Raw genomic sequence first — 288,358 nt, 5'->3', positions numbered from 1 at the left:
GAGCATGACCGAGGGCCTAGTGACCACAGCTGTCACCATGGAGTCACCACGGCTTGACCAGAGAGCTGCACCCGGGCCTCCCAGGTCTCCCAAATGTCACCAACGATGGTTCTTGAAGTAAAAGTCATTGGTGGTATCGATAGCGTCAGCCTTTTGCCCTTCTCTTCTTTTGCATCTCTCCCTTCAAGGACATTTTGAAATAGAAAAACACCGCCCTTTCATCTCAGGCCCAGCATGAAACTGCCTTCTTCCACCTGATCAAGCGAGGCCTCCCTCACGCTGTCAGGGAGATGGAGGCTTTATCCTTTATTTTTCTTGTCATAAACAGAAAGCCAATATGAGGCTGGAATGTAAAAAATAGTAGTATGAAAATAAACTACATTCCTTTCTCCTTGTTACGGATACCTGGTGTGTTATTACGCGCGGGTACCAAACTCTTCTGTGAGGAAGTTGGTAAAAGAAGACCCCTCCTCTCGGGAGGTGGCCTAGAACGATAATGCTTGGGGAGCCGGGGCCTCCAGTCAGCTAGTCCTAGACTGTTGTTTACAGAACAACAGTCTTTTACAGACTTTTGCACAAAAATAACAAACAACAACTGCTGAAATCTCCCAATCTACCTCAAAATGTCTTAAACTCCAGGGAGCAAAGCTTTTGCATGCTGGGAAAAGTGTTGAGTAACCTAAGTGGCTGGAAAAGGAAGGAAACTAGGTAATTGTTAGTCTCACGTGGAACAAGGTCTGTTCCCACTTCACTCCTAACCTTGACTACCATCCCTCCATTCGAACCATCTGGCCTGCCTCAGTTCTTCCATTTAATCCTCAAGGTGAACCTTAAACCACGCACACTCCAAACGGCCCAATTAAGGATCCCACCCCTCCCCACCTCAGGGATGACGCCCTCCTCCTAAAGCCCTCCTTGGGCACTCTCTACAATCACTTTTCTTTTTGCCAGAGAGTCCTAAAGTTTCATAACTTAAGGGCAGAAATAACTCAGCTTCCTTTGGATCCCAAGCTCCTAGCACAGACTCTGGCACATCCCAGTTTATGGTGGTCCGAGGGATGGAGATGAAGAAATCCAGGCTTCTGGTCTGGCTTGATCTGACTAAGCCGGACATTGGCAGCTACCAGCATTGCAGCATTGCAGGTTCCATAACCTGATGGCTGTTTGACTTGTAAGACCTCTCATTTGCAAAGCTGCATTAAGACAAAGATGCCCTAGTTTGATATCTAAAAAGAACTCATCTTTAAATATCATTATGTAAATTGGCATTATACTCCATTTATACGCCATTATATACCATTACCGAAATTACTGAAAGTAATCTAACGTCAAAGTCTTTAAAAGGTCATCTGAAATACGTTATTGAGGAATTTAGACATCATAAATAAAATGAAGCCATCTAGAATAATTACATCATGTTAATCAAATTATATTTTTCATAGAAAACAAACAAAACAAAAGCAAAACCAAAAAACCCTGAATACTTTTTCCTGCATATAAATGTAGGGAATCATACATTATTTGATTTGATATTGTTTGGAGTGTGGAGTGTGTGTGGTTTAAGGTACACCTTGAGGATTAAATGGAAGAACTGAGGCAGGCCAGACGGTTCGAATGGAGGGATGGTAGTCAAGTTTAGGAGTGAAGAGGTAACAGACCTTGTTCCACGTGAGACTAACAATTACCCAGCAGTCAGTACAAAGCTGACATTCAGTACACGTTAGTTAACTGAATGAGTGAATATGAATTTTATTCACATAACCCATATTTTCAATACGTTAAGTATGTATTCTACACATTGCTATAAAAGTATAGATATACATGAGTGATGGTTTAGTAGGAGAACAAAACACAATGTTAAAAGAAACATCTGATAGCAAAGAATGAACTCTTCCAGCATCATCAAAGCAACAGAGTTTAATGGAAAGAACTAGCTGTAATAGGAATCAGATCAGGTCCCAGTACCTTGTGGGTTTATGTGATCCTGTGCTGGTCATTTCACTTCCCTGGGCCTCACTCTCCTCATCTGGTCCTCTGCATCTCTGACATTCTAGGTTATATGGCTCCTGTAGCAAACATCCCTTGCTTGCTAGAAGACATCTCATTGACTTTGGGTTTTAAATGGAAAAGATGTGGGGCATGAAAAATTCTGTGTACTCTACAAATGCCCAAGTTATGAGACAGAGAAGAACGGTTTTAAGAAAAACAAAATGAAAAATATAAGACTCATCACCCTGGAGGATCTCTAAACAAAGCTTTCCTTTTAGTTTGTTTTGATTTGGTGCAGTAATTTTTTTTTTTTTTTCTTAGAAGATGAAAGGTCAGAACCCATGGTCTGGATCTTATTGAAACCCTCTTAATTAACTGGGAAAGAAAGCACATCATTGTATAAACCAAGCTACTTGGAAGCTTTGCTTGGTTTCTTTTCAGTGTCAGCTAGATGAAGCTTGGATGCACTCTTGTCTTTTTGTTGTTGTACAAATAACCAGTTTAGCTTTGATTATCTACCTTATCCCCTTTTAGAAAGAAGTATGATGAGGTTGGAGGGGAAAAAAATCTCTTTAAAGACAACAGCTGTACTCACAAGGCAAAGTGTAACGTGTGAAAAAAAAAAAATATCCAATTTTCATTCTGGCAATGGCCAGCTCAAAGCTTAGTTTAGGCAAGAACAAAAATATATAAACATAGGCTTTTTGGTCTTTTCAAGATGTGTCATTTCTTTAGCAAGTGAGGTGACAAATATGTATATTCCAAAACAAGTACAACGTAAGTCAATTAAATGTACTGACAACTTTTAAATGTTTTAAATAGATTTGAGTTCAATTTGGTACCATCCAATTTAAGTCAAAGGACTTCTTTAGTAAAAAAAAATATTTGCTAGAATAATATGTGCGAGAAACTTAAGTGAGTTTGAAACACATTCTAAAATAATCGGTAGAGCTAAGCTTATTCTTAAAGTAATAACATACTCTTTCAAAGAGATTGCAAATTATTTTTTTCAAGATCTGAAAAGTTGTTGAAGTGCTAATGCCACGTTAAATTTTTGTTTCTTCCAATGAAGCATTTTAAGCAATAAACAAATACGGAAAATTTCTGTGTAGTTCTCTGTTGGGGCACACAAGGAAACTTATCCTTCCCTAGAGGATCAAGAATTACAAAATAAATATTGAGGTCAGTAGGAAAATGCCTTATTTTGGCTCATTTGCAAATGTGTGTGTGTGTGTGTGTGTGTGTGTGTGTGCAGGCATGTGTATGTTTGTGTGCACATGTGTGTGTGCATGCATATGTGTTCTTTCAGGATTACTGCTCCTCTCAACAATCCAACATCCTTGCAGCAACTAACTGCATGATTTCATCATCCACTGTTCTAAATCCTATGGAAAATGAACTGAATAAATTATGTATTCTAAACGATCCACAGTTCTTATCAAAAAAGGAACAATTCCAAGTCTAAGGAAAGTACTAGCTGCATCCTGAGGGGCAGAGGAAGCTTCACCAGGACGGACCCCCGCTCTGCCCTGTGCTCCCTCACCCTCTCCTGGCCACGTGACGACGTGGCCAGAGCAGGTGGATGTGGTCCAGGGAACCAGTGCAGGCTAGCACTGTGTCCTCAGCTATCTGCCCAGATTGTCTAAACAATCTGATCTCATCTGATACTGGAAAGCCACTTGTATAAACTATCGAATGAACATTCTGATACCAAACTGATTCCAGTCAATCCCATGTGACTTTGGTGACTATGAGCTCAATTTTCCAAGCTCTGAAAGTTCCCGGAGCTAAACCCTGGAGACCAGGGAGGAGAAACTGACCTTGAAGACTTTCGCTCTGTCACAGACAGCCGTGAAGAAAGGATCCCAGGACTAGGAAAGGGATGATGAGAACTGCATTCCCAATTCTGTGTGTGTGTATATGTATTTGCCATTGCTCCAGTTATTAAGGGTTTGGAGAAACATATTCTCATACATTTCTGGAGAAATGTAAATTTTTAAAATCTCTATAGAGAGCAATTTTATGATACATAACAAGAACCACAAAAGCTTATCCGATTTAACTTCTAATAGTTTGTCAGAAGGAAATATTTGAGGATATACAAAACATTTGCGAGGAGACTAGAATTCATGGCAAGATTGCTTATAAGAATGAAAAAGTGGAAATAAAGAGGTAATAATAAGGTACTAACAATTAAATTAGATGTATATAAAAAATATAAAGCCTGTAAAAATTATGTTAAGCATTTTGATTGCTGGCACAAAAAATTGCATAGTACATTGATAAGTGAAAAAGTTACAAAACCATAAGAACACTATTCCATTTTTTAAAAAAAGATATATGGGTGCATTGGAAAATTTGAAAGAATATAACAGAGATTTTATGTAAATAGTTATGATTTTTAAGATTTAATTATCTGCAGTTTCCAATGTTTCTAATTTTTTTCTAGTAGAGTACAATTGCTTTTGCAATTAAAAATTAAAGTTCTCTCATTAAAAAGCAATGAGTAATCAAATTTTATGTCTTTGTGTTAACTTTATTATAGTGTTTTGTTTGTTCGAAAAACCAGTAGTTCTCAATTATTCCTCAATAAAGGTTTTAAAAATGATATTAATGGTTCTGAAAAAAAGCAAAAAAACCCCCAAGGTTTAACTATGAAAATCATGTAATTGACAATAACAACAAAATAATGTTTCCCCGATGCTTTGTCTTAATAATGAGTCCTTCTTTGATTACGGCAAGGCAGTCAGCATCACATGATCCTTCTAAAAAAATTTTTATTTATTTTTTTTTTTGGCCATGCCCTGTGGCATGTGGGATCTTAGTTTCTGGACCAGGGATGGAACCCACGCCCCCTGCAGTGGAAGCGCGGCGTCTTAACCACTGGACCGCCAGGGAAGTCCCAGCATCAGCTAATCTTTTAAAAAGTAAAATCACTATCTGAACTGTTTCTAATAATTCAGCACACAGTCACAAAACTATTCCATTATCTTTGGGCTTCCACAGACTACCTAACAATATAGCTCCTAGCATGTTATACAAAAACTTTAAAAAATTACAAAGATGAAAAAGTTACACGCACTGGTTCTAAAATATTAGCTCTATGAAAGCAGGGGCTTTATCATTCACTGGCGAATCTCCACATCCTAAAACAGGATTTGGAACATAGTAGGGGCTCAATAATATTTGTTGAACAAAAGAAGGGATAAAGGGTAATGTGGTAAAAAGAGGAGATGAAGGTAAGATATACCAAGAAAACCAAAAATTTTCCTGTTCTCTTAAAGAGAACATAAAATACAGTCCGACAGGGACAAAATTGTTCATAAACTTTAAATAGTAATAACGCTACCGTTTATTGTCTACTGTATGCAAGATGCTGTGTTTACTTTATCTAATATAATGGTCACAACAACTCCTTTAAGTATTAATATCTTTATAGAAAATGAAAACTGTGGCACTGAAATACTGAAAACCAGCATAAAACTAGTACAAAGAGACTGTTAAACCCAACCCAACTTAAGAGAATTACCACCATATATGATCCTTCCAACAGAACAACAGAATACACATTTCAAAAGCTACATTTATTTAGAAACTCTAAATAAGATAATTTTCCTATGTGTCATAAAACCTATGTAAGAAGTCTGAATGCTTGCTAACTTTAACAGATGATAATTTAAAAGCACTGGCTAAGAGTAAGTATGGGAAAGGGTAACTGAATATTATGATAAAGGAAATCTGTTCTGAATGTAAAGAATAACACATACAAATTCACGTGCAAAAAGAAAAGAATTCCCAAAGGCAGGTATCACATCTTATCCCTCCCATTTCAAGAGGCCAGGAGAAAACGACATACTGATGATCACATACAAGAAACTCAATACATAACCACGCGTCACAAGAAGCGTATGTCAAACTATTATTAACTTCTTTTTAAAGGTCAAAGATCAAAGCCTCTTTCAAAGATGACGTCAAAGTGCTAACAAACACGTAGGTACCGAGAACAGAGTAGCGGTTACCGGAGGGGAAGGCGCAGGGGTAAGACGGGTAAGGGGGGGTCAACTGTATGGTGATGGAGAGAAATGAAAGGTTGGGTGGTGAGCGCACTGCAGTACATTCAAAGTCGAAATGTAATGCTTACACATGAAACTTATATAATGGCATAAACCAATGTTCCCTCAACTAAAAAAAGGATGGCCAGGGGCTGTTATAAAGATATCCACTAACACTTTGTAAGTACCTCTGGAAAACGTTATAAAAGGATGCAAGAAAATACGCGATTCAAGAACAAAAGGTATAACTGCTACAGGCTGCGTTACAGCAAAGAGCGGAAGTGACCACGGCATAGCAGCATTCCTGTATTGCTGGAGGAGGGGAAGGAAGTGTGGATTGTCCAGAAACGTTTAGAGAAATCATGGGTTAAAGAAAAAGGAAGAAAGCCCAAACACAAGCACATTCTCCCAGAAGCTGTGACAAGGAGCGGGAGCCCAGTAAAGGCAGGGGTGGGGGTCATAAGGGGGGCCAGACTGACAGGCACTCGGTTTAGAGAAATCCTATAGGAGCTCTGGTTTAAACTGAGAAATGAAACAAGGAAGGATCACAAAAGCCACATCTATGCATGCATATAGCTGATTCACTCTGTTGTGCAGCAGAAACGAACACAACATTGTAAAGCAATCATACTCCAATAAAGAGGTTAAAAAAAAAAAAGCCACATCTACATGTGAGACTATATCAAATAAAGCAAGAAACACTATACCATGACATTAGCATATCTGCACCGACATTTACATTTATGTTTTAAACAATTCGTGGCCCTCTAGTGAAACTGTTTTTGCCTGCTGTGCAAAAGCCACTTTGCAGCTTCTCATGAAGAAAAAGGCACTGGAGGTCAGGGCTTCCCAGGAGAGGGCAAAGGAAAGGTCAGAGCCCTGAAAGCAGATGCCTTAGAAGAGAAAAAAATTACTTCACTTTGTTGTCTCAGAAATTGACTTTCAACCTCTTGGGCAAATAACCTTCTATCTGAAGTGACCTGGATACAAGAGCAATTACGGAAGATAAGAGTAGAAATTTTAAAGCCAGGGGGCCCCAGTCAAATAATTTACAGTCTCTGAGTTACGTTTCTCCACCTGTGACGTGGAATAATGATAATACTTTGAGAATCAGATAAGATTGTGTATATTTGAAAGAATATACAGTACCTACAGTACCTTTTGAATTTCAGTATTTCAGTACCTTTTGAATTTAAATATCTGTGAATATGGAAATGTCTGAATTGCTGTTCCCTGTGCTTAGATTCATAACAATTCTTTTCAACTTCCATAGTGGTATTTATTTGATTTGATGAAAAGTTAACACAAAGAAATCAAGTTTTTACCACTTAGGGAAAGTAAGGATGCCTGAGAATTGAGAAGACAGGGATGCCTGGTATCCTGCAAGGGTCACGTGTCATCCCTGTGGCATGTCACTGCCCAGTAAAATCACGACTGACTGCCCACCTTTCCAGTTGGGCCTCAAAGAAATTTCACATTACTGTATATCACAAACCTTTGGGAACAGGTCCAAACACTAAAATCATGAATATCAAATCCATAAATGCCAAGAGTGCTTTCTTATCAATAAAGCTTAATGGAGACTTTTTATTATTTTACAGGCAGAAGCTTCAGCCAGCAAATGTAATTGCAATGTTCTAGAGTATGATTCCTGGGCTACATGGCTGTATTAACACACATTTGAAGGTAGAATCATCTGGTCTTGAATGTGCAAAATCTCTATCCAAGCCAGCTATGTTCCCAGCACAATCCCAGCCATATTCCTTCTGTGAATCCTCATACATAATGGGGTTGTTAAGTAGAGATGAACGTTGATACTGGAAGGGTCTAAATAGTCTTAAGAGCAGCAGTGAAGGCAGATGAGCTACCCAAAGGGAACTGGAATATATTCCGTACTCGAAGAGTACGGAATATATTCTACTCTCTAAAATAAAGTTTCCTTTAGAATATTTTCCAAGTGCACACTATTCATGGATAAAGAAACTCTTGAAAAGAGAAAAAACAACAACAAAAAACCCAATGAAACTTAAAACTGTAAGCAATTACTACCTTCAAATAACTAATAAAATAGATTTGTTCTGAATACCATGTGCATCCAAACATTTTTCGCATAAGATAAAATCTAATACAATATTTAACTGTGTCATATTCAGTGTATTTTTGTCTGTCTTTGACTTCCAAGAAATCAGAAATAATTATTCTGAGTGTCATTTATAAACCCTGAATCTTCTACACTGTAAAGGCAATCCTTCATGAGTAATAAAATTATTTTCTAAAAATCCATGTACATATTTAGGTTCCTTCTGACAACTAAAATATTTCCAGTTATACTTAATTGCAATTTTGATCAATTCCAATCACCTAATAACAGGATACTACTTATTTTTAATTAACATCTTTATTGGAGTATAATTCCTTTACAATGCTGTGTTAGTTTCTGCTGTATAACAAAGTGAATCAGCTATACATATACATATATCCCCATATTTCCTCCCTCTTCCGTCTTCCTCCCACACTCCCTATTCCACCCGGCTAGGTGGACACAAAGCACCGAGCTGATCTCTCTGTGCTATGCGGCTGCTTCCCACTAGCTATCTATTTTACGTTTGGTAGTGTATATATGTCCATGCCACTCTCTCACTTCATCCCAACTTACCCTTCCCCCTTAGCATGTCCTCAAGTTCATTCTCTACATCTGCGTCTTTATTCCTGTCCTGCCCCTAGGTTCTTCAGAACCATTTTTTTGTTTTGTTTTTTAGATTCCATATATATATGTTAGCATACGGTATTGGTTTTTCTCTTTCTGACTTACTTCACTCTGTATAACGGTCTCTAGGTCCATCCACCTCACTACAAATAACTCAATTTCATTTCTTTTTATGGTTAATATTCCACTGTATATATGTGCCACATCTTCTTTATCCATTCATCTGTCGATGGACACTTAGGTTGCTTCCATGTCCTGGCTATTGTAAATAGTGCTGCAACATTGTGGTACATGACTCCTTTTGAATTATGGTTTTCTCAGGGTATATGACTAGGAGTGGGATTGCTGGGTCATATGGTAGTTCTATTTTTAGTTTTTTAAAAAACCTCCATACTGTTCTCCATAGTGGTTGTATCAATTTACATTCCCACCAACAGTGCAAGAGGGTTCCCTTTTCTCCACACCCTCTCCAGCATTTATTCTTTGTAGATTTTTTGATGATGGCCATTCTGACTGGTGTGAGACGATATCTCATTGTAGTTTTGATTTGCATTTCTCTAATGATTACTGATGTTGAGCATCCTTTCATGTGTTTGTTGGTGATCTGTATATCTTCTTTTGAGAAATGTCTATTTAGGTGTTCTGGCCATTTTTGGATTGGGTTCTTTGTTTTTTTGATATTGAGCTGCATGAGCTGCTTGTATATTTTGGAGATTAACCCTTTGTCAGTTGCTTCGTTTGCAAATATTTTCTCCCATCATGAGGGTTGTCTTCTCGTCTTCTTTAAGGTTTCCTTTGCTGTGCAAAAGCTTTTAAGTTCCATTAGGTCCCATTTGTTTATTTTTGTTTTTATTTCCCTTTCTGTAGAAGCTGGGTCAAAAAGGATCTGGCTGTGATTTATGTCATAGAGTGTTCTTCCTATGTTTTCCTCTAACAGTTTTATAGTGTCTGGCCTTACATTTACATCTTTAATCCATTTTGAGTTTACTTTTCTGTATGGTGTTAGGGAGTGTTCTAATTTCATTCTTTTACATGTAGCTGTCCAGTTTTCCCAGCACCACTTACTGAAGAGGCTGTCTTTTCTCCATTGTACATTCTTGCTTCCTTTATCAAAGATAAGTTGACCATATGTGCATGAGTTTTTCTCTGGGTTTTCTATCCTGTTCCATTGATCTATATTTTGGTTTTTGTGCCAGTACCATACTGTTTTGATTACTGTAGCTTTGTAGTATAGTCTGAAGTCAGGGAGCCTGATTCTTCAAGCTCCATTTTTCTTTCTCAAGATTGCTTTGGCTATTCAGGGTCTTTTGTGTTTTCATACAAATTGTGAATTTTTTTGTTCTAGTTCTGTGAAAAATGCCATTGGTAGTTTGATAGGGATTGCATTAAATCTGCAGATTGCTTTGGGTAGTATAGTCATTTTCACAATGTTGATTCTTCCAATCTAAGAACATGGTATATCTCTCCATCTGTTTGTATCATCTTTAGTTTCTTTCATCAGTGTCTTATAGTTTTTTCCATACAGGTCTTTTGCCTCCTTAGGTAGGTTTATTCCTAAGTATTTTATTCTTTTTGTTGCAACGGTAAATGGGAGTGATTCCTTAATTTCTTTTTCAGATTTTTCATCATTAGTGTATAGGAATGCAAGAGATTTCTGTGCATTAATTTTATATCCTGCTACTTCACCAAATTCATTGATTAGCTCTAGTAGTTTTCTGGTAGCATCTTTAGGATTCTCTATGTATAATATCATGTCATCTGCAAACAGTGACAGTTTTACTTCTTTTCCGATTTGGATTCTTTTATTTCTTTTTCTTCTCTGATTGCTGTGGCTAAAACTTCCAAAACTATGTTGAATAATAGCGGTGAGAGTGGGCAACCTTGTCTTGCTCCTGATCTTAGTGGAAATGGTTTCAGTTTTTCACCACTCAGAACGATGTTGGCTGTGGGTTTGTCATATATGGCCTGAATTATGTTGAGGTAAGTTCCCTCTATGCCTACTTTCCGGACGGTTTTCATCATAAACTGGTATTGAATTTTGTTGAAAGCTTTTTCTGCATCTATTGAGATGATCATATCGTTTTTCTCCTTCCATTTGTTAATAAGGTCTATCACATTGATTGATTTGCATATACTGAAGATTCCTTGCATTCCTAGGATAAACCCCACTTGATCATAGTGTATGATCGCTTTAATGTGCTGTTGGATTCTGTTTGCTAGTATTTTGTTGAGGATTTTTGCATCTATGTTCATCAGTGATGTGGTTTTCTTTCTGTAGTTTTCTTTCTTTGTGACATCTTTGTCTGGTTTGGTATCAGGGTGATGGTGGCCTCGTAGAATGAGTTTGGGAGTGTTCCTCCCTCTGCTATATTTTGGAAGAGTTTGAGAAGGATGGGTGTTAGTTCTTCTCTAAATGTTTGATTGAATTCACCTGTGAAGCCATCTGATCTTGGGCTTTTGTTTGTTGGAAGATCTTTAATAACAGTTTCAGTTTCAGTGCTTGTGACTGGTCTGTTTATATTTTCTATTTCTTCCTGGTTCAGTCTCACAAGGTTGTGCTTTTCTAAAAATTTGTCCATTTCTTCCAGGTTGTCCATTTTATTGGCATATGGTTGCCTGTAGTACTCTCTCATGATCCTTTGTATTTCTTCAGTGTCAGTTGTCATATCTTTTTCATTTCTAATTCTATTGATTTGAGTCTTCTCCTTTTCTTGATGAGTCTGGCTAATGGTTTATCAATTTTGTTTATCTTCTCAAAGATCCAGCTTTTAGTTTTACTGATGTTTGCTATCATTTCCTTCATTTATTTCTGATCTGATCTTTATGATTTCTTTCCTTCTGCTAACTTTGGGGTTTTTTTGTTCTTCTTTCTCTAACTGCTTTAGGTGTAAGGTTAGGTTGTTTATTTGAGTTGTTTCTTGTTTCCTGAGGTAGGATGGTATTGCTATAAACTTCCCTCTTAGAACTGCTTTTGCTGCATCCCATAGGTTTTGGGTCGTCGTGTTTTCATTGTCATTTGTTTCTAGGTATTTTTTGATTTCTTCTTTGATTTCTTCAGTGATCTCTTGGTTATTTAATAGTGTATTGTTTAGCCTCCATGTGTTTGTAATTTTTAAAGATTTTTTTCCTGTAATTGATATCTAGCTTCATAGCATTCTGGTCTGAAAAGATACGTGATAGGATTTCAACTTTCTTAAATTTACCAAGGCTTGATTTGTGTCCCAAGATATGATCTATCCTGGAGAATGTTCCATGAGCACTTGAGAAGAAAGTGTATTCTGTTGTTTTTGGTTGCAATGTCCTATAAATATCAATTACGTCCATCTTGTTTCACGTATCATTTAAAGCTTGTGTTTCCTTATTTATTTTCATTTTGATCTGTCCATTGGTGAAAGTGGGGTGTTAAAGTCCCTTGCTATGATTGTGTTACTGTCGAATTCCCCTTTTATGGCTGTTAACATTTGCTTTACGTATTGACGTGCTCCTATGTTGGGTGCATAAATATTTACAATTGTTATATCTTCATCTTCGATTGATCCCTTGATTATTAAGTAGTGTCCTTCTTTGTCTCTTGTAATAGTCTTTATTTTAAACTCTCTTTTGTCTGATATGAGAATTGCCACTCCAGCTTTCTTTTGATTGCCATTTGCATGGAATATCTTTTTCCATCCCCTCACTTTCAGTCTGTATGTGTCCCTAGGTCTGAAGTGGGTCTCTTGCAGACAGCATATATACGGGTCTTGTTTTTGTATCCATTTCAGCCAGTCTTGTCTTTTGGTTGGAACATTTAACCCATTTACATTTAAGGTAATTATCGATATGTATATTCCTATTACCATTTTCTTAATTGTTTTGGGTTTGTTATTGTAGGTCTTTTCCTTCTCTTGTGTTTCCTGCCTGGAGAAGTTCCTTTAGCATTTGTTGTAAAGCTGGTTTGGTGGTGCTGAATTCTCTTAGCTTCTGCTTGTCTGTAAAGGTTTTAATTTCTCCATTGAATCTGAATGAGATTCTTGCTGGGTAGAGTAATCTTGGTTGTAGATGTTTCCCTTTTATCACTTTAAATATGTCCCGACAGTCCCTTCTGGCTTGCAGATTTTCTGCTGAAAGGTCGGCTGTTAACCTTATGGGGATTACCTTGTATGTTATTTGTTGTTTTTCTCTTGCTGCTTTTTTGTTTTTTAAATGGGAACTAGTTTTTATACATTTATTTTTGGCTGAGTTGGGTCTTCATTTCTGTGCGAGGGCTTTCTCTAGTTGTGGCAAGTGGGGGCCACTCTTCATCGCGGTGCGCGGGCCTCTCACTGTTGCAGCCTCTCTTGTTGTGGAGCACAGGCTCCAGATGCACAGGCTCAGTAGTTGTAGCTCACAGGCTCAGTTGCTCCGCGGCATATGGGATCTTCCCAGACCAGGGCTCAAACCCGTGTCCCCTGCATTGGCAGGCAGATTCTCAACCACTACACCACCAGGGAAGCCCCTCTTTCTGCTTTTAATATTTTTTTCTTTGTATTTAATTTTTGATAGTTTGATTAATATGTGTCTTGGCGTGTTTCTCCCTGGATTTATCTTGTATGGGACTCTCTTTGCTTCCTGGACTTGACTATTTCCTTTCCCATATTAGGGAAGTTTTCAGCTATAATCTCTTCAAGTATTTTCTCAGTCCCTTTTTTTTTTCTCTTCTTCTTCTGGGACCCCTATAATTCGAATGTTGGTGCATTTAATGTTGTCTCAGAGGTCCCTGAGACTGTCCTCAATTCTTTCCATTCTTTTTTCTTTATTTTTCTCTGCAGTAGTTATTTCCACTATTTTATCTTCCAGGTCACTTATCCATTCTTCTGCCTCAGTCATTCTGCTATTGATTCCTTCTAGAGAATTTTTAATTTCATTTATGTTGTTGTTCATCATTGTTTGTTTGCTCTTTAGTTCTTCTAGGTCCTTGTTAAACTTTTCTTGTATTTTCTCCATTCTATTTTCAAAATTTTGGATCATCTTTACTATCATTACTCTGAATTATTTTTCAGGTAGACTGCCTATTTCATTTGTTTGGTCTGGTGGGTTTTTCCCTTGCTCATCATCTGCTGTGTATTTCTCTGTCTTCTCATTTTGCTTAACTTACTGTGTTTGAGGTCTCCTTTTCGCAGGCTGCAGGTTCATAGTTCCCATTGTTTTTGGTGTCTGCCCCCAATGGGCAAGGTTCATTCAGTGGGTTATGTAGGCTTCCTGGTGGAGCAGACTGGTGCCTGTGTTCTGGTGGATGAGGCTGGATCTTGTCTTTCTGGTGGGCAGGACTGCATCCAGTGGTGTGTTTTGGGGTGTCTGTGAACTTATTATGATTTTAGGCAGTCTGTCTGCTAATAGGTGGGGTTGTGTTCCTGTCTTGCTAGTTGTTTGGCATAGGGTGTCCAGCACTGTAGCTTGCTGTCGTTGAGTGGAGCTGGGTCTTAGCGTTGAGATGGAGATATCTGGGAGAGCTCTCGCCAATTGATATTATGCGGGGCTGGGAGGTCTCTGATGTACCAATGTCCTGAGCTCGGCTCTCCCACCTCAGAGGCACAGGCCTGACACCCAGCCGGAGCACCAAGACCCTGTCAGCCACACAGCCAGGTACGTGGGTGGTTTCTTGCCTTTTGGGGAGTCTGAGGTCTTCTGCCAGCGTTCAGTAGGTGTTCTGTAGGAGTTGTTCCACATGTAGATATATTTTTGATGTATTTGTAGGGAGGAAGATGATCTGCACATCTTACTCCTCCACCATCTTGAAGGCCCCCCTCCCCAGGATACTATTTTTAACATCAATCATCTCCCCAGTATTTATAGAGAGCTGAAGATCATATAAACAAAAATACATGTTTGCAAGAATGAACAACTTTAATATTTGCTATTTGCAAGACTTCCCCATTCAAATAAATTATTTTGCACTCTTCTTCAGAGCAATATTTCAGAAAGCAACTATTTTGCTACATTTATAATTTTAAATTACAGCTATAATAGTAAATAAGCTGTTTACCTTAATTTTGTCACACCTGAAATGCTTGTAACCTAGGACTGTAAGCTAACAATCTGTGAATGGCTAATGGCTAAATGAAGACCTAATCCTGATAAACTGTTTTCAGAAAATTTATCTGTAGGAGAAATGTTATTAAAGCACTTGCAATCCTCTTGGAGTTGCTAGAAGAAAAATAAAAGCAGCAGGTAAGTCAGGTAATAAACTGATCATAATTCTCAATCTTTTTACTATCCTGCAATAAAAAATTAGTCTTCCAGAACGAACAAATATTATTGAGAAAAAAGAATCAAATTATTCAATATAATAGCATGTTTAGATTATTGATAATTTAAAAAGAAAATGGATGTTTATTTTTTTATTGTTTTTAATAAATTTATTATTTTATTTATTTATTTTTGGCTGAATTGGGTCTTCATTGCTGCGAGCAGGCTTTCTCTAGTTGCAACGAGGGGGCCTACTTTTCCTTGCAGTGTGTGGGCTTCTCATTGCGGTGGATTCTCTTGTTGCGAAGCACGGGCTCTAGGCGCGTGGGCTTCAGGAGTTGTGGCCCGCAGGCTCTAGAGCGCAGGCTTGGTAGTTGTGGTGCATGGGCTTGGTTGCTCCACGGCATGTGGGATCTTCCTAGACCAGGGCTCGAACCCGTGACCCCTGCACTGGCAGGCAGATTCTTAACCACTGCGCCACCAGGGAAGCCCAAAAATGGATGTTTAAATTTAAACTGCAGACGCATCAGGATGCTTCTTTCAAGTAAAACTCACAGGCTTTCAACCTTGTCCCTTTTCAATAACTCACAGAAGAATATCACATGGTTTTGTGAGCAGCTTCTCATCCTTCAGATCCTGACTCAAACATCATTTCTTCCCACAACATTCTAGTGTCCAGCTATTCATTCTCTCTCTCTCTCTCTCTCACACACGTCTTTATTTGACTGTATCTGATCCATGGGCCAGTGATGTCTGTTTCATTCAGCAATATACTCCCAGCCGTTAGCATATAACAGAGACTCAGTACATTAATGAAGATTAAAAACCACAATGCATACCTTTAGGATGGAGCTAAATCAGTACTTAAGGGAAATAAAATCATAGCTGTAAAAGTGTATACTTAAAAAGAATAAAGATCTCAAATCAATAACCTAACACTCCACTTAAAGAAAATGGAAAAAAAAGAGTAAACTAAACCCAAAGCAAGCAGAAGGGATGCAACAATAAATCAGAGTGGACATAAATAAAATAGAGAATTTAAACAAATGGAGAAAAACAATAAAACCAAGTTGATTCTTTGAAAAGATCAATACAACTGACAAACTTCTAGCTCGACATATCAAGAAAAAAAAAGAGAAGTCTCAAATTTCTAAAATTCAGGAATGAAAGAGAGGTCATCACTTCCAACTTTGTAGAAATAAAAGCATTATAACAGAATACTGCAAAGTTATATGCCAATAAATTAGATAAGCTAAATAAAGTGCACAAATTCCTTGAAAACACGAACTACCAAAGAAATAGAAAATCGGATTAGACCTATAATAAGTAAAGATCATGGGTTAGTAATCAAAAATTTTCCACAAGGAAATCTTAGGACCAGATGGTGTGACTAGTGAATTCTACCTAACATTTAAAGAATTAACACCAGTACTTCACAAGCTCATTCAAAAAAACAGAAAAGGAGTGGGCACTTCCCAACTCATTCTATGAAGTCAGTATTACCCTGATATCAAAGCAAGACATAGATATCACAAGAAAAGAAAACTACAGGCTAATATCCCTTGCGAATATAGAGATAATAATAGTCAAGAAAATACTAGCAAACTAAATCCAGCAACATATAAAAAAGATTATACACCATGACCCACTGGGATTATGCCAAGGAATGCAAGATTGATTTAATGCCCAAATATCAATAAATACCATATTATACCATAAATAATACCATATTAGTAGGCTAAAGGAAAAAAAACCTACCTGACCAACTCAAAATACATGTGGAAAAAAAGCATTTGACAAAATCCAACATTCTTTCATGATAAATACAGTAAAAAGGACTAGAGGTTTTTTTTCCACAACCTGATAAAAAAGGATCTACCAGAAAACCACTGAGAACATCATACTTATCAGTGAAAGGCTGAAAGCCTTCTCACTAAGATTAGGAACATGACAAAGGTATCTATCTGCTCTTGCCATTTCTATTTACTGTTGGACTAGAGGTTCTAACCAGCCAATTAGGCAACAAAAACATACGATGGGCATCCAGATTGGAAAGGAAGAAATAAAACAATCTCTATTTGTAGATGACATGATTTTATATATTCTGTATAAAACTGTAAATCGGAAACCAGCTGTCTTTCTCTAAACTAGCAATAAACAATCCAAAAATGAATTTAGGGAAACAATTCCATTTACAGTAACATGAAAAAGAATAAAATACTTAGGTACAAATTTAACCAAAGAAGTGCAAGACTTGTACAATGAAAACTACTACAAAACATTATTGAACGAAATTAAAGCAGACCTAAATAAGTGGAAAGACATCTTGTGTTCATGGATTTGAAGACTTAATATTGTCAGGATGGCTATACTCCCTCAAATTGATCTACAGGCGCAATGCAATATCCATAAAGTTATCTTTCATTTCGCAGAAACTTCAAGCTAATTCTAAAATTCTTACGGCAATGCAAGGAACCTAGAATAGCCGAAACAATCTTGAAAAATGAGAATAAAAGTAGAGACTCAAACTTCTCAATTTCAAAACTTACTACAAAGCTGAATCAATCAAGACAGTATAATACAGGCATAGGAGAGACATACTGATCGATGGAATAGAATTGAGAGTAAAGAAATAAACACATACATTTATGGTCAGTTGATTTTCAAAAGGTTGCTGAGACAATTCAATGGAGGAAAGAACAATCTTTTCAACAAATGGTTCTGGGACAACTCGACATCCACATGCAAAAGAATGAAGGTATATTCCCAAAAGAACTAAAACCTATGGCCATGCAAAAACATATACATGAATGTTCACGGTAGCACAATTCCTAATAGCCGAAAGGTGGAATCAACCCAAATGTCCATCAAGTGATTAATGGATAAATAAAATGACATAAATTTATTCAAAGGAGTCTTATTCAGCCTTAAAAAGGAATGAAGTACAGATATAGAATACAACATGAACAAACTGTGAAAATATTATACTAAGTGAAAGAACCCAAAAGGCCACTTATGGCATGGTTTCATCTATATGAAATGCTCAGAAGAGGCAAAAGTTTGGCATGTTTGGTCAAGGTTAAGGCTAGAGCAGGCCATGCCTAGGATGATAAAGAGAATGGTATGGGAAAGACAGGTGGGGACAAGCTTTAAACACCATGATTAAGGATTTTCTATGTTACTCTGAAGAATTTAAAAGTTTTAAAAATGTTTTTAAAAAGTCGAAACTAACGTGATCTAATCTGTGTTTCCAAAATATCATTCTGGCAGCAACATGGAGGAGAACAGAGAAAATTGTAAAAATTTAAAAGTCTAGGGGCTCCCCTGATGGCGCAGTGGTTAAGAATCTACCTGCCAATGCAGGGGACACGGGTTCGAGCCCTGGTCCGGGAAGATTCCACATGCTGCGGAGCAGCCAAGCCTGTGAGCCACAACTACTGAGCCCGCATGCCACAACTACAGAGCCTGCGTGCCACAACTACTGAAGCCCGTGTGCCTAGAGCCCATGCTCCGCAGCAAGAGAAGCCACCACAATGAGAAGCCCACGCACCACAACGAAGAGTAGCTCCCGCTCCCTGCAACTAGAGAATGTCCACGTGCAGCAACAAAGACCCAACGCAGAGAAAAATAAATAAAAAATAAATAATTTTTTTAAAAAAGTCTAAGTCGGAGATGATTTGGGTCTGAATCTGCTAGGGTGGCAGCAGAGGAGAGAGCGAAGGAAATGAATTGGAACGTGCAGCTTTCCTTTTGTAAACTCCACCAATTCTATTTGATTGGTAAGTTTGCCTATATCTAAGCACTTTTAAATGAAACTATCATGTTACCTATACATCTGTTCATAATACATATATGATTACAGATAAAATATGAAGCCTATTGGATTGGGCTTGTGAACTAGGTATTATTTTGAGTTTTGTTTGATGACTTTAACATTGGGCAAGAAATAGTGTGTTGGTTCTGCACTATTCAAGTTGAAAATAACCTGATATTTGTCAGCTCTTTTTTTTATTTTTTAAAATTTGCCTAGAGCAGCAAAAACTGAATACTAGCCATGCAAAAACATATTCAAATATGTCAAGAGAGTTACATTAGCAAAGACTTTCTTCATAGATTATGCAACAATAAATTATAACTCAACCCACCTCCAATTCACTATACACAACACCTACAAATTACCACCTACAAATATCACTACACACAATTATATATTTATTTGTAGAGAAAGCGAAAGTCTAATCAATTCTTCATTAGCAGATCCATACTACATCTAAGATGCTAAATTTCAAAACTGTGGAGACATCCTAAAGGTGAATCATTTACTTTGTACCATGTCAGTGTTTGTTTGAAATACATTTTATGATGAGTTTATCAAGTTGAGTCATTTCTGCAAGAAATGTAAACCTCTTCTGATTGCTGCTTTACGGCTATGGGGGACATCTGAATTCACATTTTATAAGATTTGATTATTTTTGGCAAATATTTCTGCACTGCTTTGGGTGCATCTTTTGCTGACAATGAACTGGTTTCCTTGGAAACAAAACTGCTCAAAACACAATATGAGCAGGACTATCCTTAGTCAACAGCTTCGCAGGCACTATTATCATAAACTAGGATAATTCACTTGATTGTTAGAAATAATATGTTGCTTATAATATATTAATATAACAGAAAATATATGAGTTTGCTCCACTGATCCCAAATAAGTTATGTTTATATACAGACTTACCTATTCTTGGGATAACAATACAAAATAAAGTTATTAAAAAACTTTAAAATGCATTAAAAATTTTTATTGGCTTTCTAATTTGAAATACTAACTAAAAATAAAGGCAAATATCTAAGGCTTCAAACTATTTTCACATAGTGAGATTTTCACTGCAGCATTACTTTCTGTGATAACATTAAATGTAATGAAATTGGACATGCATTGTTAAGACGTGACCTCGGAAATATTACAGAGTTTTGGATAAGTGAATACATTTTATAGCTTTAGTAGGTGCCTATTTGGAATGAATGTGTCAACTACTGACCCTCCAAGATGATTACTGTAGTTCTGGGGTCCATGCAAAACAGGTGCATTAAGTATTTAGAGTGCCACAAATTTCTACATGTGAAGAAAAATATTTCTTTACCTAGTACAATGGCTGGGCCATTCAACCAGCTATTTTCTATTGATGATGGTGGTGATCCAGATTCATATTTGATTTTTAAGTTAAGTTGATGTTTTTGAAGACTCACTTTTCAGTTTCCCAAGTTTTCTTAAATTATTATCAGATGTACTTTATATTTCTTGTGGACTTACCTACTGACCATAGAAATAGCAGCTCAGTGGCTATTTGTAATGGATAAACCATATGCGATTCAGGTTTGATTTATCTAAACTCCAACTGCATGATGAAATTATTACTTAACACTTGGTTAAGTTCAAGACAGATACTTCGGGACTTCCGTGGTGGCGCAGTGGTTAAAAATCCGCCTGCCAATGCAGGGGACACAGGTTCGATCCCTGGTCTGGGAAGATCCCACATTCCGTGAAGCAACTAAGCCCACCACGAGCCACAACTACTGAAGCCTGCATGCCATGACTGCTGAAGCCCGCGTGCCAGGGCTACTGAAGCCCGCGTGCCTAGAGCCCGTGCTCCGCAACAAGAGAAGCCACCGCAATGAGAAGCCCGCGCACCGCAACGAAGAGCAGACCCCGCTCGCCGCAACTAGAGAAAGCCCACGTGCAGCAACAAAGACCCAACGCAGCAAAAAAAAAGACAGATGCTTTGCTTTGATTCTCCAAATAGTCCTAGAAGAGACTCCAGCTTGGTCTTCTGAAATACTGATCTGACCACATCACTTGTGGGCTTGAACACTCAATGGTTTCCCTTTGCTCCTTCACAGGGTCCCTTGCTGTGCCATCTTTGCCAAGCTCTCCAGCTTCACACGGGGGCCACCTGCTCACCCTGCCCCACCCACACTGTACTTCTCTGTTCGTCCATTTGCCTGGCTTCCGCCTGCCTGTGTACATGCTGCTCCCTCGGCCTGGAAACGCTCACCTTCTCTTCACCCAGGGGACACCTACCCTTTCTTCAGTCCTCAGCTCAGGAATCACTTCCCAACCTCCCCAGCCGAGTCACAAATCTCTGTTGCCTATTCTGACAGCACCAGATATATTTCCTTCACAACAACCATCACAGCTATAGTTATGCATTTATTTGTATGACTATTTAATGGATGTCTGTTTTCCCCAAGAAACTGTCAGCGCCACGACAGCAGAGTCTGGTGTGGAACTAGAAGACCATCAAATGAGAAAGCAAGTATGATTTATTCTGAGTTTGCTATACAGAAAGGCAGTCAGCCATGGTCACTTGTGTTTCGGCAGAAACTCAAAGGCAGGTTGAGGAATGGGAAAGTTTTAGAGTTGAAAAAAGGGAAGCTTTTCTCTGATGAACAAGGTAGCTTTGGAGTTTAATATTTACTTTTAAAGAGGTACTTTCTCCTAAATGTAAACATATGAAAACGCTGATCCCCTTATGATTAAGTACTATCCATTCAGTTCGTTTGAAAGAAACGGGAAACAGAAACAAAGCAAAAGCTTTGGGTTACTTAATAATTCTTAAATGTTTGAATATGAACTCATATAGTGTGACACTATGGTTCAGACAGGTACATTCTTTTGATCTAGATGAGATGCTAAATAATGGAAAATCTAGGGATTAACTCTCTGCTTCGGTCAACATTTGCAAGTTTTTGAATGGGTGACGCTTCCTTTGGATGTATTCCATCTTCAAGTACCTATAACTCAATGAAAGAATTCTTGGCCTCTGCATTTATAAACCTGGGTCAATGCCTTAGTTCAATGGAGTGCTAGCAGTGTTATCTTGGGCAAGTTACTTAACCTTTCTGGACCACATCTATAAAACTAGGTTAATTATTTTAATCTTCCAGCTTATTGTGGGGATAACAGGAAATCTAACAATTTCTGTAAGCACATGACAATGCCGGCATGGAGGGGGCGTTCTGCCAATACTTCCTCAGTAAGAAAATGGAATGTAGCTACCACTAAACACACAAATGTCTAACAATGTTATTTGAAATGCAAATTCTATCTAGCGACTCTTGTTCTTCTGTTGGTTTATACAATGGAAATAAACTTATAATCAAACTATAGTGGCCTCCAAATAGAACCAGGGCCTGTTAATAGCGCTCTCTCAATATGATTATCTTACACTTTTCCTTCTGTTACGGTTGTGTCTCAAAATCAGGTTCTTTGGGGCTTCCCTGGTGGCACAGTGGTTGAGAATCTGCCTGCCGATGCAGGGGACACGGGTCCGAGCCCTGGTCTGGGAAGATCCCACATGCTGCGGAGCAACTAGGCCCATGAGCCACAACTACTGAGCCTGCGCGTCTGGAGCCTGTGCTCTGCAACAAGAGAGGCCGCAATAGTGAGAGGCCCGCGCACCGCAATGAAGAGTGGCCCCCGCTTGCCGCAACTGGAGAAAGCCCTAGCACAGAAACGAAGACCCAACACAGCCAAAAATAAATAAATAAATAAATAAATAATTTTTTTAAAAATCAGGTTCTTTGAGATAATTTGGATTCTGCCTATATCTCAAATAAAAGTAATATGCAGTTTCTTTTTTAGTAGACTCTAACATTTACATTAAAAGAGCATTTAATTTACCTTGGCATAACGCTGATACAATTTTTAAGGTAATGGGACAATACGTGAATGAATACACATATTCATTCAACAAATATTGCCTGGTTCAGGGCAAGACACCGGAAAATAAAAGGGAAAAAGTAAGATAGTCCCAGTGAAAGACTGACTATACAGACAATGGCCAGACCGTATATATAAATAGAATTCTTTTTTTTAATTAATTAATTTATTTATTTACTTATTTTTTTGGCTGCGTTGGGTCTTTGCTGCTGCAAGTGGGCTTTTTCTAGTTGAGGCGAGCAGGGGCTACTCTTCGTTGCGGCATGCGGGCTTCTCACTGCAGTGGCTTGTCTTGTTGTGGAGCACAGGTTCTAAGCACACGGGCTTCAGTAGTTGCAGCACATGGGCTCAGTAGCTGCGGCACGTGAGCCCTAGAGAGCGCGGGCTTCAGCAGTTGTGGCGCACGGGCTTAGCTGCTCTGCAGCATGTGGGATCTTCCCAGACCAGGGATCGAATCCATGTCCCCTGCATTGGCAGGCGGATTCTTAATCACTGCGCCACCAGGGAAGTCCTATATAAATAGAATTCTGATCCACAACCTGCAGCAACCTGCCCAGGAAACCAAGTCCTTACCTGCAGTAAACAGCCCAGGCAGCCAGTCTGCTGTAGGTCAGAATTATACAAAGTCAGATTACCATCTTTAGTGACAATCTTTATGCCTCTTTTCTCAGACTTTCTGCTTGTAGCAGGTCCCAGGGCACCTCACCACCTAATCAGCTTGTCCTATTCATTCATTCATGCGATCTCACCACACCAAACTTCTTAGAACACCAGCCAGTGCCTAGTTATTTCAGACCTCGGTGTCTCTTTGGAGGTGCTGTTCCCTTAGTAGAAGACCAAATGTTACTCTGTGTTCTGCAAAAGCCATAGGACTTATTTCTAAACAACTTTTGAGCACAAACATGCCATGCTCTGTACAAAACACTCAGCACCACACTTTCCCCAAGGCCACCATGAATGCTCAAACCTCATCTCTGGAGTCTTAGGCCTTCATAGCCCAGGATAATTTCCTCAAGATCCTAAATAGTGGTGAGTCATCATCATTTGAATCTGGATTTGACTTTGGAAATTAGCCACAATCGAATTAGCAAATAATATGTGTGACTGAACTGGATAATTCCATTTAGGCTAAAAGATAAAAACATAGAAGAGTAATTTTCTTGTGAGGCTCAGGGACTGGCTCCAATATCAACCACCAAAAAGGAGGAGCTTCAGAAAGAGTTTGTTTCCCTACAATGTGGCTGCAAGAAGCTTGAACTCTGCAGTGCTGACAGTTTCAAAGGGATCAGGGCTCACTGAAATATATATGTAGTTTCCACCTATTACCGTGGCAGATGCAGTAGTTTTAAGACCAGTTCCCTGCACCTGAAAAGAATATAACTGTGATGGGAAGCAAGACTAACTTTGTTCTTGATTCGATGTCTTTTTTTCCACTTCTGTTAAGGTATAGTTGACATATAATATTGTACAAGTTTAAGGTGTACAACATAATGATTTAATCTATGTGTATATTGCAAAATAATGAGCACACTAAATTCAGTTTACAGATATCACCTCTCTTCACAAGAAGCAAGACTAACTTTGAGAAAAACTTAATATATGATTGTTTACTTATTTAATAAGACGAATCCATCTTTGCATAAGAGTTTGAAAATTAGAGGCCCACCAACCCAGATTGTTATAAAGATGTTTTATTTGGCAAATGCTATGTCTTTGTTGTTGTTAAAATTGGGCCAACATTTCTAAATTGGGTAATAACAATTAAATGAAAATATTCATCTTTTCTGAAAATTCAGAATATCTATAAGTATTTGTACTATATTCCTGCGTGACAACAGTAATCTGGAGCTTAACAGTAGCTGCTCTTGTACACAGGGCCCTGGTCCCTTCACCTCCCTAATACTCTACTTGCATGCTTTTCTCATTTCCTTATCTATCTGGCTCTGATGCCTTTTGATTTGATGATCTTTACTCTAAATGTTCTAAGAGACTCTAAAGAAGATAAATGTCAATAAAGACCCAAATATTTTAGCTTTCCTAACTTTTCCATCTGGCCATCTATTGTTACTTCACGCGTCGCCATTAGTTTATTTAAAAAAAAACTTACATTTTATGAAGATAATAAAATAATACAATTGCCAAGAAAAACAAATATATGTAGGTGTATATGCACATATATATATGAATTGCATGCATACAAAATATGTATTATATATATATATCACCAAATTTGTTTTTCCTTAAGAGATCAGTCCTATGATTGAATTGCTACTAGGCCCTAAATTATTTCTTGGTAATAAATCTGATAATATAAAGAGGCTCTTTACTCTTATTAGACAGTTAAGAGTGTCAATTTGGTAAGTTGTACAGATGATTTTTGTCACCAAGGCCTCATTTATAGCAACACAAATAGATGATCATTTAATGGGGAGGTGCTGGTTACTGCGTGATGTGAAAGCATGTACTTTCTGCAGAGCAGAACTGCAGAGCATGAACTGTTGGTTCCCTGGCAATCTTTTGTTGTTGTCCAAATATGTGACTGTCACCTCGATGGGGGTGATGAACGGCTTTGCATACGGCTTCTGCATAGCCTGGGTGCTGCCTCTCTGTTGACAGAACCAACCCACGGCTCCCTGCTGGGCCCACCTGTTAGGCTTGAAGGGTGAGAAGCTGAGGGTCAGGAGGCTGGATGTACAGCTCAGCAGGAGAGGCAGACGCAGGAGAGAACAAAAGAAAGGGGACAAGTCTGTGGGGGCAGGCCCCTTCTACGCCACTAATTAAACTTTCTCCTGCTGCTCTGGGTGGCTCAGAAGCCCGCAGTGGGTTGTCAACTGGAAACGAGGTGCTATGTTTCTAAAACTCAGCTTTTCTTTTAAGCCCAAGCATTCACTGCTACTTTCATAATCAGAAAAAAAAATCTGAAGACTCAGAGCATGACATCCAGTTGTAACTCTCATAACTGCTCATACAAACCCTTCCATCAGCTGGGCAGTTCTGAAGGATAAAGGCCAAATGGACTCCAACTTGGCCTTGTCATGCTCCCAGGGAGGGACAGTCCCCTTTTCCAGTGATCCCTTGAAGCACACCAGGCAAGGGAAGTGGGGCAGAGGGCTCCTTGCAATTCAGCTCCACTGGGCGGGACACCCTCTCCCCAGACGCTCTTTCAGTGCCTTTTGCATTTTGTCCCTTTTCCACTTTCCTACCTCCTTTCATTGCAAATGCAAGGTGTAAACTTGGGTGACTAAAAGTTCCTTGGGTGACAGAGAATTCTTTTTAAGTCGCTAAAAGTAATTCCTTGTAATAAAAACAAATGAACCAACAAAAATGCATTGTCACCTTTTTCCTGAGGCTGGGGCCCAGGAATGGGAGGGTGGATGGCTGAGATCTGGGTATTCCCCAGAAACAGCAGGACTGATGAACAGAACACACTCTGTGCCAAACACATTCTGACTGAAGCAGGCAAACAGCAACTGAAGATTTTTTTCTTGGCCTACACTCTTGCTTTTGAAATATGAACCACTTAAAAACATTTATACGCAGTTTGTACTCAATCCAGAAGAAGCTTTTATAAGCTTGAAATAATGTCCTATTAAAGTTTCACATTAAGTCAGATATGATGACCTCATTTTAATGTTGTTATTGTACTTATAATTTTGGCCATCTGGAGTCAGAAGACCTTTCTAGCTATCTGATTTTAAGTCACTTGTGGCCCCTAAGTCCTTTATAGAACATAACCTGTAAAGCAGTGATAACACCTGCTTTGCATTCTTCTCAAGGTAATAAGAAGGTTAAAATCACATAACGTATGGTAGGTAGCCTGGTGTAGTGAAAAGAACTTAAGCTTTGGAATCAAACAGTTCAGACCACTTACACTTACTATTGGTGTAACCTGATCAAGTAACTTAACTTTTCAGGGACTGGGAGAGGGCATAAATAATACCCACCATATGGGACTGCTGCGAAGTTTTAGAAAAACAAAGTATATAAAGTGTAGGCCAGAGCTTATTAGAATTGGCACTCCATTACTGTAAGTTCTATTTTAAAATATAAACATCTATCAAATACAAAGTATTTTGAACATTTCCTGAAAATAATATAAGCTTAATAAAATGGGCAACTGGCTATCTTTTAAATCTCTGTGAGACATGACAGAAAAAGCAGAGAGCCAGGAGGTGAAGGTATTGGTCCAGACATGGCCACTAGTGAACAAGATATTTTAAAACCAACTCAAAATTTTATGATGAAGTCATGAATACAAAAACTTAAAACTAATCGAACTCCAGTCTAAAAAGAAGTGTCATGTATATCAATGTAATTTTAAGAATGAAAACAAACAAATGAAGAATAATAGAAATTTCTCGGTTGTTTTTACCCAAAGTTGAATAGACAGTAATTAAATCAGAATTTTTAAGTTACCGTCTATTAAAATTTGCATTTTGAGTTTGATATAAATAAGAATAACTCCTTTTTTTGCTTTGAGGTATAACTGATATACAAAAAATTGCACACATTTAACATATACATCTTGCTAAGTCTGAATATATGCGTACACCTGTGATACCATCGCCACAACCAAGATACTAAACATACCTGCTCATCCAAATACATATGAATAACTCTCATACAATGTACTTTTCTTGTACCTTAGTTTTTATCTCTGAAATAACAAAAGTCAGTTCTCAGTTTTCCTTGAGGTGATCTCCTGGAAGTGATGGTAAGTATGCCTTTAATGCTAAATACTAAATGCGGATGTTTGGGTCTTGGATTTACATACTGTTTTAAATTGTACAATTGGCCCAATGATCAATTCTATTCCCTATATTTTGAAGGATCTAAGTCATGACATCAATTACACATATAAATGAGTAGGAAAACAAAATGAATTTTATGCAAATTTTATCCAGCCAAGCCCTGTCCAGGAGAAAAAAAAAAGCTCTCATTTGCCGATTTCCAAGGTGTAAATATTCCCATTATGGCTGATTTCAAGCTACTAACGGTTTAATGATCAGCTTGCAAAATTTCTGCATATTTACCGTGAGCCAGGGAGAGTGAATCCCAGCATAGCACTGCCACTTACCATTTGAACTGAAAGGTGTTGGTAAGATACATGGGCAGGAAGAGGGACACAGGGAAGGAGATAGTTATAAAAGCAAAAAAAAGCCCAGACACGTGAGGAACATCCCACCTGCAGCATATTTTGAGCTGGGCCTCAAATCACTGTGGCTTCATCTTTTGCTGAAGGCCCCCTCCTCTCTTTTTTGACCATGAAAATATCAGCCAAATGTCAAGGGGCAGTGCAAAACCCTGCCACCTTCAACCACGTCTGCCCACCACTTCTCTGCCTCTTGGTCCATCACTGTACTCTTCCCTGTGTGAATCTAGCTCCTTCCCTCTCTTTTGCTCTTTCCCCATCCATCTGTCCATATTCACTCCTTTCTCTCTCCGTCCACCTTTGGCTCTCTCTCCTCTCCCCTTCTACCTCTCTCTGTCTCTTGGTCTCTGTCTCTGTTCCTCTGTCCCTGTCTGTCTCTCTCAGCTTCTGTCCTTTCTTTCCTGTCTTTCTACCCACATACCCCCATATCTCTGGCCCCTCACTTCTTTTCTAATAACATCTCCTTGACAATGTTTTTAGAGTCATATTTTGAGTAATCTTCTTGGGTCTCTCTTGACCTCCCAAGAATGAGAATTTAACTTAGAACAGAAACCTTAGTCTTATTACCCACACCGTAACCATACATCAAACTCTTGATAACCAGCTTCTTCTTAATTACCCTGCTCTTTTTCTCCCAGTGTTTTCCATTGATATGGCTATTAAGTAGTATTGGGGATCCAAATAATTTAAAGATTGAATCGAATTGTTTATCAAATATTCAATCTGTGCTTTTATAATTTGGTTGCTAAAGGAAATTAGGTACCTATGCCACTATTTTTTTTTTTTGGATGACCACAACAAAAGCAACAATGATTGCAATTACCAAACATGAAACTCTCACTATTTTTATGCACCCTTTTAATTCCTAGAAGAGCAGTGGTTGATGATACTCAACATGGATTTCAGGGAAATCTGAGTTAGGTACTACCTAAAAGTGGTCTAGAAAAAAATGTGGATCACCTCTCTCCTTGGCCACATGCTGACACTTATGAAGATAATAACATTATCCAAATAGATACTATTTCCCTGGGTATGATATGTTGTTTCTTAGAATTCCTGAATGGAAAAATCTAATAATTTCTTGACTTTCTCCATAACATTACCCCACCCTCTGCTACCAATTATAATAATGACTCCTGATATTTTATGTGCTTTTGAACCAAAAAGGGTGTGTGTTTGTATATATGTGTATAAAATCATATTTCATTTACATGTTAAGCTACCAGATTTCATAGATGTTAAACATTACATACTACAGAATGATAATTTTAGTGAATAGTAAGTTTATTTTGAATGTAATTTTTGGTAAGGTTTCTTAGGGAGGTAAAAAAGAGTATTATCCACACTCTTAAAGAACATCCAATGTTGATGAGAAACTACGACTTACACTCATGAAACAACTAGAGAACTGAAATATACACTGAAAGCACAAAATTGTGTATCACAGATACACTAAGAGTTATAAGATAGAGCGACCTATAGCCTGAGGTAGCAGAGAAAGGACGGTTTCATGGAGAAAAAAAGTCTTGAAGGTAGTTGACCTTTATTTTTACTTAAAGTAAGTCCAATAATTAACTGAGTCTGAGAGAATGATGGAGAAGGAAGAGACCATCATATCCTCTCTTGCAGCTTTCTCACCTTACAAAGGAGGAAGCCCTGTGCCAGAAAAGCTCAGTGCTTGCCCGAGGTTACCTTGCTTGCTGAGCTGGGGGCCCTTAGTGACAGGTGTGGAGAGGCAGAGGAGGGCTTCTGTGTGCGGAGGGGCAAGAGCCAAGGAGGCGGGCAGCATGCCATGGCTTCACCCCTGCTCCCCGAGGCTGGTTCCGGGGCCATGGGATGGTTGAGTCTCCCAAACTGTGTGCTAAGTGGTCAAAGGAATGAGGCAGAGAATCCCAAGATCCAAATCCAGTGACAAGAGCTCTAGAGCCGAGCTCTGGTCAGGAAATACTGAGGGCCTATGGGACAGAACTTTCTTGTAAGTCATGATCCAAAGAAGTACTGGCATTTCCTGGCACACACATTTTTTTCTTTTAATCAAACAGATACTCTCGGAGGCTTTTCTCATATGCGTTCCGAAGCAACTGATGCACAGTTGATTGTTTAGAAGTCATATACTTGGTGGCACTATTCAGGTAGTTCCTGGCATGTTTTCTATAAATGTCATGATAATGAACATAGCTGATATTTACTTAATTTTTACTATGTGCTATGACAAACACGGTACAAAGTTACATTGCTTAATACTAAAAACAACTCTATGCATTAGTTGCTATTTTTTTTCTTTTCGCTCTGCAGTTAAGGAAGCTGAGGTGGAGGAAGTTAAGGGGAAGATGCTCAAGTTCACATAGTCAGGATGTGGCAGGTTTGAGGCTTGAATGAAGTGTCCCTGGCTCCAGAGCCAAAAATCTCGGTCATCTGTTTTAGGAAGTAACCCCCCAGGGGCAGAATTTATGTCTAACATCTTATGATTTGCAGCCCCATATTCTATGAAGGAAGAAGGCAGTTTACATGATTCAGCAGTCATTAGTCAAGATGCCCAGAACAGAGAACTTTTTCAGATGTTCTAGAAAATGCAGTTTTCAACTTTAAAAGTGACTTCATTAAAAAAGATATAAATTTCTCACTTTGGGTAAGGAATGACTAGGGAATTGATTTAGGAACACAGAGAATCTCAAAAACATATAAGGCTTTAAAAGAAAACTCCAGAAATAACTCCTGGCCAACCGTGTATTTCTGAAGTGTGAAAATGCAACCATTGCCAGATCTTCTGAAGAAAATCTGTGAAAATCAAAGGACATAATCTGGTAGGATTTCTTCTGGCATTATAGCTATACTGAGCTGCAGACAATTCTGGTGGAAATGTTTCACTCTTCCAAAAGGCAGCAGCTGGGCTCTGGTATAAAAAGCAAACTGGTGAATAAAATTCACACTCTTCAAAATGTGTGAACATTGGTGATTTTTTTTTTTAGCACTGCTTTCTTCTAAAGCTAAACCAGGGAGGGAAACACTGTCTTTTAAAAATTCCTTTTTAATTTAAATTTCTGTCAATTTTCTTGGTGAAATGTTTTGTTTACAGTGTTGTATAGTCAAGCTTAGCATGTATGTGTATACACACATATGTACACACACAAATACACTGCCCTTCTAGCTTCAAAACAAGTTACAAAGCCAAAAAATGATCTTTTGACTCAGTTAAACAAAGACCTAATTTTATCACAAAATCTTGAAGGTATGACTAAGAGCCATAAATACACTGCTGCACGGACTGAATCATGTACTCAGTGTCTTCTGAACTCAGTGTCTAATAATGCACACATTACTTGCTCTAAATTTAAAATTGAAATGGTCCCACTAAGCAGCAGACATTTATATAACACAAATAACTTCTAAGTTTATCGTATCAATTAGGTATCTAGAATGGATTTCCATCTGTTGGAATCTATGGGATTTTCTAGGTGGGATTTTCCCAATATTCTTGTTTATTATTGTTACCTTGAATATTCCCCAATATTCACAGCTTTTCTAGTTTTAAATGAAGAGTCTCAGATGTAAACTGTGTATATCCATTATTGATTGATTTTTGCTATGAATATCCAATCACCTATCTTTTTCAGAAAATAAACTTCACTTTTAGAACAGTTTTAGATTTACAGAAAATAATGCAAAGATAGTACACAGCGTTCCTATATACTCCACTGCCAGCTTGCCCTGGTATTAATATCTTACATTAGTATTAGTATTATGCCTTGAACCATATTACAATGAATGAGCCAATATTTTTAACTCAAGTTTATACTTTATTCAGATTTCTGTAACTTTTTTTTTAAGTTTAACTAATTGTTTCTCTTCCAAGATCTCATCCATGATACCACATTATATTTAATCTTTGTATCTCCTTTGTATCTCTTGGCTGTGGTAGCTCCTTAGACTTTCCTTGTTTTTGATGACCTTGACAGTTTTGATGAATACTGGCCAGATATTTGTAGGATGTCCCTCAATTGGGATTTGTCTGATGTTTCAGTAGACTGGGACTCTGGGTTTTGGGGAGGAAGACCACAGAGGTAAAGTGCCATTCTCATCACATCATATCAAGAGTGCATACTATCAATGTGACTTATCACTGTTGACGTTGACCTTGATCATCTGGATGAGCTGGCTTTTGTCAGGTTTCTCAACCATAAAATTAAGCTTTTACTCTCCTTCCCATGCTGTCCCCTGTGGAAGGAAGTCACACATGCAGCTCACTCTGAAGGACTGGGGACTTATGCTCCATCTCTTTGGGGGCAGAATACCTACATAAATTTTTCAGAATTCTTTTGCACGGAAGATTTGTCTCTTCTCCCCCATTATTTATCTATTCAATGAATTATTTGTATCACTGTGGACTCATTCATTTTGTACCTTGGATTATAATCCAACACCACGGGGCTTCCCTAGTGGCGCAGTGGGTAAGAATCCGCCTGCCAATGCAGGGGACACGGGTTCGAGCCCTGGTCCCGGAAGATCCCACATGCCGCGGAGCAGCTGGGCCCGTGAGCCACAATTACTGAGCCTGCGCGTCTGGAGCCTGTGCTCCGCAACAAGAGAGGCCGCGATAGTGAGAGGCCCGTGCACTGCGATGAAGAGTGGCCCCCACTTGCCACAACTGGAGAAAGCCCTCGCACAGAAACGAAGACCGAACACAGCCATAAATAAATAAATAAATAAAATTTAAAAGAGATAAGCAAAACATTCTCTCTATAAATTTGATCTTTAAAAAAAAAAAATCTAATTTGTTTTAAAAAATAATAATAATAATAATCCAACACCACTTTATTTAATGTGTTGCTCAAATTGATCTAACTTGGCCATTGGGAGTTCTTTCAGTTGGCTCCTGTGTTCCTCTGACATACCTCCATCATTGTGGGATTGTTTTGTTTTGTTTTGTTTTGTTTTTTGAGCACTTCCTTACTTTCTGGCACTACAAGGTGCTCCAGCCTCATCATATATACTTCCTGCTCTAGTCTTAGAATCAGCCAGTTCTCCAAGGATCCTTGTTTCCTTTTATCAGAGGATGGTATTTAAAGACAAGATCTGAGCACTAGATGTATCATTGCTTCTGGGTCGTTGTTGCTTCTAGCCTTCTCTGCTGATACAGTAAGGAAATATGTATGTGTATGCTAACCTATGTATATATACATATCTATAAATAGATCTATATGTAACCATCTGCATCTATACTAAACTCACCATGAGTTATACTGATGTCTCCAACTCTAATCTATAACCATCTGGGTCATTTTAGCCTTCTCCCCTTGTTTATCTGTAAAATTCTAGTCCAACAGTGAGGAAGCTGGCTCCCATCATTTGCCATCCATTCGCCTAATTGTTCAGTTCTGCTCTATAGGTATCAGATTTGTTAACCCATACCACCATGGGAAACAACTTTATCAACTACAGGACAGTGCTTATTGTACAGTTTCCTTTGCCTTCAACCTTACAGACTCCACTAATTTCCTAAGTCACTTAGGGCAGCGCTGTTTCCCCCCATCTCCTTCAGTGAGGTTGTTTTGTGTGTAACATAGTTAGATTGTTTTGTCACATCCATTGTACTTTAAAAAGAAAAGGAAATTGAATGTATTAAGCTGTGTTATCTTATTCTAAATTCCAGAATACTTAAAATAGAATTATATTTTATTCTAGGTGCCCAAGTATTTTGAACACTATGTTAATCTCTATGGCCACTGAGTTTTTTTCATGGTGCTTACCCTGCTCTCCCCCTGCACACACCCGTACTTAAATCCATTCACTATAATGAACTTTTATATAAATCCACCTGTGGAAACATTTCATAGTTTAGCTTCTAGTAGGATAAAGTGCAGCTTTAAGTAAAGTATTATGCATTAGAAAGAATATAAGAATATAAATGTACTCTCTCAGAGATGACTCCAACTATAAGAATTTTAATTATTGTCTCTCCTCTTGTTTCCTCACTTCTTAAAATAGAAGCAAGGGAAATATCGTCTTGGCTACTCTGCTTCTTCCATTACTGGGACAATTCAAATTGAGCACTGGACAGACAGGGGCTGTGAACAAAGTGTAAAGCCAGAGCTTTGTTTCAGTGGCTCAGGTCTTCAGTTCCCAAAGGGATGGTGACATACAAAAGAAGCATGGGCCACACATGGTGGGACATTTGGCATTCTGTCCCAGTTGTATACACTTATTGAAGACAGATTGTATGACAGTGTCACAAGCTATTTCCAAGCATATCCAAAATTTCTCAAGCACAGATGTTAAATTATGTCTGTCTATACAGGTATGCCCTGCTTTTCAAAAGTTCACTGTATGCCACTTTGCTTTTATGAAAGATCGACATCAGTACCTGTTTTCACTAACAGAAAGAAAGCCAAAGAGGATTTTCGCTTTTATGAAGAAAGGCTAAGAGCGAAAGTAGCCTTTGGCATTTGTTTTGCAGCGAACCCTTACAGACGCAGTGCACGCCCTGGGTAGTGATAGTGGCCCTGCCAAGCTCCTTCCCTGGGAACTACACTTAGCATCAAGCTGCCATAGCTTTGAACTGTATCTGTGAGCACCTGTGCTTTATCTTGATTTATTTTGTGCACCCATTAGCAGACGTGTCCTAAGGCAATTTCTTCTTCACTTTACTCCGCTTTGGCTTACAAAAGGTTTCATAGGAACCCTCTATTTCCAGATAGCAGGGGAAACTTGTATATGTCTCACAAAATAAAGAATGGATAAAACAATTTTCATGTTTCCTTTCTTTTTATTGCGACCTGATTTAAAGAAAGGGTATCTGCTTATTAACTTGGCTTAGAAACTAGTGGCCAGATCTGTAACCACTACTTAGCCTTAGAAAATCAAAATCACCTAGCCTCAATGATCTCTCTCTGCCTCCCAACCAAGTGCTATCCATTGTTCTTCTGTGCATGAACTTACTTTTGACAAGAAATGCCAGTTAGGGTGACTCTAAAGCACTGAGGAGAGAGAATGTTCAAATAACAATGCTGTGATCAGGGTTTACCAAAGGGTGTAAACAGCCACGACTCCATAAAACACAACTAAATGTTAAGGACTACACTGCCAAGCCAGAGGCCCCCCTCATGAAAGAGGCATGAATTCCCTCCCGAAAGGGGCCTCAAGCAGGCATCTAAAGAAGCCTCTAATATAAGCTGTGCTTCATGTGTTCTGCACCATGAAGAAGCAAAAGAGATCATAATGAAACTAAGAGACATTCACTTTAAATAAAGTCAAAGCATGAAGTCAAAAGAAATGTTCTGTTTATACTATTCCATTTTCATTAGCTTTTTCTGTAAATGAGGTAAATCAGTTCTGGTGAGAAAACATTCAAAAACATTTAATATACATCTAATATTCAATTACTAAGATTAGTTATTATTCACTTTCTCCTGTAAAAGCATATTTTGGTAATTCAGATTAAATTGCGGTCAATGTAAAAATCAGATGGAGTAACATCCCACACGTAATATTTAGGTAGTTAAGTTTGTTTTACATCCCATTTGCATTCCAGAGCAGTTAAAAGGTCAGAAGGAGGGTCCCAAGGAAATTGTGAAGGGAATGATGGTTGTGTAGAAGGCCAATAGTTCAGCACAATCTAATGAGTAGGAGAATGGAGGTTTCTAAGAAAGGTTTCCAAAAGAAACGGAATTAGTAGATACTCTGATGTATTTATAGACATATGGAAAATCATTTGATTAGTGTTGAACATATCTCAGAAGTATTTGGATTGGTACCTAGTAAACTAAGCAAATTTTTTAAAATGAAGAATAACTCTAAGCAAAAACAGCAAATTGTGGAACAAATGAAACAATAATAGTATATGACTTGATCCAGCAATCAAATTTACATGCTAACTACTGACTTAATAAACATTTGTGATAAGGATGTCTCAAGATGAGGGAGAAAACTGAGGAAAATATAAGGAAGATAAGTCAAGAAATGGAAGAATAAGCATATTTTTAAAGTTTATGGAGGAAAATAGCTTTTAAAAAATAAACATCTAGGGAACAGGACTTGAATGGAAAGGTGGGACAAACAAACCCTCTGCTTTGTAATAAATATTATAGTACTATTTGATTTCTAAGTACATGTATTTATTACTTTGTTACAAATAAAATATATTCCTCACATTAAAATTCAATTGGTTTCAGAAGCAGGGATAATATTCTATTTCTTTTTTTAAATTTATTTATTTATTTATTTATTTTTGGCTGTGTTGGGTCTTCGTTGCTGCGTGCAGGCTTTCTCTAGTTGCAGCGAGTAGGGGCTACTCTTTGTTGCAGTGTGCAGGCTTCTCCTTGCGGTGGCTTCTCTTGTTGTGGACCATGGGCTCTAGGCATGCGGGCTCAGTAGTTGTGGCTCGCGGGCTCTAGAGTGCAGGCTCAGTAGTTGTGGCGCACAGGCTTAATTGCTCCGCAGCATGTGGTATCTTCCTGGACCAGGGCTCGAACCCGTGCCCCCTGCATTGGCAAGCGGATTCTTAACCACTGCGCCATCAGGGAAGTCCTGATATTCTATTTCTTAAGCTGAGTAGGGGTATTAATGATTTTTCCAAAATTGTATTTTGGAAAATTTCAAATACCCAGTAAAGTTGAAAGAATTTTTACAGTGAACAGCCATCTACTCAACACTGAGATTCTGCCATTGACATTTCACCATACTGGTCTCCTGAATATCTATCCACCTATCCGTTGTTCTGTCTACCCAAGATCCATCTTCTTTTCTGATGCATTTCAAAGTAGACTGCAGATACCAGTATAAGTACTTTAGTATACACATACATGTTTTAGAAAAAAATTTTTAAAGAAATAAAAAAGTCAAGCAAATTAATGAATAAAATACAAGTTAACAAGATTTCAATAAAGTACAAATCTTCTCAGTCAAAATTTGACTTTGCATATTTCAGTTTTAAAACTTTTCTCATCAAATAAATGTTCCTCAGAGTCGAGTTCAGTGCTCAATAAAGGAGGCTAGTAAATGTATATTAAAGTAAATGGAAATTTCTACTTTCTTAGCACAGTTTAGGTTCTAAAAGAGATGATTAGCTTCCATTTTGCAGTGTGGCCTTTTTAAATAAACCCTAAGTTTATAATTAAATAATAAGATTCCTCAAGCATTATTACAAAAACCTAAAGGTTGGTTTGATAAAAGAAGTTACCAGAACCGATTGGCATGAACATTTACTTTCTTTTCCAACAATTTTCCCTCCTTGCGTGGTATGCTTGCAGAAGCAAACGCATACTTTTTTGTGGCCTAACATTTAGCTAGATACATGTGACTAACTTGAATGTCACAATGCAAATTGCTAAGTAATTTTAATGGCACTTTATGGTTCTTTAATCATTCAACAGCATCTAAATTAATGCAAATTATAACATACGCAGCCAGAGTGCCTGAACGGTGATAATTTTATGACTGTGGTTTAACAGACAATGCTAAATCTAGCACATTTCTTAAAATACTTCCATGACTTTGTGGCAATGCCCAGATCCATAAATCACATCCTCAAAGAAGCCACAAAGTAAATCAGTAGTTTGAAACTTCATTAACCCTTTGCTTCGAAATCTGATGGCCGTGCCAGCATAGAGCACATGAGGAACAGGTGATGGCAAAGAAAATTAAGTGGGACATTTCTACAAAGTGGCTGCATCAAATTTTCTTAACAGAGAAATTCAAGGCTCAGAGCCCGTGGGGGAGTGCGTGATAACCCCATTCCTTTCAAGTTAATGATTTTTCACGTCCTATTTTTAGTAACTCCTGACTTAAAATATATGAAATAACTAGCTTCAGGGAGAAGGACTGGGACTAATGAGACCAGACCATCAGAATGAAGTTGAAACTGGAAACTCCAAACCCATAAATATGACACCGAAAGGCCAGCAATGGTGGTAAAGTGAGTAAAGCACAAAGTTCACATGCATGGAAATCAGCTGTCAGAACGAAAAGACAGCTGCATCTACCCACGAAGGGGACTGACAGAACCACAGACACTTCTGCACAGACAGCTATACCCCACGCTCCACTGCTAAACTCATGGTTTTCTCTGGCTAAATATTCCGTGGTAGCCGAGATGGAGCCAACTGATATATTCAGCACTGGATATGGGCTAAAACTGGGAACGATTAACCAGAGAGGAAGCCTTTACGGATAAAGTTCTTGAGACCCTTTTACATTTTAGTCCAAGAAATAAACAACTAAAAAATTATAAAATATTCTTTTTATATTGCTTGGGGAGCCAACAACTATTACACATCTTAATATGTACTTGAAGACAATATTATTTTACTTTACGTGGAGTAATTTTTTTTTAATTTTTATTGGTGTACAGTTGATTTACAATGTTTTGTTAGTTTCAGGTGTACAGCAAAGTGAATCAGTTATACATATACATATATTCACTCTTTTTTAGATTCTTTCCCCATATAGGCCATTACAGAGTATGGAGTTCCCTGTGCTATACAGTAGGTCTTTATTAGTTATCTATTTTCTATACAGTAGTGTGTATCTGTCAATAACGTGGAGTAATTCTGCTTATATTTCCCTTTGCATGTTTATGGAATATAGATCACATTTTGACTATCTGATCTCAGAATATTCCCCTGCTGATAAACACTATATGTTCTCAGTCTTGTGTCTCCCTCACAGGAGTGGGGTTCTGAGCCCATAACAGCCATTTGGCAGAATGTCTTACTCAACTCAATAATAATTTCCAGGGCATTTGCAGACTTAAAACAAATGAGGCTGTACATTCAATTCAGTGATGTACAAGCACAAGACACTATAAGTAGCACTAAGTTGGGAAATAAGAGACTTTCGTTTCAGCTTTGCTAGGAATGAGCCGTGTGCTGTTGGGAAAATCAACTCTCTTTCCTTGTCTGTGATGGTCAAAAGCCCTCACAGCGTTCGAGTTTACGACTGTATTATTCTTGAGCATTTGTAAGCCAGGGGTCACAGTACCAGTGCGCAATCACTTCAAAGTTCTCAGGACTCAGTTCTCTGCCTCCTTCCGCTGGGGAAATAGCCCTGGCTTCACAAATCTATTCAGTAGGATCATCGGGCTGGAAGTAGAGGGGGGGTGGGAGCACTTTCGTGTATTGTTTCCTACCCCAAGTTATTTACGCTATCTCCTCTTACCCCGTTCTGCTTCTTCCCTCTCCCTTTCAACTCTATCTCATAACTTCTATGCACTTTCCATCTTATCCTCCTGCACACTATTTTCCAAAGACAAGAGCAAGCCGGAGAAAATGTAACAAAACACTGCAGAAAAAGGGAGCCATTGTTGTCTGGACTGGCTGATTACAAGATGCTGGCTTGAAGAGACTGCACATTATTTTCAATTGTTTTGTACTGCACCGGACCGTTTCAGGCAAGTACGGTTGCTTAAGAAACATGAGCATATTATGATTATTTTCTAAGAATTCGCCAATCCATCTCCAAACCCTAATGACCTGACTGAGTAGATGCTTATCTGAAAGCATCTAGCAAACTTTCAGGAGACATCTCACATTCCCACTGTGATAATCTAGCTATTGCTAGACCCCTTCCATTAAAGTATTACTTTCTAAAATAAACTTTCCAATTCTTTGTCCATTCTACTTTTTAATGCTCCAAGTCCTTTAACACAGCTCCCTGGCTATCCCATGTGGTCTAACAGAACTCTGTGCCAGTTACTATTTTAGAAATTAAAAGAAAATTCATGTTTTCCTATCTTAACCATCTATTAACCTTTTATATTATTTTTGTGTATAACAGATTTCATTTCATGAAAACTTTAAAGTTAAAGATAGCAAAAAAAATCTGCTAAATTATTCAGTTCTACAATTTATTTAATTTTCCTTAAAATATTATTTGTGGTTTTTAAAAAGTATTTTTCAAAACTTGTGTAAGTCTTAACCCTGAAGAAACCGGTTATGGAAAGACAGCAAAAGTGGCAATAATCATAAATTTGTCATGATGAAAATAAAAAACAACCACTCTAACATACTTGATTTAAAAATAATTTAATAAAAATAGGACTTACTGTCATTGGAGAGCTGGTAAATGTTTAACAACTGGCTTTCAGGATGGGGATTGTGTGGAAGTCTTGATTTCTAGCAACTGCTAATTTCTGTGGTGTAAATACTCCCACCGTGATATTTATGACCAATTTCAAGCTACCAACTGTTTAACAACTGGCTCAGAAAATTCTTGAAATTTTAACAATCAGCTCTAACAAGCTGGTTCAAGCCAGCTCCAGCACATAATTGGTACTTACTATGTTTAAAATATTGTTAGGGCTTCCCTGGTGGCGCAGTGGTTGAGAATCTGCCTGCCAATGCAGGGGACACGGGTTCGAGCCCTGGTCTGGGAAGATCCCACATGCCACGGAGCAACTGGGCCCGTGAGCCACAACTGCTGGGCCTGCGCGTCTGGAGCCTGTGCTCCGCAACGAGAGAGGCTGCGATAGTGAGAGGCCCGCGCACCGCGATGAAGAGTGGCCCCCGCTTGCCACAACTAGAGAAAGCCCTCGCACAGAAACAAAGACCCAACACAGCCATAAATAAATAAATTTAAAAAAATAAAATAAAATAAAATAAAATATTGTTAAACTTTCATTGTATAATTGAATATAAATTTACTACATCTCTGGTGTCATCATTAGACTCCTTTGGCCCATTAATAGTTGATTCTTTAATAATCTCTTTAAAATAATTAAATCCATGGAGTAGAGAAAAATAGGATTTCTTAGTCAACCTCAAATATCTTGATTTACTACAAAGCTATCTCAGAGCAGACATGAGTTAAATAAGCACATCCAGGAACAGAAGAGTGTCCCAAGTCTGATGTTCACTGACGGACATCACATTCTTGGTGGACTTAGATACCGACAATGATGTAGCAGAAATTAAACTCAACAGTGAAAATCAAGAAAAATTGATTTTAATTTTAACACTGCTTCTAACCCACTGAGTACTGACTGACCAACCTCAGAAGATGACAAAATAATAACCTGGTTCACAACCTTTAAAAATCCCAATGGCAATTCCTTTATCTGCCATGAAATCTACCCATTCAGGCAGTACTGACATGTGAGGATTAGACCCCGTTATTTCATTTGTTTTTTAAAGGTGCTTTCCCTTTCCATCCAAGGATTAAGTTAATCCCTTCCTCCATTATGCATGGGGTTTGCGTTTTCCTTCAAATTATGGGATTTGCACTGGTGCACACCATCTTGACCACTGTCCCTTGTGATTAAACCGATTCAGCTCATTTCTACATTTACTGAGTGTCTTCTGCCTGTCAGGAACTATGTGAATCCCTGAAGATTCAAAGGTGACTGGGGACAGATACCCCTCTCTCTGGAAGTCTAGTGGATCACGTAAGAGCCCAGCCCATTAGAAAGAGGAGTGCCAGTAGGATCACGTAAAAAACAAAATGTTAGAACTCCAGTCTCGGCACAGTGACACTTCACAAGGTGTCCACAACCACGACACTTCAGTCAACTCGGGACGATGCTCTAGCAGCAGAAACACATTTCACTCCACCAAAAAGCTCAATGTGCTTAATGAGACAGTCAAGCTATTTCCTTCCATATTCTTTACTATAAAATAAATAACTAGCTATTTCAGAAATTGAGAAAATGGAGAAAAGATAATATCGTTTCCTTATCTACTAATCCTTCCAGCTCATGTTTGCATAATCTTTGAGCAAAGACTTCGTTTTTGACCTATCTGGTCATCAACGTCTCTGGAGAATCCTCAGTTCTTCAACACACCAGAAAGAAAAGCACCAATGAATCCTCAATTGCCAAACTCACCAATCATCCCAATTGAATAACTAGCCTCAGATCACCTTACTGCTCAACCATATTCACACCTTCAAGTAGCAAAGGATTATTTCCCTTCATGGACAAGTTAATGTTTTTTCTTTCACGACATTTGTCTCACTTGATTCCTGCCAGTTTAGATGATAAAAGCCGCTGTGCAGGCTATTCATCTCCATCTCTAACCCCATGTGCACTCTCATTTGTTAGTAATCATGACAATTTCCTGAATTCACTGTTCTTTTAATTCTGTTCATTCATTCACTAAATCTCATCCAGCACACGACACTGGTTTTTCCTCTGAAATTGCTCAGATTCAAGCAGAAGAAAAGTAGCTTGCTTTAGACAAAGTGAAAAATCAAGTTTCGTTGCGAATGAACAACACTAAGGTACTGTTCACCTTCATGTTTCTTGAGACTAAAAGCACAATGTCCCCTTTTTTCTCAAAAGCAGCTTTCTGAATTTCAATACTTTCCTTATTATAGTGATAGCCATCTAAAGAGCTATGCTTACTGATTAATAAAAAAAAAAAAGAACCTTAGAAGGGAATTAATCTGTTCAGAAAGAGACTCCATCCTACATAAGAGGGTAAAGACCTTTAATGAAAGTTTCATTATCTCCACAGAATTAAAGGTTGACATTCTCAGGAAGCCTGAGCCTCCCGGTGATTTAAAATACAATTCTACCTGGTATTCCATTCCTATCACTTTAGAGATAGTCAGTGTAACTGCTACTTAATTTTTAAAATATCCCCCCACCATCGACTTTTTGAACGTCCTCGCTTGTTCTGAGAACAGAACTGTCCTTCTCTTAGAAGGGTGTTACTATTAGCAACAGCAAAACATCATCATCACCCTATAGGGATTCAAGGATGAATTTGTTTTAGAAGGAGCAAAATAGTGGCGATAACATTTGGGAAAGAAAGGCAATATTTCTGGGTCACTCAGAAGGGTACAGATAGCAAAAACGGAGCCAAACAACTTGAGTATCAATAATATAGAAAAGACCAACCTCAGGTTGATTATTCATTCATTCTATAAAAATCCAATGAACTTCAACTAAGACTCTAGGTCAGCTACTGGGAATAGGAATCTAAATAAGACATGGTTTTTATTCTTAATGGGTACACAGTTTCCTAGAAAGACAGACATGTAAGCCAATACTGAAATAAAAGGAGAGACGTGTAAGAGAGATTTTCAAAATGTTGTAGGATTTAAAAAACGAAAGACTTGAAGCCCTACCCTAAAGGATGGAAAGGAAACCGTACCTTTAGGCTCAGCATGTGCTGCTCCAGATCATTACGTGATTGATGGGTAAATTATATGTACATAAAAGTCATAGAATCTATATTGTAGAAGGGACTTCCTTGAACCCCTAGTCAAACCATACCACACTCCCACATCCCATCTGTACTTGAATCTGCTGCTTACCTTCTGCTAAGTAATCACCCAGCCTGAGTTCTGTGACTGAGCTTATTCAGGGATATGGTGCTTACTATCTTTGAGGCAGTCAATGCCTTTGTAAAATTCCATTTGTTTGCCCTTATATTTAGCCAAAATCACTTTTCCCTCAGTTTCTACCAATTGGCACTGGTTATTTCCTCCAAATTCTGATGGAGAGTACATTCCAATTACCCAAGATGCAGAGCTAAGTAAACCAGTATCAAAAGGAGTGCAATATTTCAGGCTACTTGGTCTCTTCACTTACCATGAAATACCGTGCATGTATATTAAGTGTCTACTACATTAAAGCAAGTGTGTGAGGTACTAAAAAGCTATTAGAATAAGAGAAAGCCTCTGTCCTCAATAAACTCACAGTCTAATGAAAAATAAACATCTATAATAAGAGGCAGAACAGGATCACCATCACAGAGAAGGACAAGTAAAGTAGAATTAAGGTTCAGCAGATGTGGCGATCACATCCCTCTTAGCAAACCTGGAAAGAGCCATGGAGAAAGTGAAATTCAAAACTAACTCACAAAATCAACCAACAGTTATGTACCATCTACAATGTGCCAGGTACTGTTTGGGGGACTGAGGCTGTAGCAGAATATCAAACATTCAAAGTCTTTACTTCCAAGGAGCTTAGATTCTAGAAGGGGAAGACAGACCATGAACAAGTAAACATATGTCATAGAGTGATAATGATAAAGAGAGTGGCATTGCTGGGCGGGGCCAGGCTTCTATTTTAGATCAGAGAAAGACCTCACTAATAAGGGAGCACAGACCCCAAGGAAGCAAATGGGGAGACTATGCAGATATCTAGAGGAAAAGATGGATCTTAAAGATAAGATTAGGTTTTACCTGGGAGAGCTTAGAAGGAAAAGCATCTGTGAGGCATAAAGCAAGGAAATTACATGATACAGAGGAAACTGGCATGTGCTGCAGTTTGGGGTAATACAGGATAAATCTAAGAGTCATAGAAGATAAGTATAGAAAGACAGAATTAGGGTGCAATTCTCCATGACATTTCTACTTGCCTGGTGACAGCATGTGTCCTAAACTATCCTTGCAAAGATGAGTGTACAGCAAAATAGCCTTGGACAATAAAGGTGATGTCTCTAATGAGGTAGAGGGCAGATTTGCTTCAGGATCCAGATAATAAATGGAATCTCTCTCTCTGAGACAAGGATTTGGTAGCAGCCCTCTTATAAGATTGGTGGTAAGTACAGGAAAATCTCAGAATCCCACAGCATAGCTGGGTCCTTATCATAGTGAGAGCCGGACACTGAGCTGAGAAACTTTCATCCAACTTGAGAGGGGCAACAGGAAGTCAGTGATCGGTTTTAAGCAGAGCAATGTTTGGTAAGATAAAATTATCAGGGTGGCTTAGGATCAACTAGAGGAGAAAATGGTGATGGAGACTGTGAAAGCTCACACTTTCTGGGCAGGCACTTTGATACATGATCTCATTTAATTCTCACAGGAGACTGTATTTTTATTTATTCATTCATTCAACATGTAATTATGGAGCACCAACTATCTTCCAAGAATTCTTTAGGCACTGAGATACGACCACGAACAAAATCACAGGCAAGGTTCCTGTGTCCATGGAACTCACATTCTAGAGGGGCGGCGGGGAATACAGACAACCAACCAAATAGTTGATAGAATGTCAGGTGGTCATAAATGTTTTAAAGAAAAATAAAGCAAGGTAAAAGGACAGAGTGATATGGACGCTATTGTAGACAGGGTAGTCAGGGAAAACCTCTCTGAGGACGTGAATGTAAGCGAGACCGGAAAAAAAAATGAGGTGACTACTACTACTATGTCTATTTAAGAGCTGAGCACACTGAAGCTAGAGAGACTCCATCTTACTGAGATCTTCGTCCTCACTAACGAGTAGCGGGGTAGAGATACGGACACAGGAATCTGACTGCAGCCCCAGCATTCCTACTGCCACACTATACTACCTGGTGTGGTGACCAGGTGAGAGGCTACCCATCTCTGTAAGAGGTAATAAGGGCCAGAACCACGGGGAATGCAGGTGGAGTTAAGAGATGGGGCAGAAACCAAAGATAATGAGAGACAGGTTTCACAAAACTGGCCACTGGGTTCACTGGAAAGACAGAGAAAGAGGTTAGAAAGAAACTGAAGCCTTGGATGGCCAGGAGAACAACTGTTACCAGAAGCAGGGGATCAAGGAAGAGGGCCAGGCTGGAGGGAGGACAGGTAAATGGAGAAATAATGATTGGGCTTCTGTACAGCAAGCTTGATGCATTAGCAGAAGTGGCTTTGAAATGTCATCTCAGGTTTGAGATATCATGGACTTTGCTCCTCTGCCCTCTAATGCTACTTTTATCTTCTTCAAACTCTAACTGTATCCCAGCCACTGGACCCTATTAGAAAACCAGCATAAGAGAATTAACCATCCCATGCTGGTTGATCCTAATCAGCCAGCATCCTTTCTCTTAATGAACTAAGGTGTGAACTCAGCGTCTAATTTTTTCTTAATAGATTTCACATTTTTCTTTCTTTTTTGAACTAAATAATAATAAGGGGAAAAGCCCTTCATTTTCCCAGTGCTTCTTTCTCAATTGCTTTCTAAAGAATACCAATGCACTGGTATTCAATTTATCTTGCCTACTTATATTAGGTATAACAAATTCAGACACCATACTGTCATAAATCCATGTCACATCTTATCCCTTTGTATGAACTGTAGGACCACCTAACTTCATTCTAACTTCTTTAGAGCTTCCCAGATCACAATGGGGTTTTAAGGTCAGGTAAGAGGTCTTTTATTTCTATTTTAAAACAGTTCTAGTTTCTTGCAGAATTTTTAAAATAGGGAATATTAAAAACAAAGTATGAACTTTAAAAAATTAACTGTAGAATAGGTAATAAACTTATATCATTCAAACACCAAAATGTACTCAAAAGTATGCAATAAAAGTATGTGTATATATGCTTACATACATGTATCTGTACATATGCATAACTGTGTGCATATATTCTCCTTTTCTACATAAATGGAAGCATATTGTCCTGGAGGCATATTATCCTTTGATCCCTGAGGATCAAAACATGCTACTTTAGAACAACTTCCATGGACTCGTTCTTTCTAGGTAGAAACATGTACTCGCATGTGCACAAGCACATACACAAAAACACACACACTCAAATACATGTGAAATTTGGTCAATATTTAAAAATTTAATATTGTTTAAAGTAGTTCTCTCTTGTTATATTTTATCATCATCATCACGATCCCTCTGTAAACTACAATCAGTGGTGTGTTTGCCAAATAAATCTGTCTTTTCTTGCAGCAACATAAATCAGAACCATGGACAGCAACATGACTTTTCCCGCCCCTTTTCCTTCACTTCAAAAGGATTTAATCTTCCAAACAAATAACTTCACTCCAATCTCTGCTTTCCTAAAAAACAAAACCCAGCAGACATAGGCATAGGTAAAGTTTTAAAAGCTCCAAAGGGCTGAATCCTGACAAATCCTGAAATATTAGCAATTGCTTACTCAAATGTGTGTATACCACACATTTATGTATGTATACTATAGCATTGGGAATGAGCAATATATAAGGCAGCCATCAATTATTAAATCAGGTTGGCAAGAAAGGAATAGAAATTCCACTGTAAAGTCTGTGGGACAGGGAAAATGTGCTGTAATATTTTCTGCTTTAAAGAGATCTAAATCTTTGTTCAAGCCTTGCTTTATGTGATGCACCCGTGAAAAAATTATTTGTACTTTTAGCCCATGCAGAGTTCAGATGAGGACCAGATTCAGGATACTGAATTCATGCAATGGATTAAAGTCATGCTCTTCGGCCAGCATGGGCTTTTAGTTGGCAGAATAAAGCTGGTATGGGTGAGGAGGAGGAGGGAAGGGATTTCAAAGCTCTGTATTCAGGGTGAGTTTATCTTTCTTCCTATGACACTTGGCTTTGAGAAGGGTTCAGAAAGTCAGCCAGTCATGAATACCTCTCTGTTAAATGTACAGCCCTGTGATAAAATGCATAATATGGTTTCCGTCCTTCAGATGATTATAGATTTGGGGGGAGGGGTAAGACACGTTATATATAAATAGTCATTTGTGCTTAGACATATCCTAAACAATAACAGTAAACATGAAGAGAATAGGACAGTTCATAAGTGCTCTAGAAAGTATTCAGAAGAGAGAGGAAATCTGTGGGCTGGTGGTACCGAGAAACTTAATGGAGCAGGTGGGATTGGAACCAGGTTTAAAAGAAAGATGGAATTTAGACAAGCACACGGGGTGGCAGCATCTCTGTGGAGGAGAATAGAGTCCAGTTCCCTTCACTGGACAGAGCCAAACTCCTTGTAATACTGGCTACAAGTGTCTGAGCCAGGACAAGGTTCTGGGAGCCTGATGGACTGAGAAAGGGAACTTTTCCCAAAGTAACCAAGGGCCGGGCTGTGTGAGGAGCAAGAATGAATTTTAGCAGGAGATGAAACCTGAGATCAGTGCCAAAGGCAGTATCAAAACTGAAGGCTGAGAGGGAGATACAACCAGAGGCAAATTAAGAAATGTGAAGCTAACGTCCAAGATTAGTCTGGGGTGAAGCACTAATTGAGGAAGGGCGAAGCAATTCTAGACATAAGTGGAGAACAAGGTGAGAATGTCAGAGGTCCACGGGTGTAAGATTATGGCAGCCAGGAGCGGCTTCTTAAGAGCATAAAATTAGATAGAGATTTTAGTATTTGCGTGACTATTTGGAGAAAAAGAAGAAGTAAGAATCATTTCAAGGACTTGAGGCTTAGAAGAATGAGAGCCCCACCGACAGGGAAGGCCACTGGGAGAACCTGATTGATGACTGAGGCTTTGATTTTGTTTATGTTGAACTTGACCTTCAGGCCAACATTTAATTCAGTCAGTCAAAGATGCAGGGCTATAACTCTCTGGAGAGATCAGGAATAAGGTCCAGTCTCCCTTATTAGTCTCAGGAATAGGTTATTCATGATTAGGAAATCTAGATTTCTCAATTAGCACCCAGGGCCAAAGCGGGTAATAAGGTAATATTCGATTCCACTACTTTTCTAAAAAAATTTCCACCGCTAAATCTCTGCCTTCATAGAACGACCACCCTGTGGATTTAGAATGGTTGGACTGACCTCTCCAAATGAGATGGCAAATCACGTTTTGCAAACCCATCATCAAACTCCATCAGTCATGAAGGTATGGCCATTCAGCTTTGTTTGCTGATGAGAAACCAAATACAATTAGGGGCTACGCCCGTAGACCATACCACTGTATGCTTGAGCTCATCTGCACAGAAATATTCTTTAGGTCAGACGAAGATGAAAGCTAGGAACCCTCTCTCCTTCCAATTCCCAATAGCACTGCACCCCTTTCTCATTCGCTCTCCCTTCACACAATAATACAAACATACCCTTTATTCCTGCACAGAGAAATCTTAATGTTAGAAACTTGGCATTTAAATAATACCTTTCTCCCAAGAAGTCAACAGCAGTTTATAAGCCAGCATTCTGTGAAATCATCTCAGTGGGCCTGGAAATAAAATCAAGGTCTTTGTTCCTCCAGGCAACTGTTTTCTCCACTAGACCCCAGTGGCCAGCTGTCAGCTTCAGGGGAAAGAAATCGAAACACAAAAAACAGCCACTCATCTTTGAAGGATTTAACACTAGAATACAGAGAGCCTGAATAACAGCAAATGGAGAGGAAGAACCATAGGTGGGCTCTGACAGGTTAACCAGTGAAATCCTTAACTACACTCACCATAGGTCACAGTTAATAGTCGGACTGCAAGTTAGAATAAGGGGGAAACTATCCTACTTCCATTGTTCTAGACCAGCTGCCCCCTTCTGAATTTTAGAACACCACACATCCTGAAGAAGTACTCCACATGAGCACATAACGTTTTCCATAATAAAGATGCCTTAAAAATTGGGAGTAGGGGATTAAAAGGTACAAACTACTATGTATAAAACAAGCTACAAGGATAGATTATACAGCACAGGGAATAGACCCAATATTTATAATAACTATAAATGGAGTATAACCTTTAGAAATTGTGAATCACTATGTTGTACACCTGAAATCTGTATAGTATCATAAATCAACTACTCCTTAATAAAATATTTTTTCAAAATTCTCTCTAAAGGTAGAATATCAATATTCAATTCACATGAGGAGTCTGTACATTAACAGGTGTTTCAGGTGAATTCTATTTTTAATATAATAAAATGCCTATTAATCAACAATTCATTCAACCATTTCCTATTTACTCTGTATCAGATTACTCTGTCATAGCCCTACAATTGACTGTACCAAATTCCCACTTTCAGTGGTACAATGACCAGAAAGTATGCTTTCTCCTGTCATATCATCTTCATAATCACAACAGTTAATCATTGTGCCCTCCTTGAGTATGCAAATAAAGACTTCTAGATGTTCATCAAACACAGGCACTCCACGTTTTACTTGGCGGGTATACATGTAATCATTAATTGTGAATTACATACTACTATGGGTGTGTGTGTGTGTGTTGACTGGCACAGATTTCTAAAAATCCTGTTATTTTATACTGAAGTTTACACTCAGCAAGTGCATGGAGCAACAAAATCACCAAAACATAGTTAATAATGAGAGAATTTAAAAGATGTCTGGTTTAAAACTAGACGGCAACAAACATTCCTTTCCCCCAAACTTAGTAACATCAACTGGTAAAGATAGGACTTTAATCAAAGAACTATGCATCTGTAGCCACAGCTCAGGCAGTCAAGAATGCAGGAAGGAAGGTGCACAGAGTGCTTATTCTGTGCCCCAAAACACCAGGATGCAGTGACTGCAGGAACTGGCAGAAATGGTCCATAGGCTAGATAAGGAAGCAATCATTATGCCAGTGGCGATGAATGCAACATCTGCTTAGGAATGACGTGTATAAGACTGCACAAGGTCACATGAGGGAGAAAGCATGTTGGATTGATTATAACACAATCAACATTTCAGATAAGAAATCTTTCAGAAGACCAAGAGAAAGCCTGTGAGGGTGGTAATCGTGATGGTGTTGACAGAGAGGATATGAAGCAACGGGGCTGGACAGAACTCTTAAAACTGAGGTCACCAGCACATAGCAACAGCAAATTCAGAGCAGCGGAGAACTAACTAATCCCCCCCTGACTTTCTTAAACTGAGAACCGAAATTTCTTCTCATCTATGGCCAGTTGCAAGATCCAGTCTTGAAATAAGTCCTTGCACATTAAAAAACAAGTACCCTGTTATACATGTCGTTTGTTATAATAAGTCAAGAAACATCTAAAGACAAATGCTTACTCCCTTCTGTGACATTAGGAGAGTAGATAGGTGGTTGTTCATACCACATACATCTTCACTTCTGGTAACTAACAGAGCACTAAAACTATAACCAAAACATTCATTTCTCCACAAATCTCCACTTCGATTTTTTTAAATTTTATTTTATTTTAACTACTGTCTCTCCTTCCACATAGAGTGACTCACAAATATTTCTAGTAGGGTATACCAGTCCACAGGATGCTTAATAAGAATAATATTATATCTAGAAAAACTGGCAGAAATGGTTTCTTGCTAAAATACCACAACTCAGATAGAAGTGAAGTGACGATGTGTGAATGTATGCTGGCTCAATTCAGTGCCTGATGGAGATCCTAACACATCAATATTCCAAACAACCAAACATTTAATAGAGTTACTTGCATCTACTCAAAACTAAGCGACAGACAGACATTTTTCTGGCACTGAATCAGACCGTAGTAACTTTCAATATCCTCCACAAATGTGTCACCTTTCATAAAATACCATTTAAGTCAGCACCTTGGAAGCCCCAAAGTCCTATTTTTCAGACGTTTCCTCTATGAAGCAGCTGAGAACTGTGTAAATTTGGAACGCTTCTGTCAGGTACAATTCTGTTGGCGTTCTGGTTGTGATTCACACTTCAGCTGAGCTCCCTATCATTATAAAATGTCATTCTTGTCTGGGAACACCCCAGTTCTTTCACCCCTCATTATTTATATAGTGACTTTGATGTTTAAGAAACACTGTACTTAATTCTGAGAAGCCCAAGGATTACAGAATTGTTTTTGGATTTCACTCATCAATGATTTGTTTAGAAAGACTGAGACAACCCTAAATCACGTCCCCTTCCCCGAGCCTTCCAAAGGCTTACCAGATGTGGCCTGGGATCCACTGGAATGTGCATAACCATAATGGGGTCAGGGACTTTCTGTCTTGGTTATGGTTCTCTTGCCAATGCTGAGAACAAGGCCCAGGTAATCGCTGCTAAATGAATAAATAAATGGATCACCGCTACCTCCCAGACGAGTGGCCAGGGTTCACAACCAACCAAGTGGAGAGAAATACAGGGAGGCACGAGGGAGCCCTGTCTGTGCTACAGTGACAGGGGCATGGGTGCTGAGACCACACATTTTGAGTCTCAGCTTTACTTAATACGTAAGTTAAAACTATTGGTTGATTCTTAAAATGGAAATAATAAGACCTGACAGCAGAGCTTCTGTAAGAATTAGAGATAATTATATAAAGTGCCTGCCTGACACATAAATATACCCAAAGAACAGTTATGAGGATGCTGATGTTCATAGTGATGAATGGTGAACGCAAACTCTAGTGATACAGATTTTTTAAAAACATAACAGAGGGCTTCCCTGGTGGCGCAATGGTTAAGAATCCGCCTGCCAAGGCAGGGGACACGGGTTCGAGCCCTGGTCTGGGAAGATCCCACATGCCGCGGAGCAACTGAGCCCGTGCGCCACAACTACTGAGCCTGCGCTCTAGAGCCCACGTGCCACAACTACTGAGCCCACGTGCCACAACTACTGAAGCCCACGTGCCTAGAGCCCGTGCTCAGCAACAAGAGAAGCCACTGCAATGAGAAGCCTGCGCACCACAATGAAAGAGTAGCCCCCGCTCGCCGCAACTAGAGAAAGCCCGTGAGCAGCAACGAAGACCCAACACAGCCAAAAATAAATAAATAAATTAATTAATTAATTAACTAATTTTAAAAAAAGAACAGAGGAGAGAACTGACCACAGGTAGGAGTCAACACGTAAACTTCTTTGAGACTAGTCTTGATCTATCTTAAATAAAAGTTGAGGATATAAACTGTCATTCAAATTTGATATTCCAATTTCATATGTTCAGGTCACACTGACATCTAATATCAAAAGGTCAGTGACCTTGACCCAGCTGTCATTTGCAAACTTAATGAGGATATTTCCTCCAATGACCACAAATAATGCAAGGCCTTCAATGCACTTGTTGGCTGATGTCTGCATCTGATGTCCTTCAGTTGCCTGTCTGGAACAATGCTACCAGAGGCCTCATGAGAACAGGGCCCACGTCTGTTTAATCTGACTTGCCTGGAGCTAATACATTACCACGTGCACATGGAAACAAAATGATTTTGATATTGATCGTAATTTCCATCATCTAAGCTATGATAAAAATTATTAACTTTTAACAGAAAGGTCCTCCAAGTGTCACTAGGATACTGTGAAGTGCCTTTGGATTTGACTCTTAGATACGCTGGAAGGTTCTAGATGTCACCTTCTCAAGCTAGAGACCCAATGCCCCCAGATGACCCAGGGACATTCCAAAGGATAGAAGAGGAAGGAGAAACCAGAGGGGATTCAGTATCTGCTGCCCTTCAAATGATTTCTCTGCCTCATTACAAAGTTAGGTCATTAGATCATGGCTTCAGTTAGACTTTGACCATTTTCAAAATATATGAAGAAAAATTATGCACAGTTACTTTGCTTCCCAGAAACTTCAGTGCCCTCAGATTCTTATTTTTGGAGGAACTGTGGCATGAGTGACTTGGGAAAGGGGCAAGGAGGCCTAAGAAGAGTACAGGCATGCCCAGTATTTCAGAAGTTATTACGCCAGCCACAGCACCCACCTCCTGCTAGACGGAGATTAGGGAAACAGTGCCAATGTAAGGGAATTTGTTACTTTTCCCCTTAAGAGGAAAGGTCATGGGTACCCCTTCTGAGAAAAGATGAACAGAACCTCGTAGAACTGTTCTCTCATTGAACTGTGGAAAGGGCCAAACGGAACTGTTCTCTTATTAAACGATAATATATAGTGGATTTTTCAGAGTATCTACTTAGGAATATAACCTTTTAAAAAGGCTTTCAAATCGCAGACTTGCTCATTAACATACACCCAGTTCCCAGCACTCAGCTTGGCACATAAAATACAGGCAGTAAATAGTTACTGCATGAATAAGTGAAATGATGAGTTGTTGTTGAGATAAGCAATTCCCTCAAAGAGTTTCATAAATCCATTAAACAAATGATTACATTTTTAAAGCATGACTTGCAGGGTAGATTTGGGCACATTGACAGCTATAAATAATCTGTAATAATCAAGTAAAACGGAAAGTCATAAATGCATTCCAAACAGCTCTCACAAAAAAAAATAATAATAAGTAAGAGGACACTGGGAAGAGTCCTGCCAAATCTGATGAATACCATTCATACATCACGTTCCTGCCACATGAGCAAGACTCAGACTGGAGGCAGTCACCGGGTTTAACAAATAAGGCAGAAAGATGCATCCACTCATCTGAAAACCCACAAAGCTCTAAGTATCATGGCGTATACTGCAGCAGAGCAAGTGGCCAGGAGGAAATACGTATAGCAAATTGTTAATCATATATGTGCTCTTCTTCGACCCTGATGCCACTCAGCTGCAGATAAGATGAAGCTCCATTGAACTTAAGTTTATAAGAATGTAGGAGACAAAGAAGGAAAGGAGTAACTTCATCTTTACTCTTTACAGGGCGTATCAGGGTCTATTATATCAGAAAAAACTGATAGAAATGAAATGTGACAATTCCATATAACATCTTCATATTTATCCCATAATAATGGTATCAGTCTCCTTTCATCAGAATTTTATTCTCAAGTAGAAACAGGATTGCAATGCCATTACTCTGAGTTCATTCTCTTCTCCCACACATGATTACATAAGGAAAGGCATTAGTGCGCTAACGATACATGAGATTCCTAAATAACGCTGGAAACGTTCTTCAAACACTCCCTCTTCTCTAAAAAAGTCATTCTCTGGAATTCTTGACTTTAGACAGAGTGTAAATATGTATTGATAATAGTTGAACAAAATATACAGATCATGACAGGCTAATGAATGGTTTCTCAGCTACCTGTGTCATGTAATGCCTAGGACTTCCCGAGAAATTAGCCAAGTGTGAAACCCAGCTTCCTCACTCACTATGTGATCTTAACTAAGTTACTTAACCTCTGTGTGCCTGTTTACTCACCTATATAATGGGAATAATAACAGCACTTACTTTAGGTTACAATTACAATTACAATCTAACGATTACAGATATTAGATGTTGAACACGTACTGAGCACAGAATAAGCTCTCAATAAATGTTAGCTAGTATTCCTACAATCTGGAATTTGGGTTGTTCTTCCTATATAAGGATGAAAAACAGGAAGGGAAGAATGGTTTGGAAAGACAACTTTTCAGTGACTGATGTGGAAACTCAAGGCCCCTCAGCCTCTAAGAACCTATCTATAAGACTTAAGACAGGGGCTTCCCTGGTGGCGCAGTGGTTGAGAATCTGCCTGCCAGTTCAGGGGACACGGGTTCGAGCCCTGGTCTGGGAAGATCCCACATGCCACGGAGCAACTGGGCCCGTGAGCCACAATTACTGAGCCTGCACGTCTGGAGCCTGTGCTCCGCACGCAACAAGAGAGGCCGCGATAGTGAGAGGCCCGCGCACCGCGATGAAGAGTGGTCCCCGCTTGCCACAACTAGAGAAAGCCCTCGCACAGAAACGAAGACCCAACACAGCCATAAATAAATAAATAAATAAATAATTAAATAATTAAAAAAAAAAAAAAAGACTTAAGACAATTAGGCAGAGCAAAGACTCAGCTGACTAATTTGATACATCCTTTAAAAATTCTGCAAAATCTAAACTGCCAACAATTAAATAACCACTGAAATCACGTTGTAAAATGGAAAAATACATATACCATTATATTATGGAAAAGGAACAGAGGATGCCAGATTGAATATATAGAAGACTATCCATGTGCATTCTTAATCGTTTATATATGAATGTATCAAAATACTAGAGCAATAGTAAAGGTCTGAGATGTGCAATTATGGGTGATTTTTTAATTTTCCTCTTTGCAGCAAATGCTGCATTTGCACAGGGAAGAAAAACACAATATAAAAGGTAAGTCCCAGATATCAGAATAACAACAGATTCACCACCTCTAATTTGAACAGCATTTTACAATTTGCCAAGGGTTATAATATACATGGCGTCATCTGCACCTCAAATAACTTCATGAAACGTGTTGAACACAAGACATTCCTGTCAGACCAAGCACCTGAAGTTTGGAAAGGTCAAGTTCTTTTCCACAAAAATGTGGGGGGGTAATGGGAGGCACCTGAGGTCAACCCAGGGCTCGCCCATCTGGGGCACAGTTCTTCCCAGGAGGGCCTTCCAGACCAGACAGGATCTGGAATTGGAGGTTCCACGGCAGCAGCTGCCTGGTTAATCACTGGGAACAACACTGTTTTCCTGGGCTGTAAAATGAGTCTAAATGACGCTACTTTCCCAAACAGATCCTGTCAAAATAAGAAACAAGATACCATGCTAGCCTTTGAAGTAACAACTAGTACATTCCTCTGGGAAGTTTTCATTTTGCTTAGAGCTGCTGTAATGAACTGAGCATGGCCCAAATAAATCAGGCAGCTACATCCTCTTCCATCATAAACTCAGGGATCTAGAAAGAATCGGTGCCAATAATAAAGAAATCTGTTATTATTTTCTATCTTCCTTCCTTCGTTCCTTTGTTCCTTCCTTCCTTCCTTTCCATCCTTCTTCTTTCATTCTTTTTCAAAATTTTCCTGCCTTCCATCCTCTCTTTCTTTTGTTCCTCCCTTCCTTCTGTTTTCCTCCCTTTCTCTCTCCCTCCTCTCTTCATCTTTTTTTTTTTTTTTGGCACCATATTTCAGAAATTAATGCACTAAACAGCTTTGAGGAATGTGGGCCCTGGTACCACACCACATCCTTCAGGATAGTCACGGGGCAACTAAAATGCCAAGACCCTGTCCTTCCACGAGGCTTCCTATCTGCTTCTCTAATGCCATCCCTTTGCCCTCAGAGATGACAGGACATGGAGTGTTCCCTGCCACCACCTCCAAAACCACTATATTAATGGAAAGCACTCCTTCCCACCAAAGAAAACAAATCAGTTGTGTTCTTTAGCCAGATGTTTTGCCGGGGCGCTAGACATCTGCTTTAGGTAGAAAACAAAAAGTTTTCCAGTCTAGACATTAAGGAGCCAAAAAGAACTGCTTATATATATAAAAGTATTCATATTTTTAAAGTATAGGAAGAAAAAAATTAAGTATTCAGAGAACAATTAGGAAATACAACCAAACTGATTAACAGTTTTAAAGTTCACACTACCAACTTTGAATTCCAGCATTTTATATTGTGATTCTTGAAAATTTATGGTTACAAAAAAACAAAGCCAAATCTGCTAAGCCTATAAAAGCATGCTGTTCCTATTATTTTGGCAGTAGATGACCTGGCTAGTCTCATGCTGGGCAACAAAGATTAATTTCTCTGTGTTTAGTTAAAACGCTTTTGACACTGTACATCGTTTTGGCTGGCTACACTGTCTTGGTCTCAGGTTATAAATAAGAGGCCATGTAAATCAATCCTAAACTCTTTAAACAAACCCACAATAAAAAGAACTGCTTGATATTCAGTGAATATAAGCCTCTCTAAATAAATCTTAAAGTCAGCTTTGAATGACTTCCATGTAAAACCCATATAATACAGTTTTTACAGGCCAAAAATTAAATCCTCAGATTTTTAAAATTTTACTTTTATTATTTATTTTACTCTTATTATTTCTCTTTTTATTTGTCTGCATCTTGGTAGAGCACAGTCTCTCATACAAATTTTCATAATTCTTTCACAAAGAAATCTCCAATATTTAATAATTAGTTTACTTGATCAACAAAGAAAGCTTTAAAAGAAACTTCTTGTGACAGGTCCTAAGACACAGTAATTCAAATTAAATAACATAACAACCTTCTAAAATGCTTTTTAAAAGATGCAGGGAAAAAATCCATAATTCATTTGACTAGTTTCAAAATAGGGTATTTCAAATCTTCTTTCCAAGAGCATGAGTGATGAATGCTATCAAGTACCTGGTTTTTCAAAACACACTAAACTAATCTGGATGAACTGAAAACTCCAGGATAATGTGAAGATAAGCCAAGACAAAAGGAAAACTTAATAATAAAATGCATGTTACAATTTCCAAATATAGTAATCATATAAAAGCTATGCCTTTAGTCAAATATAAGTTATAGAGTCTTATATTTAAGAATATAATATCACTTTGGGGTAGTCTAAAGCATCTTTCAGTGTACACAGTGTTTCACATTACATCACAGTAATTAAATCTTCAGAGTAAAACCACATGAGATACTTAGTATTAATTTCCATTTGCCAGAAGAGGAAACTGAGGATACGGTAGGAATTGAGCTGAGGAGAAAGAAACCACGCACAAGGTTCTGTTGGAAAAGTGGAGTCCAGAAAATAATGCTTGGGAAATATTACTTTGGACTATATTTTAAATGGAGGAAAAATCTTCAAGAGATCTTGATTCTTTTTTTTTTTTTTTTGATCTTGATTCTTTTAAGAGGACCTTGATTCCTCTTCCTGAATCCAAATATTAGATTAAGTTCAAATTAAGCTAACTAGCTTTGCCAACATGCAACAGAAATAAAGATAAGAAATGAAGAAATCAAGAATACTACTGGACTTCCCTGGTGGCGCAGTTAAAAAGCCTTAGAATACTCAGGAACAAAAATATATAAAAGACATAATATCTGTACAGTGGTCACTCAAAATACTGCAGTGATAAACTAAAGAAAAACTAAATCATGCATTATATATAATTATGAATTAAAAGATTTATATTGTTAAGATGTCAATTCTTGGGACTTCCCTGGTGGCGCAGTGGTTAAGAATCTGCCTGCCAATGCAGGGGACACAGGTGGGAGCCCTGGTCCGGGAAGATCCCACATGCCGCGGAGCAACTGAGCCCTTGAGCCACAACTACTGAGCCTGCGCTCTAGAGCCCGCGAGCCACAACCACTGAGCCCACGTGCCAAAACTACCAAAGCCCGCGTGCCCAGAGCCCGTGCTCCACATGAGAAGCCACTGCAATGAGAAGTTTCTGTTCTTCTATTTTGTAGCATCTTTAACATTTCAAAAATTTTTACCAAAAATAATAATGTTAACAGATCTCCTCACATTGCCATTGGATAGCTTCATTCTCCTTGGAACTCAAACTCCCCAAGAAATTAAACAGTTAAAACTGCAAAGGTGTACTAAGATTTCTTCTTTCTTAGTACATAAATCTAATGGAAGAGATCAAATATATTTAAAAGAAAAATCTCACTTTAAATAAATGAAATGAATATTTGTATGGCACTTTGTAAGATACAATGTGATTTTACAAATACATCGTTTAATCCTCTTTGTGTTAAGAATTACTACTATCTTCATTTGAGATATAAGGAAACAAATTCAGCAGTGTTAAGTAAGATGTATAGATAGTGTGTGATGAAATGGAGTAGAAACCCAAGTATGGCCAATTCCCAATCCCATGTTCTTTCTACTACACTATGTTACTTTGCGTCGAAATATAAATTAATAGCTACAATAACAGCTAAACTTTACTGGGAGTTTGCACAGGTCTTAGCGCTGGTCTCAAAGTTTAAACTGTATTATTTCATTTAAGACTCACAACAACTTACGAAATGAGAATTGCTACCACCCTTATTTTCTAGATGAGGAAACCAAGGCTCAGGAAAACTAAAAACTTTTCCCAGCTCACACAGCTAAGAAGGAGCAGAACTGAGACCTCATCTGAATGACATAAAGGGCATGGTCTTAACCACTAGACTACACTGCTTTGGGGTTGCAGGGGAAATAGTTATGTTAATTAATCCATGTACAACACAACTTAATTTTGTTACAGAAACTGACAACCTGCAAATCAAAACTCAAAAAATACTAATGATTATGGGCTATCAAGACAGGCACAACAAAGAAACTAAAATCTAAATCTATCCATATAGACCAAATGCTCAATGTTTAATAGATTCAAATATCTGATGAAAGCTATCCTTATTATCCTACTTCCTTCACCAGCTTCCTCCCCATTTCTTCCCGAAAGAGTTGTCTATGTTTGTTCCAATTTCTCCCCTCTCATATTTTCCTAAAGCCCTCACCTACATCAGGCTTTGGCACCACTTTTCCACCATGCTGCTCCTGTCAAGATTGTCTATGGCCTCTAGGTTATTCCATTCCATCAGTTCTCAGGGCGTCTTACCTTAGCCATTAGCACAGGCCCCCTCTGTTCTGGCTCTGCCTTCTCCTGGCTTCCAGGGTGCCCCACGCTGCTGATTTTCCCCACCTATCCAGTCATTCTTTCTCAGTCCTCGACACACTAACTTTTCTTTTCCTTGATCTGTTCTTTTCGGAGGACCCCAAAATTGAGGTCGGTCCAGGGAACTCTTCTCTACTGACACTCATTTCCTTGCTGAGTTCATCCAGTTTCACGGCTTTAAATACTATCTATCTATGTAAATGTCCTCCTAATTTATATCTTCAGCCCAGATTTCTCATCTGAATTCCAGACTTGAATCAACTGCCTTGTCAGCATTTCCACCTGTATGACTAACAGAGACCTCACGCTTAGCACGCCTAAAACTGATCTCCTATATTCTTCACACATCTACTCCCAACATCCAGAAAAGTCACTAACACATATTAGGTGCTCAATAAAACGGCTGAGCTGAATAAACAGATACAGCCCAGTCAGATGAACATGAGTTTCAAAAGCAGAATCACAGTGATATCTGCTCCAAGTACCAGCTCTAACTTCTTTAAAAGGGTTTGGTCTGAGTCAGGTATAAAACCACAAATGATTTTGCTACCCTTACAGTCATGAACATTCAAGGTTGCTAGAGAACTGGAAGTCATATAATATCAGATAATCACAAAGAGTAATTATATTCAGTTGTATCATAATATATAAACACACAATAGGATCTCATTATAATTCATGCTCATCATTACATGGATTCCGGGATATCCTGGCTTGAACAACATGCTCTAAGATATTACTAGTACATCAAAGATAGCCTATGAGAAGCAAGGTTTAATTTTCAATTAATTATGGCTCCGTGAAGAAATTCCACTGTGAGAGAATATCATTTACACAGACACACTTACTTATCCATTCACACCATGACATATTTTGTCCTATCAAGGTGACTTATTTTAAAGGTTAATAAACATTAGCTCAACTTGAAATACTTTAATTGTTCTCGCTACAGGATTGACATATTTGGAGAAATACAAACATACTCAAATTCACTGTTATAGGTGCGCATTAAAATTCATTCAGAAATTAATGTACATACCATCTCCCCTTAAATTACAATAAAACAATTCAAATTAAGCAACAAATAATTTGATGAGAAAAGGAAAGGGAAAACACACAGCTGCTGCTACTTATAGCTACTACTTTTAAAAACAGCTTTATTCCACCCCTCTAGGTGGTCACAAAGCACAGAGCTGATCTCCCTGTGGGATAGGGAGGGTGGGAGGGAGGGAGATGCAAGAGGGAAGTGATATGGGAACATATGTATATGTATAACTGATTCACTTTGTTATAAAGCAGAAATTAACACACCATTGTAAAGCAATTATACTCCAATAAAGATGTTAAAAAAATAAAATTAAATTAAATTTTAAAAAAACAGCTTTATTGAGGTATAATTTATATGACAAAGTTCACCCATTTCAAGTGTACAATGATTTTTAGTAAATATATACAGAGTGCACAACCATCAGTCCAAGCCAGTTTTAGAACACGTTCATCACGCAGAAAGATCCCTCGTGCCAGTTATTCTCCAGCCCCACCTCTAGCCCCAGGCAACCACTAATCTATATCTATCTTCATAGATTTGCTTTGTCTAGAAAACAGATTCTATTTGTAAGGGCCTCTTAGGGCCTAGATACCTAACTAAATATTTCACATACGTTATCTCACTTAGTCCTACAACAACCATATGAGGTATTATTACTTGCCCACTTTATAGATAATGAACATGAGGCTCAGAGAGGGTAAATAACCTGCCCAAGGAGGAACACCAGCCTACTTAGTTATGTGGGCTTCCAAAAATAAACTGTCTGCATCTGATGATCTCCAAAGGATAATCAATACAAGATGATGAACTTGTAGAACGCCACCATCCAAAACCAAGGCAAGGAGGAGGAATGGTCCTCCATCATTCCATCAACACCCTCCATAACCCAAAGCAGCCCTCCAGGCTCGATAGCTGCAGAGGATGGCTGTCGAGCCCACACCTGAGCTATGGAAGTGGAGTTTACACGTGTCCTTAGCACCTGTTTTGAAAACAAGGACCTTCTACCTCTTACCTCAAAGACTCATGTATCACTGACGTCCTCGTGCAATATGCCCCCAAAACAAGGACACGGACCACGACAAACAGATCTGCACCCGAATTACTATGCTTATCACAGCTTATAAAGTCACGTTCAAAGATATGCACAAACCAAATTAAGAATGTATTTCTACATGAACTGCAATATCTGTTACCTGTCAATACAGAAAAGGTTGGTTACAATTTGGGGGTTATTTTTTTAATTGGACTGACCATTTGGTTGTGGTACAAGTTCACGAAAATCTCTACTTTCTCTAACTGGAATCCAGCATCAGTGTCCTGCGCACACACTGATTTGCAAAGATGAATAGCTGGCTTCCTTTCTTGAGTGTCCCCTGCTACATTTAAGAAAAAAAGATAGGACAGCTTATGTGGTATCTTGTAACTATAGCAATAGATTCTCTTTTGTTGAGTAAGTCACTGACATCAGGTGATTGATGAAACAGATGCTCTGAAATGCTACACAATTGTCAGTTCCCATCAGCGCCTATACCTCAGCGTAAGTGTCAGGATAATACAAGTCAGAAAAATCCATCAGAATCCTTCAGGCTTAAAATCAAGATGGAGGCATCACTTGAACAAGTACTAAGATCCCCACCGCCTGTCACTGCCAGGAATGAAGTCACCCGGTAGCAGACTCAGCTCCTGCTTTGTGTAGCCGAGGCTGCTCCTTAGCAACCAATGTCGACAATTGGGTTGCCAAGGAAACCAGAAAGCCCAATTTATAAAACTATGAAGCAAAGCAACTGTAAAGGCAACGTTAGACACAGAAGGTGACTCTATTCTTATCATTGCTACTGAATTCCTGACAGCGAAGTGGTGCAAATATTTTATTTTAAATGTTCAAGGAAAAAAATCTAATTTTTAAAGTATACCACCTTACCCCCTGTCCTTTGCATCGTTCTGCAAAAGGGTGGCAAGTGCATTTTTTCAGGTTCAAATAAGGAATAGCATCAAAAACTTAACGTTTTTAAAAAACAGATGGTTCTTGAAGGTGAAGGTTATCTTTAGAATCACCTGCAAAGTGTAAATTCCTTCCAATTCACAAGGAGAATTCTATTGACTTTATTCCTGTATAAAACAAGTAGATGTATTTGCCAGGTTCATTTCCATTAGGTCTTATATACCATTACTATGGCTTCCTGAAGAGCACATTTTTCTCATGTAGGGGGTAATTGATGGGAGCCCAAATTGAATGGAAAATACGAATGAGGATAGAGCCAATAAAACATAGGGATTACTTATAAGCTACATCTGACTGACTCTACTGGGAAATCAAGCATATGCCATACGCCACCAACTGCCTTATAATTTAGAGCTCCCAAACAATTTTATAGAGGAGAGTGAATGAACCATTTCTACAAAAAATTTCTCTCTATCATCTGCCTTTTAAGATAGATCATTTCCTTACTGCAGAGCCTTGGGTGAGTTATTTAACCTGTGAACTTCAAGTCCTTTTACATAACATGTGGATGAAATTAATAGGAATTAAATGAGACTGCATGAATAACGGTCGAAGCACAACTCAGGCACTAACTAAATGCGAGGGCTGTCTTACTGACCCCTCCCTTCAATATGTCTTGTATTCCTTATCCTCATCACACGTTTTTTTTTAATCCGTAAGACTACTTTCTTTTTCTTAAGAGTAAATTGAATAAATAGAAATTGTTGTATAGGAAAACAAAATAACAAAGAGAAAATTATGGTTCAAAATTTACACAAGGAAGTGCTGAATGAGGTAAGTATACCAATTCAGAAAGTTAATTCAGAAAGTTAAGAATGTAAAAGACGTCGTATTTCTCTTGTCTCCTTGGAATAGGCAGAACTTACACTAGCAATCATGGGCACAGGCACAACTGTCACATACCTTAACTGCAAATATCATCTTTACCTCCCTAGTCTGCACTACTGAATGAAACCAGTTCCTGAAAACTGCTGACTGCCCAATTCTCAAACACAGTCTGCAAGTTAACGCAAACCGTCATTTGCTGAATCCTGAAAAAGCTCTGATTGCATCCGAGTTCTCCTTCCATCTCTACACTCGGGCACCATTTTGATTATGTCATCCTAACATAACGCCTCTTCTATGTATTCCAGCAGAAGAACGACTTTTCAAGCCTGGTTCTCCTTGGCTGGATATAAAGACTCCTGTTCTTGTAATTCCAGTAGTGAAATTATATTAATTCAGTGATTTGCTGACTCGTGATCTGCACTGTGCCATTCCAAATGCCAAGGAAGGAGAGAGACACGAGAATAGCATAATTTTAAATTTGGAAGGGACTTAGAGACATCTCGTACAATTGTCTCTCCCAGTGGGGAAATCCCTTCGTTCCAACCCCACTGGCTGCTATTCTCCTGACCCAGCTTCTGCAGGAACATGTAGGGAAATTCCTGATTCCAGTAGCAGCTCCAGCGTTACAAGTTCAGATCGCACCTGCTGCCTCTATGTCTACCCATCGGCCCTAGTTTTGCACCATGAGGCAACACTCTAAGTCACCTCTCCCTTCTACATGACACCCTCTCAAATGTCTGAAGATGGTTATCCTGTCCAAGAAAGAATAACAGACTGACACCCAGATTATACAGTTCCTTCTTTCACGTCTTGCTAAGAAATCTCAAACAAATCACTTAACCCTCTAAACTTATCTTCCTTGGCTATAAGATAGATATAATAATCCTCCTATGGAGGGCAGGAGGCAAGAGGGGTGGAGAGAGAGGAAGGAGGAAAAGTAGCCAGAGGAGTAGAGAAAGTGGTGCCGCTTACTGAACACTTAGTAGCAGCACTTCTCCAAGTGCTAACTGCTTCTCAATTAGCCAATGAGGGACGCACCCTGTTCTAATTTACGAACAGATACACCTAGACCTTCCAAAGGTCGCACTGCTTTTAACTGTTAACCACTATGCTTTATCTTTTAAATAATCTCTTACTCTGTGTTCCTCAAACTGGATCACATAATGCAGACATAACTGTTTTCCAGCCTAAACAATCCCAGTTCCATCAATTACTCCTTATGTAAAATGGATTCAAGAATTCTCAGCAATCTACTTGTCCTCCTCTGGATGCATGCTGGTTTGCCAACATCCCCCTAGAAATGGGTCACTGAGAATTCAATAGCTGTTTACTGATAGGATGTTAAATATAAACTACTGTGCTAGTACTGGAGAGAGTGGAGATGAGCAGACAGCCCTTGTCCTCTGGCAGCTAAAAGTCTATTAGCAGAAAAGACACATAAATAGAAAAATAATAATAAAAAGATTACTATACTAAAGGCACAAGCAAGGTACAATAGAAGGAAGTGGAAAGAGGGCCAGATGGGGTCAGCACTGCAAACACAGACTGGTCCCTTGGAGGAATGCAGCAAGACCCCTCTTACACCCCCGCTCTTCCCCCACCCCTCCCACCCCCCATACCCCTGCCACAAGGACCGCACATCTTGTTGCACATGTCCCTGCTCTATGTTTGCCTTAACAAATCCTAATACATGGTTGGCTCATTCTGGTTAACAAAAATCCATGTCACCTTCTCATGAATTAATAAAGTCAAGCTACTGCCCGAGCCAATAATTACATAACTGATATTGGGAACAAAAATAGAGAACTTGCAGTGCCACAAACACTAATATGATTGTGTGAGCTGTGACCAATGGTTTTGGTGAATCATAATCATCTGATTCTCTCACCAACTAGTACATTAGTAAGATAAGTTCTATGGATTGAATGTTGTATCTCCCCAAAATTCATATGGTGAATCCCTAATCCCCAATGTGATGGTATTTGGAGGAAGAGCTTTTGGGAGGTAATTAGGTTTAGATGAGGGGGGAAGTCCCCATGATGGGATTAGTGTCCTTTTTTTTTTTTTTTTGATTTTTTTGATGTGGACCATTTTTAAAGTCTTATTGAATTTGTTACAATACTGCTTCTGTTTTTTGGTTTTTTTGGCCATGAGGCATGTGGGATCTTAGCTTTCCGACCAGGAACTGAAACCACACCCCCTGCATTAGAAGGCGAAGTCTTAACCACTGGACTGCCTAGGAAGTCCCAGGTGATTAGTGCCCTTATAAGAAGAGAAAGAGACCCCAGAGCTTCCTCACTCTGCCAGGTGAGGGTATAGTGAGAAGGTGTACATCTGTGAGACATGAAGCAGGCTCCCACCAGACACCAATCTGCCAGCACCTTGATCTTGGACCTCCCAGCCTCCAGAACTGTAAGAAATAAATATTTATTGTTGAAGCCACCCAGTCTATGGTATTTTGTTACAGCAACCCAAACTGACCAAGACATTAAGCCTACCACTTATGTCTTCTTCTAACACACAGACCAAGGTGTGTTAAGAGCCTCTAAACAATGCTCACAGGACTGAGACTTGGTGTATGCAACTGAAGCCCTCCAACTTGGCAGTGATCTGTTATCCGCACTAGTTGGTTGGAGTTCTTCAACTGTGTAGAAATATCTCACTAGTCTTTCATCTCAGCCACAAGAAAACCATGATCTTTTAAATAAAATTATCAATAAAAGTGGCCTACAGTTGGATACACTGAAAAATCTGCAGGGTGTTCAGGAAGATGAGCTATCCATAAAATAATCTGCGTACTGGAGCAAGTGGATGGTAAAACACTACAAATGGCCTTACTTTATGTGATATACTGTGGTATAAAACATTAATAAGGTTGTCACTTTATGCATACAACTTTATATAATATGAATCATTTCCTGTGAGAAAAATCAGGCTTGAATTTCGTGAATTTTGCATTTTTACTAGGTCTTCAGGACTGCTTCCCTTCTATAAAATGTGGCTTGCACTTCGGGAAGGCTGTATGGAAAAGATGAAACTGCAGACAAAGATGGACACCGATTCTGAGAAAAGGGGCACTTAGGGAGAGAAAGTAAACAAAGGAACAGGACATGGTATCAAAACACATGACATTAAGCGGCCTATGTGCCTCACTAGAGCAGAAAAGCCCATTCTGGTTAACAAAATCCACAGGCAGAGATGAGGCCATGTGAGGGCAGTTGTGGAAATGCCCAGAATGTTACTCTGCAGAGCTGCAGTAGGTCCTTGAGAGAGGAAATGATACATGAGCTCTGCAGCATGGAGACTGATGCAGCATCAAGACTGACAGCACCGGTAGTGGTCACGGAATATTCCTGGCAGTGTGCATGTGCATGAAGACCTAGAAAACCTTGGGAATTGAAGGGGAAGTAGAGAAAAGGAGACATCAGGCCAACTTCAAGTTTTAAAGACTGGAGTACTCAATACCCAACGAGACTATTAGGAATATTCTGTTTCTCCCAAAGGAAGGAAAATGAATTGCCGTAATTTTAAACAAATTTTTTTAAGCACCGAAAGAATGTTCCATCAGTAGCTGGAGATACACAAAAGGAAAGCAATTAGGAGATGATTAATGGGGGGAGACGGTAAACATGTGTGAAGGGAGTCAAAAGGTACACACTTCCAGTTATAATATAAGTAAGTCCTGGGGATTAATGTATAGCATGGTGACTAGCGTTAACAAAACTGTATTGCATATTTGAAAGGTTCTAAGAGAGTAGACCTTAAAAGTTCTCATCACGAGGGAAAGAAAAATTGTAACTATATGTGGTGACAGATGTTAACTAAACTTATGGTGGTAACCATTTCACAATATATACATATATAAAATCAATATGTTTGTACCCCTAAGACTAATACGTTATGAGTCAATTATATTTCAATTTAAAAAATACACTAGAGGGGCTTCCCTGGTGGCGCAGTGGTTGAGAGTCTGCCTGCTAATGCAGGGGACACAGGTTCGAGCCCTGGTCTGGGAAGATCCCACATGCCGCGGAGCAACTGGGCCCGTGAGCCACAACTACTGAGCCTGCGTGACTGGAACCTGTGCTCCGCAACGAGAGGACGCGATAGTGAGAGGCCCGCGCACCGCGATGAAGAGTGGCCCCCGCTTGCCACAACTAGAGAAAGCCCTCGCACAGAAACGAAGACCCAACACAGCCAAAAATAAAATAAATAAATAAATAAATAAATACACTAGAGAATCCTGCTATTTAAAGGGAGCTTAGTATGAATTCTTTTGTAAAATAATCACTAATTTTTCTTATGAGCATATTTGGATTTTCAGATACTAAATTTATATAAAATAGGGCACAAGTTTAAGTAAATTTGAAGAAAGGAGTCAGTTAAAAAAGAACTTATCCGGTTCTAGAACATAAAGCAAGCCTACATTTATCGGAAGGATGTCTTACTTAGCTTTTCAGCTGAAAGATGCTTTTGGTAAGCTTTGACTTGCACTCCTTCTCCTTGGTAAATAAAATAACTTTCCTCATTTTGTGAATATCAATTCTTAATAATTTAAATGAGTCACACATCTCTAGTAAATTGCTCATCTGGTACTCTTTCATACTGTCTAATACACATTTATTAAAGGACCTATTAACCAAATTTTCCTTTATACTCATTCAAAGGATACTCGCCAAAATTAGTTTAGTGAGAGCCTGGTATGCAAAAAAAATTTTTTTTAATCATCAAAAGCTACTGATTTGTGATGTTCCACACAAAGATAACACAGGCATACCTTATCCAATACATGGGGAGCCAAATATGTTTGGGAATTCTGAATTTTTCAGATCTTAGAAAAATAGTCCAGTATATATATCACACATTACTTATCCCTGCAGAGGCATCTGAAGCAGTTTCCGTGATCAGCACATTAACAATTCTGTAGTGACATGTATATCTGTCCACATTAGGTGACAAAACTGTGACTATAAAGTAGGCTTGCATCAGTGGGGTCAGGTTTTGCTAACTAATGAGTCATGAAAAAGTTTGTTTCTATAGCTTTTTGGGATTGGGAATAGCAGAAAAAGTACTGTGGGGCTGTACTGAAGGTGACTGAGAGTTAATGAAGAAGGAATGAAGAAGAGTAGGGCCAGGACTAAAGAGCCCATGGGAGATAACCAGTGGCAGGGTGGAGAGGCATAAGAGAGGAAAACAAAAAGATCAAAGCAACAGCATGAAAACAAAGAGAAAATGACATCATGGAAGATCAAAGTACAAGGAAAATCAAGATGAAAAAATATCTGTTAATGTAAAAAAACAGAAATACAGGAATTGGATAGGAACTAAACGAGAAGCTTCAGTCTATCTGGATTCTCTTATGTAGGTCTGGGATACTATAAACACTCAGGAAATAATCTTCAAGGTCAATAGCATTTCGAATCTGATATGTCAGTTTCCTTTAATCACCTAGAATTCAACCAGCTTTTCCAGATGGTACTCCATATAGTACTTTAGTTTATATCAATCTAGGTCTAGAAATACTCTATAAAGAAATAAAAAGTTTATTGATTCTTGTATTATTTGAATATTTAACTTGACTTTTGATTTTGAGTTTTACTTAACCTCAGACATTGGTCTATAATATCATGTCCAGTGAGATTTCCACAGATACTTTTGCCCACACACTGATTTTACTTTCATTCTCTTTTTCTAAGATAAGGAGTCCCTTTCTATTACCGGGAAGAAAGGATGTAGGCTTTAAATCAGTGGTTCTCAACCAGGGATGATTTGATAATGTCTGGAGAAATTGTGAATTGCCATAACTGGGGCAGTGAGTGGCGTAGTGGTGGTTCTACTGGTATCTAGTAGGTAGAGGTTATGAATACTGTCAATCATCCTACAATGCACAGGAATCCTCCCTTCAACAAAGACTTATCTGGCCCCAAATGTCAATAGTGCAGCGTCGAGAAACAATGCTTTAAATAATTACAGACTTTTGATAGAAATTTTACCTCACTCATCACAAAATAACCATTTCAATGCATACGGAAATTTACTGCAACATTAATTAAAAGGTTAAAACGAAAGCAACTTTTAAGAGAAAGAATGTTAGAATTAAATAATTATTAATATAATGACGCTAAGAACTCAATTTGATGTAAGTATATTTTCCCCCAAATTATTCCTTTTCCTAACACCTCATTAATATAGTCTAATATCATAAAGCTTTACAAAAATAATGTGAATTTTGAAGACACAATCACATTACTTGGTGCATTATTAAATAACATGTTGGTCAGATTATAAAAAGATCTAATGAAGCAGGAAAAAAATTCAAAATCACATATCAAAAAAAAATTAAGTGTGCTTAAATATAACTTAAGACGACCATCCACAGTTCAAAAGAATAGAGGGCGGTTAATGGGTGGCTTTCAAATGCAGACTGTCGTAGTTCCAATTTAAAAGTCATATGCAGAAAATGGGGTCTTAAACGGCAGGTACTCACTTCACAGAAGTGGCATTCTTGGAAAGTTTCATTGTTTAGAAACTTGAATTATACCCTGTGTGCCTGGGTAGAAAGCACTGGAGACCAACCACCATCTCTACCTCCTGAGTCCACCCCAACCTCGCAGGCACACAAAGCCTCATCGTTAACAGAGGACTGCATCGAGCCATGGCTGGAATATGCTCTCTCACTTCTTCCAGGAAAAATCACAACATGTACTCAACTTAAGTAGAAAGTTGATTTACGTAGGCGTTCTTTAGTGAAAACTTTATTTCCCTTTAACATTCCATTTGCTCTAGTCGACTGGAGGAAGGAACAGCAATGCTTTCAGATCAAAATGATTTGGAGAACTGCTAGCATCCCAGCAACAGCGGGCACTGGCTGAGCATCACCTAAGGAGGATGGAGAGCGTGCAACCTGCCCTCCTGAGATCTCCAGCATCGCTACTGTAGCAATCACTGGGGCATGTCATTTGTCACTTAAACGCTCAAAAAAATGTGTACAAAGGAGCCATTTTCCCAGACGCACCGCATCAAGAAGGCCTGATGGACCCTCCAAGCGCCTCCTCTCCTGAAACATCAGTGGAAGAGCTACAGTCCTTGATTAGACCCCCTGTGAGAGCGTGGTTTCCAAACCTCACTGAAACGGAAGTTGGAAGAAAGCACTAAAGTCGCTTAAATATTTTCATATAAAAAAAGAGCCAAACCCATGCACTGGATTAGACAAACACCTGAGCCAGATGAACCCCAGTTACCCATCTAGCATTTTCTCTTCCGCATCCCTCACTTTGCTTCCTTGCTCCCCTGTAGACAGGGAATATAAGCAAATGGCCACCATCAGAAAAAGGCAAGAGTTGCCTCAGAAACTCAGTGTCTGATGAGTCAAAGTTATGGTTACAAGGAATAGGCTCTGACCACAAAATTTTCTTTAAAAACCCTCTGAGCACAAGAATCTCTAAAATCTCAGTTGAATTCCCCAACCACCCATTCAGTGTTAAACAATGGACTTACACATTCCAAACTGATATTTTAAAAGTCCTTGTGGAAGGGCACTTCGAAGAGTAAAGATTCCATTCTTCATTAGGCCATAAGAAGAAAGCATCTTATTTAAGGAGGAAAAGGCTAGGTTATCTTAACAGATCAAGATGGTGGCCTCAAGCCCTAAATGGTCTCTGTCAGAGCCTTTCAGCCCTAGATTAGTGATGTCAAAGGTCTAGGAAGTTCTCTAAAATATACTGGAAATTTCTAGTTTGTTTGTTTTTTTGTTTTTGTTTTTTTAAATTTATTTATTTATTTATTTATTTTTGGCTGTGTTGGGTCTTCGTTTCTGTGCGAGGGCTTTCTCTAGTTGTGGCAAGCGGGGGTCACTCTTCATCGCGGTGCGCGGGCCTCTCACTATCGTGGCCTCTCTTGTTGCGGAGCACAGGCTCCAGACACGCAGGCTCAGTAGTTGTGGCTCATGGGCCTAGTTGCTCCGCGGCATGTGGGATCTTCCCAGACCAGGGCTCGAACCCGTGTCTCCTGCATTAGCAGGCAGACTCTCAACCACTGCGCCACCAGGGAAACCCTCTAGTTTGTTTTTAACTGACCCCTGGGTTCGAGTCTCTGTAACTTCTCTTCCATTTTATGATTAATTACTCTGTGGGGTCCCTCGTTAGCTCAACTCCAGTCCCGTGTCTGGCAGATCAGCCTGTGGTGGTGGCATTCACCATCCAGATGATGATAATGAAAATGTAAATGGTAATAAAATATCCACTGCCTAGGCTGTCAATTAATGCCCATGCAATCATCAAAACATGGATGCTATAAACATTATGAATGTGGCTCACCAAGATCAAACATGGAATAGATTCTAAGAAACATATAATTGTATTGTTCACATCCCAACCAATCTCAAAGATCACCATATAACAAATAAATGATATACAGAACTCCTCCAGAAACAATATTTTCCCTTGAGTTTCCTCGTTCATTTTTTTAAAATTCAACAAATATTTATTAAGAACCCACTGTGCGCCATCTCCTGTGGTACTTCTTATCCCTTCCCTTGATCCTCTAAGGTGGGGTTGGGAAACTTGTTTCTATAAGCTACTCTGGTCATTCTATTAAAGCACAAGATTAGTGAATATATATTATATATATATATATATGTAAGTGAATATATATGTAATATACATATATATATATATGTCTCCAAGTCAACAGGTTCATTTCCTCTTGGATATTTCTAAATTTCTTTGTTGTTGTTATTTTTGTAACATAATTAGAATGTGCCAGAAAAGCATAGAGATGGGTCCAACTGAGACTTCCCTTTCTCAAACAACTGTTTTTATCAAAAGGAAGAAAATGAAATTTATTTGTCTCTTGGCATTAAAAATAGACCAGGGCAGATGGATATGTAGGGTTATACTATCACAAAGGAAAACTCAATTCCTGAGGCATAAAAACATATGCAGAAATGTCAGTAAGCATCCACGAATGCTTTTTCTCTGGCAGAATGAAAACAGTGAGGAGAAAGACAGGATTGTAAGGGTCACCAGACAGTTGCTAGATTCACCTTCTTCCACTGCCTTTCTCCCCAGACAGTTAATGATTCTTGGTTTAGAAACTGGACCACAAGGGACAACAGCTGGATATCTGATTTTTCTAATGACTGATATGCTTCACTGGGCACAGGGGTCAAATCTTGCAGAAATCTTTCAAAAATTCTCATGCATAGTCTGCTGAAAGTTATGGCTAAAAAGGAGAGACACGAGACAAACTTGAAGTTTTGGAAGTCTTCTAGAAGAATCACTAAGCTGACAGCACAGAAGTGGAAGGAACTTATAAAGGCGGGGGATAAAAGCCCAGATCTGGAAATAGTTATTCTATTAGTTATTCTACTCTATTCTAGGTTAGTTACCCTATTTCCAGATCTGTCCTGCAGAACTGTATTTTATAAGAAGTTAATTACACTTGTGAAAGCTACAATCATTCTGCTATTATCTATGTTCCCACTAAATCCCTATTAGAAAGACTACCTACAAGCATCAGTAAGTTACATTAAGAAAAGTGAAAACCCAACAAGGTGTAAAAACTGATGTGAGAGTAACAACAAGCCAATGCAAAATGGTCTTCACGACTATTGGTACATGGCATCTGTTTCTGTTTTTTAAAATCTACTCCTGGGATAGACTTACATAAACAGCTTTCCCATCAAAAATTAAATTATCATTCCATTTTCAAAAACCTCACATGACTATATAAATCAAGATGAGCCTTTGTGGGACTTCCCTGGTGGTCCAGTGGCTAAGACTCTGTGCTCTCAGTGCAGGAATTGACCAGGTTCAATCCCTGGTCAGGGAACTAGATCGCACATGCTGCAACTAAGACCCGACGCAGCCAAATAAATAAATAAATATTTACCAAAAAAAAACCCCACAGACTTAGAGAATGAACTTATGGTTACCAGTGGGGGAAGGGTGGAGGGAAGGGATAGTTGGGGAGTTTGGGATTGACATGTACATACTGCTATATTTAAAAAGGATTACCAACAAGGACCAACCGTATAGCACAGGGAACTCTGCTCAATGTTATGTGGCAGCCTGGATGGGAGGGGAGTCTGGGGGAGAATGGATACGTGTATATGTATGGCTGAGTCGCTTTGCCGTGCACCTGAGACTATCACAACATTGTTAATCGGCTATACTCCAATATAAAATTAAAAGTTCAAAAAAAAAAAGATGAGTCTTTGAAAACAAAACAAACCTACAAATAGATATCATCTGTGGAGGAAAACTAATGTCTTGCAACACCTTACTGCCAAAGCTAAATTCTTAATAACTGATGTTTTCTTTAAGCATCCACTTTGAGATAAACTTAGATACTATAAATATGCCTGAGGACTCCCAAAGAAATATTTTATCAATATTTTAAAATAATGCTTTGATCTCAAAATTATATAAATAAATTATACTGATATCCACCCCCAGTAGGAGCTTGAAACAGAAGCCTACACTTTCTAAAAGCTGTCTTTGGATACTTTTACCTTTTATCTTTATACTTAAAATACTTAAACTGTGAACAAATCAAATGGTACAAAGGAAATGAACCCTTTATAGAGTCCAATCCTGCCGTCTTTCTCAAATGTACCATCTCATCAGTTTGTTGTGGTATTTTCTAAACCTTTTTCCTTAATATATATAATCTATAGGTTGTTTTTGTTTCATTTTGCTTTTTACTATGAAGGAAACCATACTGCACATATTCTGCAAATTGCTTTAGTAAAGGAAAACATTACTAAGGGTAAACAAAGGCCAGGAGCCAGCTCTGTACTAGTGCCCCAAAGAGACAAGAGTCCATCTATAATTATCTTTAAAGCTTCAACCATAAAGTTCCCATGACTGCTTACATTTGCTATAATTCACCTTAACATTGTTTATCAGAAATCAACCCCCTAAATTACTACACATTATCCTTTAAAACTGAGGAAACAACCACCAATATCCTGATGTTATCAAGTGAAATTACAGTTGGGATAAACCAAGAAAGCTACAATCTGCCATTAAGCACAGTAAGCCTGCCAGCTGCTAGAGAAGATTTGAGGAGGGCAAACCCAAAGAGAGACAGACACGATGGGCATCTTACGGGCACCACGGCACGAACTCCTGAAGCTGTCCTTCCCTTCATTCTTTCTTTGGACTCCTATTATCCTGGTGTTTGCTCAGCTTTGAATAGACAGATAGGAACCCAAAATAGAATATTTCATTTACATATTGTGTATTTTCAATTAGCTTTCCAGTAATAAAATACATTACTTGTGTGAAAGAAATACTTCAAAAAAAGTCTCTACACAAACCAAATCTTGTGGCACTCGGCACAAGGTTGGATGCTTTTATTTATTTATTTATTTATAATTTATTTATTTTTGGCTGCACTGGGTCTTCATTGCAGTGCGGGCTTCCTCTAGTTGCGGCAAGCAGGGGCTACTCTTCGTTGTGGTGCGCAGGTTTCTCATTGCGGTGGCTTCTCTTGTTGCAGAGCACAGGCTCTAGGCACACAGGCTTCAGTAGTTGTGGCTCTCGGATTCGTGGCGCACGGGCTTAGTTGCTCCGCAGCATGTGGGATCTTCCCAGACCAGGGATTAACCTGTGTCCCCTGCATTGGCAGGTGGATTCTTAATCACTGTGCCACCAGGGAAGTCCCAGGTGGGATGCTTTTAATAAAAGATTCTACTGTTGCTCTAGATATTAAACGCTCACCCTTCATCAGCTACAATTAGATCCTCTTCCCCATTCAACTCAGCAGCCAGTGTCACTGTTTATCCATCTGACATCACTGTTTGCCAGTTATCAGCATTACTTAATTAGTTCCTTGAACAGACCAAGTCAATGTCAGGAACTGCTTCTCTGCCTTAAAAACACTCCCTGCACTAGCCCTCTGGAGTGCACTTCTGTACAACCTGGAATCCCCTGGGCTCCAGAACACCTCACCTGAACTCAGGTGTCTGGACAAAGTACATGGGGAGAGAGGATCAGTCCCCAGAGACGTCTGCATAGGACGACCTGAATGCCTCCCACTTCAGCTTCTGAAACACCCACAGTGACAGAGAGTGTTTGCATGTCTTTGCAAGTGGGATGAAAAGTTTGCAACAAAAGACGGCATTGATCTTCGGCATGGGTGTTGCTTCAAGGAAAATAAGCCTTTGTAAAGGGACCTGTGATCTCTTCATCCATGGTGCAATTAACAGAGTTAGGAGGTGTTACGTATTACATTGCTAATCAATTCTAAGCATCTCGTAGAGACAAGCATTGGTGGGCACAGAAACATGATAAGACCCATCCTTGGATTTTAAGAAAACTTGTAGCTTAATGGCAGATACAGACGTGTAAAGATGGGGCTGGAAGACAAAGCCATGTGGACGTGGGCACACAGTGGGTGTCCAAGGATACTGATGCCTTTTTCCCATTAAAGAGCCCCCTGGACATTTGCCTCTGTCTCCTCCTCACTCCCTTCTAACAGGGAAGGGCTGGGTTGGGGGAGGCGAGGGTAAATTGGATCCTAAATACTAGGGACACCCGTCTTGCTGTGGACACACCTTCTCTCACGGCTCTGTCAGGGCTGATGACCAAGTTCCCCCAGGAAACAAGGAGAGGAAAACGAAGGTGGTCAGAGACCAGGGAACAAGAGGCACAAAACCTGTGTTTTTGGTTTTTAGCACAAAACTTAGGGTAGCCTTTGGGCAGTACCGGAGTGCCCACGTATAAAGGATGCTTTGGCTGGGTCCAAACAACATGTTTAAAAACATGAAGTGGGAAAATGGTAAAGTTCCAGTGGCTTTCCTATTTCTTCATAACTGAAGACTCAAATTCACCTTTGCAGACTGATCCTTTTCTACTTAGAGAGTTGGCTCTGGGGGCTGAGGCCTGAGCCCAGGAGGGAACGAGCAGACAAGAAGACAAGCACCCCGCTGTGGGCAGGTGAGCTGGCCGCTGCCATGGCGCCAGAGAGGAACTTGACCCTGGCCTTCAAGAGCAGTCCAGGCTGAAGGCTTTTCCTGCTTCTTTTTTTTTTTTTTTTTTAATGTAAAAAGCTTCTGGAAAATTTTGTTAAATATCACCTTTGGCCTTAGCTCTGCTATGGGGAATGAAAGGCCAGCCCTCTTCCACGTTGAGGGAGAAGCGGTGCAAGGCAGGGAGCCACAGCCTGGGAAACAGGTGGTAACATGGTGACGCGTGCCCTGCAGGGGGGCCAGGCAGCCTCGGCCCCAGCAGCCCAGCTGAGGGGGGACAGTCAGCCAGGTGGGGCTGCCGGACGGGCAGGGCCTCCCAGAGGCACCTGGAGATTGTGAGGGAGCAGAATCTTAACGTCACTGCTAGGAAAGTATCTGTACCTCCTGACAAAGCCAAATACTTTATTCGACTGTTAAGAAGCCCCATGACAACCACATTTCCATTTATGTCTTAGCTCATAACAGCTCGAGACGGATCACTATTCTTAGCCTCGCTTTCTTCTAGTGCAACCATTTGCTCAGCCCGTTACACTCCTCTCCCACCTCTACTCTCTATTTCAAGGTTCCTATGGATTGTAATGTTTATGAATACTTTCAAAAATAGATGAAATATCAACAACCAGTAAAAAATTGATGAAATATCAATAACCAGGGGCTTCCCTGGTGGCGCAGTGGTTAAGAATCCGCCTGCCAATGCAGGGGACACGGGTTCGAGCCCTGGTCGGGGAAGATTCCACATGCCGCGGAGCAACTAAGCCCGTGCACCACAACTACTGAGCCTGCGCTCTAGAGCCCGCGAGCCACAACTACTGAGCCCGCGAGCCACAACTACTGAGCCTACGAGCCACAACTACTGAAGCCCACACACCTAGAGCCCGTGCTCCGCGACAAGAGAAGCCACCACAATGAGAAGCCCACGCACTGCAACAAAGAGTAGCCCCTGCTCGCTGCAACTGGAGAAAGCCCGCACACAGCAACGAAGACCCAGCGCAGCCAAAAATAAATAAATAAATATTTTTTTAAAAAATCAATAACCAGTAAAAGAAATACGTTTTCATTCTATATTTTTAAAGAACACTCTCAATGTGCTTACCATCATTGGTGCTATTTATGTAAGCAATTTTGAGGGAGAAAAGTCTGAAATCATCTTAAAATGGCTTTTACCAGAATCATTCCTCTGCTTTCAGGAGCAGGTTTTAATTTTCCTGTTTAGTATCTTCAATAGGCCTGATTTCTGGCCCACTTCAAATCGCTCCTCCTTTGTGTCATCTCATACATTTATGAATAACGTGTAAGCTCTTCCCTGCTTGACAAGAACACCTCACATTATACACAGCTAGGTGACCCAGCAGGACAGGCCCAACGCCTGGGGACCCAGGGGGCCTGCCAGCCCTGAGCAGAAACACAGGCCTTTCCCCAGTGTGCTTTGCGCAATTCATGGAAGTCTAACTACTTTTGGAAAGAATCTTGTTCCAAGTCAGTCGGTATGTGTTTCTTCCTGGTAAATCTCAATGCTTCCCCACCCTCGTGACCTTCTCCACAGGACTGTTTTCCAACAGGAAGCCCAGACTGTCCATTTGTGAAAGGTTCCTATTTGCCCCAAGTTCCCCATCCCCCTCCTCCTCTTTCCACCTCAACTCTCTGGCAAAGACATCTTCTTTTTTCTTTTTCTTTTCCTTTTTTTATATTTTATTTTATTTTATTTTTTTTGTTCTCTGTACAAAGAAACCTACAGCAGGTAGTTCTGGTCACTGAATTTCCCTAACTCCCTTCTTCGTTTTGGAGGCACTGACTCTTGCCTCACACCAATAACGTTCAGCCCAGCTTGATTTCTTCTCTCCACATTTCAAATATGAAACAAGACAAAATCTTGTTTCCTCTGGTATGAGAGTGACTCCAGCAATACCTCCCGGGAAAGGCTGACGACACTTTGATCCCCACTTGGCGGCATGAGAGAACCAAAGCTTTTTACTCTGCTGGTGACCAATCACGACCGAGGTCCACTGGGGAGGATTAGCAAATGTTAGAAATCCAGACTGCGTGTGTTTGACTACCAGAGTCCCCAGGTGTGCCACATGCTTGGTAGGAATAAGCACTGGGTTGACAATCTATTACTATTTTTAAAATGTATTGCACTTTACCTTTGTAAAGTGTGAGATGCCCTACAACACACTATAAAGCAGGATTTAGTTCAGAATGGGGTGACATAACAGTTGTAGGTTTACTGATGTGGTAAGGAAAATTATTCAACGTTTCTTGGTCTGGTGAAGGATAAAGACAAAAAGGAAAATACTTATCTTGGGGTCTGGATATTCAGGGCTTTCTGGGTGAAAATTCTCACAGCACTGAGATGCTGAACCTATGGCCTGAGGGGGCTGCTCATTCTCCATTAACAGGGAAGATGTCTAAACGCTCCAGAGAAGGTGTCTTAGAAAGGAGCTCCCAGGAAGACCAGACGGAGGGCATTTCACGCAGAGGGGATGGGAGTACAACGACGCTGGAGGTTAAAAACAGCAAGCTGCCTGGAGAACGGGGACTGAGGGTGTGCCTGGGGAAGTGGCAAGAAATGAGGGCGGACAGGGAGCAGGGGCCCATATCTTGAAGGCTGTGCCACGCTGGGACAAAATCAGCTGTCTCAGCGAGCATCCTCTGGAGGCAGCATGGAGGCCCGGGTGGAGGGGACACAGGCAGGAGGCCGAGACCAGCTAGCAAGCTTCTGCGGCAGTCCAGGCCGAGAGTGAGAGCACAGAGAACGGGAACTGGATTCCCAAAGCATCCCTGGGGCACACTGGGCGACTCACTGAGGGACCCACTGGCTATGGGGACAGTGCAGGGAAAGGAAGGATGTCCAGATGATGCTCAGGTCTCTCGTGAGGCAAGTGGAAACTCAGCAACAGAAGAGGAGGGCAGTAATGACCTTGTGATCATATGTGCCTTGCTCCCCAGCCTCCTGCCACCCCAGGCCAATGGCCGGCCCCCTCTTCTGCTGTCACAGGACTCAGCACTTAGCACATGCCACTGCAACCCTTTCTTGAAATGCCTGTCTCCTGCCCTGTACTGCGAGTGTCTCGGGGCAGGTGCAGGTCCTGACTCATCTTTGTATCTTCAATGGCTGGCACATGATGTCTTGTTATGTGACAATGCCTGACCTTCAACTTTTAATCTACATTTGGCCACAAATGGAAAATGACAACCCAAACTTCAGAGAAGCATCATCTGAAAGTTAGTCCACAAAATGTCTTTTAGTTATAACACCCCAGAGATATAAATATATATGAGTCAAGGCAGATGAAGAAAATAGTGGGATGTGATTAGTAGCATCTGATACTGTTGACTATACACAACTCCCAAATCTGCTTCATTTTTCCCACTGGAAGACAATAGTGTATAAGAGTTCTGGCCTACGCATTATTTTCTAGCTGTGTTATTTTGAACATATTATACAATCCCTCTACATCTCAGTTTCCTCATCTGTAAAAGAGAAAAAATAGAACTTACCTCAAAGGGTTGGTGTGAAGAATAAATTTTAAAATGCATATAAAGTGGTTAATATATTACAGTTGCTGAGTACGTGTCTGCAGTCATTATGCATATTGATTGTTTAACATTTAACGGCACCACTCCCCACCTTACTGCCCAAACACATCCCTCATTCATCTGAGATGCCTTTTCTTTCTTCTTCATTTTCTTCACTTTTCCCTCTCCTTCCCACATCCAATCAGACACTAAATTCTATACATTCTACCGTCTAAATATCCCATGCACACTGATCAAGAGTTCAGACCACACAAAACAGTCTCAACTAAATAAAAGAGACTCTGAAAATAAGACAAGTCAAGGAAAAAAGTGGCTTCAGAGAGGAAGGCACTGGTCACATCATTGATAATCGGGTCTCAATAAGAGACAGGAGCAATAACGGTACTTCAAACTACTAACATAATGGGTCATTGAGATGTTCTTGAAATTCTCACTTCTATATCAGACCTTAAATATGTAACTGGTTTATATATCACCTACTACTTGAAAACAATGGAGGAAGGAGTGCTCACAACTGACTTTTAAAGTTGGCAGTGTACCTTATTTGGAACCGATGGGCAAATTATTTAAGAAGGTTCCTGGAATAATAACATAGGCATTTTTTCAATTAGATTGACAGAGGTCACCATGTGGGTAAAACCAACACTTCATCAGTAATACTAGGTTCCAGGATCGGGGAAGGGCTATTTTGCTATAAAGAATCTCCCAGGGGAGGGTTCCATAGTGGCTAGAAGTCATCTGGTTAAGTTTCCATATATTGTAGTAGAACTTCCATTTTTTAAATGAAAGCAACACTACATGAGTAAAGTACCATATATTAAATGTAAACTCCTTAAATGAACAAACATTTACCAAGCACCTGATAAAATTCAAGTACCATGTTATTAGGGACACTGAGGTCCAAGATATTGCCAAAGGTACTGTCGGCTCCCCGACCTTCAATCACTCCTTTATAATCCAGGTACCTAGGTTCCCAATCCTTTTTCTTCCCCAAGAATCTCTTCATAGAACTATCCAACCTCTTGAACACCATAAGGAATTTTTTAATAAATTTTACATTTTGAATGATAGTTATTTTAAATAAAATGTTTCAATTTGGAAATGACATTAATAGAACTTGGCTAACACTTATGAAGTATAAAGACAAAGTCTGTTCTTCCCAATCAACCTGTGTTATATATTATCAAGTAATTTTAATTTATAAGGCAAATACAAGATTGATCATAAAAAATTTTAAATGACTATATATTATGTGGTATTTGTATCAAATCTATGTTAAAATGTAGACAAAATACATGTTTTAATATAAAAAAATAATTGCTTTTTGTGACGTGAGGCACATCTTGCACCAAAAATTCCATCTTGTTTAATAACAGTCTGAGTAGAGAGTTTTAATCTCAGTAATTAAAAACTAAATTTGATAGAATTAGCATAATATTTTCTTAAGTACTAGAAACAGCCTAACACACTATATAAAAAGTGGCAGTATCATTCCTTTGTATTCTGCTCCTTATTAACTGTCTATATGTAACCAATAGCTCATTATGAATATAAATTTAACCATATATGGCTAAGAACAAAACCAATTTAAAGGTACGTAATAATCAAAACCATGGTATAGCTTGTGGTGTTCCACCAAGTGATAAACCAGCTGAGAAACAGGTCATGGGGCCTGATCTCCACTAACTGCCATGCACGGCTCCTTGATACACACTTAGGGCTCTAAAATTGATTCCTTTATAAGGGAAAAAAAATTTAAGCAACAATCATATTTGTAGTTTTTTAAAGATATTAAGACAAATGTCATCACTGGGACACATGCATGGGTACCCTAGGGGCTCCAGAACCATCAGCTGAGAAGCACTCTACCATTCTGAAGGTATTGCCCAGGACAACATGAAGAAGAGCCCTGGAAAGCATCTGTTGTAAAAGAAAGGAGAATTTAAAGCCAGGAATATGATTTTCTATGAGTGAAAAAACTAGATAAGAAGAAAAATGAAATTACCTCACACAAACTAAAGGCTCAAATGAGAGGGGAAAAAAAATCAAGGTGTAAAGGAAAAAAGGAGGAGAAAAAAGGAAGCACGGATGATATGAAGAAGGAACATATGTTTGTGTCTTCCTTTGAACAGAAGCACCAGACTTTTGTTCTGATAAAGAAACAAGTGAAAGAAAGCAAACCCATGCCCGACTGAACGGAAGAATTATGAACAGGAAATGTTTTGTGAAGAGCCAGAAATTTCTTTTGGTAATCAAAGGCATGAAAGAACACAGGTGGCAGAATTTACCCTCAAATCTCTCTTTCTGGGCTCAGCCTCCTGGTTGCTTCAAGAAAATCACTACTAAATGCAAGGAAATTAAAAGGGATCTTAAGATTTCAATTCTGTCACTTGATGAGTAAATATCAAAGACATATAAATTCCCTCTAAAAGGATACAAGAATAAAAGATGGAACACTGATAAGCACATAATAGAAAAAGCAAACATTAGCTCACATGTGAAAGTGTAACCTTCCTGGGGATAACATCCCCAGATCACAGCACTCCTAAGAGTCTCAAAGGAGAATATGATCCCCCAAATTTAAGAGCCACTGTTGTAGATAAAACAAGAAAACCTCAGTTAAAGACACAGGGTTTTGATTTGCTTTAAATCATTGGAATCAACATTTTTTCCATTTTCTTATTGTTATTCTCGGTTGTCAGCTTTAGCAAAATGGAATCATAATAAAGACCATACACCTTGGTATGTAAGAGAACAGCCAAAAAGGGGGAGCTTTAAAAACTGTCAACCAGTTCTACTGGTTTTGAAAAGGGTCTTCTATAATGATTCTCTCCAACGCAGCCACCCACTGTCATAAATCCTTGGTTCTGTGGATGGGTAGATCACCAAGGAGATAAGAAAGTGAGAATCAATAGCAATCTCAGCATCTCATCAACCTCAGCACTGTGCCTAGAAAGAAGCCCACAGCCTTTGGATGGATCTTGGCCAGGCACCAGCTTCACTTCCTCACCCTGTAAGAAGCCTTACACAGGTGACTAAGCCTTGTTTTGGGTTTAGAGATGGCCTTGAACATAAAGAAAAAGGATACATAGACATAAATAGATACAGACATAGGTATAGATAATGAATACACAAATTTCTCCGGAATCCAAAAGCCAGCAGCATCTGAACACTGAATTACGAAGGCATTCAATGATGGTTCAATGAACAGAATTTCCCCAGGTGCAGCTGTACTGTACGGCAGGATATTGGAAATCACAATGCAGTCTTTTTTCCTTGAGAAGAGAGAAACGGGTAATAAAAAAAAGTCCTCAAAGATCTTGAAGAGTAAAGTGATGAAACGACAAGTGGGAAAACTGCCCTGAAGAAGGGGAGAGAGAGATTACAAAATAATTGGATCTCACCCAAGAAACAGACAAAGCACATGGAAAGCATATTTTAGTTAAGAAAAAGCAAAAAGATACACAGCTTGAAATATGTTAATATAATTTGAAATCTAATCAGCCTATAAGTGGTATTTTTGGACTGTAACAAAGAAAGTATCTCCAAATGGAGCACAGAGAAGGCAGGAGTAAAGAATATATGTCTGGGGAGCCCCCCTGGGGCATTAGAGGACAGCAATTGTTATTCCATCCTGCCGTGAACGTTAAATGTTTTTCCTCTTAGTTGTCTAGGTTTGGAATTAATTCAGAAATACCATATGTGCAAAGAGTGCAAAGACCACAAGTGGTTCACTGCACTGAAATGCTGCATCACCTTCTCTGCTCCAAGTTACTTATAAAACCCAAGTGAGCCCCAGTGCTATTCAGCTGGAGAGGACGAAGATCACAGTAAAGGTTAAAGAAGGATACACTTAGTAAACCCATATTATACAAATGACTTCAAAGGTAGAAAAAAAGTCTTTCCTATAAATGCATATAGAAGGATGGAGTCAGCATTTAAAAATTGATGCAATTAAAAAGCAGATCAGTGGGACTTCCCTGGTGGCGCAGTTAAGAATCCACCTGCCAATGCAGGTGATATGGGTTCGAGCCCTGCTCTGGGAAGATCCCACATGCCGCGGAGCAACTAAGCCTGTGCACCACAACTACTGAAGCCCGCACGCCTAGAGCCCGTGCTCCGCAACAAGAGAAGCTACCGCGATGAGAGGCCCGCGCACCGCAATGAAGAGCAGACCCCGCTCGCCACAACTAGAGAAAGCCTGCGCACAGCAACAAAGACCCAACGCAGCCAAAAATAAATTAATTAATTAACAACAAAAAAAGGAGATCAGTGATTGCCGGTCTCGGGGCAAGAGTGGGGAACTTTCCGTGGTGCAAGTGTCCTAACACTGGATTGTGGCGATGGCTGCACAGCTCTATAAATGTATGAAATCACTGACTAGTACACTTAAAACGGATAAAATTTATGTATGTAAATTATGCCTTAATAAAGCTACAAAGCTTTTTTTAAGTTGACGTGTTTTAAAATTCAACAATATTCCCTTTCTATAAAATGGCTGCATTTCTGGGTAACGGATTCCATTAAGAATGTTATTTTTCCACTGTTAGGGATGGAAATCTTTATGACAATTTTTTAAAAAGATTCTTAAGTGCTTTTTAAAATTACTCAAAATAAATTAATTTCATAACTAACAATCAAAACAGCAAGGAAAAGTTAGAAGAAATCAAAGCAAGACATTTCAGTAGTAACCTTCTCAACAACAACCTTCTCTTTTGGCAACCCAGTCAAACTATAATATTGACAGATCCCCAGAATTTGATAATTTCAGAAGAAAAGTATTTTTAAACTCCAGTGGGTAAAGTAGATAAACCACAGCAATGAATCATGAACATTCTTACAAAAAAAAAAAGATGCATGTGAATTTTATATACTCAAAACATCAAAACACCATATAAAGCCAAGTATGGCACTGTGGTTAAGAATGTCAGTCTGCCTCGATCATATACTAATCAATTGGGTCAACCAGTTATTTCCCTTGTTTCTGCCTCTGTGAAATAGAGATAACAATAATATCTACCACATAATACTACTGATGTGGTAAAAAAGAACTCTTTAGTTAGTGTCTGGCATATGGTAAACATTCAAGAAATGCTAGCTGCTGTTGCGTTCTTATTGATGTTATTATCTCTGAGTTGGGTTCCATATACAGATGATTTTATTCTCTTTTCTACAAAGCCTCACACCCAGGGACAGCTCCAGGTCTTTACCTTCCTGAAAACTCAATTACTCAGCAATGCTCATGCCAACCGTTTCCAGCTATTGCAATAGAAAATATCTTCCAACTTTTGATTCATTACACAGTGTGTTATCATTCATACGCGGGCACAGAGCTGGTGCTACACCCCGAACTGGTCTGACACACTTTCTTCAGACTGTGTTAAACTAAATTATTCGGCAAATAGGACAAAGAAAAAGTCAAATGAGCAGAATCCATTTACAATGGAGTCACTTACAGTAAGATCCTTCCAGAGGAACGAAGCATCAAAAATAGAGACATGCAATAATTTAAACACACAGGGTAAGGCTTCATTTTTCCCTTTGAAAAAAGTAATTTTAAAACCTTGAAAAAAAAACATTTATTACTGTTGCTGACCCTCAAAACCATATCAACATTTCCTCTAGTCCTTCCCCTCATTCTCTTGTGCCCAAAAATGTACATATGGGGGGTAAAAATAGCCAAAATCAGTTCTCATATATTTTGATATTCTTGTAAAATCTTGAAAATAACTTCCCTCTCACTTCAACTGATGCAAGGAAAGGAACGGTGATTTTACAGTATCTGACTGCCAACATACCTCCCTGGGAAAGTGCAGGCTAGTGAAACTGAGGGCTAGTTCATTTACTATTTATTTTCAAGCCTTCTACAATATGCCACGAGCTTTGAGGACAGGGACTAATTTAAATGTAAAGCTACTTACTAGCATGCTGGTACACAGAAATAGGCTTTCAACGTTATTCATATTCTGAATGTGCCAGAAGTGTTATTAACTAAACTATAAAGTAGAACATATTTTTTAGCTATTTAAAATGTAAAGGTATTGTTGCTTAAGAGTGTCTTGACAGTCACATTTCCAAACAGTGCAAGGATATCCTCAAGCAAGGTTACCTATACCAATCACCTCCTACGTTTTGAACATACAAATATGAGAATGCACATTTCCCTAGCAGTGAATTTATGGGGTCCTAAAGGGACTCCTCTGCTTAGGATTCCATTGTGAGGAATTCTTCCAGGTCCTCCCCCTACCCAATGGAGGAATACTGAGATATTCCCAACTCCTGGCACAAGCCCATGCTCCATAGATGTCTACTGATCTAACAATCTATGAGAACATGCATATTCTCAATATTAGAGGGCATGTGAATTAAACAGCTAAAGCAGGACCATCTCAATAGAACCCACGTGAAATTCCTGATCCAATTTGGCAAAATTAAAGGCGAATCTGTGGATAGCCTGCTCAGCTGACAGACACTGGCACAGGTCTTTGTTTCTATGACAACGGTCAACAATGGGCACCGAACAATAAAATAATGGGATTAGGTTCAATTTCCTCCACCTGAAAGTATACCAGAGGCTTCAATACACAATATTCTTAGGTCCTTTCTTTTCCTATACGGTTTAATAACTGTTGCCAAATGCAAAAAAAAAAAAAAGTTTAATAAATAGACATACTTTTTAAACACACAGTGGCTAAGTCTACCAATTCGCCATGAAATTTAAACAAAGGAGAAAAGGAATTCTTGCTATAAAAGAAAATGATGTTCCCAACCAAGAAATGGCCAACATGCCCTTTATTCCTTTCCCAGCACACCAATCCCAGAAAAGGCCTGAGAAATACATAATTTTATTTTTTCCCAGGGCTATATCATCAACCAGTGACAAAAATGAGCATTCTATTGCTTCTCCGTATGCCACTTATTTCTAGAGCTTATTATTTTCTTTCCCAATTTGGAGCTATGATCCCAGAGATTAAAAAAGCCCCTGATGATGAGCTCCCGGGCACTGTGTGGCTGTTTGCAAAGTCACGTCTGCCCTACGTGGTGTGCAGCCATGGGCAGCGGACAGATGAATTCAGCAAGCTACATCTCCCCAGTCTCTTAGCCTCCCAGGCCGCACTGTAAGAGAACCACTCCAGTTCTGATTACTAGGTGATCACTGCACACCAGTTTACCCCTCCACTGTAGTTCTCAACAGCTGAGTCTGTGATACATAAGACTCTTGGCCACTAAATTCCTAGATATACTAGCTAGAAATTATTTGCAAAAGTTGCCCCTCCACCTCCTGCACGCATTAAAAATTTCCCCGTGTTTTTCTGGACATCTTCCATGTTGAGAATTTTCTCATGCATAGGGACTCTGCCTGACAACGGTTGGAGATCTAAAACCAACTCTCGCTTAGTGACTTTCAATCCTCCCCATGGAAGATATCCAGAAGGACCATGAGGAAAATATTAAATTTGTATGGCCTATCGAGGGGAGCATGCAGATAACTTCCAACAGCATGCATATGGACCCTGAGGCAACCATGTACATTAAGCCCTTCATCAGGATCAGCATTTCCATGGTTATCCTTCAGCCTTCCCTGCATCTCTTAACTTTCATTTATTCTCCAAACAGGAAGTCATCCATCATTACAGGAAGTCATCCATCATTACAGGAAGTCATCCATCGTCTACACACAGGCGGCCCATTGAGGCCAGATCGCAGGGGGCACACTCTTCATGCTAATGGACTGACTGCTATCCAGAACTTGGTTGATGGCAATCGTACCTTGCCGTCTGATGTTAATACTGACATTGAGAAGATGCAAATAAAACTGCTAAGTCAGCTAAAATTAATGTTTAAGTCCATCTACTGAGTGACAGCCTGGGTTTATCATCTTTAGGTCTTTGGATTCCGATGCTCCATTCATACTGTCCAGTTGCCTGATCTGTGCTTCCTTAACTTTGATATGAATGTGGATCGTGTGAGGATCTTGTTAAAATGCAGGTTCTGATTCAGTAGTAGGTCTAGGGTGGGGCCTGAGCATCTGTATTTCTACAAGCTCTCCAGTGGCATTACTGCTGCTGTCTTCCGACTCCTCTTGGTAGCAAGGTTTTAAAGAACATGGGTGGAATATATACCTGAGCATACAGGACTTTCTACAACTTATTTTGTTGTATAACTAGTTACCAGTTCCCATAGTATTACTATGGAAAAGCATCAGGGGTAAAATGTCTCTTTTTTTTTTTTTTCAAGATAACGCTTACCTTGAATTGTTTTCTTCCTAGGAGATTGTTTTTAAATAAAATATTGATTTTATCTTACTACCTGCCAAGGTAAGTTTAGTTTATGGTTTTCCAAGTAGAGAAAAAGAAAGAGTAGAAAGATCTCTCCAAGACACCCTCCTAGTCCTATATTTATGTGATTCTACTTATCAGAATCTGAGCCACAAAAGTTAAAATCAAGAAACATCATTTAATAAATATTAAGCATCTAATAAGGGTAGCCAAGAATACAGAAGTCCATATAGTACTGTCTTCTTTCTCCAGGACGTTCTGGTCTTACGCAAGTTCATAAACAGTTATAACACAAGCAGACGTGATTAGGCACAGAAAGAGAATTACCTGGTGTTTTTCCCTCAGGGAGAGACTTGTAAAGCATCATGGTGACTGAGCTCCAACTGACCTAAAAAGCCTAAATTATCTGGTATTTATGAAACAATACTAGACTTATTTAATCAGACAGGTTTTGAAATGTGATAATCATTTTTTTCCATGAAGATTCCCAGCAGAGCGAATGAATTCTGAGACACTTTTCACCTCCAATAACTGACTACATTGAATAACATCTCAAGAGTCACTACTCCACATGATGTCTGCCTCTCAATCTTCCTTTAGAACTCTATAACTCAGCCATAAGTCAGAACTCAACCAGGAGATGGTCCGCTGATGAGTTACTAGAGAAGAAAGCACGCTGGACAACTTGCCTTCCAAGGATCTTATACTGGGCAATAAAATAACACAATTAGAGAAGGAATGACTTTATAATTTCAAGACATTTCCCACATGAATGTACACAGTAGCATATGAGATTACAAGCAAGAAACCAAATTGGATTCAGAGTAGGATCTGAATTGTTTTTTAAAGAAAAAAGCAAAAAACAGGCCAAAACATTAACAAGAGCCAGCTTGTCAATGAGACTGCAGGTCATTTTAATTTATCTTAATATTTTCTCATTTGCTCCAGAATTCTTTACAACAATTATACATTAATCTTACCATGGAAAAAGCCAATTAGAACATAAATCTCCCATCTGTCCTTTTGTTTCTATGGCATGTTGTTTACAACATAGTTCAGGTTTAAAATTGGATTTTAAAATTTCCATTTAATTTCTGAAACTGCCTTCTTTCATTTAATTTAGTTTCAAGGATTTAAACTAATCAGAAAAATGTGCTGCAACATACTGTACTCGGAATCACAAACGCCCTTGACACTGCAGGTTTGTGTCTGTGCAACAGTTGGGCCAGATGCTCTTCATGTCAATCTCTTATTTGCCTATCACCAATTTTTAAATCCATAAAATGTATTAATTAGCTCTCCTCTTTATGCACTGGATGGCAGAGGCAATGTCAGGAAGATTTTGAGCAATTCTCCTGACTCAGATGGTGAAAATTCTCTAGCAGAATATCTATTGTTTCCCCACGGGATAAAAGTTCTTTCAATTGAGCAACTGCTCTAAAATTAGCAGATGAGTTTTTGTTTAATTATCCTAGAGCCTTTAATGAAGCAGGTGTCTGAGCTAGAAAACAAGCGCCATAATGAGCCGCTTACAATCTGCGGTTTCAGGGCAGACAGCACCACTAGCATTGAGGGCTACACACTAGCACAGCCCAGGGTGACCCATCAGCTCCTAAACGGCCTTGACCTGTGCTTTGCAGAACACTGGAAGCAATGTGTTAATAGCAAAGGTGTAGGTCACGCAAACCGGTCAAAGGTCCAGTCATTTAGTCATTCAATCATTTCTTGAACCAGCATTTACCAGGGCAGGCCCTAGAGATTCAGAGGCCAATAGGACACCTTCCCTAGCCTCATCCTATGAATTCTGAAGGGGGAGGCAGGCACATCATCTGTCAATAGGCCAGCATAATGAAGAATTGTGGGGTCATCTACAAAGGACTGAACAGAGCCCCAGGAGCAGGGGCTGTCAGTTCTACACGGGGAAGTCAGGAAATGTTTCACAGAGAGGCCACCTTTGAATTAATCTTGAGAAAGAATCAGGTTCTTGCTTTGCAGAGCTGTGGTGATGATTCAATGAGAAGGATAGACACGTGGCAACTAGCCCACGGCACCGGGCACAGAGGAGGTGTTCAACCAATCATAGTAATAATAATGTTAATATTACTATATTAGTGTAGTGGTTTGTTAAAAAAGTTACCCTTAAGAAATGACTGGTACAAATGACTGGTACAATTAAAGAAGAAAGTGAAGAAAATAATATCTAGGCTACATTCACAACTGATTGACAATAAATGGAATGACATAAATATAATCATTAGTCGTTTAGCTACAATACAGACAATGGAAACAATGCAAAATGACCAATTCTACATTGACAGTATTCTACAACTACGTGTCCTGTACTTTTAGGAAAGCCTGGAACTTGAAGACAGCAGGGAGAAGGACTAATAGTTATAGAGAACCTACCATATATCAAGCCAGGGCCTTTATGTACATATCTTCTCAATTAATCATCCCACCAACACTATGAGGTATGCTTTTTTATTGCCATTTTAAAGAGAAAACTGAGATTCAGAGAGTCTGACTTGCCAAAGGCCACACAGCTAATGCGCGATAAAGTCAGGATTTGATCTTATAAGCATCTCATTTCAATTTCCAGGCTCTTTCATTATACCACGGAGCATTTTCATGTGAAAAGGCGCATTTACAAAGGTAGATATGATCAGTAATTATTAAAGGGTAGTTTTAAATAGTGAGTTTCCTCAACACATTTAAAATATGATTGTTTTTCAAAAACAAAAAACAATTTACCCTTAGCTTTTCAGGTATAAGAACTACCAATAGTTAAGTGCCTACCACAGTGCTAAATTTGTCACACAGATTGTTTCATTTAATCCTCATGACAACGTATAAAGCAAGCATTATTATCAGTCCCATTACACATATGAGAAAACGAAGGAGTATCAAAGAATTAAACTTCCCAGTGGGAGGGCAGATTTCACTGTGACCAGGGGGAGAGGACAGACTTGACCCCAAGTCTATCAGTTTAAAACCATGTGTTTGAAACTCATCTATAAAAACTAGTTTTTCTCTTCTGTACTATATCACTGCATATATCAATACCTATGCTTACATTACAACAGATGTAAGTAAATTTCCTCATTACAAGTAAATTCAGTATCTAGGATTTTTAAACTTCATCACTTAAGTGGGGAACTAAGGTTTCCAGGCCTGAGTGAGAAACTGGATCAAGCTAGATTTTTCAGACTGAAATCTGAGCTCAGGCCCAGCTGACGTGAAAGTCCAAGTTTGTTCCTCATTCCAACGTGCTCCCTCAGGGCAGAGGAAGCTCCCAGGCCAAATCAGGCTCCCAGCCTTTGTAAAAGCAGAAGTCAGAACTAGGAGATGATCCCAACGCCCCCGACTGGTGACAGTGCCCCAGCACCCTCAGCCCAGCAGAGGGAGGGTTTCAGCACATCTTCACTTCAACAGGGGGCCACTGGGGAGCTCAGAATTCATTTGACAGCAAATTAGAATTCAATTTCCAGAAAACTGACTTTTGCTGAGACCAATCGAAGCCTTAAAATATACACCACTGCAGGCACCCATAATTAATTACACTGTCAGAGGCGCTAAGGCTGGAAGACAAGGACTTAACTTTTCCCGATTTGGGGGAATTAAAAGCTACCTAAGGACAGGTGTAGCTGATAAATCCTGAGTATCAACCAAAGCTATATAATGTAAAATAGCACACTCCATTCTGGGCACTTTAATTCCCGAAGTGAAGTATCATAATGATTCTTAAGCTCCTTTTTCTCTGAAAACAGCTAAGATTTTCCAGCAATTCTGAGCTCTGGCAAATCATGAGAATGGCTGAACATGTGCTCTGAGCGTCTGCAGGAAATTTTAATTTGACATTTTAAAATGAAAGCTAAATTATTTGTATCAACTGTTTTTTACATCAGTTGCAAACAAAACTAAGAGGTGTTACATGCACTTTCACAACATAAATATACCAAATCGTAATAGTAAAAATCTGATACCAAGAATAAAGGTTTTAAATATGCTTAAAGAACTTAGAGCTGTCACAGAAGTTTTAATTTACACACACACACACACACACACAAATCATTGTTACCAACAGCTACAGAAAAATCCTTTTCCAGTCCAACCAAACCCTTTCACATCCTAAATTCCTTCTTTTTCATTCGGAAACCTTTGGTTTTCACATTTTCTACACTCATTAATTGCTACAGCCAAGGTCAGATGTGGTAGTAATATGTACCACTTCTTTAACTTGCATGGAGAACTATTCTAAGCTCTCTAAACTCAAGCGTGAACCAAATTATTTTTATTTCAGATTAGAATTAGGTATTAAAAACCAAAAGGAAAAAAACCAAAGGCCATTTTGTGACCTCTGATTGATAAATTCCTATGGACGGTATCACCATTTCCTGCATTCCAATAAATTCATAAACTACCTAAAATAAACGGCTGCAATTATTATGACTCATTTATAAGTACCTTTTGAGCTTTATGTTTGTAACAGGTGAGGGGACCAGTGATCAAAAGATACTGAGAAGACATATTAATTGACTAATATATTGACAGCAACTGGGATTTCCTTTACAAAGCAGCTGCTTTAGTCATACGTTTCAACCTCATACGTTGAAACCTAACCCCCAAGGTGACCGTATTAGGAGGGAGGGTGCTTTGGGAGGTGATTAGGTCATGTGGGTGAAGCTCTCATGAATGGGATTAGTGCCCTTATAAAAGAGACCCCACAAAGCTCCCTAGCCCTTTCTGCCATGTGAGAACACTGCAAAACCAGAAAGTGGGCTCTCAGCAGACCAAATATGCTGGCACCTTGATACTGGACTTCCAGCCTGCAGGACTGGAAGAAATAAATTTATTTTGTATATAAGCCACCCAGTCTGTGGTATTTTGTTATTACAGCCCTAATGGACTAAGAGGGCACCTATGATGCCTGTTCTCAGTTTACCATCTAAATCAGTTTATGAGTACCTTTACTTTAGCTGAGTTAGTCCCAGTGTTTTTCCATACTACAAAGACAATAAGTTGTTTGCTCACACTAGCTTGCAGCAGTGGTGGATTTTACAAAGTGCATGACCTATATGAAACATCTATAAGATAAAAATACAATACCCCTGAGTGAGTTTTTCCTCTGATACTACTGTTATTTTATATAGGTCTTCAACGTCAAAGAGTAGATAAGATGGGATGTGCATACATCTTCTACTTAAAGAGCAATCTGGCTTCTCATGACTTATACCTCAGTTGGGAAATGGGGGATCGTTGGGAAACGCCTTATCTATGATCTGCACAATATAAATTGCCTGCTTAGGCACTAAGTGTTCTAAGACTTGCTGTTGTTTATGTTTCTAAGCAAGGATCCAGCAATCACAGATGCTGAAGACTAAGCAGTTCAAGACAGCCCGATTAGCTGTTCCAAAAAACGGAATCAGGAGATTCGCAAGTGTATCTGTTCAGCAAATCTTGTACCTTTCGGGCTTATTTTAATCATTTAAAAATGAGTCACACTCCAAATGGCCTCTGGGAGTAGCTTCCTAGTAGGGTGAGTGAATAACCCACAGAAAAATTCCAACACCCAGAGCCTGGACCGGGATAAGAGGAAAAGACTCTCACACCCTGCAGAGCCACCCCTGAGCATGGAGAAAGGGGATATGATTTTAACCTTCAACTAGAAAATGCCCTCTGTCCGTCTTTGGGGGCCCTTAATCAGGGCCCAGATAAATAATGCATCACTGAAAATAAGACGCGGCAAGAGCCTTGACCTCCTAAGCATGCCGGCAAAAGTGCCTGATCACCTGGTGAGCCGAGGCCCCCGACAGGTGTGAGGAGGGGAACTATTAATTATTTAAACAATTCTATTTCCTCAATACAAAAAATTACCTTTAAAAGCTTTATTGGACTTTGGATTTTAATACAAGGGCTCAGTTATACTATTAAAAAAAAAAGGGGGCAGGCAAGTGATCTTAAGGGTGATGTCCTGTGGACAGCACGTGGACCCTGATGCCACAATGGGCTGGGTAAGATGGTGGCAGCACAGGGTGCCACCCTCCTATGGCAGAGCGTCACGTAACAGGAGGGCTTGGAGGGAAGTGATTTTTTTCTCAGAGGCTTAGCAAGCCTTGGTCACAGCCCAGGCTGTCAAAGAATCCCTCTCACAAATGGCTTATGGGGGCAGATTTCTCTTTTGAACAGAAATGATTCTAAAGACTCCCGGGGTCCATGAGGAAGGAATCTTTGCTCCTATTGGCAACTCAAGCAGAAAGTCTTTATATTCTTTCCACTTTACCATCCAGTTCCTCTGCAGCTTTTCACCACTCCTGCTATGAAGAGAATATGCCACAATGGAGGCAATGCCACGAAGGCGACCTGAATCAGCTCCACGAGAAAACAGCTGAATACAATAGTCAGCGGGATGACTGCAGGGGAAAAACTCATGGCAGAAAACCTTCAGATGATACTCCTTGTACAAATTACTGACTCGAAAATTCTTTTTCCGTACATTTGCATCTCTTTGGCGTTTTACTATAATCTGCTGTGTACAGTGGTCATGACCACAAGCTCTGGAGAGAGACTGGTTCAAATTCCAACTCTGCCGTTTATATCTGTGTGGCCTTGGACATGTTTTATTATTAACAAGTTCTGTGTCTTAATATCCTCATCTGTTAAGTGGGGATAACAACTGAGCTGTTAGGGTTAAACAAGCTACTACACGCAAAACATTTAGAATAATGCTCAATAAAGCTACGGTCGTTATTACTATAGTTCCAAATTGCTTTCACTTATTTACCAGAATTGCTCCCACAAGCACCCAGTGAAATAGTGGTGATCATTTCATCCATGTTTTTCTTATGAGTATAGTGAGACTCAGTTAAGTGATTTGCTAAAAATGTAAAAAACCTGCAGCTGAGCCAAGATTTGAATCCTGGTCTTTTGACATTAAACCTCAGATTATTTTCTATTACTCTGCATTATTTACATGTAAACCACAGCAAAAATGAAACCAAGAAGGACCCTGCAGGGCCTTTTGGGGACAGACCCCTGTGTCCCCTGCCTCTTGTTTTTAGAAAAGCTTTAAGCCTCCTAGGCCTTCTGCAAGTTCCAAAGGGAATTTAATCAGAGAAGTGAGAAAACGTAGAAACAAAGGAAGACAACCAAGCAAGACAAAATAACAACAAAATAACAATAATTTAGCCATAAAACAATGTCACGGACCTTTAGTCCCTCCTCAAGGGCTATAGATAATGACCTGAGCCATATCCTTGAGTTGTTTTACAGATACTAAAACCTCCACCAGGTTGAAGAAGTTAACTGCATGCTGACCACCAGCACACAGACCCCAGACGAGTTGGAACCAGAAGGTTGTTGATGTTAGTTCCCAAAATACCACCCTGTTACCTCACCACCAACCAATTAGAGGGATGTACATGAGCTGATCATGCACCCTGAGACCTTCTCCCTCACCTTGCCTTTAAAAACATTTCCCTAAAAGCCATGGGGGAGTTCAGGTCTTTTGAGCATGAGCTGCCCGTTCTCCTTGCTTGGCCCTGCAATAAGTGCTACATCTTCCTTCACCACAACCTAACGTCAGTAGACTGGCTTTGCTTCACATCAGGCGACTGGACCTAAATTTGGTTCACTAACAAAAACAGCCATTATAAAATATAGACACTAGATAAATTCCTAAAAAGACAAAAACCATTGACAGCATCATAATATCTATTCTAGGAATTCATTCTTGGAATAAACAAATGATCAGTTGATGGCAATTTAGCTTACGTAATTAAAGCCAATATCTTTATTCAGTGTGTAGCAATTTGGAACCCCAAAATTCTGAAGGAAGGTGGGAGGAGGAACATTTATCAATGCATATTCTTTGTTGTAAATTTTACTTTTTATGAAAACACTTAAAATCCCACCTTGAGAAAAATCACAAAAATGCAGAACTACAAGATGGTTGAGTAGTTCATTACAAAGGGAACCACTGAAGGGCTTAAGTGTTTAAATGTGAACCTTGCCATCTTATTGCTGCTATAATTCACAAGGCAGCCGTGGACTTTTTCATCACTGATATATTGGTGACATTCAGGCTACACCCTCTTAGATCTAGAAGACTGGAAATTTCCTCACTAAGAATCCTTATCCACGTGACACTTAGGGGAAGTTTTATGAGACAAGCAGAAGGTAGGTGAATACAAACGAACTGGCATGGCAGATCTTCCTTTTTCTCCTAATGAATTTTATAATTTAGAGCATTTGAATGGATCCCTAGGGGAGGAATTCATCCCTATTTTTTTCATTACTAACACTCTCTAGTATTTGCATCTATTTCTAATTCATAAAATTTGCATGTGTTAGCCTTCAAGAACTTGGCTGAGTCTTCTATTTAATAAGCTCAATCTTTTAATTTATGAATCTAGTTTAGATTTTTAATATGTACTCTATATACAAATCATTCAAATTATCCCTCAAAATAGTTTCTAAAAAGCAAGTGGACAGATCCATGTTAAAAACTAAATTTCAAGCAAAGATAGTGTACTAAAAACTATAATCTGAAACAAAAAGGCACTGGTAAACTCTGAATGACCAGCAAATTTCTCTGTCCATATATCAGTGTTCTTTTATTCAGCTCACCATCAGGGTTCTGTCAAATCTTTGCAAAAGTCCACACAAGACTTCCTTTAAGTTCATCTGAGCAATGCACATTAAAATGTCCACTCACCCAAACTGACTGATGTACATTCCACAGCAAAGGAAAACCTTTTCATTGTAATTCTGAAATTATGTTTTCGATATAAGATGTATAATATTCTAGAAATATGCCTCTTAAAAGCCACCCAGATGGAAATATTTCATTCCTTGGATATGTACTTAAAAATCTATAAAATGTCAATAAATCTCACTAGTGAACATTACTGAGACATAAAACTATGAAATATTATTTAGGTCAAAGAAAGGACTCAGATTTTTCTCTACTGGTCAGAGTCTACCTCTATACCTCGGTCCTGCTCAAGGTGATAAGACATTACTATATTAACAAATTGAAAACAGATGGCTGAAAAAAGCACCATTATGTTAAGCAATTAATGACTGGAAAAGTAGAAATCTCTGAGTAATCATTTAAGCTTCATAGGTCTATATTTGTACTTGATTTCAGTGGTTAATCCTGTGCTAACTCTATCCTTGAACTGGTTTGAGGGCAACAGTTATGTATGCATTGACTCAATGACCCAAGTCCCTCAACATCAGTAAAATGTATGTTTCAGGTCCCCACCATATGCCGCACAAATCCCCCAACTCCCTGGTTCTTGCCCATAAAGCCAAGCTCACAGCACGACACCTCCCTTACCTGCTTCCCATCCAGGGTGTAGAGGCGCTTCACCACTCCCGAGTCCAGCTTGATGGCATCAGTGATGTCAGTGAGAACCTGTTCAAAGGAGTGAGCCGTCTTCTTGTTCAGCAGAATCCTGACAGCTTTCCGCGGCTTCACTCCACTTCTGATGATGGTGACCAGCTTGGGCCGAATGAAATCCTTATTCTCCCGCACCTCCGAAGGGCTCCCTTTGGCGGTGGCCAGCGAGGACACCGCCCGTGAAGCAGAGGTGGTCTTGACGTTCACGGACCAGTTGGGGTTCACGTTCTTGGTGTACTCCAGCTTCTTGAAGGGCTCTATTGAGCCACACACATAACTCTCTCCTAAGGAGGAGAGAAGCACATTTAAATTTACACTCAGGGAAATTCAATTCCTTTTTCCTACTCTCTGAATTTTCCTTTTCCACTTAGAAGCAAGTGCTACTTGTGACTTTTTAAACAATGGGGGTATGATTAATAATTAAGGAAAAAGAATTTTGCCTTCTTTTTAAAAAAATTTCTATTGGAGTACAGTTGATTTCCAGATTTTTGACTTCTAATCTGATTCTGTCAGCAACAGATCGGTATTCTGGGGGAAAAAAAAATCACCATTCTTCCCTTTCTTCATCTTCACTTTGGTGATAGTAATCCCAATACTGAACAGCCCTCAGAGAGATATGAAATTGAATTCAAAATAGAAACTATCTGGGGGGATTTAGTTATATTTATATTTGCAGAAAACTTCAAAATCGGAGGCACCTACATTTGCCACCTGAGATAATTTAAAAACTGAAAATGGATCAGAAAACAGCTTCTAAAAATAGCTGTGTAATTTATTTTTGATGGGAGTGTTTGCTTAACATTTGGTAAAGTCAAGTAAAATTCCAAAAATAAGCAGAATAACTCCTTTCCTTTTCTTCCGTCTTCACAGGGCCAAGCACAGTGATCCGCACACACGTCATACTTGTTTATAGACAAAAAGTTTTGAGAGTCGTCAACTTATAAACTTCATAAACTGACTTTAAAATAAATATAATTCTGTAAGATGAAAAAGAGCTGAGGATCTAATGTACAGCATGGTGACTACAGTTGATAACACTGTATATTTGATATATATTTCAACATAGTATAATTGAAATTCGCTAAGAGAATAGAACTTGAATATTCTCACTAAAGAAGAAAAGGAAAAAGAAGAAAAATATTTGAGTTGAGGAATGTGCCAACTAGATAGGAGGAACCCTTCATATATATCTGTAGAATTGTCATAAGGTACACTTTATATATCTTACAATTTTATTTGTCAATTATAATCCAATAAAGCTGAAAAAAAGAAAATAAATATACAAAATTAAATTTGTTATTAAAAATGATTCCTTAACAGAGAATCATTTAATGAAGATACTCAAACTATTGTTTTTTTGCAGGGTCTTCTACTGCCTTGTTCTCTGATATATGCCCAGCACACAGGACAGACCAGTGCCTGGCACCTCGGGGTACCCAATGTTTGTCAAATGAACAAAAGAATTATGGATACTCAGACTATTAAATAGATATGGCTCACATAAAAAAGAAGGTAACACATGTACCATTAGTCATTATAAAATGATTAATCCTGCATACACATTTCATAAACTTAGGTCAAAGCATTTTGAAATTAAAGATCTCATAATGGCTTTTTTTCTGTGTTAGTAAGTCTTTGTAACTGGGAATAGGTAAAAATGCTAAAAAGCCTTCATAATTGCAGGTAAAGTAACCTAGGATTAATCCTACACAGCCCATTTACTTTTATCTAAATCCTTGTCCTATTTTTAAATTAATAGTGCAAATATCTAAGGCCATGGAATAGGTATTCACATAAAAATAACTGAACCAGGGTTTCAAAAATAGAAAAGCACAATTATACATGTTATCAAACATTTACTTTGCCCATGTTTTTAAAACATATTCCAATGTGTGTTTATGCATTATGTCTCACTAGAAGTGGTACAAATAGTAAGACTAGGGGACGTTTACCAGTTTAGTAAACCCCCTTTCTAGTCACTTAGCGGTTACTACTGGTCCCAACTATGCTTTTCTCAAGATCTATGTGCATATCAACAACACATCCATGGGGGCTGCAACAAGAGCGGTGTTTCTGAAGGCTTGGTGGAGAGACAGTGTGAATGTCATGGTGGGAAGGGAACTGGAACTCTGGGCTCAACACCTGGCCTCTCAGCGTGTGACTTGGGCACGTCCCCTACTCTTCTCAGTGGTAGTTTATTCACCCGTCAGATGAAGGCTATGCCAGTGGCCACTTTCATCTCACCAGTTTTTTGTGACCATCAAATTAGATAGAAAAGGTCAAAGTGATCTCAAACGCAAAACTGCTACACAAGTGAAAATCACCAGAGGATGCATTGCACTAATTGTGCGGTAAACAGGTATTACACTGTAAAGTGTTCACTGTTTCTATGGTTACCAGTAGACCACAGATCCACTCAACTTGGGATCCATCACAATGTGAGGATGCCCCAAGCTCCCCGCAACAAGATACACAGGCCTTAGCTGACAAAACCAGTCTTTGTCAGAATTCTGTGATCATTGGAGATATGCCAGTGTCTGATTATTTGGAAGTTTATATACTAAGATAATAACTTAAATCAAAATAAAAACACGGAGTGGTTTACACTTCAAAAAGGAAAATTTTTAACTTTATGAATAAAAAATAATTTTAAAAGGGAGGAATTTTCAAGTATTCACATAACAGTATGGAATGGGTTTGTTGAAAGAGAAAATAAACACTTTTTTTTACATCTTCTTAGACAAAGCACACTGAAAATTTTTGAAAGCATGACAACTTTGAGAAGATAATGCGGGCTTGGTTCAAGCAACAGCAGTGAGAGGAAACTTGTGTTTTATCAGTGCTTTCACTTTGAAACTTCTCTGCCTCATTTATCGAATTCAAAGACTGGAAAAAATCTTGGGGAAGGGTGTGAGACTCCCAACAAAGATGATACTGTGTTAAGAGGAAAGTGACACTAAAGTGAGAGAAAGGAGTGGCCACCAAATCCAAGATCACACACCATCCAGTGCTGTCATTTAGAATCTATTACATTATTCAGGAATTCAGGAAAAGCCAAGATGGGTTTCCATATGTTAATAAGCTTCTATTAAGTTGTACAAATATATTTACATTAAATCTACTTGACCCTCATTTTGACTACTTTTTTTTTTTTTTTCCATTTTCAAATGGATGTTTTATTACTTTTAGGAACATGCAATAACAGGTACAAACATCTGTCCGTTTACCCCCAAGCAGGAGCACCACCTGACATGCTTAAAACATCATTTTAAATAAAATAGAGCATATCAGCTACACATGGGTAAAGTGGGTTTTAAGAATGCTTGAGTTTTTTGTTAATTATCTAAACTTTTTATCCCATAAACATATCTAGTTTTAAGATGACCCGAAACCCAATCCAATCCATTTGCATAATATTGAATTCCAAATCAGTGAAAAACTAGCATTGACTACTTTTATTTTAATCATAATTCCGAACTTCTTCCCATCACAAGAGACACAGCCTCTGTCAAAATGCAGTTAAAGTTGATTGTGTTTTCTGATCTTGTAAAAATTAGCTTTTTGATTACTGTGTTAATATCACTGATAATTGTAAATTAACAAATGTAATTGTTCTGAATGGGAAAAATACATAGCCTTGATTTGGTCAAATGGCTCTGGATAGCCAGGGTTTAATCTCTTCCTTAACTGGGCAGAGAATCTTTAAGAGATAGGTTATATTCTTGATTAGAGAATCATCAATAGGTTTTGTTCAAGACCTGCCATGAGGTATGTGTGTTAAAGGCCATTCAAAAATAGCAAGATATTGGGGTGTATGTATCTTTTCGAATTATGGTTTTCCCCGAATATATGCCCAGGAGTGGGATGCACACACCCCAATGTTCACTGCAGCACTATTTAGAATAGCCAAGACATGGAAGCAACCTAAATGTCCAACAACAGAGGAATGGATAAAGAAGATGTGGTATATTTATGCAATGGAATATTACTCAGCCATAAAAAAGAATGATAATGTCATTTGTAGCAACATGGATGGGCCTAGAGATTATCATAGCAAGTAAGCCAGACAAAGACAAATATGATATGATATCACTTATATGTGGAATCTAAAAAAAATGATACAAATGAACTTATATACAAAACAGAAATAAACCCATAGACATAAAAAACAAGCCTACAGTTACCAAAGGGGAAAGGGGTTGGGAGGGATAAATTAGGAGCTTGAGATTAACATATAAACACTGCTATATATAAAATAGATAACCAACAAGGACCTACTGTATAGCACAGAGAACTATACTCAATATTCTGTAATAGCCTATAAGGGAAAAGAATCTGAAAAAGAATAGATACATATGTATGTATGACTGAATCACTTTGCTGTACACCTAAAACTAACACAAAATTGTAAATCAACTATATTTCAATTTAAAAAAATAAATTAATTAAATTAAATAGCAAGGTAAAGTAAAACTTCTCATTACCATAACATGCTTCCTCTGCACACTAAGCCATCCCAGAATTTCTCGGTATAATTTCTACTACCACAGTGAAATAAAAGTTAATTTATCTAAATCAAAGTATATTTGAGCAAAATAGCCCAAATGTGCTTTGAAGCTTTTGGATTATTTACTATAGGTGAAATTAGACAAGGATGGCAAGATGGCAAAGATCATAGATGGTTTAAAGGAAATGGCATAAAAATCTATTTGGAAGTGGAGCTGGAAATCACTAAACATAATGACTTGCTCATTGGTTATCATACTGTCAGTTTTGTTCTAGTTTATTAGAGCCAAAAATTTTTATGTTAAGATTGACCCTTAATTTGAAATGTAATACTCTAGGTACCTAAGACATCCCAACAAATAGCAGGAACTGCAGAAGCAGCATCTGTCTGAATTGCTGTGGCATTTACAAAAGCCAAAAAACTAATACTTGCTGTGAAGCAAAGAGAGAAAGAAAACAACAGTTAAAACAAAACAAAAACAAGCAAACAAACAAAAAAGAAGGTAAGAAAATGAAGCATGAAATTATGTCTGGATCCAATCAATACCTCCCAAAATATCAGAATATAGTAACTTTTCCCTGAAAGGCTTAAGTATTTGGGGGACTTTGGAAAACAGAATAATTTCTGTGTAAGCATATTAGATTACTTTAGAGGTACCGAAGAGTCCTTGTTTTTTTCCCAAAAAATCACATGCATTTTTAAGTTATTAGATTTTCTGTTATTCTTTAAAGTATGGAAATAAATTTTCTCTAACAAAGTTTATTAGTAAAAAATCTGCAAAGTTAATGTTACTTGGCCACGGGCTCCCATTAAGAAATTAAAGAATTTGCACATAAAAGAAATTCTCTTAGTCACTCTGGACAACTTCCAGTAAAATGGTACCAGCTCCCTGGGTGACCAGGCCTGTGGAGTCAGCTAGGAAGGTATTCCTCCACGAGATCTCATATTAGGAGATACTAGAAGTCTGCCCTGTTTTTTGTCATTGCTAGAGGTTTTTCATTGGCTAAGGGTTGAGACATGTAAATTCCAGCTGTGACATCACCTGACCTCGGTCTGAAAATGACCTAATCTCCATTCTTCACATTATTAAAGCTGCTTGCCCACCACCTATAGGATTCCTTTAAGTTTCAAATGTGGCATACTCAAAAGTGTCTTAAGTGAGGGCTTTGTGTAATATATCTCATTTTTCCAGAGTAAAGACTTTCTTATTGAAAACTCTGGAAATTAAAATTCACTATTGTGAGTTACAGTAAAAGCTGGGAAAGATTCAAATATATATTTAAATCTCTGAAGCTGAACTGAGTTAAATTACATGAAAGATATTATTTATGGAATAAAATGTCATAAACTGCCTTCTGGATATTATATTTTATGAGCCTATCTCAGTATACACAGCAACATTTCATAATCTACCTGGAAGGTGCTGGTTTAAGAAGACGATTTTGATAGTGCTATCAAAGGCAAGAAAAAAAGATTCCCAAAGGCACTTATGGATCATTCTTCCATGGAAGTCTTTCATTATATAATAGTACATAAAAATAAGCTTACTGAAAATAAAATGTGAATGCGTATTTCAGGTCTATGGAAAATGTCCACTTCTCAAATTTAAAGCAACAGAAAAATAACATAAAGAAAAAATTGAGGGATCCAATTTTTTTTTTAATTTAAAACTGATATAATTGAAAACTAGAGAAACTAAAATAAGAAGGGGAAAACAAACTGACGACCTATAATACAACAATATAATATAATATTATATTATAATATAATATTATAATTATTATTAATATAATGTGCAAAGCCTACTATAATTTACAAAAATACAAGGGACTAAAATATGTGACAAAGGATAAAAACAAAATAAAATAGAAATAGAAAATGCCACTAGGGTTACTATACATTGCTATCAACCCTTTTGGAAAGCAACATGGCAAACTGTATTTGGAGCCAGGAAAATGTTTATTCTCATTGCTAAAAATGTTTCCTAAGTAAATAACAGAGCAACAAATAACAACATTGCAACAAGTACAAACATAATTAGCCATGAAATCTAAAAATTTTAAGCAACCTCCTAAATTCTCAGTAACGGGTATAACACCTGAAAAGAATCCTAATCCTAATCCTAATCCTTTGACCATGTCTTCAAAGAACTTAGAAAGCAAGATGTTTATGAAAAGATTCCACCACAAGATAAGTGATAATTGGTAAGTAAGTGGTCCCAGCAATCCTAATTCAGAAGAGAAAAAAAAAGTCATTTCCCACTTCCCACTGTGTGATCAATGAAGAAAAAATGGAATTCATGCTGGCCCTGGAAGTGAGGGTCAGATTTTCATTAGCAGAAAAGAGGACAGCATTTCAGATAAAAATAAAATACTAATATACTCTACTGAACAGTACAGTAAAGGGATACTCTGATTGATATTAATATGTCTTTCTCAAAAAATAAAAATGGTTCCAGGAACAAACAAGTTAAGAGTAAGACTGCAGTAGGCAACAAGGTCAAAGTGTTTATGCATGATCAGACCCAGGTTTTAGAAAGACCAAACTGGCTGTAGTGTGAAGACAGGGCTGAAGGTAGGACATGGGGAGGCAGAGGTCAAGAAGGTACTTAGAAAGCTATTCCAACAGACCAGGAACTAAAGTTCACACCTCCGCATTAGGAACAGAGAGAAACGGTTGTTCTGAGGAGTCCTTAACAGAATCAACTGACTAGATTGAAGAATTGGCAATTGATTGGATGCAGTGCTCATGGCAATAGAGTCAATGACAACACTGAAGTGATGGCATTGAAACCTATTTTGGCCAACTTCCCACATACCACAATAGAACAAATGAGAAGGGAAACATGTTTGGATTAGATGGTAAGGAAGAAAATGAATATGGTTGTGCACATAATGAATTTGAAGTTCCTAGGAGCCAACCAGTTGGAGATTTTCCAGCAAGCAGTTAGAAAATATGGGTCTGGGGTATGGGAAGGAGATGCATGGGCTAGCTGCAGCTATGCGAACTGAAGAAAATGCTCAGAGAGACCCGACCCAGCTGGACAGGATGAAATCCAGGGCAACAGCAGTACTGAGAGAGTGCCCAGAGATGGAAGTGCCATTGAAGGGAACTGAGAGAAATCAGGTGCCTGGAGCCATGGAAACCAAGGGGTGGTGAGTACATGGCTGGGAAAGACCCAGACATCACCATCCGAGGCTCCAGGAACAGCAGCAAAGATAAGGTTTCCTAAGAAATCACTGGCCTGGCCATTAGGAAGCCACATGCGGCCTCGTAACAGCCACTTCAGTTGGATAACGAAGTCAGACTGCTTTCGTTCGTTCATTTATCCATTCATTCTGTCTTTCCTCTTTCTTCCAGTGATATCTATTGAGTCCTTGCTACTACCATGACAGACAGTGAGGACTTCAATGGCTCCTGACTTCCAGAGACACTGAGATAAAATAAGCAAGTATATTACAGTGTAATGATGCTAATCAAGGGGCTGATGTATGATTGGAAGTTGAGGAAGTAGAGACAGCAAATGCAGGTATTTCTCACGGTAGAAGAGCTCTGGGTTGAGAGGTAAGCAAGACAAAGGCGAGAACTGTTTAGATTGTGGGAGACTTGTTCAGTAGGTTGAAGGGACGAGACTGCAGATGCTATTGGCAGAACAGGTTAACTTAATGTTTGCCATCAGTAGATCTTGTTGTAACCCATGCCATGCTACCTGTAATCCTCACCGCGATACTGTGAGCTAAGAACTAACAGACCTCTTCTCCCAAAGCACGCTGACCCACGAGGAGCTAGGCAGCTTGCTCAGCGCCACCCAGCCAGGAGAGGTGGAAGCAGCACTCAGTTGCGGCTGGTCGGCCTGCGGAGCCAGGACTGCAGCATGACGCCATCGCGCCCCCTCAGGAGAACGCCCATCGTACCCTCCTCCCAGAGACAAGGAGGCCCAGAGGTGGGGAAACCCAAGGAAAGAGAGCAGCTGAGCCCAGTATCAACGGGTAACGGGAGACCAGCCAGAACAGAAGGAAGGGGCAGGGGCAGGACCACTGAGAGAAACACGATAAAGACTGAGGGCTGTGGCCTCTATGTTAGCGGAGAGCCGCTGTGAAGCAAAAGTGCGGTATGCCACGCTTTGTCGGCGGCCTGGTTTCTGTGAAGGAAAACTGGTTTGAAGCCCACTGCACAGGACAGGTGTCCTAAAGGACCTCATCTAAGAGAGGCTGTAATGGGAATGGGAAGCAGGGGCAAATACAGGTTCTATAAAAGGAAAAGAGAAAACAAGCTGAAAAAGGAAAACTAAGATATATAGTTTTAGCTTAGGAGACTATTACAACAGTACAGGGAGGAGATGACAAGGGTCAAGGGGCAGGAATATGAAGAGTCATTATTTAATTTTTTTAAACGTTTCTGCATCTTTTAAAATTTTCTATAATGCTCACTGTATAAAAACGTGCCACTCCTTCAGCTAAAAAAAAATGGATAAAGATGATGTGGTACATATACACAATGGAATATACATACTCAGCCATAAAAAAGAATGAAATAATGCCATCTGCAGCAACATGGATGGACCTAGAGATGATCATACTAAGTGAAGTCAGACAGAGAAGGACAAATATCATATGATATCTCTTATACGTAGAATCTAAAAAAATGACACAAAGGAACTTATTTGCAAAACAGAAATAGACTCACAGACATAGAAAATAAACTTATGGTTACCAAAAGGGATAGTGGGAGGTGGGGGGCGGGGGAGAGATAAAATCAGGAGTTTGGAATTAACATATCCACACTAGTATATATTAAATAGATATAACTAACAAGGACCTGCTGTATAGCACGGGGAACTATATTCAATTTCTTATAGTAACCTATAATGGAAAAGAATCTGAAAAAGAATAGATACATATGTATGTATAACTGAATCACTTTGCTGTGCCTGAAAGTAACACAACACTGTAAATTAATATACTTCCATTAATAAATGGTTAATTAAAAAAGTAATACTTTTAAAACAGTATTGAGGACTTGAAAACTATAATAATGGTGGTGAAAAGGAGCAAACAAACTGAAGAAATGTCTTAAGCAGAATCAACAGTAAGTTGTGACAGCTTGGATTTGCAGGATGAAGAGAAGGAGAAGCCAACGGTGATGTTGAATTAGATGGTGACACCATTTAACAAGATCCAGAAGATAAGAAGAGGATTAAATTCGGGATAACCTAAGAGAATGGGTTCACATCTATACATGTTGAGATGAAATGACTCAGGATTAGAGTATAGGGTGAATATATCCAGGTGGCTGGAGCACTGAAGAAGGGTCTGATCTGGGACTAATTGGCCTTAAAAGAGTGGTTAAAATAATGGAGTGGATGACGTCACAGCAGATGATCCAAAGACAGGAAAGTGAAGGGACCTGTGTATAAAGGTGAGGCAAGTAACGAGGAAAACAGAAAATCACCCTTTGAACACCTTCCTAATCACTGGTACAGGCAAAATCCAGCAAGAAATGCCAAAATTCATGGGTGAAAGTTATTTACACAGCCGCAAAGTTCCTCAAAATATTTATTAATTACAGAAGGGGAAAGAGTAACTTTAGAGTGAAGACAACTGGCAGACACCTCCTTGGTTAAATGGGTCATAGTTAACCTCACGAGCAACAAAACATGGCAACAGCACATACACCTGAAATGATGCCCTGAGAAGGATGCAACCTCGCTTCTGTGGAATCCTTGCCACAAATGCATTAACGTCAACCTAATCACCGGGTTAAACCAAGTTGAGGGACATGCTACAAAATAACTGACCAGCACTCTTCCAACTGTCAAGTCATTAAAGACAAAGAGAGACTCAAGAACTGTCACAGCTTGGAGGAGATGAAGGAGACAGGATAGCTAAATGCAATGTGTGATTCTGGAACAGAAAAAAGGCCACTGGTGGAGAAACTGGTGAAAGCAAAATAAAGCCCATAGTTTAGTTGCTAGTATTGTTCTCAAGTTAATTTTTACTTTTGATAATTAATACCATGGCTGTGTAAGTCATTCCCTTATGGGAATCTGTGTCAAGAGTATATGGGAACTTTCTATCTTTGTGACACTTCTATTAAGTACAAATTAATTTCAAAATAAAAACTTTTAAAAATGAGGCAGGTAGCCTGGAAAAAATAGAACTGAATCCTTTCCTCAAATATTATACTAATATGACTTTCATTAGAATATTTTTTAATGAAAACATAAAAACACTAGAAGAAAATAAGAGCAAGAATTTTATAATCTCAGAGTACAGAGGACCCAAGGGGCATGAAAATCAAGCCATAAATGAAAAGAATGATTCATTTGATTTATAATTTTGTTAAATCTGGCAAAAAAAAAAAACCCCACAATAATCAAAATCACTAAGGACAATCTGGAAAAAAATACTTGAAATTAGTATCACAAAGGAATAATATATTTAAAAGAAAAAAAAAAATCCTAGAAGTCAACCAAAAAAAGACCCCAACCTGGTAGAAAAATGGTCAAAAGCTATGAAGAGATAATACATATGGGAATATGAAAATTAAAACTATAAGAAGATACATGTTTTTCTTTCCTTAACAGATTGGCAAATGACAAAACATTTGGTAAAACACTGTCTTGTAGAAAAACAGCCACTCTCATATATCACTAATGGGGAGTACAAACTGGTACCACTTCTATGAAGGGAAATTTTGCAATGGCTCTTAAAAATGTAATGCTTGTACCTCTCTATCCGGCAATATTACTTCTAGGAATTGATCCTATGCATATTCTCCTACATGAGTGGAAAACTTAACATCCAAGGATATTCCCTGCAAAACTGTTTCTAATAACAAAGGATTGGACACAACCTAAAGGCCCATCAATAAAAGACTGGTTAAAGAAAAAATGGTACATTTGTAAAAAGGGTTACTCTGAAGTCAGGAAAAAGATCACAGTGGTTCTAGACTTGTGTTATGCTATATTGTTAAGTGCACAAAGCAAGCTGCCGAACTGTGAGCACAGTATGTTAACTTACAGGCAACTGATATGTATCTTCTTAACGAGCACTGGTATCTCTGAGGAGATGGATACTCAAAAAACTACTAGTAGACTGTTGGCCACAGGGGAATTTTAGAGAGGCATGTTTTATAGCTTTTCAAAACTTAATTTTAAAAAAAAACAACAACTCAATGCAGCAGGGAGAGGCACAGAGTAAGCTAGTGAATTAGAGAAAAAAACTAGATGACACCACGTCAAGGGAAAGGAAAATTGCCAAGAGAGCTGGGGGCCCTGGAAATCATGGTTGGAGAGAGATTCCCTGACTGTGGGGTGAAGTCTGGGTTTATTCCTGAGAGGTTAATTCTGATGGGGACTTGGGAAAAGCCCGTATGCTGGGGCTCGGGAGTCAGGCAGTGTCCATGGTGGGGCAGGGGTGGGCCGGGGGGTGGGTCACAGCATGCGTGCGAGCCGAGGAAGAGAGGGACTTGTCTCTAATACATGCAGAGCTCATGTACCAATTAACTTACGTATATCCGGAAGATAGCATCCTTGCATCGTTTTTATCCTAATGCTTAAAGGGAACGCTCTGGCCCTTTCAGACCTACATTCACACAAGATGTTAAAAGATGTTACTGAGACAGTAAAAAGATCAATGGACGCCAGGGGTTAGGGGCAGGGTGGGATGAAGAGGCAGAACACAGGGGATTTTCAGGGCAGTGAAACTATTCTGTGTGATACCACAGTCATGCATACATGTCATTATAACTCCGTCCAAACCCACAGAAGGTACAACACCAAGAGTGAGCCCCCGTGTAAACTACGGACTTGGGGTGACAAATGACGTGTCGGTGCAGGCTCACTGACTGTAACAAGCGTACCCCTCTGGTGATAGTGGGAGAGGGTGTCCATGTGTGGGAGCAGGAGGATATGGGAAACCTCTGCATTTTCTGCTCAATTTTTCTGCCAACCTAAAACTGCACTAAAAAGAAAAGTCTGTTTAAAAGTGTGGGGAAGGGGAATGCCTATTCCTCCACACACATCACTAACACCTGAGCAACCCATAGAGAAAAACCAATCAACCAGTTGCTGCTTGGGATGTGTATTACAGCTTTCTCCTAAGGGTTCAAAGGTTTTAAATGTTACTCCTTCATTTATCCTCACAACATCTGCATAGCTACAGTGGAATACAAATGGTGTAAAACTGGGTAAAAAGAGGCAATATTGGGAAAATGAGGCCATGTCTCAAGGTGAATCGCTTGCAGAAATAGGCCTGCAATTCAACTTTCCTTATTGAGCATCACGGGTTTTTTTAAACATATAAAGGCCATTTTGAAAGCAAACAATTAAGAGTGTCATCCATGGTCTACTCTGAAGTGCGTGCGTGAACGTGTGTGTGTGTATGTAAACATACATGCACAGATAGACACACAATCAAGCATATACCCACACTCACACACACACACACACGCCCCACTCATACAGTTATACTCTAGGCCAAGAGCTAGCTTTATCAACATTTTTAAGCCAAATTTAGGCATAATAATAATACAACAGTGAAAGTGACCATCAGACCGTTATAAATAAAGAAACTCACATACGTCATTGTCAGAATTTCCAGTCTGAGATTAAGTGAGAATGAACAAACTCACAAAAAACCATTACAAGTCAGATATACTTGTCACAGCACTCACTAAAAGGATTTAACTTAAAACGCAAACATTATCATATTGGAAGGGGAAATGAGAAGCTAATAGCATGCACTGACGTTTACATAACATTAGTATGTAAAGTGGGAGCTATGAACCTAGTGATGAATATGAAGCAACGGTTTGCATTTTATCAGACTAAGCAAAAAACGTAATTGACAAAGAGGCAAGTCTAAATGAATTTCCAGCTATTTCAACACTAAGTGCAGCTGCAGGCTAACTGTCAGTGTTATAAATGAAAAAAATAAAAAAATCTGTTTAAACTGAAAAAATTTTTTAAATGCAGCCAATAAGTGAACTTACCTACTTTACTGAAGTTACCATTTATTTAATGAGAAAAAGGTATTTTTTTCCAAAAAGGAATTTTTTAACATCAGAATATTCAATCTGCAGTTAACTTCTTATTGATCAAGGAGAAAGGTGTTTGGAGGCAAATGAAAATAGTAAAGTGTTTCTGGGAGCAGTATCTGTCATTCCTGGAATTAAGTCAAGGTTAAAAATATTTGTTTTCAAGAAGAAGCTAATACAATAAGATTTCATTTAAAAGCCACTAAGAATATATATATACACATCTTAATCACTTTGCTGTACACCAGAAATTAACACAACACTGTAAATCAACTATACTTCAATTTTAAAAAGCCACTAAGAATACCCCACTCAGTATCTTCTTAGTGGCAGTTATGAGCTCAAGTGCTGGTACCAGCCCTCCTGGGTTCAGATCCTAACTCTACCACTTCTTGCTGTGCGACTCTGGCAGATCACTTGACCACACTGTGCCTCACTTTTCTCATCTTACTATGAGGATGATAACAGCACCTACCTCCCAGGATCACTGTGAGAATGGAAAATGTTCATACGTGCAAGACACACGCTCAATACCTGTGAGCTATCATTATCATCATCACTCAGGACAGTAGCCTCTCAGGGCAGGTGTTCTTTTGTGCTAAAAAAACCGACAAAGAAGATGGTGGCGAGCATGCCATGATTTTGCTGGTCCCTGGATATAAAGTACTGTCATTTCCCACCTCTCACACCTTCTCCTTGGTGGATGGGAATCATGGGAATATCTCTGCCACTTCTGAGTGAAGATCAATCCTGGGTGAGAAACTGACTGAAGTAACCCTTCCCCCTCACAGATGTTGCACAAGTGACTCTAGACCAGAGAATGCCAAGCCCAGGATGTCTCAGAAGGTGCTTTGAGATCTTGGCATATTTTCCCTACAAGACCATCAGCCCTCAAAGGGATGGCTTGGTGACTGCTCATACACCTGACTTTGTACTTGATCTTTATCCAGATCCTTTGGAATATCTCACCAAATTATTTATCCTGTATTTTCCAAGGTCATGAAAACACAAGGCACAAAAATCAAAGCTGATACACAAAGATTTTATGTTCATTCTTCCCCTTTAATTTACTGGAAGTTCCAGCATCTGAGAAGGAAAAAGGCCAAGTCTACAGGCATCTTGGCAGGGTGATGAGTCATCGAAAAGAGATGTGAATTCCCACAAAATAAACATAACCAAACCCAGCTCCTCCACACCCTCTCAAGTGCAGTCATACTGTGACTGGACTGGCATCCCTGCCAAGGGGTCAAGGGAAGAGAAATGGGAGAAAGACAGAGAAGCCCTCAGCCCTGAATCACACACAAACTCTGATTCCAAAGGAAGACCAGAGTGCTTGCCTGTTTGCAGCCAGGGCATGGCATTCGTCCAGGATACAGAGAGACTACAGAGCCTGGGCAAATACATCTGGAGTAGAGATGAACTCGGGGTGAAATCAAGCTCTCCCCACGTTCCCAACTTCCCTTCCCGTGTTGCTTTGCACTAATATTTCCTCAGGACCTTGAGACCTCAACTTAGAAAAATCGACTCTCCAAAGAGGATCGGCTACCCTCATTTACATCTCAGCATGAATTTAATCCCGGTTATTTTTCTCCCAAGTTATTTCACTTCATTTATGATTTCTAAGGTGATTAGAGACCTCATGCCCTGTTCAAACAGAGCCAGTCCTGAGACACGTATATTCCAGAGGAGGCAACCTACTCTGCTTGCACAAGACACCAGGCCTCATCCGTGGACCCAAATAGTCCTATTTCCACATGAAATGTCTAAAATAGGTAATCACTGTTAACCTACGTTAAACTTAACAAAAATAAACTGAGCAGATTAACTCCTCAAATACCACAGAAAGACAACAATCCTTTTAAACTTAAAATTAGTCAAACCTTAAAATAATTTTAAAATTTAAATGTATCATATTGGAAAGAATAGCCAGCAAATCTAATTTTTGGTCCAGCATCAACACTAGCTTACCATGTAACCACAGACATATGTCACTTGAATGTGGGGGCCTCAGTCTCCAGTGATAAAAATTAATAGGTTTGATACCTATCTAAGATTCCTTAAAACTCAAAAATTTCATGATCCATTAGTTATTTGCAGTTCAAGTACTTTCAGACATGGGGTAGCAAAAGTTCAATTTGCAGCTAGAAATAAATTAGAACTATGTAATTAAAGATATAAAAATGGACTTTTAAAATTAACATAGCATGGATGTGAGAAAAAATAGAGAGGATGCTGTAGAATTAAGATACTTTTTCCCTCCGCCCATTACTATAAGCTACCTGATCGAATACCATTAGGTTTGTTGGGTTTTTTTCTTTTTACACTACTGTACAGACAAGTGAACTCTCCACCATGTGGAATAGAAAGGATCACAGCCACACGGCTGAATGCTGTCTCTTAGAGATCAAGCAGAAGACGGTGAGAATAATATGGACCTGAGGGAACCGAGGCCATATGCCCTAGGGCCACTTGGGAGGTATCTCCCAGCTCTCACCTTCCAGCAGCTGGTCCAGGCTGGAAATCTTCTTGAGCCCATCAATGGTGTAGATTGTTCTCACCCCCTGGGGCAAATTCACGTTATCCGACAGAGTTCGGGTCAAATCAGCCAGCAGGGCCTCAAAAGATCGGAACCGGTCTGGGGAGATGGCATACACAATCCCTTTGAAGTATCGATCTCCGTTTCGATAGAAACGAACTTTCTTGGCCTTCTTCTCAGAGCTGAGGGTCTGCAGCGTGCGGGTTCGGTAGAAACTGCAGTGGGCGCTGTGCGTGGGGCTGGGCAGCCCATTCACCCGCGACCCTCGGCTGTATCTCTGCGCCTTATCCCTTTCATCGAAGTGCTCCAGCTCCATGTCTCTGCCAAAGGACATGACGGAGTTAAAGTTGAACCTGGGAGGCACAGAAACACAAACAGCCACACAATGATGTTATTTTAGCACCCTGATTTGAAAGGCTCAGCTTGAGAGCAGCTGATGGAGATATTGCTATAATCGATGATATGTTTAATATGAATTCTCAAGTTGGGAGAGAAAAGACAAAGAAATAGAAGAGGCAGACCCAGTGGAAACAGCTTATTAATCAACCCCAGTTTTGTTAGAATACGGCTGTATGCATTGACCTAGCCTAGCACGTCAGGCTTTGAACAGCTATTATTTCCAACAGTCACAACAAACCTTTCAAAGTATTATTAACCCGATTTACAGATGAAGAAACTGAGGCACAGAAAAATTTCTCCTAAATTTCTCCAAGTAATACAGTTGAGAAATGCCTGAATCAAGAACTCTGCCCCAGGTTTGCCTGACTTCAAGGGTAGGTAGGAAATGAGCTTTCATTTCACTACAGGGCTAAAGATACAAGATACAGTAGTGGTGGTGGACCAGGAATCAAAAGAGGGCAGGTAGCATTTAAGAGTCAGACTGTAAACATTTTACCTAGTGTTTGTACTCTCCATGGCTAGACCAAGAGCAAAAAATCTATAGATTCTACCAACTTAAAAGAGATTTTCCAACATATTCACATATTCAATTGAAATTTACTTAAAAAGTGGACTCACCATAACTCATTTACTTATATTTAATGCTTCAGATAAGGTGGATTAAAAAAAAAAAGAAGAAGAAAAAGGAAGGCGGGGGAGGGAGGAGAAAGGGAAGGAGGCAGGGGCAGAAAAGAAGGAGAAGGAAAAGGAGAAGCAGCACAGCAACAAGGAGAACAAGAAGGGATGGAAGTTACTTCTTTGGGGCACTTGGCCTTTCCTTCCACTAAGGCTCTCTCTGTCTTTGTGGTTGAGGAAATCGAGATTTGAAGATGTTGACCGAGACTTGACCCCATAGGAGCTGCTTAACCTTGAGAAATCTACTTGTTAAACAACTTTAAGCCTTGATTTCCTGAATCACAGGTGGAAAAGATAACAGTACCTACCTCATAGTTAACATCAGCTATTAAATAAGTTAAAACACATACAGCACTTAGGGTAATGTGTATCCTGTGATAAGTATTAATATTTTTATTAATAAAATCTGCCTTTCTGTTCCTGACTTTGTCACAAAAATAACTAGTAAGAAGAGAATCTCCCCCTCCTGTAAGGGAGGCTCCAGGTGAGCTTCACTCCCCCACCCCCCGCCCCCGCCACGGAGTTCCATCTCATGACCTTCTGAAAGGTACACCTGTGCCCCTATGGTCCCCATTTGACTTTCCATGGAGGCCTGTCATCGGCAGCTGCCGGTGGGATCCATTCATCCTTGCTCAGGGGTTAGCTGATAAGGGCTCGTGCTGTTGCCCCTCACAGGGGATCCGTGTTTTAAACAGGGCAATCTAGAAAGTGGGAAAACCTCAACATTCAAAGGAAAGAAGTTTTAATGACAAAGTTTCAGGCGTATTGAAATAGAGTTTAAGGGCAATGGAAAACTGGGGGCAAGAACCTTACAAGTGCTCCCCAAATCCCACCACACAGACGATGTCACCTTTCCGAAGGTCAGTCCAAACCAACCCAAAGTACTGCCAAGCCTCCCTGACCTTTCCTTCACCCTCAGTAAACTGACCTCTGATCCATTCAGAACAGCTACAAATTCATGCTCAAAAGCTTCATGCACTGCTAGAGATTGTGCACTCCTGAAATGAGTGGCGTGGGAAAAGTTCACATTTATCGAATGTCTATGACGTGCCTGACACTATTACGTGGCGATCAATTGCTGTGTAATATGCTAAAACCTCCTGCCAGTCCAATGAGGGAGGGGATATTACTGTGACTAAGGATGAGTACAGGATGCATCCAGGGTCCCAAAGACAGAACTGAGGGCCTTGGGACTTGAACCCAGATTCACTCCAACTGCCTCTGAAGCTGGCACTCCCTCCTTTCAGATCTGTGCACTCTGTCCCAGAGGCCTAAAGCCCCTGGGATTGGCCCATCATCACATGTAAAGCAGGGCGTTTAAAGCCCTCACTCCTCACTCGCTCTGTGACCTCAGGCCGGCCACTTAACTGCCAAGGACGTCCTTGTGTGCACAGAGACCAGGCAGCGTGGTCACCAGGCCACCAACGTTTTCATCTGCTCGTGATTCTACTGCTGACCCTTACGGGGGGAGGGAGCAGTGGCCTGGGGTTCAATCTGGAGTGGTTATTAGTTCTGTGTATTTTTTTTTCCTCCAAATAGGAAAACTGCCTCATGCCACTCAATAACTTAACTTTTAACAGTCTAAATTTGCATTTTCCAGAAAAAATATACCATATAGAGGTAGGTATGAACTGGGTGCATTGATTTTGAAGTTAGATAACTTCAGAACAATTATTAGTTGATATCCAATCTTTCAGACAGCTACTAACAGAGCCAATATTTTGCCCATGATATCATAACTGCTCCTACTCTTTTTAATTATTCGTTTTTAAAAGGAGTTCTTTTGTCTTCCAAAAGGGACGTGTGTGTTGGGGGGATGAGGCTGCCAGTACTCAAAAACCCATGCCACCTCACTAGACTCTGCAAACTTCGTAAAGCATAAAGGTCAGATTGGCTGTTGAAGGTTCTGTTTTATTTTTTAAAGGCAGTGATCATTCTTCCAACCCTAGGCATTTCCTCCCAAATCCAAATAAACCAAAAGAAAACATGCAGGACATGCAGAAAGGATGGCACAATTGTGTCACCAGAGTGCCAATCTAATTCCAAGGGGCTCTTGTTGATTCGCAATCTGCAAAGGTCAAATAATTTAGCAATTGTTGGAATTCCCTTGAGGGAACAGGCTTCTAGAACCAAGAATTCCACACCAAATGGAAAAAAAAAAAAAAAAAAGATCAATTTAAAACAGAGAAAAGTTGATTTTATTTGTATATTTCTCCAAACTGGATCATGTGTTCAACCACAGCAGGGCCCACATCTTTTACTTCCCTTCACTGAGTCTGCCCCAGAGCAGGCAACGATGTTGGTGACAAAGAAAAACCACACTCCAAGTGAAACCATTCTCAAGGCTACAGCTACCACTAAATGCATGTCAAAACCACACTAGACATCCTCGTGTTCCAGATATTATGTGCGGCTTCAGAATAGGTATTCTTTCCCTTGCTTGGCTGGCTCAGCAATTCCATTGGCTTAGTCATATATTCGAATCAAGAGCCCCTGAAGAAGATTCACTGGGCTTCCACAGGTCCCCACTTTCTGCAAGGAAGCTGGCTAAAGGGCACAGCCACGCGTTCACAGACCATAGATGGCTAAGGGCCTGGACACCCATGTGTCCCGGGACCGAGAAGGTAACCGCACCACCTAAGCCACAGAGCTCACAGAGGCTTGGGTAGGGAAGACCAGGCCTGGGTCTTATGAGAGATTTTCCTATAAACACTGCCAGGTCAAGAAATCAGCTTCTTCGACTGCTCTCTATGGGATTTCTCACCATTTTGAAGAAACTGTGTGTTCATCCTTCTCTAGATGAGCACACGAGTTCCTGTTTTGGAGATTACACACACCCCAACAAATAATTTGGCATAAACGCTACCACATCTAAATAGATGCTAGATCTGGAGGTCCCAAGGCACATTTTGCCAGCGGGATTAGGATGTAGGTGGAAGGACAGGCACGCACGAAGAGGCACACACACCTTCAGTGTGCATGCACCACGCTGAACACAGATATCACAGGATGTGTGCATACCTTTTACACTGTTCCTACATATAACCTGTCTTAAAATCCTTCTGACCCGCATTCTTGTGACATTTCATACTTAAAAGGCTGTCCTACTTTCCCGGCGAAAAGAGATATATTTAGGAACATTCATAAAACGTATTCATGGAACACCCTGCCGTGTGGCCGCTGAACGCGTGTGCACCAGAATCTGGACACACATTCACAGAGGCGGGGAGAGCAAGCCGGCCTGAATGAAACCTTTCAACCGCTCCATCTCCTGCAAGCATCTCCTGGCCCAATGCAGCAGGGATTCCGAGCAGACCCGGTTTTCAGCAGCGGCCTCTTTTGTGGGGGGCCGTGCGGGGCTGTGCGTGCGTTTCCCGCTAGGAGGGAAATGCCATTTCCTCTCCGCAGGCTTTTAGCACTGCAGGTACTAATTTGTACACGGGGCAGCCCCGCTGTCCCCGAGGGAACTCGAGGCCCCGCAAACGTGCTTGCAGCACCCACACTGCAGTTACCCCCCGCGCACGCATCGCCCCGTCCTCAAGCACACACCACCCTCCCGGGCCCACGGGGAAGCACGCACACAATAAGAGGCCCGGCCCGACCACTCCTTCTGCGCGCACGCTTGGTCCTCGCTCCGCGGCCAGTTCTGACAATGATAAACACCTGGCCCAGCTCCTCCGCCCTAGCTCTCCATCTCCACTAACAAGGCGGCCGAAAGAATGGGGGCCCCGCTCGCCCGACTCCCCGTTTTCAGCCCGGTGGCACCAGACAAAAGAGGCAGGTGCCAGCAGCCCCAGGGCCGCCTGCACACACTGCCCCCGGCCGCGGCCGGGCAGCTCCTTTCGAGGAACGGCGGGAAGGGCGGCGGCGGCGGCGGCCGAGGGGGCGCCGGCCTGCCCTCCGCGCCCGAGCTTCCCCGGACCCCACGGTTGCGGGAGGAGGGGGCGCTGCCGGGTCCCCGGAGGGGCCCCCCGGCCGGCCCGCCCCTCGGCTCCCTTCCCCGGCGAAGGCAAACCACGCACCGGTCCGCGGAGAGACGCCGCCGGGGGTCTTTGTGGCCGCGCTCGGGGCCGCCTCCTGGTGCTGTCTTCGCGGGGCTGGGCGCGGCCTGGCCGCGGGGCTGCGGGGCTGCGGGGCTGCGGGGCTGCGGGGCGGCGGCGGCGGGGCCGGGGCTGGGCGGCGGCCGCTGCTGGACCGCGGGCGTCTGGGCTGCAGCCGCTAGCGGAGGGACGCGCCTCGGCCGCTCCTCATCGAAATGCGGCGCTTCGCACAGCCTCACTCCTGCCTCTCTCCGGAGGAGGGCGGCGGCGGCGGCGGGCGCGCTCCCTGATCTAGCGGCGCACTCGCTCCCCCGCCCCCTCCTCCTCCTCCGCGTGCGCGCTCGGCGCCCCCGCCCCTCTGGGCAGAGCGCGCCCACCACGGCTGCGCCTCGGGCCTTCTCCTCCCCTCGCCCTCTCCCGCCGCCGCGACCTCAGTGCCTCTGGCTGGAGCAAACCCCCTAACCTCCCCAGGCCCCGGGAGTGGTTGTCTGGAGATTGGGGCCGGTCGGTGGTGGACCTGGGGACAGGCGGAGAGAACGTGGACCGGGTCTGAACCAGGAAACGTGCAAGACGGAGACGTGAGGTGTGGCCGAGCCGTGAGACCCCCTCCCTCAGGGGAGGCAAGGGAAACAGTTCCTCCCCCTCCACCGTACACACACTTCGATGTGACCTCATGGTTTGACACCTTTCCCAGGATCATGAAAGCCAACGTGATGGCCCTGTCATCACTTCTCACCCAGGACACATCCATGCAGCCCCTCCTGGGAGGACCATCCCCAGACCCTCCCAACCTACCCGCACTAGTGTCACCCTCAGGCCCCCTAATTGGGAAGGGCCAGATCTGCGCATAGATCCCACCCATCATCTCCACTTGACCCCCAGACTTGAGTCACCCTTGAAACAGTGATCTTTGCTTGGAGCTGAATATATGTCACAACAGGCCCTTGATAACTTAAAGGCCAAGTTTCGCTACTGGACCCCTCGTGGCTGCCAAGGCTGGCGGTCAGCGCTGGAAAGCCCCATGAGCTCACATAAGCCTCCGCCACACACACACCCCGGGGGGCAGGAATGTTCTCAAAGCTCAGGCTGCTCACAGCTTCCTCCAGTTTTTGCACGGAAGTCTAAGAATCAGGTCGCAGACTTCTGGGAAACCTTAGCCTGGTTCAGTGGGCACCCTGAATTTTGGTCCAGTTAATCTCCTGACTGTCCCTTGAGACTTGTATTTGTCCCAAATACTGTACATACACAAATACACGTGCATCTCTCTCTTCCTGAGCTTACATTTTTCAATAGAAAATCAAATTTTTTTCTCTTGTCAGCTGAGCCATTATGTATTTGACTAATTATTAGTAAGAGCTATTCTGAAATACTTTCAAAGTATTATGTAAATACTAACTACCCTTTGTTATAAAAGGCAGCTCAAAAGAGATGCATGGTACATATTCAACAAGTGCTGCAATATTTATTTTTGAACTACTGAATAGCCCAGGGATGAGAGTACAATGGACTCACCAAATTAACTAATTGCAAAGTACTGAGCCTGTTCCTTCAAATTCTAATCAGAATGAGGGCCAAGGGGTAAGTGCAGAGAAAGAAGCCAAGTGTATTTTGAGAAGGGAAATCAAAGCTTCTGTTTATCTTTCCTGTGACAGATGCCAACTGATTTCTGCCAAAATGCTAAACCAAGAAATATATCCCATCTCCTTGCCCCTATGGATATTCTGCCAGGGTCATTTCTTAAGCACCTTAAGTAGCTCAACTGTATCTTACCTCTTTCCTAGGTCTTCTCTCTGGGATATGCAGATACTGTCTAAAGAAGCACCTCTGAGTTTGATTCTCCCAGGTGCAATGTGCTCTCACTAGAAATAGCTGGGCATCATTAACCCTTTCAGGACACCAAAGGGCAACTGATAACTAGGTGGGCACACTGAATAGTACCCACCAGCCAATATACCCTGGTCATATCATTTAGCCAGGACAGGAGGATGGTAACAAATGGTACCCAGTGACCTGACAGAAGTAACTACAGAAGTGCCTAAATTATTTCCAGGGTAGTCTTTGGCAAATCTAACTGCTATTCAATAATAATTCCTAATTGAAGTGAAATTTAATCAGGAAACTCCTAGTACAAATAATTTTCAAAAACTGACGTTACTTCCAATACATCACAAGGATACTGACCAGAGAAGTGACTGACCCTTTTCTCCATGAAAATCTGAAGGCAACAGAGGTCTCACTCTAACTCCCCAAAGCTAACTCTTTTTAAGCTGTGTACCCCAGTTGCTGCTCGAAGCAGCCACAGCTCTGCATCCCGCAAGACGACAATGGCTTGGACACCGTTCTGTCAGTGGCTCCTGTTAACTGAGCGCTTGCTTTTTGCTGTGCTGGGGGCTTTTGTACATTTTCTTATTTCATCCTTATAAGAACCATTCAAGGTAGGCGTTACTATCCTCACCTAACAGATGAAGGAATTTAGGCAGAGGGAGGTTACCTCATTTGCCCATAGTCATGTAGCTAATAAATCTCGAGCCCAACTCCATTTTTTTAAATTCCTATGTTTTAAAATTCAAGTCCCTTTTCCAATTGCTATGCCCATATGCTTATAAAGTAATACCAAATTCTAATGTGAAGTGTAATCTCTTTTGAAAAAATGCAGCCTTTTAACCAATGGATTTATTATTTCATAACAGAGCGAGAACAACTCTTGCTGTTGTGAACGCTGCTTCCCGTAGTGATGGGTACCATCAGGCGTGTCTGCTCTGAGCTAAACTTTTTCATGAGAACATTTGCACTTCATGCTCATTCACAAAGTTGATGGACAATGTTATCTAAAGGTTTTTTTTTTTTTCCTGAAAATAAGTTTTCAGATAAAGCCAAGGAAGATAAAGAAAACTAAAGAATAATAATTTTTAGGGACTTCTCTGGTGGCCCAGTGGTTAAGGCTCTGCACTTCCAACCAGGGGGTGCAGGTTCGATCCCTGGTTGGGGAAGTAAGATCCCACATGCCGTGTGGACAAAAATTTAAAAATAATTTTTTTTAATTCTTAAAAAAAAAAGAATAATAATTTTTAGTTGACCACATACCTCTTTTCAGGTACCTTTATTGGCTTCTTCATAGAAAATGTACTCAATTACGCAGATTCAAAGAGAATTACAGAATAAGGGATGTTAGCAGTAAGAGATGCACTTCCTGTTTTTCCCTCTAGGAGGGGGAATTTACTGTGTCCCGTTCATCATCTCTCTTCAGTCCTCCTCCGGGACCAAGGGCATGCAGTGCTCCTGCGCTGGAGTGCCAAGCATATTTAGTGCCCACCACAACTGTGAGAAACAGTTTCATAGAATATGATCGTCATTTTAATTTTCCTTTGTATTTCTTCCCGTATGGTAAAGGCTCCTTATGGCATTTCCCACAGCGTTTCCTAATTGCCTCTAATTACAGAACACCTCTGCCTTCTTCCAGAATGAAAGAAACTCCCTGATGAGGGCCCTTGCAGCAGCCTGTCCAGTTTTCACCCCGTGTGTGAATCCCGCCACCACAAGTGGCCTTTCTGCCTCCACTCTGCTGCTTCTGTAGGTGGCACATGTGACACAGTGAAGAGAAATGAGATTATCCTCTGAGAGTTAGGCTAGATCAGGGGATCCTAGAAATAGTGAACGAAATTTTAATTTTTTTGATTTTTAATTTTTAACTGGCCATTTCTCTCTGGCTTGGCACTCCAGACATGATGAGGGTCCACACTACATAAGGCTACGGACCTACGCAAAGGAGCAAGGGACTCTACCACCCCAAGAGACCCTCCCTAAGCTGACAGAGAGCTTCCCAAAGCTCATTTCTCCTTTTCCTAAGTGTGATTTCCTTTAGTAGAGAGGGACTCAGCACAACCCAGCTCCCTGCCAGGCAGCGCTGCAAACTAAACCCAGAGCCACTTCCCTCAAACTTGCCTGGTGGTTCTGGCTCTTCTGTGTGGATCTACAGGGGACAAATCGAATGGCCCTGCCATCTCCTTGACAGCCCTATTGTATTCTACCAAATTCTACTCCGCATTTCCTAGGAACCCACAGCCCTTCAGCTGCTTCTCATATGACACAGCTTGGAAATGTCAGTGGTGCGCAGCTGTCAAAACCTCCCTCAATATCTGCCTCTCAGAACTGGACCCGGGTGGCAACGGTGGTCTCACTGGGGAAACTCCACGACTTCAATTGTTCTTAACACACTGCTTCTGTTAAAGGAACCGAACATCACATCGGCACCCCCGGCAGGCATGCTGCACTATTGACTCATCCAGTCAATTAAAATCTCCATGCCTTTCACATGTTTGGCTCTTAAGGCCCCTTATTCTGTATTTGTTCAATTAGATGTCAGGGGCCTAAGTTCAGTGCTGTGTATTTTCCTTGTTAAATTGTGTGTTGTTATTTGATCCACCTTTCTAACCTGCTGAGTGGGCTCCTCTCAGACACGTTATGTCACCACTACGCAGGAGCGATCCCTCCAGCCTCCTGTCAGTCTGATTAACACCACACCCTCATCCTCATCTTGATTGTGGATAAAAGCTTTCAATAGAACGTGGTCACAGCAGGCCATGTGAGCTACAGCAAATAAAAAACAAGTTCTCTAATGGCAAATAAATATCTAGAGATCCAGTGACGGCTGAAATTCACCTTTTTACATCTAGAATTATATCCTTGACTTTGTTGCTATTTCGAGGTCATAGGTATATTTATACTGATAGATCACTTTCAAGTTTTCATTCCTTCATCCATTCATCCAATAAATAATTTTCGAGTGTCTCCAATGTGCCGGGCACTGTGCTAGAAGGGAACAATACAACCATGAGGTAGAATTGCAAATATCCTCTGCCCGTGGCATTGACAGTCTGTAGGGAGTAGGATGGTAAATGAAATTTACACAAATAATTACTTAATCCCAGTACCACTAAGTACGGTGAAGGAAAAGAACAAAGAGCTTCAGAGACAGCTTGCCTTCCCTAAGGAAGTAACATTTAAGAAGAGACCTGAAGCTACCCAGCAGCAGGGTGGAAGAGTGTGATTCCAAGCAGAAGAAAAAGCCTTATGAAGACTGAGTGGGAAGCAGCTTGTTCAAGGAGCAAGAGATGGGCCGAGGACAGAGGAGGAAATTATTCTCTAAGAATTTAGATACACAAGCTAGGCCTCATGTAGGTTTGCAGCCTAAAGTCATACTTCCTGGGGGCCCCAAAAGCCTTCAAGCCTTCAAGTTCTCAATTCTCTTAAATGTTGTCCCCAGGAACTTAGGAGAAGTAAACTAAATCCTCATTAAAGAAACCCATCTTTAACCTAGGCCTCAAAAGATCGCCACTGATAAACTTCCAAAGAATATAGGCTTATGGTTAAAAAAAAAAAAAAATCACAAAATATATCAGTAAAGGAGGCATCATGAGTATAAACTAGAAAAAGAAGAAGAAAAGAATCAGAATCAAAATGATTTCTGACAATGGAGTTATCTAACATGGGCTATAAAAAAATATTTATGTATGGAAGAAAGGATACAGGTTGCAAACAAAGAGTAGCGTATTATTTTAAAAGAACCGAGAATATTTCAAAGAAAAGTAACAAGAATAAGTTATGAAAATTATAAATAAAATAACTGAAATTAAAATCTGAGTAGGGACTTCCCTGGTGGACCAGCGGGTAAGACTCTGTGCTCCCAGTGCAGGTGGCCCAGGTTCGATCCCCGGTCAGGGAACTAGATCCCACATGCAAGCGGCAACTAAGAGTCCACATGCCACAACTAGGAACCCACATGCTGCAACTAAAGAGCCCACACGCCACAACGAAGATCCCATGTGCCACAACTAAGACCGAGCACAGCCTAAATAAATAATAAATAAATAAATATTTTTAAAAACCCAGAGCAATGACTTGTTCAGCAAATTTGTACAACTACAAAAAGATTTAACAAACTGGAAATTAGATCCAAAGAATTAACCCACAATGCAACATAGAGAAATGAAGAGATGAAAGATACTAAGTAATAGTTGAGTTATAAATAATAATTTAGTAAAAAGTTTTTAAAATACATCTAAATAGAGTCTCAGAGAATGGGAAAGGGAATATTTGAAGAAGATATGGCTTAGCTTTTTAAAGAACTGATTAGAGGTATTAAGCCCAGATTTATGAAGCCAAAGGTGTCAAAAACGTAAATAAATGAAATCCACACATAAACTGCTACAGTGAAACTTCAGAGCACCAAAACTGAAGAATAAGATTTTAAAAGAAAAAAAGACCAATTACAGCTGATCCCCGATGTTCAAGAATTCGTATTTGCAAATTCGCCTATTTGCTAAAATTTGTTTGTAACCCAAAATCAATATCTGCAGCACTTTCATGGTCATTTGTGGACATGCACAGAGTGGCAAAATATTTGAGTTTCTGCACACATGTTCCCAGCTGAAGTCAAGTAGAGTGACCCTCTGTCTAATTTCAGCTCTCATAGTGTAAACATGTGTCCTTTTCACAGTCTGTTTATTGATAGTACCACATTTTCCTCATTTCTGTGCTTTTTGTTGGTGATTTTGCTGTTGAAAATGTCCCCCGAGCATAGTGCTTAAGTGCTGTCTAGTGTGCCCAAGTGCAAGAAGGCTGTGACGTGCCTTTGGAGAAGACCCATGTGTCCAGTAAGCTTCATTCAGTCGCGGGTTACAGTGCTGTTGGCTTGAATTCAATGTTAATGCTTCAACAGTATGTATTAAATAAGGTATATTTTAACAGAAACACATATAAAATAAGGTTATATATTGATCACTGATGGAAATGTTTTAGTTAAAAATTTCTAGTGATGAAGAGGTCTTACATAGTGATAGAAGGTTTAATTGATCAAGAACATAATTGGTTGCGAGTTGGTATAAACAAAATAACATGATCTCAATAATATAAGGCAAGAATTGACAGAATTATAATAAGAAAATGGAAAAAAATCACAAATTGCCAAGTATTGATATCATACAGTCAATATTCTCTTCTACAATGCATTTAAGAAAGAAATGAATAATTAAAGGGAAATTAATTCAAAAACCCATACTTTTTAAAAATTTTCAAATATACTTTCAATAATACATTGTCCAAAGAAGAAATTATAATGGATTTTAGAAAACACATTAGAAAACCAATGAGCTAAACATCTAATACCAGAAGCTAAAAAGAAAACAACAAAATAAAACCGACATAAGTTTTTTAAAAGGTAAATACAAGAACTTCTCGGGAACTTCCCTGGTGGCGCAGTGGTTAAGAATCTGCCCGCCAATGCAGGGGACACAGGTTCAGCCTTGGTCCAGGAAGATCCCACATGACGCAGAGCAACTAAGCCTGTGCGCCACAACTACTGAGCCTGCGCTCTAGAGCCCGCGAGCCACAACTGCTGAGCCCGTGCACCACCACTACTGAAGCCCGCGCACCTAAAGCCCATGCTCCGCAACAAGAGAAGCCACCGCAATGAGAAGCCCGCGCACCGCAACGAAGAGTAGCCCCCGCTAGCTGCAACTAGAGAAAGTCTGCGCGCAGCAACAAAGACCCAACGCAGCTAAAAATAAATAAAATAAATAATAAATAATTTTTTTAAAAAAAAGGACTTCTGGTAGGAAAAATTCTAAGATGCCTCTCAAGATTTCTGCCTCTTTGTGTGCACACTCAATATAATCCTCACTTGTTGAGTGTGGGTTGGCTTGACCTAATCAGGTTAGCCCCTTTAAAAGAGTATGTAGAGGTCGTAGACAGAAGTCAAAGAGATCCAGAGCTTCAGCAGGACTCTCCTACTGGGCTGGAACAAAGCAAATAGCCATGTTGTGAACTGCCTATGGACCCACATGGCAAAGAACTGTGTTTGGCTTTTAAAGGCTGAGAGTGGTCCCCAGTCACCAGCTAGCAAGAAAATATGGACTTCACGGTAACCACAGGAAATGTTCTGCCAAAACCAGTGAGCTTGTAACTGACTGTCAACAAAATAGCTACAATAAGAGATGGTAAATAGAAGATTTCTAGTGGCTTGGGTGTCCAATTCAGATGTTCAGTAAATGATGGATGAAGACACCTGGAATGATGCAAGCATCTTGAATTTAGATTTAAAGTTATTGGGGAAGGGATCCCAGGAAGCAGGAGTGAAGGACTGGCAAAAGAATATGTTCTATTTCCACCCTACGTCCCAATTATGGAACATATAATACAAAAGTTGTGTATTACCAGTTTAAAAGAGGTTGAAATTAACAAAAGCACTGAACTGTAGTGATCGGAATAACAGTTATTTTAAAAGAATTAGATCTAACCTTCTAAATCTATTGTATCATAGCTTCAGACCAAAATATTGTATTAATGTATTTTCATTATTACACCATGAAAAAGAGAATTACATTTACTGAGGATCTACTATATGACAGACACTTAGTATGTGTTCTCTCATTTAATCCTCACAACAACTCTTTGACATAAGCTTTTTAGCTCCATTTTTACTTATTAAGAATTAGGCTTGGGGCTTCCCTGGTGGCGCAGTGGTTGAGAATCTGCCTGCCAGTTCAGGGGACACGGGTTCGAGCCCTGGTCTGGGAAGATCCCACATGCCGCGGAGCAACTGGGCCCGTGAGCCACAACTACTGAGCCTGAGCGTCTGGAGCCTCTGCTCCGCAACAAGAGAGGCCGCGATAGTGAGAGGCCCGCGCACCGCGATGAAGAGTGGCCCACCGCTCGCCGCAACTGGAGAAAGCCCTCACACAGAAACGAAGACCCAACACAGCCAAAAATAAACATAATAAATAAATAATAAATAAAAATTTAAAAAAAAAAAAAAAAAAAAGAATTAGGCTCACTATGAAATAAAGTAACTTTCCAAAGTTCTCATAATTATAAGGTGGCAGATTAAGGATTTGGGAGCAAATCTGTTTCAAGAGTCAGAGCTCCTTCTACTATACCATTAAGCCTAGAAATACTTAGAAAGCAAATGCATTTCAGGAAAGATGAATAAAAAGCAAGTTCGTAGGAAAAACAAAAAAGAAATGTTCTCAAGTGTAGAGTAACATAATGCAACTCACAGCTGGAATAGAACAAATATGTCAACATGTCAAAAGAATTTGTCCTACAATGGTTATTGTATTTGCAAAGAAATTACCAAAGCCCAGAAAGCAGGTTGTTCTTTATTTCCTTTTTTCTTAATGTTGTCTATTGTTAAAATTATATGATTCATCACATTGGTAAAAGGTAGATCTGAAGACTCAGAATGCTAAATTTGTAACTTGTGCACAGCCTTTATACAACTCTAGAACAAGCTGTACAAACTGCAATTCTATGCTTCTTCTTGTCATTTCTTCTCAACATAGCAATTAATAAAGTAGCAAATAGCCTTGTTCTTCTCCAAGAAGTCAATGTTATTCCTAAAACCATATACACAAAAGGAATTAATTTTCATTACATATTCCACATAAGATACCATTGGTCTTTCTAACTAGTTTCCCAAAATAACACCTAAGGAAGGAAATAATAAAGATTAGAAAATAAATAAAATACAAATAAAGTTTATTTATTTTCAGTAAAATAGAAAACATAAAAACAATAGAGAAAATCAATGAAACCAAAAGCTAGTTCTTTGAGAAGAACAATAAAATGATAAACCTCTAAAGAAACACATGAGAAAAAAAGAGAGAAGATACAAATTGCCAGTATCAGGAATGCAAAAGGTGACATCAATACGGATTTTACAGGTACTAAAGTAAAACTAAGGGACTATTACTAACAATTTTATGCCCACAAATCCCACAATTTAGAAGAGAATGACAAATCCTTTTTTTTTAATTAGAGTATAATTGCTTTGCAATGTTGTGTTAGCTTCTGCTGTACAATGAAGTGAATCAGCTATATGTATACATATATCACAAATTCTTTAAAAGATACAAACTACCAAAGTTTTGTCAAGAAGAAATAGATTACTTAAATAGCCCTTTATGTAAATGGAATTTGTACTTTAAAAACCTTCCCACAAAGAAACTCCAGGCCTAGACAACTTCACTGGTAGATTATACCAAATAATTAAAGAAGAAATAAAACCAATTCTATACAAACTCTCCCAGAAAAGTGAAGAGAAGGGAATAATTCCCAACTCAATCTAAAGACCAACATTACTCTATACCAATTTTTGACAAAGACTCAGGGAAAAAAAAAAATCTTTCACCAATATTCCTCATGAACATGCATGCAAAATTTCTAAATGAAATTTAAGGAAATCAAGTCCAACAATATATAAATAGAATAATATCTCATGACCAAGTGGGACTTAACCAAGAACACAAGGTTGATTTAACATTTACAGATCAACAATGTAATGCACCCTATTAGAAAAAAATTAAAACCATATAATCGTTTAAATAGACCCAGGAAAAACATCTGACAAAATCCAACACCCATTGATCCATGCTGTTTCTCACCGTACTAGGAATAGATGTGAACCTCTTCAATATGGAAAAGGACACCTACACAAAACCTACAGTTATATTTAATGGTGAAAGACTGAATGCTTTCCCCCTAAGATCAGGAACAAAATAAGGATGTCAATTCTCACAACTTTTATTTAACATTGTTCTAGAGGTTTAGTTAACTGGCATAAGGCAATAAAAAGAAACAAGTTATCCAGATTAGAAAGGAAGAAGTAAAATGGCCTCTATTCACACACAACAAGATGTAGAGAATTTGATGAAATCTACAAAGAAGCTATTAATAAATTAGTTTAGGAGATCAATGCACAAAAATCACTTGCATTTCCATATATACTAGCAACAAACAAGCTAAAATTAAATAAACAGTTACATTTAATTATTAGTGAAAATTATTATAATTAATAAAAGATTATGACAAGAGACAAAGAAGGACATTACATAATCGTAAAAGGATTGATCCAAGAAGAAGACAAAAGAATTATAAATAGGCGCACCTGAATACAGAAAGCAAGTATTAACAGACATAAACGGAGAAATTGACAGTAACCCAATAATAGTAGGGGACTTTAACATCCCACTTACATCGATGGACAGATCATCCAAACAGAAAATCAATAAGGAAACACTGGCTTTAAGTGACACGTTAGATTAGATGGACTTAATAGGTATACACAGAAATTCCATCCAAAAGCAGCAGAATACACATTCTTTTCAAGTGCACATGGAACATTCACCAGGATATCTCACATGCTACACCATAAAGCAAATCTCAATAAATATAAGACTGAAATCATACCAAGCACCTTTCCCAACCACAGCACCATGAGACTAGAAATCAACTGTAAGAAAAAAAAAACTTTTTCTCTTAGTTAACCTTTTTAGTATTTTGTCTGTCAGTTTAAAATGGTATCCTTCGATACCCACCAACTACCTGTAAGAGTCAATGATCTTATTCTTTTCTCTCATCTCATTTTCAGTTACATTCTTTCTACTGTGTCAGATCATATTGCCTTTACATATTATTCTTCCCCCATGTCCCCAACTATGCTTTAATATTAGCTTTACGCTTAAAATATATTAAATTCTCATCATCTTTTGCCAGGTTTCCCCAGTTATCTGTGGGCTGGATATGCTCAATCCTTAGCAGATTCCTCAGAAAGTACTTGTGTGTACAGTATTCTCTGAGTTTTGCGTGTTCAAAACTGTTTTTGTTTTTGTCTATTTAAATGGTCTTGTTACTCGAAGAACATCTTGGCAGAATACAAAAATCCTTGGCTCATACTTTATTTCCTTGAGTTTCCTGAAAATGTTACTCCACCATTTCCTTCCTTTGTCTGTTGCTCTTGAAAATCTGATGCTAGCCTAATTTTCTTACTTTTATACAGGTAATGTGGTCTATTTGCTTGGAGGCCCTGAGGATTTTTCTTTGATTTACTAGGGTATGTATCACAGCTAATCCTTTCAGGTCAAGTTCCAGGTACTTGGTCAGCCCTTCCAATAAGTAGACAAGTTTTATTTGCAGAAAGATTTCTTATATTATAGCTTTAAATATTAGTTCTGTTTCATTATTTTGCTTTTCTTTTTTAGAGACTCTATTATTTATGTATTGGATCTTCTTTGCCTGTTGTTCACTCCTATCTCTTTTCCTCTAACAGTTTTTTAATTCTTTCTGTCTCATTTTCATATTCTTTGTTGTTTTCCTGCCTAATGTCCATTATTATATTACTGTTTAACTTTGCTCTTTCTTGGCCTCTAATAATTTATTCTCAAATTCTTTCTGAGTTTAATCACATTTTATTGCATTTCTTTTTATTGTTTGTTTTGTCCATTTTTAGTTTTAGTTTTAGAATTTTTTATTGTGAATATTTTTAATATCTCAGAATGCTTATTAAAGAATATTTAGTTCAGTTTGGAGTGTTGTGTTACAGTTTTCTTCTGCTTTGTTGTTAGTTTTTGAGGAAGAATACTCATTAGCTGAAATGTTTTTTGTTTTTTGTTTTTTTAAAGTTTAATTTTTATTTATTTATTTATTTATGGCTGTGTTGGGTCTTCGTTTCTGTGCAAGGGCTTTCTCTAGTTGTGGCAAGTGGGGTCCACTCTTCATCGCAGTGTGCGGGCCTCTCATTATCGCGGCCTCTCTTGTTGCAGAGCACAGGCTCCAGACGCGCAAGCTCAGTAATTGTGGCTCACGGGCCTAGTTGCTCCGCGGCATGTGGGATCTTCCCAGACCAGGGCTCAAACCCGTGTCCCCTGCATTGGCAGGCAGATTCTCAACCACTGCGCCACCAGGGAAGCCCCATTAGCTGAAATGTTTTATCTTGAATTTTTAATTTTCTTTTTACAGAAGTTTTGTATGGAGTTGATTTGATGTTTTCCTATTCCTAGGCACTTTCTGGATAAGGTTTCTAGTTCTTCTCTGTCTGTAGAGTGAAGTGCACTTTCTTTAATGTTGGTAGGAGGTAAGGTGTTGATGTGTCTTGTTTCTCTTACATTTATTATCTCATTCTTGGCCTGGCTGAGTACCTCACACTCACCCCTAACTTCCTACATGTGGCTGGTGGGACATGTGTTCTCTCTGGCAGGCTAATAAGAGTCCTTCAGAGGAGACCTTGACATAATGTGGCCTGATTTTGTTCCTAGAGTCCTAATCATTGAGCTGAGATCAGGTCGCTATGTTACGCCTCAGTCTCCAACTGGGTTCCAGGAATAGACTATATAATCCATCATGAAGCTGACTTTTTGAAACAGGCCTTTGGTTCTGTTAAATAATATTCAAACTGAGATGTGAATAAAAGTCCAAAGATTGACTAAGTATTGATCAGCAGCAGCATTCAAATTTCAGATAACAAATTCTGATCTTGAATGAGAATTAAACCTGTCCAGTGTCAATTACACGTATAATGTGTTCAAATCCCCGACTTACTGGTAGTAAAAAATTTAAGCAACTTCTAGGAATCTTGTTTTTTCTCATTTGTAAAATGAAAATGATAATATTTCTCACACAGCTGTTGTATGCATTACATGAGAATATGCATGGAAAATATTTAACAGAAAAAAAAAAAGATGGTAAAAATTTTACTGAACTAGATACCTGACAAATTGATCACAGCTAATTTTCCCTGACATTGAACAGGACACTGCCATGTGGAAATGGCAGATGGAATTGCTACTGATCTCAGTCTGAGAAACTTCCTCAATTTTTAGAGTCTGGTGGATGTTCAGAAAGGGACTCAAATTTAAACTCATTTAAATGCTTTACTTACAGTTGAGGCTTACTGGTCCAGGGCATTCAGCCTGTTAGTAGTAACCAGTGTGGCTGTCTCCCCAATCTGGCTGTAATCGGCCACTACAGCCGTACTTCTGTCATTGTCTACTTGGTCAGGAAAACAAAAAGAACAGAGAGAATGACACTACAGCCCAGGTGGCACAGAAAGAAAGAATTCTTGCCTGGAGCAGTGGTTTACTGAGCTATAACACTCTACCCAGGCCCAGGGGCAGGAATTGAACATATGACTTTAATAACTGTTGGTTTCTAGATGCAAAAGTAGACTGTGAAGGGAGTCTCCAGTCTGCTCACAGCCTGCTTTTCGAGCTGGGCTGCGTGCCTCCCACGTGGATGATGAACCCAGTTACGAATCACTGGCCACCTGCCCATGACAGCAGAGGTTGGAGCGGGGAGGGCTGGGAGCCTGGCTGTCAGGCCCAAGGGCAGAGGTCACGACAGGGTCTCCCCAGAGCAGGAGGGAGCTTTCAGTGTCAGCAGTGGTGCAGCCGGGTCACGCGACTCCTCCCCAGCTCCGCCCAGCACTGAGCATTGCCACCGGGGCTGCCTCGGGGAGCAACACCCCGGCTGGTGGGAGGCGCTGTACTGACCACGTGCTGCGCTTTCCCCCAGGCTCCCCACATGGAAATGGCCTCCGTGCCCTCCCTCCATCCCCACCAGGGCCTCTTCAAGGCCCCTTCTCACTGGGAACTGGGTTCATCAGCCTCCACAACAGCTGCTCCTCCCCCTTGAGATGCAAAAGGTCGGTGCGAGCGCAAGAAGGGGGTGCATATTCCATGCAGGAATTCACACCCGCGCATCATTTCCACCACGTGATTCAAGTAGGTGAATACAAAATGCCCAAAGCCTCCTAAATAAATAGCTCTGGGAGTTCAAACTGTCAAAATAAGCTGTGACTTTCCCAACTCCACATAACATTGCACCTACCTATGTTTCGAAAAAGTGGGGAGGGACTCAGAAGAAATACAGGGCACCCTCCCTGTCTTTACAACGCTTAAAATGTTATTAAAGACTCCAAATATAAAGACACAAAGGCCAATCTAATGCTAGCATTTCCTACGTCGTGGGGTGCTGGGTTTTACAGACCTGCCGTTACTTTTTCAGTGATGACCCCCCTGTCTTACAGCCTCCTTCCCCTGCTTCATCGCACACACAGGAGCAGCAGAGATCACCGAAGTTATTGATTGGTGCCCCGAGCGGGCAAGGAATCACAAAGCAGCCTGAGAAAGAAGCAGTGGCAGCGGCTTAGCTAGTAGGATTTGTGGGGCGGAGTCTGTTGGCACAGATCTCATTCGCCCCCGCTGGCCTCGGATGGGAACAACAACAGCATCCTCACCACCAACAATAATAATACAGCTAACACACAGTGCATGGTTCCTGGGTGCCAGGCCCATCCTCTCACTTAATTTTACCACAACCTTGAGAGGTAGCTTCTATGAACTCCTCATTTACACAGATGAGGGAACCAAGGCATAGAGGGGGTAGGGTAAATCTGTTCATAGTCACCCACTGGTAAATGATGGAGGCTGGACTTCATGTGCAACCTGGCTTCAGACTCTCTTTGGAATGAATCACTGTTTTTGGTCGGAAGATACAGGCAAAGGAACTCTCTTCAGTAGGATGGCAGAAAAAATAAACATTCTGAGCAGTTGGTGTAGAGACAACACCACCCAGGCTTTTGGTTACCTTGATAAGACCACACTGGGGGCAAAAGCTTGTAGAAGTGGGTTTAAGAGAGAATTAATGAGAGGAATTTGGGACAAAAAAAAAAAAAACCTTTCTGAAGACTTTTGCCCCAAAGGGGAGCATTTCCTCACAGGTGGTAGAAGCTGAGAGTAAAGTAAGCAAAACAAAATGCCCAGACATATGCATTAGCAGGAAGTCTTTAACTGGTAGATAAGTGAGAAGATTATATTTGATACAACTCTAATCTTTAATGTTGATAATATATGAGGCAGGCATCCAGGCTTCCCCACAAAAATATGCACCAGTGCCACTACCCCAGGCAAATTACCAAATTGGACAGAGAAATGGTCTAGTATTATCTATTATGTTCCTAGATTTACTTATTTTCACATATTTACCTTTTTTGATGATAACTTTTAAGTTCTCTCTTAGCAAATTTTAATTATGCGATACGGTGATTATATATATATATATCTCACAGATATAGCCAAGATATGTAAACATACCTAGGTTGTTCAGATCATAGTTGTTAGATATAGAGATAGATATCTCACATTTTCTTTACCCATTCACTGTTGACAGACACTTAGACGCTTAGGCTGTTTCCATACCTTGGCCATTGTAAATAATGCTGAAAGGAACATGGGAATACAGATATCTCTTTCAGATAATGATTTCCTTTGGATATATACCTAGAAGTCGTATTGCTGGATCATATGGTAGTTCTATTTTTACGTTTTTGAGGAACCCCTGTACTGTTTTCCATAGCGGCTGCACCAGTTTCCATTTCCACCAGCAATGCACATGGATTCCCTTTTCTCCACATCCTTGCCAACATTTGTTAGTGCCTGTCTTTTGATAATAGGTCTCCTAGCAGGTGTAAGTATATATCTCGTTGTGGTTTGGTTTGCATTTCCCTGATGATTAGTGATGTGGAGCACCTTTTCATGGACCCGTTGGCCATTTGTATATCTTCTTTGGGAAACGGTCTATCCAGATACTTTGCCCATCTTTTAATTGGGGTATTAGTTTATTTGCTATTGAGTTATATGAGTTCCTTGTATATTTTGGACATTACCCCTGATCAGATATGGTTTGCAAATATTTTCTCCCATTCTATAGGTTGCCTTTTCATTTTGTTGATGGTTTCCTTTGCTGTGCAGAGCTTTTTAGTTTGATGTAGTCCTGCATGTTTATTTTTGTTTTTGTTGCCTTTGCTTTTGGGTCAAATCCAAACACTCGTTGCAAAGACCACTGTTGAGGCACTTACCCCCTAAGTATTCTTCTAGCACTTTTACAGTTTCAGGTCTTAGGTTCAAGTCACTAATGCATTTTGGGTAGATTTTGGTGCATGGTTTAAGATAGGGGTCTGTCATGTTCCTAGATTTAAAATCGACCAAGACCAGCCCCATTTTCTGCCCAGAGTGCTGTGAAAACCAACACAGAACCAAATATTTGGATCTAAGTAAAAATGTTAAAACTTCCATTTCAAAAGCTGAGGATTCTCAGGAGCAAGAAAAAATGTGCAGTTATAGCTGAAAACCCAATCAGAGGTAATCCTTGGTTTCAACTAAGTCATTTAAAAACATCTGTCACCTAGAAAGCAAATCTTTGTGATACCATAAGTACTAAGAATAGCAAGAATAAATGTATTGGGTTGGCCAAAAAGTTCGCTCGGGATTTTCCGTAACATTTTATGGGAAAACCTGAACGAACTTTTGGGCCAACCCTATAAATAATATGCAAAACCTTACAGCTGGATAGTGTTTTACTATATCCCCAATTATGTATGTTCAGGCAATCCATAGCTTTAATACTGCCTATCAATCAGCTTTTGATGCGTCATTACTATCCTGTCCTTCCCCCTTGGAGCTGAATTACATTGATTTTCTGGCCTTGAGTTTGCTTTCTATGTTTGATGAAATATTACTTTTAAGACCCCCAGTTTCAAAATATTGACGCTTCTATTTATTCTCAGCCATAAATTACCTTATTTTAATTTTGAAAATTACAGTTGCTTCCAAAGGCTATTTGTTGTTGTGAAGGTGTTAATTATTTTCTGGGCCTAAATTGTGGTAGCTGGCCTAATTATTGCAGTACCAACACTGAACTCGGTTTATTATTGCTTTGAGTTAGGTCCACTGAGGGACTGACCTAAAATGCCTTTTATTTTTAAAGCTGAAAAATTTAATAGCGTTGATTGGATTGTTGCAATAGCTTCCTAACCAGTCTCTCTGGTTTCATGTTCACCCTCCAGCCCACAGTCTGTTCTCAGGGTAGCAGCCAAGTGAACCTTTTAGTGCAAAAATCATGTCACGTCACTCCTCTGTTAAAACCTTCCAAGGGCTTCACTTCACTCAGAAAAAAAAAGAAAAAAAAATCCTTACCTGGACTTCTTAGGCCCTATGTGATCTAACCTCTGCTCCATACCACGGCTTCAGTGAATCTCACAAATATAATGTTGGGCAAAAGAAAACACAACAAAGAAATACATATGGCATTATTCCAAAACACTTTTTAAAAACAGGCAAAAGAATGTGTTAAAAGCAATAATGGTCGATACATTGGAGGAGGAGGGAATGGCAGCAAGTAGAGAAAGAAGCAAGACTTCTGGGGTGTGGACAGCGCTCTCCACCTCCTGACCTGGGGGTCGGCGTGCAGTTTTTCCACTTTATGATAATTCACTGAGGCGTATACCTCCTATGTGTGCACCTCCCAGTAGGTTAATTATACTTCAGTAAAAACACTGGCCAGAGAGAGAGTAGGAGGTAAGGAAGTAAAGGTGGAAAGCACGGAGCAGTTCTTTTAAGAAGCTTTACTCTAATAGAGAACAGAGAAATGGAGCAGTAACTGAAAGTGAGGTCAGGTCAAAGGAAGGTTTTTACTTGGTTTGTTTTTTTTTTTTTTTTTAAATGAGAGACATTAAAGCATGTTTACTTTGCTATGGGGCCTTTTCTGCGTAAAGGACTATCCAGGGTTCAAGAGGGAGAGGGGCAACTGCTAGAGGAACTTCCTTGAGTAGTCGAGAGGGGATGAGACCCCAGACTGGAGTAAAGGGTGGGCCTGGAAAGTAGCAGGGTACAAAGGATCCTGCTCATAATGGCTGAATTCTATAAGAAGAGCTTGGGTTCAGGGTTGGGGAGTGGTTGGGTCCAAATAGGAGATGTCAAAGAGCTATAATGGTGGGAAAGTAACACGAGAAGCTTAGACTTCTGGTAGCGACTGTATTAAAAGGCGTGGAAAGGCGTGATGGGATTATTAGTCTCTGTGGCCTTTTAGGGGAAGATGGGCAATCACTTCTAATTATAACCTCTTTTGAGGGTTGGTTTCAATTTATAGAGGAGGGGCTTTTTGTGGTAAGAGGAATAAAACACAGTGCCCCTCTTATGGCCCATATGGCCCCTCTGGAGGAGGAGAAAGTCTTGAACTTACAATAAATTCCTAGATATAGAATTGTGGAATTAAAGGTATGTACAGGGCTTCCCTGGTGGCGCAGTGGTTGAGAATCTGCCTGCTAATGCAGGGGACACGGGTTCAAGCCCTGGTCTGGGAAGATCCCACATGCTGCGGAGCAACTAGGCCCGTGAGCCACAACTACTGAGCCTGCGCGTCTGGAGCCTGTGCTCCGCAACAAGAGAGGCCGCGATAGTGAGAGGCCCTCGTACCGCGATGAAGAGTAGCCCCCGCTTGCCACAACTAGAGAAAGCCCTCGCACAGAAACGAAGACCCAACACAGCCAAAAGTGAATAAATAAATAAATTAAAAAAAAAAAAGGTATGTACATTTGACATTTTGATGGATATTGCCAAAGAGGTCATGCAAATTCAAACTCCTTTCCACATAGATGAGTTTTCCCCCAGCCCCTTGCCAGCACTGTTAACGTTTATAATCTCTGCCAAATCCAGTAGGTGAAAAATAGCTCATTGTTTTATCAATGATTATTGAAAACATCTTTCCATATATTCACTTCCCTTATATTTCTTCTTTATGAAATGCTGTTCATGACCTTTGCCCATTTTTCTCTCTGGCTATTTGTCTTTTCCTTACTGATTTAAAGAGTTCTTTGCATATTAAGGAAACAAGCCACTTGCCAGTCACAATAATTGAAAATACAGTGTGTGTGTGTGTGTGTGTGTGTGTTTAATCACATATGTCTGGACCTCACCGTCACTCTTTAAAAGAAGCCATCACTTCAAGTTTATAGAAATATTTATCTGTGTTCTTTAATGAGTTTTTGGTTTTGTTTTTTAATTCCTAAATCTTTAATATATCAGGAATTAATTTTGTTGACTGAAGTAGGAATGCAGTTTAACTGCTGTTTTTTCTCCCAAATAGCTAGCAGTGGTCCCATCATTGTTGCTGGGATAATCTGCGTTCCCTTAACATACTTGAAATGCCAACTTTATCCTCCCCAGTTTCGAAAGCACTCACCACTTAGCTCTAGAGGAGGCTCATCTGGATCCAGTCACAGGCTATCAATCCAAGGACTTCCCTTCCTCCTTCTCGGCACATGGAGTACTTGGCACTGACTCCACGGCTCTGAACTCTGAATCTGGGGTTACATTAACCTGAGTCTCTTACTGTGTTTCTGTGCCTTTCAGACATTAAATTCTGCTTATTGCTATTGACTGGAAATAAACAAGATTAGGGAATAATTGAGTCTCCTTCCTACATTTGTTATTAAAATAGAAATTTATTACCTTAGGAAGACTTTGTTAACTCTCTGGAAATGGCTGATCTTTGAAAATATTGGCTGATGATAAATTCTTCCTTAAAATGCTCACACATTCTTTTTCTCATGGTCTCTCTCCGTGCATGTATTCTATTCAAGTACAATCTCCCTTAGCAACATGATTGAAGCTACTCAGCTAACTGGCCATTAGAAAAAATCCTACCAAAATTATTAAAATAAAATGTATGCCTTACGTATTCATTTTCTGGAAGGTTCATATGAATGGGATTCTCAATTGCTGACAAAGCTGGATAACTGAGGCCTTGCTGTAGTTATTGGTGTATGCATTCTCTCTATAACCTTGCATGATCACACTTCACTTTTCCACAAACGAGAAAGCACTCTCGTCATTACACCAATAACAGCACCCTCTCCAATCTGGTGCTTGGATGCCAATGGTTTTTTAACCACACAGGACCAAGACCTCGATCCACAGTTCCCCTTTACAGCGCCCTCCTTGCCCTCCTTTGCAGCCAAGATTCTCTGGTTCTCTGGTTCTTTGTCGTAGTGACTCTTGCACATTCATTCCCTTGACTCCCCAGGCCCTACTTCTCTGTTGAAAGTGCTCAGTGAAACTCCAGTTAAATCTCTGCTACTCAAGCTGGCCTCCAGGCAGGTTCAGAAAAAACACACAAACACATGCTGACTGCTCTCACTTCAGATTCATGACTGTGTTCTTCAAGCGAGCTCTCATGTGCACAACAGCCCCACACTGCAGGGTTTATTCCCTCTCCTGCTCTCCTAGCAAATCATTTCAAACTCCCTCCTCTTCTCTAACCTTCCATAACTCACACCATCACCTGTCACCACTCCTGCCCCTGAGTCCCATGTGCTGCCTCTCCCCCGTTACCCACCACGGGCTGCACCCCTCTCATCTGAACAACCCTCTGGCTACTCAGGAACATTTGCTCCAGCAATTACCCGTTATCCCTTTGCAGTGTAAATCTTTCCTCTTTTACAGGATCATTGTTACCAGCATACAGTCATGCAGAAATTTCCCCTGTCTTAAAAACATCCTATTCTAACTCCATATGCCCCCCGGCAACTGCTCCAGCCCTCAACCCACCCTGTGGAGCAAAACTCCAATAAGAGCTGTCTGTTCTTGCTGGCGCTCCATCTTCTCCCATCTTCTGCTCTTGTTTCCAGTCTCTGCTCTGCCCAGCAGCACTCAGACTGGTCCTTTCAAAATCCGCATCAGGTCCCGTGCCTCCTCGGCTCTCTCTTCCATCGGGAAGAAACCGAAGTCCTAACAGTGGCTTTTGAGGACCAACATCGTGTTGCTCCCCATCCTCCCCTCCTTCAATCCATGCCAGCCTCACTGACCTCCCTGTGCTCTTCACATACACCAAGCTCATTCCCACCCAGAGCCTTTGCAGTCCTTGTGCTTTTTACCTGGAACAGTCTCTTCCCAGGTCACCAAATGGCTTGCTCTTATTTTAGTTAAGTTTCTTCCAAATGCCAACTTCTCAGAGAATCTCCCCTGACCTCCCTGCCTAAAATAGCATCTTAACTCTACCCTGCCCCTGCTTCCTTCCTTCCTTCAGGTATTTATCACAGCTTATGGCTAGCTGACATGGCATTTTATATTTATTTATTTTACATATTTCCGCCCCCACACCCCTAGAACCTAAGCTCCTTGAAGTTAGGGAGTTTGCTAGAACAGTGTCTGTTACATAGAGGGTACTCAATAAATATTTGTTGGCTGAATGTATCATGCATATATATTTCATAATTCTGCAGACACAATTGACATTTACTGTAATATTGTTTGTAAAAATAAAAAATTAAACATGGAGAAAAAAACCCCTAAATCCCTGTCACTGGGAAATTAGTCAAATATATTTTGAGGTAGTCTTAAAATAGAACACAATATCACTTATTAAAAAAAAAGAAAAGGAAGAAAAACTGAAACCATTTCCACCAAGATCAGGAACAAGACAAGTTTGCCCACTCTCATCACTATTATTCAACATAGTTTTGGAAGTTTTAGCCACAGCGATCAGAGAAGAAAAAGAAATAAAAGGAATCCAAATTGGAAAAGAAGAAGTAAAGCTGTCACTGTTTGCAGATGACACGATACTATACATAGAGAATCCTAAAGATGCTACCAGAAAACTGCTAGAGCTAATCAATGAATTTGGTAAAGTAGCAGGATACAAAATTAATGCACAGAAATCTGTTGCATTCCTATACACTAATGATGAAAAATCTGAAAGTGAAATTAAGGAAACACTCCCGTTTACCATTGCAACAAAAAGAATAAAATACCTAGGAATAAACCTACCTAAGGAGACAAAATACCTGTATGCAGAAAATTATAAGACACTGATCAAAGAAATTAAAGATGATACAAATAGATGGAGAGATATACCATGTTCTTGGATTGGAAGAATCAACATTGTGAAAATGACTATACTACCCAAAGCAATCTACAGATTGAATGCAATCCTTATCAAACTACCACTGGCATTTTTCACAGAACTAGAACAAGAAGTTTCACAATTTGTATGGAAACACAAAAGACCCCGAATAGCCAAAGCAATCTTGAGAAAGAAAAATGGAGCTGGAGGAATCAGGCTCCCTAACTTCAGACTATACTACAAAGCTACAGTAATCAAGACAGTCTGGTACTGGCACAAAAACAGAAATATAGATCAATGGAACAGGATAGAAAGCCCAGAGATAAACCCACGCACATATGGTCACCTTATCTTTGATAAAGGAGGCAAGAATATACAATGGAGAAAAGATAGCCTCTTCAATAAGTGGTGCTGGGAAAACAGGACAGCTACGTGTAAAACAATGAAATTAGAACACTCCCTAACACCATACACAAAAATAAACTCAAAATGGATTAAAGACCCAAATGTAAGGCCAGATACTATCAAACTCTTAGAGGAAAACATAGGCAGAACACTCTAGGACATAAATCACAGCAAGATCCTTTTTGACCCATCTCCTAGAGAAATGGAAATAAAAACACAAATAAACAAATGGGACCTAATGAAACTTAAAAGCTTTTGCACAGCAAAGGAAACCATAAACAAGACCAAAAGACAACGCTCAGATGGGAGAAAATATTTGCAAATGAAGCAACTGACAAAGGATTAATCTCCAAAATATACAAGCAGCTCATGCAGCTCAATATCAAAAAAAAACAAACAACCCAATCCAAAAATGGGCAGAAGACCTAAATAGACATTTCTCCAAAGAAGATATACAGATAGCCAACAAACACATGAAAGGATGCTTAACATCATTAATCATTAGAGAAATGCAAATCAAAACTACAATGAGATATCATCTCACACTGGTCAGAATGGCCATCATCAAAAAATCTACAAACAATAAATGCTGGAGAGGGTGTGGAGAAAAGGGAACCCTCTTGCACTGTTGGTGGGAATGTAAATTGATACAGCCACTATGGAGAACAGTATGGAGGTTCCTTAAAATACTAAAAATAGAACTACCATATGACCCAGCAATCCCACTACTGGGCATATACCCTGAGAAAACCATAATTCAAAGAGTCATGTACCACAATGTTCATTGCAGCTCTACTTACAATAGCCAGGACGTGGAAGCAACCTAAGTGTCCATCGACAGATGAATGGATAAAGAAGATGTGGCACATATATACAATGGAATATTACTCAGCCATAAAAAGGAACGAAACTGAGTTATTTGTAGTGAGGTGGATGGACGTAGAGTCTGTCATACAGAGTGAAGTAAGTCAGAAAGAGAAAAACAAATACCGTATGCTAACACATATATATGGAATCTCAAGAAAAAAAAGAAAAAGGTCATGAAGAACCTAGGGGCAAGACGGGAATAAAGACGCAGACCTACTAGAGGATGGACTTGAGGACACAGGGAGGGGGAAGGGTAAGCTGGGACGAAGTGAGAGAGTGGCATGGACTTAAATACACTACCAAATGTAAAATAGATAGCTAGTGGGAAGCAGCCGCATAGCACAGGGAGCTCAGCTGGGTGCTTTGTGACCACCTAGAGGGGTGGGATAGGGAGGGTAGTAGGGAGGGGAATGCAAGAGGGAGGGGATATGGGGATATATGTATATGTATAACTGATTCACTTTGTTGTAAAGCAGAAACTAACACACCATTGTAAAGCAATTATACTCCAATAAAGATGTTAAAAAAAATAAAAAAATAAAAAAAAAATAAAAAAGGATGAAAGTCTTGACATCCAGATATAGAAAATATCCACAAATGAGTTAAGGGCCGGGGGGGAAATGAGTGCAGAACAAGAGAATATGATTCCCATCTTGTAAGAAATCTAAATGTCTCTCCATGTGCATAGCTAATGTTCTTATATGCATAAATCTAGAAGGAAACTCAATTTGTTAAGAGTGGTTACCACAAAACAGCAGGATTTCAAGGGAAGGGAGAGAGATTTTTACTCTATTTTATACAGTTTTATTTTGTTTAAATTTTATAAGCCCATATTACTTTTATATTCCAAATTAAAGTATCTTTCAAAAGATTCAAAAGATACCAATGATTAATGTTTGTTGGTGGTGTCTGTGGAAGAGTCGGGAAAGCAAAAGTTAGGGGGGAAAGATGAACAGTGGGACGCTGCCTGCTTTCAGCAAAGAAGGGACAGAGTAAAGCTTGTGCACAAAGAATAAGCAAGGATGATGAGCAATGTATTTTATTTACTCCTACCATAGGAAAGGTGCTATCCTTAATGACAGGTCGTGTGCATTTTCTTGAATCCTCAGAACAAATTTGCTACTTAGGTATTAGCTCCTTAGATGAGAAAAATGAGGGTCAGAGAAACTGATTTTATTTCTCAAGAGCCCCGAGTAAAGCCCAGAAGCATTGGTGCGGGGTTCAAATCGACTGCTGCCTCTCACACAGACGAGCCCCTCCGGCTGGGGTGTGGTGGCAGAAGGGAAACCCGGGTCTGGAGATCACCAACCCGGGAGTAGTCTCCTTAGCAACCCTGGCAGCATGTGGAGAAGCCATACAAACCCTTGTTCCCTCCCTGCTCCAAAAATGCTTCGCCTGAGGCCGCTGGGAAGATGACGCTCAAGGTAAGTGTTCTGCCCTGCCGGGTGGAGTGCCAGGACTTCACGTGTCACCGTCAGGGGCTAAAGAATCCCAGCAGCTCGCCGGAAGCCCAGCACTCTCACTGTTTAGGATCGTCCACAGCTGGGAGGAGTGCCATGAGATAACAAGGAGAACGGAGATTCTCTCTCCTCCTGTGCGTGGCAGCCTGGTGAACGGAGGCTACAGCAAGGGGCAGCGGCAAGATAATAGCAGCTACCTTTGGGGAGTTCTGCAGTGGGCCAGGAACCTTGTAAACATTATCTTCAATCCTCAGAACCTCAGTTAAGTACAGGAATATTGTTACCTCCATTTTAGGGAAGAGGAAACAGGTGTAAGGAGGTAAATAATTTACGTAAACATGTGCAGCTAGTAAGAGGCGAAACTGAGCTAGGACCGCACCATTCAGACTAACCTCATGCTCTTTCCAAGACACCGGGCTGCCTCTCTGGGTGGCTTAGGGGCGTCTGTGTAAGGTACTCAGTGCCCAGAGAATCAGGCATGGAGGAAGAGGAGGTAAGGGCCAGGGAGATGGCAGAGAGCGAGCAGCGTTAGGGCGGTGTTGCAGGAGGCCTGGACGGGCCACGGGAAGATCGCAATCACCCAGGGCTCTGCCTTGCCTTTGTCTAAGTGGGAGCAGAATATCCATGTGTAGACAGTGAAAAATAATTTTCAGCTGGAAGCCTGCCGTGCCTGGCTTGGCCTGGCCAATGGGATCTGATTAGTATTCTTGAACTTTCATTAGCATTTGACGGAAATACCCAAATGACACAAAGGCAATCCTAGTAGCTGAGAGTTAACATTTTAACCCAATTCCTCTAAGGCAGTTAAGCATCTCCTTTTTGCAAACTATTTTGTGCAATAAGCAAACCATTTATGCAATCACCCTCACATTCACCTCCCCGAAACCAGTCCAGAGGATGTGGCTCCTTGTAGAGTTAATTTACATCATTGGCTGCTGGGCTGGAGAAGTGGGAGTCTTTTCCCAGCCTTGGCTGGACCAGGGCCAAGGGTGTAAGTGCAAATCCCTTCACATGATCTCCCTGGAACTGCCTCTTGGGCTGACACGATCCCGCCCCTGAGCAGCATTTTACTGCATCCTTTGTTGTACGTTTTCCATTTTAGGGAGAACTGATAGCGAGACTAAGAATAAACACATTCTCTGCCAGTCAGATTCTGTGGCTAGGTTTTTAAAAAGGACCTGGCCAGCAATAACATTTATATTGAAACTCAGCTCTTGCTTCACAGGGTGAGGGCACTGATGGTCAAGAAAGGAATTCCCCTCCCCATATACAATTCTTCTCACATATCTGGAGAAAGCAGGGGAGTATCTGGAGCTCAGAGTAAATCCTGCAGTAGTTTCTCGGTTGCCTAAGATTAGGATTAACCCTTTAGAGTCTTTTTATACCAAGACAATACGTTCATATTCAAGTTTTTCAAAACTCTATTTTTTGCTTCTAAAGAAAACAGATTACTTAATTGACATCTCACCTCTTTCCCTTTCCCTTAACTCTATCAAAGGCTCAGAGGCATTTTTGTCCAGGTCCTGACTCACTAACCCAGTTGAAGAGTTTAACTTCTTGTTACACTGAAAAAAAAAAAGAGTCTGGAGTGTCTCCTTTAGCAAGATATTTTTAAATCATTATTTTACTAGTTACATGTCATAAAGGGTAGTTCAGTAATCGTGCTCCAGTAGGAGACAAAAATCAATGCTTCAACCACCATGGCCTTCTTTTTTATGATAGTAAACAAAATTTAAAAATACTAAAGAAAACAAGTAATCCCACAGGGAAGTGAATCTGATGGGTTTCTCCACACTCTTAACTGAATGCTTTAAAAACAACAGATTCAGGGGTATTAGAATACCACAACTTGAGAGAACTAGTATTAGTCCAAAGCAGTAGGGAAAAAAAACGAGTTTACTCTTGTTTCTGTGCACCTATCCTAACATACACATAAGCATGAGAGAGATTTTCTACTTCCCAATAGTTTCAACACTGAGATCCACTTTAGGTCTATGGGGAAAATAACCTGGAAGGAGTTTTCACAGTGTTTGCAAAGTTGACACCTGTTATCGGGGGTTTAAAAATGGCGTGGAGTCTTGTAAGTCCTACGTCACAGAACTTTTTAAAATTTGGCTATTATTTTGAAGAACACAAGAAAATAGCCTGAGACAGGATACAGGAGGAGGAATTCAGTGTTTTAGAAAATACACCACTCCCAACACCCTCACAGAGCCGATCTGGGGAAGAAAGAAGTGGAAAGGAATATCTGTCTGCAAAGACGGTTTAGCAGACTCCGTTTCAGAACAAGTTTGTGCACTTTAGAAGCCTATTTCCCAGCCGTACTCAAGCCCACCTAGCTTACAATCTGACTTCTAGAAATGTTTGCTTTGAGCAAAAATGAAAAATACTTTTTTCTAGGGTCAGATGAGTAAAATTCAGCAGCATCCAGCATACTATGTAATGTAATTGTGTGCATGTGTTTGCATCTTCCTGTTTTCTTGTTTTCAGAAAGGATGTTATCCTGGGATGTTAAATCCACCCGGAAAAATAGAGAGATAAGGGGTTTCTCTGTCTTCCATAGGGGTGTCATGTTTCCATGGTGATGAAAGCAGCTCTTGATACCTGATTAACCAAGGTGATCCCTGGGCTTCCTGCTTCCTCATTCAGTGTAATAGGGAGACAGGCAAAGGGAAAGGGGCAAACAACAGCAGGCTAGAAAGTCAGAAAGAAAAGCGTGGGAGGCTTAGGTTTGGTCTGAGGAATTCTGTGATGATAGGTCAATGCCAAGTATTCAGAGAAATGACATATTTTCTGTAGTTTGTTATATTGCAAAAGTGGCTTTCTGCTTTTAACAACCCCTGTAATTTTACAAACATGAAAATTTAATAAACGTGAGAAAGCAACTCCCTTCATACAAGTTTTTACTGCCATATAGACAAAAGAAAGTGAGTGAAACAGACCTCATTTTCACGGTTTTCACTCTTTTCAGTTATTCTTGCTGAAAACTCCCTGGGTCCTTTCCCACCTTTGAATTTCCCCACAGCTATACTCTGGGTATGGAGTGTTTTTACCTAATCATCTAACTTACCAAAGCAGTTTCTGAAACTCACCTCCTCAGCAAAACCTTTCTCCGTCACCCAGTGGGGCAGCAATGATCCTCTCCTGTGACCTGTGGAGATTTGGGAGGATGTGCTCCCCCTGCTTCATCTCCTGACATCCGCTCTCAACATACACGTGATTAGCATGCTACGAATCTAACAGTGGCTCCAAAACCTGGCTGCACATCAGAATCACTCTATGCAGATTACTGGGCCCCATTCTAGAATGATAGAATCAGAACCTCTCTGAGACAGACGCTCCCAAATGCATGGTTTTCATAAATCTACAAGGGCTTCAGGTTTGGAAGTCAATGACATATGGTTTTAGTTTGCATCTATTCTGTTTTCGTGTCTCCTCTGGATATCTGCATCCATTTATATGCACTGGGGGTTTTTAAGCAGGATAATCAGATGCCTGCAACACCTCAGGCAGTGTTTGTTAAAATGTGGATTCCCAGGTACCAGCTCAACCAAACCTACCCATCTGACCCTGTGGGGCATGGCCTGGGAATGTGCATTTTAACGTGCTGCCACTCTCCATCCCCCAAGCGATTCTCTTTGTAGGGGACAAACTGGAATACCTATACGGACCAGGCAAGTCATTTCAATGAAGGAGGCAAGCTGGGTGGGATGTGACCAGAGGGAACCTGACACCCCATACATAGGGCCAGGTATGACTTACCTGAGTAATGTGTTGCTGTTTTGCCAAAGTAGAAATAGAGCCAGTATTGCTGATGTTTTGAATTTTTCAGAAGCTAGAAATTCAGAGAAATTTAATTTCTCACAAGGGTTGGGGAGAGGGGGAATTGGATGAAGGTGGTTTCCAAAGGTACAAACTTCTGGTTATAATTATACTACTAGGAATATAATGCACAGCATGATTAATATAATTAACCCTGCTGCATGTCATATATGAAAGTTGTTAAAAGAGAAAATCCTAAGAGTTGTCATCACAAGGAAGAATATTTTTTCTTTGATTTTGTATCTGTCTGAGTTGATGAGCATTCACTGAACTTCCTGTGGTCATCGTTCCATGACGTACGTAAGTCAAGTCATGATGCGGCACACCTTAAACCTATACAGTGCTGTATGTCAATTATACCTCAATAAAGCTGGAAGGAAAAATAAATTTTAAAAAAACAACAGTAAACAAACACAGCTGCCATGGGCAAGTTGTACCCTCTGCCTTAGAGGGCTCTACCCACGTGTCTCAAATCTCTGGTAACTTGCAGTGTCATGTGACATTGGGGGCCTGACCCAGGGACTTCTTATGATGAATGATAATAGAATTGCAGGGTCAGAAGGCCCCTGTGGATCATCCCAGCATTTAGTGAATCCCCCACTTCAACATTCCCCCGCCCCTGGCTGATGACGCCCTAAACTGCGTCATCTCTCACCTAGAGCCCCCGCCTGTGCTGCACGGATCCGCGTGTATCCTAGCTGCTTCCACTAGGCTACCCCCCACGCACTCAATGCAGCACATTCCCAGGTGAAACTGTCATCATCCAGCGCCATCCCTCCAAATGCTCTTTTCCTTGTGCTCCCCCAGTGAGCGTCGATATGATCTGTCCAGCAACGGAAGCCAGAAACCCGGGTGTCATCCTTACTACTTTGCCCTTATTCACCACCCCTGTATCGGATCATCTACCTACTCTTGCTAATTCTGGCCCCTTAATATCGACCAGATTTGCCTCTTCTCTTCATCCCCACAGCCAATGACGTATTTCAGGCCATCTCTTGTCTGAATTACTGGAACGGCCACTCCCTTCCCCCCGAGGTGCTTTAAGCCCCCTTTGATTCATTCTGCCTTTAACTCACCAAAGCCAGAGTGCTCATCCTAAAATGCATATCTGATGATGTCAATACCATGACAGCAACGAAAGAACTGTTTAAAGTTCAAAGAGGGCAGCGTCATGTGGCCCTTGCCTGTCTCTCTCTGCTCCCGCCTACCTCCCTGCTCCATTCCTCCTCCATCCCACACCTGAACTCTCTGCACAGCCACACAGAATTACCTTCACTTCTCGAAACGTGTTATGCTGTCCTTTCCTTCGTTCCTTTGCAAATACAGTTCTCTCTGCCTGAAAACTTATCTCCCTAACCAGACCCCAAATCTCCACCTCTTGGCTTAGTTTATGCCTACTGGTCCTTAAAATCTCAGCTTAATCATTGTTATAATTGTGGTGGTGATGATGATATGATGATGATAATGATAATAACGTGTATTAAATGCTTCCTATGCGCCAGACACTGTTCTAAGAACTTTCACATATATTATCTCATTTAATCTTCACAACAACCTTAAGAGGCAGGTACTGTTACCACCAGTTTCAGAAATGAGGATAGCGCAGACGTCACTACCCCTAAAACCTCCCATGAATCCCCAGAATGGTGTGGGTGTTGCTTTTTAGTACTTCATATTCTCCCCCTGCATAGCACTCACCAAACTCTACTGCAGTTCCAGCCTACCTGTCTCTCCCAGTAAACTTTAAGCTCCTAGACAAAAAAAGTAAAAAAGACGATGTCATACATAGTTGTTTTCCCAGCATTTAAGACAATGCCTGCCAAATAAATAGTTACTGAACAAATTAATAAATAACTGAATGATTTTTGAGGTGTTCAACATTTGCATGTTCCCCACTGAACACACAACAGTTTGTTTATAAACAAACACTACCAATTACTGCCATTTCTGCTATGCTGGGAGACCATACAACTCATATATTAGAAAAGTATGGTGAGGGGTAGGAAATAAGTGTAAACAGAGTAGTGATACACTCTCAACAAAAACTATAGTGATGGATGGCCAAATATCCACTTCCACTCTTCCTTCCCTCTTGACTTCAAATGGGTCCCTAAGTGCTTGACCACATCTCCCTCTTTCCTTTCTCATAATCATCACCCATGTTCAGACGCCTCCTTCCTCTTGGCTCCTCATTCCCCCAGGTACCCATCCAAGCACGTGTACATCCTTCCAGCCAGCCAGCAAGATGGCTGACAATGAGGGTCTAGAAACAAGTAAGGCCAAGTCCCTCTCCCTCAAGGATATGTCTCACAATCTGCCTAAGCCACAGAAAGGGCTCAATAAATATTTGCTTCTGCCCCTGCTCCCTGTTTGGATAGGGACAGGGAGTGCTATAACCACCCGTGTGAAACCTGCAAGCCGCCAACTTTTCTAGACAAACTCTTTGCACCTTTTCGTTGTGAAAACAACACTGCAACTGTCTCATGACTGGTCAACCTGATTTTACAAAGGAAAAGTGTGTTCTTCTTTACAGGCTGAGGCCCAACTAACCTTTCCTCCCCGGCTGAGAGTTGAACTTACTTGGAAGAGCATAATTTATTAAGAATAAAATTCTGGTATTAAAAATGAATTTGGACATTTGCATGACGTTCAGGATCATGGGAACCAGCGTTGAAAAAAAAGACGGATCTGGTAGTCTCCTCTTCGTGTTGAAAGGAAAAAGGGGATTGATAACAGCAGGTAGACAGGATTTGTGGGTCACCTCTCTAGGTAGAATTCCCAGCCACAGGCTGTGTCTCACGGTCCACGTGTGAATTTAGGAAAACGCTGATGCAAAGAAAAAGTCCCAGGAGAAATTAAGACCAGCTGTGAACCTATGATGTCATCCTAGTGCTCAAAATACCTCACCGGGTTCTCCTACAATGTCAAAGCCATTACTACCCCCAAAGGCAAGAGTCGAGCATACATTTATAATAATAAGCATAGAACCTTAGTTCCAACCTTAGTTGGAAACTTCTAGTTCCTTTATCAAGTTTATCAAACATCTACAAATTCCATCACCATGCCATCCTCAAAGAAAAGTTATACAATTTAACATGAAAATTAGGCTATGCCAAAAGTAATTTTCCAACTTCTCAAAAATCTAGTAAAATTAAAGTCCCTACACAGTACTACTAAAAGAGGAAACACATATTTATTAAACAGAACAAAAATGGGTTACCGTTTTGAGGGTCAGAACTGAATATTTTCTTTAACAATAATACTTATATTATGCATAAGAACATTTTAGTGAAATATAAAACAAACATTTTTCTCCCCTTATTTTCAACAATCTTTTCTGATACCCATAGGGAGAAGGAGATGAAAAACAAAGAAAGACCTGCTAGCCTGTAACTAAAAATCCAGAAAGAAAAATTTACCTATTAGCTATCATTTCACTCCAGGGATGGTGAAATGCAAAAACAAACATGTCAGTTTATTCATTAGTAGTCAAGTGAGGAGGTAAACACCTCTCTTGAACTATGGTATCTGAGTTTGAATAGTGAATAACGAAGGAAGCTCTCTAAAATGTCAAATCTGGAAAAGATACCACCTAGAAATAAGTGACAGTAATTCACAGTGATACTAAAAATAAGAACCAAGTTGCAATATCTGTACTTAGTGACACCAATGCACTTTACCCAGTCTACGTGGATCTTCTTTATCGTGTACCTTTTGCATAAATTGTGGAATATTTTTTGAGGAAAAAAAAAAAAAAGAGTCTAGGTCACCTAGGCCGTTTGTTCTTGTAGCACCTGGGATGTGGGAGATCCAAGTATGTGTGAAGATAAGTAAAAACCTATGGCTAGCACTTTTGCTGCCTGTCTTTCTGACTGCAGAAGCTTTTAGCACATTTATCAGAAGCCATACAATGCAAACCCTTTTGATATTAGGTCTCTGGGTGTAGCTTTCAAGATCATTCTTTGTTCCATTCTTCCCGTATTGTCAAACGGCACCCAATAGGTGGTCTAGAGTGTGAATTTCAAACATGTGCTATTAATACGCCCAAAACTGTTGCTGCAAAGGTGAAAAAAAAACAAAAACACATTAATTGAATCCTGGCCTGTTCTCACTCATAATGTCACAAATACAATACATTTTCTATGTCCTCAAGCAATAAGAAATAATTTGTAAAACCATGAACTCTTCAGGTGAATACACTACAGGTTTTAAAATAGGTATTATTCATAGTTACTATAAGTAATTATATATTGTTGTAACAATTCTCCAAAAAAACTACATACAGTAAGTGTAGGTCACAATTAAAAAAATAATATTGCAATCTTTTTTTTTTTCATTTACTCTGGTTTTCCTGCTGGTATACTAAAGACCATTAGTAACAGTATTATATCTGTAGATACTTCATATTTTAAAATTTCTTTCTAATGCTCTTTCAAACATTTTTCTCACAAATGTTTTTTGGGAAAGTCACTATTATTCCCACTTCACAGATGTCATATGGAAATAATGGTCCCTACCTGAATGACTGTGCCATTAGATTCATTAGATCACCCACATTAAGTACGCAGGGTATCTGGCACATTACTTATTGAGTGCTCAAAACATGGTAACTATTATTAATATGCAAAAGTATCAATAATTATATTAAGGCTATCAGAGTCCATTTTAATCAGGTCAGTCGAGTTCAGGTCTTCCTCTAGAATTGGACAATTCTTCCCAAACATGAAGATACCACTGTTTCTCTATGCTGATCCATCCGCCTGGAATGCTTTTCCCTTCCTCACTCCCAACTCCTAACCTCCCCACTGGGCTAATTCTTACTCTCTGGATCTCAGCTTACACAGTACTTCCTCCAGGGGTAAGCAGTCCCAATCCTCGCCCACATCTGTATTACCCTATAGACACGGGGGTCTCCCCTGTGCGCTCCAATGCGCATCACGACTGTCTGCTTCTATGCCCGCTTCCCTGTGAGGCTCAGACTTCATGAGGGCAGGGACTGTGGTCCATCTTTAGATACTACGTTCCCGGTGGTTAGCACAGTGCTAGAACACAGTGGGTGCTCTGTAAGTATCTGTGCCATGAGGACACCTGGGATCTGAAATCGGCCTGGCTGGTGTTACAAGGACAGGCTGTCACAGAGCGTGAGTGGCCGGTGCCGGCCGAAGAGATAAGTCAGCAGCGAGCCACGGTGCCAGCGGAGGGTGCAGCTGCTGGGATGGGAGGCGGCATCGCAGAAAGTGGGGTTGGGCCGGGGGGTGGGGCGAGGAGGGGCTCTAGAGGAGATTAGGTTCCGCCTGGTCACTTCCAGTCATAGCAGCAGAGCCAAGTCTGGATCTGGAGAGAGCAGTGGGGCGGCACGGGGAGCCAGAGCCTGGGCTGACGCCCCCGGCGCCAGGCGATGAGGTTTCCAACCAGAGCACGAACAACAAAACGCAGGCCAGGGGCCCCTGCTGGCTGGGATGAAAGAGCCCAGACTGACCCACAGACCCCAGAAGACTTACCAGACAGTTGGGGTGTGCTGCGCACGCCTGGCTCAACACAGAATTGCAGTGCTGAGGCAGAAACTTCGAGACTTTGGGCACAGCTGTTGGAAAATGCACCAAAATGTTGTGATTTGTTACGGCAGCGGCATCATAGGAAGGGACGACTTTAGAATAGTATCTGACAGCATGGAAGGAATTAACAGAGAGAGCTGTGCTGGGGATTCGGGTTTTATACACAGCGCCAATAGTGTTCTCTGACGCAGAGCTCGACTGACCTTTAATAAAAAGAAAGCAAATATCCATCAGTAGATTCAAATCAGTAACCCTGAACTACTAGATTTGAAATACATTGTCCTCTATTTCATTTCCTCATGGTACAAACTTAGACTACTGCTATACTCAAATGCTGATGTAAAAACAAAGTGAACTTTCTGGTAGTGGCATTTAGTGCGATACACACACTATAAATTAGTGTTCACATGTCATTAAAAGACAGATTTTAGAGAAGCATCATATCTCTATGCCATTGTGTATGCGTGCGCATGTCTCGCCGTCATAAAGACTGTGACCATCCCTATGAAGCAAGGGAGAATGTTGGAAAGAAGAACTCCATTCAGCGGCAAATAAAGTTTGGTCATTGATTTTCTATCAGTGAAGTGGGTTATATTGTTATACAGCTATATTCTGTACAGTAACTAGAAGGCAGAAAAAATTTTTTAATATATAATGAATGTTAACAATGTAATCTCAATATTGGGAATACCTTTTTTTTTTTTTTTTTTTAATTTTTAGCCCCACTGTGTGGCTTGAGGGATCTCCCTGACCAGGGATCAAGCTCACGCCCCCTGCAGTGGAAGCACGGAGTCCAAACCACTGGACCGCCAGTGAATTCCCTGAACACCTATTTATTTTCTTCTGGATACTGACAGTAATAAAGGTAAAGGAACATAACTTTATGTCTACTTTAAATACAAATGTATCTGGAATATCTGTGAAAAATCATTTCGGCAAAAGTGTACAGAGATTTGTGGAAAAGGACAAGTAAAGGCAGCCTAATGAAGTCTAATGTTGACCGGTATCAGCACTTCTGGGTTACAGGTCAGATTTAGCACAGAAACCAGGGGACTTCAGGTGGCCATTTAACTTCTCCAGCTGTCAATTTACTGGCCTAGGTGGTGAAAGTGAAATCTGAAAGGCTTAACTGATTTCAACTGTTCCAGTCCTCTTTCAAAAACCATTTGGCAACATGCATGACCAGCTGTGCATGTGCTCACGTTCTCTAACTCACTCGTCACTCACTTCCAGGTATCCAGGCCAAGGAAAAGTCCAAAGTATAGAAAAAGCTATATATAGGGAAATATTTACTATCATATTACGCATAAAATCACTCTCCCCACAAAACTGGAAACACTAAATGTAGCGACAGGAGGACGACTGAGAAAACTATTCTATAAATCGTTTGATAAACTACTAAAACCATTACAATGGTGCTGAGGGCTGCATAATACAAAATTCAAGTGTACAGGACACAATGTTAAGTAAAAAAGCCAGAGACAAAATTGGAGCTCCAATATGATTAATACTGTAGTGTTACCATAGAAAAATATATATAGAAAAAGACTTGAAGGGAATACGTTTAAAAATGAACACAGTTATTATCTTAGCTGGGTTTTAGTAAAGGACTAATACTGCTTTTCAAATGGAAAAATGTATATAAATAAAATCGAAGTAGGGGTTTTGACTCAGTGACCTTCAAGGTCTTGTCCAGTCTGAACCTGACATAAGCCTATGGTCCTAGTGGATTTGTTTCTTCCCAAGAACAGTCATTTTAGGTGATGCAAAACCAAGAGATCCTGGGGCACAGGAAGGCCTGAACTCACTACCATCACAAGAGTGTTTCAGAGTTTCTGCAGGATATGAATAGTGAAAATGCAGAAGTAAGTACTGTGTGTACAAGAAGTAACACCGACAGGCATACACCTGTGGCCTGACCCCTATCTGATTTAATCTGGGCTGATTTAATCATTCTTTGTGACATTCAGCCATAGCTATTTTAAGTAGATTAACCATGGCTCATGGCTACTTTTTTTCTATTCTCCTTCCCTCTCCCCTAAGTCAGGAAAAAAGTCTTAATTGACGAATAAACACCCTGAGGTTGATTACATGAACAAGGAGGGCAATGTCCTATTTGGAGATCCTTTCTCTTTTGACTTTAGACACCATCCCCGGAAACCTCGTTTGTTCCCGTTGTTTCCACTATGTCCCCATAATGTGCATGGTACCTCGAAGACAGCACTTAAAATAACACACAAATCATATTTTGCTTTATGACCCTGTCTGCTGCTAATCTGCGAGCTCCCTAAGAACAAGAACTGCACCATGTCTGTCCTCGTGTCCCCATCTTTGAGGCAGAAACATTTAAGCTGAGAACTAAGTGATGACTGGGGGTGAGCCAGGCAGAGCGTGGGAAAGGGGATTCCCAGCACAGGGAGGTGCTGACATGAGGCAGTGGAATCCCTTTGAGGAAACCAGTAGAAAGGTGACCTCAGACTCAGGCAGGGGGAGGAGATGGTAGGGCCTCTGGTCATCAGCACCTAACACGCAGGTTACATGCTCCATAACTTACTGGCTTCTCAGTGAAGAATAACCTTCGGGAATATGTACTAAAAGTCACAAACTGGCAGCTGTGTCCTTTTACCCTAGCTCTGCTTTTTTTCCATCTTCTTATTTGTACAAGCACATGGGCATGCCTAGACTTTATAATACAAATAACAAAAATGCCTCCCAGTGGGTAAACATTGAATATTCACAATGGAGTATTCATATAATGAATGTTTCTTGATCACCTACTGTGAGCTGGTCATTGTTCTAGGTACTAGAAATATAGCAATGAACAAAAGAGGCAAAAAAAAAAAAAAAAAAAATTCCTGTCCTTGTGGAGTTGATATTCTAGTGGCAGAAGACAGGCAATAAAAAAACAGGCAAGAAAAGAACATTAGAAGGAGAACAGTGCCATGAAGAAAAATACAGCAGAGAGAGCGGATAAGGAGTCCCATGTATCATGTGATGCTGGGAAGGAGTGTGCGGTTTTAACTGGGTGGTCGAGAAAGACTCACTGAGAAGGTGACAAGTAAGCAAAGACACGAAGGAGGTAAATCAATTAATACGTTAAATGCTCAGTACAGGCAGACCCTGTTTTACTGCACTTTGCAGACACTCTGTTTTTTACAAATTGAAGGTGTGTGGTAACCCTACATCAAGTAAGTCTATTGGTGCCGTTTTTCCAACAGCATTTGCTCCCTTTATGTCTCTGTGTCACATGTTGGTAATTCCCACAATATCTTAAACCTTTTCATTATTAGCGTATTTGTTATGATGATCTGTGATCAGTGATCTTTGATGTTACAACTACTACTTGCTGGAGGCTCAGATGATGGCTAGCATTTTAAAGCAATAACATATTTTAAAATTAAGGCATGTACACTAATATTTGAGACATATGCATTGCATACTTAATAGACTACGATAGAGTATAAACATAACTTTTATATGCACTGAGAAACCAAAAAACGTGTGACTCTATTGCAATATTCGCTTTATTGCAGTGGTCTGGAACAGGACTCACAGTGTTTCTGAGGTCTGCCTTACACTGCTAGCACTGAATTAATATGAATACTTCCCTCCCTTTAGATTCTATTCAATAATACACACAGTCATCAGTGTGCTTATCATGTATCATTCAGATGAGATTTCTGGTAATGAGAGTCAATTTTCAGCCCAGTTTCTGGGGTAACACTATTTAAATGCCAGTGGTCAGCTCAGTCTTTCAAGCAGACAGCACCAAAGGACTCAGGGTGTAATCTTCCAGCTACGCTCCATCCCCTGGTTACGGCAGTGCCTGCACAGAAGGCCCAGGGTGAGCAGGACGCACACGCAGGCCCGTGCACACTACGGCCGCACAGGGCGGTGGGCGGAGCTCACCTCTCACAGCTGCATCCAAGGGAGTCCTGGAGGCAGGAACAGAGTACACGTTCAAGCGCTTATTAGCCAGGAATCTGATCCCTCTCACAGGTGAGTAAGTGCTTGTCAACACACTGTTTTCTCTTAAAAAAAACAAAACATTCTTTAGGCATTTCTCAAGGAAGATGATATGAACATTGCTGAGTTGAACTGCTCTTCTTACATTCAAGTTCTAAAAAGCACAGACAGAGCCTAAGCTCTGGATTAAATATAAGAACAAACTGTAGAAGAGGACTCATGATGGTTCTTTAGGATATGGAGGAACAGTTTACTTTTCCTTTAGAGTTTTTCTTGGTGTACACATTCTAATCAATTTAAATAAGGAAGCATTCATTTGGCACATCACCTGTTATACTAGAAATGTCTTTAAGGACTCCCACCTGAAAATGGGGCTGGACTGCCCTGGTGACAGAGGAATGCTAGAATCTATCCCGTCCTGACTGCATTGTCAATCACCACAGGCACTACTCGTAAAGCCCCATTTTAAGAAACAACAAAAGAAGAAAGAGTGAGTCAAATGATGAAAGGATCATGGGCCTGAGAATATTACATATTTTATCACTGTAATTAAATGATACACATCAGCAATGGGAAAAGTTTACTGATTCTTTTTTTTTTTTAATAGATCGTTATTGGAGTATAATTGCTTCACAATACTGTGTTAGTTTCTGTTGTACAACAAAGCGAATCAGCCATATGCATACACATGTCTCCACATCCCCTCCCTCTTTAGCCTCCCTCCCACCTTCCCTATCCCACCCCTCTAGGTCATAGCAAAACACGGAGCCAATCTCCCTGTGCTATGCTGCTGCTTCCCACCAGCCAACTATTTTACATTTGGTAGTGTATATACGTCAATGCTACTCTCACTTTGCCCCAGCTCCGCCCTCCCAGCCCACGTCATCAAGTCCATTCTCTATGTCTACCTCTTTATTCCTGCCCTGCAACTAGGTTCATCAGTCCCATTGAGTTCTCATTATGGGTGGGTTCAGTGCCTGTCTCATTTCTAGCATTAGTACCAGAGGAAAGTAACAAGGCGACCTCAGATTCACAAGATTCAGATGATCATACCTTTGTGCCATAAACATGCCAGGGGCGGATAGCTGGATGGGCATTTGTTGTTTCTTACAAAACCTCCTATTGCTCTGAAGTACTTCTGTAATCTAAGAAATGAAGAAAGAGAGAGATTGAGATCTACTTAGATAGCTATAGCTATAGATTTCTTTCAAATATACACACACACACACATATTTCTAACTATAAAAAATAAAAGAAATAAAACTGTAGCATTAAAGCACTGTCTGTGAGGAGAGAATTCAAGGGCTTGAGCGTTGACTACCTGGCCCATGATGGCTGGAGGGATTTTCTCCCGGACATACTTCATGTAGTCAACTGTTGCCTCGAGAATCGAAGCTGCATCATTCTTTCTCCCCTTCACATACGGCAACAGGGTACGCAGCTGCTCACAGCAATACTTGATTCGTTCTCTGAGCAGAGAAGTGTAATAAATAAGGAATAATTAGTCTGTTTTCTTCCTTGTACACAAGGACAACCAATCCCTCTTTCTGGGTTTGTTTATAAAGGAACCGGCCCCTGCCTTTCTAGTCTCCGTTTTAGAGGAGGGCCATGTCCCCACGAGCCAGCAGTCTCCACAGCCCCTGGAATCACAGCTTTCTGGGGCACGGCTCACACTGCTGCCGAGTACAGTGTCTGTGCCGATGGCAGCCCAGCTCACTCGTCCCCGCGAGTGTGCAGGATGCCCAGACACTCAGGACACCAGAGAACACCCCTGCTGCCTGTGAGACCTACAGGCACGCAGCCCTCAGAGGAGACGATCACACAGCGTGCAGGGTGCCCAGACACTCAGGACACCAGAGAACACCCCTGCTGCCTGTGGAGACCTACAGGCACGCAGCCCTCAGAGGAGACGATCACACAGCGTACACACAAATCCTTCTGCGATTCACACTAGAAGCCTGGAAGGCAAAGAGTCCTCAGGATATTCATGTCACTCGGACCTGGGCCACATTTCCAACAATACACAATTAGCATCTTAGAATACATGGGCTTCACCTGTGTTCTGAGCCAAAGGAAAATCAGAAGCCTGCTTCCTTTACATGAGGTACGTAGACGGACAGAACAAATAAACCAATATGCAAATGAGAACGTCATCCAGGCTCGTATCAGAAAGAAACTAACCTAAGTCTTTCACAGTTCTGAAGGGAAATACATAGGAAATGTAACTCTAAACTGATCTCAGCCTTTGTGACCTTCAGTTATCCGTGTGTTCAGTTAATAAGCATTCTTAAGCATGTTTTGCGCTGAATACTGCCTTGACATGTACGGGATCAAAGGGTGGCTCTGCCCATTACTAGCTGGGACCTCTGGCAAGTTACTAAACCTCTCTGAACCTTAGAATGACAAAAATAAATGGATTTTTAAAAATCCACTTTGTCACATAGCCAGTGAATAACTCAAATATTCCAGATCAGTGGTTGGTATTTTAATTGGGCTTTGAGGAGCTTTGGGGGTTCTGTGTAGATGTCTCAGGCATCACTCTGTAAAAGGGATGGAAGAGTCAACAATTTGACATGTGTATGATGGGCTCTGAAACTTCATATACCCTTCCACATGATACTTTCACTTACAAGGATCTCAAACACAGAACAAACTTTCTGTAAAATGACATCCATTAGTCTATCAGTAAAACAGGAAAAACAATTTAAACACACAAAATAAGTGGATGCTTAAGTAAGCTCAGTAGAATATTATCTGGCAGTGGAAATATGTTATAAAGCTTACTGGGGAAAAAATAGGGTATTTCTATAGGAGACAAGTATAAGATATACGACAGCATATAAAATATGATCATAGCCATTAAGGAAAAAATAAGGCAAAAAACAAGACAAAGCAAAAGTGTCAAGTAATCATTATTTCTGGATAGTTTGGCTATAGAAAATATTATTTCTTCCTTTAATTTTCTACATTTTCCAAATATCTTTGTGGGGCATATATCACTTTTATAATGAAAGATCATATTAAACATTTTTCTAATATTCATTAGGAAAATGTTCAAACATACAGGAAGATCGACGGAATTAAGATTTCTTAATTCTTAAAAGTTGAAAGAATTAGGAATTTGTACAGGGAACACTTATATACCCACTACCTAGAGTCTGGTGAACACTTACTGTCCATGCTTTGTCGTATATGAATCATCCCACTGGCCATATACATCAACCTATTTTATTGCACTGAAGCATTTCAAAGTAAGTTGTAGACTTCAGTACACTAAACCCCTAAACGTATAGCTACAGTTCAAATTACTTTATTTGTGGGTAAAAGTTACATAAAATAAAATGCACCAATCTTAAGGGTACCATTCTATGAGTTCTGACAAACGTACAAAACTATGTGACACAAACTACCTAATCAACAGTCTCATAACCCCAGAAAGTTCCTTATGTTCCTTCTTAGTCAGTCTCATCCCCCATAAGAGGCAACCACATTTCTGATATTTTTCTATCTCACATTACTTTTGTCTCTCCTTAAACTATGTATAAATCAAATCTCACAGCACATGTCCTTTTATGCAGGGTTTCTTTCACTTGCATAATGTTTTTGAGATTTATCCATGGGGCTGCTTTGTTCCTTTTTATTGAGTAATAGTATTCCGTAGTATAAATATGCCACAGCTTATTTATCCATTCTCTTATCGATCAGCACTTTGGCTATTTCTTATTTTTATCATTATGAATAAAACTGCAAGATCTTCTGTACATCTTTTTGTGAACGTACGTTTTTATTTCTCTTAGGTAAATGTCTAGGAATAGAATTGAAGGGTTATTTCACAAATTTAGAAGAAACTAGCAGAACTTTCCCCCAAATAGTACCAATTTACCCTTCCACCATCAATGTATGAGAATTCCTGTTGTTCCACATCTTGGATAGCATTTAATACTGTCAGTTTTAATTTTAAAATATTGGCCTTTCAGAGGTATATGTGGTAGTATCTCATGCTTTAATCTGCATTTCCATGACAACGAAGTATGTTGAGCATTTTTTCTGCTGCTTATCGGGCTTGTGTATTACCTTCCTTTGTGAAGTGTCTGTTCGAATACTTTACCTCCATTTTAATTGGACTGTAGGTCTCTCTATTATTTAACTTTAGGAGTTCTTTGTATATTCTAATATCAGTATTTTGTCAATATATTTGTTTTGCAAATATTTTCCCCCAGTCTGTAGTTTGCCTATTTATTTTCTTAGTGGTGTCTTATGAAAGCAAAAGCTGTAAATTTTGATGAGTCTAATTCATCTACTCTTTCTGTTATGGTTATTGCTTTCTGTGTCATAAGGAACAGCCGCTTACCCTCAGCTGGCGAAAACATTCTCCTATACTTTCTTCTAGAACTGTAGTGTTCAGTACAGTAGCCATAAGCCACATGAGTCTATTTAAATATAAATTAATTAAAAATTAAACAAAAATTTGAATTCATTTCCTAAGTCGCAATACCCACATTTCAAATACTCAATAATATGACTAGCAGCTACCTTACTGGACAGCAGATATAGGCCATTTCTAACACTGCAGAAAGTTCTACTGAACAGTCCTATTCTAGAAGCTTTATAGTTCTAGCTTTATACGATAGCCCTGTCTATACTTCATGTTGAATTAATTTTTATATGGTATGAGGAAGGGGTCAAGTTTCATTGTTTTTTCATATGGATATCCTGTTGTTCCAGCACCATTTATAGAAAAGACTTTTGTTTCCCAAGTTGTTTGCCCTGGTGATTTGCTGAAAATCAAGTGACCATAATGTGTGGGCTATTGTGTTTTATTATCTACTGGTCAACCTTCATGTTAGTTGACCAGTAGATAATATGCTGATTAATGTAGCTGTATGCTAAGTCTTGAAGTCAGATAGCTCAAGTGCTCCAACTTTGTTGTACTTTTTCAGGATTGCTTTATTCTAAGTCCTTTTATATTCACAGTCCTTTCCACACAGTTTTGAATTAGACTGTCAATTTTTACCCAAAAGAGTCTATTTGAATTATTATTTAGATTTAAATAAAGTTATATGTCAATTTATCGAGAGCTGACATCTTTTTTTTTGTTTTAAGTAAATTTATTTATTTTATTTATTTTTTGGCTGCGTTGGGTCTTTGCTGCACACAGGCTTTCTCTAGTTTCGGCAAGCGGGGGCTACTCTTCGTTGCGGTGCACATGCTTCTCATTGCGATGGCTTCTCTTGTTGCGGAGCATGGGCTCTAGGCGTGCGGGCTCAGTAGTTGCGGCTAGCGGGCTCTACAACACAGGCTCAGTAGTTGTGGCGCACGGGCTTAGTTGCTCCACGGCATGCAGGATCTCCCCGGACCAGGGATCAAACCTGTCCCATGCATTGGCAGGCAGATTCTTAACCACTGCGCCACCAGGGAATTCCTAAGAACTGACATCTTAACAATATAAATCTTTTAATTCATAATTATGTATAATGCATGATTTAGTTTTTCTTTAGTTTATCACTGCAATATTTTGAGTGACCACTGCACAGATATTGTCTCTTATATATTTTTGTTCCTAAGTATTCTAAGGCTTTTTAACTCTATTTTCAATATAATTATTATTTTTCATTTTCCAATTGTTCACTGCTAATATAGAAAAATACAATTGATTTTTGTACACTGACCTTATATCCTATGACCTTGCTATATTCATCTTTTGGTTCTAGTAGTTATTTTGTAGGTATCTTAGGACTTTATACATAAACAATCATGCCACCTATAAATAAGAGAGTTTTGTTTCTTCCTTTCTAAGAATAGGCAACCTTACTTTGTTCCAGATCTTTTTAAGGAACAAATGGTCAAAATCTCATCATTAAGTACAATGTTAGCTATAGGTTTTTCATAGATGCCCTTTAACAGATTCAGGAAGTTCTCTTCCATATCCATTTTGCTGAAAGGTTGCTTTTTATTTGTCTTTTAATCTTATGTTGTCAAATAAGTTTTCAGAATCTGTTAATCTATTGTTTTCTCCTTCATTGTGTTTAATGTGGTGAATTATATTGATTGATTTTTGAATGTTACATCAGCCTTGCTTTTCTAGGATAAACCCAGTGTGGTCACAACACATTATACCTTTATCTATTACTTCATTCAATTTGTTAAAGTTATGTTAAGTATTTTTATGTCTCTGTTCATGAGAGATACTGGTCTGTAATTTTCTTTTTTTATAATATCTTTATCAGGTTTAGGGTTATGTTAGCGTCATGAAATGGGTTAGGAACTGTCCTTCCTCCATTTTCTATAAAATTTAAGACTGGTATTACCTCTTCTTTAGATTTTTAACAGAATTCATCAGTAAAACCATCTGAGTTTGGCGTTTTCTCTTTGGTACTTTTTTGTTTTTTAGTAAGTCCAATTTCTTTAATATATAGGGCTATTCAGATCTGCTTCATCTACTATCAGTTTTGGTAAATTGCATTTTTCAAAAATTTGTCCATTTCACCTAAGTTGTTGAACTTATTGGCATAAAATTATTTAAAATATACCCTTTTATATTATATGTTTATTGGATATGTAGAGGTAATTCCTCTTTCATTCATGATATTGGTAAAACGTTTTGTCTCTCTCCTCACCTGCCCGCCTCCCTCCCCTTTCTGTTTACTTTGGATTTACTTCATTTTACTTTTTCTAGCCCCTTAAAATGGACCCTTAGGTCACTGATTTTTAGATCTTTTGCCTTTCCTACTAGAAGCATTTAAAGCCCTAGTGTTGGGACTTCCCTGGCAGTCCAGTGGTTAAGACTTCGACTTCCAAAGCAAGGGGTGCGGGTTCAATCCCTGGTCGGGGAGCTAAGACCCCACATGCCTTGCAGCCGAAAAACCAAACATAAGACAGAAGCAATATTGTAACAAAATCAATAAAGACTTTATAAAGAGAAAGAAAGAAAGCCATAATGTTTGCCATAAGCTTTAACTGCATCTCACAAATTCTGAAATATTCTACTATCATAATCATTCAATTTGCAATATTTTCTAATTTTTCTTGTGATTATTTTCTTTTACCCATAGATTATTTAGGAGTGTGTTCTTAAATTTCCAGATGTTTGAGGTTTTTCTTTATATCAAATTCTTATTGGCTTCTAATTTAACTTAATTGTGGTCAAGGAACACACTCCTTGCGAATTCAACTTTTTTAAATGTATTGCAATGTACTATATCCCCCGGCATACAGTTTATCTAAGTGAATGTACCATATGCCTTTGAAAAGAATGGGTATTCCGCTGCCGTGCTGGGTACGGTGTTTTACAAACATCTACCAGATCAAGCTGGTTAATAGGGCTCACACCGTCTATATCTGACTGATTTTTGGTGTCCAGCTGTTGTTACCAATTGCTGAGACAGGGATGTGAAATCTCCAACAATGTTTGTCAATATCTGTCCCTTTAATTTTGTGAATTTTTGCTTCAAATACATAATCACTTGCTACATGTGATTATTACATCAGTTGAACATTTTAAATACCAAAAGTATGCATTTATCTGACAGACCTGGAATGATTATGTCTGCTGCTAAGGTTTTCACTACAGGTGCAAAAGCAAAGTGTTCTTGTACTTTCTGTCTGATTGTGGCAGTCAAGATGAATGGAAGAGTACAGGAGAAAAACATGGTAATACAGAGAAAAACATAGAGAATTTTTGCAACTCATAAATAACTTTGTAAACAGTGAAGAGCCTGTTTTACTCCCCACCCCCCAAAAAAAAACCCTAAAATTTGAGTTAAAAGAACCAACAGTTGCAGATATTTTAATCTGATATTGTCATCTAATTTTAGACTAGAAGAAGACACAGTTTGTTAATCCCAAGCTCCTAAATTATCTCTCCCCCTCTCCGCTATCCCCTTTGGTAACCGTAAATTTCTTTTCTAAGCCTGTGAGTCTATTTCTGATTTGTAAATAAGTTCATTTGTATCATTATTTTAGATTCCACATATAAGTGATATCATATCTGTCTTTATCTGATTTACTTCACTTAATATGATAATCTCTAGGTCCATCCACATTGCTGCAAATGGCATTATTTCACTCTTTTTTATAGCTGAGTAATATTCCACCATACACACACACACACACACACACACACACACACACACACACACACACCCCACATCTTCTTTATCCATTCATCTGTTGATGGACATTTAGGTTGCTTGCATGTCTTGGCTATTGTATATAGTGCTGCTACGAACACTGGGGTGCATGTATATTTTCAAAGTAGAGTTTTCTCCAGATATATGCCCAGGAATGGGATTGCTGGAACCTCCACACTGTTCTCCATAGTGGCTGCACCAACTTACATTCCCACCAACAGTGCAAGAGGGTTCCCTTTTCTCCACGCCCTCTCCAGCACTTATTATTTGTAAACTTTTTAATGATGGCCATTCTGACTGGTGTGAGGTGATACCTCATGGTAGTTTTGATCTGCATTTCTCTAATAATTAGGGATGTTGAGCATCTTTTCACGTGCCCGCTGGCCATCTGTTATGTCTTCTTTGGAGAAATGTCTATTTAGATCTTCTGTCCATTTTTTGATTGGGTTGTTTGTTTTTTTGATATTAAGCTGTATGAGCTGCTTGTGTATTTTGGAAACTAACCCCTTGTTGGTAGCATCATTTGCAAATATTTTCTCTCAGTCCACTGGTGGTCTATTCATTTTGTTTATGGTTTCCTTTGCTGTGCAAAAGCTTTTAAGTTTAATTAGGTCCCATTTGTTTATTTTTGTTTTTATTTCCATTACTCTAGGAGACGGATCCCAAAAAACTAATGCTGTGATTTATGCCAAAGAGTGTTCTGCCTATGTTTTCCTCTAGGAGTTTTGTAGTATCCAGTCTTACATTTAGGCCTTTAAACCATTTTGAGTTTATTTTTGTATATGGTGTTAGAGAACCTTTGTGAAGGATGTTAATGTTGGCTCAAAACAGTAGGATACCCAGCTCAGGGGCCCCATAGGGTCCTGCTGTTTTCTTTTTCCTTTGTGTATGGAAGCAGCAATAGGCAACAACAGGCAAAAATGTGTTTTGTTTTTGTCATCTACCACAGAAGCCAGCTTGGTTATGACCCAGTCCACATAAATCAGGGAAAGAACCAGCTAAAAGTGATTCTAAGAGGCTGAATGGCATTTAAAGCCAAGCCAAAGGTCTTGGTCCAAACTACATCCTTGGTCTCTCCTCTGTACAAATGTGTCTCGAGCAATCAAGACTCACAGAGAGAGGTCTCTTGGCCACATATGACTTAAGACCCTCTGAGAACTTCCTATTCTACCTTCCTAAAATTTCTAAGACTTGACCAGCCCTGGAAAAGCCTTCATTTGTGAGAAACTACAGCAAAACTCACTTTCACTTCAAGTGAGGGACATCCTGAAAATGATTAAACCACCACCATTTTGGACTCACAGATACACAAACAAAATGAGGGTATCACACTGCAAAGTATACACCTTACCAAGATAAAGACATATTTATATATTTAAAACGTGTAATGAAAGGGATTTCATCAAGAATATTAGAATTAGCCAATTTTTATTAATCTGTTCTAATAAAAAAAAGCAGAGATGGTAGAGTTGTTTAAAAAAGAAATTCCCAAATGCAAATATTCAAAACCATCAGCTGGGATCATTATTTCCTCAACATTAGCAAATATCATGTTACCTATGCTGCTTAAAAACAAAAAAGAGCAAAACAAAGCAAAAAAGACAAAACCATAAGTAAAGCAGCTGATTGGGAGGAGGAGGAGAAAAAGGAAGAGAAATAGACTGGAAGCATCTATTTTAAGATTCACAGGAATAATCAGAAGGGTTAAGAAGAGGAAATGGCATAAAGTAATTAGGGACGGACTGTTACTTTCTGGTATCTCCCAAGCAAATCTCTAAGTGGAGGGGTCAGTTCCTGGCTACAGCTTTTCTTTCTGGGAAACAAAGATTTCTAGCCCTTTAAATAATGCAACAGGGGTGGACACCCCCCAAAGCATCTTTGTAGTCCTCTAGACTAGTGCTTCTCAGATTTTAGTTTTCATCAACCACTAAAATTAAAAAAGAAAAACAACACAGAACTTTGGGGGACCAATAAAGGATTGCCAACATTCGATTCAGACATGAAAAATAATGAAAGAAAGGTACCATCTCCCAATAACATTTGTTGTAACCATTTACTAATATCACCATGATTTTAACACCAAATAAAGTATGGAAAACACAATCTTAGAATATGTTATATAAAATATAGCTTTAAAAATACTCATTGCACTGTATTTTTCTCATCTCACTGCAGATTAGTGAACTCTACAGGATAGCCTGGCCAGCAGGCCCTAAGTCTTCTCTTGGCTAAAGCAGCAGACATATGAGCGAAGGCCTTTTGGACCAGACTAGCCCATCTACCAGCCCATCTCATCAAGCCCACTAATCTTCAGCAGATGATGGAGGCCATTCAGCAGAACTTGATCAACTTCCTCCTCCTTTCTGGCCCCATCAAAAGACTCATCTTCTCCCTCTTGTGTCATATACGTATAGGTATGGCTGATTCACTTTGTTATACAGCAGAAACTAACACACCATTGTAAAGCAATCATACTCCAATAAAGATGTTTAAAAAAAAAAAAAAAAAAGAACGTCCAGGCCAGGCACCAGCTGGGAGAACACAAACACTCCAGAAGGGGACGGCTGGGGAAGGCAGAGAACACAGGGCACAAAAAAAACAAACAAAAAGACTCATCTTTATCCACACTTAGCTTTAACTCCTTCTTCTCTCCATTTTCGGTAGAAGAGGTGTTCTTCCACCTGGTTCTAGATTCCAAAGCCTTCTGCCTCCTCAGGGATGTAAATCCATCGCCAGTGGCCCTCACTGCTTGAAGGGGACTAAAATTCTTTGACATTCCTCCCATTGAGAGGTGGGGTCTATATACCCTTCCCTTAGGCCCGGGTAGGCTCTGTGACTGCTCTGACCAAGAGCACATGGTACAAGTGGCTCTGGGCCAGTTTCTGGTCCCAGGCCTTGTGAGAGCGGCAGCTTCCTCTTCCTGCCCCCTGAACACTCTCTCTAGGAGCCCTGGGCTGCCATGGAAGAAGTCTGACAACGCTGAGACTACCAGGCTGGGGAGCCCCAGCTGCGTTCAGCCTTCCAGCCGTCCCTGCAAAGGCCCCAGACCCTCCTGACCAGACCATCCTCCAGCTGAAGGCTACAAGGAACCCCAGTTAATGTCACACAGGCAGAAGAACTGCCTAGCTGAGTCCTGCTCAAATTGCTAACCCATAAAACCACGTATCAAGACAATAAACTTCAGTTTCATTTTTTAAGCAGCCACAGATAACCAAAACACGAGTATATTTAAGACCTCTGTCTCTCTTACAGCTATCTTCTTTTGGAAGATAAATATGAACATATTCAAGTCTGGCCCAGCCTTATCAAAATTTCTCATTTTCCCCTAAATTCCCTTTTATAGACCACACACCTTCCTTTTCTCCTTCCTTTCATCTGCATTCCCACCTTTCATTCTCCATCTTTCTGCAACGGCACTTCTTCCCTAACCATGCCAAGGGAATTATTTTTGCCAAGGTCAGTGACATTTAGGTTTTGCTACACACAGTCAACTGTCAGTTCTTCCCTTACTTAATCTCTGTGTCATGCGATATTCCTGAACACTCACTCCTTTAGGAAACTCTCCTCCCCTGTTCTCCTCAATACCACTCCCTCCTGGTCTTCTTATCTTCCTAGAAACTCTTTTTCCCCTGATCTCTTCTCGGCTGCCTGGACCTTAAATATTGAGGTTTTCCCTAAGGACCTCTTCCCCACTTGTCTCTTCCCTACATGCTTTTCAAAGTCATTATATCCATCCTGCATCCACCGCTTCAAATAGATGCTGTATCCTGATAGCTCTCAAATCCCTGTTTCTAGCCTGGATCTTCTCTAGAACCTAAGGGCCAATTCCTTACTGGGAAGCTCCATATAAATTCAGCAAGAGCAAAAACCACCTCCCACTCCCAGCCTGCATTCCACTGTACTTCCCAGTCAGTCGATGGCTCCACCATCAACTTGGAAGTTACACCTGACTTCTCCTTCAGCCACATTCACGCTGATTCTACCTACTTCATTTACTTAGAATTGGCTTACTTCTCACTATCCCATTTCTAACACCATAGTTCAGGATTCCATCATTTCTTATTACAGACTCCCCTGGCCTCCAGATTCAATTCACTCCCTAACATCCTGCTCAAGCGTTCATTCTAAGGTACAGATCTTATCATATCACACCTTTGCTAAAATCCTTTAGTGCAGGATGAACAGTTCAGGATGAAATTCAAATTCCTTAACAGGACATACCCAGCCCTTACCTACTACCTCTCATCTCTTGCCCCTTCCCACTCGCACCCTTATGGCCAGCTCTATGAAAATACCTGCAGTTCCACAAATTCACTGTACTTTCTTACACTGCCGGCCTCTGTACCTGCTACTCCTGCCACATGAAACATCCTTCAATGATATCTAAACCAAACTAAACCAATTCTTGTTTAAAGCTCAATTTAGCTATCATCTTCTCAAGAAAGCCTTCGTGCCTCCTCATTCTGTCTTAGGTAACTTTCCTAGTGTCCTACTGTGTGTTCTTTTCTATCATGATATTTATTAAAACATAATTTCCTATTTAAGAGCTTATTTAGAAGTCTGTCTAAGCACTAGACTAAGACCTCCTTGAAGGCAACAATTTATTTTTTACCTCAGTTCTCGAATCATATTCTGGCATATTAGACACTCACAGCTACTTGCTGAATGACTAAATGAATGAATGAGTGAGTAGCGCGTATTGCAGGGACCAGTTCCAGATCTTCCCCAGCTGCCAGATTTACTAGTTTCGCACCAACTTTTGACAATATTATAAAAAATTATGAAATTCATGGAAGCAATTTCTTCCTACAAAGGAATGATGCTAAAAAGGGGGCTGTATCAAAATTCACCTTCTCAGCTTTTCCTTGCTTGAGTGAAGAAGAGAAATCTTTTTGTTTTTCTCGAAATTTGACAACGGAATCTTTAATTCAAGCCCAATATCATTTCTTAGAGATTCAGAGCTAGAAACAAGAGAAAATCATACCATATATTTAAGAGGAAAATTGTCAGGCAATCGTAAACAATAAGCACCAATACACTAATCAAAGGATGCTTCTCTAAGTCCCTAGCTTTATACAAAGGTGCAGTAAATATCAAAGCATTTTACCTTATGTATCTGGTGCAGAATAGTTTATTTCAAAATTTCAAAAGAATTTATTGTCAAGGTCACCATAAATTCAATGACTGATCAAGATTCTAAAATATACTGATAAAGAGTAACAGATACAAGCAGGACTAAAATATTCTAACCTCACTGAGTATGAGTATTCCAAATTACATGACTGTATCTAAAGGTACATTACAGGAAAAGCACAAAGGATTAGAGGGCCAAGATACACTATTGCAGCTTGATCAGCAACCGGCAGGTTCCCTCCATGTAAAAAAATTGTCATTTAATGGACACTTTCTGGCTCTACCATTTTTCTAGAACTTCTCCAGGCATTTTCATTGATTTGATTTTTTTTTTTTTAATTTCCCTAAAAAACTTACAAACTAATATTATCTCCTTTATCACAAGGGACATAACTTGATTTGAAAACTGACTTTTATTTATAGTAGTAGGATTCTGAGGAAGAGCAAAGACACAAGATGAGTAGGGCTCAAAAAGCAGTTGTAAGTAATACAAGAAAATCACAAGGCCTTCCAAAACCCTTCCCAACCCCATATCCCAGAAAAAGTTTAATACGGTAAACTTCTTTGAGATTGAAATGCTAAATAAGATAAAGAAAGCTGTTGCTATCTCTGTACTACTTAAGTAAGTGCATCTTTGGTTTAACCACGCTTATTGGTTGCCAAGTCTCTTCCCTGTTCAAAATAGTTGATGGTCACATTCTACAAATTCCGGAAGTGACTAACTCAAAATTCTCACCACCATCATCCATGTTCTCAACACTTCTGTCCATTCTTTATAGCCCTATGCTCTATTTAAAATCTCCTTGGAAATCAGCTTCAAGTGAAACAAAGAAATTCACTAAAATAGAATTTTTATAAGCATACAGTGTTAGAATTGAAAGGGTTTGAATGACCCCCAGTTCAATGCAGGTTTAAATACTAGTTCTAATATCTCAAAGAGATAGAGACAGAGAGACCATCTTTAAGGGTTATTTTCAGTAATTGGTGGGGTAGGTTCATGAGTTCAAAAAAAGACATTAGGGAGAAGCTTATTGGCAGATGGATAACAGCTTAGGATTCCATTGTTTTAAAAGTTTGAACATCACTGCTTTTATTTAACCCAGTCTCTACTTTAACATGCCCAGTGATGGGTAACTTACTACCTTACAATTCAACCTGCTCCCCTGTGGTTATGAAGTGCTTCCTTATATTTAGTTGGATACTTCTGTAATGTGTCCCCACAGTGCCAGCTCAGGATTCTGAAATACAGTACAGGTTGCATCCCTCTTCCACAAAATAGCTACTTTCTTTTGCATCACCCCCAGCACTTGAGCTGCTGTTGCACAATCAATAAGTCCTCCAGAAATGTTTTTTAATGAAATGTACACAGTAAAAATTGCTACTAGGAAAAAGTGAAAAAAACTAACCAAGCAAATAGATCAGTAGAAAAATATCTCAGGTGTTCACTGCAGGACTTCTGCAGGGGCAGTTCAGGTTCTTCAGGCTTCACAGAAATTTCATTCTTAACTGCAAGTTTTAAAAGAGGAAACGTTTCAATTATAAAATCACTGGTGGGGATGATGTTAATCACACATATAAACCCTAATCAAAAATAGTGTCATGTTTCACTCAATAGATTTTACAAAGCAGTATTTTTAAAATAAAAAGCAATTTTTATAGATTTCAATCTGTGAAGCATGAAACTACCCAGGTGAGAAAGCAAAATGAAAACACTACATACACATTACTCCACGGCGCCCTCTTTCAGCCAGGTTCTACTAACTCTGTGCTAGGTGTGCTTAAAAATGCATTCCACTGAGTTTACTTATTATTTACAGGTAAATGTCAGAGACAGAAAATGCATATGAGTCTTCAGTAAGTAGCTGCATTGTCAAAGCATCTGATGGTTGTGTTGGTTTTTGGTTTGGGGGTTTTTTTGGGTTTTTTTGCTTTTTGTTGTTGTTGTTGTTTGTTTTGCAGCTGCTCATCCTCAGAGCAGAGCTGAGGTGACTGGATGAGACGTGGTTAGGACCAGTAGGAAGGGTGGTAGACAGGTGGTGATGAGCAGCTGCTCTATTTCCACTGAGAACCAAAATGAGAAGAGGCTGCAAAAGGACTCTGGTCCCAGACGGTTCCACATTTCATTTCCAGGAAGAACTCTGACACCTGCAGGGGCTGGGAGCCACTGGAATGTTACAAAACAGACTCACTCATCTTGCCTAGATACTGAAGAAGAACATTAAAAAAAAAAGGAGGGGTGTACTGATCTTGTATCATCTGGAGTATGAGCTTATCCGTGATAATCCTGAAAGCGTCTTTCAGGTCCATTTTAAGAAAAATACCTTAATTTTAAAAGATTTCCTACTAGTAACCCGGGTCTAGAAAAATCATAAATAGCCACTGACAAACAATGATTCCAGTAGAATTTAACTTCAGGAATTGGAGTCTGTCCTTTTACAAGCCAAATTAAAGCAATTTAATTATCTTAAGTGTTTAGATGCTGGCAATACACATAATACAATACAGGTGAAGAGTTTAGAAATGTGAGGTCTCATTGAAGCACTGACACTAATTATCTGTGTCTAAAAATCTAAAATAGAAAGGATAACCACTCCGTTAACTTGAAGAAGTGAAATAATTTATATGCAAGTGTTTTGCAAAGCACAAAGACTCAAGGTTAATGGCTCTGGCTTTTAGACAATCACACAGCACAAAGCATGAATAATTCCATTCAAATGACTAAGAAGCTAGGCTAACAAAAAACACCCCCCAAAAACAAAAAAAAACCTGTGCTTAACCACAACAGGGCATTTGTCCCTTGTGCACATTTTAAACCTTTGAGGACAAGCTTTTTCTTCACAGGTACAGAACGTATGTTTCCCTTTATTTTATTCACACTTGTTTTCTTCAGACTATGTTTAACAAGGATTACATGTTCCTTATAGTATATAGCATACAGTTAATCCTTAACAAATAAAAGGCATAAGTGGAAAACCAACTTAAAAATGTATAAATACAATTTTTGTAGAATCTTAGTTAGAATTTTTCTAACCCTTGGAAACCTGCTTTTCACTCACCAGTATTTGAGAAACATGTTTTCCAGTATTTTATCACAACACTCATTTTTTCCACTGTCAGTGGTTCAGTTAAAGTAATATCAGCTCCGTGACCTGAAATACAACCTAAGAATCTTTGTATTAAATATTGACCTTATGATTTCTATTTGGGGAAAAAGCAGATAATATATCCAACAGGCACATACCTTTAAAGTTCTCAGGGATTATAAAAACAAAGAGCAAATGTGTATTTTTTTTCTTGCCAGATCTGAAAGGGAAAAAAAAAGTTTAAAATGAAGCAAAATCATCGCTCAAAAAATTGGGATTCAAACATTTAGCTCATTAGGAACGAACTACACTAGACTAACTTTATTTCATTAGAATTTAAAATGGTGGCATTAATATGGAAGTTTAGTGACAGTACCATCTCAAATCAGTGGGGGAAAAGATGGACTTTTTTTTTTTTTTTTTTTTTTACAGTTCATAAAAGAATAGATTGTGTTTTTATTTCTTGCAGTTGCACGAAGAGGCTTCTGAAGTGTGTGGCTGGGATGGACAGTACAATTACAGATTATTTGAAAAATACGAGGGAGGGGAACATTCTCCCGAAACTGACGCTTGCTGTGTTTGAAGCTTTATTTATAATAGATGCTTTAGCTTATTATTTCCTTTTAATGGCAAGAAAATCCAAAATTTGAGTCTTCAGTCAAACATACCCCTGGCTTCTCTGAGCAGGAGTGCAGTCTGTTAATAAGAACAGTCTTTTTATGGTTCATTTCTATGGCAACCACAAATGCCTGGCTCTCCACAACTGGGAAAGGGGTAAGTGAGAGAATAAGTGACTTTTTAAAAATAAACTTTAATTTTAGAATAATTTTGTATCTACAGGAAAAATATGAACATAGTAGAGTTCCCATATATCCCAAACACAGTTTCCCGTACTGCTAACACCTTACGTTAGTTTGGAATATTTCCAAATACTCCAAATTAATGAGCCAATATTGATACATTATTATTAATTTGTTCATTCTTTATTCTTATTTCCTTAGTATTTCTTAATGTACTTTATTTTCCTATGCCAGGATCCAATCCAGGATCCTACATTACATTCAGTCATTATATCTCTCTTAGGCTACTCTACATTGTGACACTTTTTTGCTGACTTTGTTTCTGATGATCTTGACAGTTTTGAGAATACTATTCAGGTATTAGGTAGAATGTAAGACGGACCACTTTTATTCTTGCTTTAAATGAGCCAAAATCTTATCCAGATTCTTGATCTAACCACCAGTTTCAAGAAATTTAAGGAAAAGAGGAAAATTTTTTTTTCAGTGCTATGGGGATGAAATCAGAATGTGGGAAATTTTATAAAACAAATGACCCGGGCTTCCCTGGTGGCACAGTGGTTAAGAATCCACCTGCCAATGCAGGGGACATGGGTTCGAGCCCTGGTCCGGGAAGATCCCACATGCCGTGGAGCAACCAAGCCCGTGCGCCACAACTACTGAGCCCATGTGCCACAACTACTGAAGCCCTCACGCCTAGAGCCCGTGCTCTGCAGCAAGAGAAGCCACTGCGATGAGAAGCCCACGCACTGCAACGAAGAGTAGCCCCCGCTCGCCGCAACTAGAGAAAGCCCGTGTGCAGCAACGAAGACCCAATGCAGCCATAAATAAATAAATAAATAAATTTATTTTAAAAAAAATACATAACTCAGAATATTTACTAAGTTAATTATGTCAAACAAGTATCAATAGGATATTGCTAAAATGGGACAATCACCCAACTGAGCTCTATTCAGGCTTGATTGTGTTCTATGAATTCTGAAAGAGAATTTGGGCTAAAAGAGAAGAGAGGAAAGAACACGGTTTCCATGAGGAAATGAGAAGCTCAGGCAGAAGTACTGCCGTCAAAATAGGCACGAGTAGGAGGGAGGATGGGATCCGACAGGCAGACTGAAGTGGCAGTAAGGAAGGCCCCTTAGCACAGGGTGGGGTGTGGACCGTGGAAGTGCGGAGGAGAGAACGACGCCTGTGTGTCACAGTGGCCACAGTGTGAACCTTTCCCATCTACTTTGTGAGGGATGAAAAAGCGTGCGGTATAACAGGGGTATGAATAATGGGATGAGGTGGGAGGGACAAACAGACTGAACAGATAGAAACATATTGGGTAGTTTAGTCCAGCTTTTGAAATAAAAAAAACTTTGTGGATTCACGAAAACAACAAATTATCATAAGTTAAAATATTCTAGAATTAGAGAATTTTTTAAAGAACAGATTCTTTGCTTTTGGAAATAATCCTGTGTCTATTTTTTTTAAAAAATTGATCTTACTAACAGGAAAATAGGTTAGATTTGGATATATGGGTTTTTATACCCCAATGACTTTCAAATTTCAAGCTTCACATCAGACAGAGTTGGAATTCCTGGACTTTTGTCATTAGCACAGAATCGATTACCAACCCAAACACTTCCTCTGTCAGTGAAGCCCTAATTGTGCAGGAACCCCAGCAATCAATAGAGTTCCCAGAATCCAACACTCTGGTCCAGAGCTCAGCTTCTCATTCACATTCTGTACAAATTAATAAGCTAGCAGAGTTTCTAGTTTCCAGGATCACCAAAAAAGGTCCTCTTTCCAATGAATGAATGTTCCTTAAAATTAAGCAACACCAAAACACAACAAAAATCTCCTTTCTCCACCCCAACTAATACCACTTCTTTCATATACCAAAACTAAATTGCAGGTTCTGAGGCCTTAGAAGCACCTTCTCAATTGAGGTCTCCAGAGTTTTAAAAATCTGCAGTTTGCTGGGGGGCAGTTTATTTATCCTCATGTTTCACAGTATACACTGTTTAAATGACATGATGGATCCTGAGACTACACTCCACATACGAGATCGGATATTGATGTTCTAGTGTCCACTGCTAGCCTATGCCCAGTACTCCCTGGAACTGGAGGCCGCCATAAGCTCAAACTGCAGCAGTGGCCATTCCCAGCCTTGTCCCCATCCCTAAGTCTGGTAGCTGGAAAAAAAATCATATGAAAGTGTTTTGAACTGAATTGTACACTCTGATGATCAAAGAACCTCAGGAAAGATCTGGCTGGCCGCTGAAATCTGTCATCTAATAGGAGGACCAAAATGTTCTTATAAGTCCCTATGAAGCCGGGGGAAATCTCTAAAGGCACTTCCTTTATAGACACAGGGACGTCAAAGGACAAAAGCCAGTGTCATTTTTGGGTTGCATCCTTCTTGAGTACGGTTATCCATTATGCAACCTGTGGGCCCAAAGCAGCCAAATTAACCTGGTGTGGTCTATTCGGGACTTGTAACAAATAATATTCTTTATTAATTACTTAATGAATTAAAACAACCATTTTCAGTGAGAAAATTACGAGTTTTACTGTAAATATGAAAACACCGAGTTCACTTACTACTAACAGGGCACCTGCGATAAAATGCAGTGAAGTTCTAAGTTGATTCTGGTCAATAGTGAAGGTTGGTGTGCCCGATCCCCACTATGCTTTTTGTCAGAAGAGTTTCTGCTGTGACCCTTCTAAGTCAGGTTCACCACATGACATGATACTAGAAACAATAAACATCTAGAATGTTCCTCAGTTCCCATTTATAGAATAATGTTTTCAGTAAAACTACTTAGATGTTTTGTTGTTATAGTGTTTATGTCAAGTATTCAGGTCATGCAAACTGGCTGATCAGATTTACTGAGTAGCACTGTCAAGTCAAGGATGTTCTGGAATTGGGGACATAGCAGGACAACTTGTTAGACCCCTGTGGCTCACAAGATTGGGTTTTCTTGGTGACGTAGTAAGTTAACTGATCAGACAACCGAATCTACGTGGGAAAAAATAAAATCAGATTCAAACTTGATGTGCCGACTGAGTAGATGGAACCACGTTCTGCGTTCATTTCCTATCGCTGCACTGCTCTGAGCTCACGAGAATCACAGGGTTTGAGGAACTGCAGAGACAGTTCATGGACCAGAAAGTCACAATGCCAAACAGGATCCATACACTGTGGGTGAGTTTGAAACATACTCTAATGTTCTGTACCGGCCTTTGTAAGGTAGTGCCAGCATGCATCTGAATTACCAAGTACCTACACTTTGAATGTGGTTCAGTTTTGAGAACTGACCTGAAAGAAGGGTCAAATACTCCTGAAATGCTGGAACCAAGCACATGAATCCTGAGACCATCTTAAAACATTTTACCACTGGGTGGTGTCTGAGTTCATCTGGCTCAATAAAAATGTGTTCATGAAATGAAATCAAATTAGGGAGTACTACCAGGAATGTCAACCTATAATTGAGATGTGCCATAATTCTTGAGGATGTCTGGCTATAAAGTACCATTATTTTTACGAATGATTAAAACTGATTAATGATTAGCTCCAAGCTGAAACCCCAGTTCTTGTACAAGAATAAATTTTAAAATCTTTTTAAGGAGCCTGCTTGCATTTTATCCTAAAAGAAGCTTAGTATGATAGCTGACACACTATACTTCATTCTTAGTTTCAGTAAAAATCCGTATGTCTTATAGATATACATAGATTTGTGATCATGTGCTCTGATACTGAAAATCAATGTGGACCACTTTTATTCTATAGTTAAGTTCTTCACTCACTGGCAGGGCATAAAAAGGGCCTGGAGAGCAGTAAGGTAAATACTTGTATATTTTCCTGAACCTATCCAGATTTTGAGATATAACAAAACAACAACAAAGCTCTAAGGGGGAAATAAATCTAAAATACAGCATTAAAAAGCTAAGCCAAAACTCTTCATCTTGGCTTAGTCATTAAATATTAGCCAAAACTCAAAAGATAGAGTGCTGTAGGAAAGACAAAGGTTTAAATGCCTTATAAATAGGCAAGATGTTCATGAGACTCATTATCCTAAGAAAAACTATAGCCTCAAAATATAAATATGCTCCATAAGGGTTTAAATAATTCATAAGCCATTAACTCATAACAATTCTGAGGGCAAGAAAGGGAATTTCAGAGACATTTCTAGCCTTTAAGTCCAGTATCAGGAAAGGCAAAGCTTTCACAAAGGAAGCTCTGTCCCTTTTTCAGAGAGGAACGCAGAAGCTAGAACTCATGGTCTGCCCTAGAACAGCATGGTCACCCACTCACACCTAGAGCAAAGTACTAAATACCTGCTATTAGTCAAGACGTATACCGGATATCGGGACTAGCATAATGAGACCAAAAAAGAAAACCAGGTGTATTCCACAAATTATTCTCTTTTTCTTTTCAGAGAAATGCCTTTACAGCAAAACAAAAAAATTACCATATGCCTGTCTGTACATTTATTTCCTTCATCTACCTCTTCTCTCTGCTAACACATCTTAAGCTACGTTATTCCGACAAAGAAAGCAGCCGTGGGGAGAATCCACAGAGGGGAGTATCAGACAGAGGTTCTCTCCTCTACCCTCCCAGCTGTTAACAAGTGTGACTAGACATAAAGCTTGTTCTTAAGCAGAACTTTAATCTTATCCTGTTCAACATGTAGCCTCAATGATGAGCAAACACCAAGCCTTTAGCACATCTGGAGAGGCACGACTCGACTCCTGCTCCTGGAACGGAGAGACATCAGCCACAGCAGCTTGTCCACTGCTCCTCCAAAATGATATGTTTAGGTTAAAGTACGTCTGGCATCTATGGCATGTCCGAATTGTAAAAGGGACTTCAATACAGAAGTCAAATAATTACAGACTTTTAGAAAGAACATGAAGGGAAGAGTTAAGAGTTCTAGTCTGAGTTTTGTGAAAACAAGCCATGTGGTCTCAGGCAAGTCACTTCAGCCTCAGGTCTCTAACCTGCCAAGTAGGAAAGATGAAGCCTTGCCTTACCTCCCTCATAAAGGTGTTGTAAAATTTTTTTAAATATTAATACTATATAAATGAGATATTACTATAAGCCTCCAATCAGAGGTACTCTAGATAGATTTTTTTGAAAAGGTGTATTAATAAAATAGGCATACCTTCAGAAGGAAGATCATTCACAACATGTTTTGGAAGTGAAATCCTCTTTGAGGTAATTTGCCTGGTTTGTCTAGAGTTCATATTCCCAGTAGAAGGCCAAAGAAATGCAGAAGACCAACCGTTCTAAGAAACCCCAGGAGCAGTGTCTTTCTGTCTGTCTTTAACAAGTAACCCAGTGTCTCTGGCTTCTTCCCAGTTCCACCTGTCATTTCCCCTAACATAATATGTTTGGTCCTCTTTATTCTGGAATCAAAATATTTCTCTGAACTTTCTCCTTTGGTCTAGAAAGACCTCTCCTCTAATTATGAGAAGTACTTACATATTCCAATAGTATCTACAATTACATTTCATCAAGTCTTCTCACAGAAGGGAAACACATTCAACCTCACCTAACCCTGTTTAAAAACATCCTAAACGGCTCAAAATCCTATGTAAACAGGCAAGGAAGAACCAAAATCTTTCACCTCTAGACTCCAGATCTCCAGAGTTGAGTGGGTCAAACAGCAGCATAACTTCTATGGAACTACCAGGTGAAACAAGAATAATGGATGTGGGCTTCCCTGGTGGTGCAGCGGTTAAGAATCTGCCTGCCAATGAAGGGGACGTGGGTTCAAGCCCTGGTATGGGAAGATCCCACATGCCACGGAGCAACTAAGCCCGTGCGCCACAACTACTGAGCCTGCGCTCTACAGCCCATGAGCCACAACTGCTGAGCCCGTGAGCCACAACCACTGAAGCCCATGTGCCTAGAGCCCGTGCTCTGCAACAAGAGAAGCCCCCGCTCATTGCAATTACAGAAAGCCTGTGCGTAGCAACGAAGACCCAATGCAGCCAAAAATAAATAAATAAATAAATAAATAAAATTAAATTTAAAAAAAAAGAAAAGAATAATGGACGTGGTATTGACCTGGACTCAGTGGATCCAGAGCTTCATGGCTCTTTCACATTAGGACATCTCTTGAAAGAGACCCCTTCAGCCCAGAGCTATCATGACCCAGAGATACAAGTGCTCACCTGCTTTAGTGTCTACTATAAGAATTAATGAACTCTGAAACAATATGCCATGTTAATGACATAGTTATTAAAAAGGAGTACCTACTGAATTAAGGGAAGCATTATATACCAAATAAATTTCTATGACCAATTAATTCTTATATCCTCACCCACACCTATTACTTTTAAGTTAAAATGCTAATTCTTATAATAGTAGGTCAAACTGGCAGTAAGAACAAAAACATATATAGAGAATTCTGCCCTTGAAAATATCCCTCATCTTAAAAATTAAAGTAGAGGGCTTCCCTTGTGGCACAGTGGTTGAGAATCCACCTGCCAGTGCAGGGGACACAGGTTCGAGCCCTGGTCTGGGAAGATCCCACATGCCACGGAGCAACTAGGCCCGTGAGCCACAATTACTGAGCCTGCGCGTCTGGAGCCTGTGCTCCGCAACAAGGGAGACCACGATAATGAGAGGCCCGCGCACCGCAATGAAGAGTGGCCCCCACTTGCCGCAACTAGAGAAAGCCCTCGCACAGAAACGAAGACCCAACACAGCCATTAAAAAATAAATAAATAAATAAATAAATAAACTGACTCAGTAGAGTCTTTGTAAATTTAACATTTAAAAAAAAAAAATTAGGGGCTTCCCTGGTGGTGCAGTGGTTAAGAATCCGCCTGCCAATGCAGGGGACACGGGTTCGAGCCCTGGTCTGGGAAGATCCCACATGCCGCGGAGCAACTAGGCCCGTGAGCCACAACTACTGAGCCTGCGCGTCTGGAGCCTGTGCTCCGCAACAAGAGAGGCCGCGACAGTGAGAGGCCCGCGCACCGCGATGAAGAGTGGTCTCCGCTTGCCACAGCTAGAGGAAGCCCTCGCACAGAAACGAAGACCCAATACAGCCAAAAATAAATAAATAAATAAATAAATAAATAATTTAAAAAAAAAAAAAAATTAAAGTAGAATTGTATCATCTTTTAAGAATTTTTATAGAAGCAGGTTTTAATAAAAACTATTCTAGGGACTTCCCTGGCGGTCCAGTGGTTAAGACTTCGCCTTCCAATGCAGGGGGTGCAGGTTCAATCCCTGGTTGGGGAGCTAAGGTCCCCTATGCCTCATGGCCAAAAAACCAAAACATAAAACAGAAGCAATATTGTAACAAAGACTTAAAAAATGATCCACATCAAAAAAAAATCTTTAAAAAAAAAAAAACTATTCTAAAGATAACAGAGTCAAGATTTTGGAGTTTACCTAATTAATCTGACAGCTTTCAGCTCCTCGGCAGTTGGTAAAGAAGTCAACTTCAGAAAAACCATGTTGAACGTGCTATCATCCACAAGTGCTTCTGCCTTCTTCGCATCACTAATGGTGACGGTGACTTTTGCTAAATTTGAAAAGAATTTCTGTACAATATCAGCCAGGTACTGAACAGTGACATCGCCAACTAATAAGAGGTCTATTTTTGCCTGAAAGAGAAGGAAAAAAGCAGAAGCATCACACAATTAATGTCTGGGCATAGAGAACATGCCGTCATGTATGAGAAGATAAATAAAGGTTACAAATAGCCAATGACTGACTACTCAGCTATACTGAATGGTCAACTATAAGCATACCTCAAGGGCAGGAACTATTCATCTCATGTCCTTAGAACCTAGGGTAGTGAATGGATCTGAAAGTCATGCTATTTTTTAAAGTTTTGCCTACAAATACTATTCTACTGTGGTTTTCCTACAAGTTTCTTTCTCATCCTATTAACAATAGATAGGATTCTTTCTATAGGCCCAGTTTCCCAATCGCCCATCCTGCTGGAAAACTTGTTTACTAATGAGAACCAAGCTGGTGACTCTCCCACATGATTTATTTTGATGAAACACATTCCAGAGAACAGAGAAAGATTTAAATTCCCTGATCCTAAGAAATACTCAAATCAAGTCCTTTCTTTGAATGGAATATACATGCTATTCAAATCCGAACATTAGGAACTGAAGAGGCTCTTTATTTCCATTTGGGGATATTTTCAAGCACATTCAATTAGAAAAAATATAATTTCCATCTTCATCTTTTATTTCTCCATGTTTTATTCTGTACAGATATTAAATACAATCCACTTAAAATGACAAAGAACAGCATTACTGAATATGCCAAACTTCTCTTAGTAGTTTCAAATGCCATATATATGTATGTATGGATGTATGTAAATTTTGGGGAGCTTCATTCTGATCCATTGATTTATTTGCCTATTCCTGGTTAACAGCACACAGTCTAATTACTAGCTCTTTATGTTTCATATTTGCTAGAGCATATGGTTCCCTCCTTGCTATTTTTCAGTTTGGTTCTTAGATATTTTCCCACAATGTCTCTTCCCACAGAATTTTATCAACAGCTTGTCAGGTTCCATAAGGAACCCTGTTAAAATTTTGATTACAGTTGCATTTATTTTAAAGATTAATTAGGGAATATCATTATGTATTACGTTTCCCTATTTAGGAAGTATGACTCAGAGAAATCAGATCTTTTCTTATCTCCTTCAGTTTTATAGTTACCTTCACATAGATTTTCCAAGTGTCTTCACACATTGATTCCTAGATTTTTCAAGATTTCAAAGTCATTGTGAAGGGGATATAGTTTCTCACTACATTTTCTGATTGATTATAGCTGACATAGAGAAAATGTACTGATTTCTGTATAAGGAATTTGCTGAAAGTACTTTTTGGTACTCTCCATTTAGTTCCAGTACTTTTTAGTTGATTCTTCTGAGTTTCCTAGATAGGTAATCATATGGTTTTCAAAAATGACATTTTTGTCCCCGTCTCCAGAATTTATGCCTTTTACTTATTAACCTTAAAGCACTGGCTAGGACATTCAAAACAATGGTAAATAGCAGGAGTGAAGTGGGCATTCTTGCCTTGTTCCTGACTTTAGTGGGAATATTTCAAATGTTTTTACTACTACATGATAATGAAGGTCAATACCCTTTATCAAGTTAAAGAAGTTTCTTCCTATTTGGAGGTTAAGAATTTTAAATCAGAAATGGGAGTTAAAATTTACCAAATGCTTTTTCTGTATCAACATGATCACATTTTTTTTTCTCCTTTCATCTATTAGGTAGTGAATTACATTAATAGATTTCCTAATGTCAAGCCATCATTGCATTACTGGGATAAACCCATACTTATTGCAAATAGATTCAGTTCATTCATATTATTTTAGATTTTTGCATCTATGTTCATAAGTAAAACTGGATAAAATTTTGTTTTATTGTACTGACTTATCTGGTTTGGGTGTCAAGGTTATGCCAGCCTTGAAGCAATAGAAAGCTTCGAAATTATTCTACGGTCTTGAATATTTTATAAAACATATAAATTATTGGCTTCTTGAAGTTTGGGTAAAACTTGTCTGTGAAATCTGAGCCTGAAGTCATTTATAAAGGTAGGTTTTAGACTACCTTTTACAGTTCCTTAATGCTTACTAGTAAAATAAGTGTTCCGCCTTTAAGTGAATTTTATTCACATATATTTTTAAAAATCCACTTCATTTCTTTTCAAATGTATTAATTTTTAAATTTATATAACATTTATTACTTACGTTGAGTTCATCTTGCTTGCTTTCCAACTAGACATTAAATTTATTTATTTTATTTATTTTTGGTTGCGTTGGGTCTTCGTTGCTGCGCGCCGGCTTTCTCTAGTAGCGGTGAGCGGGGGCTATTCTTTGTTGCCGTGCGCGGGCTTCTCATTGCGGTGGCTTCTCTTGTTGCGGAGCACGGGCTCTAGGCACGTGGGCTTCAGTTGTTGTGGCTCGCGGGCTCTAGAGCGCAGGCTCAATAGTTGTGGCGCACGGGCTTAGCTGCTCCGCGGCATGTGGGATCTTCCCGGACCAGGGCTCGAACCCGTGTTCCCTGCCTTGGCAGGCGGATTCTTAACCACTGCGCCACCAAGGAAGCCCCAACTAGAGATTAATATATAATTAAATTTTTTTCTATCTTCTTTTTCTGGTAATGCTTTATTAGAGACTGTAGAACTACGTGGTCCAATATGTGGTTATTTAAATTTGTGTTAATTACAATGAAAGTGTGAAATCAGTTCAGTTACACTAGCCACATTTCAAGTGCTCAATAACCACATATGGCAAGTGACTACCATTTCAGCATAATTATCGTTTCATCATTGCAGAAAGTTCTATTGAATGACGCCGTCATCCAAGTGGCACTTTGTTGTACCCTACAAATTTTGATATATTGTGGTCATGATCATTCATTGCTAGTTTATATAATTTCAGTTTATATTTCCATTTTAACCTAAGAGTTATATTAAACTCCTATATGAAGATGTTAATTTTCAAGTGGATAGTGTTTTGGTTTTTAAAATTTTTTTTGGCTATTGACTCATTTCTTATTTCAGTGCATTGTCAACAGTGGATGCACACTATATGACTTCTACTTTTTAGAATTGGTCGATATTTTCTCTGTGACTTAATACACAATTTTTAATGTTCCATGGATACTTGAAAACAATGTGTATTTTCTGTTAGACATACAGCCTCTACATAGCTTTCAGACTGAACTTGCTCGTTGCTTTCTTATTTTAGGTCTACTTGATCTTTCAGTTTATGAGGTAGATATATAAAACCTGCCCTCTCTAATTATGGTTTATCAATTTATCGATTTCTCTAACTATAGACTCTATAAATAAACTATGGATTAGGTACATAAAGGTTCATAACAATTATATATATTCATATAAATATATAACAATAATACTTAATATATACTATATAATGATCTACAATGTTTATGTAGTATATATTAACATATAAATATAATTATAGAGAAAAAACTATATATAAAATATATCTTTATCCTTTTTAATGCTTTTCACCTGAAATTTTATTTTTTTCTGATATACAGCACTTAGTTTTTTATACCTTTATTTTGAGGCTTTCTGTATCATTTTGATTTTGTATGAATTTTTTAAATAAAATATATTTGACTTTTTTAGGTTTTTTCCAATCTGAGATTTCAGTTTTTAATGTAAGTAATTGTTTTTAATAATTACTTACATTAATGGCACTAGCTAATGAACATTAATTAACTAAGATAATCAATGTAATGTAATTAATTGTGAAACATTCATAACTTAACATGAAATGGTCTTATTCCCTTCATTTGTTATTTCAAGTTTCCCATTTACTGTAATTTTGTTTCTTTTTTCCCACACTTTCTGTTAGGCTGATCAAATTTTCCTTTTTCCCTCCTGCTGCTCCTACAATACTTTGGGAGTTAAACTCCTTATTTATGTTCTTTAAATGGCATTAGGGCTCACAATTCAGTGCTAGCTTTATAGTCAAAATACTCCTCCAAGTCAAAATCTGTCTCTGACCTTTGAAGATACTGGGCCATTTTCTTCTCACAACCAGAGTTGCTGATGAAAAGAAAAAGCTGCCTTGTTTTTCTTTTAGTGCTTTTCTCTTATGATGTGGATTCTGATCATTTCCTAGGATGTGTCTGGGGATGGACCTTACTCAGTCCACTTGGCACTCAGTGGATCTTTGGCTCTGGAAATTTCCTTCTATTATTTCTTTGATTATTTCCTCCTCTGTTGCCTTTGTCTATCCTTGGAAACCTTCTATTAGATGCTGGACATCCTAAATTGATCCTTCAAGTCTCAACTTCTGCAAGACTTTCTTAAGTTTATTGTTCATATCACCAGCTCAGGCTTTAGTCCTTCTAAAGACTTTTACAATTTCAGTTAATTTAACATGAATTGCTCATTTCTAAGATTTTTCTCTCTCTTTTGATAATTTATCATAACCCGCTATTTTTAGGACATGATATCCCCTGTGAACATAGAAATTAGAAATTTTAATTTTTTTCTATCCCCTTTATAATCTGCCTCTGGAAGAGTTGTCTGGTGATCCTTGGTTATCCAAACATAAATATGACTCAAGGACTCAGCTGACATGTATGAGCAGTTTCCCCTGCAGTTGGGGTGGTCTGTTTCCCCAGTCACTGTTTCTTCTAAACTGTGGGTTTGGTGTGAATGGTAGGGATGATGGAAGAAAGGCTGGAGAGCAAAGCGGCAGGGACCAGCTATTTGTCAAAATATAGGCAGGCTTTACTCTGAAAACCAATCACTTTGGTTTATTTCCCTCCTGGGCAGAGCTGCCTTTCCTTTCACCCTTGTCAATTGTAGACAATTGTATTAGTGTAGTATTAGTATTAGTATTAGTGTAGTGTATTAATAATTACATTAAAAAAAAAAACCCCATAAAAACCAGGATATCCCGGGCTATGAATCACTTGTAAACCTTTCTATTAGAAAAGTTTATTTTCTTTTTCCTTTAGAACCTCCTGCCACTTTTATGCATCTGCGTAAATGTGTTTGATGTCTATGTAGTCTTGCCATAGATATTTATTAAGCCCCTACAACAGGGCAGATGCTGTGCTGGGCATTCAAGGTGAACAAACAGACAAGCTCTCTGCCCTCATGGGGCTTACATTCCAGGAGTCTTTTTTTTTTTCCTGCTGATAAGAAAGTATGGCTTTCAGTCCTTGGAACACAGGGAAAACAGTGGATGAGCCTCAGTTCTACCAAAGCTATTATTGATCCTTTTTTAACAGTTTGATGCAGTGGGAAGAGGGCAAAGGCTTTCGAGGTACGCAGAACAGCGTCTGCCGCCTGTTCAGCCACTAACTAGCAGCTCTGAGTAAGATACTTATGCGATCCTCATCTGGGGGGCAATAATACTTACATCACAAGACTGTTATACGGAGTAATGTTTGTACAATGCCCTGTAGGTGGTAGTTATTGCCATGTGTTCTCAGGTAATACCAAACCCGAGCACAGAACCCATCAAATCAACCTGATGGGGAAGGGGAGATGGAGAGAGAGAATTAAAAGGAAAATTTATCTATGTCAGGCAGTGAAAACAGCCCTAAAACCAAACTGCTCTCTGCATTACCTGAGCCATAGGGCTCGGGACACAGGGCCAACTGAGAAGCAAAGGTAAGTTTTGAACAACAGGCATCAGCTGCTAACTTGAGCCCTTTCCTGGATAGCACCTAGCGCTTCTGACCACATTCCTCAGAGGCCTAGTTCCCAAATTCTCCAGAGTCGCTCAGCTAGTTTTGTGGAGAAAAGTCTAGAGCAAGCTTTGAAGGGCAGAACCCAGGTACTGGGGAGAAACTGAGGAGAGGCGGAAAGAGATCTGGAAAGGGATGGGGAAGCCAAGTATCACTCACTGGTCCTTCTGTGCCGGAATCTAAGCTTTTGCAGTGCCTGGCAGCAGGACACAGAGGGGCAGGAAATAAAGCAGCTCTGGAAAGAACTGATTTGCCCTCCTGCCCAAGGCTTCCTTCCCTGCCCCACAAAACCATCACACTAGGAAGTTCCTAATCAGACAAATCAGGACACTGCCCTAGTCCACTATCCCCAAGTAACCCAAATTAACTGAATAGCTTCTAATCAACTTCAATTTGAATATTTATATAGTTAAAAATATCTTGTTGATGGTGTAATATGAGCACAGGTGATGAGAAGGATCCACAGATAAGAATAAAAGGAAAATGAATAGGGCTTCCCTGGTGGCGCAGTGGTTGAGAATCTGCCTGCCAATGCAGGGGACATGGGTTCAAGCCCTGGTCTGGGAAGATCCCACATGCCGCGGAGCAACTGGGCCCGTGAGCCACAACTACTGAGCCTGCTTATCTGGAGCCCATGCTCCGCAACAAGAGAGGCCGCGATAGTGAGAGGCCCGCTCGCCGCAACTAGAGAAAGCCCTCGCACAGAAACGAAGACCCAACACACCCAAAAATAAATTAATTAATTAATTTAAAAAAAAAAAAAAAGGAAAATGAATAAAACGTTCTAGTACATTAGGGTCCGGAAAACTGCCTTTAGTACCTCTAAGATTTTCACCTGTGAGCACCACGACTTGAACCAATGCTAGGCCTCATTTGGTGGAAATTTTTTCCTGTTTGAATTGCTTACTGCACTCTTTTAACAAAAGCAATACATATTCATCGTGGAAGGTTGGAAAATTCAAAACAGTCTAAAGAGAAAATAAAAAGCATCGAAGTCCAGCACTCAGGGATAAACACTACTACACCTTGCTGTAGATCTGTTAAGTGTGGGCAGTTTTTACAATGCGACATCATCGTCACCAGTGCTCTTCATCCACTCTGATTTCTGAGATCAGGGGAAGACGCAGGGCACTCCAGTCTCTGCCATTTTTAAAACACTGGATTTCCATTTGCAATCTGTGGCAGGCTAAACCCTTAATTAGTAACAGCAGGTGCTGAAGTGCTTAAAGCAAATCACTCCTACATTTTAGTGAGCTGTTATTTATGTCACTCTTATCACTGGGAGCAGCACTGACAACTAGCAGCAGCTGCAGGGCTAATGCCCTCACGGGGCAATTGTTGGCCTCCAGTTTCCCCAGGAGTCAAGGGATTTAAGCAGCTCTATCCGGAGAAACTGAGTGAGCTTCTCTCCCAATGCAAACAAAAGGTTCAGTTGGGGCTTCAGACTCTTAAGGGTGGGAAGCCACAGTTATTTATGTACCACTCGATAATCAGATATTTTATTCAGAGTTCCATTTTGTGCAGCTTTGCCTAATCCTGCACCCCCAAAATACTGTTTTTCCTCTGAGTTTAAATAGGTGCCTCCATTTTTAAATAATTAAGAAAAACCTCTTAAACTCGGTCCACTCCAAGTGGTAGTGATTCCGTTCAGAACGCTTGTTCTTAAGGAGTGAGGAGATTTAAGTATGCAGAACATTCTCAGGGGTAACGAAACTTAAGCAGCACAAAAGGTTTCCCTCTCATATTTATCAAGACGTGAAATACTCAGAAGAAAGCCAACACCAGGTCACCTTGTTTTCTGGGGTCGGTGGGGTTTTGTTTATGCTTCCTTCCTAGTGGGCTGCTAATCACCTTTCATTTTTATCGAAAACAGTCACCAAAATGATTCGTCTGCCGAGGGGATGATAAATAAGGTGCGTCCAAAAGAGGCCAGGGGGCCTTTTCACTTCCAGGGAGGGTGGGCAGCTGTGTGAAGAGGGCAGACGCGTCTTTCCGCCAAAGGCACGGTCTCTACACACGTCTGCCTGTTTGGGGGTCAGCGCGGAGAGGGCAGTACAAGGACACTCTGGACGCCACGGCAGTGAGCAAAGCGAAAAAAGGCACCTCGAGCTGTGCAGACAAGAGAGCTGAAGATCAACTTTTCCATATTCAATATGTTGAATAAACTTTCCTACACTCAAACTTAAAAGTGTGAAATCAACTTTCCTATATTCAGGCTGAAACCAAAGTTGTCATTCCCGTTTTATCCGGCCACCAGCCCGAATATCTACCCTACGACGTCTTGCTCCCGCGTCGCCCCACCAACGGTCTGGGGCCGGGAAGATGGGTTTGGGTTGGCGAGAGTCAAGAGCTCGAGGGGGTGACTCTGTGACACAGTCCAGTCGCCCTCCCTCCTCGGGCCTCCGCTCCGTCCTCGAGGTGGGCAGGCGCCCGCCGTGGGGCCCCAGGAGCGAGCCGGGACGCCCGGGGAAGCGGCCGGGACTGGCTCGCGCCCCGCAGTGGTCCCCGGGCCGTCCCCAGACGTACTGGCCTGCGCCCGGCGTGGCTGTGCCGCCCGACTGGGTCGCCGCGCCGGCCCGCGCGCGGTTTTAAACGCAGCTGCCTCCCCTTCCTCCTCCTCCGCCTCTTACCATCTCAGGGGTTTGGCCGAGCTCCGGGCCGATAATTGAGTCCGCCATGGCCCGTTGCCCACGTGCGGGTCCTGGGGCAGCCTCGCCACAGGAGGAGCTCGCAGCCAGCCCGTCGCGTCCGCCGCCCGCCGCGCGCCAATGGCTTCGTGCCCGCAGCTGCGGGGCGCCCGCCCCCGGCCCGCCCTTAAAGTGGCCCTGCCGCCCGCCGCTGCTCCGAGGGTCCCGGCCGGACCGGGGTCGGGGGAGGGCTTCCGGGGGTGGGGGTACCCGGGGGATGGGGATGGGCCGCCCCAAAGTGCCCTGCAGGTCCTACGGAGACACCGTCATTGGCGCGCTGCCCACCCAAAGTTCCATTCCACGTGCCCCCGGGACATCACACAGCTCAGGCCTCGGGTGGAACTGCCACTGCCCGCCTTGGGGCGGGTGGCGGGGCGCAAGGGCTTGTCTAAAAGTCTTCAGAGTGTCTTATGGGAACGCTTTCATGTTTAAATATTAGGAACTAGCAAACTGGATTATTTTCTTTTTCCAAGACAAACATATGAGAGGACAGGGAAGGTTGAGGACTGTTATGGTGCTTTCTTTCCAAACTACTAAGAAGCTAAACATTTTAGAAGCATTTCATGTTGTCCTGTGAGTCAACAAATATTGTCCTCATTTTCTCAAGTGAGAAATCCCCAGGTGGTGGCGGCTATGTAATCCGGTTTGTTCGGCCTTGCTAGACATTTTATTGAGATCCACCGAGTGCCAGGACCTGTAGGGGATCCTTCCTCTTGCCTTTACTACTGTTCCCACTGCTGAAAGTCGGTGGGGGTGAGGGGGTGATGGTATCTTACGGTGTTTTTCACTCTGGATTTGCCTAGACTCTTGACCTTACTTGAACATGTAATACGCACATGCTCCACTTGAACCACCATTTCTGATCTCTGGGCAAGCCTCCTGTTTCCTGAGCAGGTGGCGGTGTGTTCTGATTTAGATCATGACAGCATGCAAAAATATAGTGGTTGTCTACGATTTTCATGGGAAGAAAAGTACAGATAAATTTCTGATGGGATCATTCTGCACTATTTTTGGAAGTAAATGTACACATTTTAATAGATACGAATTTTGGTTCTTGATTGCTTTTCCAACTAATCAGGAACTGAGTGTCTCGCTAACCATCTGTGAAGCAGTTAGTTTGCCCAACAATAACAGCAGAGGTGAAATCATGCCCAGGCATTGGGGTAGGGGTGAATTGAGGCAGCTTTGAGCGCTTCCCCCAGTCTGGTAATCAGTTTTGCCTTGACCTAAAGGTCTAGATTACCAAGTCTGATGCTAAAAGTGACAAAGACATTGTGGAAACTGACACAGACTCATTGCTTTTAAATTTGAGCGGACGATGCCCCTAAGCTTATGTGAGAGGAAGTAATCATTCCTGTGTTGGAGGAAGCAGAAAGATAATAAAGCTCTTCAGCATCAAGAATATAAGATCCAAGCTCCATAAGAACCAGATTAGATATCTGAATAGTTTCCAATCTCTTAAAAGAAAGAAAAAGAAGCTTACTTTGTAAATGAGCAGGCATCTACATCATAAACAATGACTCTCGCTGGGGGCGATTTTTGTCTCCCAAGGCACATTTTTTCATTGTCACAACAGGCATCTAGTGGGTAGAAGCCAAGGATGCTGCTAAACATCATACAATGCAAGGGACAGCCCCCAGAACAGAGGATTAGTTATCTGGCCCCAAATGTCATTAGCACTGAGGCTGAGAGGCTCTACTATAAACCTTCTGAATTATAGAATAGAATTATAAACCATTTAATTTCTTTATCACGTTTAACATACTTGAATCATACTCATTTTTATTATTTGAGACGAATGGGTAGATGGACTCTTTCTGTGGTTCCCTAGAGTAGCAATATGCTACTTATATTCTTGATGGAAAACTGAATACCAAGAATCATAAAATATAACAAGAATAATTCTACATAGAGAAATATATTTTAAAATTTGCATTCAAAATTAACAATTCAAACTGCCTCTTAGAAAATGGTTTTCCAATCACTTAAAATTATTAGCATTCATAGCATATGCATTACATTATTTCCCCCAAAACTAAATTATAATTGTATACTTTTCACAATATGCAAATTACAAATAGATTTGTAAGTAATACAGTACACATGGTCTCTTCAGATGAACTCATGAAGAACCTATGCTTAAAAAGTTTGGAAATTTTTCATCCAGCTATTTTATGGGAACTGTTCTATATAAGCTATGTCCAGTATTGTTGCTTACCTGGCTTGTTCTCAGAATCACAGAAATTTAGAACTCAGTAAGAACCTAGAGATTACCTAATTGTCCTTTCCTTTCAAAGATGCTGAGGCCCAAAGAATGTTCTCATAAGTAGGTAGGACTGTAACTACGGAAGTTGAAAGCCAGAGAATTAACTAATTTCAATCATTTTTACTGATAATTTCTTACATTAACTAATGCACTGAACTCACTTTTAAAATGCATATACTTTCAAACACTGTGCTTGCAATATTTTTGGAGTATTAAATCCAAGAGTCTACCATAACTTGACTAACCATTAAGTTCCATTATACAATTATAAACAAAGATATTTTCATAATGTTAACTGAGGAAGGTGATTTTTGCTTCCACTTTTGCCATCTTCCCCAATCTCCTTTCAGGCAATTCATCGTAGAATAACCAGAATAATCTTTTAAAATATGTCAGAATATTAACTCCCTTTCTCAAAACCCTCCTGTCAGAAAAAAATCCAAATTATTTTCCATGTCTAACAAGGCTTTATACCATCTGACTTCATCAACTTTACCTCTTGTCATTGTTATGACCTTTCATGACCTCTCATCACACTGCCTTCTTCTTCCTAAAATACCAGGTAAGTACAAAGCTAGAATACTTTGCCCTTGTTCTTCCTTCTGCTTGGAATGCTCTTCCCCAGATTTCTCCATTTCATGTAGATTTCTGTTATGTCACTTTCTTGGATACTCGTATCAGAATCTAACCTCTCACTCTCTTTTTCTTTACATCATTTTTCTGATGTTATTCAGCATATGTATTTGTTTTTATTTGTCCTTCTCGCCTCTCTAGAAGAGAAAATTTGTCTGTATTATCCACTACTACCACCTTGGCCTAGAAAAGTGCCTGGCTCGTAGCAGGCACTAAAATATTTGAATGAATGAATGAAAGTCATTTCAGTAGTTGATTGGTGTATGCAGACTTGGGATTCTGGTCTTTCTGCCTCCAAGTCTACATTCTGTCCTTTATTTCATAATGCCACTAATTTCATCATGGAAAGAAAAAGAGAAGGTTTGGAGGAAAGGAAAAAATATTGCAGGCACCAAAATGACAAGCTTGGTATCTCAAAGTTGGAATAGTGTCCATTATGTTGGGTGGGGGAGGGGGCACAGAAAAGATGGAAAGGTCAGTTTTAATCTCATCCCTTCCCCATTTAACGTGTGCAAGGCTCCTCTGCTTATCAAATTAAGTTCTCATTCCTCAGTGTGGCAGCAGGGCCCACATTATCTTGCCCTTATCTGGCTTTCTAGGTTCAGCTTTTAATCAAGTCAACTAGATTGAACTAGATCAAGTCGACAAGATTCCCAGATAGTGTCCTGGCATTCTCCCCAGTGTAAGATCCCCACAACCAGACAGAGTAACCTCTTTCCTGAGACTATAGTGCTGTAGGGATGAATCACCTAAAGCCTGGAGAAGCCCTGAACGACCTTCAAAGGATAAGACAGCATTGGCCAGCTACCCCCTGTGAGCACAGTTCACTAATTTGGAAACTGCCCCAGATATTTCCTCTGATCCTCCCCAGCTGCTAACTCATTTATCCCTTGGTCTTCTTTGGTTCCGATTTCAACCTAAAAACTTTCCCTGTTATCCCTGTATCAAAGAGGCTAGGACCCCTCCTATTCACATGCCTCCTTTCTGACTCTGGCTCAGTTCTCCTAAGCTGAACGTTCAGCTCTGGTGACTGCATGGTGTAAGGTTTAGCACACTCACCCCTGAACATTCTCCTTCATCCTGGCTTGGGGTCTCTCCCACACTACCCTCTGACATGCACTTTCCTTTTGTGGTTAATTTGAGAAGACAACAGGAAAATTCCCAAGGCATTTCCAACTCCATCTCACATCTCTGCTTCAACAATTAGAATTCATTTTAAGTAGCGTGATAAGGCAGAGGTTATTTTACTACACCTTGTATCCTAGTAGCCAGGACATAGAGGATGATCATAAAGATCATAAATATTTGATTATATATTAAATATATATTAAACATAAATATGTTTTCCCAGTGAGTTAGGAACCATTGCCCTTAGGCAGTGATGAAGGTCAAAGAATAGTACCAACTTCTAATGATGCCCTGCAGCCAATTACACTAAGATGCGACAGTTTTCTCATCATCCAATACACCAATTCACTTTCAACAACACGGTTTAGTTCTACTGAATTAAGATGAGGCAGATCTGCCTCATTTTAACCAAAAGTCTTTACTAGGAAATGTGGAGCTAAACCAAAGTGACATTATAACTATGGATGAGGGAGGCTGTGTCACTCAAGGTCCAGAGTGAGGCTAGGCACTGCCACGTTGATTAATTTTCTAGGCATCCTCCCAGGTAACCACACAACAGCACCATTAGAAGCAGCTCCCCTGAAGTCATTGGTTACTACTGCTCTATTGCCTGAGGGATCAGTAGTTACAAAGTCACTCATTCTCCTTTAGCCACAAAGACTGCTGACTTGAAGTCCTGTGGAATTTCTACATCACACACAAGCCAGACACTCTTAAAGGAGAGAAGTCTGTGGTATGTGAAGGTGGGGATAAGGTGAAGGAGAAAAAATGATGTTCACACTTTCCTTGTAAATACTTACACGTATCCTAACATGATTTAAAGTCAGCTGGAGGAATTTTTATTTTTTTATTATGAAAAATTTCATACATATCCAAGAGTACATACATGATAGATGTACAATGTAAAGTATGAGTGTATATGTACCTACCACCCAGCCTAAGACACTATCAATAATTTTGAAATCTTTTTCTCTCCTATTCCCAGTCTCCTTTCTCTTTCAAGGTATAAATATGATTTACCCTTTTCTTTTAACTGCTGAAACCTGAATGGATTGTATTGTGAGAGAGAATAAACCTCTGTGTAAAGCCTCTGAGGTCTGTTGTTTCTTATAGTCATAATGCAGATATTGATAACTTGAATTTAGGTGCTGCATTAACAAAATACTAAAACAAGTGGCATGGTGTTAACTTAGCAGGTCTGCAGCGGGAGGCAGGGACACAATGTGACAGTGGAAGCCTGGAAGTCCCTATTATGTCACAGCAGAACAAGTGCTTAATAATAATAATGATGATGATGAAGATGATGTGTGCTTGATGTTACTGGCTGCCTTTGACAAGGCAGAAGAAAAAAATGAGCTTGGGATATAATCAGCCACTTCGCAAGGAAAAGGGAATAGAGAGAGTCTCAGGGAGAATCCAGAAATTTGCGGCATCAAAGAGCATAAGGGGCTGGAAAGGCCAACAACTCTGAGACCCAAAAAGCAAGAGATAAGACCGAGAAGGGTTTTGAGCAACAAGAGGCCACTAAGACAGCCTGTGGCAAAGATCAGATTATGGGTGTTAACTTTATATCCTAACCTATTATTTCAAATAGCTGCAAGGTAGCTGCCAATAGGTAGAGAGAGAGATAGGCCAAAGAAACAAATCATGCTCTAAAATTATCATTATTATACATGGAATTGACTACTATTTTGATGGAGCTATATTATCCAAGAAACCATAAACTTAGACTGAAAAGCTTTTGACTACGTGAACTATGACGCCACCACCCATGGGAACCCAAGTTTGTTCTAACAGAAAATGAGCTCTAAAAGCTGTGCATCTCTAAATGAGGGTCTAACCTCCACTGCCCACTTCAAATATGAACAAGAAGACTGAAATGAAAGAAACTCCCAAGGAGTAGAGTTAGAGGTCATTAATAAAAATGGAGAAGAACATTCCTACCAGGAAGCAGAATCAGAGACTGGTCAAGGAACCTACCCCATTCGCAGGGAAGAGGGCTTTCACCATGTCTGCCCAACAGGATTCCATAAATGCTACGGATCAGTGATGCTGTGCATTCTTCCTTTTCTGAGTGAAAGTGATTAAGGGTATCTTCCCCTCAGACGTGGATTGGTACATTACACGGTTGTTTGGGCCCAGCCTCTATTTGGCTTAGACTGTGCAGCATTTGTACAAGGCTTTAAAGAGCAGTATCCTATAAACAAATTGATGAAAGAGAAAGAGATTCTATTTAGTAAAAAAAAAAAAAAAAAGAAAAAATTATTCTGGTTATGTTCAGCAGACTGGAAAATACACTGAGTTAGAATCACTTTAAAAATATCAGTTGAAATTCTAGATTCTGACTCACTGATGCAGGCAGGCCAGGGGCCATTGCTGTCAATGAATGGCTGAATTTATCTCTATGTAGTTGCAAAGAAAGATAGCATTATCTACTGAAAACAATATCCAAAGACTTGTAAGCCTTACTAAAAATATTGTTTGATACTATATTAGTGAGCATAGGCTACTTCAACAAGTAAAATCCAGATCTCAGTAACTTCACACACACACACACACACACTCACTCACACACAAAAAGGATTTACTTTTCACATACACCACGATCAAATGAGGGCTAGCAAGGTAAGAGAAATGGATTTGCTTTATGTGATTTTAGTACTTATTTTTATCACATTAAGATATCAGAATTGAAAACAAACTTATGGTTACCAGGGGGTAAGGGCGGAGAGGGATAAACTGGGAGGAGATTGGGATTGACATATACACACTACTATATATAAAATAGATAACTCATAAGGACCTACTGTATAGCACAGGGAACTCTACTCAATACTCTGTAATGACCTATGTGGGAAAAGAATCTAAAAAAGAGTGTATATATGTGTATGTATAACTGATTCACTTTGCTGTACACCTGAAACACAACATTGTAAATCAACTGTACTCCAATAAAAATTTTTAAAAAATAAAGCAAATATACTTTAAAAAAAAAAAGATATCAGAATTGTTTCAAATAAAAGGGTTTTCCAGCCCCCTCCCCTTCCCTATCACATACACATAAAGGTACCTTTGAAATCAATTAGTTCTATCTTCATTCTACAGAGTAGAAACTTAAGACAGGAAAGTTAAGTAAACGTCCCTAAGTTAATTAGCTTGTTAAAACATGTTCCCTTCTGGTACTCCACAAGTCTCTCTCCCTCTCCACCTATCTCTGAATCATCACTTGGAGCCTACCTCATCTTCCCCTGTAGAGCTGGACAGGAAATTTGTGTAACAGAACACATTTTTGGCACTATCAGTAGACTAAAGCCCTCTTTTTGTAGCCTCTCCTATATTTTTAAATCGTTAAAATCATATTTTATGTGTGACATTGTATTAACATTCTAACATTAAGTCCTCCCACGATCCTATAAACTCTTTTGCAAACATCCATTTAAGTTAAACAAAATATATTAAGTGCCTTTCGTAAGCTAGGTACTAAACTAGCTGGTGACAAATGATGAATAAGAGTGTTCATTACATTAAACTGCTGGAGATAAATTACACTGAAGTACTTCAGGATGCAAGAAATACATGAGAAGAAAGAATTTTAGTGTAAGACGGCAAATGCTAACTGCTGCATAATGTTTAACCATGTGGATGAAACACAGTCCACAAGCATTTCCCTATAATTGTGCATTGAGAGAGTACCCCTTTGTGGGTATTATAAATAATACTGATAAAGTGATTGTCCTTGTATGTTTTCTATATGCAGGATTTTTCATTACAATAGATTACCAGAAGTACAAATATTAAGTCAACATATTAACATTAAGGCTATTCAAGAATATAATAAAATTGTCTTCCAAAAGAATTATATGAATCTGTACTCCCACCTGCAGTATATTAGAACGTCTTAACTTCAGATCTATTAGTATTGAAAATTATCTTTTTGAAAACCACTGTTTATTTTATGGGTGAAAAATGGTATCTAATTTCAGTTTACATTTAACAAATGGACATTAATACTATTACACCCGATTTTGTTAGTTTTGGCTAGTGGTAAAGCAGCCCAGTTTTGAAAGTCCATATTTACAGCCTATACACACACAGCCTATATGATGCAACCAACATATATTTTAGGAAGTTATTTTTGGCTCTAGTTTCCCTATCTGATAAACGGGCAGGGAATCACAGTATCTTAGCATCAGAAGGGATATTGGCAGTCATTGAATCCAACTTCCACCCACTGCAGGAGTCCTTTCTGTAACATCCCTGACAAAGGGACACCTAGCCACTGCTTGAACAATTCCAGTGATGATAATCTCACTGTTGGGTAGTTCTCTGGATGATAATACTCTCTGTGTAACTGAGATAGAAATATGAAATTGCTTTATAAAGTTAAAAGGATGCTCTATAAATTCAACATTTTTCTAATTCATAGGTCAGATTAATCTGATGTTAACTTGTTTTGAAAATAGTGCCCTACTGTCAAAATTATATGATCTTGCATTTAAATAGTGCTTTATTATTTTAAAGATACTTTCATACCTCAATCACATTTAGTGATTTCAATAGCAGTTTTTAGTATTCTGGTATGCTTACCTCTCTTTAAATGCCCAAAATCCTAGCATCACTGTTGTCATAATTCTGTTATTCTGGTATTAAAAAAATAAAAAATCTAAATTATTTACATCTTGAAATAACTATAATTCAATTACTCAATTTACTTAAAAAATCACATATAATATGTGGTCTAGACAGGCTCTCACTTGGGCACACAGCAAAAAGAAACCAATTATTGCAAGAAATAATTCTTAGTCCAGAATAAAGTTTCTGGTCCAGCAGAATACGACTATCAAAGTACTAAAGTTGATATAAGTAACTCTGCACTGTAATCTCCAGCTATACATGATAAAACTAATGAAGATGATGAAAACTAGAAACATTTTTTGAAACAAAAACTATATAGCTCTCTATAAATTAGAAAAAAAACCTAATCCTAGTCAAAAGTCAAAAGGTGCTTTATAAATATCTCTACAAGGTTATTAAACAAGAGATGGGATTATTCAAAAGAAGTCAAGGAAATACTGGGAAGTAGCATATAAGCTTCATTGTTCTTTTGACTAGCGTAGTATCTGAAAGAGCTTCTTAGTTGGAAAATTATGCTAATAATATACTCTTGACTCAACAATGGCACTAATGACAATGCATTTTGATGTTTAAGATCATATTTTCTAAGATCAAATAATATTCCATTAAAATTTATCTGCTAGTTTATATTAAAAGGTTAACATATGTTTAACTTTTTTTTATAACAGCTTTATTGAGGTATAAATCACATAACATGCAATTAACCCATGTAAGGTGCTTTCCATGCTTTTTGGTTCATTCATGAAGTTGTACAACTATCACCATGATTAATTTTAGAACATTTTCATCACCCCCCAAGAAACCCTATACACATTAGCAGTCATTCTCCATCACTCACCCTTCCCCTGGCCCTGCCAGCCTTCAGCTACTACTATTAATCTACTTTCTGTCCATATGGATTTGTCTATTCTCGACATTTCATATAAATGGAATCATACAATATGTGATCTCTTATGACTGGCTTCTTTCACTCAGAATAATGTTTTCAAGGTCCATCCATGTTGTAGCATATGTCAGTACTTCATTCCTTTTTACTGCTGAATAATATTCCATTGTTTGGATATACCACAATTTGTTTATCCATTCTTCAGTTGATGGACATTTGGGTTGTTTCCACTTTTTAGGTATTATGAATAATGTTGCTATAAACATTTGTGCACACATTTTTATGTGCACATAGGTTTTCATTTCTTAGGGCTGTACACAGAGGAGTGGAATTGCTGGGTCACATGGTAACTCTATGTTTAACATTTTGAGGAACCAGCAGACTGTTTTCAGAGTGATGGTGCTACTTTACAACCCCACCAGCAGTGTAAGAGGGTTCCAATTTCTCCACATCATCATTATTATTCATTAATATCTGTCTTTTTTATTATCACAACATTTGTTTTTATAAATGGTACTTTTTAATATTTTGTAATATATTTAGACATTAAAATTTTTTAAATATATTAAATATTGTTTACTGATATTTTGCTTTATGAATTCTGAACTCTTCAAAGAAACCAAATATTGATATTAATACATATTTCAGTATTAAACAAAACAGAGACCCCAAACTATCATTTTTGCACTGATTATGTCAATAAATAATTGCAAGTCCTCATAAAGCTTTACATGACAAATTACCTTCAGAGCTTAGTATTAGGGACAGCTGTTTCTCCACTTGTATATTTCCTTATACAAAAAAATGAGAGCTGTGTAACTCACTCTTTCTTTGTGCTGATTACTAGAAAGCTTAAAGATAGAGCTTTTTCTTAGTTGGGAATCTTGCAAAACTTTAACTTTTATTTTTATCTTTTATCTTATGTCTTGTTTTTATATCTCTATATTTAGTAAAAGGTAACACAATCCTTTTTAGAGAGAAAATAGGGTATAAAGAAGTAAACAAATACATATGTAGTATCTAGTAATTATTTAATAAAATGAGTCATGGTACCTGATATCTATAGTTAGCTTAAGAACGGGGGAGAGGGACTTCCCTGGTGGTGCAGTGGGTAAGACTCCACGCTCCCAATGGAGGTGACCTGGGTTCGATCCCTGGTTAGGGAACTAGATCCCGCATGCATGCTGCAACCAGGAAGTCCACATGCTGCAACTAAAGATCCCGCACACCGTAACGAAGGTCCTGCGTGCTGCAACTAAGACCTGGCGCAGCCAAAATAAATAAATAAATAAATATTAAAAAAAAAAAAGAACAGGGGAAAATATTTCCAAACAGTTTCCATTTGGAATAATTTATAGGAAGTTACTTTATATTTCGCTGCATTACTTTTTTTTTTTTTAAAGGAATTCCTTTATTTTTATTTATTTATTTATTTATTTATCTATGGGTGTGTTGGGTCTTCGTTTCTGTGCGAGGGCTTTCTCCAGTTGCGGCAAGTGGGGGCCACTCCTCATCGCGGTGTGCGGGCCTCTCACTATCGCGGTCTCTCTCGTTGCGGAGCACAGGCTCCAGACGCGCAGGCTCAGTAGTTGTGGCTCACGGGCCCAGTTGCTCCGCGGCATGTGGGATCCTCCCGGACCAGGGCTCGAACCCGTGTCCCCTGCATTGGCAGGCGGACTCTCAACCACTGCGGCACCAGGGAAGCCCCTGCATTACTTTTTAAAGTCACATAAAAGAATTATTTGTCTATATGAAACGCATGCATTCTTCCTTAAAGAAAAAAAGTGAGTATCTATAAGTAGTTATAGAAATACATTCGGCATCCATTACTGGTGATACTGAATAGAATTTAGGTTTTGGTGCCAGAAACTATACTTACCTCTGAGTGATTTCTGTAAAGTTAAAGTCCAATAATTTCACTTATTAAGTTAGGGGAAAAAATCATATGTATCATCCAGACCTAGGTGACAGTAACAAAACAATCTAAACACAAATAGGAGAATTGAATAAAATTTTTAATGCCTTAAAAGAACACTTCTTGTACCCTCATTCTATTTCCACTCTAGACTTGAGTATCATGAACACTTGGCAAAGTTTGGTCCAAAGGGCCATCACTATAAATTAATAAACATCATAAAATGACTTAAATTACCACGTGCTGTGTCAGGACCTTGCAGTTGAGTAAGTACTGGTTTTCTAGAATAGTAAGAAACCTTAGCAATTGTATAGTTTGCCTCAGTCATTTTACAGATGTGGGAAATGAAGATGAGGTGAAAGAATTTGCCCCAAATGTCCTAAGTTCACAGCAGGGTGGGAACTATACCCAAGCTGATTCCTGTTTCCACAATACCATGATAGTTCAAAGTTTAAAATGCATCTGATTTGCAGCTTTGTTTAAACCTTGAGTTTTAAAGAGCTGAACATGATATAGCGTAAAATAGCAAAAAGTTTTGATGAACTCACATTTTTAGCTAACAGCCAACTAGAATACAAATAAAATAGCAATGTTACTATCAGAGCAGATCATGGGTATATTATTAAAAGCAAGTGTAATGATGTCAACCTTAAGGCTTTCTAGGATATTTTTAAAATGATAAGAATGCTATTAGATGGTATAGGGTCACTTGAGAAAATTACTTTCATACAGACAGAGGAACAAACTTCTGGAAGAAGAGCTAGAGAGAAGTTTGATAGCTCTTTCTTATCTATCCCAATCCCTGAAAAGTGTGTGGAACGTTAACTTCACAAGTTGAATATGACAGATGAAGAAAGGGAAGAAATAGTAAACCACCCAGTTCTGGAATCACAGATTGAGTTTTGGAAGATGGTTTGATCTTGAAATCTTTTTTACTGGTCGTCTCATGGCATTCATTGTCTTCTGATTAACTGAATTACATCTTCCCCTGAAATAAAATAAGTGTTAATCGTGACTTTTCAGTCACCGTTGTGTACAACAAAAACATTGTATGTCACGTGGGGAGGACTGTATATTTCACCTAGTTGACCCAGCTCACAGTCCTTCATAAAGAAATTCCCCTATGCAGATTTTCTGCTTACTGTATAATCCTAAACAGCCATATGTTACACCATATCATCTCATCAAGCTAGAGAGGCAAGTAGCTCAAGAGCAGATAATCCAAAGGCTTGGAAGCAGCCCATGAGGTGGCCTAATGTGGAGAGCTTTGTCCAAAGAGGGATGAGATGGACCATTCTGATACTTGCCTCTGGAAACGTAAATTAAAGCTAGGAAAATACACAGAGAGAGGCCATGAAGTAGAGAAGGGACAAGATGGAAATAAGGATCCATGAGTAAACCAAAGATATGTGACCTAAAATTACAATAAAATTGAAACTATGATATATACCAAGGTCTGTGATATAAAAGTGATATAGAAAGTGAAGATAGCAGTTGGTAATGAGAAGAAAAATGAAGTGGAGAATAAACTAGGGGTCTATTATACTACAAATAGTAATAACACCATTTTTATAGCTCATAATCTGTGTCAGGGACAGTTCTAAATTTTATTTATTTATTTATTTATTTATTTACTCCTATCAACTTCACAAAATCCCTACGGTATAGACATTATCATTAGCCCTGTTAGATAGAAGAAAGAAACAAAGTTATATAGTTAGTAAGTAGATCTGTAATTTGAATTCAGGAAGTCAGAGTTCAAAGTCTGTGCCTTTAATTTCCATTCTATATGGCAAATCACTAAAGTGATGAACCATGAACATCTGCTAAGGTCTTTAAAGCTTCCCTGAATTCTAATTCTAATATCTGTGGGCCCAGTTATATTGGAATTCCTGTTCTTGAATTTCCATGGGATCACCTTTCCCTTATTGACTTATATATCTTTATAAAGCCAACTTCCCCGTATGCTCACTTGATGTAGTAAGAGCCAGCTTCAATTCCCTGCAAGGTGCTTTAAAAAATATTTTTCTCAGGGAGTGATGTCAGCAAAAATGACGGAATAGAGACCTCCAAAAATTACTTCCTCCATAAAAGCAATGAGAAAATCGGCAAAAATGGTCAGAAGCAACTTTTTCAGAAGTCTAAAAATTAACCAAAGGCTTGCAGTAATCCTGGAGAATTTAATAAACACACACACACACACACACACACACCTGAAACTCAGCAAGAACACTGAGCTTTGTAATATTTTAACTTGCCCTACCCTGCTTTCCTCAGCTCTGTGGTATTGCTGTGAAGAAATTGACAAACTAATCCTAAAATTCATATGGAAAATAAAGGGACTCCGAACAACCAAAACAATCTTGAAAAAGAAGAATAAAGTTGAAGCACTCAGACTCACTGATTTCAAAACTTTCTGAAAAGCTAGAGTCATCAAGACAGCATGGTACTGGCGTAAGGACAGACTTAGAGATCAATGGAATAGAACTGAGAGTCCGGAAATAAACATATGTTTATGGTTAATTTTTTAAAAGGGTGCCAAGGCAATTCAACTGAGGAAGAATAGTCTTTTCAGCAAATGGTGCTAGGACAACTGAATAGACACATGCAAAAGACTGAAATTGGACCCTTATTTCACACCATATATAAAAATTAACTCAAAATGGATCAAAAAGGAGCTAAAACTATCAAACTCTTGGAAGGAAACCTGTATAAATCCTTATGTTCTTGAATTAGGCAATGATTTCTTAGATACGATACCTAAAGCACAAGCAACCACTAAAGTGATCCTAGGAAGCCAATATCAATTGGACTTCATCATCATCAAAACTTTCAGTCTTCAAAGAACATCATCAAAAAGAAAAAAACCCCCAAAATTGGAGAAATTATTTGCAAATCATATATCTGATAAGGTCTAGTAACCAGAATATATAAAGAACTCTTACAACACAACAAAATTAAGACAAACAACTTATCAATAATTGAAAAATGGGCAAAGGACTTGAACAGATATTTCTCCAAAGATAATACACAAATGGCCAGCAAATGCATGGGCACTAAGTATCTAACGAGGGTCCCTGGAATACAAAACTTTACATGTTGTCACAACTCATTGCTGGAGGAACTAAGTCTGTTCCTATATGACTCCACTGGGGGACTTTTAGACGCTTGTGCCTGGTTTCCTCCAAACTTCACCTCATACACCCTTTTCCTTTGATGATTTTGCTTTGTATCCTTTCGCTGTAATAAATCTTAGCTGCGTGCGCAAATAGATGCTGAGGCCTGTGAGTTGTTCTAGCGAATCACGCACGGGAGTAGTCTTGGGGCCCTCCCAACACAGAACTATAGTAGTTTCCAGAGGGAAGTCCTTTTCCAGAATTTACTTTAATGTTTTAACTACACTGTATTTCCATTGATGAAAATGTACAAAGATAATGAATTATAATTTAAAGTATTTATGACTACTCAAGGAAGAATACTTATCAATCTAGCCAAATATTGAACAAAATGTTGCTTTCCCATGAATTTTCACCAAAGAAACTTGCTTTATGGCATGCACCTTGAATGCCTGTATTTGAAAAGGATTCTGATCTATAGCTAATTTATATCTTCATTTACAATTTTTATATCGTTAAGTTATATATGAATATATTCCCTATGTGAGGTAAGGTTATAAAAGACAAGGATTGCCTGAGTAATTCTTCTGTACTTAGTACAGGACCAGGAAAAATCATGTGTAGATATAACCTCCTAAACTCATAAAATATTCCTCTGTTCTTTATTCATTCTCAATTATTTTTGTTCACATAGGAAAATATAGTTTAAACTGCACTGGCATCTACATTTATTTCAGTGTCCATATTTCCTCACTAAAAAGGTTAAGGCTGATAATTTAATTGGATTTATATCATTGTTAATGGTGTAGTTGTACGCTCTACTTGGGAACAGTATTATTCTAGCTTGGAAAACAAGATCTTAGCATGTTTGAGGATGAAAAGCATTCCTGGAACCTACAAAATATATATAAATGGTGAATGGAGAGAACAAACTTCTTTAAGTTCTCTTATCATCTGCTATTTTACATTGTTGCTATAAAATCTGGACGTTCAACTTCCAAAAATACAATGGACACCTGTTTTGTGAGTACCATTCACATGTGAATATAATTAATTAGAAAGGAAAGATATAGTTAGACTTAAGTTTTCACTGGATTCTCTTTCATTCTAGGCAGTTGATCCATCTGTTGCCTTTTATTTATTTTTATTTTTTTATTTTTTAAAGGGATTTAAAAAAATGTAATTGAAGTATAGTCTACAAACACAAAAGTACACATATAATAAATGTACAGCTTGTTAAATTTTCATAACCTCAACACTTCCATGTAAGTAGCATCCAGATTAAGAAATAGTACATTATCAATACCCCAGGAACGCCTTATTGTTGTGTGTTTTTTTTTTAACATCTTTATTGGAGTATAATTGCTTTACAATGGTGTGTTAGTTTCTGCTGTATAACAAAGTGAATCAGCTATACATATACATCTGTCCCCATATCTCCTCCCTCTTGCATCTCATCTGTTGCCTTTTAGAAACTTGGTAGAGCCAGAGACCTGAAATACAAATAGTTGAGTATTTATCCTCTTATTTCATGATTGCTTTCAGAGATAAGAGGAATGGTCAATTCCCAATTAACTCTTTCCTAGCCCAGGTCCTTTTGTAGCATGACTAAGAGAAGCTGAAGAATAATGGGAAATTCTGGCCTTCTCCAGTATTATCAGGCTTCTAAAGATTCTGGAAACCCCTCTATCTCAACACCATAGTCCATGCAATTTTTAAAATAAATATAGAGTAAATTATGAAAATCATATCATCCATTTGGTAAAGACCATTAAAAGTTTTTACAGACACTAAATATAAATAATATATGTACTCTGCCGTTAGGGTTGATAAGACAATAGGAGCTGTAGGTATCTTGAAATGGAAAGACAAGATCAGATTTTCATTTATTGTCTATTTTTAAATTCCTCCAGGATACAAAAGTGGACATGTCTTGTGGGTGGTGTAAATATAATCTGCAATTCAGGAAAAATTGAGGCTGATGACCTTAGAGATGGTAACTGAAGCCATGAGTAAATGAGATCGTTTGTTAAGAGCACACAGAGAGGGCTTCCCTGGTGGTGCAGTGGTTGAGAGTCTGCCTGCCAGTGCAGGGGACACGGGTTCGAGCCCTGGTCTGGGAAGATCCCACATGCCGCGGAGCAACTGGGCCCGTGAGCCACAACTACTGAGCCTGCGCGTCTGGAGCCTGTGCTCCGCAACAAGAGAGGCTGCGATAGTGAGAGGACCGCGCACCATGATGAAGAGTGAACCACCCCCCACCCCCCGCTCTCCGCAACTGGAGAGAGCCCTCGCGCAGAAACGAAGACCCAACACGGCCAAAAATAAATAAACAAAGAAAGAATTATTTAAAAAAAAAAAAAAAAAAAAGAGCACACAGAGAGGTAAGAGAGTTGGTGATATACACTTGGAAAAGCAACTTTTAAGGGATAAGAGAATCACTAAAGATAGGGCCATCATTTAAACAACAGGAAAACCCAGGAAAATATCCTGTCATGGAAGTCAAGGGGGGGTGGGTGATAGTTTTAAAAAGTGAGCACAGTTAGCAGTATGAAACGCCTCAGACATGTCTGCTACCAGGAGGCTTGAAAAGGAGTCATTGTATTGTATTTGGCTATTGAGAGATAAACTGTGTCAGAGAGATAAACTGTTGGGGGCAGAAGGCAGCTGAAAGAGGTCGAGGAGTGAATAGCAAAGGCAGTGAGTGTATCCACTCTTTCATGAAGTTTAGCTGAGAAAAAGAAAGCTAAGGTAGTAGTTTTATGAGGATAGGGCAAAATAGAAGTTTGTTTTTGTTGTATTTTGGTGGAAGAGATGAGCATGCTGCAGACAAAGGACACACCACAGTCAGTGGAGGAGAGATGGAAAATATGAGAAAATAATTATGAAATGAGTCCTAGAGGCAGCAGATAGACTTGGGAAGAAGTATGGAATCCTTTTTCTTTAAGGCAGAAGGAGGAACAGGAAAGATGGATAAAGATGTGAATACATTTGAAGGCAAAAGGGAAGACAGTTGGATTTCACACCTGATGAACTCTTTGCTTTGTGAAGCAAAATGTTAACTAATTTTCTAAAAGTGTCAACTTTGGACCAGAAGATGGAATTCATTCATTTATTCACTCAGCAGATGTTATTGAGCATCTTCTATGTGCTACCACTACATTAGGCACTGGGGTACAAGGACAAATTTTGGTTCTTACAATCTATTGGGGAAACAGCAAACTAAATAGATTGTACAATTTGCTGCCTTAGCAGAGGTTTGCATATGTGCTTTGTAAGCATACAACAGATGCAACTAATTCTGGCTTTAGGGGGATCCACATGGAATAGTAGCCAATTAAGAACTAGGGAAGGGACATTCCAGACAGAGGAAGCAGCACAGGCGTCAACGTATAAAGCAGATGATAGACGCAGGAATCACATATATCATTGGTCTGGCTGCAGTACAGGGCGTAAGTAAGGATATAGCTGGAGAGGCAGGCACTGCGTGTCAGACAGGACCTTGTAAAACACACTGAGCAGCTTTGCTGAGATCCTTTGGACAATGCAAAGTCACTGAAGTTTTATACCAGGAACAACGCCTCACCTGTATTTCAGAATGACTGCTCAGAGAGCAGAGAAGAAAAATGAGTACGGTGAGGACAAGACTAACAGCTATGCTGTTGAGATTATATCTCAAGTCTACATTTAAACCTGGGAGCTCTATTTTCAAATGAACAATAACAAGATAGAGTTGTCCAAAAAGGCAACGAAACAGCTGGTTAGTCTAGAACCTATGTCATGCGGAATGGCTAATGTAACTTAATATTTTAGCTTAGGGGGTAAAAAAAGCTATGAGAAGACGCAGAGCTGTTTTCAAATCTTTGAAAAGCTGTCGTATAGAAAGAGTGTAGACTTCCTCTTCAGAGGATGGAACTAAAAGCAACGGGTTTTAAGGAAGTTTCAAAGAAAAAGAAGAAGGAGCAGAAGTTTCAAGGAAGAAAAATAAGGAGTTGATGCTTTAACAAGCCTAAAAATTAGAATTGCCTTACAACCAAACAGAGCTGCCTTAGGTGCCTTATCTGGAAACCAAAGCATTATATTCAAAAACTCTCAGATGCATTGCTAGAATTCTCTGTTTGTGGGAATAGAAGTTAAGTTTATTGTGTGTTTCAACAAGCTCTAGTCAGTCTTTCTGCCTGACTGTGAAGTATACAGTGCATTGTACAGGCATACCTCACTTTACTGCACCTTGTTTTATTGCACTTCACAAATAAATCTGTAGAAATTTTTCTAAAAATTCGAGGTTTTGTGGCAACCCAGCACTGAGCAAGTCTATCTGCACCGTTTTTCCAATAGCACTTGCTCACTTCATGTCTCTGTGTCACATTTTGGTAATTCTTGCAATGTTTCAAACTTTTTCATTATTATTATTATATAATCTGAGAAAAGATTCCTTTCAAAATATTACTGCTCATTGACAATGCACCTGGTCACCCCAGAGCTCCGATGGAGATAGACAATGATTGGTTTTCATGTCTACTAACAAAACCTCCATTCTGCAGCCCATGGATCAAGGAGTTATTTTGACTTTCAACTCTTACTACTTAAATGCATTTCGTAAGGCTATGGGCTGCCATAGATAGTGATTCCTTTCGTGGATTTTGGTAAAGTAAATGGAAAACCTTCCGGAAAGGATTCACCATTTAGATACCATTAAGAACATTCATGATTCATGGGAAGAGGTCAAAATATCAACATTAAGAGGAGTTTGGAAGAAGCTAATTCCAATCCTCGTGCATGACTTTGACAGGTTCAAGACTTCAGTAAAGGAAGTAACTTCCATCTGATGGAAGTAATGAGAGAACTAGAATTAGAAGTGGAGCCTGAACATGTGACTGAATTGCTACAATCTCATGATAAAACTTTCACGGATAAGGAGTTGCTTCATGTAGATGAGCAAAGAAAGTGGTTTCTTGAGATAGCATCTACTCCTGGTGAAGACGCTGGGAAGACTGCTGAGATGACAACAAAGGATTTAGAATGGTACACAGATTTAGTTGATAACAGTGTCAGGGACTGAGAGGATTGAGTCCGATTTTGAAAGAGGCTCTACTGTGGGTAAAATGCTATCAAACACCATTGCATTCCACAGAGAAATCGTTTGTGAAAGGCAGCGTCAATCCCTGTGGCAAACTTCACTGTGGTCTTATTTCAAGAAACTGCCACAGCCACCCCACCTTCAGCACCCACCACCCTGATCGGTCAGCAGCCATCAACATCCGGGCAAGACCCTCCACCAGCAAAAAGATTCTGACCTGCTGGAGGCTCAGATGACGGTTAGCATTTTTTTAGCAATAAAGTATTTTAAAATTAAGGTACGGATATTGTTTTTTAGACATAATGCTCTTGCACTACAGTATAGTGTAAACATAAATTTAATATGCACTAGAAACCAAAAAATTCCCGTGATTTGCTTAACTGTAATATTTGTTTTATTGTGGTGGTCTGGAATCAAACCTGCAATATCTCTGAGTTATGCCTATATATCCTTTTTTTAATCTTTCATTTTTAAAAACTGAAATATAATTGATGTACAATATTCTGTAAGTTACAGGCATATAATATAGAGATTGACAATTTTTAAAGGTTATACTCCATTTATAGTTATTATAAAATATTGGCTATATTGCTTGTATATTCTTAAAAAGCAATGTCTTATACATGCTGTAACTTAGAAGAATCCTGAGATGTGGAAACTCAGTTTCAGTCAAAACAGTGAAGCCAGCAGAAATATAAACAGCAGACTCAGCAAAAAGCTCTAGTTATCTACTAAAGAATCAATTATTTATGTATTCAGCATGGGAAGAACTGCAAATCATTCATTGACCTTTCCAGTCACCATAGTATCCACATGGTCAGAACCATTTTGACTATAAAGATTAACAATTCACTCTAGAGTGAAAATCCTTATTAACATTTATACAGGGAAACAGGATTAACATCTTCCTGGGAAGCTGTTAAAATAGGCTTTGATTTTATGTTCAGTGATCCTGTATAATCGAAGTAGGAACTATTCCACCCAAATGATTTTTTCAGATAAACAAAGCTAAAGGAGGATGGCTAATGCAAGTAGAAATTCTGATGCCTCTGTCGCAGAGAGAGGGGCTAGGGAGATCGGGAAAGAAACACAGGAAAATAATATTCACCATTTACTGGAATTTAGAACCAATTATGTGCCAAGCATTTCACTCAGCACTTTACTTACATTATATCTCTAAACCCTCACAAATCCCCTGCAAGATAACTACAGTACCACTGCTTCCCTTCTACAGAGGAAGAAAGAAATTGAGGCCCCAAAAGATTGAACCACAGTTAGGTACAAATCTGATATTCAAATCCAAATCTGCAGTGACTCCAGAGTCTGTGGTCTTTCATCATATCACAGCCTCATAAGGGAGGTGGCATTTTGCTACACCTTGAAGGAAGCAGAACTGGAGTGTAAGAAACAACGTACTCCAAGTAGAGAACATGGTCTGAGGAAAGGCATGTGGGTGCCAGTGCTGCAGGGCTTCCAGCCAAGCACCCAGAACCATAAAGTTTGAAGTGATTGTCCATTTTGTGGCTAAAAGACTACTGTGAGTGATGCTATTCTGTCTCAATTTCCTGCTTACTTTCATTGGCACTAGAAGTCCAAGCCTCCCTTTATCCCCTATTGCCCTGACTCTCATTCTCAAGTTGCTCTATGCATCCCCTTGTCAGCTCCAATCCCCAGTGCTAACTCCTTTCCTCTCAGTCCTTTCACTGAACCTCTGGAGACTCCAGATCAGTGATTAGCCGATTACCTTTATGGCAAAACCAGCCCTCAAGGTCCTCTACCTCCTTGCCTCACGTAGCTATGTCCTGACGACTCCAGCCCTCTTTCTGGCTCTTCTTCCCTTGACTATCTCTGTTGAAACTCTTCAGAGCTATATCTAAGACTATCTCTTCTTTTCACGCTGTGTATTCTCCCTGATGCATTTCATTCATTCACATGGTGTCATTTACCATCTCTGTGCTAATAAGTTCTAAATCCATATCTTCAATCCTGATCTTTTTTTTTTTTTTCTGAGATTCATATATCCAACTGCTCTTTGGACACTTCCATTTGGATAATGCACACTGAAAATTGAATTCATATCCTAAACTTAAAACATACCAAAATAAAGTTAATAAACATTAAATATTTAAATGTCAAATATTAAGCCATATAAGTACTAAAGAGATGTGATGAATGTTATGAAACACTGAGGTGAAGACAGTCTTTTAAACTATGACATAAGAAGCCATAAATAAAAGATAGGTCTGACAACATCAAAACAAACTCTATATACAACAACATCATAAATAAAATGAAAAAGCAAATGAAAAACTGGAAAATATGTGCAATGTCTTTCATAATTCACTGATCACTTTCCTGTCCTGCCATTTATAAGTACACACTTTCTAGCAATAGCAATGTTGGGTCTATCTTAGACTTCACCATGCATAACTATGAGGTAAAATGCCTTAAATTTCATGACAGCAGAGGGATAACCACTTATTTGTTTGAATTCTAGCAATTACAAATCAAACTAAAAGAACAGCTAAGGAAGCAAATATGCAAAATACACTCTTAATATGGGAAACTTATATCTCATTTTTACCTTTTTATAAAAATTATATATTTTCCTTTTCACCCTCCATATACAGAAACTTGGTACCTTTGTTTCCCATAATTCCAACAGCTGTTTCCCTACCAATCAAAAACTAGAAAAGTAAAAAACATAATTTACATTAAGAGGAAACTCTTAGAACTTGGAAGTAAAAAAAACAAAAGTTACCTGAGACCTTTCGGCAAGGTATGTACAGTGCTCACGGCTGGTCTTGTGGTAACACTAGGTGAAAGATACAGAAGTAAAGAATCCAGCATCAGAGAAGATTTACAATACTAGCGAGACTACTGCTAAGTTCAGTTTATGTCGCTATGCTTTTTTAAAGTGGTGTACAAAATACTTTTGTAAGTATATTGTGAGAATTATATAGTAGGTTTGTAGATAACATACTAAAAATCATGGCAGTTCCAAAGGGACGTCTCAGTATAGAATAAAAACAAACCTTTGACTCTTGTTCCAGTCTCAGTGCAGAGTCTTTCACTCGATTTTCAAGACTCCTTTTTTCTTTCTCTAGTTGTTTAAGCAATGTATTTAAGGCTTCCTGAAAGTATAAACAGTAAATTTTTACATGTGCTCACATTCTAAATAACAATAGATATGACCACCAATTTCTTCATTGGCAAATTCCTTCTACTCTGTATCAGTCTGTGATTTCAGAAGTCTTTAATATGTACCTTTTCAGTAATAGTAATAGTAATAATTACAATATTCATTGAACCCTAGCAATATGCCATGTGCTAAGTGCTTTCCATAGATTATTTCATTTAATTCTTATTATAGCCATGGAGATGGCTAATATATTTATTTCCATTTTATTGTTGAGAAAACTGCTAGAGGTTAAATAATTTGCCCAAAGGCACAGAGCTAATAAATGGTAGAGCTGGAATTAGAATCCAGGTAATCTGACTCCAAAGACAACACACACTAACAATTATTGTACGTGTATTCATAAGATTGTTACCAGGGTAACAAAAGCAGAGTGTTAGAACAGGCGATAAGGTTGATAATGAGGGGAATTATGAAAATATTGTAGAGTAGGACAGTTCTGGAAACTAAGACATCAATCCATCACAAATACCCCTCATCACAAATAGCTGACGCCGAGTAGAGAAGAAGGTTAGCCAAGTGACAGAGCAATAATGCACTACACTGATTTGGTTTAAAATTTTAATTCCTAAACTAATAACTGATCTTTTCCAGTAACTCCAATTATTTCCCATATTCTTACATGTTAGATATTAAAATCACCAAGTCAAATTCTACACAACTCTTGTTGGTCATGATCTAGGTCACTGAATTTATTAAAAGAAGCATTCAAATAAAAATGGAAGCTGCCGATTTAAATCTCCACAGAGCAAACTGCAAGCTATTTTAGAGCGCATACCCTTCTCCTGAAACACAGCTCATTCTCGAAAAAATTTGCTTATTCTCTCTTAGATACTTGTTAATAACTATTAGAAGTGTAAAAATTGTATTAATAGGAATAATTAGGTCAGCTGAAACAGGGCAATTTCTAGTCTCTAAAAATAATAGCAGTGATAAAACAAATCCTTTGGAAGTGACAATTCTCCACTATGCATATTTGCTTAACATCCCTGTTAAAACATGATCAGTGATATTTCTCAGGCAGGCATTATTTGTCTTCAAAAATTATGCACTGGCGTCCTGAATGGTTTTCAATCCCCCTCCCCCAAATACAAACTTGCTCCAGAGGAAAATCAATGAAAGCCCTGTAAATACAAGAGGATAAACCGACTGAGTTCGCTATAGAAAATCAAACCCTTATGAAATAAACCAGTGCTCAAGGATGACAGTTTTTGAAGGGACAATCAGGGAGTGATGGATGTAGTTCAAAATTTTGCTGCATAGACCCTTTCTCCAAGGATTCCAAGCTTAGCTTTCCATAGTAATATGCTTCACTTACATCGTTTGTTAAATACACTTTTAGAGACGTAAAATAGGATCTAACCATTTTTAATATTGAGTCAATGGGAAAATGCACTCCAAATTCTAAAAGGAATTAATTTACAAATAAACAACTGGAATAAAATTATTTTTATATTAATGAGATATGGTCCAAAACTGAATGAGATATGGTCCAAAACTCTAGAAGCTCATACAAGAAATGTAGGTAGGAAAGACATAAATTCAAGAGCTGAAGCAAAGTATTTGAGCAATAAATAAGAGGCAAGGTAAGATAACTAGGGAAGGCCTTGGTTAGCAAAGCCTTGGTATGCTAGTTTCAGGAGTCTACACACTGGGAGCTATTGAAAGTTATTAAAGAAGTGACATGATGAAAGCAGGGGTTTAGGAATATTAATCGAGTGGCAGTTTCTATGACAAAAGGATGATTTCTGTTACTTGTTAGTGCGGATGTGCCGTTTTAACCTTTGAGGTTTAAGCATTTTTAATATGCTTTCTCTGTGTTAGAATATATCTTGCTGCTCTTCCCATGCAGACTGGATTCCTTGTCTTGTCTCCTAATTTTACAATTCATTTATTTATTAAAAAATATTCATCAAGCACCTCCTATGTGTCAGGCATTGTGGTAGGGATACCACAGTGAGAATAGCAAACCCAGGACCTATCTGCATGAAGCTCAGAGTCTAATAGGGTGCCTATTAAACCACCAATGTGGTTTACATTGGTGAATGTTACATGTAAGCTTGAGAAGAATCTGTATTCTGCTGTTGTCGGATGGAATATTCTATAAATGTCAATAGATTGAGTTGATTGATAGTGATGTTCAGTTCAGCTATATCTTCATTGATTTTTCTGCCTTCTTGATCTATCAATTGCTGACAGGAGGTGTTACGTCTCTAACTTTAATAATGGATTTGCCTATTCTTCCTCCAGTAATTCATCACATTTACCATATAAGTGCTCCTATCAGTTTGTGTTTGCAGCAGCTTCTGTTCCAGGTTAAGCAGATCTCGGTGACTGTCTGGATTTGTCTATTCATACAGATTTTTGGATGGGAATTTTTCCTGCAAATTCAGATTTCTAAGGAGTCAAGAAGAGTCATTGATTTTCAGGTTATCCACCTTTTTGTGTTGTTATGACAAGATTGATGACTCCCAAGCACTATACATATTGGAGCTGAAACCAGAAGTCACAAACTTCTTGATCCTCTTTTCTAATTGGAATGGAAAGAGTGCATTCTCCAAATCAGTGGCTGCATACCCTTATATCAAAGACTTGTTAGTCTGCTCTAGCAGTGATACCACATCTGGCAAAACAGTTGGTGCTACTAATTAGTTAAGTCTGCAGTAGCCTACAGTCTTTCTCCAAGATACACCTAGTTTTTACAGGGGTCAGACTGGCAAATTAAACAGAGCTATGTTAGGCCGTCTTCCCTGGGATAACAAATTGTTCTTGTTTTACAATTTTGGCCCTGGGTGGGGAAGGCACAATTTCCCACATTTCCATTAGGTTTTCTGCACCATGATAGCTTTTACTTCAGAGATGAGGGCCCAATGGGGGGTTAACTTCAACTGCCAAGTATATCTACTTCAATTATGTACTCAGGGACTGGAAAAATTATCACTGTGGGAGTAGGGGAGTCCGTGGGCACATTGGGCCCAGTGTGATTTGGACTTCAAGCATAGATTGCCATTCTGGGGATCAATGTCAACTCAGACCTCAAAATGTCTGGTTATTTCCTTTCCCACAGTGTACAGTCACCTATAAAAGTGGTCAGAGGTCTCTTCAGGGGAAGCCTGGAGATACTGTCATGATATGTACTTGGACTGATGTTGTGGGGTCCTTCCTTTTAGGAACCCAGCCACTTCTTTGCTCAATGATTTCTGGATCTGAAAATTGGTTCAGGTATGGGAAATGAGCAAAGAACTATATTTTCTATTGGGTTAACTGTCCTCAGCCTCTGCTTCTCCATGCTTAATTTTTTTTAATTATAGCTGTTGAACAGCACCATCATGAGTTGGCTTGGCAGCCAGGATTGGAGGCGAGGGCAGCTCCTGAGGCGGGGCGGGGGGACTGGCTGCCTTGCTGGAGAGAGGCCTGTCGAGCAGCTTCCAGGACAGTGAGTGCTCTAGCCCTTACTAGAGCTAGAGGTGGGCCACCTCTGCCCATCCAGAGGGTCCAGGTGGAGCTGTAGAGTTGACATCATCACGAGCATCCATCCAGCTGTCCTGTCACAGTTTTAGGATCCCTGGTTATCCCCATCAGGGCCCTGCCCTTCACATAACAGGCCTGCTTGGACTGGGCATTCAAATGCCTCTGGAGCTCTGCAGCCCTCACAATCGGGTCTTCAGCCTCGCTGTTCTATTGTGGCTGCCCTTTCACTACTGGTATAGACGGCCTCTTTACAGGCTACCACCAAGGCTCTCTGCTTTTCACTCTTAGATATTAAGCGCTTGCTAACTATTCTCAGCCTCTCATTATCCTTATGAAGGATGACAATACAATTTGGCAATAATCCCGTATTTTCCAAATGCCTGCATCATGGCTTCTTCCACAGTATTTCCCTCCATGAGAACATTTTCCAAGGTCACCATCAGCGAAATCTTTAGCAACTGAACGGCCACACTGAGCCAGGATCTATTGGTGCCACATCTACTAATCAGGACAGCCCCTACTGCCTGCTACATAGTGAGCCAGTGCCAAATCCCATCTAACCTCCTGTTTTCTCATATCACTCCCAGTACCTCTAGTTGTAGATGTGGTCTTCTGAGAAGCAGATACCAAGATGGGGTTAAATGTGAAAAGATTCTATTATTAGAAATGTCTGTGTGAAAGGAAACAGGGAAGGAACAGGAGAGGGCTGGTAAAGTAGTCAACTGTAATGCACGTCTGACCCCCAGTGAAGGGGAGAGGGAGAGAAGGTCCTGGAAGTGGAAGCATCCCAGGCTGGCATGCAGCCTAAGGAAAGTCTGGCAAAGCCAGCAGGGAATCCTTAAGTCAAAGTCACTGACAGTGGGGTCCCATGTTTCCTAGGAATAGGTCTGCCTTGGTATCCCCACTGCACCTGACCATGGGCCTGGAACAGCCTGTGGGAGGTGTGGTCTTGATGCAAAGCAGTGATGGATTTCGAGCCCAACACCAAGGGTCCTCAGTCAGTTACCCTTCCTGTCCTGGGAAGTCTGTCAGGTGCATTCTCTGGGTGGACAGACTGACTGCTTTTCTTAAGGGCATTTCAGTTTTTCAAATGAAGAATCCTCCAACCTCCTACTCTTTGAGGGTTAATCCTAGCTGCTGGTTTTCTGGGAGTAGGGTAAGGTGGGGAGAGCTGAGAGTTCCATTATCCAGATCGCATAATTTCATTTAATTCCATCATTTTAGACCTGTATCTCACTGTCACCCTCATCTGTGCCTGAAGGCCCAAAGTCCAAAACTACTGCAGCTTAATTTTTTTCCAGAAAATAGACGACTGACTGAAGGAGAGTATCCTGGCTACATGGGGTGGCAGAGGGGTCCCAGTAACTAACTGCTCCATGTACATATATATGTTCAATTAATCTCTCAGTTTCCAGCTCCTTCCTCACCTCCACCTTCTTCAGCACATGGTGCTGCCAAGTTCTAAGGCACTAAGTGGGTCTGAAGAGTGACTGCTCTAATTTCACTGATATTCCTCTCGGCAGACACTTTGCTGTTGCTTCCTCAACTCTAAGTCAATGACTATTCCTCCAACTGAGGGTCTTCCAAAATTCGTTAATACATTTGTCCAAACGCATAGAATGTACAACACCAAAAGTAAACCCTAGGGTAAACTATGGAGTTTGGGTGATTATGATGGGTCAATTTAGGTTCATTCTGATGAGTGACGTTGATAAGGGGAACGGCTATGCACGTGTTGGGTAGAGGGTATACGGGAAATCTCCGTACCTTCCTCCCAATTTTGTTGTGAACCTAAAACTGCTCTAAAAAATAAAATGTTATATAAGTAAATAATTTAAAAAATTGCCTAGAGAGAAAATGAGAACACATTTTGGATTTTGCAGAACTACATTAGTCATTAAATACCTTGGACCATTAAAAGCAATACATTTGTGATTCCAATTATAAAATTATTATACACATCAGAAATCCTTGAAAAATTATAAAGTCATACTACAATAACTTTAAGGTTCATTCTAGATTTTGATTCTTTATTTTACTAACTTCAAAATAAACTAGTATTTAAAAACGATTTTATCACAGGCACATAGTCTCTCATCCCATCACTTCCAGTTCATTGGAAGACCCACAACTTAAAGTTCTTGGTCTTTCCAAGGAGCTGGTTTTATCTGATTATATAATCAGTCATCATGTACTAGAAAACTACAGCCTAAAAAGACATCCTAAAGCTACAGCTAAATTGAAGACTCCGCTAGAAACTACCCACCCCACCCCAAATCACACACACACAAAATTAATTCTTCTACTATCATGGAAAAGCTGTTCTGTTTTGTTTTTGAAACTAAACAGATCTTAGCATTCCAAACAGTATCATACTTCACCTATATTCATGTCTTAATTTGCTTGTAAAAAGTCACCTTCCAACAGGAGATTGAAACAACAGGGAAAGAATAAGAAATTTCAGGATACTATTCACATACCTGAAATCAAATATACTTAGATTTTTTTTTAAGTCCCTTTCATCTATACCAAGTGGAAAAGAAGCTCTATTAGCCACTTATTTTTTTAAAACAATTGCAATTACTATACTGAGGAACACATAAAAACTACAAGTTTAAAAAATCACTCTATTGAATGCTCACAAGAGAAAAACCTGAGAATACAATTAATCACAACTCCTAGGTATCTGTACCTCTCAGTGAAAGCAATTGCAACAATGAATGAGCACGGCGTTCTGCATGCTTAAATGCCAAGCGCCCCCTGGTGGACAACACTGTTATTAGATTTATATATAAAATCTGTAACTTTTCTCTGATTTAAGGCTACACCTGTCTCCAAATTAACCATTCTGATCTTTGGGGAGAACACGAATCTGGTGATGCCTATAACATAATACCTCATATTGATTCTACAGACTTAGTTTTTAGCTAACTGAACCTTTAAATGCCTTAAGATTATATTTATAAGGACGTAGTAAGGATTTGAATTTCGGCAAATTGGTTTTCTATGAATTGATTTTCTACAAATTGACCAAGAGTCCTGTAGAGAACTTTAAGGTGAGACTAAATATCTTCCTAAAGAATGTTGCTCTGTTTCCACACGTCCTCCCTCGTGCCTCCGCCCACCAGGCCGTCTTGTTGGCTTTAGGAGCAGGATCTCCTGTGTTCTAACCATCTGATTGACAGAGCATGTGTGCTGGTAAGAGGTTTCCTTGAAGGGTCCAAGTTGTCTGGATGTAGTGGAAAACAAAGGAGAGTACACTGATGGAAAAATTAGAAGCAGAGAGAAATAGGGGTGCTATGGTCTGAATGTTTGTGCCCCCCCCCAAATTCACATATTAATATCCCAACGCCTGATGTGATGGTATCAGGAGGTGGTGCCTTTGGGAGATGCTTAGGTTATGAGGTTTGAGCCCTCATGAATAGGACTAATGCTCTTATAAAAATAGATCCTCCAGAGCTCCCTTACCCCTTCCACCATGTGAGGACACAGCAAGAAGGCGTTGTCTATGAACCAGAAAGCGAGCCCGTACCAAGCACTGAATCTGCTGGTGTCTTAATCCTGGACTGCTCAGCCTCCAGAACTGTGACAAATAAACTTCTGTTGCTTATAAACCACCCAGTCTGTGGTATTTTTTTTTAGCAGCACAAACAGACTGAGATAAGGTGTCACTGATTTTGATTCCAGATGAGTCAAGGACCAAGACTTCCACTGTCATAGAGCTGACCACAGGGAAATGGTGGACCTTGGTGATAAAGACTTTAGAGTAACTCCTGTCGGAAGACACGCTGTCTTGCACATCTTTCTCTGAGGGATATAAATTCCTTAAATTGGTTTGTTTCTTTTTCCCAAATTGTGCTCTGTAATAGAACCTATTGAAATGCCTGCTAAAAAGACCAATGTTCAGGGCTTACCCTAGACCTACGAAATGAGTATCTCTGGGAGTAATGCCCAGAATGTATACTTTCAATAAATTATCCATGTGATTCTTATAGAGTTTGAAAATTAAAGAACCACTACTCGAAAGACTGACCAGCAGCTAAGGATGCAGCAGTGCTGGGCAGTAAAGGGAAGTTGGGAAGTAGAGAAGCCAACCCTCTTTCCTGTTTGTGGCACAGTATCAGAGGTACTAAGCTTGACTTGGCCTAAACAAGCTAGTCTAGGAAACAAGACATGCACTGCCAAATGTTAGTAGTGACAGTAAAGCACTGAAAGATTACTCAATTTATTGCTGGGGAACCCTCTGCAGGGCTGCACGGTGCGAGCCATCAAGCTCTGATAAAAAGCGCAGTGCATCCTTAGCTCTGTAACCTCTACCTAACTAGAGATTAATGAAGAGGCCTGGAGGGCCAGGTCAGAACCTGAGAAATAGCTATTGCTCATCAGAGGTGAAACAGCCAGATTAGCCTTAACTTTTAGTTATTTGGTATGCTTAAAACAGATTCTAGCCTTCCAGAAAGGCTACAGATCTTTGCAGGACACACCTGGAAATTCCTGAAACATTAGGGAGGCTCTACATTCTTTTTCTGGTGGACACAAACAGAAGGGGCTAGAAAATGTACACCCAGCTAGCCCAAGGGAAGTAAAGGTTCTGTGCTTTTTATTAGAAGCTTTAACTCCCTGCAGAAGCCCCTGCTTTCTGGGCAGGTACAAAGAACCACAAAATTCTGCGAAAGCTTTAGGAAGGTACCAGAAGATTCACAACTGTGTAACAGCAGAGCTAAATAAATCAAACAGATTGCACATCTCTGGGCCTTACCCTTGCCCTTATTCCTTCCAAACAGATTAAGGTTAATCTCACAACAGACTTGTTTTAATGAAATTCTACTTCTCCTTTATCACGGGAAGGAAGGAAGAGGACTATCACGCTGCTCACTGTGTCAGCCACTATGCTTTTGGCTTTACATATCTCTAGTAGTCTTCACGACAACCTTGCAAGAGAGTTTAATTAACTCTATTTTACAGATGAGGAAATTAAGCCTCACAGAGATGAAATAACTTCCTTAGTGTCCCATAGTTTGAACTTGAACCGGAACAGTCTAATTCCAGAAGCCATGTTTCCACGGCTTACACTCACTCCATTTTCTCACCCCTACTTTCCTCTGCACCACTTTTTTTCCCCATCCCTCTCTTCTGGTTAGCACTTGCTTACACCCTTCGCCTCTGAATAACTTGCCCAAACTGTGGACCATGCGCTCTATCCTACCCGGCACCAGAGTTTCTTGGAGAACATCCTTCTGCCGATCATTCATAAACCTTCTCCCCACTTGGTTTCTGGGATGCCACTCTTGCCCAGTTCTCCCCTTCATCCTTTTTCAATATTTTTCCTTCTCATTGATCTTCACTGAATTACCTTAAATGTTAGTATTTCCCAGGATTCAATCCTCAATCCTATTTGTCAGACTATATATTTTTGCCTGAGCAATCTCTTAAACTTTCATGACTTCAAGTGACACTGATGACTCCATGGCCTCTATTTTCAGAGAGACAACATTCTGCAGTCTAAAACTATTTCCAGTTGCTGACTGACCACTGGTATCTGTATAATACACACAAACCTAAGTCATTTCCTATTATCCCCACTAGTTCTGATTTCTAGAGCCCTGCTCATTGTAATCCACAAAGTTATTCAAGCTTAATCATCCTCAAATCCTCTCCCACTCTCACCCCAGTATCCAGATACTTATAAAATGCACATTCCTCAACATCTCTTCAATCTGTCACCTCTGCTCCATCCCCATATACTATTGTCCAAGCTGAAAAACACCTTCTCTTACTTAGATTATTACAACAGCATCCTAACTGGTTTTCCTGCCTCAAGTCTCACCCATCCCTGGGGAATCCTGGGGGGTGGGATAGGAGATGACTTTAAAACTGTATACAAAATACTTCAGTAGCTTCCCATCACATATAAAAAGTTCACACTCCCTAACATGGATACAAAATCCTTTATTATGTAGTCCTTGAATGTATTTCCAAGCTCATCTCCCATCACCTCTCTTATTTATTCCTGACATGCTGAGCTAACTGTAGACCTGGGGTGTCTTTAGATAGATCGATCCAGAGGGATGTTATCTTTATTTGAAAATTTGAATATGTGCATATCTCATGATCTAAAAACTCCACTATAAGTGTGCTAGAGCAGCGGTTCTCAAACTTTGGTATGTATTCGAGTTAGCTGGAGAACTAATAAAGACTGTAGAGGTAGCAAGCTGGATAAAGAATGGGGCTGAACTTTATATTTTTATGAAGTTCTCCAGGTGATTCTGTTACTACGGAAGTTTGAGGACCACTGCCCTAAATCAAGGTCCAGCAAATTACAGCCTGGATACCAAATCTGGCTGCAGCCTATTTTGTAAAGGAAGATGTGTTAGAACACAGCAGTGAAAATGTGTAGTTGCAAGGGAGATGGGGTGACCTGTAAAGCTGAAAATATTTACTCTCTAGCCTTTGCAGAAAAGTTAGCAAAGTCCAGAGGAACACTCTGTACTCGGAGACATTTATAAGGATGTTCACCTTGGCAACGTTTGTCATAGTGAGATTTTGAAAAATCTTCAATGTACTGAAATAGAGGAATACATAAATTAGGATATATACATCTAATGGAATACTATACAGCAGATAAAATTTACTAGATCTTTATGTATTAACACGGATAGAATAAAAAAATATAGAAGAATGCCACATACAGCATGATATTTTTTATATGAATGTTTAGACACAATATATGTAGAAAGGTATTTAAAAATAAACTGGAATGGCATATACCAAATCCAAGATCATCTTGCCTCGACTCTATAAAGTATTTTCATTAAAAAAGCTGAGGTCAAAAAGTGACAAAAATCCAAAGATTTGCAAATACTACAATATATTTTTTGCCATATTGTCCTCTGTGGGTTTTGTTGTATTTAAAATTGAAGCCAGAAATACCCTAAACTATTGAACTATAGGGGAAAGTAATTGAATACTAATAATCCAATGCAATGGAATATAATGTAGCCCTTAAAAATGTACATGAAGAAAACATAAGAAATAATTGATTTAATTGCCCATGGTGAACACAGCAATAGAATACAAAATTGTCCATGAAGTAAGGTTACAATTACATAGTTTTTAAAAGTGCAGTCCTTTTTTTTATTCCTTTTTTTCCCTTTTGGTTGTCTTATCTATTGAGTTGTTCCTTTTAATCAATATGAATACATACCAAAAATTACTAAGAAGACAACAGTAGATGTGTTTAACTTAATACTGTTCTTCTCTTTTATTTTCCGAATAATATTAAATAAATACATATTACCTTAAAATGAAATGTGGTGATAGAGCTTGTGCGTGGCAGATGGAACTGACTGCACACCCAATGTCCATCTTCCCCTTCATCCTACTCTGCTCAGTTAAAACACTACAAATCTCAGCCTTCCTTGCAAACATGGGTGGCCAGGTGATAAAGTTCTAACCAATGAGATGTACAGTGAAACTGCTGGGTGCAGCTCGTTAAGAGGAAGCTGACTTGACTGGCTTTCACCTTTCCCTTTTCCCTTATCCTACTTCTTTCCTTGAATGAGACTGTGAAGCAAGTGAGAAGCCATCTTGTGAGCATGGGGACAAAGCCACTGATTAAAGGGCGGCAGAGTGGAAAGTCAGGAGGAGTCTGGATTCCTGAAGGCATTATAGAGCCACTGCACCAACCCTGGACTGCACACCTTCAACCTTTCCTGTTACATGAGGAAAAGCTCCAAAATACCTTACTTGTTTAAGCCTTTCTCCTATATGCAGCCAAACATAACCCTTAACTGAGACATCTTGCTAAAATTAAAGTTTAACAAATTATACCATTGTAAGGCACTTTAAAGTTTACCTAATCATACTACCTTCAGATGAGAAGAGTAATCTTCAGAAAGGTTGAAGGCTTGAAGCTAATCTGTATCCGAACAAGGACTAGAACCCCACTCTCACTTAAGTAAATACTTTTTTCTAAAATATTAAAATCAAGTCCACTTTAGTGGTCCAGTTTGAAAATAACTTATTGGACGTTTCATATTTCTTTTTCTAATGATAACATTTAAAGACATTAGACATACACAGGTCAAAAACCAGTGTTCATCCTTTTGTTGCTCATAAGCAAAGCTGCACTTTGAAGTTACTCAAAATCAGTATTCAAACTAACTGACATCAGTTTCTTAAGTATGCGGGTTCAGGTTACTCCTAAAGACTAAGCAATCTACAACAAGGATAGAGAGTCAGTAAATTTACAAATAGCGTTTGAAGTCATACTCTGTCCCACAAAACAACTAATTTAGGCCCTTTTCTCTGATTATCAACCTAATAGAAAACTAAAAATGTTTGTATTACACACACGGTACATGTCTGAATCTCACAAATATTGTTTCTGATATAAAGAATAAGACTATCTCTTTTGTCCTCGGAAAAGAGAGATTTCTTTCCTACACTGGATATATGATTTTTGGATCCCCAATGTTTTTTGCTCAGTAGTTGGCTACTTCCATCACCAACTCCCTGGTTAGATTCCTGATCCCTGCTCTTCACACAAACGCCCCCTGGATTCCACTGTGTAAGAAAACCCAGGTACTCAGGGCATCTGCCCAGAGAATAGAGAGGACCAGCTCCTTAAGAGCCTGAACTTTCATTCTCTCTCCTTTCTGCTTAGTATGTGGCCCCACTCTTGGTTCTTCTAACATTTCTTTTGTTCTTTACTGAAGAGAAATGTAATTCTCTGCCTCCAGATCTAAACCTCTTAGAGAAAGACATTTTCTTCAAGAATAACACAAATTCATCAAGGGAAATAAGTGTATTTTTGTGAACATGAATATATTACAGAGTCTCAGGTAGCAGTGAGAAAACTGATTAAATGCTTCTTAGATATGCTATAGAGTCTTCTCCCATGTCACACCAGCACTTGTTGCTACCCTCCATGAGGCTAGATACCTCGTTTCTTGAGCTATGACTGGGGGTAGGCTGTCAAGAAGCAGGAAGCCAGAATATATTATATTCTGTAGGTAGAATTTGATATTTTATATTCTGTAGGTAGTAATAAAATTCTACCTACAGTTAAGAAACACTAAGCTTAAAACAGCCCTTGCAGCAATTTCTAAATACCACAAGATGGAGATATGACTCCATGGCAGAGGAAAAAACTTCACCACTTTTCCAACAGCAAAAAAACACACGTTATTTTCCTGACTTTCCAACACACAGACATAAGGGTATTTCTGGGTTGTAAATAACAGAGAGGTCTACCAAAAAGTTAATTTCTCCCTCAATTCATTAACAAAAATACAAGATTTTTCTATGTCTTTCACTAAAGGTTTGCAGTTATTCAAAGAGCACTCTCCATAAATGCCCAGGACTTCTGTGAATGCAGCAGGCAGCTTAGTGCTCTACCTACAGCTACTAAGAAACACATTATTTCTGATCAGCAGTATCAAAGGGCTGTTGGTATAGCAGAGTTAAATGGCAGAGGTTTAAGAGGGAGAGACTCTGACTCCACATTTCCAGACTGTGTGAAACTGTGTAAATCATTAAATCTCTTTAAGCTTAGAATCACATGTATTAAAATAACAATATAAAATTTTATGTCATGGGGTTTGTTGCAAGACTGAAATAATGTACATAAGTTAATTTGCATATTACATATGTTTAATTTAGGACAAGTTATTATTATTACTGTAATATTAAGTCCTGCCAATTTAGCTGAGTATTGTATTTTCATTTTCATGCAAAGTACCCTTGATTTATTTACAAGATTTCCATGTTTTTCTGAGTATTCTTGAAATAAAAATTCAGCAAGAGTTCAACATAAGTCACGCTTTGGGCCTCCTCTACATTTTAAAAAAATATTAACAAATATTTGAATGAATGAAAAACAAACGAATACTCTTTGTAAAGTAGAAAACATAAATTCATTTATCGGGGATTAAAATTACCTCTCAAAAGAAGAAAGATGTCACTAGGGCAACCAAAAGAAAAAGTCGGTGAAGCAGCCCAGTGAGGTTACACGGTAATTTTATGGGTTCTCAGTTGTTAGATTTTAAACATACTCTGTGTGTGTGTGTGTGTGTGTGTATTCCAGAGGAACTAGAATTGAACTGTTTTAGATGGGTATGAGAGAGGTATTTCTGAGTTAAACAGGCTCTTTCAGGTTGTAAGGAATAGACACACTCAGGTTTCCCCCCGGCCTGACCACTGAGATCCTTTCACTTCCATTTTGTTTGTACCTGCAACAGAATCCCTGCCCAGCTTTTTACGGGAGAGGCCAAGCTGAAGGCCTTGTTTATAAGATCCTTTACCTCACAGGAAAGCTCCACTGAACAAAATATTTTATTTGGACCTTGTCACAGTCTTTAAACTTTTGTTTGAAATCTGTCTGGGGAAAAATACACATAATTTCCTTCAATTATTCCTTTTGTTTAACCATCTTTTACTCACCACCGGCATCTGTTCATAGATACGAATAGAAGACAGTCTGTCTACAATAAAGCAAATATGAGCAATTGATGTTTTATCAATTTTAACTCAACTTATAAAACATATATATAGGTGCTTCTGTACCTGAAAGATTTCCACGGATTTTTTTCCATTTTCTCTTTGAGAGAAACAATCTGCTTTTCTAGTTGGTCATTCAAGTTGTGTCTCATAATGGGTTTTCCATTCACCACCTGAGTGAAGAGGTGGGGATGATCAAGATCACCTCACCACCTCTCATTTATTCAGTAAAACAACATTAATTAGCTCAGTCCTACTCCATTACTATACTGGACTTTATTAGTAACACAGATGCACTGGAGGGAACTCATGTCTAAGTGTGCGTTCTCCGTTACACAGTATCTGTGCAGACACCAGACTCACCGATTCCCACCCAGCAGCCTCACTGTCACTATTGATTCCTGGTCTTCTTACTCTCCACCCGCTATTGTCTTTAGTTCCTTGTGTATCCTTATAAGGAATTCTATTAGAGGAAATATCAGGAACATGCTTCTTTCCTTGGAACTTGAAATATCCATATATTACAGCCTAAGGAGTACTAGCCTCCCGTCCAATGTCATATTCATTTTTTTCCTTTGCAAAAGAGTTCTGAAGTCCGTTCAACAACTACTAATTATGTGTTTGCTGTGTTTAAAGCACACAATACCTTACATATATAAACTAATTTAATCCTCATTTACAAAAACTTAGTTACCCATTTTACAGATGAGGAAAACAAGGTTCAGAGATGTCAAATAACAGTATTAAGATGACAAAGTAAAAATGGGGAACTGGGGTTTCAACCAGTTTGTTTTGACTTGAAAGTGTGTCCTCTTAACCGCTGTGCTATGGTAACACTGTTTACCTTCGGCTACCTATTCAGGTATCTTCTCTTATCCGTAAGCCGTTTTCTTTCACTAAATCCCTTTGGCTATTGAGGCCAAAACATTTGTCTTATTGCTCTGGGAGGAGGAGGAGGATGCAGCCTAGAATTAAAACCTCCTTTTCGGCTCCAAGGCCCAAAGCTAATTTTTTCCTTTTTTTTTTTTTTTTTGAGTCTTGAAAGTCACACTTCGTAGAGAGAAAAAATGGCGTTTCTCAACTTTAAATGCTCTTTGCATACATGGGGCAACTTCTGCTACATAATAGTTGATGGAGGAGTCTAAGCAGAAAGACTTATTAGCTCACACCACTGCCAACCTCCTCAACCTTAACACAACCCTGCCCTCACTCTCATCTCTAATCAGATGTGGTCTACCAAAGAGAAGGGCAGGAACGCCCTTACAAACCGAAGTCCAAAGTCGTTAATCCAAATGCTTAACAAGTGGATGGAGGCCCACAAAACTGGAGATTGATAAAATTTTTGCTTTCTTTTCACATACCAGCATTGACCCCCACAAATTTGGTCAGCTTCCTGCTGTCAACTGTTTTCTTTTTCTGAAAAAGGACCACACTGAGTTTGACTTTCCCTGCCACACTTTGTTCTGTGATAAGCCAGAAGTACTGATTTCATACTGAGGTTTGTAATTTTTACAAAAGTTTTTTTTTTTATAAATTTATTTTATTTTATTTATTTATTTTTGGCTGCGTTGGGTCTTCGTTGCGGTGCGTGGGCTTCTCATTGCGGTGGCTTCTCTTGTTGCGGAGCACAGGCTCTAGGGGCACGGGCTTCAGTAGTTGTGGCACGTGGGCTCAGCAGTTGTGGCTTGTGGGCTCCAGAGCGCAGGCTCAGTAGTTGTGGTGCACGGGCTTAGTTGCTCCATGGCATGTGGGATCTTCCCGGCCCAGGGCTCGAACCCATGTCCCCTGCATTGGCAGGCGGATTCTTAACCACTGCACCACCAGGGAAGTCCCAAAATTTTTGAAAAATAATTTTTCACCTGTCTTTAAAATGCAATAATGTTTAAATTATGCTTTCAACTGGGAATAAGATTAGCAATTCAAAATAGCAAGTTTCTGGAATAATCTTGATACTAAGGAATGTCCAGAGCCATCTAAAATCAGCCCAGGTAAGAGATGTGGTGCTCTCATTAGATGGTCACAATAAATGTGACCCTAAAAAAGATGATCCTTGACCTTGAGCACAACAGCAGCCAACCTATCAAGGCTTAAGATGTACTTAATAATAAGTCATTATCAAAATACAGACAGTGAGGATAAAAATTTAGCAGAAACATTTGTGTCTCTTGGGAGAAAAAATACCCTGAGCAGTAACTCCATGAAACCACTGCTTTTGCAGTAGTTCTAAAAACAAACAAAAGACAAGCACTGTACCTTTGAAGGGAAAAATTAAATTGCTTTGCAGCCTCAAAGAGGGATCTTGGCTAGAATCACTACAGTGAAAAGTAAAATCAAACCAAAAATTGAAAAATTCTAGAAATTTGATTCATGGTCAAAATTGACCTTAAAAGAGGAAGTTCATAAAGCAAGAGAATATTAGGTGGAGGCCTATCTTTCAGATATGGACATTTTTTTCCCAAAGAGAGATAGCACATTAACAAAAACAAAACAAACAAAGCCCAACTAAACAACAACGCCAAATAATAATTTTTAAATTGTTAAGAAGAACACACTTGAACTGATTGAAAGGTGGCCCTACATGGACATTCATGTTTGTGTTGTTCACTATATTTATGATTACAGTGATGGAGTTATATTAACTTGAAAAGACTTTGTAAAATAAGAAAATGTTAACAAGGAAAGGAAAGAGCCTACTACGTGGCACTGTACGAGGCACTAGGGATTCAAAAATAAAATAGACACAATCCCTGCTGTCAATCAGCAGTAGGAGAAGTTGGGAGGGGTGGGGAGTACAGAAACATATAGCCAGAAGATTTAAGAAATTTTTTGGTTAATTGGTTGTAATGGTACACAAAGAAAGATATCCAATCTGGAAGGTGGCAGAAGGAAATGAGAAATGGGGAGGTCAAGATTGAAGAGGGACAGAAAATGCTTCTTGGGGGGAATGACACCTGTTCTAAGCCAGAGAGGGTGAAAAAGAATATTCAAACAGCAAGAACTGCATGAACAAAAATACCAACATGTACAAAAAAGGGGGCACGGTGCAAAGACTATCTCTTTGAGTAAAGCTGCCCTCCAGCATATTTTCAGAAGACTCCATGAGGAAAAACATCCCCAAAGTAGGACTAGTGGGTTTGAGCCATGTCTCCACCAGTTTATTTCTGTGATCCTGAGCAAGTTACATTTCCTGTGCCTCAATTTCTCAACTGTAAAATAAGGATAATTAAAGTTCCTACACTATAGGATATTGACAGGATTAATTAAAACATGTGAAGTGCTTAAAGCAGTGCAGGGCACACAGAAATTGCTATAAAAGTTAGTTGTTTTTGTTGTTATCATTTTTATCATCATAAGAAATTTACTGCAAAATTGTTTACCCAAACGGTAGTACTACACTGCTATCAGTAATGTATAAAGTTCCTATTTCACTTATAAAAAAAATCTCTACTTCTTTTATAGGCAACAAATTTCTTTGACTTAAAAGCAAGTTGGATATTTTCCCATATTCACGAGTTATCTCTATCTCCTACTCATATCTATCTACAGGGAACTTAGTGTTTTCTAAATGAATTGCAGAGGACATAGATGTGGTGAAAATATAGACCTTTTGTCCATCATTTTGGCTACCAATGTCTTTACCAGATTACTGTTTGACTTCTCATATTGGTCTTTTTTCCTTTAAGTCAAGGGAAGCTACTTTCTCTGAAGTCAAACCTAAATATGTTTTCCTCAGCGATTTACTGTTCTTTAAGAAAGGCCTTCTTTATCCATAAACAAATACACATTCATCTATATTTTGTTTCATTTAAAAATATTTAAATCTTTAAATTTTAAATATTTAATAATTTTAAATATTTAAATATTAAATCCATCTGGAAGGTTTTATTTTATTTTAGAGTAATTTTTTATTTATTTGGCTGCCCCGGGTCATAGTTGCGGCATGTGAACTCTTAGCTGTGGCATGTGGGCTCTGGTTCCCTGACCAGGGATGGAACCCGGGCCCCCTGCATTAGGAGCATGGAGTCTTAGCCACTGGACCACCAGGGAAGTCCCCCCAGAAGTTTTGAGAATTAAGTATACAGTGAAGATCTAAAGGGATTATTTTTCTAAATATTATACCAATTTTCCAAATGGAATTTATTGAATAATTCATCACTTTAAAAGAAGCTCATTTTTTTTTCTTTTTTTCTTTTTTTTGGCAGTGCCACACAGCATGCAGAATCCTAGTTCCCCAACCAGGGATCAAACCCGTGCCCCCTGCATTGGAAGCACAGAGTCTCAACCACTGGACTGCCAGGGAAGCCCCTCTTTTAGCTCTTTTAAAGCTCTGTGTGGTGACACAGATTCCAATAAAACATTACTGGTAATTGGCTCCTTGGTTCCAGTTCTCTGCCCAGAAGCCCTTTCCCAAACTTGGGCAGGCAGGCTAAAGTTGTTCTTTCTTGATGGTGGGAAGGGGAAGACAGTAATTAGAAAGTGATAGCTTCATGATTTTTATGGAATGTTTGTGTCCCTCTAAAATTCATATGTTGAAGCCCTAACCCCATGTGACTTTAGCTGGAGGTGGGGTCTGTGAGAAAGTGATAAAAGTTAAATGAGATCATAAGGGTGGGGCCATAATCCAATAGGGTTGCTGCCCTTATGAAAAAAGGAAGAGGCACCATAGCTTGTTCTGTCTGCCATGTGAGAATACAATGAGAAGGTGGTCATCTGCAAGGCAGGAAGTAGGTCCGCACTAGAAACCAAATCGGCTGGCACCTTGATCTTGGACTTCCCAGGATCTAGAACTACAAGAAAATAAATTTCTGTTGTTTAAGCCACACAGTCTATGGTACTTTGTTATGACAGCCCGAGCAGACTAAAACAATGATCATTTGGTACTTTCCTATTTCAATGTATGGTGCAGTTTTTGTAATAATCTATTTCCCGCAAGTCTCATAAATGAAAATGGTTTTCTCCTTTTTTTCGTAGATAACTGAAAACAGTGTTTTAATTAACTTAGTAACCTGGCCCTGAATTTCACAGTAGTACAACGTTTTAATAAATTAGAATCTCTTTCTGTTATGGGCTGAATTGTGTCTCCTTCCTCTCCCCAAATTCATATGTTGAACTCCTAAGCTCCCAGTACTCAGATGTGACTGTATTTAGAGATAGGACATTTAAAGAGCTCATTAAGGTTAAATGAGGTCATATGGTTAGCCCTAATCCAATATGACTGATCTCATTATAAGAAGAAGAGATTAGGACACAAACAGGTACAGAGGGAAGACCACGTGAAGACACAGAAAGAAAGCCCTGAGAAGAAACCAACCCTGTGAACATCTCAATCTTGGACTTGTAGTTTCCAGAAGTGTGAGAAAATAAGTTTCTGTGGTTCAACTCAGCCTGTCTGTGGTACTTTGTTATGGAAGCTCTAGCAAACTAATACACTATCTATTCTGTTTTATTGATTTGTTTTCAGTTTTAATGATTATAGCTTTATTATACATTGTAGGAGTCCTGTCAACCCCCCAAAATTTCTTATCAGTTATCCCTGTCTATTTATTCATCTAGTTAACTTTAGAGTCAGTTATTGAAGTTAAGAAAAAACAGCTGTGTTTTAATAAGAATTACATATCAATAAATTAATTTGAAAAGAATAAGCACATTTGTAACACCCAATTCTCCTATATAGGAAAAGTCTATGTCCCCCTTATAAAACCTTAATAATAAATTTCCCAATTTCATTTCTCTTTAGGGTTTCTCTCCAGTATGAAATCCCTTATGTTGAATAAGGTGAGAATTCTTTTTTTTTTTTTAACATCTTTATTGGAGTATAATTGCTTTACAATGGTGTGTTAGTTTCTGCTTTATAACAAAGTGAATCAGTTATACATATACATATATCCCCATATCTCTTCCCTCTTGCGTCTCCCTCCCTCCTACCTGCCCTATCCCACCCCTCTAGGTGGTCACAAAGCACCGAGCTGATCTCCCTGTGCTATGCGGCTGCTTCCCATTAGCTATCTATTTTACATTTGGTAGTGTATATATGGCCATGCCACTCTCTCACTTTATCCCAGCTTACCCTTCCCCCTCCCCGTATCCTCAAGTCCATTCTCTTGTAGGTCTGCGTCTTTATTCCCGTCTTGCCCCTAGGTTCTTCATGACCTTTTTTTTTTTTTTAGATTCCATATATATGTGTTAGCATACAGTATTTGTTTTTCTCTTTTTGACTTACTTCACTCTGTAGGACAGACTCTAGGTCCATCCACCTCACTACAAATAACTCAATTTAGTTCCTTTTGATGACTGGGTAATATTCCCTTGTATATATGTGCCACATCTTCTTTATCCATTCATCTGTCAGTGGACACTTAGGTTGCTTCCATGTCCTGGCTATTGTAAATAGAGCTGCAATGAACATTTTGGTACATGACTCTTTTTGAATTATGGTTTTCTCAGGGTATATGCCCAGGAGTGGGATTGCTGGGTCATATGGTAGTTGTATTTTTAGCTTTTTAAGGAACCTCCATACTGTTCTCCATAGTGGCTGTATCAATGTACATTCCCACCAACAGTGCAAGAGGGTTCCCTTTTCTCCACACCCTCTCCAGCATATACTGTTTGTAGATTTTTTGATGATGGCCATTCACACCAGTGTGAGGTGATACCTCATTGTAGTTTTGATTTGCATTTCTCTAATTATTAGTGATGTTGAGCATTCTTTCATGTGTTTGTTAGCAATCTGTATATCTTCTTCGGAGAAATGTCTATTTAGGTCTTCTGCCCATTTTTGGATTGGGTTGTTTGTTTCTTTGATATTGAGCTGCATGAGCTGCTTGTAAATTTTGGAGATCAATCCTTTGTCAGTTGTTTGCAAATTGAAAGTCACTGGTGACCTTGATAAGAGCAATTTCAGTTGATTAGAGGTGAAACTTCTGATTGGATTGAGTCCAAGAGAGAATAAGACAATCGTGCTTGTGCTGGGCAAATCCAGCCCGTTTCTATGCCTAGATGAGCAATGTCCCAGAGCCTCCGTAAATCAAGGCTCTCTTCTCCAGAAGAACAAACTTGAGAAGCAAACTTAAGAGATTTAAGTGGAAAGAAGTAGAGGCTGAGTTTGGGATCTGATGGCAAAATGCCTGGATCCCAATTCCAGATCTATCCCTCCCCTCCTCTATCGCCTTGAGAAAGACATTTAGAATCCCTGAATCTCAGTTTTTCATCTATAAAATGAGGTGACACTGTTTTCAAAGGGTAGTGGTGAGGTTTTAATTTTTTAAAATGCACTTAAACCCCTACACCAATACTGACTCTTCTTACTTTTTTAAGTCTCCTGGACATTTTCTTTCTTGTTCTTTGTCTTGTGGCCAAGCTTTAAGATGGTGAAATTCAGATTTACTTAAAACATAAACCGCTCTTTTTGAATATAGTTTCCTATGAATCCTAAAGGGCTTCAAAAGGCCACTATGCCAATGTGAAGCCCTTTGAAGTTTGTTCTGCTTGCTGCTTTGCCTAAAAATTAATCCTGTTACAAAACAGGTAGATTAAATACGAATAAACAGGTAAGAGTGCAAATAAAAAAACGATTCTATTGAAATGTTTTGCTGTACACAGAGCAGTGAAAGGTGAAAGGGGATAACGGTAGAAGGGGAAACGTGGGGCCAAAGAAGGGTTGCTATCTGTTTTTTAGATATAATAAACTCGGCATGTTTGTGTGCTGTTGGGGATGATTCAGTAGAGCAGGGAAAACGGCGCAGCAAAGAGACAGGACAATCAATCGCTGGAGTGATATCCTGGAGGACGTGAGAGTAATGGCATCTGTTGTACAAGTGGAGGGATTGATATTAAATAAGAGTAACACAGAATATGCAGAGGAACAAGAGGGAAGTAAGAGGATGTGCAAAGATGCAGGTATTTAGGTGGGTAGCTTTCTTGGTAGAAACATGTGGAAATCCTCTTCTGATTGCTTCTTGGTTCTCTTTGAAAGAGGAAGGTAAGCTCATTCGCTGAGAGTGAGAATGGAGAGAGGGGTAGCGAGATTTGAGTAGAGGGTGGAAAGTGTGAAAGAATTACCTAAACAGATGTATCCATGGTTATCACTTGTGCATTTATTTCTTTTATAATGTTAAACAACAATAAATTTATTTTAAAAACTCCTTTACTATTACCCCATTGCCTTCAGGATAAATACAAATTCATCAGCATCATATTGAAGACTACTCTTCGTCTTCTTCATAAACTTTTATCTCATCTCCTGTCACATTCTCGTTACAATCCATGTTCCACCCTTATCAGCTACTTAAGAGTTCTCCTCAAGAGGCATTATGTTTAATACTCCCTGTGGCAGACTATTTGCCAAAGATGACTGCAAGAATCCATCCCATCCCACATGTTCTTCTGCAACGTGACCTTGACAAGTAGATTTTCTCCATTCCCTCAAATCTGTGGCTGTTTTGACCAATAGAATATAATGGAAATGACGCTGCCAGCTCCGGGAGCAGCCCTTAACTGGACTGGCAGTTTCTGTCACGGTGCCTTTTGCAACGCTTGCTCTTGGGATACAGCCTCTTGGAACCCAGGCACCATGCTGTGAGAAGCAAAAGCTACAAAGCCATGTGTAGGTACTTCTGATGGGTGGTCCCAGCTGGGCTCCCAGCCAACACCCAGGATGAGTTACCAGCCATATGGGTGAGTCATTTTGAAATGTCCAGCCCAGCTGAACCTTTAGATGACTGAGCGCCAGACTACATCTGACTGCAATCACATGAGAGACCCCAATTAAGAACTTCCCAGATAAACCCAGTCAATCCACAGGCTTGTGAGAGACATATGTTCTTTAGAACCCTAAACGATAGGCTGGTTGGCTATGCAGCAGTAGATAACCAGAACTACTGTGTGCCGATGTGGGGAGACAGCTGTTGTCATGGTAGTAGTGGTGGTGGTAGACAGGTGATTTAGGCTAAAATCATGGCTCTGCCACCTCCTGGCTCTGTGATCTTAGCAAGTTACTTAAATTCCTGAACTTCATTTTTCCATAAATGGGAATAATAATAAACACCTCACCTGACACAGTTCCTGGCGTTAGTTGATTCTGAAGAAGGGATGAAGGTTTCTGCCCTTCACCTTAGGTTTTAGCTTGGCCCACTGAGGAAAGAACTTTCTCGCCTACCATTTTACCTTTTCTCTTTATACCCATATTCCAGCTCCTCCCCGTGAGAAGAGTTGTTGATAATACGACTTGCTGGGCTTACATTTTACTTGTGGGCATAGTTACTGCATTGTGTGTGTATCTGTGAGCATGACCTGTTTCATCTGTAGTTAGATGGATGAGGAAATCCCAGCCAGCCTTGCCAATGCAACTACTTGGTAAGTGTACTCACAGTCTGCCCCCACAGAGACAGTTTTATTAAGGATATAGACATGGAGACGTAGGAAGCTACTTTGGCCTTGGGACAAAGCAGTGTTCTCCAAGCAAGCTTTAACAGAGCATTGGGTATCATGAAAAGTAGCATTATATTTGTCATATGGTTACTAATCCATTTTGTTCATGGCTTCCCCAATAGAAGAAAAGTATGAATGGGTTTAAGAAGCAAAGCCCACCCCCATAACCCTAATAAACTCCTACTGTTCTTTAGTAGTCGGTTCAACACTGCCTCCTCTGCCCTCATGCAAGGTGTGTTGGGTTCCCCTTACCTGAGTTGCCATTTCTCCTCATGCAGAACTTATATTACTTCTCCTGCTCATATTTTAGTTTGACACTTCCTCCCAGTTGTCAGTGAAACTCTTTAGAAAAGGGAAAAGAAAGGTCTTCCATTCAAAGTGTTGACATATGGCAGGATCTCAATATTTGTGTCATAAATTAACATCTTACAGACATTATAAATTGTAAGGATATATGGGTACGTTCCTGTGTGTAGGTGTGTGTGTGATGAGTGTGTGTGTGCAACACTCGCCTGCCCCTCCCTCATTCTTTCAACACAAACAAATAGCCAAAAGCTAGATAAGGATTTTAAGGTTATATCCCAAATCTAGCAGTTAAGATATAAAGGTTATTACTTGAGCTATATAGAAAACATGTGATATTTTATTACTAAGGAAATAATGTATTTATCTCACGTAACAAAGCTTTTGCTAACTGAAGAATGAACGTTTTGAACTCATAAGTAGATAATTATAAAGTAACAGGTTTGACACTCTGAAATACGTTTTTAAAGCCTCTATATTAAATTATTATTAATGCTGCCAAAAAGCAATACTGAAATCTTGACACTATTATTCCAAATATGTAATTTAATGTACTATAGGTATCTTGGTAAAATGAACAATAGCTATACAGGAGTCATAAATAAAAATATTTACTTATATACCTTCATCGTCACTATTGAGTTTGGCTTCCAGTTCCGCTATCTTGTGTCTTATTTCAAGCACTGAGAGTTGCACTATATCCCTATTATTAAACACATTTTGTTAATTATGATTCACTTAAAAATAACATGAGAAAAATAATACACAGTAACCTACCACTACTTCAGGAACAACCTATTACGAAACGTCACTTATTGAAGGCCTGGTTGAGAATTAGTAATCAGGTAAACGCAGGCTTCTGATTACCCGGGTCCAGAAGGACACTACAATGCACTAAAGCTCGACGCTCCCCATGTAACCACTTAAAACCCTTTATTCTTAAAGTTGGCCTCAAGAAGTCTGACAATTTTGGTTATCTGGTTTCTCAAAGCCCAGGAAAGGAGCTGCAAATTACTACAGAAAGGAACAGCTAGGGCAACAGGTAACAACTGACAACCTGAAATAAAAAGGAAAAAAAAGAAACACTAATAAAAAAAAAAATACACACACACACATAGCATTCCAGAGATTATCTATTTAGCACATCAGCAAGTGGCATAGTAGTTATCAAAATACGATGACAGAATCATTTATATTTCTGAATGCCTATTATGTTAAAGGCATTGTGCTAAGTGCTGAAGATACTGCGGTAAGTGAACAGAACAGCAATTGTAGCAGCTAACTTCCACTGGATGTTTATTACAAGCCAACGCTAAGTGCTTTACATACATTTCATTCAGTCCTGGTACCAACCACATGATGTGTGAGATACTGATTTCTACGCCAGTCTTAGACTTGAGAAAACAGAGGCTTCAGAGGTTCATTAACTTGCCCAAGATCATGTACTTGCTGAGTTAGTGATAAGAGCTGGGATTTGAATTTGTGCAGGATTCCTCTAAAGGGCTGGCTCCTACACGCTACTGCTTCCGGAAATACAGAACCTGTCCTCAGAGTGCTTATAGCTTAGTACCAGACCAAGAAATAACTGAGCAATTAAGAGTGTGGTTGGAGCTACAACAGAGGAAAGCACAGGAAGCTACAGGGACACCCAGGAGAGTCTAGCCCTCCTGTGGCCTGCGGTGGGGGTGGGGGTAGGGGTATCTAGAAAGATACTTAAAATGTTCCAAAGACTTAGTAAGAAGTACTGATACTGAGTACTTTAAGAAGTATATATAGTAGGGGCTTCAATTTCACCAAGTGTCACCAATTCTTAAGCTCTTCTAAAGGGATGAAAGAGAAGCATAACTAAACGAAACCTTTGGAATTTGAAACAGAAACCCTGAACTTAGTGGAACATCACAAGCAAACACGTGTTTCAGCATTAGAGTCTGTGCACACAGTACACTCCACCGGACTTGCTCCTGAAGGCAGAACCTCAAAACCTGCCTATTTATAACACCAAACGCAAGAGCTAAATGAATCTTTCCTATAAAACACTGTTTTCAGATGTCACCAGTTCTGCCCGGGGATTAAGGACACTGCAGGAGTCACCTCGGCCTCAGGGGCTTCGGCCTTGAGCCGCGGGGCTCCCACAGGCGCAGGCCCTCGGCGTGGCGGCGCCGACGCAATCCCACACCCGGCGGGAGCGCGCGCCGCCCTCCGACTCACTTCAGGTGCCTTTCTTCCAGTAACTCCAGTTTAAGGCGGTCGGTGCTCATACCGACAAGGTGTCGCCTCTTCCTTCCTCCACCGTGTCAGATCAGAGGCCACTCACGCCCTTCCCTCACATGGCTTAGAACACGAGACCTGAGGGGACCCCAGGAGCTGGCAGAGGGCAGGCCCTGCCAGCCGTAGTCGGGTCGAACTGCCTCACGGTGGCTGCCTGGCGCCTTCCGGTGACGTCACTGGGCGGCGCCCGGGGGCGGGGCCAGACTGGGCCGCCCAGGGCCGCTCACACAAGAAGAGGGCTCTGTACTGGGAAGTTTGGAATTGAATTAACTAGAACGTAATGTAGTAGCACGTTAGACTGACAGACTAATGTCCAAAAGAACCACCCAAATTTGTGGGCAAGAGATAATGTGAAGCATTTTGAGGAATAAGTTCAGTTAATAGCAATCGAGGGTTTATTTTATACAGAGTGATGTGTAAGAGATGCTAAGTGCGTTCACTGCTTTCAAAGAACCTACGGTTTAACTGAAAAGTGAAGGAAATCTTGTCAGTATGTCAATAGTCACGTGGTGTGGCAAATCTTGTACTCCCAACTTTTGTGCCCAGCCTGAGGCAAGCTGTGGGGAGCAAGGTGCTGGTCACCCCTTAGACACTCACCCGTGTCTATTCTGTCTTGGTGGCTCCCTTCCTTCGTCCTCAGCCAGCGTTCCTAATTCTCTGATAGACTGGGGAGGTGGGGATCGGAGGGACCTGCATGGCAGAGAGATAGTCATGCATTTTATATTCTCCCAAATCTTTCTGGTTCACACCTAAACCATAGCTTTTGAAATACCAAAAGCGAAGAACTGATGGTTTTGTTCTCTAGTTTCTCTGTAGAACCCCTGCTCCTTTGGGTCAGGAGGGTCAGGAATCCTCTCCACCTCTAATGCTGCTTCCAGGATTTCTACTCTTCCGTCCTCCTGTAAAAACCCACTCCTTATGCCATCTGGGTGTGACACCATCTACTTCTCCTTGCTTCACCCAGAGACTTAATAGTCACAACCTGTCTACTGACTTGGACAAAAAAAGTAGTCTTTCCACCATAGGTCTTGTCTACAACCTCGCCCTTCAATTTGCAACTCGCATCACTTTATCTCCACTCCACATCCACAGCTATATGCTGAACCCTGTCATCAGTGTGGCTTTAGTTCAAAAGCCTTAAATTTAAAAACTGCTGTATACCAAAGCCTCTTTTTCTGCTCCCAGCTCGGTTACTCCCTAAATAGCAACGTTTTAACTAGAGACGTTATCTGTGGGGCTTCTTGAACATGCAAATGCTGGGATCCTATCCCTTATCTCAGTAATCTTGCTTCTTGGTAACACTCTAGCAAGTTGCTTTTCAGCTGGCTAACTAAATTTGAACAGAACAGATTGGGTGGGATGCGGGGTTGGAGAAAGAACACTTTCCCACACTAGTCATTTTTTTCCTCCAACGAATAGCCTCCAGGTTGATCAAACTGTTTCTTCACATATGACAACTTTTTGCACAGAATATATTTAAAGACATTATTTCGGGTTTCTATTTTTCATCTGACCTGTGGTCTTAAAAAACAATTTTTTTTTTATTCATCCTTCTGAATCTTTAAAATATACTGTAAATAGAAAAAATGTTTTTAAAAAAAGCTATTCAGAAATCAACAAAATATTCTCTTTTAAGCAATTCTGTTGCTAAAGTAAACACAAAATAGCAAAATCCATTAGGAAGTCTGTTTAAAAACACTTAGTCTTGATTCTGGCAAGAACAGACCAGAGAACTAATTTCTGTTTGAGCACAGCATTACAGACTTACCTGGTAAGTCTGGCTTTTCTTAGCTTACCCTAAAATACCTATGAAGACAGAGAAAAAGACAAAAACTCACACTATCACCTAGGTAGTGATGATCTATTTTGCTAATCTAGGGCTGATGATCTATTTTGCTAATATCTCAAGAAATTTTCTACCAACTATTAAGCCAAAGGAATTATAATAAAAAATTAATTTGATAAGCAGCTGGAATCAGAGGAAATAAGACCATTTGTCTTTCCCCATCTACCTCTGTTTAAGAAAGACAAGATGCCCGGCCTAACAGGCCCTCCTTTTTGAAGCATGTGTGTGACCTCTTCTTTCATACTGTTCCCTTACATCTTGGGAAGGTTACTTCACCTCTTTATACCTCAGTGTCCTATTCTGTAAAATGAAGACTGTAATGGTATACACCTCATAAGAATACTGTGAGGTTAAAATGAGTTAGTCTGTGTAACAGCACTTAGAACATATTAACACTACCTAAACATTAGCTATCATTATTTTTATAGCTAGTAGGTTCCTAGAGGCAATGCCAGAAAACTACCCAGTACAGCATGGGGGAATGACAGTCTGTAGAGGCAAAGTGAGGAAAAACCCGGGTAGCAGTAGATACTGAGAACTGTTTGTCAGACACTAGATCTGTTGTGTCTCAAAAAGCCAAGAAAACCTAGGAGAAAGACCTCTAGAAAATAAAAACCAGGCTAAGAAGCTGTGATGGTTAATTTTATTGTCAGCTTAACTGGGCAACGGGGTGTCCAGACATTTGGCCAAATATCATTCGGGGTGTGTCTGTGAGGGTGTTTCTGGGTGAGATTAACATTTCAATCGGTAGACTGAGTAAAGCAGATTGCCCTCCTTAAAAGATGGGTGGACATCACCCAATCAATTGAAGACCTGAATAGAACAAAAGGGCTGAATAAGAGGGAACTCTTCCTGTTTGACAGCTTTCATTGGTATATTGGTCTTTTCTGGCCTTCAGACTCAGACTGAAACATGAGCACTTTAGGGTCTCAGGCCGCCCAGCTTTCAGACTGGAATATACACCATTGGTGCTCCTGATTCTCAGGCTTTCAGACTTGGACCGATACAGCACATCAACTCTCCTGGGTACCCAGCTCACTGACTGCAGATCTGGGCCTTCTCAGCCTCCATAGCTGCACGAGCCAATTCCTTATAATACATATTGGTTCTGTTTCTCTGGAAAACTGGAATATAGAAGCTATACTTACCAAAATTCTGTCTAGCTGTTGATCTGAAAAAGCAACCCACAAACAAGTGAACAGAGTAGGATGAAGTGAAATGGACAACTAGGTTCCCGTTGACCAGTCCAATTTTGCTGACCTCTGCTCTAAGGTAATTTTTTAAACTTTAGGCTCCACTATGTGTCATTCCATTTCTTAAACTTAAATAAGGCAGAGACCGACTGGAAGCTATTTACCAATTCAATTTTATTTCCATTTTAACTAGTACATTATCCTTGGCCCTAGGGAAAGGCTCCACCAATTCTGTGTCCCTGAAATACAAACCCATGAATACATTTGAGGCCAAGTAAATCAAAGACAGTTTATTCACAAAGTGCATTCTTTCTATAGTTTCAAATAAAGCCTAATAAACTAAATAGCAATTGGAGTTTCAGAAATATTAAAATGGACTATACTAAGAAAAACAATACCAATCTTTTAAAATCATTAAACAAAAATAAAATGCCATTAGCTATTTTACTTACATATTTGTAGCTTATAGGTCTGTGAATATCCTGTCTTCTGCCAAAGTGGACACTGTTATGCCTAGCCACCATGGATTAAAGCCTAAAGTCTTCACATTCTTTACCTTAATTATGAGTAAAACCTTTCTAATAATTTAATTTATTGGCTTTTTAATATATAAAATTCCAATGACTGAATCCCAAAATAAAAATTATTTATCATACATAAACTCAACTGTTTATATTTTAGTTTTTACTAAATTTCAGCCTTTTGGCAAACTTACAGAAGTAGACACGGTAAAAGTGATTACATTTTTGTCCAATTAAGCTGATAATAATCACTTTGAATTCTGATACAATACCAACCATATCCCCAAATTTCCTAGGCTCCTAATAGATCAATAACAGTCTAAATCTAGAAGACTTAAAAATCTATTTGTATTCATTTAAAATCAAAAAGACCATTACATTTCCTAACAAAGAGATAAGCTACCAAATGATTTTACAGAACCTCATTTTATTTTTCATGATTAGTCTACTCCTTGTTTTGAAAGAGTCTTTTAAATGTTATACAAGAATTCTTTTCATTTAGGGTTACAGTTTTTGTTTAGCTTACACACTGAAAATTCTCACAAGCACCTAAAAAAAAAAATCCACAATTAGTGCAAAAAGAGGAAACAATGTTTAAAGCATTCCTTCCCAGTACAAACAGAACTAAGGTTACTAAATGCCAAATTTTATGTAAATATATAATTTCCTACTTTGCTTTCTGAAAGACAGCAAATACAAAAATAGTTTAATGTTAGGTTTAATGAGATTTATAGCACATCTATTATTAGTCGTATTTTAACTGCAAAAATATTTTAGCCACATTTAGAAAAAAAGCAACTCACAGAGAATGTAACTGTATTTCTAAAGGCCAGATGCAAGAATACTGATTCTTTTCCTTAGAAGCAGAATACATGCCATAAAGCTTATGAAATAGTCACTTTGTAGGAATGAATACATTTTAAAGATCCTGGTTAATCTGTGGGGAATTCCACATTTGCCATTTAACAAAATTGCATCCATCTGTAAGACTTTGGTATAGACAATTCATAGCACTTCCATCATTTATCTTTCTTCTTTGCCCCATCCTTCTCTAGTTCCTCTCTCTGTTCATCTTTCTCCCCTTTCATGTTTACACTTGCTCCTCCTCCTTGATTTTCCCCCTTAGAATTATCAACAATTTTATAGTCCTCAAGCAGTGTGTGTCCCGTTTGTTTTGCAGTTTTCTTCACCATTGCTTTGATGCCAACGTTGTCAATATTATAGGCAGTTACACCAACATTGATGGCAGAATCCACTGCGTTGTGCGTAGCTTCTCCTGCAGTATGCCCGTATCTTTAAAAGAAAGATTAGAGAAAATACAATGAAATTACAAATATAAATTAAGATCTTCTGAATTAGTATTAAATAGGTCACATGATTAGCATGTTATCCCAAAGCAAAATCGAAAGTTAGGTTTCAATTTAATTAATAACTTAAAACACAGTAAAGAATAAAATCACACTGTGCCAAGGCTGTTATTTTCTCCTTTAGCAAAATCACTGTGAAAATAAGCTGAGGCTGAGATTAATGTAATAAAGACTGTTTATGTTGAAGAATAAAATATAAATTATAATAAAGGTTGTTAATCAGTCAATATTTCCTTTTTTATCTTCTTCTGTAAATATAAGAGAATTCTAACTGAAACAACTATAGGTCACTATAAATGGTTTTGAGTTCTACCTTAACTAGACTTTTGGTTAAGTCTTTCAAACTACTGGAATCTGAGTTTGTCTCTAAGCAGAGATTCTACAACACTCTTCCTCACTCCACTCCACCCCACTGCAGACTCACTGGCCTTCTTGCTGTTCTTTGAACCCACCAAGCACACATGCGCCGCCCTATGACCTTCGTACTGGCTGGTATCTGCCTAGACTACTCTCACCCCAGGTATGCATGTGGCTAACTGCCTCACCTTCTTCAAGTCAGCTATTATCCTCTCAGTATTTAACCTATTTTAATTGCCTTATCTCACATGCCCCACCCCACGGCCAATCAATCCCCCCCTTAAACTGCTCTTTCTTCTATAACTTAATGTCTGCTACATACTATAGAACTTTTTTGCACCCATTGTTTTTGATTTGCTTATTGTTCGTCTCACTAGAATATTTTTTGTTTGGCTTATTGTTTGTCTCACTAGAATATAAACCCCATTAGAGAAAGATCTCTTGTATCTTAAATACTTAGAACAGTGCCTGACATCTAATATTTGTTGAATGAATTAAATGAGGAAGTCCTGCCCTATCCATCTAAGAGTTTCTTGAGTTCATATGTATAGCAAAGGGCTTGGGAAATTACAAAGCATTACACAAAAGTAGTTATTCCTGACCATAATCAATACCGCTGATGGTGTTTAATACCATTTCCATAAGAAAATAATACAACTTGAGGTCTTACACAAGGACACTAAAACTCATCCTACTTCTTGTTTTACTCTTTACCTTTTTTAAGTACCAGGCTTTTAAAGCTTTTCTTGTCCATACATTTCCCCAAGTAGAGGATTGCTTAAACAACATACAAGTACAAAGAGGCAAAATTTTACAATTTTCTCCAGGACACACTGAAGTTTCCTAGATGCTTCGGGACCCAATATCTGGACATTTTTTCTAACACTGGATCTGTCCTCTGAATTAACAAGTACTCTATTACTATTAGCCTGGCCTAAAACAGTGGCTTGTGACCCTATTGGCTTATTCATGCTTGTCTTTTTTTTCAACTTCAGTGTAGAAATATGAAATAAACTTATTATGCTTTTGAATGATATCTCATTCTGTCCTTTGCCTAATGTTAATCAGAGCCAGGGCACAGCAGAGCCTACATCTGTCAAACCTTATGTCTGTACCACTCTTGATTGGGGCTGTTTCAACAGTTACCCAACAGAAAAGCTTCTGACTGCTTTCTGCCTGTCCCTGTTGCTTTGCAACCCCTCAGCACTCCACAGGATTGCTCATGTTGCAGAAGACATTGGGCCTTCTCACGGTCAGGTGGCAATGCTCAGGCTCAATGAGGAGAAAGGGGCGGCAGCAGTTTCAGCACTGGAAGTGTGCCCGTAACTCCTGGTTGAGCAGGTTTCTCTCAGGGCTTCTCTCTCCAGGCCTGTGTTAGCCAATGAAGTGACAATGATAACTTAAGAATGTGGCCGTATTAGTGTTTTCGAGCACAGGAAATCCTCCAGACTCATAAACTTCCACTTCTGAGTATTTCGAATGTTCCCTATTCTACTGATGCAGTCTGATACCTCAAACTGCACTTACGATATTTCTATATGCAATACAGTTCTACAGACTACATTTTTTTTTTTTTAGCACCTTTAATTATTATTTATTTATTTATTTGGCTGTGTTGGGTCTTCGTTTCTGTGCGAGGGCTTTCTCTAGCTGCGGCAAGTGGGGGCCACTCTTCATCGCGGTGCGCGGGCCTCTCACTATCGTGGCCTCTCTTGTTGCGGAGCACAGGCTCCAGACGCGCAGGCTCAGTAGTTGTGGCTCACGGGCCTAGTTGCTCCGCGGCATGTGGGATCTTCCCAGACCAGGGCTCGAACCCGTGTCCCCTGCATTAGCAGGCAGATTCTCAACCACTGCGCCACCAGGGAAGCCCCCTCTACAGACTACATTTTTAAAAAAATAATATACTGAAAAAGAAGTCTGTGTTGGTCCCCTGGTGATTTTTCTTTTTCTTCCATGCTGTCTCCACTTTAGTAGCAACTCCTGTTAATCTGGAGAAAAGTACCAAACTGGGAGCCAGAAAACTAGATTCTAATACTGACCATGCCAACAACCAGCTGTGTGACCCTGGCGAAGTCTCAGCCTCTTTGCATTTCATCAATTTCCTCTCCTTTATCTTATAAAATGAGATGTATAAGTTAAAGCACTTTGAAAATTCCATAGTACTAAACATAGTTATCTTTAAAGACCCTATACAATAGTTTTTCAGCAGTTGTGTTTATTTTTTAAATATATCCTCACTTATTACCTCTGCTTCCCAATATGCCCTGGAACCAGGACTCCTGGCAGGCACCTACTCTCTTCTCTTGCTTGATAAATAACTGTTCAGTTCTTTTCTTTATTCAGATTCAAACTACACAGTTAAAGACTCCGAGAAAGCCTATCTCTAGCAAAAATTAAAAACAATAAAGCTTATTTTTTATTCTTACTTTTAAAAAAGTTAACTATAATTAGAGCTTATTAAATTAGATTTTATATACTAACACTACCAATTTAAGAATAAAAAATGAATATAAAGAATGCTCTAAATAAGTCAATGGGATTTAATTTTCAATTTGAATGAGACTTTTCTGAAATTTCTCCAGTGCATTCAGTAATGTATAGCAAAACAGCACACTGGCAGTGATTCCAGATTTCACTAATTATAGCAAAGTTTCAGTCACAACTTTCTAATAAATCTGCCTAAAATTCAATTTACATGCAACCTTCAAAACTATTCTTAGAAATATTAACCTTAAATATTTAAAATAGACATAGCTTCTTATTAGTCTATCCATCAAAGGCAGATGGGTTATGAAGGACCTTGTAGGTGAAGCTAAGGAGTTTAAACTTTATCTTGAAATCAAGGGGAATGGCGTGACCAAATTTTTGTTTTAGAAAGATCTAATACAGGTTGCACTGTGAACTGTAAGGGTTTAAGACTGAGGAACCAGTTAGGAAACAAGTTGTGAGCTGGATGAAAAACGATGAAAATCTATTCTAAGGTAGTGCTAATGAGGCTGGAGCAAAAGGGATGAATATAAAAAACAACAAGACTCAGGGACTGAATGGCTGTAGTGGTATGTAGTTGGGATGTATGAGCCTGAAGATTAAAACTTAAGAGGAAACATAGATTTGAGAGTTGCTGAAATACAGGTGGTAATTGTAGCCACAGATATAGATGATATCGACAAAGAGTAGAAAAGGGAGTATAGAGTAAAACCTTAGACAGAACCAATATTTAATGAATGGGTGTGGAAGACAACCACCATAAGAAGTATCTAATCAGACAAAACTGAAAGGTGAGAAATGACAATACTGTTAGGAGATTTGTAGACAGCTGACCCACCAATCTCACTAAGCATTAAACCTTGGAGAAAGATCAGTCAGGAGGAAAGGCTACAGTAAGCATGTGATTAGATTTCATCCACAAAAAATTTGTGGAAAATATCTAAGATGTAGAGAAGACATGTCTTTCAAATCTACAGGTAACACAAAATGGAAGGCTAATATGACATACATCAAAATCTGAAGCCAAAATTATAGATTTAATGATGGGTCAAATTCAACAAAGTGCAATTAAGCAAGAATAAATGTAAACTTTTTATTTAGGTACAAATATCAATTGTCCAAAAATAAGACAAAGGTCCAGATTTTAAAAAAAAGGTTCATTTAAAAAAAAACCAAGTTTGGACAGAGGTCCTGAACCAAGATGGCGGAGTAGAAGGACGTGCTCTCATTACCTCTTGCGAGAACACCAGAATCACAACTAGCTGCTGGACAATCATCGACAGGAAGGCACTGGAACTCACCAAAAAAGATACCCCACGTCCAAAGACAAAGGAGAAGCCACAATGAGACGGTAGGAGAGGCGCAATCACTGTAAAATCAAATCCCGTAACAGCTGGGTGGGTGACTCACAGATTGGAGAACACTTATACCAGAGAAGTCCACCCACTGGAGTGAAGGTTCTGAGCCCCACGTCAGACTTCCCAACCTGGGGGTCCGGCAATGGGAGAAGGAATTCCTAGAGAATCAGACTTTGAAGGCTAGAGGGATTTGACTGCAGGACTTCGACAGGACTGGGGGAAACAGACTCCAGTCTTGGAGGGCACACACAAAGTAGTGTGTGCATCGGGACGCAGGAGAAGAAGCAGTGACCCCAGGGGAGACTGAAGCAGACATACCTGCTAGTGTTGGAGGGTCTCCTGCAGAGATGGGGGGTGGCTGTGGCTCACCCTGGGGACAAGGACACTGGCAGCAGACGTTCTGGGAAGTACTCCTTGGCGTGAGCCCTCCCAGAGTCTGCCATTAGCCCCACCAAAGAGCCCAGGTAGACTCCAGTGTTGGGTTGCCTCAGGCCAAACAACCAACAGGGAGGGAACCCAGCCCCATGCATCAGCAATCAAGCGGATTAAAGTTTTACTGAGCTCTGCCCACCAGAGAAACAGTCAGCTCTACACACCACCCGTCCCTCCCATCATGAAACTTGCACAAGCCTCTTGGATAGCCTCATCCACAAGAGGGCAGACAGCAGAAGCAAGAAGAACTACAACCCTGCAGCCTCTGAAACAAAAACCACATTCACAGAAAGACAGACAAAATGAAAAGGCAGAGGGCTATGTACCAGATGAAGGAACAAGATAAAACCCCAGAAAAACAACTAAATGAAGTGGAGATAGGCAACCTTCCAGAAAAAGAATTCAGAATAATGATAGTGAAGATGATCCAGGACCTCGGAAAAAAGAATGGAGGCAAAGATCGAGAAGATGCAAGAAATGTTTAACAAAGACCTAGAAGAATTAAAGAATGAACAAACAGAGATGAACAATACAATAACTGAAATGAAAAATACACTAGAAGGAATCAATAGCAGAATAACTGAGGCAGAAGAACAGATAAGTGACCTGGAAGACAGAATGGTGGAATTCACTGCTGCAGAACAGAATAAAGAAAAAAGAATGAAAAGAAATGAAGACAGCCTAAGAGACCACTGGGACAACATTAAACACAACAACATTCGCATTAGAGGGGTCCCAGAAGGAGAAAAGAGAAAGGACCCGAGAAAATATCTGAAGAGATGATAGTTGAAAACTCCCCTAACATGGGAAAGGAAATAGCCACCCAAGTCCAGGAAGCGCAGACAGTCCCATACAGGATAAACCCAGAGAGAAACACGCCGAGACACATAGTAATCAAACTGGCTAAAATTAAAGACAAAGAAAAATTATTGAAAGCAGCAAGGGAAAAATGACAAATAACATACAAGGGAACTCCCATAAGGTGAACAGCTGATTTCTCAGCAGAAACTCTACAAGCCAGAAGGGAGTGGCATGATAGACTTAAAGTGATGAAAGGGAAGAACCTACAACCAAGATTACTCTACCCGGCAAGGATCTCATTCATATTTGATGGAGATATCAAAAGCTTTACAGACAAGCAAAAGCTAAGAGAATTCAGCACCACCAAACCAGCTCTACAACAAATGCTAAAGGAACTTCTCTAAGTGGGAAACACAAGAGAAGAAAAGGACCTACAAAAACAAACCCAAAACAATTAAGAAAATGGTCATAGGTACATACATATCGATAATTCCCTTAAACGTGAATGGATTAAATGCTCCAACCAAAAGACACAGGCTTGCTGAATGGATACAAAAATGAGACCCACATATATGCTGTCTACAAGAGACCCGCTTCAGACCTAGGGACACATACAGACTGAAAGTGAGGGGATGGAAAAAGATATTCCATGCAAATGGAAATCAAAAGAAAGCTGGAGTAGCAATACTCATATCAGATAACATAGACTTGAAAATAAAGAATGTTACAAGAGACAAGGAGGGACACTACATAATGATCAAGGGATCAATCCAAGAAGAAGATATAACAATTATAAATATATATGCACCCAACATAGGAGCACCTCAATACATAAGGCAACGGCTAACAGCTATAAAAGAGGAAATAGACAGTAACACAGTAATAGCGGGGACTTTAACACCTCACTTACACCAATGGACAGATCATCCAAAATGAAAATAAATAAGGAAACAGAAGCTTTAAATGACACCATAGACCAGATAGATTTAACTGATATTTATAGGACATTCCATCCAAAAACAGCAGATTACACTTTCTTCTCAAGTGCGCATGGAACATTCTCCAGGATAGATCACATCTTGGGTCACAAATCAAGCCTCAGTAAATTTAAGAAAACTGAAATCATATCAAGCGTCTTTTCTGACCACAATGCTATGAGATTAGAAATGAATTACAAGGAAAAAAAAACATAAAAAGCACAAACACATGGAGGCTAAACAATACGTTACTAAATAACCAAGAGATCATTGAAGAAATCAAAGAGGAAATCAAAAAATACCTAGAGACAAATGACAATGAAAACACGACAATCCAAAACCTACAGAATGCAGCAAAAGCAGTTCTAAGAGGGAAGTTTATAGCTATACAAGCCTACCTCAAGAAACAAGAAAAATCTCAAATAAACAATCTAACCTTACGCCTAAAGGAACTAGAGAAAGAAGAACAAACAAAACCCAAAGTTAGCAGAAGGAAACAAAGCATAAAGATGAGAGCAGAAATAAATGAAATAGAAAGAAAGAAAACAATAGCAAAGATCAGTAAAACTAAAACCTGGTTCTTTGAGAAGATAAACAAAATTGACAAACCATTAGCCAGACTCATCAAGAAAAAGAGGGAGAGGACTCAAATCAATAAAATTAGAAACGAAAAAGGAGAAGTTACAACAGACACTGCAGAAATACAAAGCATTCTAAGAGACTACTACAAGCAACTCTATGCCAATAAAATGGACAACCTGGAAAAAATGGACAAATTCTTAGAAAGGTATAACCTTCCAAGACTGAACCAGGAAGAAATAGAAAATATGAACAGACCAATCACAAGTAATGAAACTGAAACTGTGATTAAAAATCTTCCAACAGGGGCTTCCCCAGTGGCGCGGTGGTTGAGAATCTGCCTGCCAATGCAGGGGACACGGGTTCGAGCCCTGGTCTGGGAAGATCCCACATGCCACGGAGCAACTGGGCCCGTGAGCCACAATTACTGACCCTGCGCGTCTGGAGCCTGTGCTCCGCAACAAAACAGGCTGCGATAGTGAGAGGCCCGCGCACCGCGATGAAGAGTGGCCCCCACTTGCCGCAACTGGAGAAAGCCCTCGCACAGAAACAAAGACCCAACACAGCCATAAATAAATAAATAAATAATTAAAAAAAAAAAAATCTTCCAACAAACAAAAGTCCAGGACCAGATGGCTTCACAGGTGAATTCTATCAAACATTTAGAGAAGAGCTAACACCCTTCCTTCTCAAACTCTTCCAAAAAACTGCAGAGGAAGGAACACTCCCAAACTCATCCTATGAGGCCACAATCATCCTGATACCAAAACCAGAAAAAGACACTACAAAAAAAGAAAATTACAGACCAATATCACTGATGAATATAGATGCAAAAATCCTCAACAAAATACTAGCAAACAGAATCCAACAACACATTAAAAGGACCATACACCATGATCAAGTGGGATTAATCCCAGGGATGCAAGGATTCTTAAATATATGCAAATCAAACAATGTGATACACCATATTAACAAATTGAAGGAGAAAAACCATATGATCATCTCAATAGATGCAGAAAAAGCTTTTGACAAAATTCAACACCCATTTATGATAAAAATTCTCCAGAAAGTGGGCATAGAGGGAACCTATCTCAACATAATAAGGCCATATATGACAAACCCACAGCAAACATCATTCTCAATGGTAAGAAACTGAAAGCATTTCTTCTAAGATCAGGAACAAGACAAGGATGTCCACTCTCTCCAGTATCATTCAACATAGTTTTGGAAGTCCTAGCCACGGCAATCAGAGAAGAAAAAGAAATAAAAGGAATACAAATCGGAAAAGAAGAAGTAAAACTGTCACTGTTTGCAGATGACATGATACTATACATAGAGAATCCTAAAGATGCCACCAGAAAACAACTAGAGCTAATCAATGAATCTGGTAAAGTTGCAGGATACAAAATTAATTCACAGAAATCTCTTGCAATCCTATACACTAATGATGAAAAATCTGAAAGGGAAATTAAGGAAACACTCCCATTTACCATTGCAACAAAAGAATACCTAGGAATAAACCTACCTAGGGAGACAAACGAACTGTATGCAGAAAACTATAAGACAGTGATGAAAGAAATTAAAGATGATACCAACAGATGGAGACATATACCATGTTCTTGGATTGGAAGAATCAATATTGTGAAAATGACTGTACTACCCAAAGCAATCTACAGATTCAATGCAATCCCTATCAAATTACCAATGGCATTTTTTTACGGAACTAGAACAAAAAATCTTAAAATTTGTATGGAGACACAAAAGACCCCGAATAGCCAAAGCAGTCTTGAGGGAAAAAAACGGAGCTGGAGGAATCAGACTCCCTGACTTCAGACTATACTACAAAGCTACAGTAATCAAGACAGTATGGTACTGGCACAAAAACAGAAATATAGATCAATGGAACAGTATAGAAAGCCCAGAGATAAACCCATGCACCTATGGTCAACTAATCTATAACAAAGGAGGCAAGGATGTACAATGGAGAAAAGACAGTCTCTTCAATAAATGGTGCTGGGAAAACTGGACAGCTACATGTAGAAGAATGAAATTAGAACACTCCCTAACACCATACACAAAAATAAACTCAAAATGGATTAGAGACCTAAATGTAAGACTGGACACTATAAAACTCTTAGAGGAAAACATAGGAAGAACAGTCTTTGACATAAATCACAGCAAGATCTTTTTTGATCCACCTCCTAGAGTAATGGAAATAAAAACAAAAATAAACAAATGGGACCTAATGAAACTTCAAAGCTTTCACACAGCAAAGGAAACCATAAACAAGACAAAAAGACAACCCTCAGAATGGGAGAAAATAGTTGCAAACGAATCAATGGACAAAGGATTAATCTCCAAAATATATAAACAGCTCATGCAGCTCAATATCAAAAAAACAAACAACCCAATCCAAAAATGGGCAGAAGACCTAAACAGACATTTCTCCAAAGAAGACATACAGGTGGCCAAGAAGCACATGAAAAGCTGCTCAACATCACTAATTATTAGAGAAATGCAAATCAAAACTACAATGAGGTATCACCTCACACCAGTTAGAATGGGCATCATCAGAAAATCTACAAACAACAAATGCTGGAGAGGGTGTGGAGAAAAGGGAACCCTCTTGCACTGTTGGTGGGAATGTAAATTGATACAGTCACTATGGAGAACAGTATGGAGGTTCCTTAAAAAACTAAAAATAGAATTATCATATGATCCAGCAATCCCACTACTGGGCATATACCCAGAGAAAACCATAATTCAAAAAGACACATGCACCCCAATGTTCATTGCAGCACTATTTACAATAGCCAGGTCATGGAAGCAACCTAAATGCCAATCGACATATGAATGCATAAAGAAGATGTGGTACGTACATATGATGGACTATTACTCAGCCATAAAAAGGAACGAAATTGGGTCATTTGTTGAGACGTGGATGGATCTAGCGACTGTCATACAGACTGAAGTAAGTCAGAAAGAGAAAAACAAATATTGTGCGTATATATATATATATTTTGTTTTTTTTTTTTAGAAGAATTTTTTTTTTTTTTTTAATTTATGGCTCTGTTGGGTCTTCATTTCTGTGCGAGGGCTTTCTCTAGTTGTGGCAAGCAGGGGCCACTCTTCATCATGGTGCACGGGCCTCTCACTATCGCGGCCTCTCTTGTTGCGGAGCACAGGCTCCAGACGCGCAGGCTCAGTAATTGTGGCTCACGGGCCTAGTTGCTCCGCGGCATGTGGGATCCTCCCAGACCAGGGCTCGAACCCGTGTCCCCTACATTGGCAGGCAGATTCTCAACCACTGAGCCACCAGGGAAGCCCACAAATATTGTATATTAACGCATATATGTGGAACCTAGAAAAATGGTACAGGCGAACCAGTCTGCAGGGCAGAAATTGAGACACAGATGTAGAGAACAAACGTATGGACACCAAAGGGGGAAAGCCCCGGGGGTTGTGGTGATGGTGGTGTGATGAAAATTGGGTGATTGGGATTGACATATATACACTAATATGTATAAAATGGATAACTAGGACTTCCCTGGTGGCGCAGTGGTTAAGAATCTGCCTGCCAATGCAGGGGACACGGGTTCGAGCCCTGGTCTGGGAAGATCCCACATGCCGCGGAGCCGCTGGACCCGTGAGCCACAATTACTGAGCCTGCGCATCTGAAGCCTGTGCTCCGCAACAAGAGAGGCCGCGATAGTGAGAGGCCCATGCACCGCGATGAAGAGTGGCCCCCAATTGCCACAACTGGAAAAAGCCCTCACACAGAAACAAAGACCCAACACAGTCATAAATAAATAAATAAAAATTAAAAAAAAAAAAAGGATAACTAATAAGAACCTGCTGTATAAAAATAAATAAAATAAAAGTCAAAAAAAAAAAGAAAAAAAAACAAACCCAAGTTTGATATGGGCCAATAAAGTAACAGCTACTATAAAGATATACTCTTTGTCTTCTGTGCCACGTTTATCACATGCTAAATATAACCAAAACAAGGGAGGCAACCCTACTGTATTTAATCTGGTTATAAGACTTTTGGAATATTAGATTCAATTCTCGGTTCCATATTTTGAGAACAACACTGATGAAGGAAGGATCTGGAATTCAAACTATATATGGAATTGTTAAACTGGAGTATTTAGTAGAGAAGAAAAAATAAGCGGAAGACATAATGATTGTGTTTAAATGTTTGTATAGTTACCATATTGAAAAGAGAAGATTGATCCTATATAACTCCTGAGTAGATGTTATATAGAATTCATTTTGGGTAACATGACGTCTGCCAAAGGAGATACCCTCAAATGGATTTGAATTTGCCCCTTCACCCAGTGCAAATTTAAGGGGAATTTTACTTAAAATTCACTAAATAATCCAATAAAATACTATACCTTATAAGAGTAAATTCTTATAGGAAAATATTTTTACTAAGCTTATTCTTCACAAATGTGTTCTAAGATAAAATATTACTGAGGGGAAAAGAAAAATGCACCTAACTTACTGAAGTTATATTATTTTCCTCTAAACAATTTAAAGTGGAAAAAAAGGAGCTTAAAGGTGAACTTTAGAAGCTATGTAGAAGAGTGATGAATTATTTAATAGATACTATACTGCAATTAAATGTAGCAGGTTTAAAGTTACTTAATTGCTTTTCATTGTTCCTGTAGGTCTTCATGTTCCTAAATCTAAAACAGGACAAAAGTATTAATGTAACCAAAAAAATAAAGTCTTAATAAATATTTCTTATACATTTACCTTAAAAATTTAGGAGTGTAATTAATTATATAGATCTTTAGGTAAATCATTCATAATCAATGAACACAGCCCTGAATCATAATCAAAACCATAAAAGGCATGGAGAATATAATTCTCTAATACAAACTGCCTTTAAATAGCCTAAATTAAAAAAATAATCCTCTGTATTGGCTTATACTACCAGAAATCAGATGAAGACGTTTATATAATATTGGGTTGGCCAAAAAGTTCACTCGAGTTTTTCCATAAAATGTTACATGACTTCTTGGGGGAATAATTTCTCACAGACAATAAGAATACACATTTTCCAAAAATAATAAGTTTTCTTTACTATACAACCATCAGTTGGATGAGAGCAGAAAATCACAAATGCTCACTCTATCAAATAATTTTCACAGTGTAAATAAATGTAAATTCATAAATGTAAATAAATATAAATTTATGTAAATTATTGAGAACTAAATTAAAGAACAACTAGCTTTTCCAATTCTTGAGTGACAAATATCACTGAGTTATTACTGGTTTAATACTTGCAGTTTCTTCTCCTAAAAAGCAATTTCTACTTCTGAGCCAGATTATTCATAAGCGAGAAAACAGTATTACTTGGACAAAACCTGTTATTCCCCACTGTCCCTCCCATCTTTCCAAGTTTCCTAATTAAGTTACTGCTAAGACTAAAGTACCCTTATAACTGGAAATACAAACCTACTTAACTAAATTCTCACCTTTTTTTCACTCCATGAATCTTTGGAGGAAAGGATAAAACTAGCAATGTACACCATAACAGAAATAAATTAGCTCAGAACCACTGTTAAAATACCCTATTTATCATATTAAGTTCTCCTCACTAAGGACAAGAAATACAAAATCTACATCAAAACCTGTACTTCCTCATTATGTGAATCTCAAACCTTTTAACAGGGCTCCACTTAACTGTACTTAGGTAAGCATTTTTTTTTCATTAAAGTAGGAAATGGACAAACCCAATAAAGCACTTCCTACTTAATCATATGACTGCCTATTTATCTGTGCTAACATACGATAATCTAAAAATAACCCACTTTTGGTCTAAAACACACTTCTGACTTTCTCCTGCTCTTGCAACAAAAGAAGAAACTATTTTCCTAATTATGACTCGTCCATCAAAGTAACCTGAAAGGCATAACAAAAAGAGTGTTAGAGGTCAATGCCACAAGTAGCAGGAAGTGAGCTGGGAGACTTGAGCTTTACATCTCCACCAAAATTTCAGATCTACTCTGCATTTTCTTTTCCAAATCCTTTGGTAAAATTGGCACTCCAAGATGATATGGCTGTGTTGCTTTGATTCTAAGGTATGCATGCCCCAGACTGAGCAGATAAAATCAACTTAGGCTGGAAATTAAGTTAGTATTTCCTAAACCAAAGGTAATTTATTGTGGTGGGAGGGAGTCTAAACACATGCTAGGTAGTGGTAGAAAATAACTCTAGATACTAAACTTGCACAGATATCCCATTAAGGGCAGTGTTGGCCCAGCACTGTTCTCTGACACTGCATGACAGAGGGACCTGGATTACATCTCAGCTCTACCACTTACTAGGGGTACAATTCTTAACAAGATATTTAAGGCTCTATGCTTTTGGTTTCTTCATCTGTAAAATGTAGATAATAGCGTTATTAAAGATTAAATAATACACATGGAAAGCACTGAACACAATGTCTGATATATAAGTATGAACTCAAATGCTGTCAGTGAGTAAATAATTAACACAAATAACCAAGAGTTGAGAACACCATTAATTTTTTTCTTCTAAATAAAATTAAATATTAAGATCTAAACTAATTCAAAACTAAGAAAGCAACTCAGGTCCTTCATACTAAATTTAAGTTTAGCCCTCTAGTACTTATAAAGACAGAATAAAGAGCTAAAATCAGAAAATCCTGTTCTTAAGTCTTATCTTTAATACCACTTATCAGATAAACTTGAATAAATCATTCATTTCTATGTTTGTCTATTTCTTAATGGTATGTCTTCTCATACCATCTATCTATTCCAATAGAGATGCACAGTGGTAGATTCATAAGGTGTGAAAATTTAACATTCTTTGTATATAGAAGGGGCTAGTATTAACAAAGTATAATAGTTTAATTATAATTCAAGTTTTCCCCATCAAAACTATAGGCGAACATCACCCATCAAGAACATGCAGTTAATAAGGCATACAGAAATTCCAGGCATTAAAAAAAAAAACTTAAACCTATTCTTTCCATTTATGATGAACAAGTATTTATAACAATTAGTAACATAAGGCAAAGTCACAGTAATACTATTAATTTGCTAAAACTTTATTCTTCTCCCTACTTAAAAATAGCAAGTGAAAAAAAATTGTTTTATCAGATACTTAATAAAAATAACTATACAATCATTTTAACTGTCCTAGAGTTTTACAAATGCTACAAGAGATTTCATCATTAAAATGATAAAATTCAACTTACTTGTATCTGACAGTTTGTACAGTTTCTACTGAAACATTATTAACAATGCATTTAGCTGCACATTCCAATCCTTGCCAGACAGTTGAAAATCCTGCAAATACATTTAAAAGTCAGTAAAACCAGCCCTCAGCAAATAGATCTTCCTAAATTTTTAGACCTTTATGTTACCTTGAACACTGCTTGCTGCTACAACCATAGCACCATCCAGGGGAGACTTCCCATTTTTGTCTTTTTTAAGAGATTCTGGAACAAGTTTGCTTCCATGCTTCTTGACATGTGGAGCTAATTCCTTTCCAACACAATTTGCTACAGTACAAACTCCGTCAACTAATATAACCATAAAAAAACAAAAACAAAAAAACTTAGCAAAAAATGTATTCTTCCCTTGATTTTACCACTCTCACTTAGCAAAATTCTTCCATGAGCATCTAAAGTTGTTTTACTGTATAATGTTACCATTCCTATTTAAAAAAGAATGAAAACAAGGCTGGTTACTTTTTAAACAAAGGTTATTTCTTAGTTTAGGATGTGTTTGCAGAGCTTACTGACTCTTAAATATAATGTTCTTTTTGGCAATTTGCTTAGAAGAGAACCATCCACCTTTTCTATCTGCAGTGCAAGACTGGTAGGTCCCACTTTCATGTTTTCCAGCCAAGTGTATTCATACTTTTCCTCCCTATCAGCAAATACTCACTGAAATAGTAATGAAGTATTTAGGTCTATGTAAAAGTAAACAAACCAAAAATCTGACTCCAAAGAATACCAAATACCAAAAAGATAATCTTACTAAATTTTATGACAATCCACTAAGGAGCTATCTGACCATCTTAAAATACCAAACTTTAGAGCTGTGATCCTCAAAGGAGAGGGGTTTAGAGGCATATTACTAGGGAAGGCTGACACAAGCATCACTAAGTCAGCTTTACTCAAGACAATACATCCCTCACTCTTGACTCTCAACTGCTTAGGAAGTGAGCTGCCCTTAAAAGAATATGTCATATTCAAGGATAGCAAATACATTCCTTTTCAAATGCAGACACTCCCCTCTCCAACACATCAAAACAACCCCTAACCAGTGTTTCTCAAACTTTAATATGCAAATAAGAATCACCTAGAGATCTTATAAAAATGGAGATATTGAATCAGTAGGTGTGTCAAGTGCCTGAAATATTTCTAAGGCTCTCAGGTTGATGTTGCTGGTCTACTGATTCTACCATGAGTAGAAAGGCAAAACTGCTTTGTCCTAATTCTTTACTTTTAAATTTAAACCATCTAAATGAGATTTAACCTGGACTAAGAGATTACTTTTAATTTAACTGAAAAAAAGTAAAGGAATCTAAAGTTACTTTACCCAGGAACTGACTGACTTTCGCTGCTCCTCCGGTAGCCTGCTTTGCTATATAAAGTCCCTTGGTCACAGCTGGACTAACTTCCACTGGTTTTTCTTCTGGTTGAATCCGTTCTCGGAGTTTAGAAGCGCCTTTCTGGATGGCTTTGCCAGTAAACTCAGCACCTTTGACCAAACCCCAACTCACCCAGGAAGCACCTTTTTAAAGGAAAATTTTGAATTGCACAAAATTAGGACTGATTATACCTTTAAGCCCTTTAACAAATAACTGATCAACAGGAAAAAAAACCAAGGAGTTCAATATTCAAATCCCAAACATGCCATAAATTTTCAAGCCAACTTTGTACCTGTAGTGTTCTGCCTGGAATATATACCTTTTCTAAGTAAATTCGTCTTTCAATACTTAGGTCATATATCACTCAACAACAGTTCTGTATTACTCTGTGCTGTCACTACAACTTGTAGGCATCTCTATATATCACTTACCACAGTATACTATTGTTAGGGACTAATTTTGGGTTTTGGTGCCATTACGATGGTATTTGGCTAGAAGACCCAGTATCCTTGTTCTTTTTGCCTTAGTGCAGGCACCACTTTTCCCCCACAAAGCCTTGAAGGAGACAGATACACCAACAATCTGTATCTCAAACACCAAGGCAGAACTTTTGCTTGTTTGCTTTCGGCTAAGGACATAAGGCAGGGGGTCCTGCTCCTTCCTCAATCCCAAATCCCTTGATCTTAGCACCTTTTAATTTGCACTTTAAACCTGAATGACAAAGACATGAGAACTCCCAAAAAATTCAGGAGAAGAAAAACTCTAAAAGAAAGGAAGACTGAGCTATTTCTAGCTATTTCTCATGAGACTAGGCCCTAGCCTTTTGCCTTGCTCATGCTTCTTGCAGCAAGAATGAAAGCAGAGATTGTCCGAGAGAAAGCAGGGTGACAGAGACTTCTCTAGTGAAGAGAAAAGGCCTTGAGCCAGACAGCATGTGGGAAAAGGAGACGTGGGAAGGAGATGGGAGAACCAAGAAAACAAACACAAGGAGAACAGTTTTCCCTAAGAGGGGGAGGAAAGTGTTACCCTCCCCTGGGGAGAGTTACAGTTTTAAATATCTCCTTTTTGGCTATACCCTGAAACAATGAGCCTTCAAAAATACTTAAGTATGTTTTCCAAGATCTGTGCCATGGTTTTTACATAATTACTTCAGCCCATTAGTAAGCAGGCATCCAATGATAATGTGAAAATCATACCCGTTTATTTTAAAATGTGAATGAAAAGTACCAAGTAGTAACTGATTGGAAAAATTGATGTGTTTCTCCTCCTGTTTCAGACAACATGTCCACCTCTGGCTCCAACCCTATCCCCACTGTCCTACCCTTGGCGGAGGATCAGGGCTCAAACCCAGGCAAACAGGTTCCAGCCAGGAGTTCACATAACAATAAAGGGACTGAAGATATCTAGTCAAGAAAAAATTATGTGTTTTTAGAGTTAACTGATAGATTGAAAAGTGTTAGGTGAAAAATAGCTTAAAGTTCAAGGAAAACTAATAAATCATAAAATAAATGACAATGAACAAAGGCGAGCTCAAGTAGACTATAATCCTACAAAGAAACTATATCAAACAAGGGGGATGGAGTCCATCGATGACTTTCAGAAAAATAAGTGGAAGTGATAAATGAAAAGTCACAGGACTAATAAAGAGAAAAACTAGATATTAATTATAAACAAGATATCACCATGGAAGAGATAATTAAAACTGTAGAGGCTGCAATGGAAGCTATGGAAATACAGTATTTCATTGGTAGCTATTAAGACCTTTTAAATGGCATGTGTAATGCCAGATATAGAGTTATTCTATCCATGTCTGCGTCCTACACACCCAGTTAATGCTGAGATATAGCAGGCAATGAATGAATGCTGAATAAATGAGAGGTTGGCAGATGACATAAAATGACCTAATTCATACCTAACCCAGTGGGGACTCTATTCAAATAGTCTATTGCCACCAATCTTCTACCTCCTCCCAAAGTAGCTTATTAGACTCTACTCCATCTAAAATGTTTGGCGGCTGCCTTCTTAAAGTGTAAGTCTAGGCTTCTCAAGCCAATTTTCTACAAGTGTAAATTTTAAGCAGTTTTTTTTTTTCACCTCTTACATTCATAAAGTATAAGACTATAGCTTTTATTGATCTTTACTCATCATTGGGCTAAGGTGAATGAGCTCAATTTAGATCCCTGGTTACTCATATTTGTACAGAACCTACATGAGTCAGGTAGAAATAGTTTCTTGACAGATCAGATAATTTTTTCTGGAGTAAATCATGGATATTTCTTACACCTTTCTCTGTTACTTGTACCTTAAGTAGTCAGTGAGCTAGTTGTTTTTTATGCTACCTATTAAAAGGAGGTATATAAGGAGACAGGTATTCTGATTGGCAGTTAAATAGTTTTAATGTTACTATTAGGGCTATTGTTAGAACTCTAGCCCTGAGGATACAGGATGAAAAGGAAGAGAGTTACAAGCCTGAAGACACTGAAGTCCCAAGTAGTAAAGAAGGTCTCTAAGTGTTACCAGAAGGTAGTTTTGGCTCATTTTCAAATGATGCACTGCTAACAGTTCTTCTGAAATCTCTGAAGAGATCTCTCCTCAGGGTTAGCTGGCTCTCAGGATGATCTACTTCTTCAAATAGAACCAGTGTGTGGAATCTGTACGGTGCCTAGGAGGCCTAAGATTTTGTGGCATGTGGTATTTTCCAAAGATGGTCAAAAACAGTACCTCCTATTCCACATCTTCTTTCAACATGACCTTGACATTCTTCCCATTGAGAAGTGGGGTCTATGTCACATTCCCTTGAATCGGGGCAGGCTTGTTACTTGCTTATAACTAATGATGCTGGAAATTTCCAAGAGTATGTCAGAAATGGTAATGCAGCTTCTGCCTGTTTGGTGGACCATTCACATTTGAACCCTGAGCTACCACGCAGATGCCAGATGAGCTTAAGGCTGCCATGCTGTGAGGAAGTCAAAAGTCATGGAGAGGTCATGTGTAGGCAGTCCTAGATCTTGAGCTCTCCTAACCCAGATGCCAACTTCAGTGTGACTGAAGGAGTCTGCAGATGATTCCAGCCCCCAGCTACTGAGTCACTAGTCGGCCTTTGAGCCTTCCTAGCTGAGGCCCTGACATCATGAAGCAGATACAAGCCATCCCTGATATGACCTGTTGGAATACCTGGCCCACAGAATTCCTAAGCATAAACAAATAGTTGTTTCACATCATTAAGTTTGGGATGGTTTGTTACACATGGATACTATACAGTCTTATAGCAGTATAAACTCGAAAACTTAATTACCTTTGAATTTAGTTATGTACATATGTGTGGATAAGGGCTAATTTTCTGAATACTGACCTAATAAACAACTTAGCAGCCTGTAAAGCTAGGGGGCAAGGTAGTAAGAGTGAAGGTTTTTCTTTACAACTTTTTTTTTTTTGATGTGCACCATTTTTAAAGTCTTTATTGAATTTGTTACAATATTGCTTCTGTTTTACATTTTACTTTTTTTTTGGCTGGGAGGCATGTGGGATCTTAGCTCTCCAACCAGGGATTGAACCTGCACAACCTGCATTGGAAGGTGAAGTCTTAACCACTGGACCACCAGGGAAGTCCCTTTACAACTTCTTTAAAAATCTCTTTCAAGGTTAAATTTTAACTGTTACACATATTTGAAAATTTGGCTTTATCTTTTCTACTTGTCTCAAGCAGCTCTTTGACACTGGGCAAAATATTTTGTTTGCTCCTAACTACTTAATCATTTTTCACTTATTTTAGTTTGCTGGTTTTTCATGTTAAAGATTTCCTCTGCTTTAGACACCTTTGTTATTTTAATGAGTTTAAACCTATAAACCAGAGATGGAAACCTATATTGATAGTCTTTTAAATAACTAGTCAAGATCCCCTTACTGGGTCATGAATTTGACTTACTGAATAATAGTGACTGGCGATGTTTTTTAAAAAACAAAACAGAAGGTCTCAATCTGAGAGCTACTGCAGTTAAATTGTTAACCAATTAAAGTATAAACATATGTGTCAGTAATGATTATTTTGTTTTTAAAATAAATGATCTGAAGCCCTTTCTAACCATAATTAAATAGTAGGGTCTACTTCCCAAACAGCTTGGCTGTAATTCTCAGGTCTCCTCATGCCTGTATTGCTATAAGGTTAGGGGACTGCTACTTTGCTTCCAAAGATGGATGAATGTCATTTTTTTGGTGGAGAAGGAGGAAGGAGAGGGGAGAAAAAAAGATTAAGGGGAAATTTCAAAGGGGAAAGGAAAATAACTAATTTTATGTTCAGAGCTATTCTGAAAGTTTGGAGATTCTTGAAGCTTTTCACTACCAATTTTCCCAAGAGTAAAACAGAGAATAATAGACCAAGAAGAACTTACACCAATATGACAATATGTGACATTCAAAGAGACTAGTTCCTTCTATTTTTAAATATTTATAAACTGATCATTTAAAACCAAAACATAAAATAGTATCTTTCCAAGTATTCTCTAATGGGAGTCAAAGGTTTCACATTATACAGGCAAAAAAGTTAACATTACTATAATACCTGACAAAATGTTTTGAGCCACTTTCTCACTCCATTCAGGTAATTCCTTTGCTTTTTCTTCTGAAACTGGCTCATAAGGTACAATGTGACTCAGATTAACTTCTTCACTTGAAGTACCTTTGGTCTAAACAGTAAAAATATTTCAAAATGTGAAATAAATACTAAGAGGAGGAAAAATCATAAGCATTTTGTAATAAAATATTAAGCCAACAAATACTAATTAATGAAAATATTTCCAGCCAGCCTAGTTATAAGTACATTTTATTACATAAAGTGCAATACCATAACCACCATGAAGGTGAAAACTGTTCTGGTCTTATGTTAGGTACCATTGGTAAGTAAGATTTAAATACCAACATACCTCCAATACAGCATGTATCAAATTATATTTAAATTGATTAACTTTTTTCTTTCTTTGACCACTCTGAGTTCCTTCATAGAGCTATCACCCCCTAGATATTCATATGTATGCATACAGTAGTCAGTAAGGTTAAAAGATTTCTGTTAAATGACTCAGTCAGTAAGGAAGAATGTATCCAAATAAACTGGTTCTGACAGAAATCAAGTAAAAGCAAATAAAAGTATATAAACACAGAATCTACCAATCCATTTAAATGGAAATGGGAAACACAGAAATACTTGTACTTTGCTAATTTAACAGCTAGGGCCAACACTCAAAATCTAAAGCTAAATTTGTTTTCATTCTAAAAACTTAGGAGTAGGCTAACTCAGACCTCATTGTAATTTGCAACTTCTATCTTTGACAATGTGCCAATGTCCCTAATATATAAAGAGCTCCTAGAAATTGTGAAGAAAAGAACTAACAACCAGTAATAAAAATGGACAAAGGACATAACTAGACATCACACAGAAAACAAAATTAAAGTTACCCTTATGCATTTGCTCAACTTCACTCATAATAAAACTGATACAAATTAATATATTCCAATATATTTCTCTCATCATCGGATTGCCAAAAAACAGACCGCCCACTCTGCTGAGCAGGCTGTGGGGAGACAGGTATTCTCAAACAACTACTGGCGCAGTGAACAGTATACTCCTTAGGGAGGGCAATGTAGCAAAATCTATCAAAATTACAAATGCATTTACCGGTTGACACAGTAACCCCATCTCTAAGAATTTATTTGATGAATTACCTGCAGATGTATGAATCAATGGCTCCACAAAGTTATTCGTTGAAGCACTGCTTGTAATACCAAACAATCACACCAAACACCCCTCAATAAGAGACTGATTAAAGAAACTATGATATATTCATACAATGAAATATGAGGTAAAAAAGACTGAGGAAGTTCTCTATTTACCCCAGACTTTATTATCAAAAAATATATATATATAGGACACTCTATATGATGTTCCCTTATGTATAAGAAAGGGAGAGAAATAATTACAGATTTTGTTTGCTTTTATCTGCCTCAAAAAACCCAGGAAAGAAACACAAGATCCTAATAAAAGTAATTACCGACAGTGGCAGGAGGAATGGTGTAGACAGGGACAAATGTGGGAGTAAAGCTTTCCAAAGGTATATATATATTTTAATATAATTAGATTTTTTTTAAACCAAGGAATTAAATTTTTAAAAATGAAGTTCTAACTTCCATTTTGGACTCCCAATGTCCTCATAAAGCTGGTCTAAGATGCTCAACATAACCCACAGTGACAGTTGGCAAGTAAAAGTAGAATATTCGGGCTTCCCTGGTGGCGCAGTGGTTGAGAATCTGCCTGCCGATGCAGGGCACACGGGTTCGCGCCCTGGTCTGGGAAGATCCCATATGCCGCGGAGCAACTGGGCCCGTGAGCCACAACTACTGAGCCTGCGCGTCTGGAGCCTGTGTGCCGCAACAAGAGAGGCCGCGACAGTGAGAGGCCCGCGCACCGCGATGAAGAGTGGCCCCCGCTTGCCGCAATTGGAGAAAGCCCTCGCACAGAAACGAAGACCCAACACAGCCAAAAATAAATAAATAAATAAAATTAAAAAAAAAAAAGTAGAATATTCATGTGATATTCATTAATTCCAAAGACAATTACTGAGCACTTATAGTATGGAATACAACAAAGAACAGTACCAAACCGTTTATAATTCAATGCTCACACAATGCTACTTTCTTTCACCATAGATTTGCTTATTTCACCTTCGGGGCTCATCTTAGCCATAGTGCCTTCCAGGAGGAGCCTCCTTAACTGCTTCCCACACCACTCATCTATGTAGAAGGTACAACCTAGCGTTCTATACAACTTATGTACTTTCATCTAATGATCACATTGGGTAGAAATTATCTCTTTGCTAATCTGTCCTCCCCACTAGATGGGAAATATTCCGAGATGAGAAATTTAAAATTTTTCCCACTATGCTCAGCTTTCTAGCACTCAATAAATATTTCCTAAACTCTAATCTAAATTTACCATTTGGAACATATCACAAAATCTAAGAAATGAAAGAAGAAACTACTAAATGTATTTTTTAAAAGCCCATTTTCCCTGTTCTGTCGACTACTCATGAAGAAATAAGGAACTGAATAAGAATGGTAGTGCAAGGAAAAGCATACCTAGCCCCAAGATCTTGGTGTATATAGGAAGGTGGAGAATAACACAAAACAAAAAAGCATACACATCATTAACGTAATTATAAAAATCTTTCAAATAGTTGCAAAAAACTATCCCCCCAAACATAGATTATCTTTTAAAACAGTTTAAATAACAAATACTTGGAAAGGAAATATTAAAGCTGATTATAATTATTTTACCAGTGATCACTTTGTGAATCTGCAAGTTGCTCTGCTTCAGTAAATGGGGATCTTATAAATAATTTAAACTGGTGAAAGGTACCATTAGAATAGAACACACACTCATACCTTGTTGATCTTTCACTTACTCTACTTACCTTCTTCCCCCGTTTTCCCTTATGACGCACATCCTTACTGCCTGGGTCCAACTGTCTCACATCAGTGCCACTGGCTTCCTTCAATTGGTTAGAGGGGCACCTTGATCTTCCAGGGATTTGGAATTCATTTTCTCCTTCTGCCCGGTCCCAGTTGGCCTAGGGAGTAAAGGCCTAAGCTTAGCTCAAATTCAAATTTCCTCTAAGCTACAGTACACTATGCTCCAATAATATACCTATTCAAATGACAGTGTTTTACAACTACTTTTACTAGTCTTTCTCTATACTTTTATCTCATCACCAAACCTCAAACCTTTGAGTTCTTTGGCTCACAGGATATAGCCTAAAGCAAATTTCAAAAAAACAAGTACAAGAGATAAACTTACAGCAGTAATTGGTACAAGTGATCATTAAATCAGATGCAGCTACATTTGAATTTAGTTAAATAATAAATTATAAGTTTTAGGAAACACATACAAGACTAAATGAGTTTAAAGGCAATTAACAATTGGGAGATTGGGACTGACATATATATATATACTAATATGTATAAAATGGATAACTAATAAGAACCTGCTGTATAAAAAAATAAATTCAAAATTTCAAAAATAAATAAATAAAGGCAATTAACAAACCTCACATCCAGTTTAACTACTCTGCATTGTTGGAAGGTTGATTTTGTTTTTCCATTTTTGCACTCAGCACTAAAGGTAATCTGCTTGCATACACTTTGCTGAATGAATGCTTAAGAGTAAAGGCAAATCAAAAGTATAGCTAGTAACTAGCTTTTGTTTACTGTTGGAGTTCTAGGACAATACAGAAAACTAAAAATAACATTCAACCAAAAAATAAAAGTGAACAGAGGACGTAAACATATAACCTAAACGTCAGTTTAATTTCTTTCCTAGAGCCCAGTAATATAGGCCAAATGAATGTAGGGGTAAAGGGAGAAACAGCTCCATAAAAGGTCTGGAATACTTAAGGAATGCCACTTCATTCAGCTAGTAAACAGCAAAGCTTATTAGACGTAAACCCATATCCATTTGACCATGTTGCTGCCTTTGTAAACTCCTCTCCTAAGCACATCGAGGCTACACACACTTCTGTATGGGGGTTGTGGGTTTTGTTAACACAGCTTAAGTATCTAGTGTTTAAGAACATGTTGATCACCAGGTCATTCTCATATATAGTTCTTACAGCGTAATGCTGAGATGACTCTCTGACCTTTCACTTAGCTGGTGATCTGCTCCCACCACCTTTGATCTTAAATTTTTAATACAGGTATGGATTAAAAGTGTATTCTACTTCCTCAGAAAAAAGGAACAAATCTTTCATGACTGAACTCAAAGGAAACTATTTTTTGAAATCCTCCCTGACCTCCTTTCACTCTTCTTCCCATCACCTATCATACTGTACTGTGGTTATTCAACAGACTATAAGGTGCTCAAGAATAGGAGCTGTTATATATGTATCTTTATAGCCTCCTCTCTTCTTTCTTCCCACCCCATCATTTAACATAGAACCAGGTTAAATAATGAATTCTAAGTATCTGCTGAATGAAAGAGAAAATAAAAGATTACACTACCATGCTGTCAATCTCCTTCAACCTCAGATAACTGTCAGTATTCACAATCAAACATATTTTTCCCCTCTTGTCCTGCGTTAGGATGGGCAAGAACACCTAAAGAAAATATCTCCATTATACTCTATTTCAACTCCCTATAACAGATCAGCATGTGGGCAGAGGAAATGGGCTAAATAAGGCAAGTTCACAGGATGACCAACCGTATTTTAAATCACATTTTATTTTGCCTTCGTTCATCATGAGAACAAAGACAATTCCCTCAAACAAAACCTGTTCCTCAAGTCATACCCCTAAAATGTCCAATATTACCCAGATGCTAATGCTGAAAGTACCTTCATTTCACCATTTAGTCCCATTGGCCCACTTTCCCAACTGAGAAGTAAGACAGTGGTCATAACAAAAGCAAATATTCACAGAACATTACTACTTGCTAGCACTGATGTAAGTGCCTTAATGTATTAACTTTTAATCTTCATCACAGCCCAACGAAGTGGATGTTATCATTATCCTGATTTTATAATAAAGAAACTAAACTATAGAGAAGATCAACAGCTTGAGTTAAACAGCTATTAAGTGGAAGAGTTCAAATTCAAACAGAGGCAATCTGACTCCAGAGACCACAATCTTAATCACTATTTACAGCCAATTCCCAACTTGTATTTGTGAATACGCAGGCAAATTATATACTCTCACTTCCCTAACTATGATCACATTAGAGCTTACTACAGTTTCTTTAAAAGCAGAAGTGCTTATGTTAAAGTAGGTTTACATCTGAAGGTCATTGCGTAAGTTACCTGGAGCCGAAGGTCAGACATTTGTCTTAATAGATCCTCAAAGAGTTCTCTATCATCTTCTGGTAATTCAGAAGACAAGACGACCCCCACAAAACATCCTGATGCTTGTAACATTGTATCAGGAAACATGTAGGCTCCTACAGTACATTTAAGAACTGGAGATCTATCAGGAACTAGAGGATACAACCAGTCACAAACCTGAAAAGGTTAATTGAAAACAAATCAATTAATAGAACTAGGTTTTCACCGAGGTTTTAAACATTGTTATACTAGCAAGCACACATTTTAAAGTTTGAAATGCATTTTACAAGGCTTTCTAGAACCATCAGCATCGACAAACCCCCAATAAAAATCAGCCATTTGCTAGTCTGATCTCCCTGCAAAACACTCACAGGAACTGTGCTAAAAATGTTATTGCTCCACTAATTATATAGTCTTAAAGCTGGTGCCCTTAAACAGCCCACTGTTAACCAACGAGTCTAGCTTTAAATAAATGGTCAAAGTAAATTAAGGTTTTCTTTATTATTCAAATTAGACACCCCTTTGTGGAAATAAATGAAATCAAACTGTTTCCGAGTACTCCAAACGTATTTACTGATTTAATCCTCTTGGTTAGTGTTGTCATTTTAACTACAAGAAAACTGAGGCACAGAGAGGTTAAGTTGCTCAGAGTCAACACCAAGAAGTGGGGCTAGGGTTTAAGCACATCCTATCTACCACTGGAGAAACTAAACAATTATTTTAATTAGAAACCCAGCATTCAAAATGTTGAATTTTCTTTTAACTAAACCCAACCTGATCTGACAGAGCAAGAAGATTAATTTACATTTATGGGTTCACTATCTATTGTGAAGTTAAATCAAAATGACACAAAGCTGCCCTGCAACGTCATCTCGGGACGTCAGATTATCACAATAGGACTTAATTAAGCTCACCTCCTAGAGATCTAAATTCAGAAGAAACTAAGTTTAATCAGAATACCCAAATTATTCATTTCCATTATTCTTTGAGTGACCAGAATATAACTTCGCCCCTCACCCAGGACACTCTCTTCCTAATATTAAGAAACTTGGGAGAACAACAGATTATCAAAATACTATGCGATAAACATGAGTCAAAGGGATTAAATATTTCATATAAACGATGGAAAATTCTGGTATACTATCATCATCTCTGACCAACAGAATGCAAATGTGCAGGGATCAAGCACTCAAGTCTGACTCTTTCCTAGAAAGTGCTTAACAAACATTTTCAAATTCTTTTTTTTAATGGATTCTCTCTTTTTTAGTCATCTCAAAAGCCACTCTCCAACTTTTATAAAAGTCAAACTTCAGACAAGTTACAATAAAACTGATTACTGTATTTTCCGAAGTATGATATATAACCATCTGTGGTATACGAAATGACTTCAAGTAATATACAAACTAAAGTTGAGTAGCAACATATTTTAACATGTATTAGGGAAAAATACAGTATCTTTCCCTCAATTTCACAGTTGTTATTGTTTAGGAAAAAATTAACAAATGAGACATTTAAATAAAAATATGAATAACAAGTGCTGGATTTAACAAAAAAAAATCATAATGGTTGTACTTAAATGACTAAAGTTTGGGAAAGGTTTCTTTTACTATGCCATGATTTCTCTAAGATTAACTACATTCTGGTCACCTTGATTGAAATGGAGTATCCTCAAATCTTCTCAAATAAAACTTTATAGACCTTTCTTAGGGTAGATTATTACAGATTGGTGAGCTCATCCACCATAGGCTGACTTCTCCCAGTTTCACTATCAGAGGACAATCTCATGTCCAAGTTCCCTATGAACTGACTATAAATTTAACAGGTTTAAAAGTATATTAAAACTAAAGTGAAGAGAAAAATAGTTTTTAGAAGCCATAGAATTCTAGTCTGCCTATTTAAAACCAAATTAATTTCTAATTTCCTAAATAAAGCAATAGTGATTTCTTTGCAGCATAAGAAATTACATCTAACTTCTAATACTTAGTTGTTTCAATGTTTGTTTTTTAGAACAAAAAAATTCAGTGAACACCTGGTAACTCTCTTTAAGGACACTGCTACAAATATCCGAATACGTGTAAATGAGAGCCCGTTAAAAAGACTCAAACTTTGGGTACAACTTTACTTTTTATTTAGGACTCAAAATAGGAGATGTTGGAAAGGTTAAAAACAAAATTAAAAGAACTAAGACAGAACAAATTTTTACTAGAGAACAAGTCATTTTAATGGTTGAGCTCATGAGCTCATTCTACATGTAGAATGTTCCTGACGTTCATTCCCCGCACCTCCAGTAGCCCAGGCCCCAAAGCTTTTTTAAATTCCACTTTTACTCTATTACAGATCAGCAGAAAGTATTATATCTTTTATCAGCCCCCTCCCGATCCCAATCAAAAAGCCTACTCTTTTTAACCTCAAGGCTTCTTTTTTAAAATACTTACGAGATTCACACTATTCTTCCTGTCCATTAATGAAGTTTTCCTTTCAACAATGCCCCAAAATATCTCCTTTATACATCCCCAGTAAGTCTCCAACTATCTTTAAACAACCTTCAAGTTGCCTCCATGTACAAGCGGCATAAGAATTGAAAACAGAATATACCAAGAGAGAAAATAAATCTGGATAACTAGTAGTGTAACTAAACCACATCATCTGGACTCTGGATAAAAGCACCTGCCTTGCTCAAATAGTCATCTCCCTTACATGCAAACCCTTTTGTTACACCCAATGTATACTGAATCCTTACTTCTAGAACCCCATCTCCCTGTACCAATGTCCACTCTTTTAAAAACAGATTGATATTGGACCATCACCTTCAGAATACCTTACTAATTCCACAACAGTTTCCTAACAACAACCTTTATTTAGCACCAGTCTTTGTTCTTGGACCAAGGGCATCCTGGTAAATTTATGTGCTTGGAAAGTTAGGACTGCATCTTAGATGATCGTCACAGTCTCTACTTGTAGACCAGGGTTTCTCAACCTTGGCATGACTGAAATTTTCAGTTAATTGTTTTACTGAGGAGAGCTCTCCCGTTTAGATGTTTGGCAGTACACCTGGCCTCTACCCACTATACATGCCAGTAGCAGTAGCACACTCCCCAGTCCCAGCTGTAACAACCAAAAATGTCCCCAACTACTGCCAAAATATCTCAGGGTGGGGAGACTGGGGGTGGGGGGTATTCTTACTAGTTGAAAACCACTATTCCAGATACTGGATCTAGCCCAGTTCAGCCCCTCAGCTGGGGCTTGACATATATAGAAATTTACAGTTATACATTCACACATGAGTTACATAAATCCCTTTTGAAATCAAAGTTATTACGTTTCTTCCTCAGATAAAAAAATTACAAGTTAAGGATGAATATTCTGATTTCCCTCAGGTTCTGTGTTCACAAATTTAGTACTAAAACAAGAGTTTACATCTAAAGAAAAGGAAAAAGAAAGGCTATCAAACACAAACATAGATGCTCAAGGCTCATAAATTTCATGAAATATATTTAAAAAGGAACTAGAATTTATAATAATCTTTTTGCACTTACTGTCTTGGACACATTATAAATATTTACAAATAAAAATAATATATTCTACACATATTTCAAATTATGTTTACATTTTTATTTGGCTTACCTGAAGAAACCCAGGAGGACGGTTTAGAACTGTATCAAGAGAATTATCCAAGAACCTCACGATTCGAAGGTACCCAGGATATGAAGGTGCACTAACCTCCCCTGCAGGATTTACAAAAAAAATCTGTACTCCATTTGGTATCAAAATCAACTCATCTGCATCTAGCCCTAAGGTCTCAAGAGGAGGTGGCTGAGAATGATTCCTATAAAAGTTTTCCCCAACTGATGAGAACTCCCCAGATTCTGTTCCATAGGATACAGTGTAGTGACCCTCAGCAGCCTGAGGAGTATATGCAGGAGGTGCTTCTGATGGATGACTTTGAGACGGTAAGGAAAAAGTACTAGGTGTAGAAACTGATTCTGTACTTGTAGTTGAAGTGTTTCCATTTACTTCATTGTGCTGAGGAAGTGAATTAAAGGACTGAGGCTCCAGTGACTTTTCGGACATATCTTTAGGCGGAAATTCTGGATATAACTTGGGCACCTCCTGAAGATCATTCCGTAGAGAAGTGGCAAGACCCTTCTCTAGAATTTCCAGCCTGGTACGTACATTCTGTAGTGTTTCTTTCATTTTCTGTTGCATCTGTCTAGCAGATTCCCACCCAGGACCTATGTGTTCGGGATCTGCTGATGAAATGCTGATTCCTCTGAGCAAGTGCCCTATTCCTTGCTTATAGTAGTTCTTTGCTTCTTCTTTCTGACCTAATTCATCTGTATTCAGTCCTTTATTAACAAATAAAAAGGCCTTCTTGTATGCTTCCTTGATGATCTTAATTTCAGCAGGTTCTCCATCTTGTGGCTCTTGTTCCATTTCTGCAAAATAGGAAATACATCTTTAATTACCTTATTTAGCTCTTTGTTTACTTATTTATTATCAGTTTCTCCTACCTGAATATATTTCAGAGGACTGGAACCTTGCTTGTCCGTCCTGTTCACTGATGTATTCCCTAAGCCTATTATTAGATCTGACGTAGAGAAAGCACTCAATATGTATTTGTTGAATGGATAAATAAATAATACTCTTGGTCCTAAATATCTTTTTTTTTTTAACATCTTTATTGGAGTATAATTGCTTTACCATGGTATGTTAGTTTCTGATAAATATCTTTTTAATTAAAAAACATAAGAGAATAAGCCAGAACACATCTGTTGAATAATTTTCTTACTCCAGTTTCTTATAAGAAATAAAAGTTTCCTGTATCTTTAAGGTCGGAACAAAAAAGTCTTACTCTAAAATTCATTATAATTCCAGATTATAGTAGCTAATTAAAAATGAGGTTGAATCATACATTGGAGAGGACAGAAATGAGAAAAAAAATGATCTGAATGAAGCTTTAAAGTTACCCAACTTCCACTTAAAGGTGGCAGGTTACTCACATGCAGTTAGCCCTGTTCCCTCCCAAAACTCCATTAAAATGACTTACAAGATTATTAAAAAAGCATAACCATTCTTTTCAATGAGAAAAAGGCATAAACAGGTACTTCACAAAAGAGAATATTTAAATGACATGTGAAAAGGTGTTCAACACATGATTCCCTCAGGGAAATGAAACTAAAATCCATAATATGACTACAGCTGACCCTTGAACAGTAGGGGATCCACTTATACAAGGATTTTTTCAGTAAATACAGTATTGTATTTTCATTTTACAGCTCTTTAAATTAACTAAGTATGGAGGAAAGTTTGTGTTTGATTAGAGATCACATTACGTGGAATCAAAAGAACTAGGGTCTGCGTGCTGATTCTATCCAAACTGTTTCAGCTTCCTGCCCTTGGATGAGTCATTTACCGATTCCTTTGTGTTTTGAGGCAGAGACAGCAGTAGAGGGACTTCTGATCGTGAGGGGGCTGGCGCCCCTAATCCCCTGTTGTTCAAGGGTCGGCTATATATACTTATCAGGTGGCTGAAACTGAAGACTGACAAGTGTTAGAGAAGAGAGCAACTGGAACTCTCATATACTTTGCTGGTGGAAGTGAAAAATGCTACAGCCACTATGGAAATTTGGCATTTCTACCAAAGCTACATTCACCCACTCTATGACCCAGCAATTCCATTTAGAGGTATATAACCAAGAGACATGAATGAATATACATACCAAAAACATGTACAATAATATTCACAGCAGCTTTATTCACAAAAGCCAAAAAATCTAAACAACCCAAATGCCCACCCACAGGAGAAGGGATAAATAGTGGCATATTTATATTATGCAGTAATATGCAGGAATTTTTTTTTAAAAATTGATGCCTGTAACGCTGATGAATCTCACCAATTGCACAAAAGAAGCCACATACAAAAGACTTCATATTGAGACTACTATACTATACTATATGATTTTACAGGTAAAGTCGAGGAACAGGCAAAACTAGTCTATTATGATAGAAACAAAAATAATGATTACAGGTGTTGGTATAGACTTGGAAGGGACACAAGGGGACCTTACAGCATATGGAAATGCTATCTTGATCTGAGTGGTGATTACATGGGTGTATACATACATAAAAAATCTGTAAATTTAAGATTAGTGCACTATATTGCACATTATATCCTTTAATAAAACAAGTAACAAAGCCATAACTCACAAAGAGGGAGGATGAAGAGTCAACAGGGCTTTGTTTCTGAAAAAGGAGGAAGACAAGTAGTAACTCACAAAACAGATTTGAGAAAGCTGAAGCCTACACTGTCAATCGGGAAACCAGAGAAGCAGCCCCAATTATATCTCATCACAGAACCTCCAAAAGGCACAGGAACTGATGGGATTCAATCTTCCTCTGGAAGAGGGAGTAGAGGTAGAGCTGAAAAAAGGACTGATTCAAAGCTAATTTACAAAGTAGACCTTGAGATCTCTCCTATACCAAGCACCCCAAAACACTATTTCTCTCCAGCCCTGAAAGAAGATTGGATATTTTAATTCAAAAGAGCATAAAATAAAATGTCTCAGGACAGGGAACTATCAGACATGATTAAGGGTAAATATCAAAAGCAGGACAATGAAAAATTAGATACTGAATACTGAGACCTTCAACCTTTTCTCCCCAACTTGGGTCTTGGAGTCCAGGCAGATAGGTACCACTCCAGAAAAAAGATTATAGTGTCTTCTCTGAGAAATCTGACCACCACCAAGAGAAAAAACCTAAAGAAAGTGGCACTGAGAGTTCCCCCAGGAACTGTCCAAGCAACTAACTCTTCAGAGAAGCCATGGTTGATAGGTTCTACCCCAGAGAGTCTCCAATTAACTTTTTAGTGCCCCAATCTTATACATAAGCAGAGAGCTGAGAATCAGAAAACTGGTGAGGAAAACATCTAGTATGAAAGAAAAAAAAATAAGAACAATGCAATTTGGTTGAAATGGATAATATGCAGGGAGTAGAACACTTCCAAAAAACCTTTGTATCAACATAAAGAAAAAAAAATACTGCATCCATGAAATAAAAACAGAATATACACATACAAAAAAGGACAAAGAACTAAAGGAGCTTTTAAAAATTATATATAAATCAGCTGGAAAGAAAAATTCAATAGAGGGATGAGAAGATAAGGTTAAAAATTATAGAAAATTTCTGCAAAGCAGAGCAAAAAGACAAAGAGATGAAAAATAGGAAAGAACAGACAAGAAAATTAGAGAGAACTCAGTCTAGAAGGTCTGACATCTGAATAACAAAACTTCCAGAAATAGAGAATAGATAAAAAAACATATCAGGGATAGAAGAGCTGAAGAAAAAATTCAAAGAATTTCCCAGAATTGGAAAGCACGAAATCCCAGATTAGAAAGACCAATGAACAAAGGATGAAAAAAAACCCACAACCATGAAATTTCAGAACATTAGGCTCAAAGGGACCATCTTAAAAGGGCTTATCCATAAAAATAAATAAATAAATAAAAAGAGAAATAAGATTGCTAAGGAACTTTTTAAACCCAACAGAAGTTAGAAGAAAATAGTATAATTAATTCATGACTCTGAGTGAAAATAACTTCCAAACCCAGCCAAGTGATTGCTCAGATATTACACCTTCTTTTTCTTGGATTCCATGTTTGATGAAAGGAATCACAAGGCTGATGACAGCAGTTCACAGATGACAATTATGCAACCAGTTCTTACTGGAGTAGAAGACTGAACTCCAGAGATGTCTTCAAGCAACTAAAATTGATAGAATACCTAATGTGTTCTTAAGTTTTGAGAAGAGATCTATTAGGTTGGCCAAAAAATGCCTCTGGTTTTTAAGTAAAAATAAAACACACATTTTTCATTTTCACCAAGAACTTTATTGAACAACGTATTCACCCTTTTGTTCCACTACCTTCTGCCATTTTTCAGGCAACTTCGTAATTACATCTTCCCAAAACTTTTTATCCTTTTGAGCAAAGAACTGTTCCAGGTGTCTTTTACAATCTTCCAGGGAATTGAATTTTTTTCCATTAAGAGATAAAGACTGAAATGAATGGAAATCCGAAGGTGCAACGTCTGGTGAATATGGCAGATGAATCAGAACTTCCCAGCCCAGCTGTGACAGTTTTTGCCTGGTCATCAAAGAAACATGTGGTCTTGCGTTATCCTGATAGAAGATTATGTGTTTTCTGTTGACTAATTCTGGACACTTTTCTTCGAGTGCTGCTTTCAGTTGGTCTAATTAGGAGCGGTACTTGTTGGAATTAATCGTTTGGTTTTCCAGAAGGAGCTCATAATAGAGAACTCCCTTCCAATCCCACCATGTACACAACATCACCTTCTTTGGATGAAGACCAGCCTTTGGTGTGGGTGGTGGTGGTTCATTTCGCTTGCCCCACGATCTCTTCCATTCCACATTGTTGTACTGTATCCACTTTTCATCGCCCTTGACAATTTGTTTTTAAAAAGGAACGTTTGGGCTTCCCTGGTGGCGCAGTGGTGGAGAGTCTGCCTGCCAATGCAGGGGACACGGATTCGAAGCCCTGGTCTGGGAAGATCCCACATGCCGTGGAGCGGCTGGGCCTGTGAGCCACAACTACTGAGCCTGCGCGTCTGGAGCCTGTGCTCCGCAACAAGAGAGGCTGCAATAGTGAGAGGCCCGCGCACCGCGATGAAGAGTGGCCCCCGCTTGCCGCAACTGGAGAAAGCCCTCACACAGAAACGAAGACCCAACACAGCCATAAATAAATAAATAAAAAATAAATAAATAAATAAAATAAAATAAAATAAAAAAGAACGTTTTCATTACGTTTCAGTAGAGAATCTCATGCGGAAATACGATCAAGAAGGTTTTTTTCGCTTAACGTATGTGGAACCGAACATCAAAACGAGGAACATAACCTAGCTGGTGCAAATGATTTTCAATGCTTGATTTGGATATTTTGAGTATGTCGGCTATCTCCTGCGTGGTATAACATTGATTGTTCTCAGTTAATGTCTCGATTTGATCGTTATGAACTTCAACTGGTCTACCAGACTGTGGAGCGTTGTCCAGCGAGAAATCTCCAGCACGAAACTTCGCAAACCACTTTGGACACGTTCGATCAGTCACAGCACCTTCTCCATACACTGCACAAATCTTTTTGTGTGTTTCCATTGTGTTTTTACCTTTCTTAAAATAATAACCATAATGTGCCAAAAACGTTGCTTTTTTTCTCCCATCTTCAATATTAAAATTCACCAATTTTGATAAGTCTTTTTTTAAATGCACGCTGATATGACAGCTGTCACATACAATCTAACAAAATTGTTTTGAATGAAGTTAAAGACAAGTAAGTGCTACTAGAGCCATCTTACGGAAAAACTAACCTTTTGGCCAACCCAATAAATAACTGTGGGAGGACTCAGGGTTTAATCAGTGCTAAGTACATGGTAAACTAAGGAAATAAAAATCAAGACAATTATTAACTCCAGGGAAAACAAGATGCTGAGCTAGAAAGAAAAGTAATCATGTACTGCATGTTTCAGTTTTGATTAATGTCATAATAATGTAAATAATGAATCTTGATACAAGCAAAATTATAATACAACCATATTGAGAAGATGGGAAGACGGATGGATAGAAAGTTTCTGTGCCTGTGGTATAGGATGGAAGACCTAAAATTTCATCTTTCCTACAAGGAAATTAATGGAAAATGCCTAAAACTGAAAAATAAAATAAAGTAGCAATATAAGCACCCTGTTTACAGATTTAGACAGAAAGACCAAAAGAATTGGTAAGAAAACTGATACATGCTGCCTTTGGGAGTAAGGGATGAGGCTGGGAGGGTGGGACCTCTGATTTTCACTGCAAGTCTTATAAAAATATCTAATTCTTAATAATATGTACAGGATAAAAAAATTAATTACTAATTTTTAAAAAGTAAACTGAAGCTTTAGAGCAGATTGTCTAACAGAATTATGATGTTAACTACATATGTAATTTAAAATTTTCTAATAGCCACATTTAAAAGTAAAAAGAAATCTCAGTGATACTATTTATTTATCCAAATACAGCCAAAATATTTTTTCACCATGTACCCAATATGCAAATTATTAATGAGATAGTTTAACTTATTTTTTGGCGTTAAGTCTTTGAAACTTAGTGTGTATTTTACGCTTGAAGCGGATCTCAATTCCAAGTACCTTCATCTCAAGCGCTCAATACCCACATGTGCCTACTGTGGATACTGCAGTTTTAGAGATTGTCTTCCTGTGATCTCATTAAAAATTATAACAACAGGATAAGGCTGTTTTTGCAACAATTTACATTATAAAGGCATCACCAAAACTGGCCTAACCATACTTTCTAACCTGAAAAAGAAACAAACCATTGGTCAGCCATATCATGCAGTGACTTCACGGTAGTTGAGAGAATGTTTATATTCAGTCCCCAATTTAGAAAACATCATATACAATTGACCATAATCAGACCTCACTTGCCCTACCTTGAATCCCCTATCAAAATGAAATTTCCTTTCCCTGGAATTCTGTCTTTAGAATAGAATGTCAGTAGATCTTCCCTCAGAAACCATGGGACAGGAATTCTGCACTCCACACCCCTTAGGGTACAAGGAGGCTCAGAGTTCAGAAAGCAAGACAGCAGAGGTTAAATAGGCTTTTGTGAGCTGATCTGGGAATTTAACCAGCATTTTTAAATTTGTCCAATTGACTTGAATAGGGTCTTGAACAACACTGTGACCTGGCACCCACTTTTTTGCTACTTGCTACAGGACACCACTACTACCAACGCACAATTTACAGAGTGTTTAATGTGTGCTGGAGACTATGCTAGATGTTTACCTCATTTAATCCTTACAAACAACTCCTGAGGCATTGTTACTATCACTAGTACTTTGCAGAGGGAAAAATAATTGAGTTTGAAGGCAGTAACTCCCTTAGATCACATGTTTCTGAAAGACCTTGGAGCTAATAATTATTTTCACATTTTTAAAGGGTTATAAAAACAAGGATACGCAACAGAGATCATATGTATCCCACAAGCCTAAAATATTTTACTATCTACTGTCTGGCACTTTACAAAGAAAGTTTACTAACCCACTGCCCTAGGTTATAAAGTTAAATAGCCTGACTCCAAAACTAATCCTCTAAACCAGGGTTTCTCAACCTCGGTTTGATTGACATTTTGGGCTGGAAAATTCTTTGTTATGGGAGGCTGTCCTGATCACTGTAGGATGTTTAACTGCACTCTGATCTCTATCTACTAGATGCCAGAAGCAGCACACCCTCCCCCCAACCCCTTGGACAGATCAAAAATGTCTCCAGACATTGCCAAATGTACCCTGGCAGCAAAATCATCCCCCGTTGATAACCACTGCTCAAATGGTCTTTAAATTAGGGAATGTGTACCCCTAGGGCACATGAAGATTTGTCAAGGAACACGTTGCAACAACATATATAATGTTAAGAAAAAGGCTTCCAGATCCCTGTACTTCCATTTAGTACTCCTCACTAAAACTGACCTCCCTGGGAATATGCCTGCAGTTCAGCTATCATGCTGTTGTTCTTCCTTTTCCAAGCTCCTTTCAATCTTCCCACTTTACAAAACTTTACCAAATATACCTCTCACGCATTCCTATTTTTACTATGGTGTATTCCCCAGAATGGAAAGGCATGGTACTATGAAACAGCCCAAAAAAAATCAGAGGTGTCAATTTCACTTGAGGCACGATTCCAACTATCAATCTCATTAAGATATAAATTTCCACTAAACTTCCATTTTTCATATTTACTTATTCTTTGTCAAAATCCATCAGGTATTATACTGTTCTGACCAACTATTACTACTTGTAATAATTCAGTCCAGAAGAAAAATAACTCCTAGAGTTACAGTTAAAGGAAATTTTTAAAACTTAGTTTCAACTCACACAAATATTTTAATTAAAGACATGTATGACAGAACAAAAAGCTTTCAAGCATAAATAAATTACAAGATAATATTCAGTGGGGGTGGGTAAAAATCAAAGTACAATTTCAAGAAAAAGGAACTGTGTAAAATACCATGTATTTTTTAAATTGATGGTGATGGCTATAAAAGTGCAATATGATACTCCTTGAGATATAGTTAAGAGGTATATACCAATTTTATATTAAAATGTCAGTATCTATACCACGTGGGAAACTGCATCCTTTCCAACTACCTGAAAGTATGATGTAAAACATTATAAAACAACCTAAAGTGTGCAAGGGGGATAGTTTTACAAAAATTATTTTGGGGGTTCACAAGCAAATTAAAAACATTGTTCTAAAACCACTCACTATTATATTGCAAACACAAAACACACATGGTCTGTGACGCTTAGAAGCACCATAATTTACTACCCCTTATTAAGCTCTTTGGATGTGCTTGGCACTGTTCTACACTCCATTTACTCCTCATATCCTTGGAGGTCTGATCTGATTTAGAAAATCTTTTACAAATATTGAGCAGCTTGCTCAAGAACTAGTAAATGAACTAGTAAATGGAAGAGACAGATTCAAAGAGTCAGGCTCAAAAGATATTTGTCAAGAAAACGAAATGAAATGTCTGATTCCAAAGCTAAACCTCCTGCTGTGCTTACAAGTTAGCAGAGTGAGGGAGGTGTGAAGGGTACTCGGGGCGTTTCATGCTAGACTTAGGTCTTAAGCCTTAAAAAAACAGATAACATTTAAAGGCAGAAAGAAGGCACGATAAAGGAACCCTAGGTAGAAGCAATATGACCTTGCATATATCTTTATTTCAAAGCTTATTTCACATAGTGTGCTGAAAGATTTCTTAAATAATGTGTCACTGAAGGAAATGGGAGAGCTATTCAAAGGGAAGACAGGCGTGTGTGTGCACACACGTGTGTACATGGGGGTGGGGGGTGTGTGATTCCATGGGTCAGCTGCTGCTGAACAGCCTTCCTTGCTGGGCATCTCCACTCTGAAGAGAAAAAAATTTAGCAGGGAGAAGAGCCTGTGTATCTTTCCGGTGAAGTACAGTTGCAAATCTCAACACAGAAGGAAAAAAGTTTGTACTAAAATATTATATTTCTATTTTGTCGTTGTTCTGGGATTTGCTTTATTCTCAGTAGCCTCTGAGAAAATGCACTTCACAGGAACAGGACTATACGATGGTGACTTTAGAAAAAACAATGTCTATCATATCCTTAACCATAGTTAAGTGTTCACCAAGTGTCTTGAAAAGATAAAAACTACTATTACATGATTTGACGCTTGAATTTTTAAAGTTGGGGACAGAAAAAGCCTTTGAAATGTCAATCTGCAGTATTAAATAAAACAGTACCTACACCACTATTACCATCTTCAATCACAACCAAAAGCTGGCTCCAGATACCAATGGCACATTTAAGTTATTTTTTAAACGTTCTAATAAAAGAACTAAAATGTATTTGTTTCAAATATAACCGTGTGTGTGCGCGCGCTTTAAAAAAAAATACTGAGGAGCAAAGGTTAAATTCTGAACCAACAAACCCTTGGACCTAGTTCAATCCTATAAACACTGAAAGTAGTAACAATCATGCTAACGGTCAACATCACTAGTAGTCTTTAATAATACAACCACTCATCTCCCTAGAAGGAGGAGCAGAAGTTGCTCTAATGCCCGCCCATCTGGCCCTTTACAAAACAAAACAAAACAAAACAAAACAAAAAAAGGAGCGGGAACTTCTTGCAAAGACCTGTCTGTAACTGCCTCCTGTAGCATCCCACCCTACTCTGGCTTGCTAGAGGAACTACACACAATGACGTTTCAGAAAGCCCCACAGGTTAAGAGACGACACACGTAAAAGCTTCCTATTTCCAACACGTTTCATATAAAGTCACCAAATGAGGTCCTTTAATGTGAACGAGGGCGAATCAAAAAATAGTTCCATTTATAATTGGGGGGGGGCATTCTTATATTACCTTTTTTTGGCTTGCTTTTGGAAATTTCAAAGAAAACTGCTGAATCCCTAAATATTTAAGGCAACGTAATTTCACAGGCAACAACAATCTTGAAGGCAAATCCGTTAAATTACAATACACTAAAACAAATCTCGAGCATTCTCAAGAGACAGGGTAAAGCAGTTCATTACAGTTAAGAGAGTGCAGAACTGGGCCAGCCCTACAGGAACGCAATAATGCCGTGTCACGAAACTGCGCATTCCAAGAGAAACTTCTTGCAGACACAGAAATGAAATCGGAGGGACCTTCTGCAGTGCTCACTCCCTAATAAACACGAACAATCGTATTCAAAGGAGCAAAATCGCGAGCTATCCGTTCCTAATGTTGACCTTTTTGGAAAGAAAGACTATCGAACTTTCACGAAGCTGTAAGCGCTGGGTGAGGGTGAATAATCGATTTTCAGAGCCAACGTAAACAGCGGGGGTGGGGCAGCAAAAGCTGGTCAACAGAGATGCGGCGGGAGGACCGCGACCGAAGGGAGAAAGGCGGCACTCTGCAACACTAACAGTAAATAGAGGAGGGGGAGTAGGGAGCTCGAAGGTGCCGTAAACCTATGCGATGGGGGTTAACTAAGAACAACTTCTCAGACTATTCTCTCCCGAAATTGCTCCCTTCCAGGAAAGTTTCATCTCCGAGATTTGGATTGGGGGCCGCGGCCTTCTCGACCCTTCCCGCCCGGCCAGCCCGCGGGCTCGGGGCGCTCACACAAACCCACCCGCCTTGGGGGCCCGCGCAGGGGCGACTCCCTCCCGCCGCCGGCCGCAGCCCCACCTGTGCCTTCCAGACCTCGGGCGCTTCGGCACCGGCCGAAGAGCTCCCCGCCCGGCGGCCGCAGCCCAAGGCCCGCTCCCTCAGACGCGGCGCAGCCGCCGCCGAGCGCTCAGCCGGGACCAGCCCGCGGTTCCCGGCGCCCCGCACGCTCGCGCCCGCACGCCGGAACTGACAAAACCCCCGGAGCCGCGCGCCACAGAGCGCACCACGTCACGCGGCCGCGCCGCCCGGCCCGCCAGTCTGGCTCCCGCGTGACCCAAGCGCGAGCGCGCAGCCCGCGCAACTCGGCTTTCACGGGAGGCCCACTCGGGCTTTTGACTGGGGGACTCGTCCCCGCCTGCCCAGCCTAAATTCTGTCCACTCTGACCTTCTAAATGGTCTCTGGGGAGACGTCAGTCCACTTCGAACCCCAGTCACCGTAAAACTCTAGGGCGAGAAAAGGATGGAGGGCGGAAGGCCCGGAGACAACCACTTGAGCCAGCGGCTCAGCGCGGACCCCCAACCAGGGTCCCCCGGCCACGTCGACGGCCCCGCGCTTGCGCAGTCTCTGGCTCTTCGCGGACCCCAGGCGGCTGGAGGGAGTGGGCGAGAGCGGTGGGCCGTGAGGGCTCTGACGGCTAGGGGGAGCCGTGTGCGCCAGAAGTCTGTAGCAGCACGGCAAAAAATGTTAAATTCCTGATTCCTAAGGTTAAATAGCAAGTGTGCCGATACCATTTATGATTATGGAAAGCTAACAGGGGAAAATCAGTGTAAACATACTCTCAGAAGTTCTTTAAAATTAGTAAGATAGCATAGCTGTGTGGACAGGGAATGCTACCTGCTTTTCCGGTCCTACAAGGATCAAGCCAAACCAACAGCCCCTGCCCCCGCCCAGGAGCCCTGAGGGGAGTTTAGGATGGAGAAAAATCGAAAGCGGTCTATGCTTTGGATACTGGCCCTAGATAGTAAAGATGCATATCTATGGAATAATGAGCCCAGACTCTTGCATCTTCCCACAGAGAGAAAAGCACTAAGATCATGAACTTTAGAGGTCTGTTCTTTGTGATTAGCGGTAATCTTTTGATGTTCTACCACTTTTTTTAAAGCAAAAACAAAAAACAAAAAACAAAAAAAAACCCCAAAACCAGAAAACCCCACAGAACTCCTACATATCCTGGTTCCTCTCTTACCTCTTCAGAGCAGTTCCTCAGAGTTATCTGAGAGGCTGTGTCCCAGGCAACTGTCCTTAGTAAGAGCCCCGAATAAAACTTAATCTTGAAACTTTTAGGTTGTACGTTTTTCTTCAGTCAACAGATGTCAGATTTTACACTCTTGAATAGGCCTGCCTTAAAAAACTATATACGTATATATGATGTGCCCTGAGCTCTTAAGACTAAGTGACTTGTTTAAGGATGGCAGAGACTTAATTCCAGATGAATTGTTACTCCCCTCAATCAAAATTAATTAATGATGGGGAATATTGGATGATTACTGGGGGGGAGGCTTTTAAATTTAAAATCTGGTAGTTCCACTTGGTAGTTCTCTGGAATCTCAGAAAGATAAAAGCCAGCCATTCCAAAGAGAAAAACCTCTTAGGGGTGTATACATTAACACAGTGGTTTTAGATGATTTTGCTCTTACACACCTTAAAAATAATTCTGAAAAACTGTGACTCTGTACCTTCTCCCTCATTTTTAGACTGAGCATCAAAATTTTTCATCTCACTTAGAGAGTTGCAAGGGATGCAAATTGTTTTATTGTAAATTGACATTCTAAAATGAAAGTTACATAACTTTGACTTGTAGCCAGTGGAACCTAAATACCAGATAATTTTATATCCATCATCAGTTTTTAAAACTATATTAACAATCTTTTCTTTAATAGGAAATTTTACATCATTCCTTTTCTTCTTAAACTCATATCTCCATATCACTTGATGAAATTTTATCCCAATATTTATTCTGGTTAGATATGACCCCCCAAAATATAATCAATAAAAGAAAAAAAATGGTAAATTGTACATCATCAGAATTAAAACCATTTGCTCTTCAAAAGACACCATCAAGAAACTGAAAATACAACCTATAGACTATGAGAATATATTTTCAAATCATCATATTTTACTTGTATTTCAAACATACAAAGAACCCTTATAACCTAATAATTAACAAGATAAATAATATAATTTTAAGTGGGCAAAAGATTTGAATAGGCAATTCTCCGAAGACATACAAATGTCCAGAAAGCACATGAAAAGATTCTCAGTGTCATTAGTCTTTAGGGAAATGCAAATCAAAAACACAGTGAGATGTCATTACTTACCCACTAGAATGTTTGTAATAAACAAGATAGATATTAACTGGTGGTGTACAAAGATGTGGAGAAATTCAAACCCTCATGCATTACTGGTAGCAATGTAAAATGATGCAGTCACTTTTTGATAAACAATTTGTTTCTTGGAAAGTTATACATAGACTTACTATATGACCTAGCAACTCCTCTCATAGGTGGAATTGTGTAGACATATGTTTCCATTTTACTTGGTTCAAAAGATCAAGTGATGATGCTGTTATAAAACTCTTTTCACTCCTATTTTTTTTTCACTCCTATTTATTTAGTTTGTTTAGGTGGATAGAGTTTCTCAGTTTTCACATCTATAAATATTAAAATTGAAATGGAATGGATGCTGAATTCTGTCTTGTTCTGGAAATAGAGTACATATAATACAAACAATAATACAAATAATTGTATACACAAAGTACACAAGTGTACTTGATAGAAATGTTCATAGCAACATTATTTAAAACAGCCAAAAAGTGAAAACAATCCAAATATCAATCAACCAATGAATGGATCTTTGAAAATGTGGTATATCCATAAAATGGAATATTGTTCTATCCCCAAAATGAATGAAATAGTGATATATACCACAACATGGATGAACCTCAAAAACACTATGCTCAGTGAAAGAAGCCAGACAAAGACATATATTTCTGTTTCAATGATTTTTTTTGAAAGACACAGAAAGTAGATTATTGGTTGCCTAGGGCTGGGGTTAGTAATGGAATGGACTGTAAATGGGCACAAGGTTTTCTTTTTAGGGTGATGAAAATGTTCTAAGATTAGATTGTGATGATGGTTGTACAGCTCTGTAAGCGTAATAAAATTCATTGAATTGCACACTTAAAATGAGTGCATTTTATGATATATAAATTATATTTTAAACAGTTTAAAAAAATATCTCCTGCATTGACTATGATAATTATTTATATTATATGTATTCTACATTTGGATAAATATTTATTGAACAAAGAGTATATATTTATTGGAAATATATCTTGATGAGGTGAAAGCGACTCTTTTTTTCAATTAGTTCATCTGTTTGCAGATGATTACCATTTATTTCTAGAATGGGACAGAATTCAGCATCAATTCTATTCTCCTTTTAATATTTAAAAATGTAAAGCCTGAGGAACTCTGTCCACATTAAAAAAAACCGGAATTAACAGAAGGAATTTTATAACTGCATTGTCACTCAATTCTTTGAACTACTTCCAAATCATATGCCCTGAATCACTTTACAATATATCATTCAAATTTGTTTTTTAATCCAATAGATCCTTCTTCCATTTTTTTTAAATTAAAAAACTGGAAATCACTTGACTGCAAAAATATCTGTCACCAAGTGGGTATAGTTATTCACTTCCTCAGTTTCTGGGAAGAACACCAAGAAGACTTTACTAAGACTGACCATCTGGTATCGCTGAGGCCCCAGTATCCTTAGCGGTGCCACACTCCAGGTAGTGACTGCATCCCACTAGTGGTGGCTGGGCACAAGAAGGGAGCCTCCACCTCTCTGCCA

At 39.2% G+C, this 288,358-nt stretch overlaps 3 protein-coding genes across 15 annotated transcripts in view; all 3 read right to left on the bottom strand.

Annotated features, from left to right (window-relative positions):
* DCLK1 (doublecortin like kinase 1) overlaps positions 1-119,385 on the bottom strand; it is a 327,878-nt gene extending 208,493 nt beyond the window's left edge. For 2 of the 5 annotated variants that reach the window (XM_082435609.1, XM_082435610.1), the window contains exons 1-3: positions 118,851-119,385; positions 113,713-114,107; positions 97,610-97,956 (exon numbers count right to left, since the gene is read on the bottom strand). In XM_082435609.1, coding sequence (XP_082291735.1) covers positions 97,610-97,956; positions 113,713-114,088 — 723 coding nt within the window. In that variant the 5' untranslated portion in view covers positions 114,089-114,107; positions 118,851-119,385. The remainder of the gene's footprint in view (positions 1-97,609; positions 97,957-113,712; positions 114,108-118,850) is intronic. The other 3 variants (XM_082435607.1, XM_082435608.1, XM_082435614.1) reach the window with 2 other exon arrangements.
* A 31,551-nt stretch (positions 119,386-150,936) lies between these two features.
* On the bottom strand, positions 150,937-239,294 carry SOHLH2 (spermatogenesis and oogenesis specific basic helix-loop-helix 2). The gene is given in 19 exon segments (XM_082435682.1): positions 150,937-151,987; positions 153,433-153,689; positions 157,396-157,517; positions 158,506-158,597; positions 158,774-158,921; positions 170,432-170,542; positions 172,121-172,220; positions 173,771-173,875; positions 173,956-174,017; positions 181,991-182,205; positions 212,928-212,981; positions 213,202-213,300; positions 227,280-227,320; positions 227,403-227,424; positions 227,426-227,477; positions 227,479-227,509; positions 237,015-237,104; positions 237,689-237,768; positions 239,157-239,294. Coding segments are annotated over 17 exon segments (1,554 nt in total). The 5' UTR covers positions 237,037-237,104; positions 237,689-237,768; positions 239,157-239,294; the 3' UTR covers positions 150,937-151,966.
* Positions 239,295-242,529: 3,235 nt separating this feature from the next.
* On the bottom strand, positions 242,530-285,767 carry SPART (spartin). Of its 9 annotated transcripts, XM_082435646.1 has the most exons (11): positions 284,518-284,834; positions 273,373-274,184; positions 269,728-269,925; positions 267,352-267,507; positions 264,450-264,573; positions 259,840-260,034; positions 258,657-258,815; positions 258,489-258,579; positions 255,902-255,945; positions 246,657-246,730; positions 244,061-244,186 (listed from the first exon to the last, which is right to left on the bottom strand). In XM_082435646.1, the coding sequence occupies exons 2-10, from the start codon at positions 274,180-274,182 to the stop codon at positions 246,693-246,695; spliced, it is 1,815 nt and encodes a 604-aa protein (XP_082291772.1). In that variant the 5' UTR covers positions 274,183-274,184; positions 284,518-284,834; the 3' UTR covers positions 244,061-244,186; positions 246,657-246,692. The 9 variants fall into 9 exon arrangements, with proteins under 9 accessions (XP_082291769.1, XP_082291770.1, XP_082291768.1 ...); XM_082435643.1 differs by lacking the exons at positions 246,657-246,730; positions 255,902-255,945; positions 284,518-284,834 and adding an exon at positions 284,885-285,767 and having other exon boundaries at positions 242,530-244,186; XM_082435644.1 differs by lacking the exons at positions 246,657-246,730; positions 255,902-255,945 and having other exon boundaries at positions 242,530-244,186; positions 284,533-284,830.
* Between the last annotated feature and the right edge of the window lie 2,591 nt (positions 285,768-288,358).

The sequence above is a fragment of the Balaenoptera physalus genome (assembly GCF_965194825.1).
Source record: "Balaenoptera physalus genome assembly, chromosome: 18".
Classification (NCBI taxonomy): Eukaryota; Metazoa; Chordata; class Mammalia; order Artiodactyla; family Balaenopteridae; genus Balaenoptera; species Balaenoptera physalus.
This window is presented reverse-complemented; position numbering and strand designations above follow the sequence as displayed.

Excerpts from the sequence above, each read along its gene's own strand:
- SPART (XM_082435643.1), bottom strand. The coding sequence starts at position 274,182 with ATGGAACAAGAGCCACAAGATGGAGAACCTGCTGAAATTAAGATCATC. Across the intron at positions 269,926-273,372 it reads GTCCTCCTGGGTTTCTTCAG|GTTTGTGACTGGTTGTATCC; the intron begins GTAAGCCAAATA and ends TAACCTTTTCAG. Across the intron at positions 264,574-267,351 it reads AGGGAAAACGGGGGAAGAAG|ACCAAAGGTACTTCAAGTGA; the intron begins GTAAGTAGAGTA and ends TTTACTGTTTAG.